We start from the raw sequence: 243793 nt of genomic DNA, 5'->3' as shown, positions 1-243793 counted from the left end.
CTCTAGGAGATGGTGAAGGACAGGAAAGCCTGGCGTGCTGCAGTGCATAGAGTCGCCAAGAGTTGGACATGACTGAGCGACTGAACAACAATCACACAGAGAAATACAATGGATGAGAATAACATCTTGAATTAAAATACCTGATTTGGAAAAAAAAACAAAACTGATTTGACAGTAAGAATTAATCCTCAAATATCGCCAAACTCATCTATGTAAAGTTAAAGGAAAATAGCTGAGAAAAGTTCTTCCCTTTTGAGCAAAGCAGTCAGTATGGTAAAGACAGGTATATTTATTTCATACGACAGCAAATTTCACAGGATATGTTCAGTGTTTATATGCCACTGACTTTAATACTGTACTCCTATAAAGTACATAGTTATAAATACTGTGTGCCACATAAGCAATAAAGTTCTTACCTATAAACAGCAATCTACTATAGAGAACAAAGAACTCACAGAGAGATCCTTAGTGTCTAGTTTCTGCTCTGCTTTTAACAGAACTGGTCCATATTGTAATAATATGTAGAATAATGGCTAGTTATTTGCAGTGTACCTTTAACTGTCTGTCATAACTTTGTGCACTTTTTCAGCAACTTGCCAAGTATCAGCAGAATTTCCTGATAAAGGCTGAGCTGCTGCTTGATATGTGTATTTTAGACAGTAGTTTCTATTCAATAGGAAACACTGCTCACAGAACTGCAGTCGCACTAAAGTTTATAATGAGTTATTTTCCTAACGGAGAGCAAATACCATATACACTAATCACACAGATGTTAAAGCCACAGTTTCAACAAGTTAATTCACATTTTGAAGCACATTGCTTATAGTAATACTGCTGTTTAAAATATACTACTGCTGAAATGATTAGACCCCCCCCCCCTCCAAAAGCACAATATAAAACTCACGAGAGTTATTTCTAACAGCAATTCCTGGCTGTTAATAGAGAGAGAATTACTTTTATAAATATAGTATTCTGATAACATTTGAGCATTTAGAAAAGTGCTTTTTCCTAATAGTTTTGCTTTATGTGGTTAAGTGCGATGCAGCTTGCTGTGCTTTTTTACATCTTATGTATTCTTAGTCGTGAACTCCATTTTCTGATATTCCCCCAATGCACATGTTTAAAGGTTAAATGTGGACAACGTAATTCAGGTGACATTTACAACTCTTTGTATAAAACGCTAATATAATGGGTAAAAGTGATTTCAAACTAACAACAAAACAACTATTGCTCCAGGAATTTTCTGACTGGGATTTCCTCAATGATATCAAAATACTACATTCTCTATAAGTCATGAACGTCTTCATAAAATTAATCAAAAGCAGGATCAGCTGCATACTGGCAGTGCAGGAGACAAAATCCACAGCTAATTTGAGGTGTAGCCTCTAAGAACATAAAGCAGCATCACAGATGGGGCGAGAGAACACGCAGCAGATTCCAGTTCAGCGCCCCCGGAGTCGGGGCTGCCCGGCTCACCAGCTAGAGAAGTGAGGAGGGCCATCCTCGGACACCTCCGTGGACCTTGAACTCCCATTTACTTCTCACTGAATTTGGTGGCACGTGCCTCCCTGCTATCTGTAGCCAGTGTGCTGTTTTGAAAGGACAGGAGGGTCGGTCCACACAATATGCTACTTCCGGCTGCAAGAAGCTCCTCCCCCAGAAAAGCAGGCAGAGGTGTGGGACCAGAGTGACAAGGGGGTGTGTGGTGTGTGTGTCAGAAGGGGTGGGTGTGCAACGGGGGCAAATTCTGGTTCCGTCGTGAGATTACTCTAGATTTGGAAAGAAAGATAATGGAAATGTCCAAATTTCATTTTCAACCATCCATTTGATTATATGGAAAAGAGAACTCTGTTACAACTTTTAGGTAAAAATTTGGTCTGACTTATACCCTAGAATTTAAGTGATGTATTTTACCAGTATGTAAGTGTATACATTTGTGTGTTTGTGTGTGTATACACTTTTTTTTTAAGCAATGTCTTTCTAAATTCTGTTCCAGTATACCTTTGACGGCTCTTTGGTAAATACTTATAGATACCAATTGTTGACAAGTAGGAAAGGGCTGGCAGCAATGTCGTCTAGAAGTTGTCTGGGCTTTGTGAGATGCTCTAAAGGAGACTGATGAAGAATTTCTAAATGAGGACTGTTTTCTAAAATAGCTTTGAGCACTTTTTATGGCTTCTACTCTCTCTTATTTATCCAAACAGAAACACACCAAAATTCCAGTTAATAATGAGAAAAATTTTTCCTTAATTCTGATATACACATATTCCAACTCTGTACACATTAAATAGTGGTATTTCATGACAACATCAGTGCACTTAACAATTACTTATTGCACATCATGAATAACGAATGCCCAAATCTTTTGGCTGTACCCTGCCAAAACTAAAGGGACTCTCTACTGTGTGACGTTATCTTTCTGTCAAGTCTAGCGTGGGTGATGCCTTAGAGGCCAGGGCTGTGAAAGCGTCTGCGGGAGGGGTGGTGCCAGGTGGGAGCAGAGGGACAGGCGGTGGGGGTGGTGGTCTTGCTGGCAACACACAGAGAGACACATTGGTACTCCTACCCCAGTCATCACCAAGCATCACCTTGGAGCCAGGAGACGAGCTCAGCTGCTTACCCAGGAAAACGTCTGGGCGAGTGGACCCTGACTTCCCTGTCACACCAAAGTCCTCTTCTTCCTCGAAGGTTACCCATCCTTTGGGGTTGCTGACTGTTAGTGCAGACAGGCCCTGTGGATCAAAACTGTCCTTAAACCCATCCAGGGAGGATGAAGGCTTGCTACTGTTCTGATCCAGAGGCCTCAGCGAAGAGAATGGACTCGGAGCAACAGGCTCTTCTTTGGAGAACCATGAAGTGGCCTCTGATTCTTGAGACTCAGCTCGAAAGGGGTTTCCAGGAGCGGCGGTCCTGTCGGTGAAAGGATTTGTGCTGCTTGAGCTTGGGATGAATGGGTTTGGGGAACATCGCGTGTTTTCCTGGGATTTACTCCGGGCTGGAATTGGAGGCATTGTCGGCATGCAGCTTACAGAACTCAGAGTGTTGGTGTTACTTGGGGCTGCAGAAGGCAACGGCGTCAACCCCCTTGGGTTTGGGGTGTGAACAGATGGCTGAGCCTTTGATACAGCAAGCAGGTTCAATGACAAGTCTTCAAATGGGTCACTCTTTAATGGCGAGTCCAGTCTGACGGCGGAGACTCCGTTTGTTTTCACCTGGGAAAGAGAGAGCCCACTGAATAATCAGAACAAACAAAAAGCAATAAGGTTACTTTGAATGCCCCCCCTGTTTCCTGTCTCAATTATTCTTTATTCTGAAGGGGTCAAGTATACATACTCAAAAAATAAAAAAAGGAGCTTTGTGTAGTCTGTTACTCTGGTGGTTAAACAAGTACCATGAAATTTTTTTTTTTTTTAAAACTCTCTGCTAAATAAGTTCTTTTATAAATACAACTTATTTCATCCATGCAAGTATTGATACGTAAAATGGAGAACTGCACTGAATTAGCAGATGAGTTTGGTTCATGCCCAGTTCTATCAGATAATCAAATGAACTTAAAAAACTCACATTCAATACAAAGTTTATGCTAAATCGCTATGAATAAACTTCCAACACCCATCTGTGATGATGATGTGGTTTCATTGTTTTTTGAAATATATTTTCATTGAGAGTTAATGTTACTATGGAAATTCAACTTTATGGATAATAATTTTATTAGTATATCTATATTCATAAGCTGAAGACAATGCATCATTTCCTTTTCCACTTGTAGAATAAAATTTTCAAAGCATTCTTTGCCTTTTAACGTCAGCTCTCCTTTGTAGAATAAATTCTGAATGTGAAAATATTTTTTAATTGACCTTCCTCATCTTTAGATAGGTTGTAACTAACTGCAATGATTCTTTAAACTGGATGGCGTGGTGGGGGGAGGAATCCTGTTTCTATTTGGGATAGTAATTCTTCAACCAAAATAAAGCTATGCATGGCAGAGCTAGCTGTGAACAGTTACTGGCAGGAGGAGGGGTCAGACCTACTTCACAGTTATGAAAAGTCTGCCCTGTGTGCCCAGTTCACAAAGAAGCCGGCTGGAGTGGAGCCCGGCTGTGGTACCGGGCACAGGCTACTTTCCTAAGGGAAACATTGAACTGAAGCCTGGCTGTACGAGAAAAGTAGCTAGCTTTATCAGGAACTCCATTTTAATTAAAAAAAAAAAAAAACTCTATATAATTGTTAAAACTAGGTGGGTGACTTGGATATTTATGCCAAATTAAAGGTAAGAAAAGCACAGGAGAGGGAGAATTTTACTTAGCTAGAGACTTGGCAATGTACAAAATGCAGCATGACCCAAATGAATTTAGGTCATTGTTAAAGCAAGTAACTAAACATTCATAAGATATGTTGAGAAAAAGAGCAGCAGTCTCAATAAAACATTGTTTTGCTGTTCTTATTTTAGTCTCTAAGTCATATCTGACTCTGTGACCCCACAAGACGACTACAAACTATAGCCCACCAGGCTCCTCTGTCCATGGGATTTACCAGGTAAGAAAACTGGAGTGGGTTGCCATTCCCTTCTCCAGGGAATATTCCTGACCCAGGATTGAACCTGTGTCTTCTTCTTTAGCAGACAGATTCTTTATCACTGAGCTGCCTGGGAAACTCCAATAAAACATAATTGCATCTTCTTAAACAGTAACTTGGTGCTTAAGAATAGGGAAGGCTAATTCCCCTCCGATCCAGTGATTAGGGCTCTCTGCTTTCACTGCCAGGGCCTGGGTTCAACCCCTGGTCAGGGAACAGAGACCCCACAAGCCACATGCAGTGGCAAAAAAAAAAAAAGAATAAGGAAGGCTGCTCATTTGCAAAAGGAAACAGTGTGGATAACTTCTTACGTGAATCACTCTCTAGGATCTATTTTATTCAACTAATCTATAGTATACTTTAAGTAAACAAGTTTTATTTTTCTTCAAACTTAATATGACAATAAATTTGAACAAAATTAAAAAGCAGACATGTCATAAATTCTAAACTGTATTCTAAGTGTATTATAGTACTTGAGAGACAAATTTACTATAGATGCTGTAAAATTACAATTAGCTACACATTACCAGTAATGACTGGGTTATTTACGATTCATATGACAAAACAGAAGTACTTGAGTGGGTCTGGGCCCCGATTCTCCCATGGTAGACAAAGAGTCCATGACACAGACATTATAGGTAGGAAGTTTATGCTTTGTACAGCTTAGAATAATAGGCTTTTGCCAAATAAATGTTGCACATTTAAATATCTTTATTTTCATATATTAACAAATTTTTCTTTCAAAATAAGTTAAAGGTAATTTAACAGAAACATGATCATTTTGCTCAATGAGATTTGAAATTATGAGAGCCACATCATCATTCATTACATTAGAATGAATTTCTATATATCTAAGCAGTATTTATGATGACTTGACATTAATGATGATGGTATTTTTTACAGAAAAGGGTGTTGGAAAGGCCCTTAAATAATCCTGCTATAATGTTCATTTTCATTTTTGTAAATCATCAATTCTTCTTTAACAAAAAAAAAAATCTCCTAGTGCCTCCAGTTATAATCTACATGCTACTAGTTTTTTGGGTTTTTTTAATTTCCCAAAAGAAATCTAGGAAAAAAATTGAATTTTATACTTACATAATTTTGCCATTGTTAAAACCACGAACCAATTTGGTTTTGCCAAATACACTTTCATATATCTAAAGCTTACCTTCTTAAAGTTATACTTTTTAGTCTTGTTAATTTTTGTAAAAAAAAAAAGCAAAATGGGAAAGCATTAGCAAGAATAACTAAAATGGTTCCTAAGAATTCAAAATACTAAGAAAAAAAGCAGGTTTTATGGTATGATAACAGAATTTATTAATGTGGACAGGTGGTTTTTAAAAATGGGTGAGAATTTAGATGTATGAAGCGAAAGATTCATACATCTACTGTGCTAAGACAGATGAGAAGCACATATAAGATTGAGAAATAATCCGATACCTGTTACCCTGATGGTTGCTCCTGCTTTGAGAAAACGAAACATAGACATCAAGGGAAAGAGTTAGGAGGACAATCTGAGACCAAGCAGCAACCCTAACAATTCAAAACACTTTCAGTTTTATATTATGTACAAAATCCAACAGCAGTGAGACCTGCAGGTCACAGTATAAGATCAAGAGACAATAAAATGTATTGCTGTAATAGGGCTCAGGATTTAATTTTATCTGAGGTTGATTACTAACTAGTTCAAAGTAGTCATTCCAAAAATAATATTCCAAATACATTACTGGAGCACTGAAGTATTTTCAGCAGGCTATGGGTGAAATGTTTGTGTCCCCTCAGATTCGTATGCTGAACCCCAACCTTCTTATGTGATGGTATTTGGAGACGTGGCCTCTGGGAGGTGACTGGGGTTAGATGAGGTCGTGAGAGTGGGCCCTCTTGATGGAACTAGCACCCTTTGTAGGAGACACACCAGAGGGCTTGCTCTTTCTTCCCTTGTGCAAGCACCAAGGAAAGGCCATGTGGGCACAGGAGAAGAGGCCCCAGCAGAACCCAACCATGCTGGCATCCTGATCTCGGGCTTCTAGCCTCCAGAACTTGAGAAGACAAATTTCTACTGCCTGAGTCACCCAGTTCATGGTATTTTGTTACGGCAGCCCAAGAAGGTTAGGACACAGCCTTAAGACAGCCTATGGGTTTATCATGATTAGAGAAATTGTTCAAAATGGCACCACTTTGCAGAAAAGTGAAAACTGGTATTTATTTTAACATGGTCAGGATCCAGGCTTGTTCTATTAATCTATCACTCAAATTTTCTGAAGGGTGATACTAAAGATGAAATCACAATCTTTCTATAACAGCAGTACTTTAAAAAATTACAGTATTCTTAAGAAACAGTTTGAACAAATCTTCCCCAATATTTAAAGCTTACCTTATTTTAAAATACCATAACTCACTTAGACAGATTCGAGAGACACCATTCTATAGTAAATTATTTTATAAATAATATATTTATTATATATTTATATTATATAAAATGTGTTACTACAAAACATGAGACTCCTGAATTTAACCTTTCCTGATGATCCTGATGCATTAGTTTTGTAAGAGTTGGATAAAAACTGGGAATGGGTTTATACTAAGATGCAAGGGGATGGTATTAAATTGATCCAGAAAGCTGAGATTTTTTTTTTTCTTTTTTGGCTGTGCTGCGCAGCATGCTGGATCTTAGTTCCCTGACCAGGGATCGAAGGCATGCCCTCTGCATTGGGAGCACGGGGTCTTAACCACTGGACTGCCAGGGAAGTCCTGAGATTTTCTACTTGGCCTCTTCCCTCACTATCGGCTGTCACTCCAATAGTATAGCTGTGATGCTATTACTTTACTTCCCATTGGATTCCTGACTTCTGGTTTTCAGCTGATAATCAGATGCCTAAGACATTGAAAGTCAGATAAGTGGGGCATTTTTACATTTTCTAAAGGATATATAACATATAATCACTTGAATTAGAAGAATCTTTTCTATATAGAATTATAGAATCAAATAATTTAAATAGTAATAACAAGTAAAGCTGGGTCATGTGTGGGTCTATGTTTTAAATACCTTGTATATTTTTGGCAGAATTAATAAAGACTTGTAAAAACTACTAAGTTCAATTCTAAGACTGTTTCATATTATTACCAAAATATCAAAATGTGAGTTATTTTACTAACTCACCCTCTTCAAGTTATAGCCATTATAGAAGAATTTTTAAGACTTTAGATGTTCATTATTTTTTGAATAGGCATTATTTTTATGGTTCAAAATGAAAAAGGCAAAAAAGGTAAAATGCCTCCCTATCTTTCTGTAAGCTCCCAGGAGGAAACTAAGCTCTTTGTGATCTTGCACAAAGGCAGCCTACACGTGAACAAGACCTCCACTCTCCAGGAAAGTGTGTCTGTGTATGTAATGTGTAGAGGGATTTGATATCAATGACTGAGGCAAAGAAAGGCTTATAACAAACACCTTTCACAGTTTTGATGAGCAGAATGTAAGAGTCAAGAATACAATCTACTAAACCACACAGAAAGCACAGGCTTGCTGTGCTTCGTCAGCAAATCACCATACCCATTCCAATGAAAATCAGAAAGCAAAACAGGGGAAAATGACCTAAGAAAATGATAGATGGCAGTCACGGAATATTCATCCTGTACTCTCTGTGTCACAAGATGACTTTCTACTGAGAACTGCAATCTTCTTTGACAGTGTGTTCTTCTGAAGTTGTTCAGAGTACCACACCTACTTTCAATACTGAGAACATTTTATAGAGTTTTAGGAATTAGGGTTCACCTTTACTGTGAAAATCATGATCACTTTCTGTCCTAAAACTGTAGTAATACAAAGCTTTAAGATGGCTTCTTTGAAAGTTTCTTGCCCTCCAATTACACTAAAAAACAATAATAATAAATACTACACCTTATAAGAAAATGAAAAGAAAAAATCATCATGCACTAAAAGTAGATTGGCAAAGAGAAAATAATGGACACTTATTGTTTGAAGGGCTTCTATAATTACTATATATCTTCAGCATCCTCAACTATATAATACTTTTTGGTGTTCATTAGCTTAAGAGAACATTATTCTCAATTATATATCCGTCTTAGCTTTTTAAAAAATGTGACCAATAGTCTGATAAGTAAGTGCTAATTGCTAACTATTCATATTGTTTCAAGATTCATATTTACTTTATAATCTTTTTTTCACTATGAAGAAGCATAAGAAACTGCTAACTTCTGCCAATTAGTTGGACATATTCACATATCTGTAAAAATAAATGCAAACTATTATTATAAACATGCTTAAGGGACATCACCAGTGTAATATTTCTGTATTTTAGACTATTCCAAAATAAAAGCAGACTTAGACTTCAGTTCTTTGGCCTTGATGGCATTTTCAAGTTAAAACTTTTGGATAAAATTCAATGTGAGGCTAGACAACAGAAATATAAAGATAAACCTTATACTAAAGATAAACTTATACTAAAGATAAACCTTATTTTAATGATTTTACTGAGATGTATATAATAAAAACTAAGTAAAACAGCCTCCAAGTAAAACAATTCAACTCGCATGAATATTCTTGTGTTGAAACAACTTTGTGTATATACACCAGAAGGCTTTCCAATGTGAGATCACTCTGGTATAACAAAAGTCCCTGTGATCCTGTGATTTCCACCCACCAAGGCAATGGTACTATTTTCTATGTGATACTCATGAGAACATTATTTTGATGGCTTTTACTTTGGTTAATAAGCCTGCTGCTGCATGCCTGAAACATCTAAATGGATCCAGTAGTGTCTGAAACTGTTAGAGATCCCCAAGGAAGCCCAGTGCCGACTCCATCACTGAAAAGAGCTAACTGCAGCATCAGGAGAGATAGGATTATTGGAAATTTACTGCCAATGGCCAGGGATTGACCTGACTGCCTTTCTGTCCAGGAGGTAAAGGACAAAACTAATCTAATAGCTGTGAACAAAAAGAAACTAAGTTATTACTGTCCACTCTAATTAAGTATCCAAAGTAAATTACACACAGAAAAACCAAAAAAATCACCTACTCTTTAAACAAAGTAAACAGCGTGGGGGCCGCTTGGAAGTTTTAGGGAAAAGAGCCTTTAGGGAAAGAGCCCTAATCTAGGGTCACTCTCTGAGAACCCGTGATCTAGACAACAGGTTGGACAAACAAACAAAAAACCCAAACCCTCAAACGGCCAAACGTGCTTTTGTTGTGTGATGAGTCTGAGTGGTCAAATGACATTCACTGGTTGAAGTCATATCTAAACATGTTATTACTAGCAAATGACAAAATTTTTTAAAAAATCAAATCTTAGGTGTTTTTTCTAAAGCTAATAATTAAAATAAGTATGTTCAAAGACTACAGCAAGAGCATCAAATATGCCTCAGTAAAAAAAAAAAAAAAGGGAAAAACAAAACAAAATGTAAGCAAAGGCACACACACACACACACACACACACACACCCAGATGATCTTTCTCCCCGCTGGAAGGCCTTACCTGCGGCTGCGCCGGAGGCTCAGAAGGCAAGCTGTGGGACGACCTGCTCCGAGGGGGTGGCTGCGGGGGCGTTTCCAGGCTGGGCTGCAGGGCAGCCTGGGCCAGAGGTGCGGCCACCGGGATGAGAGGCTCCTGCATCTTCTGAACAGGTGGCGCAAGAGAAGGTGGCGCAAGAGAAGGCGGCACAGGAAGGGCGGCCTGAGGCTTCAGGGGCTCGGGAAGAAGAGCTGGCCCTAAAGAAAGTAATTTCCAGATGTTAGGCATTCTCTGGAAAACTGAGTTTATCCTTCCTTTCAGGAAATGGTAGGAAATTCCAGTCCCTGTCTCAGCCCCCAGTAGCCTCCTTTATTATGGCATTCAGAAAGACAGGAAAAAAAAAAAGAGAGAGAGAAAGAATTTGAGCAAGTTGTATAAAGTGAGAGATTGCGAAAGAAAAAAGAAAAGAAGTGGAAGGGAAGGATACAGAATGGCACTGCTGTTTTGACTACGGGTCTACCTTTCAGTACTTCTGAGGTTTTGCTTTGGCTTTCAGGAGTCAGTCTCCCAGCAGACACCCGTGCGTGGCTCTGGGGGGCGCTGATGACTCCAGCACGGGGCGGAATAATCTAAAGATGGGAAACGAAAACCACTGAGACATTTACCTTATCTGCAACGGATAAGATTTGATGAAAATATTTTGTCTGTGCATCTTGTATCATTTCCTCTGCCTCTTTGTCATTCTAATGGCTCTATTTATTGCCATATGATCATAAGTTTCATTTTTTTTTATTAAGGATTAACTTTTATTGGTGCATAGTTACTTTACAAAGTTGTGTTGGTCTCTACTCTTCAGCAAAATGAATCAGGCATACATATATATATATATATATATATATATATATATCTCCTCCCTTTTGGATTTCCCTCCCATTCAGGTCATCACAGTGCGTTAAGTAGAACTCTCTGTGCTATATACAGTAGTTTCTCATTAATTATCTATTTTATACATAGTATCAGTAATATATATATGTGTGTGTGTATACACACACAGACACACATATATGTGTCAACTCGAATCTCCCAATTCCTCCCCTGCCCCTTGGTATCCACACATTTGTTCTCTATGTCTGTGTCTCTATTACTGGTTTGCAAATAAGATCATCTATAGTATTTATCTACATTCCACATATATGGGTTAATACACAATACTGTTTCTCTCTTTCTGACTTACTTCATTCTGTATGATACTCTCTAGGTCCATCCACATCTCTACAAATGACCCAATTTTGTTCCTTAAGCTTCAAAAATCTTCCTTTATATTTTTCACTGTTTACTATGTGCCACGCACTGTGTTAACTAAGCACGGGTATGAATTTACATTTCAATGTCCAAATGGCCCTGGGGGGTAAGGTATTATTTTATCATCTCTAATTTAAATGAAAATGAAGAAATGTATACAACTGTCCCAAAGCCACAGAGTTACAAAATAAAGCCAGGAGCCGAACTCAGGGCCCGTTTTCTTTATCCTGTATCATACTCCTTAGTGGGACGATTTTACAGGTCATGAGGAGGTGGAGCGGGACATACACTGTGGAACTAAGAGGCTTACCAAAAACTACACTGAGGCTGTTTTTCTTTATTAAACACAGAGGTTAAAAACTCTGGAATGGCTAACTCAATGTGCTGAAATACATAGGCTGGAAGATACACTAGGGAAATAACGTCCTTTTCTATCTTCACATGTTTGCTGAAGGCTTTAAGCACTCAGTACATTTTTCTTATTTTTGTATAAATTGGAGGATAATTGCTTTACAATATTTGTTGGCTTCTGCCATACATCAATATGAATCAGCCACATGGAGGTCCCCTCCCTCCTGAATCTCCTACAGGTACACACATGTCCCCTCCCTCTTGTACCCCCTCCCAGGCTTCTAAATTGTCACACAGCACAGAGTTGAGCTCCCCGATTCCCACTTGCTATCTGTTTTACATATGGTAATATACATTTCCATAGTATTCTCTCGGAGAAGGCGATGGCACCCCACTCCAGTACTCTTGCCTGCAAAATCCCATGGATGGAGGAGCCTGGTAGGCTGCAGTCCATGGGGTCGCTAAGAGTCTGAAAAGACTGAGCGACTTCACTTTCACTTTTCACTTTCATGCACTGGAGAAGGAAATGGCAACCCACTCCAGTGTTCTTGCCTGGAGAATCCCAGGGACGGGGGAGCCTGGGAGGCTGCCGTCTGTGGGGTTGCACAGAGTCGGACACGACTGAAGCGACTTAGCAGCAGCAGCAGCATAGTATTCTCTCAGTTAGTCCCACCCTCTCCTGCCCCCGCTGCGTCCACAAGTCTGCTGTCTGTGTCTGCATCTCCACTGCTGCCCTGCAAACAGGTTCAGCAGTACCATCTTTCTAGATTCCATGCATAAGCAAAAGTTATAAATGTAATCACACAAAATCCTGACTTTCCTTCCCTATTCTTACAATATTCAGTAAGCAAAGTACTTTGTGGGAAGTGTGTAGTCAGTGAATAACAACTTCTTTTTTAAAAAAACAGGGGAGTGGATAATGGCTATTTTAGGTAAATTCCACAGACACTTTACTTTGGAGCATAATATTATATATAGAAAAAGTCCTTCAGGTTGGCTACAAGACAAAAAACAAAATATCTCTGTTTTAGAAATCTCATGAGAATTTCTTGGACTCTTGAAGTAGTTTCATTAGCAGAAGTCTCTTCATCTCCAGGTATAGTCACAGTTCCCAGGATTCAGCCAGTGGCCTCCCAATAAGTCCAGGCTCCACCTGACTGACACTGGTTTCTCTTTTTTTTTTTCTTTGAATTACTTGTTCTGTCTCAGAGAAAATGTTCATGTGGGTGAATAATAGAATAATTCTGTGTATAACAAAACACACATAAACACGCAGAAAACCACAGACTTACAACGCAGGGTGAAACCCTGCAATGCCATCTGCTCTCCTGTGGTTAAACCTTTAGAACTAGTTTTAGTTGACAGACTATCATCATTGGGGTTCCTGAAATCTAATTTTAAAATCCTTCTGGACTTCCCTGGTGGTCCAGCAGTTAAGACTTGTGCTTCCACTGCAGGGAGTGCGGGTTCAATCCCTGTTTGGGGAACTAAGATCCCGCATGCCTCAAGGTGTGGCAAAGACAAATAAAAAGGAAATAAAAGTAAAATAAAACCTTTCTGATAGAAGAATGACTTTACTTCATTACTCAGATAATGTCATAAAAAATTGCCCTAGTACATCACTTCCCCATATATTTCAAGATTCTAAGATATTTATTTAGTGACTGTAATCACTTAAGTATACCACTTTTATTCAAATAATGAAGGATGCTTTTACTTCTGAAGAGGATGTTAGAATACCATTTGAGTTGAAGGTGGGGCTGCCTGGTGGCTCAGTGGTAAAGAATCTGCCTCTCAATGCAGGAGAAGCGGGTTTGATCCCTAGGTTGGGGAGATCCCCTGGAGAAGGAAATGGCAACCCACTCCAGTAATCTTACCAGGGAAATTTCATAGACATAGGAGCCTGATGGGGTACAGTCCATGGGGTTGCAAAGAGTCGGACACAACTCAGCAAGTACACACACACACACACACACACCTCAGAGAGTAAAACACACACACACACACACACACATACACACGAAGGTACCTTGAAGAGCATCAAGTCTAATTCCCCCAATTTAGAATTGAGGAAATTGGAGTCTTAATGGGCCCGTGATTTCTTCAGGGTAACACATTTGATTAGTAGCAAGTTGGGACCCAGGACCTAGACCTCCTGGCTCGCAAGCGAGGCGCTGCCTACCGGTCTGGCTGCACTGTGTCCAGCAAGTCCCGGGCCTGGCAGTCCGGCTTGAGGTGGAAGCTGGCTGCGTCCTGGAACAAAGACATCACACCATGTAGCTCAGGTCTTTGTTTTTAAAGAAAGAAACAAGAAACATGCACTTATACCACACTGTCTATTCATGGTCCAGCTTTAAGGTTAAGTAGCTGAATTCGAATGTTTACCTAGATTATCTCTCCGGGTCGTTCCTGGGCTTTTGGGTGCTTTGAAGCAGGAAGGAAAAAAAAATTATCTATAAGTAAATAAGCCATATTATATAATATTAGCTAGCTGTTCTGTTTCATTACCAGCAGAAATGGGGGCACGAGGTGGAAAAAGAAAAACAAAACAAACTATTCTGCTTTAGAAATGCTGGAGGGTATTATCAGCCCTTTAGAAAATACCTCCAAAAGAGAAAAATTTAGACTATTGAGAGTAACATTTATGGGACAAGTTGGCAGTTGGTCTGCTACCTCATTTGGAAGGTAACTTTCCCAACAGAGCTCTTTCCTATGAACCCTGAAAACACATGGTCAGTTTGGGGGAACAGTCACAAGACGTGGCCCCACTACTTCCCAGAGCTTGGTGGGCTCACGGCTCCAGGACCAACAGACCCGCACTTTCCGAGTCACACAAGACACCAAACAGCACTGTTCAGGGCTTCATGCTGTGGACGTCAGTACGGACAGGGGCTCTTACGAGACCTTTCGGATTTCTACAGAAAGACCCTATCATTAAGGTAGAAGGCGGGCACTACTTATTACAATATCTGCCTTATGCAAGACAGTGTTAAAATACTGCTCAAACTCATTCGAAACGTAGGAGAAGACTGAAATGCAATAAACTACTTTTGGGGCCAAAAGGAGTAGGAGACCCTATTAAGGTCAGCATCTCAGATTTCTTCTTTTTGAAAGGAAATTCATGTGTAATTGTTATATGAAACCCATCAGACTTTTAATAACTGTAATCTTAATGAATGGCTTCCAGTTTTAATAGCCTTTTAAGCAAATTTACTCAGCATATTTATGTTATCTGAAGTTGATTAAAAAATACTATATCCTTGGACTGAATTAACAAGGTTTAATTATTAATTTTTAAAACTTCAGAGTTAGTACAGTACATTTCTAAACATTTGACTTATTCTGAAAAAATTTTTGAAGGCATTCCTCTTAAAATAATACTGCACATTAATTTCACATCTTAAGTGTATATGAAATATATATATACAGAACAGCTCAAAACAACATTAAGAATTGCAGAGAAAGTAAATGGACAACCACCAGAAACTACACAACACAGAATGAAAAGAGAAAAAATATGAAGTTACAAGATATACAGAAGGAGGGGGAGGGGGAGTTTACAGTTGGACCAAGAAAAGATTTGGTATGTCTTTAAACACTGGAGGGGCTGACATTTAGGAATAAAACGAGAGATCCATTTCTAGGATGCAAACGTCTTGTTACCTTCCATCTCTCGCCTAGCTACCCCCGGACTGGGAGGGGCTCCAACACCTTTTTAGAGAGAGAACAGAAGCTGTGTATTGTTCAGGGTCCATAGAACAGAGGGAAAGGCAGGCACACAAAACAGTTTCTGAGTTAAATGTCCTTTTGCAAAAAAAGTTCTTTCACTGCTTCAAATTTCTTCAAAGATATCTGTATAAACCAAAGTGCCTCTAGATGCCTGGCCCAAACCTGATCCTTGCCCTTTCTTCAGTTAGAATTGAAAGGAGAAAATAGTTTTCTTTTTATATCTGACATCATGGGAGGATTCCCTGGAGGAAGAAATGGCAACCCCCTCCAGCATTCTTGCCTGGAGAATCCCATGGACAGAGGAGACTGGTGGGCTACGGACCATGGGGTTCCAAAGAGTCGGGATACAACTGAGTGACTTAACACTTTCACTTCTTCACTAGCGGTAGGGAATTTGAAAATAATGAAAGTCTTTGCTTTTTAATCATCTCATTTTTTATATTCAGAATTAAACCACTAATAAAAGCTCCAATATTTGCCAGTCATAAAGGAAAAAAAAGTCTGGAAGTTCCAATTTCATTTTAAATCTCTATGAGTCCTGTGTTAGTCCCTTAGAAGGTAATTTTCAATGCATTATTAAAAAAAAAAAAAAGAACTCTAAAAGTACTATAATTACTTTCAGATTATTGCCTTCAAGCAGTTACTGGTTTATAGGGTTAAAAAATATGCTGCTAAGACTGCCTACAAAAGAATTACGAAGAGAAGCAATTTTTAAAAAACATCAGACTAAGTAAGTCACTGAGTAGCTAATATGTATAGCTTTTCACAAATTTCTTTAAATTTTTCTACAGATTGGTTTCCTAATTAAAGGGGAAGGTAAATAAAATCTTCCATGAAGCTATAAATCAAAGCACAAGTCTGAAATGGGAAAAAAATCAATGTCGTCTTTAAGTTAGTGGAAAAGTTATCCTCCAGTAGTATCTTACAGAAGCTTGGTGCTGAAAGAACTTTGCTACCCTAATTACCCAAAGTCGTTCAAGTCTGCACACGGTGCAGCCACTCTGTGACAGCGTGAGTCGGCTGGCGACGTGCTCAGGCAGCTGGAGCAGGGAGAGACCAGCTGCCTGTGCACGTGAGCCCTAAGGACACTAGAACTGGGTGAGGAACAGCTCTTCTGTGGGACTGAGACATTCTGCCTCAGCCTTTCTTGAGAACTAGATTAAATAAACTTGTCAAATGTACGCCTCTAGTTGAGCTTTGTAAGAGTCTTCATGTAAAACAAGTAAACTACAAAAAGTGACCCATGTGTTAAGAAAAATTTCTTTATCGAAATATATAACAGAGACTTGTTCTTCTATTTTAAAAATAAGGCATGAATGTTATGACAAATTATGATAAAGCCATGCAAAATGAAAGCTATATTTCAGATAATTATGATAACTTTAAACTGCATTCCTAGGACATTTTGCTAATTCACAGGCTACTGGCAAGACGTACTAGAGTTCTAATATAATCCAATATAATCAAATCCTTGGGAAACCACCTATTTTCATTGTGTTTGACTCATTTAATCTTTATAACCGAATTGACTATATTTATTAATAAAAAGTATATCAGGCCTTAAGTAATTCAACTCTGTTTATCAGGGAAATGGAAGGTCTTCTTAATTCTAATAATATTCACTAATAAAATCAAGCTCTAATCTTTTACCAGAAATATAATGAAAGTTTGGAGTTATTTTTAAGTTGGCATATAAATGTCATTCATTTTGGCTTGCATCAAAGCAACCTAAAATGTCACTAAGTTACAGAGCTCAAACTCCAAAAAAATTAATGAACCAAGATCCATATATTATAACAAATATAAATGGTTACCTCCAAACTCTTTTCTAGCAGGTGCAGGACTCCTAGCCCCTTATAGTTCATAAGGGAATATGCAGCAGAAAGGAAATGACATTAAATAAAGAATTGAAATGTCAAAGATTTACTATAGTTTCCAAGATGTCAAATATCATGTAGAGACTACATATTCATATCTTGGTGCTATAAAAAAGTTATTATGTAACGCAAATACCTCTAGCAGAAACAAGACTATACTTATTTTAAAAGAACATTTAAACAAATATATAAAACTGTAAACAGAAAGATGTATGTTCTTCAGTTCTAATCATGCATTAAAAATTTTCATTTTTAGATAATCATGCATTTTACAGAAATCAGTACAACCACATCAAATTAGCAAAAACAAAGCAAATGTTTCCTGCACGCTTGTAAGAGGCCAGCTCTGAAAACATGTTATAGGAATCTAGCTGTTCTGTCACGCCTATGCCGTTTGTTAGAGAAAAGCTAACTAAGGAAGTAGCACCAGTGACAGAAAACTGATAAAATCTAAAAGCGAGTGTTTCAAAAACATGCAAAACATTTTTCAGCAGAGTGGTGAAATCCAGCAGAGATGGAAATACAAGGATTTGTCACCTGAAGGCGGAGGTGGTCGTTGTGGAGGAGCTGGACGTGCAGGAGGAGCAACCGGGCGGGGAGGGGGAGGCCGCTTGGGTTCCAGGGTCTGGGAAGAATCTTTCTGCTGCAGCTGTGTTGCCGGCAGAGTGTCAACAGGAGAACCTACCAGAAAAAAGTACCTTAGGTAAGAGGATCAGGTTCCAAGGGACGAGCACACAGGTACTTTCTATAGGCGTATGATAAATTATTTAGCAAAATAATTTGTACTACAGAGGAATGACATACATTTTTAGTATCAGTAACACAAGCAGCTGTGCTATTACCTTACCCTTTGGTACTACGGGAGCAATCAGGTTACTCTCTGGACTTCTTACCCAGGCCCCGGGTACTGAAAGGGGATTTACTGAGCGGCCCTAACAAGATGGCATGAAGTACTGTGTGACTTAGGTCATTTGCAATTCAATCTGCTGGCCAGGAGAGAGAAGAAAAAGCAAAGAGAGCCTCTTCTCTTTATGCCTTGACTTATCCTGAATTTACTGAAGGAAGCCCATCCTCTGAGGGCTTCCCTCGTGGCTCAGTGCTAAAGAATCTGCCTGCCAATGCAGGAGATGCAAGTTTGATCCCTGAATCGGGAAGATCTCCTGGAGAAGGAAATGGCAACCCACTCCCATATTCTTGCCTGGGAAATCCAATGGACAGAGGAGCCTGGCAGGCTATAATCCATGGGGTCGCAAAAGAGTCAGATACAACTCAGTGACTATTTAAAGACGGTCCTCTAAGAGTAGCATGGGGGAGCTTGAGAAATTGCTGAAATAAAAGGTATTTTTCAAGGGTACTGGTTAGTGTGGAACAGTGACTGAACTGTGTGATGTAACAACTTCCAGAGAAAAACCTGACTTTGGAGGAGTCATGACTATCAAGTTGAATTCAAAATACTTGTTTTGTCTCTTTCTGCTTCCTATTATAATGCAGGTAATGTACAGATAGTTAAGCCCAAAGAGTTACGGGTTCTGACCATAATGCTTAAAAATCGTCAGTGATAAGCCATGGACAAACCTGCCACATGGAAAAAGGATGAAGTAAAGTTCTCATCTAGTGATAGCAACGACCCTCCTCTTCACTTAGGGTGGAACCATCTACAAAGTTTCCTCTTTTGTACGCACAGAAAACATGCTACACTTTAGCCTATGGATGTGAAAGTTAAGCAAAAATAGTTCTCCAAAGGACATCTGAAGGCATCGGAGGTTTAACCATCTAAATCAAACATACCAGCCCGGGAAGTCATACAGAACTTGAAATAAAACACATACTTTGTGAAGCAGGGGGCCCGGGCGTTCTGGACGGAGCTCGACTTGGTCTCACTGGGAGGGAAGGCACAGGCCCCTCCGATATGGTAGGTGACTGGCAGGGACTGGTCCGGGGTGAAGAACCGGGGGACGTGCCAAGGCCAGAACTGGAAGACGGCTGGAGATGCTGAGGAAGGATCTCCTCTACCTCAGCACTATAGTCATCCACATCACCTGAGAAAACGCAAGGTCGGCCACATTACCAGATGTTAACTTTCTCAGAGATTGCTGCCCCCCAAGTCCAGGCTTAAGGGGTTAAATATATAAAATGAACACCTTAACATGATGATACTGCAAACATGTATAAGTTAAGCATGTGGGCATGTATAAAGAGTTTATATGTATACAAGTAGAATTAGTGCAAATGCTCTCGTACCATAGAAAAAGTAATTAAAAATAGTCCCCTGGGCTTCCCGGGTGGTCCAGTGGTGAAGAATCTGTCTGCCAATGCAGATGGACATGGGTTCAATCCCTGGTCTGGGAAGATCCCACATGCCACAAATACTGAAGCCTGTGCACCACAGAGAGAGTAGCCCCTGCTCACCACAGCTAGAGAAAGCCTGTCTGCAGCAACCAAGACCCAGCACAGCCCACAGCCATTAATTAATTAAATTACTTAAAAAAAGACAGTCACAGGGGATATAGTAATATGTATGGCTGATTAATGCCGATATTGGCAGAAACCAGCACAATACTATCAAGCAATTATCTTTCAATTAAAAATAAACACGTTTAATAATAATAATTAAAAAAAAAAAAAGTCTCTTGTCTCAGAGCAACAGGAGGCCCAGTGGCGGCTAACATCTGGGGCTGGGCTGACTCCACAGCTGTCAATGCGCCCTGAGCAGCGCTCTCAGTGCTGGCTGAGTCGGATGCTCACTGCCCTCCCTCCAAACCTGCCTGCTAGGTCTATGGACCTGCCCCTCATGGCACACACAGTCACACACCCTTCCCCCTGGAAGTCTCCTCACTACTTGGTGCCCTGGGCGCCCCTACCTGACACGTAATCCTCTGTGCTTTAATTAAACAGGCAGGAGTTGGTTCTCCCCGAGGTCTCCTCACCTCCGTTTTCCACAGGGTTGGGAAGTGGCGTCAGGGAGCCCCATGCCACCTGATTCCAATTCCAAAACTTTAATCTTCCAACCCTGAACAAAAAGGCCTCTTTATTTCTGGAAGCTGTGCCTTCCAGAATTTATGTAACGCCCTCAACCCACGTTTGCCGCCATAATCTCCCACCTTCACCTTTTTGGTCACTTGAACCCATTCATCGAGGACCAAGGAGAGAGCAAGACAGTAAGCTGGGCCCCGCCATCTTTCTGGGTGACACTGAAGCCACTGTGGATAACACACCAACAACCTGACACTTTTCCCTGCTGATGCGCTCCTCTACTCCACACTCATGCCCCTTGGAACCGCAGTGCCTCTGAAACAATAAACTCAAACACTTCCCTCTGACCGCCTTCCAGGCTCAGTCTTGCCCTTGGCTACTCTTTCCCCTCTTCTGACTTCACCAGGACCCAAGCCTTCGATCCCTCTTCTTTGGGCCCCTACTGGATTTTGCACCTGTCCCTGCAGCTGTCTTCACATCCTCTGGCTCCTTGCCGCAGCTGGTCCCCTCCTGCACTATTCTTCCGTTGCCCCTGCGTCAATTCTGCAGTCTAATGTCTCCATAACCGCAGACGGGCGGCTGGGTGCTGCAGACAGATAACCGTGTGGTCTTAAAGACTGCACGTGTTAACTTGTGGTTTCAGCCTCATCTGGGCTCCCATGGCCTCCTGGCCAACCCACAGTTTCCTGGCTGGCTCCCCATCTGACTGCTTCTCAGGAGCTTTGTCTTGAACCTTCTCAACCTTCCTGAAACCGTGTGCTGCCCGCCTCCTTAAACTTCGCAGAGAAAAGGAAGTTCTAAGGTGGGAACCCCTTTCTTCAACAATCTGCCCCCCAGCTGTAGCCTAACCATATCTATGGGTGGAAAGGGTGGGGTTCTGCCCAGTGCAGGTTGCCCTGCCCCTCCCCAGCAGCATCAGCCCTTTCCATCAGGATTAAGCTCCTCAAGTGTCTCCACTTCAAAACAACACTTCAGGGAGCAACTGCCTTCATCTCTCTTTCTCCCGTCTCAGGCACACTTCTGTCGAGAGTTGTCTACAGACACTTTCTGCACTTCCTCGTCTTCCATCCACACCCCGATTTACCACCATCTGGCTTCTTCACTCCACTGAAATCACTCTCCTGAATGTCACCAACAGCTTCCTCCCCTGGTTCCAAGCCCAAAGGGCAAGCTGTGGCGCTCACTTCTTCTCGCCCTGCGACAGAGGACGCTATAGATCATTTTTCCTTATCATCTTTTCTTCACTTGGTCTTTAAGCACTATATTCTCCTGGCTCTCTGACATTTCTAGTCGTTTCTTCTGCTTTTCCTTTTATGGGCGGCCTTCTTCTGCCTGTCCTTCAAAGTCTGCGTTTCAGTTCCATCCCAGGAAGTCCTCTCCCATCTCTATCAGGTTTCTGGCCAAGCAAATCCAAATGCAGGGCCTTACCTATCATCAAAGCTCCGGGCTCTCTGCTGAGTGCCAGGCCCACATGCCCACAGCTTACTTCTGGACCCAATGCACCCCACAGATGCCACAACTTCAACACATTCAAAACCAAACTCAGGATTCCCTGCTGGTCCAGTGGCTAAGACTCCGTGCTCCCAATGCAGCGGGCCCAGGTTCGATTCCTGGTCAGGGAACCAGATCCCACATGTCACAACTAAGGGTCTGCATGCTAAAGATCCTGCATGCTGCAACTAAGACCCAGTGCAGCCAAATAAACAAACACTTCAAACAAAACAGAAAAGAAATTCACCTTCCATCCACACCCACTCCTCTTCTTGTTCTTTCTTCCCTTCCTCTTGCACAAGCACATCTGCATCATCTACTTAGATCCTTTTGTCCCCTTAGGTCTCTGCACATTCCTTCTTCCTGGTGATGTCTCTCTATCCTCTTTAATCTGATTCTCACTCAGTCTTCAGATTTTCAGTTTCAATTTCTCTGGGTACATTCTCCTAACTGTCCAACTCTAAGTTAGGCCCAAGAACTACAGCAGCACCGTTCACGAGTGTGTTGATGTCACCGTCTGCCTACTTGTAGGTAACACCCACTGAGCTGTGACTTCAGGGACGGCAAGGATGCCATCTGTTGAATTTCCAGCACTTAGCATGTAACTGGCACATAAAAGGTAAGTGCATAAACGTGTGGACCAAGCAAACAAATTAACAGAGAAATATGAAAACAAGCTGATCTTCTAAGGTGTTCAACTCTTAAATGTGTTACCTAGAGGTACAGGATATCACAATATGATATATTGCCCTTTTATAAACTAAGGTATGCATTTTAGTGGAAAATATGTTAAAATAATATAGCAGATACAGCATTAAAAAGCAAATACATTTCTTAATCACATTTAAGGAAATTATTATATTAAGATAACCTGGCCCACTCTTAAACTTGAGATGATTACATCTACATGAGTGGGTTCAGTTTCAAATGTGTTCCCAGCCACTTTAAGAATTTTTAAAATGACTTTGAAATATATCCTCTTTGGTTGTAAATATTTTGAACTCATTTCTGCACAGAACTCCTACTCTTCTACTTTAACTACAATCAGTGGAACCAAACCACACACCAAAAATACCACTTCCTGCTTTTATCACACAAGGACATAAACTAACTATTGTAAAGGTCTTGACCTTTGTATGGCAGAAGGGCACACACATCTGAAGTCTGTGTAACAAGCAAAAAACACACAATACAATGTAAACCAAATCTGATTAATACTTCTCTGAGTGTTACAAGAAGAAACAGAAGGACAGATTTGGAGACTGAGACTTTGCTGATGGGAAGGAAACCTGTCTAGAAGGATAGAAGTCAATGTGCTCCATGAGCAGACCTTCCATATCGAAGTCGGCCGTGACCTCCGCGTCTTCACCTAGGAGGGTGGAGCTGGTTGATGATGGCAAGGGGACGTTGATTTTCTCTAAGCTCATTTCTTCTTCCAAAGTTTTGATCCAGTCTGGACTTTTTAAAGTAATTGTTATTGTCCTACCCAGTAACTGGTTGAGTAAAAGAGATACAAAATTAAAAATTCATTGGCATGAAAATTAAGTATCTTGGAATAAAGTGTCTGTTTAAGTTATAACAATAGTATAGGCTTAACTCAGATTCATTCAACACAATCATTTCACATATATTGTATTGTCACCTAGTTTCAAATGTCCCCAATCCTCCCTTTAAAAACCTGTTAGGGAGCTTCCTGGTGGCCTAGTGGTTAGGACTCCAGGCTTTCACTGTCATTGCTGTTGTTCAGTTGCTAAGTCATATGCATCTCTTTGCGACCCTATAGACTGCAGCATGCCAGGCTCTTCTGTCCTTCACTGTCTCTCGGAGTTTGCTCAAACTCATGACCCTTGAGCTGGTGATGCCATCACTGCCATGGTCCAGGTTTAATCCTCGACCTCAGAACTGAGATTTGGCCACACAGTGTGGCCAAAACAAAACAGCCTACTGCTGCTAATCTCAGGTCTTCTTTTCTAGGATGCACACAAATTTAAGTTTTCTTTGCTGCAGTAAATATCTTTCCCGGGCCAGATCTAAATTCACTGAAAACTCTGCTACATAAATTTATACTTCCTTTAATTTTGATCCACAGATTAATTAATTAAATTAATTAATTAATCCACATGAGACAATCAAAGAAAGGACAGTATAAAATTCTTAAAATACTTTCCTGTTCATTTAGACTTTTCAGCATTTCAAATGTCACAAGCATACTTAAGAGAATCTAAGATCATTTTAAATCAACAAAAATTAACCATTCTGAAAACACAAGGACTGGTATCTGTGAAACTGGCACACTGCTGTTCCTAAAAAGTTGAGGAGCTTTTAGACAAAAGTATAGTCTAAAATAATCAATGTATTATAATCAAGTTACATTGTCCTGTCATATTAAAAATACTTTCCTTAAATGCTACTGACATCAGAATTCTTTCATGGCACAGTCTGAAAGGCTGACAGCTGCCGGCCTGAACAGTACAGTCGTGTTTAATAGGAATTTAGCGTCCATGCTGAGGTTTGAAGTCAGAACTAGGATTCTGGACCATTTATTTTTTTAAGTCAATAGGCTTCATGGACCATTTATTTTTTTAAGTCAACAACCTTTGTTATGCATTCACCAAAGAATACTAACAAGTCTTCTTAAGCCTCAATCACTACAATGGCCACTTAAGATGTACTTCATCAAGAATATTCACTTGGCAGAGATCAGAACTGAATGAAAAGGAAGAAATTTAGATGCTGGAAAAAAAAATGCTCAAGCAGGTTATCCTTTAAGTTTGCTCTGCTTACACTGTACTTTTTCCAGATTCTCCCCTGAAATGGAAGAGTTCCTATCGATCTACTTGTATCTAGAAGATCTGGGCTGAAACAACTGTAATAACAAAGACAGAGGAGAGGTTTGGACACGTCTGACTTTCAAAATGTTCTCCAGAAACATTATTTTTTCAGAATTTTGAAAATCTTTTAAGGGAGCTAAGGGTGGGCACTTTCTAAAAGTGTAACACAGACTTGAGGGTGAGGGACAGAGCTGAAAAAGAAGGGAGGAAAAAAACTAAACAAGGAAAATGACCAGGGGAAAGACAAAAGAAATATTCAAAAAAGGAGTAAGAGCTGACAAGGGATGCCAAATTGAGAGCTGCTCTTAAATATTAATGACATCATGGGAGGAGGAAAAGCTTAAGATATTAAAGGCAGAATTAAATTTAAAAATCAGTAATTTCTATACGGTGAAAACAACAAAGTCACAAGACGAACTGGGAAGAACATGTACAGCACATTATGAAAAGGAATTAACATCAGGGAAGCTTCAAAAGATGAATACCCCGAGGGGAACACAGGCTGAGGTCATAAACAGCTTGCCAGAGAAGTATGAAACGACCAGTTAATTGAAAAACTCTCCATTGAAATCTTAACACAGACGTGACATACTACTTCTAGTTTTTCAGATTGTCAAAGTTAAAAAATAATTAGGATGTTGGATGTTAGGTAATCCGAGGCATCATGCAACTAGATATTCGAAACACGTTTAGATAATTTGCTGCATGTATCTTAAAAATACAGTCCTCAGACACTAAATCACTGAATGGTTTAGATTCAACAAATGCTACTTTACCTCTTTCCCATTCAGGTTCAGAACATTCAAGGCAGAGCTTCCCTCTAAAAACGTAACCCACATTTTATCTTCCACAAATCTTTAAGGAAGAGAAAAACAAACAATAAAAAAACGTAATGAATACCTCAGATATAACCAGCCCAAAGACTCGTCCAATGATTACTGATGAGCAAGGACTTACAGAGGCTAGGAAACAAAAATACAAGCCTGAGAGCGGCAGGGCCAGCGGTGACCAGGAGAGGGCTCTCTTTCCCTAAAAGCATTCAAATTCCTTTAGATACTGGGTTGGCCAAAAAGTTCAGGTTCCCCCCTTGGAAGGTATGGAGAAACCCAAACGATGTTTTTTGTCAACCCAATACAGTGTTACTAAAACTGTCTGTCAGAAGGAATGGGCCTGCGGAACTCCAAATGTGTGTTGTACTTTTTTCCTATTTTTACTCAATAGGATAGAAGCATTCTAGACTTACCCCCCAATTAATATAAGTAGCCTGCCCCATCTACATTTCCAGGAAATCTCTTATTTACATATAATTTACATATGATGACTTCAGTCATTCCCTAACAGTTGGCTTATTCTAGAGCTGAAGGTGATGATCAGTTTAGCCTACAGGTGACAGGGGACAGTATTCCTGTCCTTCTTTACTTTCAGTGTCTCCCCTGTCTGTTCTACCTTGGTGGTCTTAAGGTGGAACAATCAGAATATTCTAGGTTAGGAGGTACCACATGGTTTTATAACGTCAGCATAACATTACCCTTGTTTTGTTACCAGTACTTGTTCTGTTACCAATACTTTTTCCAATAATAACAAGCATTTTGGGGAAAGCTTTTGGTTGCAATTTAATACTGTCAGGGGAGTGGGTAATTTTCCTCGGTTCTGTCTCGACACAACAAAAATTTGAGGTGATGGACGTTAAAGCCCTTGGCACATCACAGATCTCAGACAGTGTTACAGCTCCCACAGTTTTATTTAGAAAATAAAGGAAGATACAACCTCGAGGCATGAGGGCATGCCGACCCGACCCAAAAGACGGGATGAGAAAAGAGAGCGAGCAAGTGTGGGAGACAGAGAGAGACAATGAGCGTGCACGCGTGGGAGAGACCCCCAGCCCTTTGGCTCCTCTTTTTATATGTTTTTTTCTCCCTCTGGGCCTGCCCTACGTAAACGGGGCTAGCCAGGAGTGCTGTTTGTTCTACCTGAGGTCCTCACTCCGGTCCTCAGACCTTCTTCTGTCCTATTTTCAAGAGCTTTTCCCTTGTCTTTTAATCACCATCATTCTGGACTCCTTTTTCCTATTCTTAACTACCTAATAACACCAAGCTCTTTAGAGACTAGAAAAAAGGCAGGAAGGTCCTATCCCTGCGTCAGTCGTTCCTTCCTTATGTACACTATGGGTTCTCTCTCACCCAGAGAGAGTGCTCGCTTTCTCTTTTCTCGTCCTGTCTTTTGCGTTGGCATGCCCTCATGCCTCAAGGATGTATCTTCCTTTATTTTCTAAATAAAACCAAGGGAGCTGTAATACTATCCGAGAGCTGTGATGCGCCAAGGGCTTTAATATCCGTCGCCTCAAATTTTTGTTGTGTCGAAATAGAACCAAGGAAAATTACCCACTCCCCTGACAGTGTTAAATTGCAACCAAAAGCTTTCCCCAAAATGCTTGTTATCATTGGAAAAAGTATTGTAAACTCTGAGCAAGAGTTCACACTTGCTCGCAAGAACACTTAACTGCTCTGTGCTGCCCACTCACACAGTCCACATGATGCTCCCAGTGGTTCGGTGTTTCTGTACTTGGCAACGCTTACTGTCATTGGGAAATTTCACCATGTACTTGCTGGAGTCTTAAATCTCTAGAGGTTTTTTGTTTCATTTTAAACCTGTAGGGTAGATCTTTGTCAAACAATTTGAGGTAAGTCTAAATATAATTTCTTCTCTATTTGCCCATTTACTCTCAGAAAGGAGAGGAGGCTTCTCAGGCAAGCTTCTCACCCTGCAAGAAACCAAGCCATCTTCATTCTGTGGGCTGTTCGGTAAACACCTAAGGAAGCCATTACACACACGCTTATCTTTCTTAGATTCCGAATAGGAACTGAATCTTCGATTCCTCCCCTGTCTGCCAGAGCACCCAGTATAGAGACTTGCCCACTAAACAGCTATGAAACATCCCTCAATAAACACATGAAACAGCACAGAAAGGAATTTAATAGTACCTCTTCCCTATGAAATTCAAACACATGTTATTCAGTTTGTCAAAACTGCTGTACACTGGGAAGAGAACATTTATTTCAACAACGCAAGAGGCATCTGGTTCTGCAAAAGGCAGATGGTTAAGTCAGTGCCGGAAACCAAGGCAGGGAAGGATGACTCCTAACTGTGTGCCGGGCAGCGCCGCTCCTCCATCAGACGGAAATCAAATCACTTAAAATTACTGAGAACATCTAATGTCTTAAATGGAGGGCAGAAAAGTCATTCTGCTTTACTTCTATCACTCCTCAAAAAACTAAAATACTAATATCACATGTTCACTTTTCCACAGGGCTTCCATGTTATAGTGTACAGAAATCTGGAGAGAACATATCTAAATGTGCACGTATTTTTGTCATCAGATGTTCACGTGAAGTTTCACTACTCAACTTTAAATTTTCTAAGCAGAGAGTCCAGTTTCAAAACCCATGGGTTTTTTGAATAATATTTCTATAGCATGATTTTCTTTTAGTTTGAAGATACAAATATTCACGGTGGTTTACTTGCTAAATCATGTCTGACTATTGCAATCCCATGGACTTAGCCCGCCAGGTTCCTCTGTCCATGGGATTTTCCAGGCAAGAATACTGGAGAGGGTTGCCATTTCCTTGTCCAGGGGATCTTCCCAACCCAGGGACTGAAGCCAGGTCTCTGGCGCTGCAAGCAGATTCTTTACTGACTGAGCTACCAGGGAATTTCCACAAATACTCACATACTAGTCAAATACTAAGAAAGGTAACTTTTAATACAGAAGATATTATTTGTGAATCATGAGTTGCTTTTTTTTTTTACGTTACTCACCTTATGAGTATAACTTCACCGAAATTTGTAAACTGCTGTAAAAGCTCATCAATCAAAGCATCGTTGAAAAAATTATTTTCTGGTAAAGAGCTTTTGATTGAGACCAACACCGTACCATCTGGTGGACCCTGAACTGCAATTACTTCTTTATAAATGTTTTGCCTCTCTTCAGCTTCAACTTCAAATATATCAATATCGATCAGGGCAACAACAGGCCTTCAGCATGAAGGAATGGAGACATGTTAGGAACATTACAGAAATGATGTATTTCAAATAAATTTCAAGCATGATTAGAAATACAGAGATTGCTTAAACCTATGGTCAGAAGTCTTCAGCTCAGCCCTTCCGTAGTGCAGCAAAGTGCCAGGAGTCCATGTGTAGAGGATTTTGCTTTCATCTTGAAAACTAGCATTTAGGAGATCTAAATCTTCAGCTGCAGTCAGAATAAAACAGAACACAGGCGAAGTCACCTGAGCATGACAGACCACAGGAGATCCTTCATTTCACTAGCTTCAGTTGCCTGAGGCTGGGACATCAGACACACTTGCTGATGGGCATGAAGTCTAGACTCTGTTAAGTCAGGGTTTTTTGGTGAGGTCATCATATTATGCTTTACTTAGTTAAAACTACAATGAGCCTTTACTTCTGAGACTTCATGACCAGAGTTTTACAAATAACTGAACAGACAAGTAGCAGTTCAAAATATTTGCAAAACCACTTGAGTTATTCCAGTTAGAAATCTTACTTAGTATTCAGTTGTTAATTGCATAAAAATGTTTTTCCTTGCTTTTCTTTATATGACACTATTTCACTGAAAGAAAACAGATTGAAAAATCAAAGTGTTTATTATAAGCAGGTCTGAGAATTTTTTTAAGTTTTATATTTGAATTATATTTATTTTATTCTAGATAACCTATGCTGAGAAAAAAAAAATGTAGTCCTCTTGGCCTTATTTGGCATTTATATCATTCCCCTCTTCCTTGTAAAATTTGCATTGACTTATTTAAATGACGATGTCCACCTGATCTATCAAAAGGCCACTTCCGTCTTCTCCAGAGGACACGGTCTGTCCATGCAGGGGTGCGGCACTTTTCACTAGTGTCGTAGTCATCAGAAAACAAGTCGTATTTATACGTTGGAGCAAAGGTCACTTTTCCTTCTAAAAATCCTCTAAAAATCTAAAATAAACATACATAAAGGAAGTTATTTCAAAAAGGCAAAAACATTCTGTTTTCATTCGGGCAGTCATGCACTAAATGTCTATTATGTGCTAGAGACTCGTGAAATCTATGTGCCTCTGAGGAACACTTCTAACTGAATGGAACAGAGCTTAAGGCAAAATGACCTAGGATGCGGGCTTTATCATCTCACTCACTTGATGTCTGAGTAAACAAAGTACAAAAACTGGAACGATGAACTTCCACCAGACTTTTGAGCAGTATCAAACGTTTAGAACTGTATGGGATTTTGGAAATCACATTGTGTGATGTCTTATTCTCAACAGGAACTGGGGCCTAAGAAGGTTACATGGTATCCATCAGAATTTAAGTCTGATGATCAGAAAGGTACTATATCAAGTGGCCTCAATCACCTCTTCCTAAAAATTTTTTTAAAATAAATTCTTCCAAGGACTTCTCTGGTAGTCCAGTGGTTAAGAGCCTGCGCTTCCAATGCAGGGCAAGGTGCAGGTTCGATCCCTGGTCAGGGAACTAAGATCCCACATATCACACAGCATGGCCATAAATAAGTAACAAAAAATGAAAGTAGATTACCATAGGATCTTATGAGCCAAACAGCAGTAGCCTTGATGAGTAAGATCTTAAATTTGCTACTGCTGAAAGAAAAAAAGAATCTTCTTCTACTTGAAGGTGAATTTTATAGAGACATGATATACTTTTCCTCCTGGAAATTATTATAAGTTTTCCTTTCCTTTTCCTTTTTTTAAAAAGAGAAGGCAAACTATAGATATATATACTTAGTAAAGGCTTCCTGAGTGGTGCTAGTGTGAAGAACCCATCAGCCAATGCAGGAAACATAACAGACCCAGGTTTGACCTCTGGGTCTGGAAAATCCCCAGGAGAAGGGCATGACAATCCACTCGAGCATTCTTGCCTGGAGAATCCCATGGACAGAGGAGCCTGGTGGGCTACAGTCCATAGCGTCACAACAAGAAGGACGTGACTGAAGTAACTTAGCACATACTTATTAAGTATAGACTCCAAGAGATTGTTAAAAAAAAAAAAAAAAAACTTTAGGGAAAGCATGTTTTCATAATCAGACATCCCCTTCTTCCCAATGCAAGTATCTTAGGTATGTCTATACCTGTCCAGCATTTTTCTGATTGATAAGCTGATCTCCTGCGATAAGAGAATCCCAGTTTTGCTGTCTGATAAGCTCTTTCACTTCCTCATTAGGGAGATCGATTCGGTAGTTGAAATCGCCACACCAAAACACATAGTCATGGGAGAAGAGCAGCCTTCCCTGGAAGAAGAGAGACAGAATTCCAAACAATCAATTCACAAAATGTTTTACAACTTTTTCTTTGCCTTACCCCTGCCAGGTTCGATTTATTTAACCCCACAGTAATAACACAAGGAGTTATCTATTTGCTGACATTTCTAGGAGTTATTCCAACTTTTCAAAAACTGATATAGAATATGGGGTGAACTGAAATATGTTCCAAAGCTTCCTTTTCGAAAACAAGTAGCAAGAGTTTACCATTGGAAAACTCAACTTCCGCGCTATTTCTACAAAATCATCATTTCGTTCTTTGACTTGGGATTGTCCCGCAGCGAAGTGGCTGCAGACAAAGCAGAGGCTTGTGGTGTGGAACAGCATTCGTATTGCAACTGCTCCCTTATTTCCAGTTGCGCCTCCCATTCCAGTTTTCACAGTATCAACTGCAACATCCCTTTAAAAGGAAGAATTTGAAATCCAAGATCAGAAATTTCAACAGTTCTGCGTGTGTAAGAAATGAAGAATGTCTATTACATAATTACAACACTATACATCATGGGCATTTTGTAGGGAAGCCTGTGAAATAGTGGAGAGAAACTACTAGCAATTCTTTAATCAAGAACATATTTAAACAAGAGTTACCACATGATACAGGGGTTCCACTCCTGGGGATATATCTGGAGAAAACTATAATTTGAAAAAACACATGCACCCCAATGTTCACTGCAGCACCATTCACAATATCAAGACATGGAAACAACTTAGATGTCTGCTGACAGATGAATGAATAAAGAAGATGTGGTACGTAAATACAATGGAATACTACTTAGCGATACAGACGAACTTATTTACAAGACAGAAACAGACCCACAGACACAGAAAACAAACTTACGGTTACCAAAGGGAAGGCGCGAGTGAGAGGGCATATAGAATGGATAACCAACAAAGACCTACTATATAGCACAGAGAACTATACTTATTTTTTTGCAATAACCTATAAGGGAAAATAATCTTAAAAAGATAGACACACACACACACAAGTGTATAACTGATCACTTTGTTGTATACTTGAAACTAACACTATTTAAATCAACTATCACCCATCATGCATGTTCATGCACAGTCATGTCCGACTCTTTGCGACCCCATGGACTGTAGCCCGCCAGGCTCCTCTGTCCATGGAATTTCCCAAGAAAGAATACTGGAGTGGGTTATCATTTCCTTCTCCAGAGGATCTTCCTGACCCAGGGACTGAACCCCTGTCTCCTGTGTCTCCTGCATTAGCAGGTGGATTCTTTACCACTGAGCCACCTGGGAAGTCCATATAAATCAACTACACTTCAATTAAAAAAAAAAAAAAAGAACACTCAGAAACAAGAACCATGCGTCAGTGTTTCTCTGAAGCCAAAAATACGCCAGGCCTTTTGGTTATCTGGTGTTAGGAGGCAGCCTTCGGAGCGCCATCTGTCTACTCACCTGATGAAGGGAGCGTGCTGTGGTCTGATAAAAACAAACAGACAGACGCCCACCAACTGCTCAGAGGCCAGCAGCACATACTTGTTGTCTCTGGAGATGGTCTTCTGAAGTTCCGCAGCCCAGAGCTTCTGATTTGTTGTGCTACCAGAAAATATTAACAAGGGAATCTTCAAAAAGACGGTGACAGTAATACAGCCTATTTCTGTAGGACAATTATCAATTATACCTTTATGTGCCCAAATTTAATAAAATTAGTGACATCACGAAATCCACACCAACAGTGAAATCTTTATGCGGGCTGGGTGTTTTTGTCTCCTTTAAAAAAGGAAAACAGAAAACTGAGCCAAAAGAACATCACACGTCAAAAGCCTATCCTATGACTCCCTTACAAAGAAAATTTGAGCTTTCTTATTAAATAAGTGCTCACTGTGTAAGTAATCTCAAGCTTGTACGCTTTATTTTCTCCTTATTTATTCATTAGGATAACAGGGAAGAACATGCTTCCAGATGCAATTTTCCCCTTTTTCTTATTTCCATGGATTATAATATCTCTTTAAAAACTTATTATGGAAAATTTTAAACATATTCAAAAAAGATAAGCATAAAATAAACCACCATATACCCATTAACCAGCTTCAACAATTATCCACATTTTGCCAATCTTTCTTCTTCCATAACTCCCCACCCCTTTCTCTAATCTTGGAATATTTTACAACAAATTTGAGGAAAAATTATCCATTTTACCCAAAAATGCTTTACTAAGCATCACTAATGCAACAGGATTTTTATTTTTCTGTAATCAAAAGGTCATTATCACACTTAGATATTAACAGTTCCTCAATATCATATAATACTGAGTTCATATTCACATTTTCCTGTTATCTAAAAAAAAAGTTTCTTATAGTAGGTTTCTTTAAAACAAGGTCCAAATAAGGTCTACACACTGCATGTGCTTGTTGCCTCCTCAAGTCTTTCTCAGTCTTTAACGGTCTCTCAGCTTGCCCCATCCTCTTTTTTAATGCTCTTTATGTTTTAAGAAGCTGGGTTATTTGTCTGCAGGACGTTTAACAGTCCAGATTTGCCTGACGTGTCTTCATGATACTTTGCACTTCTGTCAGCTTTGTTTTAAACTGGTAATTAAAGAAGCATGATTCAATTTTATTGATTTGTTTTGGCAAAAATAACCTCATGGTGGTATAATCAGCCTTGCATCACAGCAGGAAGCATGTAATCTCTGAGATATTATATCTAATAGGCTGTTCAGACTGTGACAATTAACTCATTATAAAGAAGTTCCTCCACTGATCCTTCTATAAGGTTTTAACATCAACTGATGATCATTGCCTAGATCCATTATCAACAGGGGTTCCAAGCTAAGTTGCTTCAACCGTGTCTGACTCTCTGCTACCCAATGGACCATAATCTGCCAGGCTCCTCTGTCCATGGGATTCTCCAGGCATGAATACTGGAGTGGGTTGCCATTTCCTTCTCCACCAACAGAGGTTACAACATGTTGATTTCATAAATTCAGCATTCCATGGGCATTTGTAATGAATTGGAATTCTTCTGTAAAGAACTTTTATCAACTATCCAGTTATTATGAAACATGTTTATACAAAGAAGGTAGGGAAAATGCTTGTCTTTCTCTTTATACATTTTCAGAGTAATAGGTTTGTGCCCAAGATGCGTCCTACTCTTTGTGACTCCATGGACTGCAGCCCTCCAGGCTCCTCTGTCCATGGAAATTCCCAGGCAAAAATACTGGAATGGGTTGCCATTCCCTTCTCCAAAGGATCTTCTCAAACCAGGGATCAAACCTGGGTCTCCTGCATTGCAGGCAGATTCTTTACCGTCTGAGCCAACAGGGAAATCCCAAGAACCTCCAACACCAAGCAAAAATAGCCATTTCACCTAAGAACATCCTGATGAAGCAGTAAACATTACTAATTTTGTCAAAGCTCAATCCTAGAAGCCCATCTTTTTATATTCTGTGTAATGAATGGAAAAATACAAACCAACCACTTTTGCTGCACACTGAACACATACATGATGGCTGTTTCAGAAAAAAGCACTCAAGTCTGAGGTCAGAGCTGAAATGCCACTTTTTTTATAGAATACAATTTTTACTTGGAAGAACTAGTGACAGACACACTATGATTATTCAAATTTAGACTATCCGGCAAACATGTTTTCAACCATGCCTGTGTTTTCAAAGGACATGACCTATGGTGTATATTTCTAATAATAAAATTTACATTTTGAAAGAAAAGGGGGAATTTTGATAAACCTGTATTTGCTACTATGATCTTGACAGCTTCCCAATAGTTGAAGAATTTGCTGAAGAGATTAAATTAATTTGGTGATGAAATTAACCAATATTATGTTTTGATATTATACAATGACATGTATCAAAATCTGAAAGATCTACATAATTCTGAAAGATCTACATAATTAGTTTACTACTACTATGTTCCAAATGCCTAATGAATGACGTGTCAAAATCACGCACGGGTAAAAGACAGACCGATGTTTTGGTATAATTGAGCACAAAAAGTTCATCACTATGGTTTCAGATTCCACACTGTAACTAACCACCAAAAATGACTATTTGCTGAGTATTATCAGAGAAGAAAAAATCTAAAAAGGCTACTAAAATATTTTGGTTTCCAACTACGTATTTATGTGATTTTCTTCATATATTTCAATCAAAACAACACACTACACAGACTAATGCAGAGGTAGATGTGAGAACCCAGCCATCTTAAACCAGACTAAACAGATTTGCAAGCTATCAATTGATGCCATCCTTCTTAGTAAATTTTTGTTTTGGAAAATAGTTACTTTTCAGAAAAAAAATGTGTTACTTATGTTAACATGTAATGAGTTATTATTTTTAAATGAACTGAATGCTTAAAAATTTTTGTCTCTAATTTCTAATGTGATACGTATCAAGAGATAAAACCACATAAATAAAAGTTCTTTAAGATCTTCAACATTTTTAAGAGTGTAGAAAGACCTGAAACCAAAAAGTTTGAGAACTATTATTTGAATTACAGTTTAAAAAGCACCTTCACATATATTATCTCTATCTATGCTTGTAGTAAGTACTTAGTTACCTGTCCCCCATGTTCATCAACTAGAAAGTTTCCCTGTGTGTTACCTGGCTGGCTTACCTTGCATTCACAATGTTTCCAGCATTCAGCTCTACCATTTCCTCAAAACCAATTGCAAATATATCCATTGGTTTACTTCTTTTATCTAAAATTAAGCATCCAAGAAAGCCTTTTAAAAGATGGCCTTAGTTAAACGGCAACTTCCCTACCCCAACAGAACTAAGACGAACATCAGATCTCATACAAGTCCATTTTTGTGTTCCAAGTTTAACCAAAAGCAAATTAAAGGCAAAAAACCATGAGGGGGACAAAATTACTTTCAATTTCTATTTAGGTGACCTAAGTTTGCTTTTCTCGAAGACTATTATTCTTGAAGATAAGTCCTTTCAGAAATCATTTTTGAAAGAACTGTTGTTATGGTTTGAACCATGGACAGCAGAGAAACAAGCCGCTTCTCAAAGGCTAAAAGATGAATCCAAATGGATAAGTAATTACTTAAAATTTTTTTAAATTATTTATTTTTAATTGGAGGATAATTGCTTTACAATGTTGTATTGGTTTCTGCTGTACAACAACATGAATCAACCCTAAGTATACATAAATCCCCTCCTTTTTTAGCCACCAAGAAATTTTTCAGAAAGAGCACAAACAATAAGGTGGGCGAGTAACCAACTCAAATTAGAGCAAACAGCTGAGAGGGAATTTTACACTTTAATTTGGAAATTCCTAGGTGGAAGCAATCCAGGAAAATGGGAAGTCAGGGCTTCAGACCCCTCTCTTCTAGCCATTAGCTCTCCCATGGCTTACCAAAAGAGAACAGAACTGCTTTAGATAAGCAAGCCCAGGGTAGCCTGGGTGGCCCAAGCATTCAGAAACGGGACAAATAGCTAAGAGAAAGAGCTTATATAAATACTATGAACAAATACTGAGGAATAAAAAATGTAAAGTATTCACTGACTGCTATTGTGTGCAAGGCTTACCTGTGAATCTTCTCTTTTACTACAGACACCTTACGAGACAGATTACATCTGCCTGTTATTTACAGACAGGAAACTGAGGCTCTGGAAAATCTAAGCAACTTGCCCAAGTTCACACACAAAGTGCAGTGCGGCACAACTCCAGAATCAAACTGCCAGATGTCCATCCCTAAATCCTGGCTCTGTCACTGCCAGCTGCATGACGTTGGGCGTGTCACTTCTCTTCCTGTGTCTCAGTTTCCTCATCTAAAAACTGAAATACTAAGAGTGGCTATGTATTAGGTCTGTTATAATGATTAAATGAATAGATGTCAAGTACTCATAATAGTAGTGTTAGCTGTTACTTTATTATTGTTATTACTATTAATACTACAGCTACAATTTCAAGTTAGGTTCAATGTAAAATGAAAAGCAGCATTTTAGTAAAAGTTTAGGGAAATTCCCAGGGTTTAAGGTGTGACTGATTAAAGGCAACTAAAAAAGAAAAATCTGTATCTCACAGTATTTCCTATACATATCTCCTTCATAAATAACACTTGGTAAATGTGTACCATTTTAAAAAGGAATTCAAGTTGAAGCAAACAGTCCTCAAATCCATGATTCTAGTTAAAAATCTTAATACAAGCATCCTCAGCTTAAGTACTGGCTATTAAGAGCTTGGTGGTAGAGTACCCAAACTCAGTGATGAGTTTTTACAAGGATGAATCAGTATTGTTCTGTTACAGGGACAATAAATGTCAAAATGAGTTTTGTAAACCTACTCATGACCTACCCTATTTCTTATCTTAGCAAATAAAGGGCTCTATTTGAAAAACAAAATACATTAGGTTTGAAAAATTCTTAATCACAAAATAAATTTGCTATGCATCAGTTTAAAGAATAAAAACAGGAGAAAAAAAATCACATCTTAAAAAAATAAATACACAAACCCACACACAAAAGAGTTATCTACTCATGTATGGATTACATTGTCTGAGAATCAAATAACAAAAAGATTTCTCACTTTACCATAGGTTCCTATGAAGTAGTAGAGAAAGGTCTATGAATACAGAAGACCTAAGATTTGAAGAGATTTGATCTCTAAGAAGAATGCTGGGCTTCAAATGTATATATAGAAGTTTCTTTTATAAAGTACTGCATATTGTGAAGCGCCGCATTTGTTTTCTAGGTTAATACATCAGAGTCAGGGTTAATTAATCCATATTGTAAGAAGCCAACCTTGAAACTCCTGGATGCCAGCTAACTTGGGGGCATCAAGAAGCCAGTCCGTAAGGGTCTGATTCTTAAAAGCTATGCTGCGAAACTGCTTCCCGCCATTCACGTTCCATGTGCCCACACATACTCGAATTTTCTTGGGCTTTGAATACTTGTAGAAATTCTCACACATACTCTTTAGTACTTTAGAAGATGCTGGTAAAAACAAAATACAACAAAATTTTGGGTGCGTGAAAACATTTACAAAAATTGATCTTCATAACTGAGAGATGATGGCTAGAAAGTACAATTACCATCATTGGCACAAACAAGCATCAAATACATGCACAGGCACAAAAGAGATAAGCCTTGAACACAGAGCCCAACACAATGCAAGTAACCAACACACTTTGAAAATATCAACTACGTGAAGTACAACAGCCCAAGTAAAAAAAACTATTACAAAATTAATTCAGCAACATAAAACATGCAAAACAGTTCTGTTTCAGTGAAGTAGTACATCATTTTATGATACACAAAATCAGAGACTGCAAATTTTAAGGAATATAGCAACTGACTTACAGACAACTTTCATTCGGAAGCTAGTAAAAATAAGTTATTTTTCCCCAAAGAAAGATGTTCAAGAACCATGACATATAGGACTCTAACTACTCACAGGTAGCTTGATGAAAAACAGCTCCCTGACACAAACGCAAATCATGGACAATAATGAGATGCTGGAGAATGAAGCCATTACTAAAAGCCTCCCAGATCACAGGCGACACCGTCTTCACCAATGTTCTACAAGACCCCAGACAACCTGCCCTGCCTCTCTACCCTCAGCTGCCATCCCACCCTGTTCGCTCACCGCTCTGGCCCTGGACCCCCTCTGCACTGGCTGCTTCCACTGCTCGCAACACTATTCCCTCACCGCTTGCAGGCATCAACTCTGCCGTGAGGCTTTTCCTGATCAGCTTATTAAAATGTGCATTCTGTCTCTTACTGTCCATATCACCTCCCTGCTTTACTTTTCTCTATGGTGTTTATTTATTACCATGTACAAACTATGCATTTTATTTATTTATCCTGTTAACTGTCACCCCTCACCGAAAATGGAAGTTCCACAAGGGCAGAAATGTTGGTTGATCTCATTTTCATTTTTTGTGCAGGGGAACCAGAATGAATGGAGCTTCCCTGGTAGCTCAGATGGTAAAAGAATCTGCTTGCAATGCAGGAGACCTGGGTTTGATCCCTGGATCAAGAAGATCCCCTGGAAAAGGGAATGGCTACCCACTTCAGTATGCAAATATATATCCAGAAGTAGATATGCTTGATAATATGATAGTTCTGTGGCTCAGACAGTAAAGAATCTGCCTGCGATGTAGGAGACCCGGGTACAATCCCTAGGTCATGAAAATCCCCTGGAGTAGGAAATGGCAACTCACTCTAGTATTCTTGCCTGGAGAATTCCACAGACAGAGGAGCCTGGAGGGCTACAGTCCATGGGGCACAAAGTAGAACATGACTGAGTGACTAACACATACAGAATGAATATCCTTTCATTTTATTTATTTATTGGGATGTGTGAGTGTATGTGCTCAGTCACGTCTGACTCTTTTCAACCATAGCCCACCAGGATCCTCTGCCCATGGAATTTTCCAGGCAGAATACTGGAGCGCATTGCCACTTACTCCTCCAGGGGATCTTCTCACCTAGGGATCGAACCCGTGTCTCTTGTGCCCCCTGCAATGGCAGGTGAATTCTTTACTGCTGCACCACACAGGAAGCCCCGATAGTCGCTATATAATGTTGTGTCCGTTTCTGCTCTACAGCAAAGGGAATCGGCTACATGTATACATACATCCCCTCTTTTTTGGATTTCCTTCCCATTTGAGCCACCACAGATCATTAAGTCAAGTTCCCTGTGCTATATAGAAGTTTTGGTCTATTTTATTTGCTCCAATATCTCCAGACTAGAAGAGCACCTGGTACATACTGCTGCTGCTTGCTGCTAAGTCACTTCAGTCATGTCCGACTCTGTGACCCCATAGACGGCAGCCCACCAGGCCCCACCGTCCCTGGGATTCTCCAGGCAAGAACACTGGAGTGGGTTGCCATTTCCTCCTCCAATGCATGAAAGTGAAAAGTGAAAGGGAAGTCGCTCAGTTGTGTCCGACTCTTAGCAACCCCACGGACTGCAGCCTACCAGGCTCCTCTGTCCATGGGATTTTCCAGGCAAGAGTACTGGAGTGGGGTGCCACTGCCTTCTCCCGGTACATACTGAGCGTTCAGTAAACAATGGTTAAATGAATAAACATGAAATACATTTTGAATCCTCAATCTCTCTTCTCCACCTACTTTTTGGCTTCCACCTAACTTTCTGCCTTCTAAACCACATTTCACTTAGATTAAGTCAAATCCTGGCACTTAAAGTGAATAGAAACTTCCTAGGACTTCAATCCATTAATAATGATAAAGAATATGCCCTTAAAAGGGTGGTTAACTGCCAAGAGGAGACGGAAATCAAAATGATCTTCACCTCTCACCAGGTGATCTTATTTTATTATGATATTAATTATTATTTTTGGAATGGATACCAAGGTACAGCAAGCAAGCTTGTGAAAGAATGAGTGAAAAAGGCTGATAACATTTTTGGATTAGAATGAAAACAGTCTGACTTGTGAATCCTACAAAAGAACTGCAGGTTCAGGTGACAAGCACATCCTCACTGTTCCTAGGGCACATGTATACATCTCTGAGTCTGTTATCTGATTACTTGCACCGAGTCTGGGGGGAATGAAAGCAGATTGTTTTTCTGGCCTGTTGATATGGTTAACTGAATGTTGGCTGAACTTGGATAAAGAATCCTTCTCTATTACTACTGATCAACACTGGTCTTTCTAATCGAAGTCACTGACAGTGTTACTACTATGAAAACAGCTTCTACAATCCTTTCTACATGAAAACACAAGCTCTATAATTATTTAATGGCTTAAAATATGCAGCAAGACATACAATGAATTGTGTGAAGAAAACCATGTACCACATTGAGTAAGCTACTAAAGTCAGTTTATAAATGGGAATAAAAAGTTTTAAAATTCCTAGTTTATTCTTTTTTAAAAAAACTGGTTGGCACCTTAATGTGCAGAAAGAAATGTGTCTCTGTTCAAACAGATGTCCATTCCTAAATATCATATCATTTCAGAAAACGGATTTCATGATGTTAATTCAAAAATAAATACAAGTGCTCTCTTCCTCCATCTTCTCAAAAACTTACCTACAGTGTCTTAAAACACTCAGAAAAATAACTAAGTGAAACAAAAATCTTAAGTGATACCAAATCTTAAGTGAAGGGAAGAAAAGATGTCTTTTCAGCAAAGTTTCTGGCAAGAGTTCCTTTTGCCACAGACTCAAGTTTAAAGACAAGATCATAAACCTTGTCCAGAGAATGAAGGTATGAGATTTTTAAGAACTGGAATGACAAGAAAAATAAGACCTTTAGGTCTTACACACTTGGCTCTTCTAACTTTGCTAGCAATCTTAATGCTTTTTAAAAGATTTCAGATCATATTTTAGTGCAGGTCTTCCAGTTTCAGAAAATATTTCACACACCATATGAGAAAATGAGTCAATGTCTTTTTTAAAATGTTATGTGTGTGACAAGTGCTATTGAGTAGTTGTAAACATCATAGGTAGTATTTCCCATTAATCTGTAAGAGTCACATCTAGGTTTTTTTCAGGACTTCCCTGTTGGCTCAGTGGTAAAGAATCCTCCTGACAACGCAGGATATGCAGGTTCAACCCCCGAGCTGGGAAATCCCCTGGAGGAGGACATGGCAACACACTCCAATATTCTTGCCTGAGAAATTCCATGGACAGAAGAACGTGGTGGGCTATGGTCCATGGGGTCGCAAAGGAGTCAGACATGACTTAGTGACTAAACAACAATAAAGGGTAAAATATAACACTAATAATGTTTGTTCACTGAAATGTAAAAGTAAAATTAAAACTAGATGACCCATATTTAATTGAAATTAAGCACTTGCTACAAGAAGACAAAGAGCTTGGCATAGCTCCTTCTAAATGAAGTAGTCTGTTTTCTCAAACTTAAAATTCTTTTTCTTAGATTAAAACAAAGCATCAATTTATCCTGTCAGAATCAGAGGGAAAAATAAAGTTTCCATTTATTTGTGGCTCTATTTATATACAACATCCGCTTTTTAAAAAAAATTTGAGAAAAAGTTGCATTTATTGACAGGTTGATTTTCTATACTGTACCTGACTGTAACGTCTGTTCAGAAACTACGGATGCATCAAGAAGAAAACAAAGAGTCATTAGTAACACAGTAAGTTACAGTTGAAGTCGAGTGTTATGACAAAACCTTCTCAGACAGCTTCATTTTTTTCTTTTGATTTAGTTTGATGACATTTTTTCTGATGGCTGAAGGATACCAAAGATAAAATAAATGACAATAACTGATGTAAACCCACTGTATCTAAGAAAAATCCTACGGGGACATAGTGATGTGCAGAGTTTCACAATCAGAAGGTTCTAGGCCTGCTTTCCAGGCCGGTCCCATATGTATGTCTGTTGAGTGTGCAAGTGCACATACTTCTGAGAATACGAACCTGAAAACCTAAGAGGCTGGAGGACACTGAAATATTGCAGATACTGCCCTAATGCACACCTTGGAGTATTTTTTGGGACTCACCAGCTGACAGGTACAATCAGTTCAGTTATTAAAAAAACACATACATTCCAACACAATGACCAGCTATGCAAGATGGTATAAATTCCCACAGGCATGGGGTTTATGGCAAAAATATTTGGGTTTGGGCACAACATTCAAACACTTCAGCAATGATGTGCCAAGATAGGAACCTGCTATAAAAACAGTAGCAGAACCCTACACATGTTAAACGGTTAAGGAATGGACAAATACGTCTAACATATGGTACTTTATCTTGAAAAAGACTTGAGGTTTGCTTATAAATGAGCAGGAAGATGCCTGTGCTTGTGAGCAATTGTGAATGCTGGAAGAAGGCTTCTCCGAAACTAGATAGTAAGCTGTGACACCAGATATGGGAGGATCTGGCTCATCACACAGTTGGTGAACAGAGGGAGGGAGAGGTCCATGCACATGTATATGTGTGTTTTGTATATTTCTATCCACCTCAGTTCCGCTGAGTACAGCTTTCTGCATTTCTCTAGCACTACTACCACCAGTGAAATATGCATGAACTACTACGGAATTGGCGTTATACTCACAATTTTTCCTGACATAGCATCCCCGTTGGAATAAATTCTCATTCTTAAAATAAGAGCTATAGCAGAATTGACTGTACTGTTTTTTTAAGGGTACGTTCTTCACATAGTAAAATGTGCAGGAAACTAAAAAACTAATGATCAAGTCTGGGAATTATTCAGGTCCCTCACTTCTCTTTCCTTTAATAGCTTACTTTCAGTGGTTGCTGATTAATGCCTCCATATCAAAGAAGGCACGGGTGGAAAGAGGTGATAAGACGCAAATGAGTCAGTGTCTACTGCTGGAAGAAAGCCTGAAGTTAAAAGCAGTAGCTATGATCAGATTCTGGTGTTCAGAGCTTTAGTAGATTTCAGTCCCCCAGTCTACTCACAGATCCCTGAGGAGCTGACATGTAATTAACTACCTTCAGCACCACGCAGAATTCTGAAAGAATCCATGATAACAAGTGATAACCCATGAGGAGGTTATTTGAGGAACAATTTCTCCTAGTTGAACAGGGAAAACTGAAAGGGTTCTTTTGGGGGATAACAGAAGTAAAAAAAAATGTTCAGAGTGCTGGAAAGCTAAAATAGAAAAAAAAAAAAAATTAAGGGAGTCTAATTTAATAAGTTATACAATGTATACTGAGTTTTCCCATGATCCTGCTTAATATGCTCACTGACATGAGCTCAAATTCTTTTGGTTTTAAAGAAACACAGTGAAAAATCAACAGCTATTCTGAAAGCCTGGCATATATTTTATGTCAAATATTAAAATTGGGGATGACAGTGTCCAATAATAAGCAACATTTTAAAATTATTAATATGATTTAAAGCTTATTCAAACAGCAGCACTTAAAAAGTAAGACCAAGTTATAGAAACGTCTGGGGTTGTGATTAGTAAAATAACCAGAACAGGTATTGTTTTTTTTCAATAAAGCAATGCTTTCTACATAACTAGGTTACTGAATACTGAAAGTACTAGTTGAATATTTTATGAAATCTTGCCTTAAATAAAGTTAGCAATATTTAAATCATTTGCCCCCTCAATCATAATCTATAAAAGAAAACATGCATGGGCTTCAGTTTACAGCTTAATAATTCTGCTAATGCTATAAATATTTTAGGAGAATCAAACTTCCTTTGGAGAATGGAATTTTAGAAAATTACAATGATAGAAATTCTTTCAAAAAACTATTTTAATCAATTCAAACTAGAAAGTATATATGTAAATACGTTTACATTCACCTCTTGGACTTTTAGAAGGAATACAGACAACATAAAGTAAAATATAAAGTACGCCTACCACGCAAACTTCCAGTAGTTAAAAGGGCTCGAGCTTTGTCAGCTAAATCACTATTTAGAGTATTTCCCAGGAGCAAAACATCAATTGCTTCTTGCTTGGAGCTGTCAAAGAAGTTATTCTGAATTGTTCTACTAACTGAACGAGCACCATCTTTTAACTTTCCAGCCTGTTGGGGAAAAAAGCATGGACTTTCATTGTACATTGTTTTCACTCAATAGGTATTCTGAAACTTTAGATAAGTTGTATACGACTTCACTGTAGTAAAAGGACCTCATCATTCCATTCTGAATATCAAACTGTCACATTAAAATGTCACATTAAGGTGTCACTGTTTCCTTTCCTCTTTTGGATAACAGCACTGCAGGGAGACAGAAGGGGCTCAGTGCCACAGCTGCATCCACTGATGACATCCAGAGCAGTAAACCTGTGTAACTGTTTACTGGAGAGGAAACAGACTGAAATGTGCTTACTCAAGGCAAGGAGATCACTTCTCCCATTGTGACTGTCAGGCCTGGGGTGGACGGGGCGGGTGGGGAGAAGCAGAGGAGATAGAGGAGGACACACTGCACGTCCGCACTCTCAGAAAAACTCCAAAGCACACGAACAGCAGAGAATAAAACTGAGATTGCTCCCAAGTAACTGATATTAGTTAGAAACAAAACTGAGCATGAGAGTGAAGGTCTAGCCTGTAACATAGAAACTACAGTTTTCTATTTTAGCTCATTTTGCCTATGTAAATATAAAAATATAAACTGCATGCCAATTCCTACAGTGAGAGAGCTGATTATAACTTCTAGTGAACGTTTACTTCACTCAGGTGTGTTAGTTACCATAAAGATATTTTAATCTTACAGATTTTGATGACTGTTTAAAAAAAAGTTAAAAAAAAACTTTAGTTTGCAATATGTAATTTTTATTCCTCAAAGAAATAACAAGGATTTGAGGCTTAAAAATGTTATTTCCTTCCATAAAACAAATGTAAATAACATTATTTTAAAAAGGGGACTCACCATTCACATTATCAGGCAATTAATCAAAAGGAACCCAGAGAAAGGAAAAGAAAGAGCAGTTCAGATGTTAGATTTCAGGTCAATTCAGACTAGTATATTTAATACATAAAATTTCATATCTAGTTTGTTAGAAAAGATCACTGAAAATATATGTAACCTCTGTACATAGACAGTCAATTGCAGAAACAAAGAGGCAGAACATAAAAGAATATTTTAAGCAATAGTTGTAGAGAATCAGGTTTAAAAGCAAGAATTATGTTGTTTATTTAAAAAAGAATACATGAAAGTTTAACAACATCAGGTTTTTCAAAACAGGGACCATTTAAGAAGTAAATATTTGTAAATGTCAATACAAATTATTTCTGAGTTGAACAAAAGGAACTTTGCAGCTAAGGCCAATACTTCTGAACAGAGGCATGGCGTTTTATGAGACACAGAAGAGGAAGAAGTGGAAAACAGAAGACTTGAGATGATGAAATTCAGCTGCTATACTGAAGAGACTAAGTAAGAAACTATACAAGTAGTAAATGTCTCTGTTTCTATTCCTGGGGTAATTTGAGAAATTGTAGGGTTGTAGTACATTAATAAATTCAGCTGAATCCAGAAGCCATAAAAGGTCAATATTTAAGGATATAATGAAAAATATTTCAAGTATGTACCCAAAGTCCCTCAGTAAGGGACAAACACTAAAGCAGAAGCAGTCTGTAGATAATACCAACAAATTAAAGTAATGATGACATACAGATACATAATTACGTCCACACCTCACACTTGCAAAGGCACATTTTGATAGCCTCCTTGTCAAGGTAAGATAAGAAAAAGAATAAAAACTTCAGCCCTGATAGCACTGGGTTCATAGGTGGTGTTGCATAAAGTACCCACTGATTTATCTGTCCATCCGGCGCTTGTCACCCATCTATCCAACTGTATGTGCTGCGGCAAGCACTGGGGACACAAAGGCAAGTAAGGTAAGACCCTTTCTTGGCAAGAGTAACATTTGGGGAGGCGGGAACTTTTGTTTTAATTATGGTTGTGCTGCGCAGCCTGTGGGATCTTAGTTCCCCAACTAAGGATCGAATCCACGCCCCCTGCACTAGAAGCGTGGAATCTTAACCACTGGGCCACCAAAGACGGCCCTAATTTAAAAAAACACAAACATATTTTGGGTAATTCCATAGCAGTCTGGTGGTTAAGACTCTGCACTTTCACTGCAGGGGCCTGGGTTTGATCCCTGATCCAAGGAACTAAGGTCCACATGCTGCCTTGTGTGACCAAAAAAAATAAATAAAAAAGGCAAAGCAAAGGCTTAAAAAAAAACATATTTCTGATTAAAATAAACAGTATAAAAATTAAAACACATATGCAAGTGAAAAATCATTAAAAAAATCGGAAGTAATACGTATGTAAGCCTAGTAGATTATCACTAAACAACTAAATATGTCATACATATATAATATACCTCTCAAACCTAGGGAAATAACTATCCATTCAGTCATTAGTATCCACTAGAGAAGGAGGTAATAAACAGGACATAAAAACATGATGAAACAGAATTCTAAAATAGATACCTTAAAAAAAACTACTAACTTAAAAGAGTTCATTTAAAGCTTTATTAAAGAAGAAAAAAAGAGGATCTTTTATAATCTAGATCTACCTTAGCCTTTCCTTCAAGGGCTCCAGTTCCTGCATAAATCTTACTGATTGAATCACCATTCACAGACCACATTGATCGAAAAACTTCTTGAAAGCGAGTCACCAACTGAGGCTTTTCAGCTAAACCAAGAGCTTCCAACTGTTTAGTCAGCATCTAAAATAGCAGAAAAGAAACTTTTATAAGTATATAAATACATCCATTAAGATGTGACCTTTTAAGAACTACCAGAATCAAACCAAAAATTTATAGTTACAGGATGTTGTGGGTCTGGATTCTGAAAATTCAAGTTTACTAGGCTTTGTTATTCCCCCCCATGCCAATTTCTAAAGTAACTATCACATCAATGCAACCTACAGTATTCAATCCTTGTAGTAACAAGAACTTTTTCTGGTTAAATGATATTAAGCTTTTTAAAATGTCCCAAACCTTTAGGGAATTCCCTGGCAGTCCAGTGGTTAGGACTCCCTGCTTTCACTGCCGAAGGCCTGAGTTTAATTCCTGGTTGGGGATCTAAGATCCCACAAGCTGTGGGGCCAAAATAAGAAAAAAAAAAAAAAAAAAGTTCCTATAAATCAGACTAGTTTATCTTGTTCACCTAAAAGAATAATTATGCAACAGCACCCACTGGAGCAGAGGAATATACGTACTTTATTTAAAAATGTATAGAAATAACTTTCTTTAATTTTTGCATTTGGTTCTATATGTTTGGGTAATTAAGGTCAGGAGATTATGAAAAAAGCAGAGCTGCTCTTGAATTGATATCAAAATTTTTAAATAAGTCATATTTCTGAATAAAGTCATGACAGCTCTGAATGTACTGAATTCGTATCAGTAAAGTACATAAGGGAGAACTAGGGGGAACACAGTATTCGAAGAATGAGAGGATCTTGGGGCTACCACAGTTCCTTCATCACAGTATATGTGTTTAGAAGTCTTTACTCTGAATGACTCTTAGCCTTAAAGTCTGGCAAAGTCAAAGCAATGTATAATCCTTACCCAGTCTATTTCTCTTATTTGGAATCCAGTCATAGTCTATGCCCCTGTAGTTTTACTTAACTCCTTCCCACTTGTGTTTCCTTTTATCTTATCTATAAGATAAAGATATTATGGAGATTATCCATAATTACACAGGGATCAAAAACTAAAATAATATTAAAAACTCTATACTGGGTCTAATCCTATTGCCTAGACTTACACCAGGGCTGTTCTTTTGCTGGCATGTAGAATAAAGCAAACAAGCCTCCAGGTTCTCCTTTATCATCTCCTCTTTCTTCAAAGAACTGGGCAAAACTGGTTTTCACTACAAGCAGTTTGCTTTTACTTACACTTGCAGTATATTTTGTAACCAGTCAAGCTACTAGGGGAGTAAGTACTCTCACACCTAATATTAATAACAAACAGTGGGTAGTCCACTAAGACAGATTCTGAAAACTAACACTTGTTCTATGTTCAGTGAAGATGTTCAAGTGTTTCACAAGCTTACTCTAACTAAATGTCTTTAGCCACTTAAGAGAACTCAACATAAACCCAAGATATCTCATAAAACTCAATCCACAGTAATCAAATGCCTGCTTTCACTTTTCTTCTGTCATATTTTCTAAATTATAATGATAATCCTCAACAACAGATTTCAAAAAAGGCAAAGCAGTAAAATCTAGTTACATCAAAAATACATTTTTCTAGTAGGAAATTCTATACATGGTACTTTCCTTTTGAGACTGAATGAATCTCAGCTGCAGAGTAACTAATTAACCAATATTCTAGCCAAATTTAAGATCATTTGCTAGAGGAAATAAGAACCTTTTACTTTCTATTCCTGGTTTTACAGTATTGGAGAACTATGCTAAGTTCCTACAGAACTAAATGAAGACCCACCATAGTCTTATGACCCTGACAGCTGCATAAGGGGCAAGATTGGGAAATCTAAGTATTGCTACACAGTCTGTCACATAGTTGAGATTATGCCTAAATTAGACTGAGTTTGATAGGTAAGTACTAAAGACAAAATTTTAAACAAAGAGTGTGTTAGAGAAGTTGGCTCTCATTCAGTTTTATTCTAACAATGACATTTTTCAACTGATCCTGGTTTTTGTAGCAATTTTTAAAAAAATGCTATGTAAACTGTACTGGTTTAGATTGTTAAAAATATAATTCTATAGGGTTGTACATGTGAAAATAGATCCTCCTTAATTCCAAAAGGTCTTAAAAAGACAGTATCAAGGGTTTCCCTGGTGGCTCAGTGCTAGAGAATCCACCTGCCAACGCAGGAAGCACGGGTTCAACCCCTGGTCTGGGAGGAGCCCACATGCTGCGGAGCAACTAAGCTGGTGGGCCACAACTATTGAGCCTGTGCTCTAGAGCCCGGGAGCTGCGACTGCTGATGCCCGAGCACGCTGGAACCCATGTTCCGCAACAAGAGGCCACTGCAATGAGAAGCCCAGCACCGCAACAGCAGAGTGGCCCCTGCTTGCCACAACTAGAAAAAGAGCCCACGCAGCAATGAAAACACAGCACAGCCAAAAATAGATAAATAAAATTATTTTTTAAAAATTACAATACTGAGAATAATATATATATATATATATATTATATATATTTTGCCTATCCAAAAGACAGGCAGGCGAGACAATTACTAAAACAGTATAAACAGCAGGCTTTTTTTTTTTGGAGGCAAAGTTAATGAACAATAAAAGGAAACAGAAGCTATCTAAAGAAAGTATTTAGAACAGATAAAGGAAACATTTAAATGAAAAGGGACACTACTTGAAAAAAAAAAACTAGAAGAGAAGTCAAACTTTATTTGTGAAAATGAAGCTTAACTTCATTTTGTGAAAAATAATTAATGCCAAACATAAATATCACAAAAGCACTGAAAAAGGAATTTGACGTTAAGTTACATACACATATTTTTTTACCTCTAAACCAAGGAATGCCTGCACACTATTTGTTCTGTCAAGACAATCCAAGCAGTTTGTTCGAACTGTACCACTCTGGCACCTGAAACAAATTCAGTGAAACTAAATGGGCAATTTAAAACCAAAATAACAAAAGCTAAAACAAACTGAGAAAAATTAAGCTGATTAAAATGTAGCATCTACTTTCTCCCCACTTCAATTCTCTAGTATAATTCTCAAACACACAAAAAAGATGAAAGAATTTTACAGTGATCATCCATATACCCACCATCCAGATTCTATAAGCGTTAACATTTTGCCGTCCACTCTCTATTACTAGCTCTCCAGTCAACCACATCCACTTATTTTTAATGAGGCCAGTAGTCAGGAGCTAAACACACATTCAGATTTATAACCACGCAGTTCTATAGCAGAACAGACAATAACCCATGTCTTTTATTTGCATTAAATAATCTTTACTGAGGCCAAGAAATATTATGACATTAATTTTACGAGAGAAATGGAACAGCCTCCGAAAGAGCAGCATGAGATTTGGAGCTAGATGAATTCGAGCTCTAACACTTTCTACTTACGTGACGTGGGGAAGATGACAGCTTTCAGCCCCCCACTTCCTCCAGTGTGACCCATCCCTACAGTTGTTATTAATAATTGTAAAGACTAAGTGCACTACCTGACCCACACATAGCACGTGCCCAGTAATGTAAGCTACTATTAGAAAGAAGAACAACAAGCTTAAAATCAAGTATAATAAAGAAATTAAATAACTACAGAAAAGTTCCAATTTAAAAAAAAGGAAAAACAGAGAAGTCAAACCTTTGAACTTCACTTCCATCAAAATGAAAAATTCCATAATCCAGAAACTTCTGGACTTGAGGTTTAAGAACACTATGTAATTTTTCTGCCTTTCCTCCTTTAACCATTTGATGATAGTCAAAATTCACCATCTGGATATCAGCAGCATGTTCAGAAGCTTTCAGATGACTCTGAAAATAAAAATAAAATATTCATTTAATTCTTCTTCGGTTTTTTTTTTTTGGCTGCAAATCACAGATCCGGCAGGCAGGATCCCCTATCTCCCCTATCCTCAATCAGGGATCAAACCCACGCCCCTTGCAGTGAAACTGCAGATTCTTAACCACTCACTGGACTGCCAAGGAAAGTGAAAGTGTTAGTCACTCAGTTGTGTCTGACTCTTTGCGGCCCCATAGATTGTAGCCCGCCAGGCTCCCCTGTCTATGGAATTCTCCAGAAAAGAATACTGAAGTGGGTAGCCATTCCCTTCTCCAGGGGAACTTTCCGATCCAGGGATTGAACCAGGTCTCCTGCACTGCAGGTGAACTCTTTACCGTTTGAGCCACCATGGAAATATTCATTTAAATGTTAACCAAATATGATTGTATCAACACAATGTTATAAATGGAACTTTTATTTTAAATGAAAATCTAAGCAGGTTCTTGAAATCTTACTAATTTCACAAAGCTTTCTTTCATTGCCATTGGCAGTAAAATGAAAAATTACTTGCTAATATCTTACAGCATCCTTTTCCTAAAACCTCCTATACTATTCCAGATAGATTAGTTAGGTCTTACATAATTAATATCAGGGAACTTCACATTTTCATTTGGTTTAGAAAATGAAAAGTTATTTCCAACAACCAGCATTTCATTTTTTACCATAAAAATATAATGACTATATCTATTATAGAATCTCAAAACAAAGTAATTGACTTCTAAGGAAAAGCTCATCAAAATTTGAAGAATTCATTTTTATACCTTCATTCAATATATACAAATGTTTTAAAAGCTTATAATAAAAAGTCACTCTCTAAAGTATAACTTGTTTATTAATGATATTCAAACAAAATAGCCAAATAATTAATCCTGGACTTCATTAACGTGAGAAAATGTTTTCTAGCCATTTTGTTTAAGGTTATAACCTTATATAACACTATAATTTATATCAATTCATTATTGATCCAATAAATATTTATGAAAAGTATGTTTTCTTTAGAAGTCAGACATTTCTTTAGGTTCTTACTTATGTGAAATTCTCAAATTTTCTTTCATTGGTACAAGAAGTCCTGTGTGTATACAAATGCTTTATTCACAATTTCATAGATTTAAAACAGTGACTATGGTTTGTAGGAACTAGCCAAAGCAATGAAGAGATGAAGGGGGAAACTGCCTGGTATCTTTCTGCCAGTGACTGATGAACATTTTTTAGGAGGAGGGTATTCTTCTGCTTCTCCACTACATAAATAAGCAGATTAGAAAACAGGGTCAATGCCTTAAAAGCGTTCTATAATCCCAATTTCAGCAAGATTACCCTAAATTGTTGCCTACCTGCCTTCAAAGAACTAATGGTTCCAACAAGTATTCAATCTTCTTCCAGGAAGAACTTATTCCTGGAAGAATTTGACTATTATTTTTAAAATACTATCCTAGGTGTCCATGGGCCAGAACAGAAGGAAAAAAATGATCACTTACCTGGAAAGCCTTACTTAGCATATGTTCACCTTCCTTAGATCCAAGCAGATTTACTATTATTTGTTTACCATACAAATTCTTAAGTGTCCTAAAATGCCTGTTAAAGGTAGAAAGGCAGTAAGCGTATGTCAAGTGATAAGTCAAAAACTTTTTTCAATAAACAGGAACCCACTTTTAACCAGGACCTACATGGCAGTATTTTAAACTCATAGGATTGGCAAAACTATATACAAATCCATTTCACGTGGAATCAAAACTCTGAATTTGTGAAAAGTCAGTTAATGCAATTTTCTCTCTGACTTATCAACTTATCATCTATTTGCCATCACTTCATGGCAAATAGATGGGAAAACAATGGAAACAGTGACAGACTTTGACTGCAGCCATGAAATTAAAAGATGCTTCCTCCTTGGAAGAAAAGTTATGACCAACCTAGACAGTATATTAAAAAGCAGAGACATTACTTTGCCAACAAAAGTCCGTCTAGTCAAAGCTTTGGTTTTTCCATTAGTCTCTTGAGAGTCCCTTGGACTGCAAGGAGATCCAACCAGTCCATCCTAAAGGAGATCAGTCCTGAATATTCATTGGAAGGACTGATGCTGAAGCTGAAACTCCTTGTACTTTGGCCACCTGATGCAAAGAACTGACTCACTGGAAAAGATCCTGATGTGGGGAATGATTGAAGGTAGGAGCAGAAGGGGACAACAGAAGATGAGATGGTTTGATGGCATTACCGACTCAACGGACATGAGTTTGAATAAGCTCCAGGAGTTAGTGATGAACAGGGAGGCCTGGCGTGCTGCAGTCCATGCAGTCGCAAAGAGTCGGACACGACTGAGCAACTGAACTGCACTGAGCTGATGCTAGGGCTTTCAGAGTCATCTGGCCCCCTCTCCACCCTGAGGCTAATGCTGGGTGGACATGGAAACCAGGAGCCATGCAGCTAGGTTGGCAAGGCAATGAGGGTAGAGGGCACTAGGCTGCACCTCACATGTGAGGACACTGCCTACTCCGTGTGGATTCAGAGCTCCTGAACAGCTCCAGCCTTAAGATAAATAGGCCCCACAGAGGATCCTTTAGTCTCTCCAGCTTCTAATCAGTCCAGAGGCTAGAGAGCAATGTCATCCACAGGAAATATAACGTAAGTCACAGATATAATTTAAAATTTTCCAGAAGGCAACTTAAAAAGGTAAAAACCAAAAGGTCAAATTAATTTACATATATTTTATTTAATCCAATACAACTAAAGTATCATTTCTACATGTTCAGTTCAGTTCAGTCGCTCAGTCGTGTCCGACTCTTTGCGACCTCATGAATCACAGCACGCCAGGCTTCCCTGTCTATCACCAACTCCTGGAGTTCACTCAGACTCACGTCCATTGAGTCAGTGATGCCATCCAGCCATCTCATCCTCTGTCGTCCCCTTCTCCTCCTGCCCTCAATCCCTCCCAGCATCAGAGTCTTTTCCAATGAGTCAACTCTTCGCATGAGGGGGCCAAAGTACTGGAGTTTCAGCTTTAGCATCATTCCTTCCAAAGAAATCCCAGGGCTGATCTCCTTCAGAATGGACTGGTTGGATCTCCTTGCAGTCCAAGGGACTCTCAAGAGTCTTCTCCAACACCACAGTTCAAAAGCATCAATTCTTCAGCACTCAGCCTTCTTCACAGTCCAACTTTCACATCCATACATGACCAGAGAAAAAACCATAGCCTTGACTAGACAGACTTTTGTTAGCAAAGTAATGTCTCTGCTTTTCAATATGCTATCTAGGTTGGTCATAACTTTCCTTCCAAGGAGTAAGCGTCTTTTAATTTCATGGCTGCAGTCACCATCTGCAGTGATTTTGGAGCCCAAAAAAATAAAGTCTGACACTGTTTCCACTGTTTCCCCATCTATTTCCCATGAAGTGATGAGACTGGATGCCATGATCTTTGTTTTCTGAATGTTGAGCTTTAAGCCAACTTTTTCACTCTCCACTTTCACTTTCATCAAGAGGCTTTTTAGTTCATGTAATTGATATATAAAACAAATATTGGCATTTTGCATTTTTTTTGCACTAGGTCTGAAATCCAGGACCTATTATATACCTACAACATATTTCAATCTGGACTAGTCAATTTCAAATGCCCAAGAGCTAGCTTCACGTAGCTAATAGCCACCATATTGGATAACACACCCATCAGAGGTAGTTTTAAGGCCAAGACATCAAGACCTACCCACTTACTGCCATCACTCCTAGAATTCCTAAGAGTGTCACTGTCTTCCACTTAAATCAGAGTCAAGAAGAAATTTTACTTAAGAGCCCAAAAGGTGAAATGAAGCAGTAAATACAACTAATCTCACTGCTTAGCAACATCAAAACTCACAGCAATATATAAAAGTCATCAGTCTTACCTGTCAAAAGCAGGTGCATTGGCTTCAAATCCCCTTGACATACGGACACGATGAGATCCCACCTAAGATAAGAAAAATATGCTTAATCGTACCAAAAGCCAACATGCAGACGAAAGAAATAGCATTGTTTACTCTATGTAATAATTCATTTGCTAAGCACACAGTAGTAAGCTCAGTAATTGTCATTTGTGATATTCTCTTAAAAAAATAAGTTCTAGGGGTTTCTCCTTTTTATCTTTTAAAATACAACCTCATTAAAAAAAAAAAAAACTAGAAGTTAGAGCATTATGCAACACTGGTAAACTGGTAAACTGTAAAAACAGGAATTTTTATTTATGTAAGATATTTTTAAGAGTGCTTTCATATACATTACCTTGTCTTACGTTCTAAATATGTGCCCTTTGTAAGTCAACAGATATTGTCATTCGTGCAACAAAAGAACAAACCCAGTCAAGTGAAGAAACCTGTCCTCTTACAGCAACATCATTCATTCCGAAAAATGATTCCCATGACAGTACAGGCCTCCTGACCAAAACATCTACTCTTTCAGACTGCCGACAAGTGCAATGGCTACATATTTTTTTTCTCTGTTATGCTAAATACCCTATTCACTCCACTCTCACCCAAAGATCCCATAACCATTCCTGGAAAAAGACTTTCCAAGTCAATCTCTCAGGCACACAACTAAAACAACAGCATATTTTGAAATTTGGGTTATAAGAATTAAACAAGATGGAAAATAACTACCTACTGTGTGTTGCTACAGTTTTTCTTTTCTCATATAGGAAAAGTGGGAGAGAGATGAGGCAGAATCAAGAGATACAAAAGATGCCAAGAAGAAATACAACAGTGAGACCAGATTATTTCCCTGAGTTTCACTTGTAAATACCTCCCTGAGACTGTGGGCCCAAGGTTCCCCAGAATTCATCCTGGCTCATCTGTGAATAATGTGACTTTAAAGGTGGCATGGAGGAGAAGTGCCAGATCAGTCATGCAATTGGACAAATAAAACCAGAAAATAAGCTCTAAATGCTCATCCATGTCCCAAACTGAATTAACAGTATTATCATTCATTCAGCATTCCCTCTCCTGCCGAGATGACTGAATGACTGTCCTGAGAAATCAGTGGACTCTCTTTAGAGCTTTTCCTTCTTAGTAAGAAACTGATTAGCCAAATGTCACATCTTTATTTCATTTTACTTTTAGTACACAATAGACTGTATAAAATCTTAAGCTTTGAAAGGTGTGTGCTCCAAGACACGTTTGTGCATTTTAGGCGGCAGAAACGTCAGACAAAGTTCATACTTTTTCTCTGGAGTCATCTCAGGTAGTTGCCCTCTAACTCTCTAAAAGTCCAATACTTTGCATTTTGTTTATTCATTAACATTCATCTTGCACTAGTACTCTTAACTGTCAAGAAGGTGAAAAAAAATACAAGCTTTCTCATATTTGTTTTTTGGTAATGGCTGTAGTTGTTCCCTATTACTTGCTCCCCAACACATATATAAAACTACCTACAATTCACAATTCTTACAGCAATACGTTGGTTAGACAACAGAAAGATGGGAGGAGACCAGTTAGAAATCTGAGAATCTTTCAGGCAAGAAAAAACTATGAAGACCTTAACCAAGATGACAGAAGTGGGAATGAAAAGAAAAGTCCAAGACCTCAGACAGCACTGGGATTAAGCATCACAGGGCTGCCTTGCTTGGCTCAGGGTTGGCCGCTGGAGCAGGCAGTCTGGATGCGCTGCAAAAGCAGCTGAGCAGGATCCACTACCGCCAAGCTCTCTAATCTGAGTGGTGGGGTACCTGGTTGAAATGCAGATTCCTTGGCCCTACTCCAACAAATTCTACTTCAGTTGATGGGAAGTTGAGGCCATGAATCTGCATTTTAAAATCACTCTCAAAGATTCCTTTAAAATAGCTCAAGAACCTGAGAAGAATGTATCATGGAGGAAAAGAGAGAGAACAAGGGACAACTGCCAAGGAAGGACTCACTGTCCGTGACCACTGAAGTGAAACAGCTCACTAAGTGACTAACTTGAAGGAGCCCTGAAAATAAATTCCAGCCCTAAGAACACTCAGGACACCCAACAACCGCTTGAAGTCAAAAATGAACTTAGGGCCTTGGTATTTTTATTTCAAAAAGTCAGTATCTATTATTTTCATTCCTCTATTAACTGCTCTTTTAGAGTGGTGGGGAAAATGATAAAAGATACTCATGAAACTAATCCATCTCTGGTCAAAGAAAGGTTGGCTTTAAAAACTACTAAGCTAAATACCTCAGAACCACTGACCCAACCCTCAACCCAACCCAAGATGACAGGCCAGCTCAGTGATGATTTGGCAGAACTGTTGGACTGTCTTGAGGTCTCAAAAATTACTATCTCTATCAAGAAAGGCACAATTTTCAAATCTACAGTTGTCGGCCCATAATCAAATGACATTATCCAGTCAGATTATCTGTGTGGACAGGCCACAGAACAAAGAAGGACGTCGAAAGGAAGTCCCATCCAAGGAGGATCCCTCCATGTAACTACTCAGGACCCAACATTACTGAATAATCAAACACTGTAATTCTGAACTTAAGAAAATAACACAGAAAGCAGTAAAACAGAGGGCCTATAAATAGACTAGAAGAATCTCTTACACTAGCCTGTCTCTAAACCAAAAGCGTTTACCTCCCATCAAAGCAGGGTTTTAGAAATTTCTTAGAGCAAATATTCCAAACACCCTTCTCTGGTCACAAAAATAGAAATGGGGTAGGGTTGGTATTCTTTCCTAAGGGAGACACAGGAAGAAATATATCTATATAAGTTACGCCAAAATGCCAAAGATGAAACCCACATGACTCAAACTGGTGTTGACAAGAACTCAAGAATTTTAGCAAAGCAGCACCAGTGTTAATCCTTGTTAATTCTTAGCCTGTCTTGAATAAACTCCCTTATTGAAAAGATTCAAGTGGTGTGCAATTTTTCTCCACAATAACCATCCTAGAGTGTAAGAGAGACCCAGCTGTGAACTAAATGAAAGTAAATGAAGGCAAAATTTTCTTTTTCCTGTATATTTTTTTCAATAGTATAGACTGAGGCACAGAATTTACTAGGCAGTATATATCAGAAGCCCAAAATGAATGTAACTTATACTTTAGGGACTAAACATGTTTGAATAAAAATAAAATGCAAAATCACACTAGTATGGGCAATCCAATATTATGAACTAACGTGAAAAAAACATCTTACATTTTAAAGATTAGACATTTACTAAACAAAAGGAAAGTTTGGGGGGGAAAAGATCAGAAAGCAAAACAGAGAACAATGTTCAAGATGACAAGTCCCAAGTCATTACAAACTGCAAAGTAAAATTTCATCAGCAGATATGTTCCTCTTTTTTTTTTGGCCACACTGCATGGCTTGCAGAATCTTAGTTCCCCTACCAGGGATCTAGCCTGGGCCCTCAGTAGTGAAAGTATGGAGTCCTAACCACTGACTGCCATGCCAGGAAATTCCTAGATATATTAATAACAACAAACGTGCTCAGACATTCAGCTGTGTCCAACTCTTTGCAACCTCATGGACTGGGATTCTCCCCACAAGAATACTGGAGTGGGGTGCCATTTCAGCTAACCCTTACCTAGTTCTGGCGGTCAGAACTAGGTAAGGGTTGTAAGAAACTAAGAAGTAGGAACTACTAATATTACCATGTTACAGATAAGAAAATGGACACTAAGGGGTTAAATCACTTGCCTGAGATCACACAGCCTAGCAGTATAAGGATTCAAATTGAGAGGCTTAGTTTCAGAAGCTTTGTTTTAACTACTACATTTTTCTGCCTACAGATGCTAAATTGTTATATACGAAGATAGTAAATACAGAAACACTTTGAAAATCAACACGCCATGAAAACATTGAAATTTTAATATGAAATATGGGAGCTGCACTCCTATGGATATTTGAAAGAACACTGAAGGAAAGAATAACTAAGACAATTCCAGGATTTGTAAACAATTTCTGTATACTATTTATTTATAAATCCAGGTAACATTATTAGACTGAGTAACAAAATTATCCGAGGAACTAATAAGCTAACCTGAAAGTTTAAAAAAATATGAAAAGTTCTGAAGAGAAAAAGAAAGAAAACTAAATGTCAAAACACATACCTGCAATCCTGGCTGCTCCCAGAACAATGGGACAGATCCCCGGATTTGTATGAAGGAAGAAACAGAGTCATCTAAGTACACAACCTACAGAGAAAAATACTGGGTAAAATACTTCCACAAAGTTGTTACCTCTACATCAGAAGACAAATCTACTAACAGTTATATCTCTTGACCAGTCTCTCATAAACAAATTATCCTAACAAAATAGTCAAAATAGGCCATAAATAAGCCGAATTTTTTTCAACTAGTGATAGTTCTACAAACATTAACCGATAGTGAAAATATAAGCATAAGCATTACAACTTTTAAAAAAGAAATTCCTTTTGAATTCATTTTGTTATTTTTCTTTAGCTTTTTCTAATTTTTAAAAACTAATCTGAAGACTTGAACTGGATTGAGGGCAAGGCCTGAATTTATAATTACATAGTTATAGCCAAAAATAATGTAACTTCTCCTTTCAGATGGTACACAACCTACCTTTAAGAGTTGAGTTTGACTTAATTTCATTAAAACCCACTTTTCTTAAGTTGTCTAGCTCTGTAACTGAAGATTTTCAATTCAATACTAAAACATAGGGCACTGATGATGTCATGCTGATTAGTAACAAATTGTTACTTACTCGAAGAGCCATACCTAAATAAGCTTGTTTTTGAGGATCCTTTCTTAAGGCTCACAAGTAGCCAAGAGCAACCATAAAATGGCATTACAGATGTCAAAATGAGTTCTGAATCAAATAAAAATCTGCTTTGCAATTGTTCTTTGTGATTAAGCAAGATAAAACACTATATACCTGTTCTGTTTCTACAAAATTGGCAACGTGACCATCATCATTTGTTCCCCGGACGTTAAACCTGGTCCCAGCTCGTTCACAGCTTAGTCTGGAAATGAGGCAAGCCTTTGCCTGTTTATGAGCAGCATAAATTGTTCTGATTTCTACTCCCCCACACATGAGGCGTAATAACCAGTCGTCACAATTCACACCGTAGTGCTTGAGATGCAAGTGCAAAGACTGATTCCTAACAGAAAAAGAAAGAACTGCATTAGCGTGATGAGCACTCCCCAACACGCTCCAGTATTCTTGCCTGGAAAATTCCATGGACATAGGAGCTTGATGGACTGCAGTCCATTGGGTCACAAAGAGTTGGATGTGACTGAGCGATGAGCACAGGCAGCACACTGCACAACACAACATGCATTCTAAGACAGCGCCCCTGGGACTTCAGAGGCGCCAGAGGGAAATCAACCCACTTACATTCATTGTGCCAGGGACTGGAGGATAGGGCTAGACAGAGAGACCCTTGGACGTGTGATCGGTGGGCCATGCAAAAGCAGCACATATTCTACGTTTTTAGAATTTGGGCCCCATTTGTTATGTCTTTCTTCATAATGTATTTACCACTTGTTCCAAAAGCGTTTCCACACCCAACTCCAGGGAATTCATATATATATGGATTTTCTTAAGGCTTGACTTTTATAAGGCTCCATTTTAATTAAATTTAAATAGTTACATGAGCTAGTAATTACCATATTAATGCCTGTCTAGGGTTTTCCCAGCGCTCCAAATACTTCTATACTCTAGGTAACAGAGAGGGCCTACTTTTCAATCCTTTTTAGGGCAGAGAGTTCTGTTTAAATGAACACACAGAAACCTGATGATCAGAAAACATATTAAAAGTGGAGTTGTCATGGCTAACGTTGGGATGGGGGCTGGGGACCTGCTACACTGGCCATCTTCACATCCCTCTGCTTGCCTCAGGGGCTCTGCTGGAACCACTGCTGCTGCTAAGCCGCTTCAGTCGTGTCCGACTCTGTGCGACCCCATAGACGGAAGCCCACCAGGCTCCCCCATCCCTGGGATTCTCTAGGCAAGAACACTGGAGTGGGTTGCCATTTCCTTCTCCAATGCATCAAAGTGAAAGGTGAAAGTGAAGTCGCTCAGTCGTGTCCGACTCTTCGCGACCCCATGGACTGAAGCCTACCAGGCTCCTCCGTCCATGGGATTTTCCAGGCAAGAGTACTGGAGTGGGTTGCCATTTCCTTCTCCAAAGGAAGGCTGGAGGTTGGAAACACAGGCCTCCAAAACGCCTCACCAAACCACCACCAAGTAAAATATGCTGTTGTGCAGAAAAACTTCCTCTCTGGGACTTGCAGATAATAAAGGCGCCTTACAAAAGGGAAGTTGCTAGAATATTGAAGCTTGGTTCTCTGAGTTTTCAAACTACCAGTTTAAGAGGAAATCTTAAGTGCTTTGCACTATCTTGTTTCTTAAAGAGGTATAAAAACAATGTGACAGCATTTTCTTGAAAGCTTAGAGTTGTTAAGAATCTACATCAATGCTGTTGGAGCAGTCTTTCCAGTCCCCACCACTTCAGGCTACGCTGCAGGGGACAGTAAACAGGTAGTGGCCACTTGTAATCCTGATAAACCAGATATAACCCCAGCCTCTCTTATCCACTGAAGAAAGCAGACTGGAAAGTCAGTGAGTAGTAGGCTTACTCTTGGGATAACGTTAAATCCGATGAATATTACTAATTTAAAAACGTGAGTTCAGTTTCCACACTTTACTTAATATCTACCTTGATCTGAACTGGCAAAGCTCAAACTGGCTGTGACCCAGTTCATCCAGATACCAAAGCTGAGGCCCAGATCATAGCAGAGGTAGGACAGACTGATTGTCCCCCATTTAAATAGCAGTGGGAGCCGTGTATTTGTTCAGATAGAATTTCTCCCTCTGCTGTCAGTTTTCGTTTTTCTTCACAGTCAATGCCTTGCTGTTTTAATTCTATTTAAGTTTACACTTGACTCTCAACTGGCAGCAGCCTCAAATCCCCAATGGATTAAAACTACATGGGCTTTTGGGATAGGTGTTTGCCACTCTCTGGCTACAGAACTTACTTGGCTGTATCTTGGGAAATATTTCTACAAAGCTGCAAGGGTTGGCATAATGAATTCTAAAAGCTTTCCTTTTTCTATGCAAAGTGAAGCTCCAGACTCTAATCCTTAGCAAAGCTTTAAAGACTATAAAGTGAGCAAAACTCACCTTTAGCATTTCAGCCTCCTCTTTGCTCAGCCTGTTTCCAGCTCATAAACCTCCTCAATCTGTTATCTAAATTGGCCCCCACTTCTACCCATAACTGAATGAAAAGATAAAAGAATTATTCCCACGGATTAAACTTTGTGATATTCTTAACTGCTGGCCATTTAGCCAATGCATCTGCATTTGCCTGGACTTGATTACGGCAGAGAAACTTTTCTCTCTCAATCTAAGAAATGTGGGGTTAGAAAGAGCAGAGGGAAGAAAGGTAAGGAGAGCTGCCCTAAGACCAGCTGCAACGCCATCAGCTTCTTCAGAAACATCAGTGTCTCTTCCATCAGAGAAGTGCCGGGTTGACATGAGCAGATGGGACTGCCGACTCATCTCTCCTATGCCCTCCCTTCCCCACCGCCATCCTTTCGCCCTCCGCTAGGCTCCAAGTCTCCAGATACAGCGCTCCAAAGCCCCTTTTCCCTCTGCCTTCTTGGCTCCCCAATGCCACTCTGGGCCAAGACACTTCTATGGGAGCTACAAGCTACCAAGTTATTGCTCTAAATGTAGTTTCCAGTCCTAGCATTGCTGACTTTGAGCCCTCTGATCCCCAGGGCCTTTCTCCAGGACCATTCAGGCAGATAGTGGAAGTGGGAGAGAGAGAAAGTATACAGTGGGGAACCCCCGAGTCTGAATTACTGAGGGAAGCTGTGAGCATAGTCCTGGACTTTGGCCTTATAACGTAAGTAAACAACTGAAATACAATTTGTCCATTGTGTTAAGGAAAAAAGTCAACAGCAATGCTGACTGTGGACAAGAGAACGACTATACTGGAAATCTGGTCTGTTCCAATAAAGCGATACCAATTACAGTCATGTGGGTCCTGCTGCCCCATTAACGCATACTTACCATACAGCACCTTCATGCATAATCCCGAAATATGTGGCAGTTACCTACTTAAGTCCCATTTTATTACAGTACTAAACTTGATTCCAGCATACTACTTCCCTGTAGTCGGCTGCTCTTGAATAAAAAAAAAATCATTTACTTACAACCTTCCAATTAAAACAATAAGGGAATGTAGGCTTAGAAAGGCAAATGTGGCCAGAGATGAGATCTCAAACTAAGAACCATACATATGAATAACACAATTCTATTATGATTAATTCCTTCCTGATTTAAAAATAAATATTTTAAATATATGTCTGCAATGGAAGGTCTGTCTAGATCAGGAAGAGTAAATGGGTTTCACGTCACAGGACTACTTTAATAAAACGATGGCAGATATCTGCTATGCTCCACTGAGGATCCCGCAACAGTAAAGAGTGGTGTGCTCAACTGGCCGTGCCCACCGTTGCCCACTCTAGAAATAACTGTTATGCCTTCCATGTTCCAGCTCACCAGTGGCTGCACTGCACGTGATCACAAGGGAAAACGTAATACAAACTCACCAGAAAAATCTATTGTCAGTTGTGTGTTCTTGCAAGCTACGGTGGGCATTAAGACTCAGATCCAAACTGACTCCGGATGCAGACCATGCAAAATAAAAGTTTCCTGAATTTAAAACTTTTCGCACTTCCGAAATGCGATCCTCATCCGAAGAATCAACTCGCAGTGATATAAATTCAGTGGAAGTAACTCGGAAAACTTCAGATTCTTGAATTTTTCCAACAGACATACATCCAGTGACTAGGACCAGATAATGTAACATAATATCACCTGCAAAAACCAAAGACTTAATGGGATGGGAAGTGCCAATATTCTACAAGCTATTCAAAATTTCTTCCAACTTTCTTCTAGTGTCTCTGTCTTTTAAAATCTGACAGTGTGGTTATTTTAAATTTATCATAGACACATTTAAGTTCACAACAAGATTTTGGCAGAAGTTGGGAGAAAAAATCCTTGTTAAATACATTTAGTATGATGAAGCATTTAAACATTAACAGAATAATCTTACATTTATGAAATTATTCCTCTACTTAAAAGTATGTGAGATTTATCAAATTTTTAAAATGTAGGTGTTATCTTCCCTACCTTTCCTTTATGATTGTAAGAAGTTCAGACAAGACAATGAATTGAGAGTTTTTCATAAACAGTAAGGTTGAAAAAATGGCATTTAAATGTGAACTGCTGCTGCTGTTGCTGCTATGTGAAGAAAAAGTCTTTGGTAACAATTTATAAAGTGATTTGGCTGACAAAAACTTTCATAGCAATTTTTTTCATCTAATTTTGACAAAAATCCTGTGCAGTGAGTATGAAGGTGGAATTCAGCAGTGGTATACTTTGAGCATGTGGGGGCTTGACATAGGCAGAAGTGCCCTGCATCTTGGCTTCTCCACTACTTATTACATCAACCAACTTCATGTGTTAACATATGCAACATGAGATATCCTGCCTTTAGAAAATAAGATTAAGGGACTTCCCTGGCGGTCCAATGGTTAAGACTCTGCTTCCAATGCAGGGATCCAAGTTTGATCCTTGGTCAGGGAACTAAGATCCCACCTGCCATGAGGGGTGGCCAAAAAATAAATAAAAAAAGAAAATGAGATTAAAGCAAATCTCATTGGACTGTGAGGATGATCCAGGGCAATACTAGTTAAGTGCTCCCAGGTGGCACAGTGATAAAGAATCTGCCTGCCAATGCAGGAGATGCAAGAGAATCAGGTTTGACCCCTGAGTCGGGAAGATACCCTGGAGGAGGAAATGGCAAGCCACTCCAGTGTTCTTGCCTGAAATCCTATGGACACTAGAGCCTGGTGGGCTTCAGTCCACATGGTCACAAAGAGTCGGACATGACTGAGTGAGTGAGCACGCACGCACACACAGTGCTTTACGTGTGACAGACTCATAACGAATGGCATATCTCCATTTGACAAGACCAGTGCTCCTCAAAGTACTATCCATGGACTAGTTCAGTTACCAGTTTAGTGAGAACAGGTGCTTGCTCCAGAAGAGAAAACTGCCTCACTAAGTTCTCTATTTGGTTTAGCTGACTTCTTTTTTTTTCTCCACAGTAAGACTTTATCAATGAAGGAAGCCATGTGTTGATTTGCATGACCGCACCAGCTTCTTTTCTCATCCAGACCACTAACAAAACAGTTCATGGAGTGTAACCTGTCCGTGGGCCACACTCTGAGTCACACTGTTGTAGAACTGGTGATCACAAATGTTACTTTGCAGCCCATGATGACACTGAATGGCATACAGGCTCAAGCTGAGATGTTTTGAGTAGAAAACAGGTATCTTTTCCACCACAAACCAGGGGAAACAGTGTGTGGTTCTAAGACATCTTTCCTTAAGTGCACTGAAGCAAGAAAAAAAAAAGGGGGCAATGCCCTTATTTTTCTCTTCTAACAATGTTACTATCTCTTAAAGTGTTCAGACAGGATGCTGTCTCTGGAATTTAGAATCATGAGAGCATGAGCATGTAGCATGGCTTTTCAGGCAACAACCATCTCAAGGTTAAGAGATGATTATACTCACAGATCAAATACAGAGTCTATGAAATAATGTCTATCAAATCTTCAAAGTTACAAAAACAGAAATGAAAAAACAGATTGAATTATATTGAATACTTACCAAGATTTAATCGTAAAACACCTAAAAGTCCATAGGCATCTAGAACTTTGGAGTATGTACCCTTGATTGCCTCTTTTTCTGCTGATGCTACAAAAAAAAAAAAAAAGCTTCAGTATAAGAAAAAGGACCTGAAACACCAGATTCGCTTTAGCTATAAAGCCAGAGTTTCAACCAAAAATCTAAAGTCTGAATCTAAGTCTGATATTCTTAACATAAATGTACTGCATAAAATCTTTTTTTGAACCAGTAACTTTAATAGTTTTTCCCAAAGAAGTAACAAGTTATTCCAGCACCATCAATTCATGAATCCATCCTCGCCTAATGATCCTGAAGTACTTACTATCTTTAATAATATTCCTATCTTTTGGAGGTTGCTTTTGAATTTTCTTCGCTGTCCCCCTGATCTGTTTAGCTAATCTTAATACCAGGAACACACTGCGTCCTGATATCCCTACGGGACAACACCCAACCCCTTAACAAAGACTCTTCCAGACTTTAGCCTCAACCCACCGTTTCTGCTTCAGTCCTCATTGCTCCCCTTCCCTCCACAGCCCATGCACCTTATGCCCCAGTCACATGAGACGCTCACTGTTGCCCAAACACACTTTCTACATCTCTGTGCCTTTGCACAGTGATCTGGCTTTCTGCCTGCAAGGCTTGACCCAACTTTTGCCTCTGGCCAAAACTGAACTCACCTTAGAAAAACAAAGACATAAAGTCACTTTCTTGAAACCTTTATTTATCTAAGCACAAGAATTTCACAGAGCTCCCTCTTCATGTTGCCAAAACATTTAAAATATATTCATCACTTGTCTTTCTCATTAGCCAACCTGTTCCCTGAAGGTGGAACTCTTGTCTTATTCATTCTTTAATCGTTGACACTTAGAACAGAGCTTGACGCATGGAAGACTACTAACGCTTAAATTATGAAAGTTAATGGTAATGCTTGACCACATGAGTCAAGCACAGGGACAGGGAAATTGTCAGTCTGGCCTTCGTCTGGATTTATTTCTTCTGCTATGAAGTTAATGTCATCCACTAATGAATACAACCTACAGAACAATTTCCCTTAGACAGGCTGTGATGGTCATTCTATTGAGAAAAAACAAAAACAAATCCTGAAGCTTTAAAGGAAAACCTTCCGAGTTCTTAGCAAACACACTTATTGAAAACTGGACACAGAACCAAAGAAACATAAACCACAGCTAGTATCTCAATGTACAATAGCAAATATGACCTTCTAAGGCCTACAAATCTGGAAAGACAGGAGCCTCTTTTTCATTCCATCCTTTCCTTTCCAGTTCTTTCCTTCTTCACTGCCCTCCCTAATCCACAGCCTACCCCACAGCTCCCAGTTCACCTCTTAGATGACTGGCTCACTCCTTATTTATCTCTTATCTCTTGTACTTTTCCCTTCTCTCATTTCTCAAAGATTTGCACATAAAATACAGTATATTACAAAGTCTAATAAATATTCTAATAAATTACATTCTGATACAGAATCACAGTATTGAATATGTTTTGACAATATGCATGTGTTCCACCTTACAAACGCTTGTAAGCAGATTCTTACAGTCTTCTCTGTTGATCTCTATTGCCAACAAAACGGCCATAGTCTCAGTCTACTGCTTTGCCTAATATCCCATAGTATTCTGCATTAAAGCTCTTTCCTTTGTCTCGAAGCTCGTCTCCAGGGTTCTCCAGACAGCTCATCTTCCCTGCCTGCCTCACCTCTTTTCAGACCACTGACTTTTAGACTTCTTCCTGATTATCCCACTTCTGCTGTCGAATGAGCTGTGCTCTGCTAGTTGGCAGCAGAGGCTAAGACTGAACGGTGGTCCAGTGGCTAAGACTCCTAAGCTCCCAATGCAGAGGGCCGGCATTCGATTCCTGGTCAGAGAACTAGATCCCACGTGGGGCAACCAGAAGTTCACGTGCCGCAACTAAAGATCTGGAATGCTGCAACTAAGACCCCATGCAGCCAAATAAATAAATAAATATTAAAAAAAGACTGAGTCACTCACTCAGCCACCTGATGATGTCACACTTCTTTAGCATGCTCTTTACTGCGGTGGGCCTTTATTTTTATCAAACCACCTGTATGAAGTTAGGGAGTGAGGACGATTTCACCAAGCCATTAAAGTTATGGCGATGTGAATTTCATTCTTCATTCCTAGAGTTCCTATCATTATTATTTGTTACACTATATATTTATAGAAGTTACTCCTAACATTCAATGACAAGGAACAGAGTTAGAAAATGCTGCTGCTGCTAAGTCACTTCAGTCGTGTCCGACTCTGTATGACCCCATAGACAGCAGCCCACCAGGCTCCCCGCTCCCTGGGATTCTCCAGGCAAGAACACTGGAGTGGGTTGCCATTTCCTTCTCCAATGCATGAAAGTGAAAAGTGAAAGGGAAGTCGCTCAGTCGTGTCCGACTCTTAGTGACCCCATGGACTGCAGCCTACCAGGCTCCTCCGTCCATGGGATTTTCCAGGCAAGAGTACTGGAGTGGGGTGCCATCGCCTTCTCCAAGTTAGAAAATATCACAACACAATTTTTAATTTTAAAGTAATAGAGGAACCCCTTCTCCCACATCTTGCCTTGTAAGTACAAAATGTACAAAAGCAAACCTTAGAGAGGCTTGTTATCTCTCTGATGATAGAAGGCATGGTTTCCAGGGCAAATTCTATTCTAGAGTTTACACGTTATATGCATTTCAAACACTACCACTAGTACAGTAATATAGAAATTACCAGATATATCTATCAGTTTTAGCACCAACCATTTAGGTTCAAATACCAGTAATAGGGTTAAAAAGAAAATATATTTTTAGTGTTAAGTTGTCACTTTCCCTCTGGAGAAGGAAATGGCCACCCACTTCAGTATTTTTGCCTGGAAAGTCGCATGGACACAGGAGCCTGGTAGGCTATAGTTCATGGGGTCGCAAAGAGTCAGACATGCCTAAGCAACTAACATACACCTTCCCTTAGAAAAGACAAAGTCATTTTATAACTTAAATTACCATGCAACAAAATCTTCTCTCTTCTAATAATGCATAATAATTACCTTTTCAATAACTGTGCTCCAAATATATGAATCTACCATGTTTTTCAGGCCCAAAGAAGACCCATCTATTAGACTGTCACCTGATTCAAACAGGTGAACAAATGTCATACTGTTTAGTTATTTGTGCTTTTGTATTATATTCTGAGACTCAGGGAACAGGACACACACACAAACATACACAATTTAAATTAAAGTGTATATTCTTAACTAAAATAATGCTAAAGGAAAGAAAAATGATTCAAAGAATAGATGAGATGTCATTTTCCCTGCCAGGAATTTTTTGGTTTCTTCTCAAAATATTAAATGAAATTTTAAATTATTTTTTAGAGTGACAAATATTTGACAGGAGGGAACAGGCTTAGGGAGGTTACTAATTTACTACCCTGGCTACACTCCAACAGTCAGAGAAGGCAGCTTCTTGAGGGAAGCGGCTTTGTCTAATCCACTGGCCTGTCCCCGGTGGGCTAGCTCAGTGCCTGGCACCCAGGAGGAGTTCAGTAATTTATGTTCAGTGAACTGGTGAAGGCGATTTCAGAACCATATGAACATTTACCTCTAGATCCTTCCAATTTTATAAAAGAAAACCTAGTGTTTCCTTCTTAAATATCTTTACTCTAAAGGACAGTAGATGATTAACTGTTGTTTCATTTATGCTTCAAAGGTGTGGGGTAGAATGGAAGGAGGTCCTTCGCAGGCTGTGAGTCCAGGGAGAGTAAGAAGGTGTCCCTGCTCATGGAGTTGAAGCCACAGGTGGGGAAAGAAAGACTCCATTTGAGGGGAGGGGCAGCGGGCAGGAGGTGATGAAGTCTGAGCGGAGTAAGAAGGGTGGTGTCCACCCAGGAATGGTGGGAATGGCCTGCAAAAGGATGCTGGAGCTTGAAAGAGTAGAGAAGGCACGGTGCGTTGGACGGAGGCTCCAAGCAGGGTGCTAGAGCCCCAGTGGGGCAAGGAAGCCACCCGTGGGGTGGATGAGGCTGTAGTGGCAACAGGAGAGTGGTTGGTTATACACAGGGGGACGACCAAGAACCACGGAGCAGGTTTCTCACTGTCGGAAAAGGGCAGTACAAACACAGAGAGAAAACCAGAAAAGATGCTGTGGTGCTGATCGGAACTGGAGTTACCACTGTGAACTCAGTTTTCTAGAGAGACAGACAAAGACAGAAATGGGTGGGCATAATTATACTTTCAAATACATAGACCCACTTGTGCTCAGTCGTGTCCGACTCTTTGCAACCCATGAACTATAGCCCACCAGGCTCCGTTGTCCACAGGATTTTCTGCTAAGAGTACTGGAGTGGGTTGACATTTCCTCCTCTAGGGGATTTTCCAGGGATCGAATCCTCACTTCCTGTGTCTCCTGCCCTGCAGGCGGATTATTCACCACTGAGCCAGGGGGAGACCCTTGCATATACATACACGCTTATACATTTTCCTTCACTCTATCAATTGACAGGACCTGTGATCAGCAATGCTCAATAACAGACAACACAGCCAGCACTCAGATCTTGCTTTCTAATACATTCTCCACTAAAAGGAACTAGGACTCCACGGAGAAATGGCTGATTCCAGGAGAACAGCAGGGGCAAGACAAGGCTAGAACAAATTTTTGTGCCAGAAAGTAAACAAGTGTTCAAAGAACAATTAAGGCACGTCACAAAAATACAGAAGCCAGCCTTAAAGGGGCTTCTTCTTCTGGCAAAATTTGGGACAATTTTAAGACAAATTTTAAGAGTAAAAGATTATAAATCCCTGAATAAACCCATAAACTTAAAGTTTGAAGAGCAATGGGATCATACACAGTCTCAAAGTACCTCACCTTCAAACACTTATTAATTATAAAGGAAAAAAGAGCTGGCCAGTGACGCCTGGCAGATACCACATCAACACAAGTTATCAGAGTGAACACCAACAGTAAATGGGACAAGTCAACACTGTGTCAGCTGACAGGATACCATGAAAAGCACACTGTTCTGTAATATTCCTGCCAACACCACATGACTCTGAACAGGAAGAACCATCAGACAAATTCTGAGTGAGGGACATTTCTACCAAACAACTGGCCCTCGCCTTCAAAAGCCATAACACTTTATAGTCATAAATGTCAAAGACTGGGAAACTTCTCCACATCTAAGGATACTAAAGAGACATGATAACTAAATATAATATACACAATTCAACTCGATCTTTTTGCTATGAAAGATATTGTTCGGACAGCTAATGAACTAAAATAGAGTCTGAGAATTGGACAGCTGGTACCATGTTCATTTTTTGACGGTTATCTGGTAGTTATGCAGAAGAATGCCTTTCTAGGAAATATTATAATAAAGCATTTAGGGGAAACAGATAAACCCTGTTTACCTCATGTTAGCAACTTAATAGTGTCAAATAGTTCAGAAAAAGAAAATTCTTTTGTGCTGAACTTCAACTTTTCCATACATGTAACATTATTTAATGTGTTTTTTTTTTCATTTTAATGTAGCCAGCAAAAATAGCTGTTAGAAATACATGTGCATATTCCTAAATTAAGAAGTCTGTATCTCTAAATGGCATTAAGATAATTACTTATAATTCAATTTTATTTCCTTCCCATATGTGTATTTTTTTAACTGAGGGGAAAAAAAAGACTCCCGTATTTTATGAAACTCCATGAAATACTGAGAAATATATAATTAGGAGGGACCTGACTAAATTATTGTTCCATTTCTCTGATAATTTAATTTCTAGAAAACAATTTGAGAATCTCTACTATAAAGAGATCACTTAAAATAGGAAAGCCATAACGCTTTAAAATAACGTGTATAACCTTTAGATAAAACGCAGCATTTGTCACGAATTTACTCAGTCCATCCCCATCTTTCTTGTCCCCTTAACACTCTACCCTCGCATCCCAGCTTCAGCCAAAACCAGAATGTGCTTGCCTCCTACAGGCTCCATGTTCTTCACCCCCACCTCCCTTTCCTTATTCACAGCGTTCTTTCCATCCTGAATATTTGTTAGTCATTGATCTATCTGGCTGTGCTGGGTCTTCGTTGCTGTGAAGGCTTTCCTCTAGTTGGGGTGAGTGGGGCCACTCTGCAGTTGCGGTGCGCAGGCTTCTATCGAGGTGACTTCTCTTGCTGTGGAGCACAGGCTCCAGGTGCACTGGCTCAGTAGCTGCGACCCGCAGGCTCCAAAGCACAGGCTCAGCAGACGTGGCGCACAGGCTTAGCTGTTCCTCAGCATGTGCGATCTTCCCAGATCGGGGCTCAAAACCGGTCTCCCACGCTGGCAGGCAGTCTTTACCACTGAGCCACCAGGGAAGCCCATCACCTTTCAATACCTAACCAAAAATGCTGCTTTCTTCCTAAAGTTTTCCCTGAGTACTCTGGCTGGAAGGAAATCTCTTGTCTACTAATAGCAATAGAAACTAGGTTTTACTTACTTATATCTCAACACGATACCCACCTAACCCAAGCCTCTGAACACTGCAGCTGCTGACTAGATTTTCATCTAACAGAAAAAAAAATAATAAATTGAGAGGAACATTTCTTCTGAACTATATGAGGCACTGTGTCCTGGGCTGCAGTCCTTATTTTGAACCAAATAAAACTTAACTCCAAAAAAAAAAAAAGAGGTTTGGGCATAAAAGGGAATGGTTTGTTAGTTTTAAAAAAATATGCAAAGAAGATAAACATTACATCTTACCACTGACAGCATTTGAAAACCCTCATCGTTGAAGTTTAACAATTCCTCACAGTAAAGGAGGCAATTTTCGAATGTGATGTCTGTGGTGAGGGGTGAAGTAGAGATGGGGAAGATGGGCACCATTAGGTGACTGCAAACCAGGATCCACGCTATGGAGCACAGGAAATGGCAGCAGGGGCGGAGAGCTCGGAGGACACAGAGTGAGAGGAGGAGCAGAGCTCAAAGTCCAGGAAGCCTGGCTGTGCGGAAGCTCAGGCCGCTCATTCTCCCCTAAGTGCTGCCTTGCTGATAAAAAGGTTCTCCACTGTGCTTTCCATGAGGGGAACGGACTGATTTTTGTAAGAGGTATTTTTTTCTCCCCTTTCCTCTTCATGTTGTTGCTATTTAACAAATGAAATGCTAGGAAAGTCAAGCCTTCCTTTTTACAAGTGACTGGTTTCTAAACACCAGTAGGTATGAATGAATGGCCAAGAAGCCCATTGTTTTCCAAGTCCTTCTGAGCCAGGATCTTGAGCAGTTCAGCTGAAGTAAGAAGGCCCCACCTCTTCAGCTCACACTTTAAGCACGGAAGTCAAGTCAGAGCCCGGCTTCTGAAGTTACTGCTATTACACTTCAGACGTCAACAGTATGTTAACTCCACTCTTATTTTCCTTATTTTAAAAGGAAAAACTTGGGACTTCCCTGGTGGTCCAGTGGTTAAGATTCTGTGCTTCCAATGCAGCGGGGCATGGGTTCAATCCCAGGTCAGGGAACTAAGATTCCACAAGCCATGTGGCCATAAATAAATAATTTTTTTTTTTAAAGGCAAAACTTTTCTTCTCATGTTTGAAACTATCTTTCATTCATGCTTTAAATCTTAGTCTTCACTCTAAATACAAATGTGCATTTCCAGAGAACACTGAGCTACCTTCAGTGTAAATTTATAATTTTAGTTACATTTTTAAGTATAATCTCATATCATTAGGATTGATTATCTGAAGGCCCTAGGATTCTACTCCTACTGAATATATGAACAGGAATCAGGTCACAGAAAAGAATTTAAAGCAAAATAAAATATGTGCTATAAGCACATACTCTCCAAAAAATATTTAAGGATGAAATATATTGCTAGTATTCTGTCATAAATCTTTTGCATATTTCTCATAGAAAATAGTCCTTCTTATGCTGATGGGGCTTCCCAGGTGACTTAGTGGTTGTGGCCTCGTAGTTGTGGCACATGGACTTAGTTGTCCCACAGCATGTGGGATCTTCCTGGACCGGGGATGTAACTTGTGTCCCCTGCATTGGCAGGCAAATTCTTTATCACTGAGCTACCAGGGGAGCCCCCTGTCAAAGTTATAGTTGGAAGATCATAAGGTTGCCTTCACCTACCATCGGAGAAGTAGTTAATAAGTATTTAAAACTACCAAAGCCATGAGCTAGTGATATCCTACAATTTTAGTCATTATTTTAGCTCTGAGGGTGTTTCACAGTTTTTGAATTGAACAAATTAATGTCTGAAGGTAGGCCTAATCTACATTTCCTATTTAAGCTACAGGAAAATAATGAAAATAGAAGCTATAAACCTATATATAGCTTTATAAACTCTTTGATCTCTTTATAGACTACAGAAAACACTCAGTGTATAAATAGATCAATTGTTCTCTATCAAAATTTAACCTACCAATTGTTCTCTATCACAATATTCAACACCTTTTCTGTTCGACTGGCTTACTTTTATGGTACTATGTCATATGACGTGACTGGCATTACTCAGCATTGCTGGTGTTATACCTCTCTTTTCAAATGAGAATTTATGGCAAATAATGAAACATAGTATCAGGTACACAGAAAAACAAATATTGTATCAGTTCAGTTCAGTTCAGTTCAGTCGCTCAGTCCTGTCTGACTCTTTGTGACCCCATGAATCACAGCACACCAGGCCTCCCTGTCCATCACCAACTCCCGGAGTTCACTCAGACTCACGTCCATCGAGTCAGTGATGCCATCCAGCCATCTCATCCTCTGTCATCCCCCTTCTCCTCCTGCCCCCAATCCCTCCCAGCATCAGGGTCTCTTCCAATGAGAAAACTCTTCACATGAGGTGGCCAAAGTACTGGAGTTTCAGCTTTAGCATCATTCCTTCCAAAGAAATCCCAGGGCTGATCTCCTTCAGAATGGACTGGTTGGCTATCCTTGCAGTCCAAGGGACTCTCAAGAGTCTTCTCCAACACTACATTCCAAAAGCATCAATTCTTCAGCATTCAGCCTTCTTCACAGTCCAACTCTCACATCCATACATGACCACTGGAAAAACCATAGCCTTGCCTAGACGGACCTTTGTTGGCAAAGTAATGTCTCTGCTTTTGAATATGCTATCTAGGTTGGACAAAACTTTCCTTCCAAGGAGTAAGCATCTTTTAATTTCATTGCTGCAGTCACCATCTGTAGTGATTTTGGAGCCCCAAAAAATAAAGTGACACTGTTTCCACTGTTTTCCCATCTATTTGCCATGAAGTGATGGGACTGGGTGCCATGATCTTCGTTTTCTGAATGCTGAGCTTTAAGCCAACTTTTTCACTCTCCTCTTTCACTTTCATCAAGAGACTTTTTAGTTCCTCTTCACTTTCTGCCATAAGGGTGGTGTCATCTGCATATCTGAGGTTATTGATATTTCTCCCGGCAATCTTGATTCCAGCTTGTGTTTCTGCCAGTCCAGCGTTTCTCATGATGTACTCTGCATATAAGTTAAATAAGCAGGGTGACAATATACAGCCTTGACATACTCCTTTTCCTATTTGGAGATATTGTATACTAACACATATATATGGGATCTAGAAAGGTAGTACTGATGAACCTATTTGCAGAGCAGCAATGGAGACACAGACATTGAGAACAGACTGGTGGACATGGCTGTGGGGAGGAAGGAGAGGTTGAGATATATGGAGAGAGTAACATGGAACATATGTTACCATATGCAAAATAGAGAGCCAATGGGAATTTGCTGTATGACTCAGGAACTGAAACTGGGGCTCAGTACCAACCTAGAAGGGTGGCAGGGGGAGGGAGGTGGGAGAGATGCTCAAGTGGGAGGGGACATGGGTAAACCTATGGCTCATTCAGGCTGATGTTTGATAGAAACCAATATAATACTGTAAAGCAATTATCTGTCAATTGAAAATAAACAAATTTTAAAAAAAGATCAGGTACAGAAATTCAGATGAAAACAATCATATACCTATTTATTGACTTTCCTGAGTTATGAATCTAAATAGAGGCTTAATAAACAGGATAACTGTGACATGGTGGTCATACCCGCCTTGCTAATAACCCCACCATCTGAACCCAAAGAAGCAAAATTAGATCTTATGATCTAAGATCATCAGATAATTTAAAATGTCATTTCTTGAACCTGCAAGGACTTCCTTTTTCCTCTTGTGGGGATGGCAGCTACAGGCATTCAGGATGGTGCAACGTCTGACATACCATCGTAGGCTGTCCTACAATACAGCCTCTAACAAAACCAGGCTGTCCCGAACCCCTGGTAATACAGTTGTTTACCTTTATACCAAGGAGATTGGGAAAAAACCAAAATCTGCATGTGGTGTGTGCCCAGGCTGACTTAGAGGTGTTCGTGCTGTGAAACCTAAAGTTCTCATGAGATTGTCTAAAATGAATAAGCATGTCAGCCAAGCCTATGGTGGTTCCATGTGTGCTAAATGTGTCCGTGACAGGATCAAGCACGCTTTCCTTAAAGAGGAGCAGAAGATCGTTGTGAAAGTGTTGAAAGCACAAGCACAGAGTCAGAAAACTAAATAAAAAATGAAGCATTTTTGAGTAATAAAAAAAAAAAATGTCATTTCTTTAAAAACGTCCATGGTATTTCTGAATTAAATTTAAATGTAGATTCCTCTAACTTCTGATGAATTACAATACTTCAAGCTAAATAATTACATTACTCAGTTAAGATCCTGCCATCCAAGGTCAACCTTCTACTGTGGCTCAAGCCTTCCAGGTGGGAACAGACACCTTTCCTTAGCTGATTCAGAAGACCAAGCTGAAAAAAGCCGGTAAGAATATGAAAACAAGATGACAAATCGGCATACCCTGCCTAGAATCACAATTTGCCTGAGGTTGCATGCACCGCACTTTGTGGTTGGCTTATTTGCATGTAGAGAGCCTCAAGTCAGAGGATCCTCGAGGTCTACAGGCCAAGCTACTCATTTCCAGAAGAAAAAGACTAGAGGTTAAGTGATTCATTTAAGATCATGTAAGCAGCTGGCAAGAAAGCCTCTTTCAATTTTATCATACATAAAGAAAAAAATTATTTGAAAAGAAAATGGTTTTCTTTGTACTATTAAATAACTAAACTTTTAGCTGAAAGATAACCCACTGTCCAAATTAGTGTTCTATATAAATTATACACCCCAATCTTAGTAACATTTCAAAATAACCTTTCACTCATTGGTGCAATAAGTCTGTACTGAATGTCTATTCCAGGAATAAAAAAAGTCAGTGCCCTAATACCTTCCATTGGGAAGACAGGCATTATATAATCACACAAGTGCAAAATTATATTAAGCACAATGATGGAGTTCCAATAGACTGCAGCAAGAGAACCTAATTTAAAATTGTTTGTTGGAGGCAGGCCTGCCTGCCTGCCTGCCTGTGGAAGTGACCTTTTAGTTGGTATCTGAAGAGTAAAGGTTAAGAGTGTTCCAGGAACATCCATATACCCTAAAACCAGAAATTTCATTCCTAAGAATATCCAACAGAGAAATTAAAGTATGTGCACCGAAAGACATGTAGAAGGATGTTCATACTAGAATCATCTGTAATAGAAAAAATTGAAAATAAAGCCAATGTCAACAGAACACCAGAACATTCATACAATGGAATACTACATAGCAATGAAAATGAATAAACTACTGCTATACGCTATCACAAGCAAGATCTCCCATATTTAACACTGAATGAAAGAAGCTGGGTGCAAGAGAATACTTACTGAATGATTTCATTTATGTTAAGTTGGAAACCAGACAGAACTAATCTATGATGCAAGCAATCGTGCAGTTATGATCTCTGCATATCATGATGGAGATAATAATTGGAAAGGAGAGCCAGCAATAATGTTCTAGTTCTCAACCTGGTAGTGGCAACATTAATATGTTCACTCTGTAATAAGTCATCAAGTTGAACATTTATGGTTTATGTACTTTTCCACATGTGTGAACAAGTTTATTTTTAAAAATAAAATCTTGAGCAGAAGCAACAGCATATGTGAAGACCCTGAGACCAGAAAGAATTTGAGACATTCATAACTTAAAAAAGGGCCAATGTGGCTGGAACACAGAAACCAAGAGACAGTACAGTGTAAGAGTGAGGAGGGGGGCAGGGCTCCACTTCACTGCAGGCCATTTTAAAGACTCTGCATTTTAAGTTCAGTGGCCAACCACTGAAGGGTATTGAGCAGGCGAATAAGATCTCAATTGTGTATTTAGGACTTTCCTGGTGGTCCAGTGGCTAAGAATCCACCTGCCAATGCAGGGGTCAAAAGTTCCCTGTGCTAGGAAGATTCCAAGTGCCACAGGACAGCTAAACCCATGCACCATGCCCACTGGGCCTGCACGCCTAGAGCCCATGCCCCGCAACAAAATAGGCCCTGCTCGCTATAACTAGAGGAAACCCAGGCGCAGCAACAAAGACACAGCGCAGTCAAAATAAACAAACTTTTAAAACATTAAAAAAGTAAACTGCATATTTAAAAACACTGCAGAGTTGGGTGGGGAGAGTGGAAGCAGGGAGACCAGTTGAGGCAATTACAATGGTCCATGAAAAAGAATGCAGTGGCATTACTGATGCAAAACCAGCTGAAATGGTAAACTGCATGGATTCTCAATGAAATTAGGAGGTTGAGTTGACTGGATTTGGTAATGGAGTGAATGTGTAAAACCAGAGTGAAGGAGGGGTAGAGGGTGATTCTTAAGTTCTGGTTTAAACAGCCAGGGGGATGGAGGGCAACTCCCCGAGTAAAGAAGACTGAAGGAAGAGCAGGTTTGAAGGAACACAGTGGTCAAGGTGGCCATCAACCCTTCCTTACTATGTAGCATCCTGCTGGTAGCGGCTTTATGGGAACTCAGACAACTACACAAAGTTGTCTCCTGTTGCCAATCATCTGTCCAACCCAAGCAGTCCTGCTGGCCCTACACACACAGCACGTGGTTCAGGAATGGACACAAAAATTAAACAAGGGGAAAGTGCATTTTTCATGTTTCAGGTTCTAATCCATTTTCTCAGTCTAAAAAAGTTGGATCTCAACTGTGCCGTCCACAATCAGTAATTATTTTACCCAGCTCTGTGTCAGTCCCACACAGTGTTGTAACATCTACACATCTGGTAACTACATTTCTACCCCATTCTCCAACGTCACTTCCCTAGCGCTGACCAAGACAGACCACTAACGAGCACTAATGTACCAGCAGCTAGGAATTTACTTAATAGTATGATTCATCCTGCCTATGCTTAGAATATGAACCACAGGATATTAAAAGACTTTGTTTATCTACATTTCAGTAAGGTAGTCAACAGACTACAGTAATCCTATGGTCTGTTGCTGTTGTTTAGTTGCTAAGTTGTGTCCACAACCCTTTGGTGACCCCATGGACTGTAGCCCACCAGGCTTCTCTGTCCACAGGATTTTGCAGGCAAGAATACTGGAATGGGTTGCCATTTCCTTCTCAGGGGATCTTCCAGACCTAGGGATCGAACCCACGTCTGCTGCTTGGCAGGCGGATTCTTTACCACTGAGCCACCTGGGAACCCCATCCTATGGTCTTCAGCGCAGTTCAGTGGCTCAGTCGCGTCCGGCTCTGTGCAACCCCATGGCCTGCAGGGCGCCAGGCTGCTCTTGTTACGGTGCATGGGCTGGGCTCTAGAGTGGCTGGCTCTCCAGTCTCGGTGCACAGGCTTACTTGCCCTACTGCATGTGGGATTTTAGTTCCCTGACCAGGAATCAAACCCTCATCCCCTGCATTGGTAGACAAATTCTTAACCACTGGACTACCAGGGAAGTCCCTCTTTTTACTTTTAACTGACTTAAGTTATCTCAGAATCATCTAGGAGTGTAAAGGGCACATACAGTCTTTCAACCTGAAATGTGGGAGTAATTAAATAGTGTCCAGTTGACGAGGGAGAGTTAATGCATCTCTCCAAATGCACTCACAGTAATTCTATTAGTTCAGTGGCTACGAAATGTATGCCAACATGAATGCTCTGCTCATACTGTAGAACATTACAGAGGGATAACAATGGCTTACATTATAGGCAAACAGGCAAAACCTATTTTAGTGGAAAAAGATAAAACACAAATTCTTATTAACAACTATTAAAAATCTCAAGCAACTGTGTCACCATCAAAACATAAGACACAATTTTTTACAGATAAACCTCCTTCTGGCACTCTACTTACAAAGCTAACCCCAACTGCATAAGTCCATTCCACTCTTTCTGCATCTTTCAAGTTTAGAGTTTAAACATAACTAAGTAACAAAATGGGCTTCCCTGGAGGCTCAGGTGGCAAATAATCTGCCTGCAATTCAGGAGACCTGGGTTTGATCCCTGGGTCGGGAAGATTCCCACGTTGAAGGAAATGGCAACCCACTCCAGTATTCTTGCCTGGAAAATTCCAGACAGAGGAGCCTGGAGGGCTACAGTACATGGGGTCACAAAGAATCGGACACAACTAAGCAAATAACACACACACACATATACACAATTAACAAAACTGACTCAGTCTTTATAAACTCAGAATTTCTGAAAATACTGGCACTAGATATAAAGAAAAGCAATACTAATCTAAATCGCTATTCATATAATTAGCTCATTTTGTTTTGGCTTTTGAACATCTAAAAAGTCTTTACATCACCTTTCTTTGTGATGGAGTACAGAATTCTAGATGGACAGGTTTTGGGTTTTGTTTTGGTTTTTTTTTTCATTATTCTTCTGTTTTTTTTCCATTTCAGCTCATTAAAGACCTAGCTCTTTCTCCTCTGGGTTGGACTGTTTCTTTTTTCTTTTTTTGAGTCATGCTGCACAGCATGTGGGATCTTAGCCGCTCATCCAGGGATCTAATCCACATTCCCGGCACTGGAAGTGTGGCGTCTTAACCACTGGACCACCAGGGAAGTCCCAGGTTAAATTGCTTCTAAAGAAATGTCTATCATGATTCGTGTCTTCATTCCTCTACACATATGTCTTTTTTCTTTCTTGGATTATTTTTAGAATTTTTCTGTCACTGGTTTTAAGCAATTTGACCATGTGTAGTTCTTTCTCTTCATGTTTCTTCTGCTTATGGTTCATTTAGCTTCTAGGATCTGTGGATTTATAGTTTTCATCAACTTTGGAAAATTATCAGCCACAATTTCTTCAAATATTTCCCGGCTCCACCCCTCCCTTTTAGGATTCCAACTATATATACATGTGTGTGTGCTCAGTCACTTCATTCATATCCAATTCTTTGCGACCCCATGGACTGTAGCCTGCCATGCTCCTCTGTCCATGTGATTCTCCAGGCAAGAATACTGGAGTGGATTGCCAATCCCTCCTCCAGGGGATGTTCCCAACCCAGGGATCAAACCTGTACCTCTTGTGTCTCCTGCATTGGCAGGCAGGTTCTTAACCAGCTGAGCCATCAGGGAAGCCCATGTGTATATATCCGGCCACTTGAGATTTTCCCACAGCCCTCTGATGTTCTGTTTATCTATTTAAGTCTTTTTCCCCATGTTTCATTTGAGTTGTCTATTATTGCATCTTCAAATTTGTCATTCATTTATTCTGCAGTCTAATCTATTAATCCCTATCAGTGTATTTTTTTCATTTCAGACATTGCTGTTTTCATTTCTAGAAGTCTGATTTGGGTCTTTCACATTTTGTATACCTCTCCTTAACATGCTCATTCTTTCTTGTGTTCCTGAACATACGGAGTATATTTATAATAGCTGTTTTAATGTTCTTATTAATTTGAGCATCTGTTTCTACAGATTGACTTTTCTCGTTATGTGGCATATTTTCTTGCTTCTTTGCATGCATGGTAATTTTTAATTGAATGCCAGACACTGTGAAATTTACAGGGTTGAATGCTGGATATATGTATATACACTTTGTGTTCCTGTGAACAGTGCTAAACTGTGTTCTGTGATACAGTTGAGCTATTTGGAAACTATTTGCAAACAGTTTGATCCCTTTGGGTGTTGCTTTGAAGCCTGTTGGGCAGGACCAGAGCAGCATGTGGTTGAGAGCAACTTGGGCCCACTAATGAACCAATATATACCCCTCTCGGGGTGCTCAAACCAAACAGCTTTCTCAATTCTGGCTGTTTGGACCATGACCTATTCCCAGACCTGGGTGAGCACCAGGAATTTTTCTGCTGGCTCCTTTTGGGTGCTTCTTTCCCAGTCTTGGTAGCTTCCTCTCACACTGGTACCAAACAGAACTCAGCTGAGGGACCACGTGGAACCCACCATGCATCTCAGGAGCTCTGTGCAGATATCCTTATGCTGGTACTCAGTCCTGAGAACTCTAGATGCCCCAGTTTCCCCAAAGTCCCTACTCTGTCTCAATTCGGGGAGACTGCCAGGCTTTGTCTGGGTTCCTCCTGATGCTATTGTAGCCTGGAAACTCTCAAGGCAGCAACCCACAAACAAGAATCACCTCATTTGTTTCCCTTCTCTCAGGGATCAGTGTCTTGTGCTGCCTATGGTTCAAGAGCTGACAACTGTTTCACATTTTTTGTTTGTTTTGTTGTTATTATATAAAGTGGGAGGACAAATCTAGATCCTGTTATACCATTAAGCTATATTTTAAGGACAATTTAGAAAATCTGAGACATAGGATTTCTCTGGTAGTCCAGCGGCTAAAACTGAACTCCCAATGCAGGGGACCCAGGTTCAATCCCTGGTCGGGAAACTAGATTCCACATGCTATAACTAAGAACTGGTGCAGTCAAATAAATAAATAAATAAATATTCTTTTAAAAGGTCACATAATTAGGCTTTACTATTCAGTGAGACAGAAATTTTGCCTTCACCCTTAATTTTCTTATAGCAAACTTAAGTGGCAAAAAATGAAAGCACTTAGGACCTACTATTGTTGTTTAGTTGCTCAGTGGTATCTGACTCTTTGCAAACCCATGTACTATAGCCCTCCAGGCCCCTAAGCCCATGGGATTTCCCATGCAAGAATACTGGAGTGGGCTGCCATTTCCTTCTCCAAGAGATTTTCCTGACCCAGCAATCAAGCATGAGTTTCCAGTACTGGGAGGCGGGTTCTTTACCACTGAGCCACCTGGGAAGCCCAGGAACTACTATGAGCCCTATGTTATAACAACAGGATAACCTAGGCTTCATCAGTATGTGGACCAAGAACTTCCAGATGTGCAAGTTGGATTTAGAAAAGGCAGAGGAACCAGAGTTCAAACTGCCAACATCCACTAGACCATAGGAAAGGTAAGAGAATTCCAGAAAAACATCTACTTCTGCTTTATTGACTGCTAAAGTCTTTGCCTGTGTGGATCACAACAAACTGTGGAAAATTCTTAAAGAGAATGGAAAACCAGACCACCTCATCTGCCTCCTGAGAAATCTGTATAGAGGTCAAGAAGTAACAGTTAGAACTGGATATGGAACAACGGACTGGTTCCAACTTGGAAAAGGAGTATATCAGGGTTGTATATAGTCACCCTGCTTATTTAACTTATATGCAGAATACATCATGTGAAATGCTGCACTGAATGAAGTACAGCTGGAATCCAGATTGCAGGGAGAAATATCAATAATCTCAGATAGGCAGATGATACCACCCTTATGGCAGAAAGCAAAGAGGAACTAAAGGGCTTCTTGATGAAGGTAAAAAGATAGTGAAAAAGCTGGCTTAAAACTCAACATTTACAAAATTAAGATCATGGCATCTGGTCCCATCACTTCATGGCAAATAGATGGGGAAACAATGGAAATAGTGACAGACTTTATTTTCTTGGGTTCCAAAATCACTGCTGATGGTGACTGCAGCCGTGAAATTAAGATGCTTGCTCCCTGGAAGAAAAGCTATGACAAACCTAGACAGCACTTTAAAAAGCAGAGACATTACTTTGCCAACAAAGGTCCATCTAGTCAAAGCTATGGTTTTTCCAGTAGTCATGTATGGATGTGAGAGTTGGACTATAAAGAAAGCTGAGCACCAAAGAACTGATGCTTTAAAAAAAAAAAAAAGAAAGAACTGATGCTTTTGAACTGTGGTATTGGAGAAGACTCTTGAGAGTCCCTTGGACGGCAAGGAGACCAAAGCAGTCGCTAGTAAAGGAAATCAGTCTTGAATGTTCATTGAAAGGACTGATGCTGAAGCTACAGCTCCAATACTTTGGCCATCTGATGAGAAGAAATGAATCATTGGAAAAGTCCCTGACGATGGGAAAGACTGAAGGCAGGAAGAGAAGGGGACAACAGAGGACAAAACAGTTGGATGGCATCACTGACTTGATGAACACGAGTTTGAGCAAACTCCGGGAGTTAGTGAAGGACAGGGAGGCCTGGTGTGCTGCAGTCCATGGGGTCGCAAAGAGTCAGACACGACTGAGCCACTGAACAACCCTGCTGCCCAGGATGGAGGAGGAAGGGTAATTTTCTTTTTTTAAGCATTGATATTTAAAAGTTGCTATTTACTTTCTTTTTTATTAAATATGAACATTCCAAAAATTATTTACAGAAAAAAAGTGAAATTTTGCAACCCTAACATAAAGTCGTATCTAACAAGTCTAAAATTCATTTTTCTGTGCAGCAAAAGTCAACTATAAAAAAGTCACTTCTTTCAGCTTGAAATTTTTTCTTAAAAAAAGATAAAGCACTGTAACTTATCTAAAGGGCAATCATGGTGACTGGTAGCATGTGGCAATTAAAAAAAAAGAAAAAACTACGGATACTGCTTTTTATCACCACCTACCACAGTTGTCATCCAAAATTCTAAAAGCTGACATTTAACTTGGCCTGGCAAAGAAACCTGGTTTTTTAATGACCTAATGCTAAATCAAACCATGTTTTTTCCCTTATATAGTAATAATTTGTAGGCAAAACACAGCAGGTTTAACACTTCCCTCGTTAGAAAATGCTGCCCATTTCACTCAACTTTAAAATTCTATAGGCATTCTTGTCTTTTTGCTATTCATTCCTCAACCCCCCAAACAATAACCACCACCCTAACAGCAGCCCAAATAATAATTACGGTGAAAAAGCAAATGCTAAGACTATGTCATTGGAGTAGTTATTTAATCTCTCCAAGCCTCAGTTTCCACTTTTTCGAAATGGGGATAAAAGTACAACCCACAGAATTTAATGAAATAAAGCAAGTCTAGTGCCACAGTCTAAACTCTATGCTGAGAAGGTCCAGGACACTTCAGCAAACTCCCAGGAGAGATGAAGGATATTTTAAATGGAAGGAAACACGGAAATACTCACTACATGCTAAGAACTGCCCAAACTATTACACTAGGGTGGTTTAGAGTTTTTAACATTTGATTGCAGTACATTCCTTTATGACATCATATCTTTGGGCAGCTGAGTTTTCAGTGGTTTCTCTGACTAAAAAACAAAACAAAACAAAACACTTCCACTCCAAAGTCAATGCGGAACAGGCAATGAGGGTGGTGCTGTTCAGTTCAATCTGGTGCCAAGGTTTGAAAAGCTGTTCAGTGCTTAGCAGGCACCCCAAACTTTGAGTAAATAATTGTGGTTATTTACGAACAAAGTAAATTATTTTCAATTTCTTGGCATCATTTTTTCCAAACAGCTACTAAAGTTGTTGGGATGTAAATGTTTATTATTTGGACCTAACTACTTAATGAACATAACAGTGACTTAAGGGTGCTGTTAAAAACTTAATGAGACCCCAAGATGCCATGAGACAAGAGAGTTTAGGCACCTCTAGCTTAATGTTGGACTAGCAGAGTAACTTTCAGTAAATGGCAATTATGACTCCTTCACAGTATGCAGTTTCACTTCACGTTCTGTGACAGAGATCTGGAGAATACTGTCCTAAAGTTTTATGGCTCATGTTTCCATGATAAGACAAAAGAGAGGGAAAAAAAATGAGGTAGACAAAAAACTTAGACTAACAGCCTGGGGTAAAACTATGTCCAGAGTTAAGGCCTGAAAATAATCTTGCCACTAGGCAGATAAAAGCAATTAATCCTTCCTACCACATCAGCATGTGATACCAAAGAACAGAAGCTCTCCTTTTAAGAGTCAGGAATTTATATCAACAATTTACATCCCCATCTTTTAAACAGGTGATTCATAAATTCTATTTTGAGCATCATCCTCCATTTCCTCTGGGCTGACCTTCTCTTTACTCCATCTTCTATTTAGGATACAATTATAAAGCAAATTATTTCCCTTTACAGAAACATGAGATGGGCTGAAAAACAACAAGATAGCCTGTGCATTTTATGCATCTGTCTGTCTGACTGGCTACTTGTCCTTCCCTCGTGATGGTCTTTTCATGTGTCTAACCGTATAAAGAGGAGAAAAACTGAACTCCACACAAAACTGACAGATGTCTTCTTTTATCTCTTACTACATTACATTAGTTCCAAGAAGAAATATGTAGTGTTATAACTTGTTGACCATCACACTTGCTGCTTATGCTGTTTCAGCACAGTATACTAGTCACAGCTGATACCCTGGGTCACTGCTCCACAGACACCAAATTTTCAGTTCAACTGAATATTTTTCTGAACTGGTAATTTTAAAAAACGACTAACACTAAAAATGAGCATGCTACTAAAAAGCATATTAACTATTATCTAAGAATGTTTCAGAAGGTTGTTAAATACATGCAATGAAAGAAATAACAAAATGTTTTTCTACCTAAATAGAAAAGTAATTTTAAAACAAACTGTTAATCGTACTTATGAAGTTATAAACAACATTCATCACAGATTTTAACTGGCATTTCAGAAAAACCTTAATGATGTGGTTAATAGTTAATGCTAATAGTTAAAACTTCCAACAGAATTTTTCAGTAACAAATCCAAACAACATGTTAATATATGTGTTTTAAATCAGCAATTTGGTCAACCAGCAGTTCTTTAAAAGATACAGAATCAATTTTATACGAAAAGGTACAACACTTTCAACACAGAATACTATAATATAGTTTAGGTAAGTCTTCCCCCATGCCACTTATTTAATAATCATTTATTCTGCAATACAGGTAAGATACTGAACTAAACACTAGGGATACAAACATTACAATGAGATCTGGGCCTTTCCCTCAAGGAGTGCAGCACTGAGACACAGAAACTTCAAGTTTCCCGTTCTGTGATGTTCCCGTAGACTGAAAGTGCTACGGGAACATCGGCACTTGGTTCAGGCTGAGTTCTAAGAAAATTCATTACTGACGCCATGTACGTGTGTGTGCTCAGTTGTGTCCAACTCTTTGCGACCCCATGGACTGTAGCCCACCATGGGATTTTCCAGGCAAGAGTACTGGAGTGGGGTGCCATTCTGACCCCACAGTAGACAACGACAGCGTTAAAATTCTGGAAACATGGTCATTTTTGGATAAAATCTGCAAGCCAGAAAAGTTATGCCATAATCTATCATAAGAAAGCCTACATAAACCATGCTCAGAAACAGTCATCGCAATCTAATTATATCAGAACCTCTGGCTGGAGCCCAGGCATCACTATTTGTAAATTGTAATGTGCATCCAGAGCTGAAAGACACTGGTTCACTGACTGATTAAGTTGTAGTATCAGGACTGATTTAACATTTTTATCAACATGAAGACAGGACTGGACTGATTAGTGGATACCCAAGCCCTAAGAGGATCCAGGAACTGATTTTCACTCGCACCCTATTTTTTAACGTATGCCAGTAATTGGAAAGACGACATTTCATGGTGGGTATCTCATGGCACTTCTGGCCTATGCCAAGAAAAGTAAGTGACTAATCTTTAACGATATGTATGGCCTAAGATGTCTAACTGTTTAAACTTTAGAGCTGGACAACTGGAGCCAATAGAAGTCATAAACTTTGGGTACCAGAAGGCTGAGTCCTGCTAGGATCACTTCCACCACTGTATACAAGCATACAGAGAGCAATGAAGGCAGCACAAAAAAAGCATTCACCTTGTGATAAAGACTAAAGTTCACAAGATTCAGGGAAGGAAGAGACAAGAATAAGAAGGAGGGGGTGGGTGGGGCAGATTCTTCTGGAAGGAAGAAGACTCCTGAAGCTGGAACTGACTGGCTTTGACTGGAAAGATAGAAAAAAGCATTCCATCATTCCAGGAAGAAAGGATGATGAGGGCTGGAAAAAGAACAATACTTTGGGAGGGTGCTAAGGTAACACCAGTCTCCCTTAAAGGAGGTCAACAGTGAATTATGGGGTGGGGCCAAATGATGGAAGGCCTCAATTGACAGGCTGAGGAGTTTGAACTTACTCTTACTGAAAAATGGGGTAACATTTTCGTTAAATATCAAAAATGATTTTAGAAGATTCTTCTGGTAGATTAACATGCAAGATGCACTGAAATTCAAAGGGCTAAGAAAGATGAAGATAAATAGAACAAGTCAGTATTTTCCCAGCACAATTCCCTGGGTACATTTTTTTTTTTGTATTCAAAAAAAAGTGAAGGTTTTAAAAATGAACATTCTACAGCACAGTACACATCTTGGTAGCATTCAGACTAGAATGTCAATTTTACAAGTCAAATGATTTATAAAAAGGTCTGTTAGCTCTTAAATATTAATATTTTAAATATTAAATTTTACAATAGAAAAGCTAATGACATACTCAGAAAATTAAATATCCATTTATGTGAGCTCTATAGAGAGAGGCAACATTCGAAGTTTTCTTCTCCTGAAAACCATTACTTATATATACAGTCTAAAGCTAATGAAAATAAAGAGAGTTAATAAGTAGTAAAGACAATGTTTTTAATATTCTTTTTCTTAATATGAACGCTAACTTAAAAAATGGGCTTCCTGGATGACGCAGTGGTAAAGAATAAGCCTGCCAATGCAGGAGACACAAGACATGCAGGTTTAATTCCTGGGTGGGGAAGATCCCCTGGAGTAGGAAATGGCAACCCACTCTAGTATTTTTGCCTGGAGAATTACAAGGACAGAAGAGCCTGGGGTGCTCTAGTCCAAGGGGTCACAAAAGAGTCATTCACAACTGAGCACACTGCCAGCAATGCCAAAATGGATAGCTGGGGAGTTAACTTTTTTTTTTAAACCATTATTTGGCATAAAAGAGGACTGCTGGAGGTTTGGAATTAAGATTATCCTTAGGCTTCCTGACCTATAGGTAATAAATACTTTGCAGCCAGAAATTCGACTTCCTAGTATTACTAACAATCACCGTTAAAGAAACATTTAGAATTTAGACAAATTAGGAAACCACCAAAACACAAGCAGCTGAAAAGTGTTTCATATGCTAAGACAAACCTTTTCCCCATAGACAGTCTTTGATCTAGATAGAATTCATCAGTATGAGACTTGTAGTACAAAGAAACATACTTTGCAAATTAACACTGTAGCAAGCAACAGTTTGGTTGATTTAAGTATAAATAACAATGTAAACGAACTAAGTCCTGACTGATTGTAACACATGCTACTAATTGTTTCTTAGAAAACATATAACCTCTTCCTGTTCACTAAAACCATGTTACTGTATTTACCAAAAAATACGTATTTCTTATACTTTGTTCTTTGCTTAAGATTTTCCATTATGTCACTATGTCCACAATCAGGGTAAAATTTTATTATTTTTGAGTATTAAGATCAGGTTTAACTGATCATAATATTCTGCATGTTAATATTCTGTATATAAATATTACAGTCTTCAGCCTTTCCCTACCAAATCTGGAGAAACTTTAATGCTCATGGGTTTATAGTTGTAAGTATGCCTTTCAAATGTTATTTTTAACTTTTAAAAATATGACCAATATCCAAATTGATCCTACATAGCAAAAACATAATATAGAACAAGTAGTTATCACAAGAAAGCCTCTAACAATAATCACATTTGAAATAATCCCAAACTGAAGTTACCTGTCAAAATCTTATACTAAAAAATGTAATATTCAAATTAATATTTATATTTTTAATCTCATCCATCTGCCCACAAAATAACCCAAACCTTACTAATCTATTATTTTTCCTGTGCTGCAGTAGTCCTTTTCTTTAAAATAAACTATCAAAATAATTTCTTAACCAATATGAAATCAAGCACCTACCTTACATGAAATTTTAAAGGTTGTTTAAAATTTTCTTAATGAAAATATAAGAGCCTCATCATAATATATTCCAAAAATATTAAACAAATATCAGGTATAAGAAATTCTGTTCATTCTGCAAAAATGTCAAGCAAGCTGTTTTACAAGTTTACATGATATGCTATACATTGCAACTGTATTTTTTTGGAAAGAAAGATTTACTTTTAGAAGCAGCAGCAGAACCCAAGAAAGCAAAAATCTGTACCCAAACTGGCATCTCTCCCCACCCTCATCAAAAACCTGCAGCAGGCAAAGAAAACTTTGAAAAACAATAAGGTCTGGTTAAAAGGAAATAAAAGCATGACCTGTGAGGTGAAATACAATGAGGGGGTTATCAGAATCTTCTTTTGAAAAAAAGAAAAAAAAAAAAAAAAAGGTTGAATCTGAATTATTGCAAGCAAACAGATCCTGATCAGCTGGGTTGAGAGAGAAGACTTACAGAGCACCGCTACAGCCCCAGACTCGAACATGAGACATTCTTCCTTATGCCTGGTTTCCACTATGAGGCTGAAAGGTGGGGGATCCAATTTGTGATAGATCCGAAATCCTTTGCTGAACGCCATTCTCCTTTCTTCGGAGGCAGCCCTGTGAAAATCAAGCAAAGCAAATACAGCTAATGTTTCCTTCTGCAGCAAGGACTGCAAGCCACCCCGAAGTCCTCCCCTGCTAGGTTTTGATGGGGGGGGGGGGGTGGGGGTGGAGCGGAGGGGGTGCGGAGAGAGCTCGGGGACAGAATGGTTTATTCCAAAAGATAAGTCGTCACTTAATTTTTTACCGAAAAGCAAGAGGGAAAGTGGTCTCACAGCAAGGCAAGACAGGGTTCTCATATCACTCCAAGTTCCAAGAACGGTTTGGTTAAGATGAGTTTCCCCTTTCTGTTTACCAAAAAGGAAAAAAAAAATGAGTCTATTTTCGCTCGGGAGTGGTTTATCAGCTTTCTGCTTCGGGATTTCTCACTGCCGTTTGAAAGGGAAAACGATTCGGAAACTTCAAACCGATCCCCTGGGCTGGGGGGCGCGGGGGAGGAGACGAAGGTGGGAAGGAAGGTGAACAGGGCTGATTCAAAGCTCCTTAGGAGTGAGAGAAGGGAAAGGATTATCCGACACCACAGGAGCTCCCGGGGCGGGGAGCGGCGGTGAAGAGAAGCCGCACAAGCCCAAGCCCGGGGCACCGCCGCTGACGGGTCCGGGGGCCGGTAAATATCAATGGCCACCCGGGGTGGGGAGAAGAGTGACGACTCGGGACTGGACCGGGGCTCCTCGGGGGGTCCCGGGCCGTCGACAGCCCGGAAAGCGGCTCCTTCTCAGGCCAGGACGCAAGCGCCTGAGCAGCCCCATCCCTCCATTAAACGCCAGAAGAGACGACCCGGCGCTCAGACGGACTCGCTGCCTTTCCCGCGGGCAGGCGCGCTGACAGCCGCTGTCACCTCAGTCATCCCTCCGCCCGGCGCGGCGCCCCGCATAAACCCGGCGGTCCCCCACCCACCCTGCCTGCCTGCCCTCCCGTACCCGGGCTGCCGGCGGTGGCCGCTCACCGCTGCCGCCCGGGCTGCGGAGGCGGAGACTGCTCCGGGAAGCGCCGGCCCGCGAGCCCCGCAGCGGGTGGGTCTGGCCGCAGCCGCTCCCCGCCCCCCCACAGGCCGGCTGTCTCACCTCTTCCTCCGGCTCCTCCTCCTCCTTCCGCGGCCGCCGCCGCCGCAACCGTCACTTCCGCTCCGGCGCGTCCATCTCTTCCGCATTGCGCCGCGGCCGAGGGGCGGAAGGCCCGCCCCCTTAGCGGGGAAGGGGCGGGGTGTCGTGGGAGGTCCCGCCCCACTCCCTGACTGCCCCCGCGGGTCGCTTAGCGGTGAGCTGCCCGCCGCCTCCGCGCGCAGCGACCTTCGCTTCGGGCGGCGTGTTTCCCCAGGCGGCGGCTGCAGGTCCCACCGCTGAGGATGCCGGGAGAGCGAGGATGCGGCTTCCCCCGCCTGCCCTCGCTTGGTCTCCTCAGAGCTTACCGACCCTCCCCTGGGGTGCCGGGGAGGGACTCTGAGGAAAAACTTCGGGGGCTTGCCCCAATAGGGTGTCAGGACCACCCCCCGCCTCCCGCACCGGCCTAACGGGCTCGGGGTTAGGCCTGGGGACGGCAGCACGCCGGCCAAGCGGGCAGCGCCTGAAGAGCTGTCCATGGTGTCTCACGGCGTCTGGGTAGGTAGCAGGAGAAGAGCTGGTTGCCCGCTTTGGAACAGCTGTTTGCTGCAGTTTTCTTGTGTGTTCTGGAGCTCTCAGGAGCACCGTAAAAGAGTTGTCTGCTGTCTGAAATCACAAGCCAGGATCTCGAGACTTCCACACGGCCGTACTGAGGCCCAGGCAGTAGCTCTGGGTCGTCACCCGATGGCGAATAGCTCTCGCCAACCGTGTAATTTCACAGCTCAGGGCATCTTATCATTTCACCCTATCCTCATTTTTCAACAAAGCATGCTTCCTGGATAACATCAGTTTGCCCTATGGACTTCTCAGTCCATTTCCACTTAATAGACCTAAACTTGGGAATGAAGTCAAAACCCACAGGGTCAAAAGGAATTGGAATAAACTCAAAAGAACTCCGCACCTCGGGAAATCATTTCCTCTTGCTTTCCTCTTTCTTTGCCCCTTCCTCTTCTTGTTTTTATTAACAACAAAAGCAGAATTTAAATTTAGTGTATTGCACAAGATCACTTTCTCCTCCAGGCCCTGTCATGTGACTTAACATTTTTTCATCCATTTTAAAGAAGCTGAAACCATCCAGGTTTCAGGATACCAAAGTAGCTATAAATCATAAGCAAAGAAACCACTTCTTTTATGGAAGGAAATATGCAAAGACACTTGGGTTTAGTTTGAGGACCGGAGGGGATTTCTCTCATTTAGTACCATCTCCTTAGAAAAACTGTTTTTGCTCTTTGTAGTGCTTTCTAACTGGAGAAGGCAATGGCACCCCACTCCAGTACTCTTGCCTGGAAAATCCCATGGACGGAGGAGCCTGGTAGGCTGCAGTCCATGGGGTCACTAAGAGTCGGACACGACTGAGCGACTTCCCTTTCACTTTTCACTGTCATGCATTGGAGAAGGAAATGGCAACCCACTCCAGTGTTCTTGCCTGGAGAATCCCAGGGAAGAGGGAGCCTGGTGGGCTGCTGTCTATGGGGTCATACAGAGTCGGACACGACTGAAGCGACTTAGCAGCAGCAGCAGCAGCAGCAGCAGCAGTGCTTTCTAACAGTAGCCTCAGAACTAAACTCATTAAGACACTCTACTGGTCCATGGTTGCTTTTTTTTCCCTCTCCAGAAGAATCTATTTCTTTTATGGCCACACCCTGTGGCATGCAGGATCTTAGTTCCCTGAGATCAGGGAGTGAACTGAATGTGGCTGTTAAAACCGCAGCCAGTTTTAACCACTGAACCACCGGGGAAGTAACCAGAAGAATCCATTTCGATTGGAGGTTGCACTGGACAGAGAAAAATGAAATAGGAGTGAGTGAGAGTGGACTTTTTTCTTTTTTGCCTTTCTAGGTATATTACTCAGAGAAGGTAATGGCACCCCACTCCAGTACTCTTGCCTGGAAAATCCCTTGGATGGAGGAGCCTGGTAGGCTGCAATCCATGGGGCTGCTAAGAGTCAGACATGACTGAGTGACTTCACTTTCACTTTTCACTTTTATGCACTGGAGAAGGAAATGGCAACCCACTCCAGTGTTCTTGCCTGGAGAATCCCAGGGACGGGGGAGCCTGGTGGGCTGCTGTCTATGGGGTCGCACAGAGTCAGACATGACTGAAGCGACTTAGCAGCAGCAGCAGGTATATTACTTGTATAGCCCCAAAGGAATAGCAGATAGATAGGCACCAGAAAAACTTATGGAAGGTTATGCCTTCAGGAAATGTGTTGATGTAGTTGAGTATGATGCTGGCAAGTTGTTCTTTTTCTTTATGACAGCTGAGACCCAGAAAAGTTAACTTGTTAAAAATTACTCAGTGTGATGATAAAATTTTTTTAAAAAATTAAAAGAACAAACAAAAAAATTACTCACTTTGAAGTAGGGCTGGGACCACCAACCAAACTTGCCCACTCCATATCAGTGCTAGGTTCTTTTCAATGATCTGCCTATTCCTGATTCCTTTGGATTTCAACTAAGGACATTTAGGTCAACATTTCTTGGTTCTGGGTCTGATTTGCTGCTTTTTTCTTTAAATTAGACTGGACTCTTTTTCAAGAGTTGTCAGAAGGCCACAGCTTTACCAAATCCTTTCAAAACAGATCATTGTAGTCATGAAATAAGCACATGCTCAGGGTTTAAAAACATACTTATGTTAGTCGCTCAGTCATGTCTGACTCTGCTACTTCACGGTCTGTCCATAGAATTCTCCAGGCAAGAATACTGGAGTGGGTAGCCATTCTCCAGATCTTCCCAACCCAGGGATGGAACCCAGGTCTGCCTACATTGCAGGCAGATTCTTTAAAAACATAAGTGCCATTTTATCAGTGACTTTTTAAAACCGTCACTCCTTGTTTATCTTGTCTTTTATTTGTACTTCTATATTACAACACTTGAAAGTAGCTGGCCAAATTGTCACCAAATTTGAAGTTTGGAATGGGCTGACTTTAAAATACAGGTTAAATGGCATATACAAACTTCTCAGTGAAGTCCTAAGGGCCTAGGGAGATGGGCTGACAAAATCTTGACCCTTGAAAATGAACAGCGAGGCCTGTGGTTGAATGAAAAATACTACCTCCTAAAGATATCCACATCCCCCAGAACATATGAATATTAATTTATGGGGAAAACAAGTCTCTGTAGATATGTTTGTGTTAAGGATTTTGAAGTTACTTTGGATTATCTGGGTATTCCCTAAGTGCAATCACAAATGTCCTTATAAGACAGCAGAGGGAGACTTTACACACATACATGCACACACTTACACACACAGAGACAGTATGAAGACAGAGGTAGCAACTACAGCAATGTGGCCACTAGCCAAGGGATGTCAGCGGCCACCAGAAGGCAGGGAAGATTCTTCCCTGGAGTCTTAGAAGGGAGCACGGTTCTGCAAATATCTTCATTTCAAGCCTCTGGATGCCAGAACTGTGAGGAAATGAATTTCTGCTGTTTTAAACTACACTGTTTGTGGTAATTTGTTACAGCAGCCACAGACAGCTATATAAGACAATGTAACTTTCCATCAGGAGAGAAACTGAGATCAGTAAAACAACCCAATAGATGTTTAAGACAGCTCCCATAGCTTCGATGAATTGAAGGCAAACACTATGATTTTTAGGGATTTCCCTGGTGGTCCAGTGGTTAAGAATCTGCATTTCCAGTGCAGGGGGCATGGGTTCCATCCCTTGTCAGGGCACTAAGATCCCACATGCCAAAAAAAAAAAAAAAAACCCAACGTGATTTTTAAATGTTGGGTTTTGACCAAATTATTCTCCCATGGACAATTCCCTATATCAGGTTGAAATATACATTTGTTGTTTCTTTAGAAATGATTGATTACCCCAATAACATAAAAAATATACCATATGCTACAAGCTATTAATTTTGACATATCTACCACGTATATTAATAGTAGCCTACTTTTCCTGGATTTCCTTATCAAAAATGCTAGAAAGCATTTGGTAAATTTGCGGAATGTTAACAACCCGATTCTGTTATCTTTAATAGCTTCTTTCAGGTTACAGAGACAGATACAGATCTTCATATCAAGATCTGCAAAGATCCATTAGAAAGGCATGGATGACTCCTTGTAAAAGAGAAAACAACGGTCTTGAAGAGCAACACAATGGTAAGTTACAAATAGCATTAGCTATTTGCTTTGAACAAGTTCATAGTAATCAGTGAAGGATAAGATTTTAAATTGGAAAAACAGAAATTTTGTCAGTTAAAAATATATAAGTTTGAGAGCAGAATCATTGAGAATAAAATCAAAAACATCAAAGACTGAAAAACTGTTCACACATACCAGAGTTAAGGATATTGCAACTGGAGCATACAGGGAACTTGTATGTGACAAACAGGCAACTTGTGACACTTGTTTTCATTCGTAAAAAAGAGACCCACACAAGGGAGCTCAGTGGTTTGTGTTAATGATATACAAGGATTCTTGTGGAAATCAAAGGACCAGAGCCATAACAGGACTTGGCCTTCCCAAGATCAGAGTGGTAGGATGTTCATTGTTCAGTCTGGCTCTTGGTCCCTACACAGCAAGCACTGTGGAATTTCAACATCTAAAGGTACAGGTAAAAGGTAAGCTTTCATGGTCAAACTGCTTTTGTGAAGTAGCTTAAAATGGTTTCTACAGGATTTGTCAAATCTTTTATCCTTTATCATGTATTTTGAATTATCAAGCATGGGGAATAAGGTACATTTTCCTAAATATCTTTTTAAAATTTACTTTATTAAGTTGATCTACAATGTTGTATTAATTTCTGCTGTACAGCAAAGTGATTCAGTTATATGTACATTTTTTACATATTTTTTCCATTATGGTTTATCATATCATATTGAATATATTAATAGTTTCCTGTGCTATATAGTCGGAGAAGGCAATGGCACCCCACTCCAGTAGTCTTGCCTGGAAAATCCCATGGACAGAGGAGCCTGGTAGGCTGCAGTCCACGGGGTCGCTAAGAGTCGGACACGACTGAGCGACTTCACTTTCACTTTTCACTTTCATGCATTGGAGAAGGAAATGGCAACCCACTCTAGTGTTCTTGCCTGGAGAATCCCAGGGATGGGGGAGCCTGGTGGGCTGCCGTCTATGGGGTCGCACGGAGTCGGACACGACTAAAGCGACTTAGCAGCAGCAGTGCTATATAGTAGGACCTTTTCTTTATCCATTCTGTGTGTTAAGTTGCTTCAGTCATGTCCAACTCTTTGCAACCCCATGGACTATATGTAGCTCACCAGGCTGAGCGAGTCCATGGGATGGATTCTCCAGGCATGAGTACTGGAGTGGGTTGCCATGCCCTACTGCAGGGGAGCTTTCCTGACCCAGGAATTGAATCCACATCTCTCTAAGTCTCCTGCATTGGCAGGCAGGGTCTTTACCACTAGTGTCACCTGGGAAGCCAATATATATAGCAGGACCTTGTTCTTTATCCATTATAAAGAATGGATTTTTACAACTGCTAATCCTAAACTCTCAACCCAACCCCACCAAACCATGGGACCACAGGTCTGTTCTCTGTGACTCTGTTTCTGTTTCATAGCTAAGTTCATTTGTGCCATATTTCAGATTCCACGTATAAGTGATATCATTTGGTCAGTATTTGTCTTTCTTTCTGACTTTGTTGTTGTTCAGTCACTAAGTCATGTCTGACTCTATGAACTACAGCACACCAGGCTGTCCTTCACTATCTCCTAGAGTTTGCTCAAACTTAAGTCCACTGAGTCAGTAATGCCATGCAACCATCTCATCCTCTGTTGCCCTCTTCTCCATTTGCCTTCAATTTTTCCCAGCATCAAGGTCTTTTCCAAAGAGTCTGCTCTTCACATCAGGTGGCCAAAGTATTAGAACTTCAGCTTCAGCATCAGTTCTTCCAATGAATATTCAGGGTTGATTTCCTTTAGGATTGACTAGTTTGATCTCCTTGCAGTCCAAGGGACTTTCTGACTTCACTGCTATGAATATTGGGGTGCATATCTTTTTGAATTTCAGTTTTGTCCCTATGTGCCCAGGAATGGGATTGCTGGATCAAATGACAACTCTCTTTTTAGTTTTTTAAGGAAACTCCATACTGTTCTCCACAGTGCTGCACCAATTTGCATTCCCACCAACAGTGTAGAAGGGTTCCCTTTCTTCCACACTTTCTCCAGCATGTTACGTGTAGATTTTTAAAATGATGGCCATTCTGACCAGTGTGAATTGGTACCTCACTGTAGTTTTTATTTGCATTTCTCTAATAGTGACATTAAGCATCTATTCATGTGCCTGTTGGCCATCTGCATGTCTTCTTTGGAGGAATGTCTATTTAGGCCTTTTGCCCATTTTTTGATTGGGTTTTTGTTTACGTATTTTGGAAATTAAGCCCTTGTCAGTCATATCATTTGCAAATATCCCAATTTGTAGGTGTCTTTTTCTTTTATGGTTTCCTTTGCTGTATGAAAGTGAAAGTGAAGTCTCTCAGTTGTGTCCGGCTCTTAGCGACCCCATGGACCACAGCCTACCAGGCTCCTCCATCCATGGGATTTTCCAGGCAAGAGTACTGGAGTGGGGTGCCATTGCCTTCTCCCCCTTTGCTGTATAAAAACTTGTAAATTTGATTAGGTCCCATTTATTTTTGCTTTTATTTCTATTACCTTGGGAGACTGACCTAAGAAACCACTGGTATGAATTGTGGTAGAAGATGTTTTGCCTACATTCCCTTCTAGGAATTTTATGGTGTCATATCTTATATTTAGGTCTCATTTTCCTAAACATCGTTTAAAGTAACAGCCCCTGAACTGGTGAACCACAGTATACATTCTGAGAAACGCTTTGCTAGGCATTTTCCTCGTACTGGATGAGTCTAACCTCTGAGCCTCTGTGAGAGTTAGGGGTGATGGGGTTGGGAGGAAGCCAGTACAATAACTGGGGCTCAGAGGTCCAGAAGCAGGCCAGTGACCAGTCAACATTGTGTATCAATACTGATTCCACGTAACAATTTTTAGCCTGTCTGCCTTTGCTGAGCAATCTGCAGTCTCTTAGAAACTATGAACCCAATGCCCAGAGACAGTTCTTATTTTCATTTACTTGAAACAACAAAGTGTTCTTTGTCATAATCAAGGAATGGCAACACTCCCTTTACTACATGGATATTTTAGTGTTAGAAATGAGAAGAGTCATTGTAACCATAAAAAAACACAATGTAGCAACTGACATTTTCATATTGTATCTTGCAGCTCTAAAACATATGACTATTTTTAGGAGGATGTCATAATTTCAAGGGAAATTCTCATTTAAAACAAAATTAGGCATTTGTCCAAATGCCCTGAACTATATGTGTTTATAGAGGGTAAAACATTTATAATAAATCGTACCCCACAAACCTATCTTTAAAACAACCAGGGAACTCTGTATTTTAGTATATTCTCATGAGGAAGTCACTTAAGATTCCTGAAAATTCTGGGCCAGTTCTGGGTGATGAGGTCATCACTGCAGACAACTCTGGTTCAAGTCAACTGCAGCCTTGTGAGAGATGACACGGATCATACCTGTTTTCCTGAAACTAGGAAGCTGGTATGTTCAACGTGAAAGCATGCTCCTTTACATCTCCAAAGAGTGGCTGTGCTCCTCAAGAACTGTCCTCTACCCCTTACTGAGCTGGTAGAGACACAAAGGCAGGCCAGCTCCTGGAAACACAAAACTCCTCAGGACCATGACTTTGTACTGAGGAATCCGTCAGCCTTGCTCAAACTTCCTGAGGACTCCACTGATGTCTGACACCTTCCTTAATTCCTTCCCACTCACCCTCAGAGGTCACACTTGCTCACAATCTCTTGGCTCTAAAGCTCTCTCAGCCTCCTCCCGCTCCCTTCTCCTTCATTCCCATCATCATTTCCACCCCCCAAATCTCTTGTATATCCAATGCCATCTCAGGGACTGCTCCCCAGAGGACCTGAACTAACACACTGGGGGACTTACCCTCCCCCTCCTTTCTTTGGCCAAGGGTTGCTCCCAGAGGTGGTGGACCCTCTAGCCTGTAGCACAGGCTGAGAAAGGCCTCCGGCAGAGCTGCAGGTGTTTGCACCATGACATCAATAAGGATGTGGCTCACCAGCATCATCTGGTACACAACAGTAGTTATCGGTCTTTATGACTGTGGTTTATAGTATCTCAATAACTTTCCTTTTCGAAAACCCTCCTCATCTATTTTGCAAGTATTTTGGAAGACTGCGCCAAAAGAAAAAACTGAAAAGACAAAAACCTCAAGCTTTATTAAAATGTCACCCTCTTTTAAACATTTGACAATTTCCTTCCTAAGAAAGAATGTCCTTTACCTATTTCAGGAATAAAAAACTTCTGGTTGAGATATGAGAACTACTTGTTTAACGCACAGTTCTATGCTAAATTCACCTTATACCAAACTCATTCCTGAAAGTATAAGAGCCTGATGGATTTTATAGGATGAAGAATCTGAGTTTAACTTCGAGTCCTTAAAAGCAGATATAGGAAAAGTAATCAGTCCAATAGGTTTCGAAAAACAAATTTAAGGCACAAATGATGTGCATGTCATATACATATATACATGTTTATATATTTTAGTACACTGAAGTTGAGAATAAGCCTTCTATTTTAGTTCTATTTAGTAGGCCACTGAGTTGTAACAAAATTTATTGAGAATGAATCTGTAGGGATACGCAGTGTTCCTACAATAAAGATAAAATTGACAAGAGCAATAAAGAGTGCATGACACTGTTCTAAATAGTATTTGACTTGACCAAGGCTACTCATGCTAATGATCTCACTATATTAGTCATTTGAAATGCTCTAACTAAAATTAGTCACCAGCCAAATACAACAATGGTTCTATTTAAAAATTAATTTAATGCTTGGCTAAAGCCTAATTACATATGTAACTATCCAACAGTAGTTCTTAATTTCCAAAAAGTTCCTCTTTTGAAAATCACAGAATCATTTACAACATGGTATAAATATTATAGGGCTTCCCTGGTGGTTCAGTCAGTAAAGAATCTGCCTGCAATGTGGGAGACCTGGGTTTGATCCCTGGGTTGGGAAGATCCCCTGGAGGAGGGCATGGCAATTCACTCCAGTATTTTTGCCTAGAGAAGCCCCAAGGACAGAGGAGCCTGGTAGGCTACAGTCCATGGGGTCTCAAAGAGTCAGACACGACTGACCAACTAAGCACAGTACATAAATATTATAGAAGACCATGGATATTAAACTGCCTGGGTGTGGGGAATCAGCAAAATGTGTTCTTTATTGCATATATAACTCACATATGTGGGATTTTAAATATAATGCTAGACTACTAAAATACAAATGCATGTATTTAAGCTGGTCAGGGAGTAAAATCATGAATGAGACAGGACAGTCAGCCCAAAACCATGCAGTTAGGTTGTGGGTCTATTATTTCCAGAAATGAAATGTCTGTGTTCTCTTCAGAAACCTATGTTGCATATATTATTTAGAGCTCACATTAAACGAACAGTTGACTGTAATGCTAACTCAAGGAAGAAAAGTTCACCATTCACCAATGACTAAGTCCACACTCAACTCTCAATTTTAAGGCAGCACAGCTTCAGTGACAGCAACTGCTAACCAAAAGTGATGAATAGTCACTTGCCAGCCCTTTTGTTGCAACAGTGTAGTAATTTCCCTAAGACAATTTGCTACTGACTAATTTTTCTGCTGTTAAAAGGCTTGCTCTGTAGAAAAACACCACAAATTTCCAGTGTGAAAGTAACTCCATGGTGGTATAAATATACATATGCATAACTATACAATATACACTGCACCCATCCTTTACAGAGAACAATTAACTGAGAGGGTTAATTTAATTGACCATATAAAATACTTCTGTAAACAAAGTATGGCAGGCAGTAAGGAAACCATTCATAGACTTCCTAGAAATTGAATTCCTTTCATTGTGAAGAAACTGCATTTAAGGACACAGTATTGAATATTAATAACATTCTTTGTATTAAAATCAGTCAATATTTTACAGTTTAAGAAACTTTACATATATACAAATTTTTTACACTGGGAATGGTATTAGAGCAAATAGGCTTTTTTTTAGTCTCAAAGATCTATTTTCCTTCGATCAAAGACTTAAATTCTTTCACATTGTGGTCACTTGCAACAGACATAGCATGATCCAGAGCTCGAACACTTGCAAGGAGTTTTACTATCTGTTTTATGTTTTCTCTAAAAAAGAAAAAAGGAAACAGAGATAAGCAAGTTATAGCATGTGAAAAAAATTAACCATATTAAAAAAGAAAAAACTTTCCTGTTTAGATGAGTAGCCAGAAAAAGGACTCATTTAAAAAAAACAAAACACCCCACATCTTGTTCAGATCCATGATTTTCATTTATATCTAGAAAGGAACGAAAGCAATCTATTGCCTAACTACTTCAGAGGCCAGCCACCCATTCCTTCCAAACCCAAGTCCTAGCTCTTCCAGAATATACCAGGAACACAAATTGTATTTGTGAGTATTCATCACCAATCTATCAAGATCCAGCATAACTTCCATTTCTCTAAAATCCAATAATAAAGTATAATCTGGCTTCCTTTATCACCTAGCTACAAGTCATTCTCAGCAATTCTCAAATTTTAGCATACATCAGAATTAGCTAGAGGAGTGCTGAAACACAGACCACCAGGCCCCTCCCTCGGAATTCTGTTCAGCAGGTCTGGGGTGAGGCCTGAGAATCTGTGTCTCTAACAAAGCTCCCAGGTGATGCTGCTGCTGCTGGTCCAGGAAGTACGTTTAACATTAGTTTGAGTCAGTGTGACATTGTCAGTTGTCTCTTCTCTATAGAACTGTAGTAAGCACCTTTCTGGGAAGGATTATAATTTGTAAGATGTTGTGACCCACATGGAGCCTACTTTATGTGCACTGCACACAGCAGGTATTTAAATAGTTGCTAAATTCTTTTCTGTAGAAAAGTGAATACTGTTTGTTTATATTTAAACTCCCCAAAACACTGCAACCAACACCAAAATGATATAAAACTTAACATAGAACACAAACATCCCCAAATTGGGATATAACCTTCAATATACTTGGGGTTTCAGTGGCTATTTTTTCTTGGGTTTATATCTGTAAAATGAACCTCGAAAGACCAAGATGCATGACATTCTAAGAGTCTATAGTCTCCTCAATTTTTCATGGGGGAAGGCAGAGAAAATAATGATTCATTCATTCCCCTTACAGCTGGTGCTTACTAGAAGTAAGTCTTCCCTTAATATTTTCATGAATAAATAACACACTGAAAAAAGATTAAGTAAGAGTTGCAAAAGTGAAAAATACAATGCACATTTTTGGCAGGTTTATCAATATGAAGTCAATGTACAATTTAAAGTAAAATATAAACATGTCTCTACCAAAAGCATTTTAATAATACTAGACCAACAACTAAGACTCTAGATCACTGTTTCATTCAGTAATTATAAATAATTACCTTGCATTTCTTTTTTCCACATCAGAGCACCCAATACTGTTTCTGTAAATTGTATCTGCTAAGTGTACAAGGTATCGACAGAAGTTTTCTAACTGAGAAATAGTTCTTTCTCCTTTAAGATTCACGAACCACTGCTTGGGGAAACAATTAATTACCTATGGAAAAGAAAGATGTAGAACAGTTAAAACAAAAATAAAGTGTCTAAAAGCCAAGTCTAGACAACAGGTATAATGTATTTAACTGGAAGATATGCTATTGAGCTATGTATTAACTAATCACTTAGAAGGGATATTCTTTTAAACCAGATTTTCTACATAAGCTATACAAATATACTTGGATATACTCTAATTTTAAACTTTGACAGACACCCAAAGTAAAAGATAATTTCTCCAAAATTTAAGTACATTGGGGACATAAAATTGATAACTAACTGCCTCACTTTCCAGTCTTCCAAGCCCTACATGAATTGAGCTGACCTTTTGTCAGCAGTTTTTGATGTAATAATATGTATAGCATAAACACCAAATCGCAGCCCCTCCCCCGCAGAACCGTTCAGTCAGCAGGCATCCATGCCGACAGCGGGAGCCACACCAGCCCAGCACAGGGTGGAGAGAGCATCATGCCAGAGGGGCAGCCTAGGGCAGGCACCTAAGCAGGGCCAGCACGGCATGGCAGCAACTCGGCATGGGGAACCGAAACCTGAGCAAGGGGAAGCCTGTTCCCACTTGCGAGAAAGCGGCCAGTGGGCAGACAAGGCGCCCCACCGAAGAACCTGGGGATGCTTGCAGAAACAACGGATTCGAACTGGGCCAAGCAAGTACCAGGTGTGCCTGGAACATCGTGCCAGGAAACAAAGAAATGCTCCCCCAAATTAGAAACAAGGTCACAGAGGTCAACCTGAAGGAGCCCCTACTAATCAAGTCTAGTACAATTCTTGCCAAAGATGCAAAATGTGAATATAGCCATGAGAGAATATCAGAAAAACCCAAACTGAAGGACATTCTACAAAAAACTGGCCTATCATTTTCAGGGGTATCAACGTATGAAGGTCAAGGAAACCTTCAAATGACAACTGAATGGAAAGGATGATCTGGAAATTTCTTTTGCCAATTTCTTTGGATATTATTGAGACAGCTGATAAAACTTGAAAAGAGCCCTAAGAATTAGGTGACAATATATAAATGTAATTTCCTAATGTTGATGTTTATACTGTAATATACAACAAAATCTATGTTTACAGGAAACAAGACACAAAAATATTTGATGGTGAGGGAGTAAGTCAGAGAATTACTCTGACATGGTACAGGTCAAAAAGCTATACTGTACTTGCAGAATTTAATTGTATTATTGTTTAAAAATTAAAAAACTATCAAAATTGTGTATATAACACATGCATATAAAGTAAACTCATGTATAGTAAAACAAAATTAACTAAAATTACTTCTTAAATGAGAAAAGAAACCATTTCTTTAGTAACACTTAGAATAGTATTCATTCAACTGTTATAAAACTATCTCCAAGTTAAAACTTTTATTAGTACCTACAAAAATAAATATTGATATAGATAGATGGATAGAAGGATAAACATAGACATACAACAGCACAAATTTTTACATAAAAAATGCTAAGGGGATTTGGGACCACCTGGGCGGCAAGCTGACTGTCAACATTACAGCAAATTCAATAATCAAAGGGGTTTTCATAAATTCCTCAAATCTCTTCAAACAAAACAATTCATCTTAACGTATATGCTTTAAAAACTACAATATGTGTCATTTAACTCACATTTTGGGCTTTTTTGATGCTGTCATCTCCATATTCTGAATTCTGAAAAGCCATGAGAATGTATCTATTTAATAAACCGTCTATTGATAATTCCTGAAGAGTTTTGTTTGAGAAAATGCCATACCATTGAAGAAAATTCCCTAAGAGCTAGAAAGAAGAGAAAAATTATTTTTCCCAGTTCCAGTGAGATATAATTGACATGTAACATTGCACAAGTTTAACAATTTAAACATATAGTGATAGTTAAAATATATATTGTGAAATGATTACCACAAGTTTAGTTAACATCCCTCTCTTCACAGAGTTACACATCTTTTTTCTATTCTCTTAGCAATTTTCAAATACACAGTACACTATAGTTAATTACAGTCATCATGTTGAACTTTACATCCTGGATGTTTGTATCTTTTGATTACTTTACCCCATCTCCCCATTTAGACAGCATATTAAAAAGCAAAGACATTACTTTGCCAACAAAGGCCCATCTAGTCAAGGCTATGGTTTTTCCAGCAGTCATGTATGGATGTGAGAGTTGGACTAAAAAGAAAGCTGAGCACCAAAGAATTGATGCTTTTGAACTGTGGTGTTGAAGAAGACTCTTGAGAATCCCTTGGACTGCAAGGAGATCCAACCAGTCCATCCTAAAGGAAATCAGTCCTGAATATTCAGTGGAGGAACTGATGCTGAAGCTCCAATACTTTGGCCACCTGATGCAAACAGCTGACTCATTGGAAAAGACCCTGATGCTGGGAAAGATTGACGGCAGAAGAAGGGGACAACAGAGATAAGATGGTTGAATGGCATCACCGACTCAATGGACATGAGTTTGAGTTAAACTCCAGGAGTTGGTGATGGACAGGGAGGCCTGGTGTGCTGCAGTCCATGGGGTCGCAAAGAGTCGGACTCGACTAAATGAAATGAACTGAACCCCACCTGTTGCAACCACAAATCAGATCTCTGTTACTACAAGTTTGTTTTTTTGAGAAGGGAAGAAAAGTACTGAGAGGCAATGTAAAGCGATTAAATTAAGTACATACAAAGTAAATTACTTACACACTAAAACACCTTATGAAATACCATGGACCATGTCTTGCCCAAGCACTAAGAAGCAGTTTTGAAGGGCCTGAATATTTCCTAGAATGACTGAGATGTACTAAACTTTAAATAGCCACACAGAGTTAGTAGTTACTGTAGTGGACAATGCAGGTAAGAACAGTTTCCATCATAACAAGTACTGGCAGAGAAGTGATTATTCTTAGATAAATGTCCGCCCTTGAAAATCATGAAAAACGTCATAGTCCTATGACTATGCCAAAAGATGGAAATTTTCTTTCCGACTACCATATTGCATGCTTCCCTGGTGGCTCATTGGCAAAGAATCCACCTGTAATGCGGGAGACTTGGGTTCAATCCCTGGATTAGGAAAATCCCCTGGAGAAGGAAATGGAAACCCACTCCAGTATTCTTGCCTGGAAAATCCCATGGACAGAGGAGCCTGGCAGGGTACAGTCCATGGGGTCGCAGAATCAGACACCACTGAGAGACTAACCTGTAAGACTTGCATGTTTACCAGACCTCATGAACCAGGACACTGGAAGCTACTTAAGCTCAATACCCAAAAGTCCCCACGCATTCTACCATAAATACTTCTATGTTCTCAGTATCTCTCATCCTAGGAAATACAACATTATCCAACAAATCAAGCAGGCCACAGCCGACATGTCACTCCCAGCCTCTCCCTCAAGCTGTCTCACCCCGCCCCCACCCCTGCTGTCCCTTCTCTCGGTCCCCGCTGCCATGCCCCTAACGGAGGCTGCCGTCATCTCTTTATGGCTCAGGGACAGCTCTTCTCAAGCAGGGTCTGTGACAGAACTCAATCCTACAGAAAATGATCTGCGTAACTCTTTAGTTTTCCCAAGGATGGGACAAACTAATACCATTCCAGATACATACACGATAGAGGCCTGAGGGCACCAGGACCTAAGTGTTTGTTCCCAGAACCGCAGTTGAGAATAACTGCTGAAGAGTCAGACTGGCCTGAAGGAGACTCCCATCTCTACCAGTTAACAAAGGAGTAAGCCTGGGTAGGTGATTCCGCACCCCACTGTCCCATCAGTGGAGTTAAGCTCACAGGACTGTTGTGAGGATTCAAGAGAATATAATCTGAATAAAGAGTGTGGTACAGCGCTTGGAACACAGTAAATATGTGGTAAGTACTAATTCCCATTTTCATTATTACCATCTTTACCTACTTCAAACCATTATCTCCACACAGCAACTGCAATATCTAAAAAATGGCAATATTTTGCAAGTCACCTCCCTACTTAAAAACCCTTCCACGACCCATATAAGGGCAGATGATTTTCAAAAGCAAATGAATTTAATAAAAGATCATCTTTTCAACAAAGTGTGCTGGGGCAAATGAACCTGAACAACCAGGCCTCATGCCATATATAAAGATTAACTCAAAATGGATCACGGACTTAAATGTAGAGCTTAGCCATGAAATATCTAGAAGAAAGGCTAGAGAAAAACTTAGTGGCCTTGTGTTACACAAAGATTTTTCAGATGTGACATGTAAAGCACAATCCATAACAGGATAAAATAGTAACTGGACTTCATCAGAATGAAGAACTTCTGAGAGAATGAAGACAAGCTACAGACTCAGGGGAAAAAGTTTGCAAATCATGTATGTGAAGTATTTGTATCAAGAATACAAAACTCAAAGCTCAATAGTAAGAAAACCCAATTTTTTAAAATGGGCCAAAGATTTGCAAAGATACTTCACTAAAGAACATGAGTGTTAGTTGCTCAGTTGTGTCCAACTCTTTGCAACCCCATGGGTTGTCACCCACCAGGCTCCTCTGTCCTTGGAGTACTCCAGGCAAGAATACTGGAGTGGGTTGCTATGCCCTTCTCCAGAGGATCTTCCTGACCCAGGGATCAAACCTGGATCTCCTGCACTGCAGCCAGTTTCTTTACCATCTGAGCCACATACAGATGGTAAGTAAGCACATGAAAACATGCTCAGCATCATCAGTCATTAGGGAAACACAAACCTTAACAAGACCTGAACATACACTTGGAGAATGGCTTAAAAAATAAAAACCCTGAAAGATACTGAGGTGTGTGAGAAAGAAATAGAACACTAATACTGTTGGTTTAGAAAACAGCTTTCAGATATTTACCTAATAATCTAGATATTTATCAAACAGAAATAAAAACTTATATACCCAGAAAAACCTGTATGCTGACAGGTTTATTCATAATTACTCCAAACTGTAAACTATCTAATGGATAAAAAAATGCACCAAAAAATGGTATATCCAGAAGAATCTGAGAAAGGATATGATTCAGTATAACTGAATCACTCTACTATACAACACTGTCAAGTCAACTATATTTCAATAAAAAATTTTTAAATGCTATATTCACCATTTGAAGACAGGAATGAACATAAAATAACACTAAATCATGAATGCATTATGTTACATGAATGCACCCAGATTCAAAAGGCTAACTAGTATATAATTCCATTCCTAAGACATTCTTACAAAGAAAACTATAAGACAATAAAAAGGTCTTAGGAATTGGGGGATTTGGGTTATAATCTTGATTAGAGGAGTCTCCTATAATGTTTCCACGTAAATTATAGCTTCTGTATCATCTGGATTGCTTATCTCTTCCCTAACTCTAGCCACCCTGGACTTCTCTCAGTTCTAGTATATCTTTCTCTCCCTCACCTCAGGGCCAACTAACAACCTAAATATCACTTCTCAGGATGGATGGGAATCTTCTATGCCCCTTGTCATATGCTCCAATACAACTCTGAATTTCTTTTTTCAAAACTCCTCCTACCTGAGGTTACTTATTTGCTCTAGTCAATTGTGCTAGGTTATAAACACCATGATGGCTCTACTTCTATCTTATTCAGTGCTATATTCCCCCAACTTAGAAGAGTACCTGGTACTCTATTTGCTGAATAAATCAACTGTGGTTTAGTAAGGCATTTTGTTGGGTAGTCTGGACCTTATTGGGACTCAGAATTCATTTTCTCCTCTGGAAACATCAAACCTATGAAGTTACTTAACCAAATATTAAAATACTTTTTGGAAATATACTGTATGAAAGTCAAACAAAATCCAAAGCTTTCAGATAGCTTGTAGACACTTACCTTAACTGAAGACCAAAACTGTCGTTGAAAAAACAAGTAAGGCCCAGAATTTTTATTTTCCAAGACACTAAGGAAAAAAAGAGAAACACATCATGATCAAAAGTTGTGCGTTAAGTTCCATCTTATTTCTAGAAGATTTCTGTTAAGTAAGAGGTGAACAAAGGAAGCAATGAATTTTTCTGATTTTCAATTGTATTCCAGAAGACAGTAATTTTAAAAGGTAATGGCTATGTATTCTGAGATAACGGAGCGCTGTTTGTTTTATTCTGCTTAAGGGAAGCGGTTTCCACAATGAGCTCCTCAATCTGGGCTACACGTTTAGACTACTTAGGTGAAGTTTACATTACAAGCTACGCTTAGTTTTCCCAAAATTTAAGAAGCTTTCTCTGAAAAACAATAGAGAATATTATCATCTTTAACATTTTTAGGAATAACTTACTTTTTGGGATACAAGGGCATGAATACATCATCATCTAAAGTTCTCCTCATTCTCAATAGAAGTGCTTTTAGGTATACCTGAAGAGTTAAAAATAGATCATGCATTATAATAAGGGTTATGGTAAAAGTTTAGGAAATAAAACTAAGCCACATTCCAAAGCACCTAATTGAGTATTCAATTTTGAGTGAACAGCTCAAATTTACTTTCTCACCAAAGGTCTTTCTTCTTAGTTCACGCCTCATCAATTACCAAGTAATAAAGTCATTTAGAAATCTTCCAGCCCCTTAATCTACTATATAAAGGTTTAAAATCAGACCTGTAAGTCTGGTTCTTCTCAAAATGAGGTCAGAAAGTAAAACAATGATAAAGAGTACTTTCCTATGTCTATATTGCTTGTAAGAAAGTTCAGTGGGGGCAGCAGCAATTTAAAGTTTGGAAACTAATTATGCAATAACAACACCTGATTGTTTTACATGCTATTACATGTTTCGGGATTTAAATTATCAATTGGTACACATCCCAGTACTTTTCTGCTTTTCTTTCCCTCCCCCAAAATTAAGTTCTTTAAGGGATGTCTGATTGTGAAAGGGGATGGGGCGGTGAGAAGGATGAAAACAGTATAGATAAGAAGCTATCTAGACTCTTTTAAAATTAAAAACCACTATCTCAGATTTTCTATATAAAGGACCAGATACCTCAAGTGGGAGAATCAGATTTTCTGACTATAACCCACTCGTTTTCTCAACTTGCTCGTTTTCAAAGGGAGAGAAGATACATAAAAATTTTTAAACTTTTCATAAATAATAACTAAATTACCTGTGTATTTTTATTTTCTGCATTCACCACTGAAGGATATCCATTTATTAATTTTAGAGTAATTCCAACCATTCTTGAAGTCTGTGTTGTAGAAAAGGGGTCCCACATATTTTCAGCAATCACTATTAAGGAAAAAAAAAGGTAGAAGGTACTGAGATATAGACGTAAACTGCAGCTGATGTAACTCTGATGTCAAGCAGTTCTCCGTTTAGAAATGCCAATCGTGACTCTTCCTCTAGAGCATGAGCTTCAGTTGTCTTTGTCCAATTAACCACAGAAATGTTGACAATTAGGCAAAGGTGAAGAGGAGACACAGATTCCTATTATTTTCTGCTTCTTGGTGAAAATAAAGATTGGGGATTTTTATATCCCAGGAGATTCTGTCCCAGTGTCAAGAATCTCTAACTGAACCTAAACTTTTTTCATATTTTAAACAGCTCCCTAGGTCAATGATTTCTAAACTTTTGTGAGAAATTGATGAAAGAAATGAAACTGCTCCCTGGAAAAATGCATATTGTTCCCAAAACTATGTATTCAGTTTTGCTTCAGGCAGTCCTTAAGAGTCTAAAATCTCCCTACTGCCCCCAATTCCAGGCCCTCCCCAAGGTGGTCTTCAAAGTCCCAAGGTAAGAGACAGGTACCCTTTAGCCATCTCTGGGTCTGACTGTAACTTCATTATTAATAATGTAATTTCTATGAGAATATATGCTCTGATTAAAAACTCCTAACAATAGATATGAAAAACCCAATGCGTGTGAATGTTCAATTCCGTAATCTATACCTGTTAGTTTAGGAAGAATCACCTTTTCAACAATGGTAGGCAACAGTGCGACATCGACATCGTCCTTTTCTTGCTCTCGCTCTTCACAACCATAAAACAGCAAAGATTCAAACCACAGCATGTTCTCAAAGTCACGACATTTTGCCTAGAAAATATTTAAAAGGTTACCCAAACATTTAAAACAGTGGCTAGTTCTGCTTCTAGCCACAAAGAGAGTAACTGGAACTGGATTCAGCCTTCAGCCATAAACTAAATATGTGACAAAATATAGGAAACATCTATTCTTAGACAATGGACCAGCAGAGGCAGCATAGGGCTATGGGCCCTGAAAGAAGGCAGTCGAAGGACGTGACTCCTGGTCAGGAGAGCAGAGCAGGGTAGGGAACCCCCAAGCAGAGCAGTGCTGCTGAGTCAGGAGCCAGAAAGGCAGCTCAGGGAGGCTGAGACAGCTGGCGGCTGCGGGACAGAGGGAGGAGCTGTGAAGATGGAGAGCTTGCAGGGGCGCACCACTGCGCCGTGAGCCTCTGCTGTGCACTGGGACACACAGCATAGCGCGCAGCGCCACGGGGGCTGGGCAAGCAGGAGCCAGGAGCCCAAGAGTCCCCAGAGCTCATGTTTTTCTCCTGTTGTTTCCAGGGCTTCCACCTCAGCCTTCTTTTTGGTATAGTTTACATGCTCAACCCAGCCCATCTCATTCCTGCCCACGGCTCCACCCGTATGTTGGTAACTTACAAAACTGTTATCTAAAACATGACCACTAGATGTACATAGACAATTCAACAATTACCTAGACAATTACCTCCCTTAGGTAACAGGCAAACAGTTTCTACTGATTGCACCTCTTAAATCTCATCCTCCTGATTTCCATCACTACTGACTTAGTTTAGGGCCCCACTTCACATCTTCTTCACTGAGCTTTCCCATGACGTTCTACAGTTTTCTGGGATCAAAGGACCAAGTTCTTATTCATTCATGTTCCTATTTCCATGTCAACACTTGTAATTTTAGTTGAGAAAGATACTGTATACAAATTGAGAAGCAATAGATGGTGCTCTTAAAAAGGGACAGAACATAAAAGGAAAGATTGGTAAGATTACACCCAGTGATACTCTGTATCACTTATAGCCCTGAGCATGAGGTACCTCCTGGGAAAAATACTTTATTCAAGCTTCATCTCTTCCCCAAGCATCATGGTATCCTGCTTTCCAACAGTGAGAGAAGACACTCACCTCAAGCGGAGTCCAGGTGAGAAGCTGCAGCCTTATGAGGGGGTTGAGCAGCTTTGGCAAACAAAGGCCGATGTAGGCATGCTTATAGGATGTGTAGTATTTTGAACGCCAGGCTTCAAACTGGGATTTAATACAATCGATTGAATAGAAACTTTCAAGGACATCTTCAAAAACTTTGCTAGACTCTTTTGAAATGCGATCTAAAACCAACAAAAACAAAGAAACCCCACAGAGAAATGTTAACTTAGTATGCAGTAGAAAAAACGCAGTTCAATTATTTTCAGCATTTTCTCTGTAGCCTGAGTAAGTAATAAGATAGGCTCATTAACAAAGGAACGGTCCATGGGGTCACAAAAAGTTGGACAAGACTGAGCGACTGAAATGAATTATCAACTGAAACTTAAAGGAAAGGAAACAGAGATAAACTTAGCCTCCAAATGTCTATCACACAAACTACAGTGCAGGCAGGTGCCATTCTGCATAGTTCTAATATGTACCATTATCTGCTACCATAGTCTAAATAACACCCGTTCCCCAAAACTCAGTTCAAATTTCAGTTACCATGGAACAGTAAGTGTGAGTAATTGCATAAAATACAAACTCTGTATCCAGCTCTTCAGCCCACAGATCACCATTTAAATAACAGATGTGCGTGATCATCAATAACCAATCATATCTGTTCTTCCAAAGTTGCTTGGTGACTACAATAACTAACAGATAAGAATCTGCAATGGATGCTAGGATCTTTGAGTGAAGTTATTTGATGCTCTATATGACTCTGAACAGTGGACTCTTTATAATGAAGAGACCTAGTCATGACAATCTACTTCTTAAGATCCACCTAAACACTACTGATAGAAGGCAGCCTAACATTTGCCATCTACTATTATATATTAAGAAAGAGCATCTTGTATGAAGTATTCTCACCAAAAAGGTTTAACCTGAATCTAATTAAGACTCCAGACTTAAATTCCAGTTTACAAGAAATACAGTGACTGGAGGAACAAGTTAATACCACGGGGAAACAAATTTAGAATGTAGGACATTTTATAAGACAAATGGCCTTCAGAAAGCAAATGCCTTGAACAAATAGTAGGAGTGTGTGTATTATAAGGTACTCATGATATTCATTAATTCTAGATTAAAAAGGTGCAATGATCAAGTGCAATGCAGAAGCCTTGTGTGGATCCAGGTTTGGAAAACACAGAGCACCCCACAAAAACAGTCCTGAGAATTTGGGAAGTACTGAATACAGATATGATACTAAGAAGTTTCAGTTAATTTTTCTCAAGGGTGGTAATAGTGTTACAATAAGGTAGAAAAGCATCCTTTTTCAGGGGGGAGACATTAAATATGTTAAAGTTTTTAGAGGCAAGTGCCATGATGTCTGTAAGTTAATTTCAAATGGTTCAGCGAAACACACATATCCGAAACAAACTTGGCCAACTGATGGAAAGAACTGCTGGATTTGGGTGACAGGTAGACAGTGATCACTGTGCTATTCTTTCCAATTTCCTGTATGTTTAGAAATGTTCACTATAAAAAAGCGGGAGAAACAAAATAAGCTTCTCCAACTATGTTCCAAAGTTAATAAATGACAGATAACTGCAGCCAATGGTGGGAAATAAAGACTTTTACTTGGGGTTCCTTCTGGAAACGCCTTCATGTAACAGTGCGAACTATTCCCCGTGGTTGAATGATTCAGGACTCCCCAAATCAGGAACTCCCTTTGGGGCTGAGAAGGGCTCCCTACTGCCAACCTTTACCTTTCTAGACCAGACAGGCTGCATTAGGGTGGCCCTTGGGATCTGAAACATTCTCCTGTCACTTTTAGAATTCTACGATTCTGAAGAGTAATATTATTTATAATGCAAGTAACTAAGTAAACCCCACAACAAAGTGTTACCACTAATTGCGAGAATTCATCACGCTATTCAGTAATAAAAACAGGTAAAAACAGGTGCAAGCAAGCAACAAGTGCCAAGTTCTAAAGCAAAGGCCACAAAACCTCACATTATTTCAGGGTAACAACTACAGCCAAGCAGAAAGCACAATGACAATGAATTTCACTTCCAAATAAAAGTCTAACCTTTTTCCAGATTGAAATTTGTGATATCCGTAGAAGTTTCTTCATCATCACTGGAAAGGCCTTCAAGGTGATCTGCCATCTTACCAGTCTGCTCTCTGGCTTGTCTACGACGAGTCCTAAATAACAAGCAGTGAGTTTCCAAACCAGGTAAAGGAGACTCCTCCCTTCACAATCCGACCAACAGCAAGCATCTGGAGATTACCTCCTGGCCTCCCGTTCTGCAATCCGACGTTTGGCATGTTCTTGATACAGTGCCCGATCTCGTCCAAAGGAGTCAAGATTTGGTGCCATCAGAGCTTTATCTGGAAAACAACAATGGTTAAAATTAAAAGCCTTCCTCCAACAATCTTGAGGAAAGAGTTTGCACAGAATAAGCCATAATGACAGACTGCTTTCTAATCTCAACAGTGGGATTCTGCAATAACTGATAAACCAGATAGTTTGCTAATTTAGAGCAAATCTCAATATTAATCCATGTTTCCACAAAAAGGAGCAGAGAAATAGAGAGTCTGACAACACTACCCCAATGCAAACTGGCTGAATCCCTGTTCTTATGTCTAAGTAACAAAACCAGTTTATGCTATCATGATGACAAAGTAAGTTAAAAACCTAAGTTATTTGTGTAAAGGGAAAAATAATACATTACTTTTTTAGGAATGAACTTAAGCATCATATTGTTGAATGATATGAAATGACAGCAAAGAGTGATTGCTAAGTAGGAAGTATGAAAAAACATCTTTGTTGTAGTAATTTAATGATTTATTCTATTTTGTTCTAATTTTTCTTTGCAGAAATTTATTCTCTATTACTATTTTAAAAAACAAGGGCAGAATCAACAATATAGACTAAAAATCCTATCTGAATAGGACCAAGTTGTGCTTTCTCAACCGCTACTTTCAAAGCACAATTCCCTTATTTCTTTTTTTCCCTTTTTCCATCTCTCTCTCTTTTTAATTTCTAAGACAAATTTTCTAACTTAGCTTTCGACATTCCTATTTATATTTATATATCAGTTACCATTTTTTAGTTTCCAAGGTATGGCTATTCTTCTTAGAATATTTCTTTTTTATAGCGTCTTCTACTTGTGCTACATGTAGGGTCTCTTCTGCCATCTCCCAAGGACAGCAATTATGTTTTAAATTTTCTCCTGCCACCTGCATGTGTGTCCTCAGTCTCTTTGGTCCTACTGCTTGTGTTGGTCTCCGATGATCATTAACTACACAGGAATGAGACTGGAAATTTCGTGGATGCAGGTGGGAGCTGTCTAACAGAGGCGTCTCCATCAGATCACTGGGTAAAAGTCAACCTTTTCTTGGGGCCCCCAGATAATAGTGTCTCATGGTCTTTTCTCTGGACCCACTCTCTTTGTCCAGAGAAGAATCCTGGAGACTCTCTTGCCTAGGGTAGAAGCAGAAATGGGGGAAACATCTCTCTGTGATGCTCTATTTCTACATTCAAGTTCGACACTATGGAGACATCCTGTAATACGCAGGATAGTAATGGGAAGCAAAAACCCCAGAGGGTGTGTGGGGGGTAGGGGGGCGGAATGATGTGAAAAATGAAAGACATCAACTGAAGTTTTTTCCCGATACCAAAGACGTGGCACAGCAACAGGGAAAATAAAACCAAAAAAAGCGCTGGTGTCTACTTCAGTGTATCCTAACTACCCTAGATCCTACTTCTTCTGTGTACACCCGTGGCGGATTCATGCTGATGTATGGCAAAACCAATACAATATTGTAATTAGCCTCTAATTAAAATAAATAAATTAAAAAAAAAGTTGACTCTTTTACTGCTTAATAAACAAGATGCCCCGGCTTTACCTCAACTGGGACTCCACTACATATCACAGATAAATTAGCTAAAAAGTCTCAAACTACAGAAATGATTCCTGCCTCTTTAAGAGGCAGCCATCATTAAAGAAGTACTCTAAAGAAAATTATGTTAACTTAGTATAATACTTAAAATGTTTATATGTAGAGACTTTTTAAAATATATATTGAAAGAGACAGAGCAGACAACTCAACTGATAGCTTCCTTCTTTCTGTAAGAACTACATGCAGTAACTGTGGTAAAGCACTTGCAAATCTAAACAGAAGAATTTCAGGCTGTATTTTTGTTTCTTTAAAAAAAAGATATCAGAAAAAGAAATCGATAATTCAGTATCCCATGCAATCTTCCTCAAATCTTTGGCAATAATGAATACTCCCTTTAGGACAATACTTTTCACTTTCTCATTACCTTTCATTTCTTTCCAACTGTCAATCTATTGATAATTAACACCCATCATTCAACCCTTACTCTGAATCCCATGTAAGTAAATACCTCCAAATTATAAAGAACAGATTATAGCTAGGAAAAGGTATTTGATGAAATGCACAGCTCACACAACCATTTAACTTAAAAGGAAATTACTTCCCATCATAGATATAATGATTACCTGTAATCTGCCCCAGAAATCTGGTTCTGTCTGGATCAAAAGTGATTTGAGAGGCATGCATTAGTTATTTAGGTGCCCCAAATGGCACTAATCCAAATTTAAATGTGTATGGCAAAAACAGAAGGTCAAAGCCATTCACATGGCTTACACTGAGTCTGACTCATCTGAGGGCCATGTCACCGTCTCTTTATGATGCTCCAAAACCCACTCGGCACACAGGAGAATGCTTTCCAGGGATTCAATGTCTCTCTAATTTAGAGGACACACTATATGACAAAGCATTGTTTTCAGAAAGAATGAGAACAGGGCACTTTGCACTTGGAACACCTGGAGTGGCTGTTTAACATGCAGACTACTGGACACGATCCAAGACCTGGCAAGAATTTCTGGAGACAGGACCAAGAAATCTGCATTTTAAATTAATATCATGGGTAATTCTGATGTATACATCCATTTAAGAACTGCTGACACAGGGACCAAAGAGATGACAAAAAAAGCCAGGAGAAATCCAACATAGGAAAATTCCTATTACAGTACTCAAGAATATAGAGGGCAATGAAAAAGTGGAATTAAAATGTTTTTTAATATGTCTGGTTAAAGAGTTTCAGCTAAACTCTTATTAAGAGGTTTCTAATTCATTTTGGTTTTCCATAACCCACATCACAATGAAAGGAATATAAATTTAAAATTTCCAGATTTTTAGACTCTAATTTCAAGAAGTGTTGGCATCAACTGACTTACTAAAAAAAACCCCAAAAATAAAAAACCTAGTTATATAAGGCAAAACAGGAAAAAAAAAAAAAATTTCAATACAAAAAATTTTGCTTTATGCAAGGGGTGAAGCTCAAAACTCCCCTAATCTTGCAATTGTATCATTTGTTATGTAATAAAACCCTCTCTCCCATCCAAAATTTCCCAATCCCTAACTCAAAACCTTATGATCAACAACAGCATTTGTGTTAGCGTTTGTATTGATGTTAAAATGGGGGAAAAAATATCACTTAGGGACAAGTAGATACTGGTTTTAAGATAAAATACTGATGATGTCCTTACTATACTTTGAAGAATGAAAAAATATGCCCAAAGAAGAATAAGACAGAATATTAGTACATGATTTGCACTCCTTTGTGAAGCTATATTTTCTTAAACACAATCCAAGCACATGCCATTAATAATTTTAGATCTACCTGACATAAGAGCAAGGAAATTTGTTTCTTTAAAAAAAAAAAAAATGCCCTGAGATGTCTACGTTTCAATTAGGATGTACTAAGTAAACAAGGTTGTTTAATGAATAATAAAAACCTTCAAGATGGACTGACTTGAATGGCTTGAAAACTCCGAAGATTCATCTTTAATATCATCTTGTCGTCTTTGGACAAGGCGGGAAGCTCGCTGTTTGTACAGCTGATGTATTGCTGATTCAAGTTCATTAATCAGTGGCACCTGTAAAAATACAACACACTCCGTAACACCAAACTCCTCAGATGCTTATTTATTTGAGGGTTCCATATTATTTCCGGATTTCTGAAGGAGTACCCTCTGGACAGAATAATCATGAATTTCCAATGAAATACAAATAGTACTTCAGTTCTACGACGTCTGGGAAGTAACACTTCTTCTTTTATTCCGTATATGGAACTATAATGTCCAGTGCCTAGTTGTTGGAGCAAGAGTTTAGTTAGGAAACTTAAACACTTTAACAATAGTAAAGAGAGTGAGTAAAGAAATGTCAGAAATTTTAGTGCTTTTCTTTTAAAGTACGTGAATCCATTTTTAGTGTTCTAGCAGCATGATCTACCTTGCAATTTTTGTAGCTTAAAATAAACTAATATTGCTGTGTAAGACCAAAAAAACGGCTCTGAGTAGGTAAAGAGTTTGCTAACTGCCCAATTTTGGACATTTCAATTGCTCTATCGTTCACAAGGACCAAGTACTTTACAGTAATGTTATACTACTTTGTGGCTTTATTACACATTTAAAATGTGAACTGCATTCATTTATATTAATAAAGTGAATAAAATTTCTAGCTATCATTAACCTGTCTAAAAATCAATCTATTTGAAACTCAGAAAGTTCTTCTGTTCCCATCAAATATTTAATTTTTTCCATATTTTTAAATAAAATTGCTTGCATAAATTGTTGCTTTACAAAGTCAACAGATTTTTCCAGGTTAACAGCCACAGCTAAACATTCAATTGGTTCATACAGAATACAAAAAGCTTATGGAATGAGACCTAACTTAAAAGGAAAAACCAGAAAACATTCTCTTTTTATAAATACCTTATGCTATATAATCAAATGCTATGAAACTTTCACAAAACACTAACAACCACTAGACATACCTGAGGAAACCAGAAATTCTAGTTTCCTGATGGTTAGTGCGAATAAAAAAACACACTATTTAGAGTTGGGCAACACTGGCACCAAGTGTTATAGCAGCTTCCTGAACTGAACAGACTGCAAATGGAAAATAAAAAGAAGCAGGTGGAATAAAAGCAATTTCATACACTTGAATGATTCCATTGCAAAAGCAACAAATGTTCACAGAAAGGTCAAACTGATGCAGTTATTTCATTCTTTCATATGCTACACCATGGGCAGCAGCATCCCCAGACCTTGATGATATCAGCTGAGCCCACAGACTCTAACTTGAAGATTAAGCATAATCCATTTTCCAAGCAATTATTGCCATATTGTTGTGACTTACACTCACCCACCCCTCATTTTTTTGCAAACCATACAGGACTAAGGACGAATGAACCTATGTGCCTGCATGCACTCCTTTAGTCCTGGAGGCTATTAACACTCTTCTTACTGCCAAGAGCTAGATGCCTGAGGCTGCATCAGGCAGAGCCTTAATTATCCAATTTACAGTTAAAATTCTGATAATGTAATTTTTGTTTAGGTAATTAAAATGCCTTTTAACAAAGCCCTGAGAAAATTCTGAGAATAAAAGTCCTAAAGCACATTTTCACCTCTCTTTCATGTTTCTTAACAATATTGATTTATGATTTATTACAAGAGTGCACCGTGACAATTTCTTTACCCTCTCCAAACTCAAAACTGCTACTGACTACCATTATTTCAAGACCAAATTTAAGGCAAAGAACACAAGAAGGAAGACGACTCCAGGAAAACAAAACAATGGAAAGTTAAAATAATCTGCAAAAATAAAAATCTAAGCTTGAAATCACTTAAACCTTTATAATGAAAGAGAAAAAAACAAAAGAAAGCTTATCTTTTTATGGTCTTACCCTGACACAGTATTTCCAGAATGACAATTTATGACATTATTAACTCAGCAGCAGGCTCCGTAAAATCAAATGGATATGGAAATGTCAAAACGAAATAAAGTTATCTTCAAAAGGGAATTACCTACTTCTCTTTTAATTAAAATGTAGCCACTATATAACAGATATGGTTTAAGATCTGCTTCAAAAACATGTACCTAAGTGACTCTGTAAAAACCTCAGCATAGTCTGAGGTATACTTCCCTAGGAACAGAGTAACCAGGAGAGAGAAAGCATACTACTAAATGTTTTCAAGATAATAAGCAACTGAAAACAATATGAACTAGATATTCTACTAGTCTCTAACTCAAGAGTGGTACAATCTAGTTGATCGTATTACTGTCAATATTTTTTAAGAGCTCAGTTTGCAATCACAGTGTTTAAGTTTACTCAATTAAGTTGCAAAGCAAAGACCAAGATATTTCCAAGAAAAACTCCACAGGGACAAATTTTACTTACAAAGTATGGTTTAAGACAAAGATCCTTTCTCTAGTCACAAAAGCTTACTGGGCCAGCTCCCACCACCATGCCCCCTGGGTTCACAAGGGCTTTGTCAGTAGGACACACCGCCAGCTCTGACATTTCTGTCCACTTTCCCGCTTAACTCAGCTCCTCTGCACACAGTCGAACTTATGTTTCCTTCTCACCCTGGTACTTATCACCCTAAGCCACAGACCTGCCACACGGGCAATTACAGCCCAGAATGTAGCTGCTTCTCCAGAAATCAGATGATCAGGACAAGAACACAAATCATCCAGAGAAGACTTCATGGATCTGACCAGACTGGCTGGAATCACTAAGACTCATTAGGAAGACACAGTTTGGCACCGTTCTTTAGCCAGTCTTTGGCCTTAAGATACTGATCAAGAGATAATAAAAAGTTAAAATACTCATTTAAACATACTATATGCCTACAAATCCTATGCTAATTCATATGGCCAAGGATAAGAGAGAATGTGCCTTCTAATCCTGTATCCCATGAAAGTTTAGAGACAGGATACTCAAAAGTACTATGAGTTTAATTCTTTTTAAAGACAAGGCTGTGAAGTCCACGAATGCCTTTTTTAACCAGTGCATCAAACAATAGATCTGTCTTAAAGAAAAATCAATTAAAAGTTGCTTGAAAGAGAATTGTGTGTGCAGGTAACAAAAAATGCAAACAAATGGTACAACAGAACGCAAATAACTGCCAATTGACTATCATACCAAAAAGAAAAAAACTCGGAAATGAGACCTTAAAACAAATTATGGTCAATGAATGGTTTTTGAAATGGATAAAGCACAGGCTTATTCAGATGAAAACTAGTACTAGCAATGGCAATCAACTTTATCTAGGGTAAAAAATAAAAACTAATAAAATTTTACAACTTTATGCTATACATATTTGGAATTACCTATACAAACAGTTTAAAGATAAGTTTAGATCTGAACCATAAGAAAGAAAATTTCATCAGTGAGTCCCTTATATTCTAATAACCCAGGACAGGCTGGTAATCCATCATTAAGTTATGGCAGGATCTGCCAAAGTCTTTAAATGTGCTTTGATTTATCTTTTTAGTTTTCAACAAAGGCACTAACTAAATTGCCCCCAAGACAGAATGCTGCTAATGAAGTGGAGAAAATGAAGCATGACTTTTCATCACTTCTAAAGCTAAAGTCAGTGGATATTCTCTGAGAAATACAGAAATCTAGACCTCCCTAGGTTTTGCCTTATTCAAAGAGATTAATATTTTTGCATTCTTACCTTTTCACTGAAACACTCAAGCAAGTCTTGGACATACCCTCGCATTTCTTGCAAAAATTTATACCGTTCACCAATACCCCCAGAAGACCCTTCTAATCTCTCAATGGCCCTGGTGGAGTCCGCGCGGCTTTGCAGGTGTTTCTCGTGCTGCTGTCGGTTTGTTTTGTGCAGTTCTTTCATGGAGTCCAACCTTAAGAACAGAAAAGGATAAATATCACACATTTACATCTGGAAGTCTATGCTGTCAGGACACTTGCAATATTTATAATAATGCATTTCGTTCCGCTATTAGAATATAAAAATGCTTGGAGTAGATCTTTTCATCTGTACTCCTGTTTTGCTCAAGAAAATGGCAGTCTACAGACTTCTTATATAAAGTTATTTGGTGGGCTAACCAAAATCTCACTGTTTTGCCTTTCCCCCCATATCCTGACTACACTTTTTTCAGAGTCCAAGAGGAGAAAACTGAGAATTGTCTTCAACCAGATCATGGAGTGGTATTTAAAAAAAAAACTTCAAGGCTTCCACAGAAGGAATCCAAGTAGGTAGCAGAACAAAGTATGAAGTCATCTTCTGGTTAGATTTTGAAGATAGGCCAGTCAATCTTCTTTGCCGATATTCTGTATCTGCTACCCCAGACTACATGTTGCCTGAGGGAATGGAAAGCTAGAAGACAGGTCTTTAAGAAGTTGATCTGCCCTACCTGTCTTTAAGCTGTTTCTTTACCAAATCAATAGTAACGGGAGTCATCTCATTACTGGGAGTTTTGAAAGGGACTGTATTATCTGTTTTTTGAGATTTGGCATCGGATGATCCATAGGCTGAATAACTATACGGAATGCCATAGGATGAACCATAAGGCATTGTCTGGTAGGTGTTCTGGTAGTACATGTTCACTTCTGTGGGCTGACTTGCTTGAACCTAGATGAGAAATGGGATATATATTAAAACCAGTAGCTAAAACTACAAAAAGAACAAAAAACTAACAGAAAATAATAAACCCATTTTTTTTAAACAGTATGTAATTAAAGTAAGTAATTGCAGAGCTTCTCAAAATCAAAAGTAGGGCTGGATGAAATTTCTCTTATGGGATTACTGGATTCATTTCCAATAACTTTCAGGAAAACAATAATGAAGAGATTTTGAGTTAGTAGGGACGTTAAATTGTGTCAAAACACTAACAGAAACTTTGTATGACATTTCCATTGAACTACTTACTTCTATAGAACAAGTTGTTATAACTACTTTGGAAGATATTTTTCATCTACAGTTAAAGATTTTTGCACTACTAAGAAATCCATCTTCTACAAAATAATTTTTAAAGTCAGGAAAAAAACAGTTGTGCAAGAAAGAAACATTTAATCTATACAGTGGACAGCTTTTTTTTTTTGGCAATATGTTTTTTCATTTCAATAAAACAGGCTAGAAATCTTAATTCACTTTTTCAGGTTTGAAGCTTAGCTGTTTAGCTCTCACCTGCGGGATATTGATTCCTTTCCTTATCTGCTCCTGTTCCCATCGGCTGAGCTCTTCATCCTGCTCCCCAGTTACCAGAGCGTCATCATCACTCCCCTCGATACCTATGGCCATAAGCAGGGAGAAAATAAGTCCAAAAAGCAGCAAGGGAACAGATGCTACCCTGATATTTCACAAAATCAAGCAAGAATATTGGCATGAACTCAACTTTACTAAAATTAAAGTGTCTGTTATGATCTGTCTCATATCTGACTCTTTTGCTTTACTTGTCTTAATACACAGTTATTCCTTAAGCAAGAGGCAGTATCAATTTAACAGTTAAAACCTTAAACAGGCTTCCTAACCTCTGTTAGTTTGACATCAATTCAACAAAGAGAAGAATGAAACCTAATGCCTCCTCAGAATGAAGAGACAATTAAATCTATTTATAACATGTTGGGTGCTTAGCACAATACCCGTCACACAGTCCTCAGTAAACATTAGCTATCAAAATCATGCTACACTTCCCCCCAAATTCCAGTAAGACACTTAATATCCAAGCAAGAACAGTTCTCCAACATTGAAAGTGAAGTGAAAGTCGCTCAGTCATCTCCGACACTTTGCAACCCCATGAGCCATGGAATTCTCCAGGGTAGAATACTGGAGTGGGTGGCCTTTCCCTTCTCCAAGGTATCGTCGTCCCAACCCAGGGACTGAACTCAGGTCTCCTGCATTGCAGATGGATCCTTTACCAGCTGAGCCACCAGGGAAGCCCAAGAATACTGGAGTGGGTGGCCTATCCCTTCCCCAGGGGAATCTTCCTGACCCAGGAATCGAACCAGGCTCTCCTGCATTGCAGGCAAGTTCTTTGCCAACTGAGCTATGAGGGAATCTTCAACATTAAACATAGTTTAAATAAAGGTGATACATTTTACTTGATTGTAGTATCAAATAAAATTTAGTAACAACAGGCTTACTACTGCACTAAATAAAGTTACCTATTTCCTCTGCAATTTTCTGTCTCTGTGACTTTTCTTTCACAGAAAAAACTATGCGGCGTTTCTCATCATCATCTTCATCATCGCTGGCATCGTTCTCATCTTCTCTAACAAGGCGGCCTTTCCCAGGCTCACTATCATGAGGAGTGAAATCTCCCAATTCCCGGGCCATCTGACGCTTTTTCCTTGCCGCATGTATAAAAGCTGCATCTGGAATTTCTCCTGGAAACAAACAGTAAGGATTAGAACCCATGCCATATTAGGAAGAAAGGTTCTATTTTCTTGAAACTATGAAAGATAAAAGAATCTCTCCAAGACAGCCGTGCATAAATGATGTTCTAACATCCCTTGCTGGCATCCCCGCCCCTCTCCCCAAACTCTGCCTGCTGTACGACTGATTTATTTTTTTAACTTAGTTTAAACAGAAACTGAAAGAAGCTAAGGAAACAAAATATATACAATGGCAATATATACAGGAAGGCAGGGAGGGGAAAATTCATGAAAACAGTTTTATTTTAATGGTTTTTATTTTTCATTTTTAAGAACTAAACAAAAGTAATCAAGTCATATTGATTACTAAACTGGAGAACAAAAACAAAAAAGGGATCTGCACTCTTACAACCTAAAACACACTGTTCAATTTAGAGTGTATTTCACCTGCAAATAGTTTTCAGGTCACCAGAAAACACATTGAATATATAATCCTGTGTCTAATTTTTCTTCATATTAAAATATAAGCTTTTCCATGTTGCTTTGCATAAACAATTTTTAGTGGTTTACAACATTCAATAGATAAAGCATAATCTACTACATAATCAAATTAACACTTTTACCTACAGTAAAAATTAACGCCTTGCTACTTTTCTAATTTGTTATTTAAGTAGCTATGGGATATCTCATCATGTAAATGCACCGTAACTTAACTTACTAAACTATTCCTCTCTTACTAAACATTTTTTCTAAATGTTTCTCATTGCAGTTAATGCTACAATAAAAACATTATTTCCATCAGATACATTTATAGCTATGGAATTACAGGTCAAAAAGTAAGCACATCTGAAATCTCCTGATTCATAATGTCAAACAGCTTCCCATAAAGACTGTACCAATCAGAATGCTATTAGATCTATGTATGTAATTTTTCACAACTTTACAAACCCAGAGCAAACATTTTGACTTTTTAAAAAAATTATTATCAGTTTCTTGGCTGTGTTGCACGGCTTGTGGAAGTTTTCAGACCAGTGATCAAACCTTGGTCACAGCAGTGAAAGCTCTAAGGCGTTCCCACAGAGTAAGCATTTTTAAATTTTATAATGAGTTAAATGCTTACTCTTCATAATTTAAATCTGGTGACTAAGTATTTATTCAAAAGCTGATTAGCCAGTGAATAGATCTGCAAACTATTTCCATTAAAATGTAAAAAAAAACCCTGAATATAAAGCTAGCAGCAGTTTTGCTTTTGGTAGCAGTTCTTGAAAAAGTTAAAATCTTAATCTGAAATACATTTTTAAAAAAAGGACTTTTGTACTATTTATCCATTTACCTGAACCCCTCATTTGTTTTGATAATAAAACTACCTGTCTGAGAATGAACTTGAGAACTTTCTAGTTCTCCTTCTTTCTGTATTTGCAAAAGGAAACAGCCTGGCTCCAAACAGATGTCGGAAGAAACACCACTTAGCTAACTCCTTCCTTAACGACCATCATTACAGATGGCTCATTCCTGAGGGATCACTTCGGTTGTGAGGAACATCTGCAAGTACATACCTGGACGGAGAACATTTAAAGAAGATAAAGCATTTGAAAAGGCTCCACCAGCCTTTGGCTTTTCTTCTTCCTTCTCACTTTCCATATCCATTTCATCTTCCCCGTGTTCACTGATGATAACTCCATCTTCTAGACTGGTGTCCTTAACATGACCTGCTTTGTCCAAAGGTGGTTCGTCTACATTTTTGGAAAAAATAAATAAATAATACAACATATCTAAAACAAAATCCATAAATTAAGGAGGCACTTCTAATGCAATTATAGGCTCAATTCATTAAAGCATCAACTATTCTAATTGTTTATAAAAATCCTCAAACTTCTGACATGTGACATGATCACAGTAGCCAGCCAGGAGGCAGAAACAATACAGAGGGTAGAGGGACGCATGGCCCTGCCCAATCCCTGCCTTTAGTTAACGTTATTGAAAGTTTACCACTTTACCAAAACTAACTTCTTCCTCTCAACTCTCATAGGTAACTGTTCTCACCTCTTGGGAGCATTATTCACTTTATATGTCAGTATTTCATCAAACTCTAAATCCATCTGTGTTAGTCTCTCAGTCATGTCCAACTCTGTGAGACCCCCATGGACTACAGCCCCCGAGGCTCCTCTATCCATGAGATTCTCCAGGCAAGAATACTGGAGTGGGTTGCCATTTCCTTCTCCAGGGGATCTTCCGGATCCAGGGATCAAACCTGGGTCTCCTGCATTGCAGATTCTTTAACGTCTGAATCACCAGGGAAGCCCATTTGAGGCAGCTTTCTATCAAGAACAAGATAGAAACTTCTCTGTAATGAACACTTTATAGGATATTGTCTTAGGTTATAACCATCATCTGAAGAGTGGAGACCCAAAAGTCACAGTTACATTGTGTAAACCCCTGAGGCTGTTGCCACAACTGAATGTTTGGAACAGTGGATTTGTGACTAAACCTGATTTTTCTGGCAACCTGGAACTGGGACACAGAGACAAGTTAGAAACTAGTTAGCACTAAAAACCACCGCATGCAAACCAGGAAGGCAGCTGTGGAGTCGCTACACCCCATCACATGGACAGAGAAGAGAGCTCTCTCTTCCGCAGGCCATTCCGGAGGCCAGCTTCAGACTACTTTCCTGCCACAGGGTTCCAGGGGGCACCACTGTCACAGAGGTTTATACCAAATGGTTTACTTTACTTATAACTATATAGTCCTATTACACCTTCCACCCCAGGCAAAATGCAGAAAAACAGGCATTTTTCGCCCTCAATCACTGAACCTGGCAATGCACATACGAGGCACCAAGAATATAATGAAAGAGTGAAACAAAAAGTTCATTCTAAATATGAAAGATACACTTCTGTTGTTTCCCTAGCATGTGCCCCTCCCCAAAACTGCTTCGAACGTTCTCAAACCATCTCCTACATCTCCTACTCCTCTAAAGAAGAATCCTGGAGATAAGATCCTACCCCCCCTCACCCCCTGCCCCACAACTTTACTTAGAAGATTTAGGTCACTCTGCTTCAGATCTCTTAAATTTTTTTAATTCACCACTCTACCTCATTGCCACAGATTCCCTCTGAAGTGCATTCTGAGGCTGATTTTAAAACTCACTTTATCAGATGCATAAAGATACCGGGAGTCAAGAACTACCCATTTGCTTTTGCTCTCAATTAACACTAAATCAATGGCTTTTAACAGACAAACAGAATTGCGAAAAGGTTTACTTGATCCAGTATGCCCAGATGATTCCTGCAGACTCAGTGTTGTAGTAAGTTCATAAGTTATTTGCTTGTGACAGAGCAAATACAAAGTCCAGAACATGGTGACAGGTGAATTTTTGTTAGTCCTGTATTATCCTTCCAGACAGCTTTATAAAAAGAGAGGCTGAATAACCTTTTCTGAGGCTCCTCTTGGGCCTCAATGTCTTCGCTACTTTAGGAAACCTGAGGCCACAAATATCCTCCTCTGACTGTGGGCACGTTCTCCATCTCCTCTATTCTGTCTACAAAGCGACACAGGCTTCTCTTTAGCAAAAGAACTTCAACATGATCCCAACTATTTCTCTAGCTATTGCCATCTACTCTCTGCCAAATGTTCCAAAGCAGCCATGTGGACCTGCAACCTCCCACTTCCTCACCAGTTTGCCAGTCTCGACCTTGGCAAACAGTCTTTGATATCTCCCATTCCAAGCTCACCAACTAAAGCAGAGGCTGCAGCCACAGCTAACTGATACAGTATCACTGAGCAATTTAGCAAACCATGTTCCTTCCCCTAAACAGGCAGAGCTTGGCAAGTAAATTAGTCTCTTTTGCCAGATGCCTCCCCCGCTCCCCACAAAACCCAGCCACCACACCAACAGCCCTTCCTTTTCCTGACCTTCCTGATACTATTTCATACAACTGACACTCATCAACACTCATCATCTTGAAACTTCCCTATCTGTTCTCCTTTGGACTTTATGACTCTTTGTATCTCTTGAGTAAACCATCCTCTCTATGTGTACACTTATTACAGGTGAAGTCTTTGGTCCTCAGGAATATTTCCTTTATGCTGCAGCCTCGATTCCATTTATCCCTGGCTTCAATCATCACCTCAATGAACACCAAAACAAAATCTACATCTCCAACTATTCACTGGCTATTTCTACCCAAATTCAAGTTCAAAGGTGAACTCATCAATTTGGAATATCCCGAAGGTAGGTTTTCTAAGTTGATACTACCCTTGTTTTCCAGTTAATGCACCTCTGCCTATCTAAGGAGGGTTGGGGGTAGGAAAAGTTTGGGATTGTGAGCTGATTAATGAAACAGCAACAGCGACCTCTACCTTTGGGGAGGATATTAATTGAGTTATCTGCTAAGTAGGAAATCAGTTAATATGAAAACAAGGTGGCCACATAAACTTTGCACATGCTTCAATTTTTAAACCCAACAGTAAATGGTCTTTTCTCAGTTCTCACTTTTCCTGAGCTTTCTTCTTCAATTTCATCATACACAGTTGGTTCTTAAGAGATCTGGAAAAAATGAAGCAGCTTCCTAGACTCCAAAATAATCAGTTCCCCTAAAAATACTCCTCCTCCCACCTGCATTCCCTATTTCTGTATATCATACATAATTATCCTCTCAGTCACCTGGCACAAAAGCTCAAATCTATTTCTTTTAGATCCAATAGCTGAAGCATACATTACGTCTACCAATTCTTCCTTTGGAATACTTCTTAAATAATCTTTTTCTATTCCTTTCCCCACACCCACAGCAAACATTTTAAATTCACCTACAATTTCCCACTGAGTCAGGAAAAGCCTCAGTCTTGCTCAACTGAGACCTTTTTAAACCCACTCTTACTGGATCAAAGCTGGCCCTTGCATTTAAACTGCTTTAGGCCTCTAATGTTTCCTGTGCCAATCCATGCTGCATGCTAACACCTGGTTAAGATTTCAAAAGGCATTTATCATGTCACCATCCTGGCAGGCCCCTGAAATGGCAACTCTAAACCTCATACTAGATACTAAACACCCTTCACAATCTGTCAACAACGTACCTTTCACCTAAACCTCTGCATCCCCCACACATCATCTATTCAGCCTGTCACATGTACTTGCTCTTTTCCAAAACAGCAAGTCTCTGAATAATAGCCCCACACCTCCCCTATTTTCTTTGCAATTTAAAAGATCAAAAATCCAGCTTCAAATTCCACTTTATCTATGAAGCATTCCTTCACCCATCTCTAAAAAGAAAAGTGCAGTTAAGCTTTAAGTCACTCACTAGACATTTTGCCAAATTCGGGATACAGTTATACACTGAAGTGATGTTGTCTCCAAAATTAGATTGCAAACTTGAGATATAATGACATACGTTCCCACATCAAGCCTATAGTGGAGAACTGGGTAATAATAATTTCTATCTTTAATTCCACAAAATAAAAAGATCTCCCTAAAGCATTTGCGTGAGAATAACTAGACCACAGCATATTATCATGAAACCACTTTCCTAAGGACAAATAAATGCTTAAAAGTTTAACTTAGTCTGTGAGAAGACATAAGAGATGGTTTGTACAATGTAGGCAGGTGCCACACACCCAGGAGTGAGCATTCATGTATCTGATAAGGCTGCTAAATGGGAACATTATCAACATTAGACTTAGGGGGTTCCTAAACATTCTCGAAGAATTAAAATGACTGTGTAAATAAAACCAAAGGAACCCAAAACTTGTCTCTACAAAATATAAGTACAGAATACAAGTACAGGAATTTGCACAGTACTCCTTCAAACAAAAACAAACTGTGTCTCAGGTTTAAGTGGGAAACCTCTCTCTGTTCAACAGCACTTGGAACACTAGTCAGAAAACTGGAAGAATTTAGTCACTGCAGCAGAAACATTCCAGTGGCAATGGTTCTGTCTTTCTAAATAATGCATTCACAATGCAGTCATGTTGGAATTAAATAAAACTGCATCATTACTCAACTTGAGCCCTTGACAATGACAGAATCAAGCGAACAAGTTCACTGTATATACACCAAATCTATTCAATCCCTGTGAGAGTTTCATTTTGTCACTTCAAAAGAATCAAATTAGTACTTACTGTCGGCAGATGAGTTGAGTTCTGTCTTAATCTTAGATTTTTCAAGATCTTCTTTATATTCTTTCTTAAGCAATTTTACTATCTTTTTGCTGTAACTTGATTTCTTCACTTTGAAAACTTCTTCATTTTCTTTAAAAAATAAACAAAATCTGTAGCAACTATTTTCATTCAATATTTTCCATTCTAACTTTTGAATTCTTCTAAATATACTCAAACATTCCAAATCATTACACAAGTTGAAATTACTTAAAATCCGTAATCGGCTTCTAAAAACTGAATCAACTTCATAATCTGGAATAAAATGCCAATCTGAGACTTTTTAAAGGCATAACACATGTAACTGCACAAAGTTCTGTGTTCTACTGTCTTTCTTAAATCATTTATTTCAGGAGAGGAAAAGAGATCTTCAAAAAAGCACCTAATTATCAAATTCTTAAGGTATCTTAAATAAAATATCCAAAATCAAAAGGTGCTAGTTTACAGACCTGTCAAGACTGAGTAACTCTATAACCCATCACACACGGACACAGTTATTTCAAGACCAAGCTGAGAGCTAATCAACTTTTCAAAAATAAATTTCGATGGTGTATCCATCATCTTTGATTTGAAAACTTTAAACGTCAATGCAAACACTTTACCAAGCTGTCCCTACATCAGCGAAAACGAAAATGTGACTGTACTCCTGGCAAACTTCAGAAACTGCCTATTACTGGAAACAAGAAAACATCGCGCATCAAGATGCAAGTCAGATTTCCAAAAGTCTTAAATTCTTTTTTCATAACATAGACTTAACTGGATTATACAAACATACACTCAACAATTGGGGAAGTAAAATGATAGAAGGCTCATCTACGATCAGAAATCTAAATCCACTGTAGCCTGGCCCCTCACACCAGATTGGATAAACCGCCTTGAATTACCATTACACCGTCTCTTTTCACCATCCAAATGTTAATGCGAGTTAAGGTCGCACATTTGTACCCCTATTTGCTTTTACAGGGAAACTGAGGATCGGAAACAGGATCGGCGATCGCCAAGGGCTGGCCCAAAGTGACTCGGAACCAGAGCTTCAACTATAGGCTTCTCTTTCCAGACCTAGCACTCCTCTTGACACACTAAGCCTTTCTGGTCAAGGATGTCTGGCCCCTTCCTACTCAAGGATGTCTGACCAGGGCGAGCATACCAAGAGGCGTGGGCACGGGGACCTACGGAAGGCCCGGAGAACGTGCCCAGGGCAGTCCAGGGAGCCATCTAATAGAGCAGTCTGGTTCTCCCTAAAACACAGCGGCTAGGAACGAGGCAGGACAAGGAGACACTGAATTTCCAGGTGAAAAAAAACTCAGAATGACTGATCTTAGGTCCCCATCCCCTCGGGACAGGAGATGCTCGGGAGGCCGGCGAGGAGGAGGCGGTAGTTAAGAGAAGGCCGGCGGCGGCGCGGGAACACATCCCCCCCACCGCCCCCCTCCACCACCCTGCCTGCGCAGAAGGCCGGAGGCGGGGGAAGACGTGCAGCGGGTCGGGGCGGGAAGAAGCGACTGGGTTCCCGGGGCGGGGGGCGGGGATGCTGAGGCTGGGAGCGTCCTGGGAACGCAGGGACCCGCGGTGGAGGCCTAGCTAGGATAGAGATCCCGGGGTCCGGGGGGCCCCCCGAGGCGCGGCGGTTTACCTTCGTCCTCGTCCTGGAAGCTGAGCAGGCTGGCCCGGGGCACCTCTTTGTTCTCGCGCGGCCTCTTGCGCGGCTTCAGCCCGTTGCCGGGCTCCAAGCCGCCGGGGAGGCAGCCCCCGGCCTCTGTCCCCGAGGTCAGCGCGGCCGGCGGCGGCGGCGGCGGCCCCGGGCCCAGCAGGGACTCGCCCGCGGGGGCCCTGTCGCCTCCGCCGCCGCCGGGGCCCGGGCCGGGGCCAGGCTCCTCGCCGGTGCCAGGCGGCGGCGGCAGCAACGGTGGGGGCTCCTGCTCCTCATCGCGCTCTCGCTCCTCCTCCTCCGAGTCATTCCGCTTGCGCACGTTCACCCGCCGGGCCTTTCGGAACATTGCCCCGCGTCCCGCACGGCGCTCTCACACACACACCAGCCGGCTCCCAACTCAGCCGCCCCGGCAGCGCCGAGCTCGCGACAGCGCACGCGCGATCTCCCCGGGAGTCCAGCCGGGCTCCTCGTTTCCCTTTCCCAGCTACCGCGCACCGCGGGGAGCGCGCAGGCGCTCACGCGCTCAAAGATTGGAGAGAACTCCTCCCCTCTCGCGAGAACGTCAGTTTTGTTTTGTTCCCCACCCCCCCCCCCCCCATCCCGACCCCACCCGCGGCGTCCCCCTGTCGGCCCGGAGGACTATTGGAACGGAACTCTGGGAGTCCGGAGCCGTCCGGCCGGTCACAAAGAGAATCATAGAGACGAGAGGAAAGAGTCAGCCCCGGGTGCTGCAGTGCGTCTCCCTCACTGACGTAGTCACGCGAGGAAACCTCCCGACAAGCGCTGGGAGGAGCAGATAGTGAAGGAGGAGACGGGGGAAAGGCGGAGAAGTAGTGGGGAGGGAAGGAGGAGATCCAAGGTGGAAGTTCGGGAGGAGGTAGGGAGGAGCTGGAAGTGGAATCCCAAGGGTGCGATATTTTTTCTTGAGACTGAATTGAGTGAAGTGAAATGAAGGTCGCTCAGTCGTGTCCGACTCTCTGCGACCCCTTGGACTATACAGTCCATGGAATTCTCTAGGCCAGATTACTGAGCCGTGATGTATTAATATGCCTAACCTTATTAGTACGTCATATTTCTACACCTTCATGATTTAAGAGCACTTTCAAAAAGACGGAGTGTCATATAGGATAAAATGTTATTTGGCCTTTTTTTTTTTTTTTTTTTTTTTTAGCACCTTTCCCTCTATTACAATGAAAGCAAAAGTGTCCTTGATTTTTTCAAAAGAAGGCCAGGTTTGCTAGCCGTTCCTCAACTTGGCTGATTTCAGAAACAAGTGTAGGAAAAAATCGACGTAGCGAGACACATTTCAGACATGTCACAGAGGTAACCCTTTAAACTGGCAAGGGCACATTGACTCTGAAGTTGAGTTCACCTACTTTCTCACTGTGTCACCGAATGTAGGGCCTTCTCCTTCGCCTATGTGCCTATATGTGAATTTTCTTGTTTCAAAATTGAAAAGGTTACAAGAGGTATTCACATCCATTTCTAGGCACTTTCCAGTTCACTGGCAATGTTGAACGTTTTGTGATCCTCCAGAAGACTTCTCAATTAAATGCACCCATTCCCGTCCATTTTAGTTCATTGATTCCTAAAATGTTGGTGTTGACTCTTACCGTCTCCTGCTTGACTAAACCTAATTTACCTTGATTCATGGACCTAACATTATAGCTTCCTCTGCAATATTGTTCTTTACAGTATCAGACTTCACTTTCACCACCAGACACATCCACAACTTAGCTACGTTTCCACTTTGGCCCGGCCTCTTCATTCTTTTTGGAGTTATTTCTCTGCTCTTCCACAGTAGCCTATTGGACACCTACTGACCTGGGGAGCTTATCCTTCAGTGTCATATTTTTTTTTGTTTTTTCATACTGTTCATGGGGTTTTCGAGGCAGGAATACTGAAGTGGTTTGCCATCCCCTTCTCCAGTGGACTGTTTTCTCAGAACTCTCCACCATGAGCTGTCAAGTCTTGGGTGGCCCTCAGGTGGCTGATAGCATCCTTGAGAACAAGACTGTTATCTGTGTGATGATTTTGGTTAGCTTTGTGTGATCCTGGTTTTCTGGAGGGTGTGGGATTATAGTTCTTGCTTCCTGGTGGGAGAGACTGGTTGTGGGAAAATCTGGGTATTGCTCTGGTGGTTAGGGCCATGCTCAGTAAAGCTTTAATCCAATTGTCTGCTGATATTTGGATCTATGCTATGTTAGTTATGCCCTGATGCAACTCAATACTAGAGTCTACAGGCTCTATGGTAGAACTACTGGCAACCTTCAAAAAGGACTTATGCCAATACATGCCTCCCAGGATTGCTGCTGCCGGTGACCCTGTCCCCCAGGCAGGCTACTGCCAACCCATACCGCTGCAGGAGCTCTTCAACGCTGACAGGCGGATCTATCTCAGTCTTTAGTGGGATCACAGGAATTTAATTCACACCATTATATTTATTACTGTGGGCAAAAATCCCTTAGAAGAAATGGAGTAGCCCTCATGGTCAGTAGAAGAGTCTGAAATGTAGTACTTGGATGCAATTTCAGAAACAACAAAATGATCTCAGTTCGTTTCCAAGGCAAACCATTCAGTATCACAGTAATCCAAGTCTGCACCCCAACCATTGAGGCTGAAGAAGCTGAAGTTGATTCTTTCTATGAAGACCTACAAGACCTTCTAGAACTAACACCAAAAAGAGATCCTTTTCATCATAGGGGGTTGGAATGCAAAAGTAGGAAGTCAAGAGATACCTGGAGCAACAGGCAAGTTTGGCCTTGGAGTACAAAATGGAGCAGGGCAAAGGCCAAGAGAACACACTGATCATAGCAAACACGCTTTTCCAACACAAGCGACAACTCTGCACATGGACATCATCAGATGCTCAATAGAAAGTGAAAGTGAAGTCGCTCAGTCCTGTCCGACTCTTCGAGACCCCATGGACTGCAGCCTACCAGGCTCCTCCATCCACGGGATTTTCCAGGCAAGAGTACTGGAGTGGGTTGCCATTTCCTTCTCCAGGGGATCTTCCTGACCCAGGGGTCGAACCCGGGTCCCCTGCATTATAGGCAGACGCTTTTACCGTCTGAGTACCAAAACCAGATTAATTATATTCTTTGTAGCCAAAGATGGAGAAGCTCTATACAATCTGCAAAACCAAGACTGGGAGCTTACTATGGCTCAGATCATGAGCTCCTTATTGCAAATTCAGACTTAAACTGAAGAAAGTAGGGAAAGCCACTAGACCATTCAGTTCAGTTCAGTCACTCAGTCGTGTCCGACTCTTTGTGACCCCATGAATCGCAGCACGCCAGGCCTCCCTGTCCATCACCAACTCCCGGAGTTCACTCAGACTCATGTCCATCGAGTCAGTGATGTCATCCATCCATCTCATCCTCTGTCATCCCCTTCTCCTCCTGCCCCCAATCTCTCCCAGCATCAGAGTCTTTTCCAATGAGTCAACTCTTTGCATGAGGTGGCCAAAGTACTGGAGTTTCAGCTTTAGCATCATTCCTTCCAAAAAAATCCCAGGGCTGATCTCCTTCAGAATGGACTGGTTGGGTCTCCTTGCAGTCCAAGGAACTCTCAAGACCAACACCACAGTTCAAAAGCATCAATTCTTTGGTGCTCAGCTTTCTTCACAGTCCAACTCTCACATCCATACATGACCACTGGAACAACCATAGCCTTGACTAGATGACCTTTGTTGGCAAAGTAATGTCTCTGATTTTCAATATGCTATCTAGGTTGGTCATAACTTTTCTTCCAAGGAGTAAGCGTCTTTTAATTTCATGGCTGCAGTTACCACCTGCAGTGATTTTGGAGCCCAAAAAAATAAAGTCTGACACTGTTTCCACTGTTTCCCCATCTATTTCCCATGAAGTGATGGGACCAGATGCCATGATCTTAGTTTTCTGAATGTTGAGTTTTAAGCCAACTTTTTCACTCTCCTCTTTCACCTTCATCAAGAGGCTTTTTAATTCCTCTTCACTTTCTGCCATAAGGGTGGTGTCATCTACATATCTGAGGTTATTGATATTTCTCCCGGCAATCTTGATTCCAGCTTGTGCTTCTTCCAGCCCAGCGTTTCTCATGATGTACTCTGCATATAAGTTAAATAAGCAGGGTGACAATATACAGCCTTGATGAACTCCTTTTCCTATTTGGAACCAGTCTGTTGTTCCATGTCCAGTTCTAACTGTTGCTTCCTGATCTGCATACAAATTTCTCAAGAGGCAGGTCAGGTGGTCTGGTACTCCCATCTCTTTCAGAATTTTCCACAGTTTATTGTAATCCATACAGTCAAAGGCTTTGGCATAGTCAATAAAGCAGAAATAGATGTTTTTTCTGGAACTCTCTTGCTTTTTTGATGATCCAGCGGATGTTGGCAGTTTGGTCTCCGGTTCCTCTGCCTTTTCTTAAACCAGCTTGAACATCTGGAAGTTCACGGTTCACATATTGCTGAAGCCTGGCTTGGAGAATTTTGAGCATTACTTTACTAGCATGTGCTGCTACTGCTGCTGCTAAGTCACCTCAGTCGTGTCTGACTCTGTGCGACCCCATAGAGGGCAGCCCACTAGGCTCCCCTGTCCCTGGGATTCTCCAGGCAAGAACACTGGAGTGGGTTGCCATTTCCTTCTCCAATGCATGAAAGTGAAAAGTGAAAGTGAAGTCGCTCAGTCATGCCCGACTCTTAGCCACCCCATGGGCTGGAGCCTACCAGGCTCCTCCATCCATGGGATTTTCCAGGCAAGAGTACTAGAATGGGGTGCCATTGCCTTCTCCAACTAGTATGTGAGGTGAGTGCAATTGTGCAGTAGTTTGAGCATTCTTTGGCATTGCCTTTCTTTGGGATTGGAATGAAAAGTGACCTTTTCCAGTCCTGTGGCCACTGCTGAGTTTTCCAAATTTGCTGGCATATTGAGTGCAGCACTTTTGCAGCATCATCTTTCAGGATTTGAAATAGCTCAACTGGAATTCCATCATCTCCACTAGCTTTGTTCGTAGTGATGCTTTCTAAGGCCCACTTGACTTCACATTCCAGGATATCTGGCTCTAGGTGAGATCACACCATCATGATTATCTGGGTCTGACCTAAATCAAATCCCTTATGATTATACAGTAAAGGTAATGAATAGATTCAGAGGATTAAATCTCATAGAACGCCTAAAGAATTATGGATGTAGGTTTGTAACATTATACAGGAGGTGGTGACCAAAACCATCCCAAAGAAAAATGCCAAAAGGCAAGTGGTTGTCTAAAGAAGCCTTACAAATAGCAGGAGAAAAGAAGTGAAAGGCAAAGGAGAAAGGAAAAGTATACCCAACTAAATGCAGAGTTCCAGAGAATAGCAAGGAGAGATAAGATAGCCTTAAGTGAACAATGCAAAGAAATAGAGGAAAATAATAGAATGGGAAAGACTAGAGATCTCTTCAAGAAAACTGGAGATTCCAATGGAACATTTCCTACAAAAATGGGCTCAATAAATGACAGAAACGGCAAGGACCTAACAGAAACAGAAGAGATTAAGAAGAGGTGGAGAGAATACACAGAACTGTACAAAAATGTCTTAATGACCCAGATAAACACGATGGTGTGGTCACACGCCTAGAGCCAGACATCCTGGAGTGTGAAGTCAAGGGGGCCTTAGGAAGCATCACTATGAACAAAGGTAGTGGAGGTTATGGAATTCCAGCTGAGCTATTTCAAATCCTAAAAGATGATGCTGTGAAAGTGCTGCACTCAGTACACCAGGAAATGTGGAAAACTCAGCAGTGGCCACAGGACTGGAAAAGTCAGCTTTTATTCCAATCCCAAAGAAAGGCAATGCCAAAGAATGTTCAGATTACCGTGTGGTTGCACTCATTTCACATTCTAGCAAAGTAATGCTCAAAATCCATCAAGCTGGGCTTCAGCAGTATGTGAACCAAGAACTTGCGGATGTAAAAGCTGAATTTAGACAAGGCAGAGATCAAATTGCCGACATCTGTTGGGTCATAGAAAAAGTAAGAGAGTTCCAAAAAAGAAAAAACATCTACTTCCATTTCATTGACTACGCTAAAACCTTTGACTATGTGTATCACAACAAACTGTGGAAAATTCTTAAAGAGATGGGAATATCAGACGACTTCATCTGTCTCCTGAGAAACCTATATGTAGGACAAAAAGCAACAGTTGGAACCAGACATAGAACAATGAACTGGTTCAAAATTGGGAAAGGAGTACAAAAAGGCTGTAAATTGTCATCCTACTTATTTAACTTATATGCAGAGTACATCATACAAAATTCTGGGCTGGATGACTCACAAGTTGGAATCAAGATTGCCAGGAGATATATCAATAACCTCAGATACGCAGATGACACCACCCTTATGGCAGAAAGCAAAGAGGATCTACAGAGCCTCTTGATGAAGGTGAAAGAGGAGAGTGAAAAAGCTGGCTTAAAACTGAATATTCAAAAAACGAAGACCATGGCATCTAGTCCCACACTTCATGGCAAATAGATGGGGGAAAAGTGAAAACAGTGACAGATTTTATTTTCTTGGGCTCTAAAATCACTGCAGATGTTGATGGCAGCCATGAAGTTAAGACACTTGCTCCTTGGAAGAAAAGCTATGACAAACCTAGACAGCATATTACAAACAGAGACATCACTTTGTCAACAAAGGTCTGGATAGTCAAACCTATGGTTTTTCCAACAGTTGTGTACAGATGTGAGAGTTGGACCATAAAGAAGGTTGAGTGTTGAAGAATTGATGCTTTTGAATTGTAGTGCTGGAGAAGACTCATCTTCTTGAGAGTCCCTTGGTCTGCAAGGAGACCAAACCAGTCACTCCTAAAGGAAACCAACCCTGAATATTCACTGGAAGGACTGATGCTGAAGATGAAGTTCCAGTACTTTGTCCACCTGATTTGAAGAGCCAACTCATTGGAAAAAACCCTGATGCTGGGAAAGATTGAGGACGGGAGAAGGGGGCAGCAGAGGATGAGGTGGTTGGATGGCATTACTGACTCAATGGCCATGAGTTTGAGCAAACTATCGGAGATAGTGAAGGACAGGGAAGCTTGACATGCTTCAGTTCATGGAGTCACAAACAGTCGGACACATCTTAGTGATGGAACAACAAGAGATATTCTTTGAACATAAAAATGAAGATGTGTATTTTATGAATTACCTTTTTTTAATACAATGTGTAACTTACTTTTTTAGTCTAACATACATTGGACATCAGTTCATATCTGTTCATAAAGTGTTGTCCCTTCTACCAACCTGCATAGTGATCCATTGTTCAAATGTACCATAATTTATTAATATTTAAGTAGTTTCGTAAGAATTGGTATTAATGTTTTTTCCAATCTTGCTATGATAATCAATACTGTGATGAAAAGCTTTGAAAAATGGTCATGAGTAGGATGAATTGGTATTGAAATTACTAGATCCACAGGTGTGCATTTGTAATTTTGCCAATTCTAAGCCGCTCTCTATAGCAGCATGCAATTTAAAAAAAAAAAATTTTTTTTTTTATGTAATTGTTGTTCAGTTGCTAAGTCACGTCCAACTCTTTTGCAACCCCATGGGCTATAGCCTGCCAAACTCCTCTGTCCATGGGATTTCAGGCAAGAATACTGGAATGGGTTGCCATTTCCTTCTCCAGGGGACCTTCCTGATCCAAAGATCAAACCCACATCTCCTAATTACAGGCAGATTCTTTACCACTAAGCCACCAGGGAAATACAAATGAAGTCACCTGACATATAATATTATATTGGTTTCACATGTACAACAGAATGATATAATATTTACATATATTGAAAAATGATCACAAGAGTTTAGTTAACTTTCATCACGTGTAGCTACAGAGTTTTTGTCTTGCCATGAGCACTTTTAAGATCCATTCTCTTAGCAACTTTCAAATATGTAATATAGTATTTTTCTGTAATATAGTATTTTTTACCAAATCAAGTTATATTTTATCACTACATTCCCATGACTTATATACGTTTTAACCCCATTCATTCATTTCGCCCACTCCCAACCATGCCAGTTTGTACTCCTACCACAGTGTCTGTTTGCCTACACCATTCTGTCAAAATTTCACTTGAGATTTAAGTTGCAGGCTGAAGCAAAATATTTCAAGCTCAAGATTTCATACACAACTGGCTCTTTTCACTGGTTTTCTTTGATTGCATTTGAAATCTGCCCACCCGTGACTCACTTTTGAAAGCTAGAAAGATGATCTAGGCTGAGAGTGTCCTCTGTAACATTTTATTCCAGTTAGTAGAGAAAGTTAATAACATCTGGCTTCCATTCTACTCGCATTACTCTAAGTTCTTATATTCTGGCTGTTCAGCATTAAGTTCTGATTCCAGCAGAGTGTTTCGTTGGTGAAATTGAACTCCAGTTCTCATCACAAAAGCTTCAAATTGTGCCTGGTCAGCCTGTAGACACCAGTGCCAGTGCCAAAAGACAAACTTGCAGTAACATGATTAGGACAGAGGTAAGAAAGATAAGGTTCAGAGCAGACTGTGTTAATATCTTGGCCTGAAACTTCAAAACGGTCTTCCAGTATGAAAGTGATGATTAAATATGGATAGAGAGGAGAATGTTGGTTGTTTTAAATCAAGCTAACAAATAAAAAGCCACGATGTATTTATAACTTTTATAATCTACCTATTCAGATAATTGAAGGGCAAAGTTAAAGATTCAGAAGTTATCTTGCTGCTAACACAAGTCAAAGGCCCTTCTAGAGATTACAGACCTTGTAGAAATTAAATTCCTGAAACAGAAGAGCTGCTTTCATCGCCTGTCGGCCAGTATATGATCTGAAACTAATTATTTTATAAACTGCTCTGTGCACTGAGTATTAAACTGACTGTTTACAGCATAGCATCACTATTTAATGTTGGAGTGTTTTTAGACAAACACCGCTTTCGTAGAATGCTTGCGTCCATCATTGTTTGAATCAGTTCAGTGCTTTTTTAAGAAAATAAATTTTGTTGTATTTTTTGATCACGTGGACCATTTTGAGAGTCTTTCTTGAATTTTTTGTTTATATTGCTTCTGTTTTACGCTTCATTTTTTAGCTGTGAGCCCTGTGGGATCTTAGCTCCTCGACCAGGGATCGAACCCACACCCCCTCATCAGAAGGCAAAGTCTTAGTTGGACTGCCAGGGAGGTCCCCAGTGATTTTTTTTTTCTTAATTAGAGTGTAATTACAGTACTGTGACAGTTTTTGCCATTCATCAACATGAGTCAACATTAGATATACCTATGTCCCCTCCCTCTTGAAACCCCCCCTTCCCATCCCTCTCCTCTAGGTTGTCACACAGCACCAGCTTTGGGTTCCCTGTGTCACACCTCGAATGCCCACTGGCTATCTTTTTTACATATGGTAATGTATGTTTCCATGCTATTTTCTCATATCATCCAACCCTCTCCTTCCCCCACTGTGTCACAAAATATCGGTGTCTCCTTTGGTACCCTGCCAGTAGGATCGTCAGTACTATCTTTCTAGATTCCATGTATATGCATTAATACATGATATTTGTCTTTCTCTTTCTGACTTACTTCCCTCTGTGTAATAGGCTCTAGGTTCATCCACCTCGTTTGGACTCAAACGTATTCCTTTTTATAGCTGAGTAATATTCCACTGTGCATATGTGTCATACCCAGTGCTTTTTAAAGTTACCTTTCCAAGCAATAATCCCAATTAGTTTTTTTTTCTACTAAATTGTGACTCTGCATGGAATAACTGACCCATGATTTCAGACAAAATAGGCAAACCACTTTTGTTTGTTTTGTTTGCCAACTCAGTATTAGACTCTGTAACCTGAGACGATGATTACCAAATGTAGCTCTGTGAGCCCGTGAAGTTTTCCCTAGTCAGTTGCCAAATGAGAAGCACACGAACAGTCTGCTCATGTATAGTAGCCAGATGTCTCTTATCAGGGGGGAGAAAATGGTGCTTTGTTCTGAGGTCATCTTCCTCCTTCCATACTAAGATACTAAAATCTCTTTCCTTAAATGAAATAATGATGATGGTATATTTTGTTTGTTTTCATACCCTTATTTGACCAACTGAAAAGTAGTGAAAGCTATAAGTCCCCCCAAATTGTTTGTTATATCTAAAAATTTTATGTGGCATGCAAAATCTAATAGTCTAGGAATTCCTGGTCTACAAATTTTTCCTTTCTTCCTAAATAACTCAAGAATTCTATTCTGGGGGGCAAAAAGCTGGAGAAAACATTTAATTATTTCATTAAATTTCTTGTCCTTGATTTAGCGAAGACAGTTTTGCATTAACTTAATGTAAAATGTAAGGTTCCTGGGGGAGGAGATTTTTTTTGTTTGTTTGTTTGTTTTTTTCACTGCTAGCTTCACAGTCCTTCCCAGGTGGCTCAGTGGTGAAGAATCCGCTGGCAATGCAGGAGAGGCAGGTTCCATCTCTGGGTTGGGAAGATCCTCTGGAGAAGGAAATGGCAACCCACTCCAGTGTTATTCATGCCTTTTCATACTGTTCATGGGGTTCTCAAGGCAAGAATACTGAAGTAGTTTGCCATTCCCTTCTCCAATACTTTGGCCACCTGATGCAAGAAGCTGACTTATTGGAAAAGAACCTGGTGCTGGGAAAATTTGAGGGCAAAAAGAGAAGGGAGAACAGAGGATGAGGTGGTTGGATCGCATCATCGACACAATGGACATGAGTTTGAACAAACTCCGGGAGATAGTGAAGGACAGGGAACCCTGGCGTGCTGAGTCCACGGGCTCACAGAGAGTCAGCCACAACTTAGTGACTGAATAATAACAAATCATTTTGTCTGATTTAGTGTTTTATATCTTCCGGTGTTAGTATGTCAACAAGTACAATTCATAATCATAGTACCATGTGATATTTATATTACATTCACAATAAACTCTTTATAAATACATCTAAGGACTATACAACCAATACAGAAGCAAAAATAGCTATGCATCCTTTCTAAGAGAATTCACCTCTATTAGCTCAAAATCGTTCAGACATTGTTGTCTTTCCTTCTTGGGGAAAAAGTCAAAAGCAGATACCTTATCAAAGACAACAGAGTTACATGTATCTCTTTTGGGAGGAAAGATGAAGGAATGTGTCTTTTTTCTGTGCTATTTAATTTTACTCCAGGGCAGCAAAATTGCGCAAGAAATACAGAGTAACAGTATGGTATGATTACAGAGTGAGGCATCAAATCAAGCTTTGAATTTTTCAGATCTTTTAAAATATCCTGTTTGCTTGTTTATTTTTGGTTGCACTAGTCTTCACTGCTGCTTGTGGACTTTCTCTACTGCAGTGAGAGGGGGCTACACTCTAGCTGCGGTTCATGAGCGTCTCATCCTGGTGGCTTCTCGTATTGTGGATCACGGGCTCTAGAGTGTTCTGGCAAGCAGAATCTTCCTAGACCAGGGATCAGACCTGTCTCTCCTGCACTGGCAGGCAGATTCTCAATCACTGGACCACCAGATAAGTCCCCAAGCTCCAAATTTTTGAAAAAATGAAGTGGACTTTTAAAAATAACCTTTGAAAGTATTAGTTGCTTAGTCCTGTCCGATGCTTTGCTTCCCCGTGGACTGTAGCCCACCAGGCTCATCTGTCCATGGGATTCTCCAGGCAAGAATACTGGAGTGGGTAGCCATTCCCTTCTCCAGGGGATCTTCCCAACCCAAGGAATGAACCCAGGTATCCTGCATTGCAGGCGAATTGTTTACCATCTGAGCCACTAGGGAAGTCCCTTATCTAATTATAAAAGTGCTACCTGCATTACTACATTTTAGAAATTTTGAAAATGCAGAACAATACAAAGAAGGAAATAATTGTTATTAATCTTAACACTTAATTTTTGGAGCATTTCTTTCCAGAATTATTTTATGAACATTCACTCTCTCATTCTTCATGTTTTCAACATTCCAGTGCAACTTCTACTTGGAGTTAGTTCTCTAACCTCCTCACTCTAATCTTATCATAAGGACTGCATCTTGGAGTTTGCAACTTGCATCTTCTCCAAGTTACTAGGGAGTTACTTGGCATCTTCCTTGGTAAAACTTCCAACTCACTCCAACTTCTCAATGAAGAAGGAAATGGCAACCCACTCCAGTACTCTTGCCTGGAGAATCCCATGGAGGGAGGAGCCTGGTAGACTACAGTCCATGGGGTCGCAAAGAGTCGGACACGACTGAGCGACTTCTCTTTCACTTTGGTAAAACTTCACTTCCATCTTCTAGTTTGTCTATTCCACCTCCAGTCCAGAACCCATCACCTTTCACTGCCCATTCTCTTCCTCCTGCCTTTGTTTCCTGCCTCATCCAGATTGGATTTCATGGGGACAAGATTATAGTCACTCCCTTCCGACAAGCTCAGCTTCCTTCCCCTCTCCTGCTTTGTTGTTGTTGTTTAGTCCTGTCCAACTCTTTGCCACCGCATGGACTGCAGCAGGCCAGGATTCCTTGTCCTTTATCATCTCCTGGAGTTTGCTCAAACTCATTGAGCTGGTGATTCAGTCCAACCATCTCATCCTCTGATCTCATCCTCTCATCCCTTCTCTTCCTGCCTTCAATCTTTCCCAGCATCAGGGTCTTTTCCAATGAGTTGACTCTTTCCATCGGGTAGCCAAAGTATTGGAGTTTTAGCTTCAGCATCAGTACTCCCAATGAATATTCAGAGTTGATTTCCTTTAGGATTGAATGGTTCGTTGTACTCATTCAGAAAAACCCTAGCCATAGCTGAGCCAGACTGTGACCTTCTCTGTATCTGTCCCTGGTTAGTTAACTTTCCAGATTTCCTCTTAAATTAACTGAAGACATCAAATGGACACTAAATACATTATTTTTTATTATTATTTGTATGTGGGTCTCTGTCTGAATCAGGCAGATGAAGTAGTCAAATAATGCATAAGTTTATATAGGATTTTAATAATATAATCAGTGAGCTCAAATATATAGATTAATAAAATTATGTTCTCTCCAAACAGAGACTATTTAATTACCCATGGCATCTGTGAAACATTTATAAATATCAATCATTAACCTGGGTAAACAAATAACTGAACAAATTCTTCAAAACAGAGATTTTTACAGGGAACGTTCTCCAACCAGAGAAAAAAGTTAAATGATGAGCCAAATCCAGGAAGCTGAATGACCCCTCCAATACAAAAAAAAAAGTCTTAGCTATTTGGGAATTAATGAACAGTCATCTAAATCTCTAAATCAAAGGGGAAATAAGACATACATTATCTAAGATCTCTAGAAATTAATAAAAGTGTCATTTTTATGACACTTATAATGACATATAAAAGTGTCATTTCCCTATATGGTACATACCTAAAGGGGGACTCACAGAATAATGTATAACTTTAGCCCAGAGATAAATCCACGCACCTATGGACACCTTATCTTTGACAAAGGAGGCAAGAATATACAGTGGAGAAAAGACAATCTCTTTAACACGTGGTGCTGGAAAAACTGGTCAACCACTTGTAAAAGAATGAAACTAGAACACTTTCTAACACCATACACAAAAATAAACTAAAAATGGATTAAGATCTAAACGTAAGACCAGAAACTATAAAACTCCTAGAGGAAAACATAGGCAAAACATTCTCCGACATAAATCACAGCAGGATCCTCTATGACCCACCGCCCAGAGTATTGGAAATAAAAGCAAAAATAAACAAATGGGACCTAATTAAACGTAAAAGCTTTTGAACAACAAAGGAAACTATAAGCAAGGTGAAAAGACAGCCTTCAGAATGGGAGAAAATAATAGCAAACGAAGCAACTGACAAAGAATTAATCTCAAAAATATACAAGCAAATCCCGCAGCTCAATTCCAGAAAAATAAACAACCCAATCAAAAAAATGGGCCAAAGAACTAACCAGACATTTCTCCAAAGAAGACATACAGATGGCTAACAAACACATGAAAAGATGCTCAACCTCACTCATTATCAGAGAAATGCAAATCAAAACCACAGTGAGGTACCATTTCACGCCAGTCAGAATGGCTGCTATCCAAAAGTCTACAAGCAATAAATGCTGGAGAGGGTGTGGAGAAAAGGGAACCCTTTTACACTGTTGGTGGGAATGCAAACTAGTACAGCCACTATGGAGAACAGTGTGGAGATTCCTTAAAAAACTGGAAATAGAACTGCCATATGACCCAGCAATCCAACTGCTGGACATATACACCAAGGAAACCAGAATTGAAAGAGACACGTGTACCCCAATGTTCATCACAGCACTGTTTATAATAGCCAGGACATGGAAGCAACCTAGATGTCCATCGGCAGATGAATGGATAAGAAAGCTGTGGTACATATACACAATGGAGTATTACTCAGCCATTAAAAAGAATACATTTGAATCAGTTCTAATGAGGTGGATGAAACTGGAGCCTATTATACAAAGTGAAGTAAGCCAGAAAGAAAAACACCAATACAGTATACTAACACATATATATGGAATTTAGAAAGATGGTAACGATAACCCTATATGTGAGATAGCAAAAGAGACACAGATGTATAGAACAGTCTTTTGGACTCTGTGGGAGAGGGCAAGGATGGGATGATTTGGGAGAATAGCACTGAAACATGTATATTATCATATGTGAAATGGATTGCCAGTCCAGGTTCGATGCATGAGACAGGGCGCTCAGGGCTGGTGCACCGGGATGACCCAGAGGGATGGGTTGGGGAGGGAGGTGGGAGGGGAGTTCAGGATGGGGAACATATGTACACTGATGGCTGATTCATGTCAATGTATGGCAAAACCACTACAATATTGTAAAGTAATTACCCTCCAATTAAAATAAATAAATTCATATTTTAAAAAAGGAAAAAAATAAACTAAGTTTATAATTACACAAGTGAAAAGAGAAATATTCAGCCTCAGAAAAACAAAGAAAAAAAAACAGCAAAACAATTCAAAGAATGTGTATAGTAGAAATAGTCAAAGATAAAATGATTACTAATAAAAAATAAATAGAAAATAAAATAAAACCCCAAACATAGGGATTACCAAGAAAAACTCAAACTTAATTAAGGAACATACATATCCCCCAAAACTTTAACTATAAGTAGACATGACGAAGAGCCAAATTAATTGTGAGAAAATGTTGTATGGTACTCAGTGACAATACATTGGAAATTCTACAGAAAATGTATATTTTGGCAAAATACAAATTTCACAACTGATTTAAGAAGAATATAATGCTTTCAAATTGTGGTAATGGAGAAAACTCCTGAGGGTCCCTTGGACAGCAAGGAGATCAAACCAGTCAATCCCAAAAGAAATCAACCCTGAATATCCACTGGAATATTGGACAGTAAAGCTCTAATATTTTGGCCACCTGATGCGAAGAGCTGACTCATTGGAAAAGACCCTGATGCTGGGAAAGATTGAAAGCAGGAGGAGAAGGGGACGACGAAGGATGAGATGGCTGGATGGCATCACCGACTCAATGGACACAAGTTTGAGCAGGCTCCAGGTGATGGTGAAGGACAGGAAAGCCTGGAGTGCTGCAATCCATGGGGTCACAAAGAGTCAGACACGACGTAGCGACAGAACAACAACAACGGCTCTTAACAAACCAATAAGCAAAGAAGTGGGAAAGTTTTGGAAGAGGTAAATAGATTTTGAGTTAATGACATGGGAATAATCATGTGTTTTTATCGTTTCCTGTTCCCATCACTCCAGAGAAATAATGGCAAAGTTTTAAAACATGTGAACATATGGCAATGAAGAGATCATGAGAGAGCCATCTGTACCTTTGGGATTTCAACAAATTTATCTGTCCCGTATTTTTAATGTTCCCTTGTTAAGTTTACTTTCCCATAGAAAGAAAAGAAAGTGGAGTTGCTCAGTCGTCCAACTCTTTGCGACCCCATGGACTGTAGCCTACCAGGTTCCTCCGTCCACGGGATTTTCCAGGCAAGAATACTGGAGTGGGTTGCCATTTCCTTCTCCAGGAGATCTTCCCGACCCAGGGATTGAACCCGGGTCTCCTGCGTTGCAGGCAGACGCTTTAACCTCTGAGCTACCAGCTTTGCCAAACCATGAGATTATGATACACCTCTTCTCAAATCCTTCCTTCTATCCCCAGCTAATAACTAGCTAATCCTTTACTAACAATAGAGAAGCATTGGAGGGAACCACATCTACACACCCACTTTCATCTGTACTTCTCTTGGCTTCACTCAGGAAACTGAAAAAAGTGACCTTCTTCCTATCAAAGATGAATTTATCATTGTGTTCAGAATTTTTTTTTTTGTATTTGGAACATGAGTTGTTTTTTTTTAATTATGAAAACATAATAACACATTTATAGGAGACTCAGAAAATGCAGAGCAAGGTTACATATAGTTCCACTGTATACTAGTTACGTTTTTCTTGTTCGCTTGTTAAAGCATTGTTTTGGGTTGCATCGGGTCTTTGTTGCTTTGTGCAGTTGTGGTGGGCGGGGGCTGTCTCGCATGCGGTGCTCGGGCTTCTCGTTGCGGTGGCTTCTCCAGTTGGGGAGCAGAGGCTTCAGTAATTGCAGTGCGTTGTTGCAACTGCTTTGTTGTTGCAACAGTTGTTGCAACAGCCCCAACTGTTGCAGGGCTCAGCAGTTGCGACTCCTGGGCTCTAGAGCTCCGGTTCAGTAGCTGTGCACGCAGGCTTAGTTGCTCTGCAGCATGTGGGGTCTTCCAGGATCAGGGATCAAACCTGTGTCCCCTACATTGACAGGCAGATTCTTTACCACTGAGCCACCAGAGGGGACCCAAGAAGTATTTCTTGTAAGAATTACTTAAAACATATGTGAAAGAGCTCTGAAGCTATTAAAAGTCACCAAATGGAAGATATACACATTAAGATACTCATAATTTGTAGTATCAGTAAATTTTATACTTTATAAATAAAAATTATTAAAATTCCATTTGTTACATTTTCAGTAACTAATGACAGTAAATACATTTAATATTAATCTTTTCATCTATATCCTTCTTGCCATTCTTTCTCTCTCTTTTGTTTCCTTATTTATCTTTTTCTACCACTTTAATCTTACCTCTCACATACAATGTCAGTAATAAGGTCATCACATCTTTCTATTAAAATTGGTATCTTGGTCTTAGTTCTGGCCTAATTCAAGCACTGATATTATAGATGCATGCTAATTAGTCTGAATGGCCAAATCTCTCACCAGTTAAGCAAATGGAAACATTTCAGGTTATTTCAGCTATCTGGTGTTAAGGCTAAGAGAAAAATACGTGTTATTTCATGGTAGAACTATTTCTTATCATTACGGTATCATGCATTCAATACGTTCCAACTTTCTGCCTTCTGGGTTTAGGTGTTTGTACCATAATTGCCACAAATTCTTTATATCCCATTTTAGTGTGGAGTTGGGTTTCTGTGAAGGAAGATTTTCTTTGTCCAATGATGAGTCAGTTTAATTTTTAAAAATGGATACTATCTATAGAATAGATAACTGATGAAAACCCACTGTCCAGCACTGCGAACTCTCCTCTGTGCTTGCTGGTGACTTAAACGGGAGGAAATCCAAAAAAGGGAGGATACGTGTATCCGTTTGGTGATTCACTTTGCTGAGAGCAGAAGCTGACACAACTTTGTAAAGCAGCTATTCTCCAGGGAAAATTAATGAAAAATATTGCCTTGGTTCTTTGTATGAACACACATAAAAGCATTTTATGTTAACCCCATCATACAGAGTGTCTTCACTTTCCAGTCTTAAACTTCCAAATGGACTGAGCCCTAAAAATTCTTCTGTTAATTATCTATAAGTAATCTGGATGTATTTACCCATGCGAGTAGTGTTATAAAGGGGTTATTACATTCCCAGGCTAGCCCCTAATGTAGTCAAACACAGTTCCAGTGGTATTAATCTAAGCTCTGATTTCTGGAGCAGGAGGAGGAGGAGGGGAGGAACAGTGGGGAAGCTGTGTAGCTGGGCCAAAGGTAGGAGGTGGCAAGGCAAGAGAGGGAGAGAAGGGCTAGAGGGAGAGAGCATTCCCCGGATTTAGGCCTCTTTCTAAGCAACAAAAATCCCAAATGCACTTGGCTTTTGTGACTTCCCTCTCGGACCCTGATGTTCTTATTCAGCCCTAAGTTTCCACCATATCCGCCAGGCTTCAACCCTCCCCACCGGCACCACCCGCCACTCCCCGTCACTGAACACACTCACAAGACTTCCCTTTCTCAGTGTGAATGTGCTTTACAAGATGTTTGGAAAATACCAGTCTAAGAGGATCTAATCATTTTGAGGGGCTCCTTGTCGCAAAACCACTGAAGTCTGTCATTCTCTATGTAGGGGAATTCCAGCCTATGTAAGAACATGAAGGAGGGGACAAAAAAGGCAATGTTTTGAAGGAAGATGCTTTTCTTTTTTTTAAGGGCTTCCTTGGTGGCTCAGATGGCAGATTGTAAAGAATCTGCCAGGAGACCCAAGTTTGATCCCTGGGTCGAGAAGATCCCCTGGAGAAAGAAATGGCTACATATTCCAGTGTTCTTGCCTAGAGAAGTCCATGGCTAGAGGAGCCTAGTGGGCTACAGTCCACTGGTTGCAGAGAGTGAGACAAGAATGGGCGACTAACACTTTCAGTTCCCTTTCAGTTTTTGAAAGTCTTTATTGAATTTGTTACACATTGCTTCTGTTTTATATTTTAGTTTTTTGGCCACGAGGCATGTGGGATCTTAGTTCCCTGACCAAGGATCAAATCGGCACCCCCTGCATTGAAAGGCAAGTGTCAATCGCTGCATCACCAGCGAAATCTGGAAGACTCCTTTCTTTAGGGTTTATCCCCTCTGCTGAGCTGCACTAAGCAGTCCTTGGGGTGCACTGATCTGACATTTCCCTACCCTCCCTTAGTAGCAAAAACCTAGCCTCTAGCTGGCCCCCAACATATGTTTATAGACTGAATCAAGTAGGTTTTTTTATTATTTTTATTTTGTTTTCCCAGGGCCAGGTGTGGGTGGAGCAGAGGGCTGGCTCTGTGTGAAAGGAGGCTGGAGGAGAAGTGAAGTTGAGGCTAGGAATACCCATGACCTTGTTCACAGATCCCTTGTTGAGATGATCCAGCAGATGCCAAAGTCCCCGGAGGATGGGCACAGCTACGATATTAGTAAATGAAGGTGACCACATAGCTTTTGTTGTTTAGAACTGGGAAGGTTTTAAGGTAGGAAAAGTAGGGGAAGTTGTTGGCCACGCTGGCAGAGTTTGCAACACTGTATGATTTTAAGGCGGACTCCCTGTTGAAGAGTGCCATGTCTAAGAAGGAGAGATACATACAGGTTTGCCAGCCTCGCTGTAACGTGGGCTTCTCTCTGGGTTCACTCTCCCCACCGTCGTGGATGAGCAAACTCTGTTCAGGGGAGGGATGCTTGGCCTCCGTGCTGACCCGAAGCCTCTTCAGACCGCAAATAGCCAGGTACTCAGTGGGGAGAGTGTTGGTACTGCACAGGGAAAGCTTCAGGTCCCGGACCAGCGTGAAGTTCAGCAGGAGCCCCAGCGCAGACGTGTCTGTGAACCAGATGGTCAGACGGTCACTGTAGCTCGTTTGCTCAACGGCAAGAGGCAGCATGGTTTTACAGCTGCACATCAGGTTGGCCAAACTGTAGTCACAGTCGCGGATGTCTGCTGAGCAGCTGCACTTCCGAATGGTGTTTTCCTTGGTGAAAATGAGCGTGCCGTTCCTCTGAGCTCTGGTGAAGCAGTTGAGTGCAAAGACGCCCAGCGCACCGATCAGAAAGAAGCTGTGCCCAGAAGGAGGTGCCATTCTCGTCTCAGCGCGGGCCAGCCAGGTTCCCCTTCATGAGCCGATTCATTGAAACTCACCTGAAAGAAAATAAGCAGTTTTGTTATCACAGCCTCTCCTTAGAAATGAGCAGCTTCTGGGAAAAAAAGGAACCCCCGAAATAACATGTCGTAAACTTTCTCACTTGCAGTTTCAGCAAAGGCAGGCGATGCTAGGAGCCCAAGTCCAGGGCATGCTGTTTTCTAAGAGCCTGGGGTGAGGGTGGGGGGAGGCCAGCAACCAGGCCCCTGAAATCTGAAAAAGTGAGCTAGAAAACTCCCGGTAGTGTCTGTTGGTGGTGAGATGAACACGCCAATAAGCAAGCAAAGAGTAGATGCGGGGGGAGGAGACCCAGTGCATCCTGTCTGTGGATGGAGAATTGGAGTGATTGGAGGGTACTGTCTGTCTTATCCACTTAAGCACGCACATTCCCTCCTCCCCCTCAATATCTGACTTCCTGGAATTCAGGAGACAAGCGGTTTCTTGTTGGAATCAGCTACCCACGTGCTGTCTGTTAACGCAGCATGCATACCGATGATGAAACAGTTAATGGTAAACCTCAATGTCTAACTAGACAAACACGCTCCCCTCCCTCTTATCGCTCTGTTTATACGACTGTTCATATTTTCCTGGTCTCCGAGACCAGGACTGTAGTCCACATTAACTGTGTCACTAGACAAGGAAAAGACCCACTGCACAGCAATTCATCACAGAGATCTTGATTTACCAACTCCTTTCCCCCAAACAAACCTTATCAATTGATTTAAATTTTTTTTATTTTTCAGTTGGTTGCACTGGGTCTTTGCTGCCGCATGGGCTCTCTCTCGTCGTGGCTAGCAGCGGATACTGCTCCTTCCAGCGCTCAGGCTTCTCGTAGCCGTGGCTTCACTTGTTACCAAGCACAGGCTCGAGTTCGCAGGCTCAGTAGCTGTGGCACGTGGGTTTGGTTGCTCGGCGGCATGTGGGATCTTCCCAGATCAGGGATCGAACCCCTGCCCCCTGCATTCGCAGGTGATTCCTATCCACTGTACCCCTAGGGAAGTCCTATGAACTGATTTCTCCAAAATGTGAAACAGTATGTAAACACTGTTAAATGATCAAATTAGGTAGGAACACATGCTGAATTGAAAGAGCAACCCTGATGTCCAACTTGGGTGAAAATGCCCTATGGGTGTCTGGCGTTTAATTGATGTGTGTGTGGTCTTCTTTTATGGTGTGATTGAAATGACACACGTTGTGAAAAAGGACACCAGATTCCAGTTTTTCAAAAATAAGTAAATTTCCCCTGACTTAGCTGATGACCAAAGAGAGAAAACAATTTAATCCAGGGTATCTATCCATATGGCGGTGGGCACGGCAAGATGCTGGGAATGAGACCTCTGAACAGGATCTGGGGACAGCTCCCGCAGGAGGAGTGCTAAGGAGACACTGATGGAAAGTCAGTGCCCAAGGGGTTAAACATGTGTCCAGAGAAGATGGTGACAGTGGGAAAGAAGCTAGGCTGACCCGCACCGCTACAAGAGGGCAGCGCAGGTCAATGCAAAACCCAAGGGGGACAGAGCTAAGAGTGCTGGGGCGGGTACACAGGCAGCACAAGGCCATCAGCAGGAGCTGGAGGGAGTCGTCTCAGCCCAGTAAACCTGAACAGGAGGTGAGACGGCGGTTCACAGCCGTCATGACGTCATCCATCCATTCATCCAACAAATGCTCATGGGGAGCTTCCTAGGTGCAGGCACTTTGCTAGCCCTGGGGATACAGAGCAGAATGAGAAAACGAACAAAGAGCTCGATGGGACTTGATTCTGCTTCCAGTGCCCAAGGTGGGCCAGGCCTGCGCGTGAGGACCGGAGGCTGGGAGAATGAAGGGGGCAAAGGCAGGAGTCAGGTAAGGCCAAGCAGAAGATACAAAAGGAAACAGAACCTGGATCCTGCCCTGAGGGCACCTATGCACAAGAGGAAGATAAAGAAGGCTGAACTGAGGAAGTCAGTCCTTGGAAGGAAAGTTATGACCAACCTAGTCAGTCAGTCAGTGAATCTGCTCAGTCATGTCCAACTCTGCAGTCCTGTGGACTGTAGCCTACCAGGCTCCTCCATCCATGGAATTTTCCAGGCAAGAGTACTGGAGTGGGTTGCCATTTCCTTCTTCACGGGATCTTCCCTACCCAGGGATCGACTGAGCTACCAGGGAAACTAGTAGACAGCATATTAAAAAGCAGAGACATTACTTTGTCAACAAAGGTCCGTCTAGTCAAGGCTATGGTTTTTCCGGGGGTCATGTATGGATGTGAGAGTTGGACTATAAAGAAAGCTTAGTGCAGAAGAATTGATGCTTTTGAACTGTGGTGTTGGAGAAGACTCTTGAGAGTCCCTTGGACTGCAAGGAGATCCAACCAGTCGATCCTAATGGAGATCAGTCCTGGGTGTTCATTGGAAGGACTGATGTTGAAGCTGAAACTCCAATACTTTGGCCACTTGATGCGAAGAACTGACTCATTTGAAAAGACCCTGATGCTGGGAAAGATTGAAGGCAGAAGGAGAGGGGGACGACAGAGGATGAGATGTTTGGATGGCATCACCGACTCAATGGACATGAGTTTGAGTGAACTCCGGGAGTTGGTGATGGACAGGGCGGCCTGGCGTGCTGCGGTTCATGGGGTTGCAAAGAGTCGGACGTGACTGAGCGACTGAGCTGAACTGCACTCCTGAAGACACACACAGATGTAGGATCATAGCAGAGAGGCAAGCTAAGAGTCCATTCAGGAAACTGGGTAAGATGTTTGATAGTGCTTTGTGTTTACTTTGAAGTTGGCACAGAGTTTGAGTTTTACTTTTTAAAAAAGTATAAGTAGTGTTTTTCTCCTTTCTAAAGGTGGATTTTTCAAACAATTTTTTAAAATTATTTTTTACTGGAGTTTAGTTGATTTACAATGTTGGTTTAGTTTCTGCTGTGCAGAAAAGTGATTCGGTTATGCACATACGTATATCCACTCCTTTTTAAGATTCTCTTCCCATATAGGTCATTACAGAGTATTGAGAAGAGTTCCCTGTACTATACAGTAGGTCCTTATTAACAGTATGTTTCATATATAATACTGTATAAATGTCCATCCCAATATCCCAAATTATCCCACCCTCCCTTACCCCTTAGGAATCATAAGTTTGTTTTGTACATCTGTGACTCTATTTCTGCTTTGTAAATGGGTTCATTTATACCATTTTTTTTTAGGTTCCACATATAAGCAATATCATATATTTGTCTTTCTCTAACTGACTTCACTCAGTACACCAGTCTCTGAAAGTGAAAGTCACTCAGTCGTGTCCTACTCTTTTCTACCCCATGGACTATATAGTCCATGGAATTCTCCAGGCCAGAATACTGGAATTGGTAGCCTTTCCCTTCTCCAGGGAATCTTCCCAACCCAGGGATCGAACCGAGGTCTCCTGCATTGCAGGTGGATTCTTTACCGCTTAGCCACCAGGGAAGCCCAAGAGTACTGGAGTGGGTAGCCTATCCCTTCTCCTGCAGATCTTCCTGACCCAGGAATCAAACCAGGGTCTCCTGAATTGCAGGAGGATTCTTTACCAGCTGAGCTACAAGGGAAGCCCCACACCAGTCTCTAGGTCCATCCATGTTGCTGCAAATGGCATTATTTCATTCTTTTTTATGGCTGAGTAATATCTTTAATACACAGATTCAACATATTCTTGTTAACTGTGTCCCTTCTGCCATTTTAACTTAGTGGATATTCAGAGTGTTCGTGTTTGCATCCACCTCACCCATGCATCCACATCGGAGTATGTTCTACTTGTTTTACTGCAAGTTCGTAGACCTGTTTTCTGCCTGTTTACATCGTTTAGTAGTGTCTATATTTCACAGGGTTTTCTTAAAGGATTTATTCATTAGTTCATTTTGTAGCAAAAGAAAGAATTTGAGAAATATGTAGAGCCATAATTCTCCCTGAACCAGAGGCTTAACGGTTTTACATTGTGTTGCAATGTGATGGTAAGTACTCCACTTAGTAAGGAACAGTGCATAACTTATTAATTACAAGACAATTTTAGATGATTATCTGTCCTAGATTCCACTGAAGGTTTCTAGGACTTCATGACCCAGAAACCTCGTCATCCCTGGACTAGGAATGCTGATGCCAGTACCACTGGCCTGCTTTGCTCCCAGACTTGGAGGGAAAGGAAGGGAGGGGCATCTACCCATCAGCTGAAACCTGGCAACAAAGTATTGATATCATTCTCTTAAGTGTTGATACTGATCAGAGGCACAGGTGGAAAAAGACAGGGGTAAGACACTTTGGCCACCTGATGGAAATAACTGACTCATTTGAAAAGTCCCTGATGCTGGGAGGGATTGGCAGCAGGAGGAGAAGGGGACGACATAGGATGAGATGGCTGGATGGCGTTACCGACTCAGTGGACATGGGTTTGGGTGAACTCCGGGAGTTGGTGATGGACAGGGAGGCCTGGTGTGCTGCAGTCCATGGGGTCGCAGAGTCAGACACAACTGAGTGACTGAACTGAACTGAAGACAGGAAAAGAACATGAATTTCCCGGAACGAGTTGGGCTGGAGATCCCCAAAGGGATTTGTGAGCAACTTACCAGCAGTCAAAGACCTGGCCAGACCTCAGCAGGAGCCCCGCCTTCTGGATGTCAGGGAGATTGAAGGCCAGACCAAGGAGGCCAGATGGAGCCTCATGAAGGGGCACAGAGTGGGCCAAGTGTCCCTGCTAACGGGTTTACGTGGTTTCCTCAAAGATGCCATGTGGACATTGTTCTCCTTCACTCTTACCGTGGATTTCTTTCTTCAGGTTTCTTGACTGTGGATTGTGAGCACCCGACTTTCACTATGTATTAATATCTATTCATGTGTGCTCAGTCGCTCAGTCATGTCCGACTCTTTGTAACCCCATGGACTGTAGCCTGCCAGGCTCCTCTGTCCTTGGGATTCTCCAGGCAAGAATACTGGGGTGGGTTGCCTTGCCTTCCTCCAGGGGATCTTCCCCACCCAGGGATCAAACCCTCGCCTCCGGCATTGCAGGCAGACTCTTTTCCACTATTCATCTGGAGGTAAATTCCAGACTGGTGTAAGCAGAATGGGTGCAAGCGTGTCACATTGCCCCACCCTCCGCACCCCCCTTTAATATTTATTTACTTGGCTGTGCCAGGTCTTAGCTGCCGCCTGTGGGATCTAGTTCCCTGGCCAGGGATTGAACCTGGTCCCCCTGCATCAGAAGTGCAGAGTCCCAGCCACTGGACCTGCAGACAGGTCCCTACCCCCTCCGCTTGCTCTGCCTCTTCCCATAGTTGGGGTGGCACTGTGGGAAGGATGGTTTTCTCTGGAGGCTGCTGAACTTGTAGAAGGGAACCATGGATCTGTTGGCAACTGCCAAGTGTCCAGAAGGGGTGAGCTTGTGAGTGAAGCCAACGCAGTGAAAAACAGAGATAAGAAGTAGAAAGATATTCCTAACAATCTTTTTTTTTTTTTTTTCAGCACCCAGATCAAGCCATGCCCGACATTCTTTCTTTAAAAAAAAAAAAAAGATTTATTTTGTTTTTGGTTGCGCTAGGTCTTCATTGCTGCACAGTGGCTTTCTCTGTTTGCAGAGGGCGGGGGCTACTCTCTAGCTGTGGCACACAGGCTTCTCGTTTCAAAGTCTTCTCTCATTGAGGAGCACAGGCTCTAGGTGCGGGGACTCAGTAGCTGCAGCTCAAGGGCTCCAGAGCACTGACGCAGTAGTTGTGGCCATGGGGTAGTGACATTCTTTCTTGATTTTTAAAAAAAGATGTGAGCCACACTTTTTCCCTATTCAAGCCAGTCTGAATTGGGATTTCTATACTAAGCAGCTGAAGGAGTCTTGGTGCACTGACGTTTGATACACTATGCTTTTTTCATTCACTCAGTAAACATTTGTTGCGCACTTGCTTTGTGCCTGGACTGTGCTAGAAGTGGAGGAAAGAAAGCCATTAGGAGCTCTGTCAAGGAGTTACACTCTAGTCAAGGACACACTGAACCAATAGTCACAGTGTCATATGATAATAATCATAACCACAGTTTGTATGGGATATTCAGTCTGCACTAGGACCCCACTCCAGTACTCTTTCCCATGGATGGAGGAGCCTGGTGGGCTGCAGTCCATGGGGTCGCTAAGAGTCAGACATGACTGAGCGACTTCACTTTCACTTTTCACTTTCATGCATTGGGGAAGGAAATGGCAACCCACTACAGTGTTCTTGCCTGGAGAATCCCAGGGACGGGGGAGCCTGGTGGGCTGCCGTCTATGGGGTCACACAGAGTCGGACACGACTGAAGTGACTTAGCAGTAGCAGTAGGACTCCCTGGGAGTGGCTAAGTTCACAGGGGAGGTAATATCTGATTAGAGGAATATTTTTTGAATGGGAAAGATAAAAGGAAAATTATCTATGTAATTAGCAGAGGGTGATCAGAATTTTTACAATCAAAAAGTAGGATAAAGAGATGGACAGTTTATGAAGATGGCAGGAGTAGCAGTCAGTTCAGTTCAGTTCAGTCAGTCAGTCATGTCCAACTCTTTGTGACCCCATGGACTGCAGCACACCAGGCTTCCCTGTCCTTCACCATCTCCCAGAGCTTGCTCAAACCCATGTCCATCTAGTCAGTGATGCCATCCAACCATCTCATCCTCTGTCGTCCCCTTCTCCTCCTGCCTTCAGTCTTTCCCAGCATCAGGGTCTTTCCAATGAGTCAGTTCTTTGCATCAGGTGGCCAGAGTATTGGAGTTTCAGCATCAGTCCTTCTAATGAACACTCAGGACTGATTTCCTTTAGGATGGACTGGTTGGATCTCCTTGCAGTCCAAGGGACTCTCAAGAGTCATCTCCAACACCACAGTTCAAAAGCATCAATTCTTTGGTGTTCAGCTTTCTTTATGGTCCACCCTCACATCCATATATGACCACTGGGGAAAACCATAGTTTTGACTACACGGCAGAAGGAAACCAGAGCAGCAGTAGGCAAGGGCTGTGGGAGGTCCTGTGGGGCTAGAATCCTCTGACTTGCTCTGACACATCGTTTTCTCAGTGTCCCAGCCTTTCCTGTGCTCACTCCATCACTGAGATTTGCCTGCTGTGTCCTGATATGAACCCCTTCCACAACCCTAGGGGCAGGAACATAGGGAGGGGCAGGGGGCATGGGATCTATCTGTGCCCATCTTTCTATGCCATGCTAGAATCTGCCCACAAATGAACAAATGCATAGTGAAACCAGGATAAAGGTTAATTGCTACCTTACATTCCAGTCTAATGCCATTAAAGGCATAAGGAGGATTTACTCGGCTCCACACAGTCATTCAGGGACTCAGGCTTTATTTTTTTTTAATGCTAACTTCTAGGGCCTTCAGGTCCTCCACAGCATTTTCTGCCCACATTTCATGGGCCAGAACTGAGCCACCTGACTGCAAGCAGCTTGGAAATGATGCCCTGCAGTGTGCCAGGAAGGAAGAGGAGAGCATGGGTATTGGTGGGCACTAAAAGTTACTGACCACACCAAGGTTATAAGACACAAAGAATGACTTTATGCAACCACGGCAAAAGCTCAGATGGTGTCAGTCCTCCTAAACCTTTCAGGCAAGAGGCTGAAAACCATGTATGATCATTAACTCTTTGATCATGGAGTCACTGAACATGTCCAGAAACCAGAGCTCCTATTCAGGCTTAGTGCAAATATCATTTTTATATTGCAGTTGGAGAAATCCTGAGTGCAATTAATGTGAACAGCACAAAAGCAAAGACTCCTGAATTGAGCAGATACAGACATCAGTAACTTCAAAACAAATTCCACACAGATTCCTTCCCAATCTAGGATTACACCCAAAATTTAGATAATGTTTATACTTGGCTCCAAAAGGAACGTTTCAAACTGGACTAGTTTTGTTTATAAGAAGATATTACTAGTAAGGAGATAGTGTGTCAGTGGGAGGATAGCATTTGGACCATTTTCCTGAAAACAGATTTGAAATGTCACGAATAACGATGTTTTGAATTCTATAGTCTTAACACAAAAGACAAGAAAGATGACTGTGGGAATATAGAGTAACGTTCTCCAAATCCTTGCAGCAATTAAAACTGAAGACTGATCTCAAATTTTAATTCAGAAGTAAATTTAATTTGAAATTAGGAGTGATTTTTTTTTAAACGGAAAGGCAATTTAAGGAAAAGGCTCAATTTAAGAACTAGAGAAGTAAGAGACCCAGACACTGATGAGATGCTCCAGTAAGAAGCAGATAGTCTGAAATATAAATCTAAACGGCAACACGGGGTAGAAAGGCAGAAGAAATCCAGTGTCTGGATGTCCAAAAAAAACACACTTGGATGCAGGACTTGAGGAGTTAGGCAAGGATGTCTCCCCCAAATGCCATCCCTGGAGGGTGTCCCTGCAAAAATCCTCTAATACTTGGAGGTGGTGAGAATCAGAAAAATTCCAGAAAAGGAGACAATTTGGAATCTTGGGTGTGTCCCATAAAGGGAGACATGTACCCACACTCTGGAGTGTATCAAAAGGGTGCCCACTGCTTGCTGACACAGACAGTGGCAAGACGGCCTCACTTACCACAGTGGCCTAATGGGTCACCCAAGGAACACTGCGTGTACTGTGGGAGCAAATGGCTGGGAAGCTAACTGTAAAGTGAGGTGACTGGTGGGTGCTAATTAAAGACACAGCTCGAGCGTTGTGCAGGAATGTGAAAGACTCCCAAAGAAGGTGCTGTCTGGACTGAGAAGAGAGAGGCTGGGATAAAGAAAGCTGAGATGCTGAAGACAGAAAAGCAATTTCAGCAAAATCTCAGTCTAGAGTACTTGGTGTGTCTTTGGGTCATGAGGCTAGGAAAGAGGCTGGGACTGTGCCAACCAAGCTAAGGGGTCTGGTCTCCAAACTCTTCTGATCTTCACTCCTTTAATAAGAACCCTTCCCAACAGATATAGTTTTTAATTTATAAGGGTTTTAGAAATACCACACTTACATTATTTACATTGTAAACAATATACAAAAAGAATGGACTTTTAAATGTTTGAGATGAATAATGAAAATGGCTTCCCTGGTGGCCCAGCCAGTAAAGAATCTGCCTGCAATGCAGGAGACCTGAGTTTGATCCCTGAGTCAGGAAGATCCCCTGGAGAACATCATTACTACCCACTCCAGGATTCTTGCCTGGAGAATTCCACAGATGGAGAAACCTAGTGGGCTACAGTCCACGGGGTCACAAAGAGTCGGATATGATTGAGTGATTAACACTTTCACTTCACTGGCTTGTGTATATACACACCCTCTTTGGAGGTCCCTGCAAGCAACAAAAGTGAGGAGCTGAGGGTTTGTAATCAGGGGCGACCTGGGTAGATCTGTGTTCATGGAGGTGCCAGGTGGAGACTGAATTATGAGAGCAGAGACCAGACGACAAAGAGTTCTAAGTAAAAAAACACATTTCACCTGCATTTTCTTTGATGGTTTATCTCTCTCCATTTGCTGACTCCTTCTAACTCCAGGCTTTCCAGATAAATTTATTTCAATATCTGGAGTCCTTGAGGGAGTAGAGAGAACCAAGAGGGTGGGATTGAGGAGGTGGGGAGGAGGTCGAGGCTCCTGCCCTGCTGTCCCCTGCTGTACCTTCATCTTAATTCCTCTCCATCCACTCTTTCCAGGTTCAGTTCAGTCGCTCAGTCGTATCCAACTCTTTGCGATCCCATGGACTGCAGTACGCCAGGCCTCCCTATCCACCACCAACTCCCGGAGTTTACTCAAACTCAGGTGCCCGGTGCTAAAAACCGACTCTCAGATAAGGGTCGAAAATCATTTTTGTTGTTGTTTGGCCCCTAAGCTGTGTCCGACTCTTTGCAACCCCATGGACTGCAGCACTCCAGGTAAGCCTTAATATAGATTTAAATAAACACATTCTTGCCCAAGGGGATCGCTCTTTAAGCCTTATACCTACCTTGCTCCTTGTTAGAGGGAGAGCAAGGGATAAATAGAAGCATGGGAGAAGTGTGGGGTGAGACTCTTGTCTAGAACCCAGTGGCCATCTGATCTCAGGCCCACTTCCCACTTGTTCGTGGCTGTGATATCACTCTGCCCATGGAGGCCAGAGGGGAAATATTGGCTACTCTGTGTTATATGGATGAGATTCTCACAGAGGTGCTGGATGAAGGCTTTAGGTGAAGAACCTTGAGAAGGACTCTTTGAAAAAAAAAAAAAGGATTTTCAGCATTTTCCTTTTCTTTGGCTCTGGTCCATAAGGGCACTGCAGGAAGCAGGTTAGAGATAAACACTACGTAACGCTACGTAAGATGATATCGGAAAGAGGAATGACGTGCTTAGTGTTTAATACCTCAACGCTTACGATGTTGAAGGTAATCTGGGTTTCTCCCCAATATTTTCTTACTGGGATAAGTGTTGCCTTTTCTATCTTTCTGCCTTGTCCGTGGGACGAGCCGCTCAGTTTTCACACGCCCTCCCAGGTAATTCTGAAGTCACCACCTTGTGCAGTCTCTGTTGACGAAAATCACTTCCCTTCCACAGAGGTTTACATAGCTCATCATGAGGGCCAGGAAACTGGGCTCACTGTGACTCTGAGGGGACTGGTTTCTCCTTAGAATTATACAGTAGGACCTCAACTATTTGCTGTCATCTGATGGCTTTCCTCATCCAGAGAAAGTACAAGTTTGTCTCCCCAAGTTGGAATTCAGGCAGAATCAACACCAAGCATTCAGGTCTTCGGGAGATGCAATTTAAAGTATTTTCATGATTATTAAACTCACTGGATATTTTGGATCCAAAGAGTCTTTTCTTAATAATTTCTGTTAAAATAGCATGGGGATGAAACCACACAGGGTTTAACCACACAAGGTTAAAATAAGCATAAAGCAAGATGCACGTTGTAATATTAATATATATCTATTAGTGCTATTCACTTTTACAACTACTCATAAGAACTGTAATATTAATACACAGAGTACTTTAGTAGTATTCCTAAACTATGACTTTTGTAATGTCAGAATTATATTAATAGTAATAATAGGAATATATATATTTGGGATATTAGAGCATTCCAAAAGCCACCTCCGCAAACCTCTAAAGTAATGGTTCATTTAACACACTGCTTGCGTTGAAAATCTGAATGGAGAACGGGCTCAGAATAATGACGATGTGTGGGGGTCTGGAGGAGGGGCCGGTGGAGGGAAGGGTCAGCACTCGTCTCCCCTTTTTCCTTGTGCTGCTGTTCAGTGGCCAAGCTGTGTCTGACTCTTTGAGACCCCATGGACTGCAGCACGCCAGGTTCCTCTGTCCTTCACTGTATCCCTGAATTTGCTCAAATTTATGTCCATTGAGTCAGTGATACTATCTAACCATCTCATCTTCTACTACCCTCTTCTCCTTTTGCCTTTAATATTTTCCAGCATCAAGATCGTTTTGAATAAGTCGGCTCTTCGCATCGGGTGGCCAAAGTATTGGAGCTTCAGCTTCAGTATCAGTCCTTCCAATGTATATTCAAGGTTGATTTCCTTTAGGATAGACTGGTTCGATCTTCTTTCAGTCCAAGGGACTTTCAAGTCTTCTCCAGCACTGCAGTTTGAAAGCATTAGTTCTTCAGCACTCAGTCTTCTTAACCCAGACTAGTTGAAGCTGTGGCCTCAGTCCAGAGGAGCTGTAGGCAGATTTTGCCTAGACAGCTCTCAAAAGCTCTGAGATGTGGGGCTTAGAGGTGGGGGACAGAGGCATTCTCCCCACTTCGGCACTGAGGGCAGCCCAGGTCTGGCACAGTGAGGGGTGAGGGGCAGGCAGCATCATTCGGCCCCGCCTGGAGGACACACTGGGACGCTCCTGAACTCTGCTCTCCGGGAAGTGAATTGACAGGAAGTCCCTTGGCAGCAGCACGGGACAGTTAACATCCAGCGGTGCCAGAGGCACATGAAAGGGCCATTTGGGAGAGCAGGTGAGGCAATCCTGGGGACCCCAAGAAATGATTAGAGGAGACTTTATTGTGTAGACATGTGGTATGGAAGGAGGCAAGGACCTGTATCAGGAAGGTGGGGACACAAACCAGTCAATTATAAGCAGTTAGTGTTAATTTAGCCTTATATGTGCCCACTGGTTGGTGAAGCCAGGATCTCTTCAAGCATCACTTGGATTGCTGCTTTCAGATAAATGTGTTTAATGATAGAAATGAACCAATGTTCTCAAAAGCTTCTAGTCTGAGATAATTAAGAGCTAAGTGAAAACAGGCATTTTATGTTTTGAAAGCACTGAGCTTAACTGAATGTTGATATCACCCACAGTTTGCCCATTGGAGGCTGGACGCATTGCTGTTGGTATGTTGTGTAAGTCAGATCTCTGATGTGACAAAGCCCTGGTCTTCTGGTTGACCTTGGTTTCCCAGTCCCTGGTGCCTGACACGTGGAGGCCCTCCATAAACACTTGTATTATTCAAGTGCATCCCTACGTTAGCTAAGTCAGAGTGCATGTATTCCTCCTTTGCTTCCTCTTTTACTTTTGCCTCCTAGAATTGTGGAGTGTAGCATATGATCAAATCAGCAAGCAAAATCCATTTCAGCATGAATTTCAGTGCATGGCCCAGCCATGACAGAGGAAGCATGATGAATTTTTGTGTCTTAGTCAAAGAGTGGGTGTATTTGAGCTCAATAGCCTCTGAATCTCCTTGAAGGCCATCGAATGACATCTGGCATAAGTCCCAACAGGCAAACCCAACCTCTTGCGACTTTACCAGTGAGCATCCTCTAAGTTTGCAGTTGCCTTGGACCATTTCTGTGAATCTGATGGAGACACAGGACAAAATACAGTCACGCAAGATGGGGACCATGAGCCCCAAATCAGGGCCCCAGATTGCTATCTTTCCACCTTACTCCACAGACTAAAGGGAAACATGAGTAGAATCAGCGTTGAGTACATATTGATCGCATAGATATTTGTGGGCATCAGAAACTATTGTCTGAATTGCTTTTGTTGAAGGATTATAAGAACCCTGCTGCAAACTTCCCAACAATCTAACATTTAAGCATCCAGTCTTATAAAACTAACACGGGAAGAGCTTTGCTCAAATTACTGGGTCTGTATTATATGAGCGGGAGGTTGCCAAGGAAAATAAGTCAGAGTAATCCCTTTGCTAGGAGATGAGAAACAAAAAATTCTGGTAGACCTTTAATATTTTAATTACCTGCTTCCAGAACAATAAAAAGGGATTCAGGTCTTCCAGTTAACAGTTGTACATTATTACAGCCCCATAAAGTATCTTAAACTATTTCCTTAAAATGTAAGCCTTAAGCTTTTTCCTTTCATCTGCATTCAATGATTAGATTTCAGAAAAGTTAAGGGTTAAATTTTTCCTTTAGTGGTTTTAGTTACAAATATTGGAACAAAAGGCAATTTGAAATTTGTTGCTTTCTTGGAAGATTTTTAAGAGTTTTTACATGTCTACAACTAAAGGTAATGTGAGATCCTGGAAAAGAAAAAGGACATTGGGTATCTAAAAAATATCTGAATAAAATATGGATATTAGTTAATAATAATAATGCATCAGTATTGGTTCATCAATGGTGACAAATGTATACTATAGCAATGTAAGATGCTAATAAAAGGGGAGACTGTTTGTTGGGTACATGGGAACTCTCTGTGCTAGCATCACAATTTCCCTGTACGTCTAAAACAATTCTAAAATGAGACTTTTATGTGAAAAGAATGCCTTCTGATCTCATTGATGACTCACAGAAGGTTATTTTTGTGACAAGAACAGGGCTCCAGTGGATAAACTTGGCTACACAATTTGGGTCAAATAGAACATCCATAAAGTGGTGACTAGGCATCACTCCAAGGACTCCTATAGAGCTCCTGGCCTTGGAGAAGATCCTGGCTTCCTTACTGACCTGGGAGACCAGGCATTTCAGAGATGCAAATGAGAAGTGGTCCTTTAATGGGAAATAGGTCACAACTGGAAAGAAGAGGCATCGGGGAAAACTGTTAGAACAAGTCCTGACGTGTGTGCGTATGTGTGTGTGTGTGTGACACTACCTCATACTGCTTATGTTGCCCCGTGTCAGAAGTGTTTTCTATTTCTCATCTGCTAAGAAATCATCAGGATTCCCAGGTGGTCCAGTGGTAAAGTATCTGCCTGCCAATGTGGGAGATGCAGGAGATACGGGTTCTGTCCCTGGGTTGGAAAGATCCCCTGGAGAAGGAAATGGCTGCCCACTCCAGGATTCTTGTCTGGGAAATCCCATGGACAGAAGAGCCTGACGGGCTACAGTACACGGGGTGGCAAAAAGTTGGACACAACTGAGTTCAGGTGCGTGCACACACACACACACACACACACACACACACACACGAAACCACCCTCATCTCTTAAACTGTCTTCACATCTTTCACGAATCTTTGGTAGACTAGATTCACGGATGACAGTTCTTGCCTGCCTCCAGCCTCTTCTAGGTCTACCTCAGTTAACCATAAAGGAAAAACCAAGCTTGTATAAGCAAATCTATAGTCACATAGAAAGTCAGTGCTTGTTTATGTCAGATTTTTAAGCCACTCTAATCAGGCTGTCCTTAGGGTGACCCCACTGGAACGATTGTCATCAGGTTCCCAATGACTCCCATCCCCCAATGTGTCAAAAGCCAATGGTTAATTTCCTTGTCTCATTTTGCCTGACCACTCACTATCATTTGATATGGTTGCCCACTCCCTCCTTCCTGAGCAAAGACCCTTCTGTTCTTCCTTTCCATTGCATGCCCCTGTTTTCTAGCCACCTCAGCGGTCACTCCTTCTCAGTATCTGGCTAGCATCTTCTCTCCTTCCATGATGTTGTTGCATACCTCTTGCTCAGCAACTGGCTCTCTTCCCCATGTATATCCACTCCCTTGGATATTGCATGCTGACCCCTGCATTTCAGTATTATCTATATGCTGATCATAATCCAGCTCCCAAATCCTCCCTTGAACTTCACGCTCATGTATCCAGCATCTTACTTGATAGCTCTACCTGAATATATAACAGACACCTCAAATTTAATTCGTCAAATGTACACTACTTGACTCCTAAGAAAGTTCAGACTGCTAGATGAGGAAGAGATGTTATTGCATTAACGTTTTACTACACAAAACTTTGGGCTTCCTGGGTGGTGCAGTGGTAAAGAATCTGCCTGCCAGTGCAGGGGACGCAGGAGATGCAGGTTTGATCCCTGGGTTGGGAAGATCCCCTGGAGAAGGAAATGGCAACCCACCCCAGTATCTTGCTTGGAGAATCCCATGGACAGAGGAGCCTGGTGGGCTACAGTCCATGCGGTCACAAGGAGTTGGACACGACTGAGTGACTGACATGCACACACACAAACCTTTACTGCCCCTCAGCCCTGTATTCCCAGGGTTAAACTAGCTAAATATAGAAAATGGTCATTGATAAGAGGCAATGTACTTTCAAATAAGAAATGTGGGAGTTACATGTGTGTTGAAAAATGACTAAAATTAGGAACTACACGTTTCCTTAGTATTAATAATAATATTTAATGAGTGCTTCTTTTGGTGCCAGGTACTGTTTGAAGTATTATTGCATGTCTTATATCATTTAATCCTTGCAATAATCTTAAAAGTAGATATTATGACCCTAATTTCACTATCAGAAACACAGACATAGCATGGTCACAGTCACAGAGCCGTAAGGAAACAGCTAAGATTTGAACCCAGACAGCCACATACACTCTAGGGAGTCATGATGGAAATGACAGTCGTATTTCCCATCCTAGGGTTGAGTTCCTACTCACATGACATCCTGTACCTTGGATTCCATTACTAGATTCTGTGGCCTTTAACCCCAAGTGTGTATAAAACCTCAAGCTAAGTGAATGGGAAACAAAAGGAGAGAAGAGAGTTCCATTTTGCACAAGCATCAGAACACTTTTTTTTAAGAAGACACTTGTAAATTAGATCTTTAAGGACAACATTGGTTGAATGCTACTTCTTTTGACATGGTCAGGGAACATGGGACAAAGACTTCTGGAGAGTGAGCCAATAGGCAGTCTTAACTAAAATATGCAGCTTTCTAATTGACACAGGTTCTTGTGAGAGTTAATTAATCAATGGTTGCAAACCCTTCAAGCCTTTCCTGTAAATGGCTTGGTATGCTTGTATGTGTGGTAAGTTGCTTCTGTCGTGTCTGACTCTCTGTGATGCTATGGGCCATGGCCCACCAGGGTCCTCTGTCCATGGGATTCTCCAGGCAAGAATACTGGAGTGGGTGGCCGTGTCCTTCTCCAGGAGATCTTCCCTGACCCAGGGATCGAACCCATGTCTCTTACATCTCCTGCATTGACAGGTGGGTTCTTTACCAATAGTGACGCCTGGGAAGCCCAAATGACTTGGTATACACTTAGCTAATCTGATCACTGGTGCTCCAGCTCAGCGCATCTGGCCCCTGATCACACAGCCATGGGAAACTGGGTGATTGTCTCTTCTGACCACGGACACAGAGACATGATCCACTGCGCCTGATTTGTTTTTTCCGTCCACACCACGTGGCTTGTGGGATCTTAGTTCCCCAACCAGGGGTTGAAGCCAGGCCCCTGGCAGTGAGAGTGCCACTGAACCACCAGGAAATTCGGCGGACCCTGAATTTTAAAGGTAGATAGTATACTAGGTTTAAGTAATTAAAATACCGAGGTGAAAAAGAAAATTGAGAGATCCAAACCAGCTGTTGAGAAGTATTCATGTCCATAGATGCTTTGTCGGACCTGTTCTTTTCAGAAAATGCCCAATTTCTGTCAAAAATATGATGTGAAGTCTTTTATCCCTTTCAAACATTTTAAAATAATGCATTACATTGAATTATTTGGTATAAAAATAAAAGTAAAAAAACTTCCCAAAGATCACTCTTTTCATCAAAAAAATTTTCAAGCAAAAGAAGTCTGATATTTCTGGCAGTTTTTAAGAACAAGTTTTTATGAATATTATGCCCAGTTCTTTTGAAACATTTCCTTTCCTCAATACGCACCAAGACACGTATTGCTAAGAAACTCCCCCAAAACATATTTATGAAACAATGGAATATACGTAGAACTGTGTAAGGATTACTGGTTTTGACTAAGACATCCCTATAAGCCTGTTGCTTTTGCTATAGTATTTATCGTGTTTGTTTCACTTTTGAATACAGGGACCAATTTTTTAAAAAAGTTAACCAGTCTAAATGTTGATGCTCATTTAAATTTGATTTCTTCTTGTCTTCCTATGTTTTCTAATGAAGAGTGTGTAAATAAACAGTAAATATAACACCATTATATAAATATAACATCATTAGATAAAAACAAAGAGACGATAAAAACCAATGTTTTGAGAGTTCCCAGTTTTGCTTGTGATCCCAATAAGGAAAAGAGATATAACACATACTTCTTTCACTGAGTTCTTATTTAGTGTTAATGACCAACAGGAAATATAGCTGGATTTTTTTGTTGTTCTTTTTTTTTTTTTTTTTAATTTTTGCCAGATCTTAAAAATAGAAACAAGAAGCCCAGATTCCACGGAGATATCTGTTACATAATATTAACCTAAGTGAGTCTATCTATTTAGGGAATAATGAGAAGACCATTTCATTCTTTGCTTGATGTTCTGAAAACATTTCCTTTGAAAGGAAAGAGAATCTCAGTACAAAGCGATTCACATGCCCGGAAGCTTAAAGGAGAGTTTCACGGTGAAAGTGACTCATAAGTGTGCGTTATACTCATGAAACACAAACACTGCAGAAGAAGGTGGTGCTGATGGTGGCTCTTCAAACATTACAGAACTTTCCTGCCATGCAGCAGAAATCTGAAGCTGTAAAAAACTGTTAAGCTAGATAGGCTTTTCAAAAAAGAACAGAGAAATGACTTACATCTCAGAGCTCCACTAAGAGGTTGTCTCCTGCACTCCCGGGCTGATCCTTCACTCAGGCTTGACAGCTGGTGTGATCTGCCGGCAGGAAGGACGGAATGCCTGTTCTTGCACTTGCTGTTCTTTTCCGTTTCCAGAAGGCCAGTGGCCCTGGTCATTTCCATGGCAACCAGAAGCACGCTGCCAGCCCTCCAGTTTCATGAACCACACAGCAGAAGAGAACCCGTCTTGGTCACTGCTGGCCACTCTTTGGGAGTTCCAAAGTGGAAAGCTTCCAGAAGAGTCAAAGGAGACTGCTGCTCTACGCTGACCTGAAGGGCTGACGGTGATGCGAGGAATTCCACTTTAGCAGGAAATTGAATGGATTAAACATGGAGCGTGGAAGACTCCTCGATGCTTTTACTATCATGCTCATGCTTTGTTCCACTCTTTTTGGCCCAGTGAATTGTTACTTATGGCAAACACCCGAACTAGTATAAAAATTGTCCCAGTGTAGTTGTTCCAAAGAGAAAATGAACTCATTTTAGCTCCAAAGACATAGTCCTGCCGAGAGATTATTACACTGTGTGAAGTAAGTCAGACAGAGAAAGACAAAGATCATATGATATCACTTATCTGTGGAATCTAAAATATGATGCAATTTTAGTATATGTGCTGCCAAAGCTAGCGCTAAAATATGATACAAATGAACTTATTTACAAAACAGAAACAGACTCACACACATAGAAAACAAACTTATGGTTACCAGGGACTTCCCTGGCGGTCCAGTGGTTAGGACTCTGAGCGTCCCATGAACGGGGCTGTGGGTTCGATCCCTGGTGGGGGAGCTAAGATTCCACACTCCGTGCTGCATGCCCCCTCCCCAAAATAGCATCGTAAAAACTTATGGTTACTACAAGGGAAAGGGGAGGGGGAGGAATACATTAGAAGTTTGTAACTAGCAGGTATAAGCTATTGTATGTAAAACAGATGAACAACAAGGTCCTGCTCTGTAACACAGGGAGCTATACTCTATATCTTACAATAACCTATAATGGAAAAGAATATGAGAAAGAATATATACACACATATCTGTGTATATCACTTTGCTACACACCAGAAACTAACACAACATTGTAAATCAACCAAACTTCAGCAGAAAAAAAACAAAACAAAGATACAGTCCTGCTCTCTCTTCAGTTCGGTCGTTCAGTCATGTCCGACTCTTTGCGACCCCATGGACTGTAGCACGCCAGCCTCCCTGTCCATCACCAACTCCTGGAGCTTACTCAAACTCATGTCCATTGAGTCAGTGATGCCATCCAGCCATCTTACCCTTTGTCGTCCCCTTCTTCTCCCACCTTCAATCTTTCCCAGCATCAGGGTCTTTGCTAATGAGTCAGCTCTTTGCATCAGAGGGCCAAAGTATTGGAGCTTCAGCTTCAGCATCAGTCCTTCCAGTGAACATTCAGGACTGATTTCCTTTAGGATGGACTGGTTGGATCTCCTTGCGGTCCGAGGGACTCTCAAGAGTCTTCTCCAACTCCACAGTTCAAAAGCATCCAGCTTTTTGATTCGGCGCTCAGCTTTCACATCTATACATGACTATTCTCACATCTATACATGACTACTGGAAAAACCATAGCTTTGACTACACAGACCTTTGTTGGCAAAGTAACGTCTCTGCTTTTTAATAAGCTGTCTAGGTTGGTCATAACTTTTCTTCCAAGGAGCAAGCTCTGTCTTAAGTTTATTTAAAAAATGTTAAAAACAAATAAACATGTAAAATATTCTGTTACATTAACTGATGAGGGCTCATTATGGGAGGAACCAGATGGATGGTGGTGACGAAGAAAAGTTTTGCTACTTAAAAACATTAGACAACAAGAGCAATTGAATTTATCATCCCCCAGATACAGATTAGCCAATACGCTAAAGAGAGAGCACCTCCCTAGGGAAGTTTATTCATTTCTTTATCATTTATCCAGTGAGCTCTTTCCACACTCCTGCACTGTGCCAGAAGCTTAAAAGAACAATAGAGATGAATGTCTTCATTCTTGTCTTCAAAGAAGTTGCAATACGAAAAGGGTAGTTATATATGTTGATTGTGGGAAATGTTTGAGGAGTGGGCACAAAGAAAATATGTGGGAGAGTTGGAAAAAATAAGACCACATTTTGACGGGAAGACTGGAGAAGTGTCTGTGGAGAAGTGCTTGATGTGGGGCTGAAAGGGTGGCTGGATATGAGTAGAACAATGTTCTGGAAAGGACAGTGTCCCATGGGACAATTCTCGGATTCCGATGGATAATGTTTCCTCCTTTCTCACCTCATACAGTCCGGATACACATGCCATCGAGCTTCTCAGGTGGTCCACAGGATCAAGATACTCAAAGAATTAAGAGAACTGCTGGATGCCATGACGGTTCTGAGGCCAAGTATCGGAAGACCAAAAAGTGGGCTGTGACCCAGTTCCGGGAAATCCCCGCCCCTTCTTTGAAATAGCTGGAACAGTCCTCAATGAAATTAAGTAGCAATGCTATCTTTTGAGGCTACTCTCTCCTGAGATGGCCCACACTCTGTGGCGTGTGTTTCTCTCTAAGTAAATCCACTTCTTACCTGTTAAAAAAACATAACAAAACCAAAGAAGAAAATTGCTGAAGCAAGGTTTGGGGGCCAGAGAGCAACTGGCCTCTACAGCTCTTTGAAAGCCAGGGATTCATAATCAGAACAAAGGAATTAAGAATAACGAGAATCCATTATGGTTGGCGTTTAGTTTCAATAAAGCAGGCATGTGAATTCTACCACATGAGGAGAGTGGAATGTGAACTTTAGTTCAAAATCTCGATTCTGCTACCTTCTGGAACTGTGGTGTTGGAGAAGACTCTTGAGAGTCCCTTGGACTGCAAGGAGATCCAACCAGTCCATTCTGAAGGAGATCAGCCCTGGGTGTTCTTTGGAAGGAATGATGCTAAAGCTGAAACTCCAGTACTTTGGCCACCTCATGCGAAGAGTTGACTCATTGGAAAAGACTCTGATGCTGGGAGGGATTGGGGGCAGGAGGAGAAGGGGACGACAGAGGATGAGATGGCTGGATGGCATCACTGACTCGATGGACGTGAGTCTGAGTGAACTCCGGGAGTTGGTGATGGACAGGGAGGCCTGGCGTGCTGCGATTATTCACGGGATTATTCACGACTGAGCGACTGAACTGAACTGAACTGGAACATTATTACTTTAAATGTTTTTAGTTATTGCAGTACACTGATTTGCAACACTGAGTTAGTTTCAGGTGTATAACAGTGATTTAGTTATTGTTTGCAGATTATATTCCATTATAGGTTATGAAAGATATTGAACATTGTTATTTAAACTTTATGAGCCTCAGCTTCCTTGCCTATAAAGTGAAAGCTAGAGATAGGATTAAATGAGATGATATATGTGGCAAGGATGCCTCGAATGGAATAAGGGAAGGACGACTATCCCTATACCAGCTTTCCCAACTTTCAGAACAATTGTGGCTAATATTGGGTTGGCCAAAAAGTCCATTTGAGTTTTTCTGTAACTGCTTACAATACAATGGCCTGTCACAGTCAGCCTCCGTTCTTACACTTTTCTCTCTTGCTTGCCTCAGCTACAGAGATTAGAAAACCAAAACACTCAACTTGCAGAGTCCTCAACTACCATAGCAGCTGGAACTCCATGCATGAATTTGGTTTTATTGATTATTTTTTCTTGATTCAGAACTGAGTCACATGGAGAGAGGACCACGAGCACTTGTTTGGAATTTGAATTCAGCGGGGAGCAAGAGAAGAGTTCTGAGCATCTCTGGTGCTGGCCTGGGTCTCGGCACAACTGGCCCAGTCTGGGAGCGAGTGCTGGGGGGAGTGTTTTCTGATCGACTTGCTTCCTGGTTGTCGTGGATGCCTTGAACTCGTGACTGGCACTGGCTTCCTGTCGGAGGAGGAGGCCTCTTAATTCAGCCGCTGTCTGGTTACGGAAGAGGCAGCAGCTCCCTCGATGGCCCAGCTCTGTGGTGGCTTCCTGAGTCCGGCTAAAGTCTTTCCAGCCCTCCCCAGTGGTTTAAGACTTTCTGTATAACTTAAGGAACTCCTTGCTGTTTAAACCAGCTGAAGTGTTGTCTGTGATCGACATGATCCCTGGAATGGTACACTAGTTCTGGGCAATACAAAATGAATGGAAGTTTGCTGTTCCTGCCTCTTCTGCTGCTTCTTCCTGCTTGAGCACAGACACAGACTGGGGGGCAGGGTGTGTGTGTGTGTGTGTGTGTGTGTGTAAATCCTATCACTATAGAGGGCAGAGCAGACGCATGAAGGAGCCTCGTGTCCCAAGGACACTGCTGAATCCCTCAGCAGCCCTGTACCTCCCAGTCTTCAAATCAGAGTTAATATCACCCACTCACAGTTATTTTAATGACTAACTAGGATAAACTACATAGAGTATTGGGCCTAAACCATGCACAAAGGAGGCATTCAGTCGTGGTGCTATTATGATCATTACTTGTTGGCACCTTCTCTGTGCAGGACATGGATGCCTTCCGGGACCTCTTGTCAAGTGGGATGAAGGCACAGACGGGGTGGGGTATACTCCTCCCTGGAAACCTGAAGGGCAAAAAAAAAAACCCAACTGCCAATAACATGTGGCTGGATCTCTGTATGTGGCATGTTAAACATTTACACTAGGTTGTATCTCTCTCCATCTCTCTGAAATCCTTCCCTTTGCTCTTTGTGTTAATGGGGTCACATGGTTTAAGTTGGTTTCACGAAGATGAATGTTGGGAAGCATAATGAAACCATTCCCCTGCCTGTTCTGTTCAGCTGTGGAGTCAAGGGTGGTGGACAAGTGTTTGTTTTCTGTGGGCTTGAATTCTATTTTTGGCCTTGACTAATTTTGTCCCTTTCATTCTTTTTCATCACAAGAGCTGTGCAGGCTTCTGCTGGCACATTCAAATAATACCCAGTGTGTTAAGTAAAAGTGGAAATCTCCACAGATCTCTCCAGCACATCCTGAAGAAACAGAGCTCATGTTAAGTCTGCAGTGAAACAAATCTTGCTTTGCTTTCAAACTTCAGCAACTGCCTTGATTGCTCATTAATACGCTGGCTCCTTAAACTCTTATGATGAAATCTCAAACCCACTGTCTCCAACAGGCTTTCTCTGTGCGCTCTCATCTGAAGTCTCTAGGGCCACTGTCTTGCTGCCGTTGTTCAGTCGCCCAGTCGTGTCCGACTTTCTGCGACCCCACGGACTGCAGCACGCCAGGCCTCCCTGTCCCTTACCATCTCTCAGAGTTCGCCCAAGTTCACGTCTATTGACTCTGTGATGCCATCCAACCATCTCATCCTCTGTTGCTCTTTTCTTCTGCCTTCAATCTTCCCCAGCATCAGGTCTTTTCCAACGAGTCGACGGTTCACATCAGGCAGCCAAAGGATTGGAGCTCCAGCTTCAGTATCCACCGTCTTAACCACTTCCAAATCATTATCAGTATCATCTAATCCCGTTTATTCTGTCCCAGGCAACTTCAGGAACCATGTCAGTCTCCTCCTTTCCTTCTCAACTCCGTCTATGGCAACGTCAGCAACCATATTACTCAATTTCCTGCAGGACACAGACCCTTATGTCCTCACCTCGTAGCACTGAGTGTCCTTTAGACTTTGTCATCAGTACAGGGCTCTGTTCCACCTTCAAGATGCTTCCTTTCATTGGTGCTGTCACACAGCTTGTGGGATCATAGTTCCCAGACCAGGAATTGAATCAGGGCCCTCAGCCCTGAGAGTGCAGTCTTAACCTCTGGACCACCAGGGAAGTCCCAAGATGCTTCCCCTTTATTCTTTCCTCCCTTGCTCCCGCTCTGCTCATACCCTCACAGACACCCCTCTACGTGGGGTACCTTGGTTTTACTTTATCATATCAACCCTTCGTTCTCTGATCAGCTGCTTCTGTGCTGCCTTCCCCACCACTCTGATGACTCTCCCACCTAAACTCTGCAGGACGCCCCATACCAGCCCACCCCTGGATTACCAGCAGATCCTGCTTTTAGGGTGACGGCACTCTTGAGAAAATGCAAAGAATTACAAGTCCATAATGCTTGGCATCAGAGGAACCTACTACCCCACCATTCTTTTAGTCTGCTCTTCCCAGTAATTTTGACAGGTCCTCTCTGCTTATATAGAACACTCATTCCTTACACAGCATCCTCATTCCTATAAGAGCACCTGGTGTCTTTTTTCCTTGAGAGGAGCCAGGACCTGGCTTTTCTTATCATTCTGCTCATACCGGCACACATCTTCTTACACCATGAACATCTTGGATCAGGCACCTCCCATGCACCACTTCAGACTTTTCTTCCAGCCTCCACTTGCCTTTTGTTCCAGCCACCACTGTGGTGACCAGTTCTCCCAGGGGTCCAGCCGGTAGCACACGGAGACAATCTGTCAGCCCCTCCTGCCTCCCATCCTAGAACTTATCTCTTTTCACTATGGCTTGGGACCCTGCAGGCACCCCTCAGAATCCTCACAAGTACACCCCAGAGTGCTGGGGTGTTCCGGCCTCCTGGAGTGTTTTTTGATTAGTGGCGGCTGCCAGCTGATGAATAAATGCTTCTTCCCTTCTCACCCTAGGCTGGCCATCCCAAGATGCACATTATACAGATTCTCAAGAGGTCCATGGGGTCAAGCAACCCAATAAGGCACCGTGTGCAGCTTCTCACTGCTTCATGCCTTTACCCCTCCTTCTTCAGATTATAGTCTCCAGTAAAGTACATGGAGACACTATTTTCCTGATGTCTGCTCTCTGGGGAAATCAGTCGGAGACACATCCTTTATTCTTCTTTCCAAATTCTTCTTTCTCTAAGCTCAAATTCTTGTTTCTTTAGGCTAAAAACCAGCCGTCTCATTTCTTGAGAGAACTTTCTTCTATAATGATGTCTCCCCTCTTCCAATAATCAGAATCTTAATAATTTTAAGAAATGCGCCCTGAGAGCTTCAAAAATAACACTGTTGTATCACTCACTTATGATTACCTTCAAAAAATGGAAAGAATATCCAAAACCTTACAGTGATGTTTTTAGACACTTTGGTTTCGCAAAGTACAGTTGACCCTTAAACAACATGGTTTGAACAGCATGGGTCCACTTACACATGGATTTTTTTTTACATTAGTAAATAATATAGCCCTACATGATCCATGGTTGACGGAATCTATGAATGTGGAATTACAGATGTGGAGGAACTGCAGATACCAAGGGTCCCCTTAAATTATATTAAGATTTTCTACTTCAAGGAGCGTTGGTGCCTCTAAACCCCATTGTTCTAGGGTCCACTGGACTAAAGTAATTTGTCATCGTACGTCAGCTTAATAGCAACATTATCCATGAAGCGTGCCTGGAGCTACGAAGAAGGAGAGTTCCTACCACTTGATGACAGTCACACTGTTCAGAGATTAGTAGAGAATAACAAAGCCACGATGTGATACAGATGTCGGACAGCTGGCCAGGCTTGCTCTCCAAATAAGAGACTCAAGCCTGCCCAGAAGTTTCACAGCAGATGTGATTCCAGTGCGTGCCCTGGCGACACTGAAAAATCACTCCCTGCCTTCCCTCATGGGGTCGTTGACAAATGGTAGGAACCACGACTACCAAAACTACAGATGCCAGGATCGACTATACTTTCTATCTCTAAATCCCTACTGTCTGGACTCTGAAATATGAAAGTGCACAATGTCTTCAACTTGAAATGAATAAACCTTCACCCGACTCACTCACTCCTGGTGTCACTCAACCATGACTCCACCGTCAAATACATGTCCTGGACTTTCACTCTCCAGGTCCTGCTGGGACTTTGTTTTCGCATCTAGTGACTCTTTCTAAGCTTCACTCTTACTTACCCTCCCTGCTGCACCTGTCCACTAACCAACCTGTCTTTGGGCCTCCATGATTGTCATGGGTCTGTGATTTTTCTCTGGGGTTTTGTTCATCATTTGAATTATATCTTTCTCTTCTTTCAACTTCTCTTTCTCCTTCCTTTGAGTACAACCCAAAGTCCATCCTTGATCTTCTTTTACATTTCTTCTTCATGAATCCCAGGCCCTTGTTTCAATTATACTAAGGTCATTTGGAGAACAAATCATCAGCATAGACTATTAGAAATAGGAGGGCTGTCATCTTGATAATCCACCCTCACTTGAATGCCTCCAGAAATGAAGGGTTTACCTCCTTACACAGCAGTTTTGTTTTGTTTTTTTTTTTTTTCATTTCTGAGAGCTCTACTATGTAAAATAGTTTAGTATGAATGGCTGAATCTATCTCCTCATAATTTTGAGACATTGACTGTTTTTCTGTCCTCCAAAATAACATTGAAAAAAATTCCCCCTTCTTTTTGATAGCCCTTAGCAATACTCTGTCAGCTTATATTAAGCTCCTTTTAGTCACCAGACCAAAGCAATGGCACCCCACTCCAGTACTCCTGCCTGGAAAATCCCATGGACGGAGGAGCCTGGTGGGCTGCAGTCCATGGGGTCGCTGAGGGTCGGACACGACTGAGCAACTTCACTTTCACTTTTCACTTTCACGCATTGGAGAAGGAAATGGCAACCCACTCCAGTACTCTTGCCTGGAAAATCCCATGGACGGGAGGAGCCTGGTAGGCTGCAGTCCATGGGGTCGCTAAGAGTCAGACATGACTGAAAGACTTCACTTTCACGCTTTGGAGAAGGAAATGGCAACCCACTCCAGTGTTCTTGCCTGGGGAATCCCAGGGACAGGGGAGCCTGGTGGGCTGCTATCTATGGGGTCGCACAGAGACGGACACGACTGAAGAGACTTAGCAGCAGCAGCAGCAGCAGTCACCAGACCCAGAATCTCAGAAACACTTTTGATTCTTCCTTCTCCTTTAATTCATGGAAGAAACAGTTACTGATTACTCAAGTCTTGTTTTGAAGTTTCTGCAGCAGAAATTCCATGTTTCAAGGTAGAAGAATTAAGTATTGTAAAAATGGTAATTTCAGTTAACTTACAGAGCTAATGCAATTGTGATAAAACACCACTGGGCTTTTTTTCAAATACAAGTTTTCTGAAGTTAACTGAGATAATAAAGAATATTTCAAAAATGAAGAATGATAAGGAGAGATTAGTTATATGAACCATTAAAACAAAGTTTACAGTCTTTAAGGTTATGCTCAAAATCCTTCAAGCTAGGCTTCAGCAGTATTTGAACTAAGAACTTCCAGATGTACAAGCTGGGTTTAGAAAAGGCAGAGGAGCCAGAGATCAAATTGCCAACATCTGCTGGGTCATAGAGAAAACAAAGGCTTTCCAGAAAAACATCTACTTCTGCTTCATTGACTACACTAAAGCGTTTGACTGTGTGGATCACAACAAACTGCGGAAAGTTCCTAAAGACATTGGAAGCCCTTCTCTTGAAGAGCAGAGAATGCCACCTTGCCTGTCTCCTGAGAAACGCGTGTGCCGTCTTCTCCTCCTGCCCTCTTTTCCATCTCCCCGGCATCAGGGACTTTTCCAATGAGTCAGCTGTTCGCATCAGATGACCAAAATACTGGAGTTTCAGCTTCAGCATGAGTCCTTTGATTTCTCTTAATATTGATGGTTGGATCTCCTTGCTATCCAAGGGACTCTCAAGAGTCTTCCCAGCACCACAGTTTGAAGACATCAGTTCTTCGGCGATCAGCCTTCTTGAAGGTCCAACTCTCAACCGTACGTGACCGCTGGGAAGACCACAGCCTTGACTAGACAGACCTTTGTCGGCAGAGTAATGTCTCTGCTTTTCAACACACTGCCTAGGTCTGTCATAGCTTTCCTGCCAAGAAGCAAACATCTTCTGATTTCATGGCTGCAGTCTCCACCCGCAGTGATTTCAGAGCCCAACAAGAGGAAATCAGTCACTACTTCCACTCTTCCCCCCTCTATTTTCCATGAAGTAATGGGGGCTGGATGTCACAATCTTAGTTTTTTTTTTAATATTTAATTTTAATCTGGCTCTTTCACTCTCCTCCTTCACACTCATGAAGAAGCCCTTTAGTTCCTCTTCACTTTCTGCCTTTAGAATGGTATCATCCTCCTATCTGAGGTTGTTGATGTTTCCCCGCCTATCTTGATTTCAGCTTATGTCATCCAGCCCGGCATTTCTCATGATGTGCTCAGCATACAAATCAAACAGGGTGCCAGCAGACAGCCCTGTCGTACTCCTTTCTCGATCTTGAATCCATCAGTTGTTCCGTACAGGGTTCTAACTGTTGCTTCTTGATCTGGATACAGGTTTCTCAGGAGACAGGTAAAATGGTCTGATGTTCCAACCTCTTTAAGAGCTTTCCACAGTTTATTATGATCCACACAGTCAAAGGCTTTGGCATAGTCAATAAGACAGAGGTAGATGTTTGTCTAGAATTCCCTAGTTTTCTCTATGATCCTGCAAATGTTAGCAATTTCATCTATGGTTCCTCTGCTTTTTTCTAAACCTAGCTGGGACATCTGGAATTTCTTGGTTCATATAATGCTGAAGCCTAGAAGGAAATGGCAACCCAGTCCAGTGTTCTTGCCTGGAGAATCCCAGGGACAGGGGAGCCTGGTGGGCTGCTGTCTCTGGGGTCGTACAGAGTCGGACACGACTGAAGTGACTTAGCAGCAGAAGCCTTAGTTATATGGAATTTTCCAGGCAAGAATACTGGAGCGGGTAGCCATTTCTTTCTCCAGGGGATCTTGCTGACCCAGGGATTGAACCTGGATCTCTTGTGTCTCCTCCACTGGCAGGCAGATTCTTTATCACTAGTACCACCTGGGAAGCCCCTAGCATGGGTTCCAGTGGAGAGTTCTGGCAAAACACGATCCACTGGGGGAGGGAATGGCAAAGCACCCCAGTGCCCTTGCCGTGAGAACCTCATGAACCGCATAAGAGGATAAACAAGTCAGAATGATTGCTTATTAAATACAAAAATATGATATATAAAAGATGGGAATACATATCAATGAGGATATTAAAGATTACTCAGCAACGTTTCTGGAATCACTGGCAAGGAATCTGGAGGAAAATTTCAAATGTGTTGAATGAAGCTCATACGAGATTAGTGAAAGTGAAATGTAAAATCATAGAAAAATAGGAATAGAAGTAATTGAAGTTTGATTAACTCTCTGGGACACTGAGAAACTTTTCAGATGTGAGGTCATTGATGGTGCAGCCACGTTGGAAAACGGTCTGAAAATTCCCTGAAGGATTAAATACAGAGTTGCCATATGACCCAACAATCTCAGTGTTAGGTATATATCCAAGAAAATGAAAACATACATTCACACAAAATCCTATACACAAAGATTCGTCACAGCATTATGCATAATACCCTAAAACTGAAGACAATCTACATTTTCTTTACACATCAACTAACAAATATTAACTGATAAATAAAATGTGGTATGTTTATACTGGAATATTATTTGGCAATAAAAAAGGAATGAAGTACTGATACATGCTGCAACATGGATAAACCTTAAAAACATTACCTAAGTGAAATAAGCTAGTCTGAAAGAACTATATACACTATAATTCTATTTATATAAAATGTCTAGAGTAAACAAATCTTTGGAGACAGAAGGATTTGTCATTGCCTACGCCTAGGGGGTGGTGGTTTAGTCTCTAAGTCATGCCCAATACTTGTGACCCCATGGACTGTAGCCTGCCAGGTTCCTCTGTCCATGGGATTCTTCAGGCAAGAGTACTGGAGTGGGCTGCCATTTCCTTCTCCAGGGAATCTTCCCAAGCCAGGAATCGAACCCAGGTCTCCTGCATTGCAGGCAAGATTTTTTACTGACTGAGCAGAGGCTTGGGGTTAAGTAGCGAGTGATTGCTAACGGATGTGGGTTTCTTTATGAGGTGATGAAAAGTTTCTAAAGTTGACAATGGTGATGGAATCACAATTCTGTGAATATATTAATACTAAAACCATCAAACTTTGCCCTTTAAATTAGTGTATTTCCACCTGCCAGTGCAGGAGCCATAGGATACATAAGTTTGATCCCTGGGTCGGGAAGATCTGCTGGAGTAGGAAATGGCAACACACTCCAGTATTCTTTCCTGGAAAATTCCATGGACAGAGGAGGCTGGCGGGCTATAGTTCATGAAATCTCAAGGAGTTGGACACAAGGGAACAGAGGGCAGATTGTATAATATATGAACCATATCTCAATAAAACTGCTTGAAAAAGCCATTGAAAAAGTCAGAAAATACTAATATCAACTTACTACCCTCCAAAACATGTAGCCATAGGATACATAAGTTTGATCCCTGGGTCGGGAAGATCTGCTGGAGTAGGAAATGGCAACACACTCCAGTATTCTTTCCTGGAAAATTCCATGGACAGAGGAGGCTGGCGGGCTATAGTTCATGAAATCTCAAGGAGTTGGACACAAGGGAACAGAGGGCAGATTGTATAATATATGAACCATATCTCAATAAAACTGCTTGAAAAAGCCATTGAAAAAGTCAGAAAATACTAATATCAACTTACTACCCTCCAAAACATGTAATCTTATCCTAAGTCCTTTCTTTTTAAAAAAATTCTGTGGGGAGGGAGGAAGGAGGAGGGTTCAGGATGGGGAACACGTGTATGCCTGTGGCGGATTCATTTCTATATATGGCAGAACCAATCAATATTGTAAAGTTTAAAAAAAAAATTCTGTTGATTTATTTTTGGCTGTGCTGTATCTTCACTGCTGAGTGTGCTTTTCTCTGACTGCAGTGAGCAGGGGCCACTTCTCAGTGCAGTGCACGCGCTTCTCATTGCGGTGGCTTCTCTCGTTGCAGAGCACAGGTTCTAGAGTGCGAGGGCTTCAGTAATTGGGGCATGTGAGCTCAATAGTCACGGCTCCCGGGCTCCTGGGTGTTGGCTCAATACTTGCGGTGCACGGGCCTATTAAATAGTTGCTCCGCAGCCTGTGGGGTCTGCCCAGATCAGGGATCAAAGCCGTGTCTCCTGCACTGGCGGGTGAATTCTTTACCGCTGAGTCTCCAGAGAAGCCCCTCAGTCCTTTCTTAAATGAGATAGGGGTATTATATGGTGTTCAAAAGGGCAGAGAGATCAAATGAAGTCAAAACTGAATTTTTTTGATTGGATTTCTTTTTTTTCATTCATTAATTGCAGTGAAAGTCATTAAAATGTTCTGTAGCCAGATTTCACAATAGCTTACCTCAATTCAGTCTTCACATTTCTCCATGAAGTCTCCACCTCATTAAACACCCTCCCCAGAAATCACCCTCTACTAGGAACCCAATGGAGATCTCCCAAGATCAACCTCTTCATTTCTGAGTGAACCCACTAGATGCTAATACTGTGCTATAAGGAAAAATGGTCCCAACTCAAACTAATTAGAAAAGAAATAACACTTCCACAAAGGACATTCTAAGAGGTGCTTTCTGCTTATGGAGAGAAACCAGTGAGTCCTCTAAGAATAAGAAAGGAGAGTATTTTACAGTTAAGCACATGATTTGGAAAGAAGAATTCAGATGTTGCTGTTCTGCTGATCCAGGCTGTTAATACTCTGCCGGTCTTTCTTGTGGGGCCCCCTTCCTTCACTAGGAATCATAAAGCTTTATCCTTGGCACAAAGATGCTACACTCCTAATACTCTTTGTACTCCTGGCAAATCAATTCAATATTCCTTAGCTTTCCAAAGCAGAAATCCTTTGCTTCTCCAATTTGTTTGCTATTGTGGGGCACTGACCTGCTGTGTTAATTTCACCGCTTTACAATACCCATTGCCTAAACCAGGATGCTTTTCTCCCACACAGAACCCTATGAGTAATTGTGTCTACATGGGTCTCTAAGGAGCTGCTGCTGCTGTGTAGTCACTAAGTCGTGTCTGACTCTTTGTGACCCTATGGACTGTAGCCTGCCAAGCTCCTCTGTCCATGAGTTTTCCCAGGTAAGAATACTGGAGTATTACCATTAATACTGGTTACCATTTCCAGTAACCAGTATATATATTACCATTAATATAGTTTACCATTTCCTCCTCCAGGGAATCTTCCCTACGGAGAGATTGAACCTGAGTGTCCTGTGTCCCCTGCATTTGGAGGTGGATTCTGTACCACTGTGCCACCTGGGAAGCCCCCAAGCAACTGCACTGATGTTTATTCAAACTGTAACAGCAAGGGAACATGCTCTTGATATATCTTGACCTTGTCTAGCAGCTACAGTAAGGTTATAGTCTTTCCCATCATACTTGCATAAAATTTTTCTTGAACTACTGAACAAATTTTGAAAAGACTTGGAACTGTCTTTCAATGAATTGTCCACAAGAATTATTTTGTCAACATCCATTCTCTTAAGACCTGCTTATATTGTAATATTTTAAATTCTGGTTATACTCATGATTTGGCTTAGTTTGGAATTTCCCTTTCTTCAATATAACCAGGGAACAGCATTCCATTCATTAACAGTCAGCAGCCTCCGTGCACAATGGTTCCATCTTTGTTGGGACCAATAACAGAGACTCATTCGTTCAAGCCAGAATCACCTCTTACTGGAAGCAGATTCAAAATTGGAATATGATAATGGAAGGACACCCTTTATGGTGTCTTTATGCTGTGAATATAATGATGCTTTAGAGATGCCACAGAAGTGGATGGCTGGGCATTTAGATGGTCATCAGGGTTCAGGATCTAGTCTAATTTTGAGGCACCAGAAATTCCATTTTGGGGGGACTGGTTATGTTACTACAGCCTCAGAAGACTGAAGTATGAACCTGGTGGGCATTTGATTGCCTGGAGTAGGGTACAGCTAATAAGGGGCAGGGTAAAAAAGGAGAAAGGGCTAGACAGCATTAGTCTGTTTATTAATGTACAGGAGCCCAGGGAGTGAAATCTATGTCTATGAGGGAGGGGACTCTTAGGAAACCTAGAAGACCAACTGGCCCAGGTGTTTACTCTGACCAGTGTGATGTAATGGGGAGGTTCAGATGTCTCAGATGAGGGAACTTGCTGGGCCTACTTCCTGAATCCACACTAGGCCTGTGCCTTCAATTATGCTGGGGATTAGCTGGCTGCCTGCTGAAAGGCAAGTGGCTGGAATCCATGAACAGCTAGATGGACTAGAGACTGGGCTCCTTTTTCTTAGAAGAAAAACTATGACAAACCTAGGCAGCGTATTCAAAAGCAGAGACAATACTTTGCTAACAAAGATCCGTCTAGTCAAAGCTATGGTTTTTCCAGAAGTCATGTATGGAAATGAGAGTTGGACTATAAAAAAGCCAAGCACTGAAGAATTGATGCTTTTGAACCGTGGTGTTGATGAAGATTCTTGAGAATCCCTTGGATTGCAAGGAGATCCAACCAGTCCATCCTAAAGGAGATCAGTCCTGAATATTCATTGGAAGGACTGATGCTGAAGCTGAAACTCAAATACTTTGGCCACCTGATGCAAAGAACTGACTTATTTGAAAAGATCCTGATGCCGGGAAAGATTGAAGGCAGGAGGAGAAGGGGATGGCAGAGGATGAGATGGTTGGATGGCATCAGGGACTCAATAGACATGAGTTTGAACGAGCTCCAGAAGATGGTGAAGGGTAGGGAAGGCTGGTGTGCTGCAGTCCATGGCGTCGCAAAGAGTCGGGCACGGCTGAGCGACTGAACAGCAACCCAAGAGAGAGTGCTTGTGCACTCAAAGTGGAGGGCTATACCAGCTTAGCGGTGCCATCTTCACTTACAGCCCACATATTCAGCTAGTCTGGTGCCTCAGTCATTAACTACCCACTTCCTGCTGTTTTTTGAACCGTTGGGACCACGAGCATCACCTCTGTTTCTGCTTCCAACGTTTGTAGCTCAGTCTGTAAACCTTCTCCATACAGCCCCTCAACCTATGGATTTCCGACCAAGTACGCCACCTAGTGGTGACACTGGACTCTGGCGGAATCAGACCTTAAACCCTGCAGTTTATCAGCAACACCTTAACGAACTCTGTTTTACAGGATATACTCACACTCATTTGACCTCATGTCTTCTAGAAGTTTCAAACTATGGGCAAAAAGTTAATGTCTGTTAGAGATGCTATTGGCCTCCCAGGTGGCGCTAGGAGTAAAGAACCCGCATGTCAAAGCAGGAGACATAAGAGATGTGGGTTAGATCCTTGGGTCAGGAAGATCCCTGGGAGGAGTGCATGGCAACCCACTCCAGTATTCTTGCCTGGAGAATCCCACGGACAGAGGAGCCTGGCGGGCTACAGTCCTTGGGGTCGCAAAGAGTCAGACACGACTGAAGTGATTTAGCACACGGTACAGATGTTATTAAGCAATAAGAGATTAATTTTGTTAGAAACCAGACACTGATATGAAACGGGACAGAAAAATGAGTTTCTTGTCTTTTTCTGTCACACCACACGACTTGAGGGATCTTAGCTTCCCAATCAGAGATCAAACCTGTGCCTGCTACAGCGGAAAAGTGGAGTCCTAAGCATGGGATCACCAGGGAAGTCTCCAGCCTCTTGCGTTGATGGGAGGGGAAAGGATGCCAGCTACTCAAGACGATGGATCGAAAGGCCTACTGCAGTATCCAACTCTGTGCTAATTCTCATGTCTCTCCTAACCTGTAGCCCTCAGATGGTGATCTGGGTGTCTATCATAAACCCTTAAAGTGTACTGGGGAGGAAATAGCAAACCCTGGATATTTCAGATCATAGAACTATTATCTATGTGACTTGCCCCAAATAATGTTTTTTTTATAAACTCATTGAAGTCTCTGGATTTAGGTGGCAAATCATTGCTGCTATTTGGTCAGTTAGAAATGCAATTTAGGGTTATGGTTCACAGAATTTTTCTAAAAATCAATTTTTCAGTATTTTAAATACCACTTGCAAAAGCGAGAAATAGTACAAATGTGTTCAACTGGCTGACAAAATTAGGATGACTATAATCTTCTAATAAAAATGCATGGTATAGTAGTAAAATTACTGCTGAAAAAACACATGCTTATCGTGGCAAAACCACAAAGCATTATATCTACATAATGACATTTGTTTGGGCAGGTGAGGCATTATTCTGTACACGGCAGTTTTTCTACATTTTATGAGCGTGTAGTAAAATTACTGGGCTTTTCTGGTGGCTCAATGGTAAAGAATCCACCTGCAATGCAGGAGATGTGGGTTCGAAACTTGGGTTGGGGAAATCCCCTGGAGGAGGCAGTGGCAACCCACTTCAGTGTTCTTGCCTGGGAAATCCCATGGCCAGAAGGGCCTGGTGGGCTACAGTCCATGGGGTTGCAAAGAGTTGGACATGACTGAGCGCACACACATCGCTTACCTTAACAAACTGCATGTTAAAGGGGGTGCTCACATTCACTTGGTCTTTGTGATGCACCTCACATTTTGGAATGTATAAGTAGACAGAGAGAAGTAAAAAATATACCCCCTGGAGCTTATTCTTGGTGGGGGCTGTTTGAGGGTCAGTTGCTGGGGTACACACAGACAAAATGATGACATAAAATGGTCAGTAGAGTAGTTCAACTCATTTATATATGCTTGTGTTGGCTTTTGACAGGAGTGGATCACGAACTCTTAAGTTGTCCTCCTCCATTTTTTTATTGCTTTTTCTTCTTCTTTGCTACCCTTCACTATTGACTATCAAGTAAGTGCGCGCGCACACACACACACATTTTCCCTTAGTTACTAAAATTGCTGAACTTTGTTAGGTCAATCTGAGCACGCATTGTCCCTTGTAACTACGTGTAGCTACTTCTACAACAACAATGAACAGTAAGAACAAAAATGTATATAGCACTTCATAAGTGTCAAGCAGTTTTCAACGCTTGTAAGCATTACTCATGGAATCCTCTCAACATATATATATATATGGTGGAGGCTACTAGTATCCTTATTTTTCAGATGTGGAAACTAAAGAACAGAGAGGAACTTGCCCAGGCTCTCACTGCGAGTGCTCCTAAAGCTGAGACTGGAAGTGAGGGGGCAGGCCCCAGTGGTAGCAGATCACTCAGTCGTGTCTGACTCTTACGACCCCACGGGCTGTAGCCCTCCAGGCTCCTCTGTCCATGGGATTCTCCAGGCAAGAATACTGGAGTGGGTTGCCACGCCCTCCTCCAGGGGATCTTCCCGACCCAGGAAGCAAGCAGATGGGTTCTTTATCGACTGAGCCATCAGGGAGCTCTTCCCTAATCTGAAGTTAGATTTTTTTTGGTCTAGCATATCTTTATCCCTCATTCCTTTATTCATCATCACTGTTCTCGTGTTTATACATTTTGGATTTATCTTTTGTTAATAGAATATAGCTAAAATTTTAACCTAAACTGTGTGTGATGATTTGAACCATTAATATTATTATTGGTATATTTAAATTTGTTGTTATCATTTTTCTCCATTATGGATTTCTTTATTTTTATCCCAATCATATTGTCTATTTTTACTATACGTATTCTAGAGTTTGCTTTGCTGAGGTCTACAGGGCACACCTGATAATGCTCATCATCCCCAACTTGGATGACATAAATTTTAAGCTTTTACTCTGAGTTTTAGATCATCAGTTTTGTGGAGCCCTATACCAAGGGCTTCCCTGGTGGCACTAATTGTGAAGAACCCACTTGTCAATGCAGGTAAATGTAAGAGATGCATGTTTGAGGTGTGGGTTTGATTCCTGGGTTGGGAAGATCCCCTGGACGAGGGCATGGCAACCCACTCCAGTATTCTTACTTGGAGAATCCCATGGACAGGGGAGCCTGGCGGGCCAGTCCATGGGGTCACAAAGAGTTGGACATGACTGAAGTGACTCGCATGCACACATACCAAGGTCACAGGTGTAAAGCCTTGTCCACAGGCCATGGAGCCCTGTCCCAATGTCATCTCTGGAATAGACTGAGTCCCTAGCAACCGTTTCCATGAGCCCCCTGACCTAAACCAGCTAGCTCTCTGACCTCATATTAGGTAAAAATTACCCACCCTATAGCATACTAACCAATCAGCTGATGCCACTCTTCCAGCAGGGATTTTTACTGTCTTGAGGCTATAAAAATTGACCACTAGCCCACAAAGGCATCGGCTCTGCCTTGAGTTGGCTGCCTGTTCTAGCAGTGTCTCCTGCTCTAATAAACTATTCTCTCATTCTGCCTTGTGTCTGGAAATTCTTTTCCAACCTGTGCACAGACCAAAACAAGTTTGTCTCTCTTTTTTTTTTTGGCCCAGCCATGTCACATGTGGGACCTTAGTTCCGTCCCCAGGGATGGAACCCATGCCCCCTGTAGTGCAAGCGTGGAGTCCTAAGCACTGGACTGACCGTGAATTCTGGTTTGTCTCTATTTTGAAAGATCTTAACGGCATCAGGAAGTGTAAAGCACCAGCAATGAAGAGGAAGACAGCACACTGGTCATGAACTGAAGTTGCTTTATTCTCTTCTCATCCCTTTTCCTGTCTAGCTTAGGCTTCTGGTGATTTGCATAGGAAAGAAGTGCCCAATTATGTGTTTTTTTCAATTCACTGAAGTACACGTTTTAGGGTAGAAAGACGATCAAATGTTTTCCTGAAAAAATTTAAATGTGATTCAGCGTAAAAGTGAAATGGTGCTATCAATATTTTATCCCCTGTGAGCTCAAGAAAATGAATGGAACATTGCTTTTTCTGGCGCTAGATGGCAGTCTTTCTCTGCAAACCAAACCGGATAGACAGGCTCTCTGACAAGCTGGCTGACTTCCCCAGGAGGTGCCTAAGCTCTCTTAGCAGCTTTCCTGACTGAAGAAGCCAAATTAGAAGTGGTTCGGTTCAGTTCAGTTCAGTCACTCAGTCGTGTCTGACTCTTTGCAACTCCATGGACTGCAGCACTCCAGGCCTCCATGTCCATCACCAACTCCTGGAGTTCACCCAAACCCATGTCCACTGAGTCCGTGATGCCATCCAACCATCTCATCCTCTGCCGTCCCCTTCTCCTCCTGCCTTCAATCTTTCCCAGCATCAGGGTCTTTTCAAATGAGTCAGCTCTTCGAATCAGGTGGCCAAAGTATTGGAGTTTCAGCTTTAACATCAGTCCTTCCAATGAACACCCATGACTGATCTCCTTTAGGATGGACTGGTTGGATCTCCTTGCAGTCCAAGGGACTCTCAAGAGTCTTCTCCAACACCACAGTTCAAAAGCATCTTCCATTTAATGCGGAAGGAACGATACTGATGGTCCCCTGAGACTTGTGGCTGAGTTAGAATTAGGGGAGGGAAGAGAGTGGGTGAAAGAGAAGATGGGGTATAGTTAGTTATAGCAAACACTTCAGTGAAGGCAGCAGAAAGCAAATGCCTTTCTGAGGAAGTATCTTTGGACCTAACTTTGGATTTGAGAATGAATCTTGCTCGCCTTCTTTCTGATATTCTATATTCACAGGCTTTCTTCCTCTGGTTGTCTTGGAAAGAACCTGAATAATAGACAGTGCAGCTTTAGGTTTTAATAGGACTCAGATAGGAATCAATTCACCTTACAAGATGCTTACTGTATGTCCTTGTGCCTCCTAATTAAAAAAAAAAAAATCCCCAGAACATTTCTCTTAGTACTGCCACTTTCCATCAATAAACATTTATGAAGATAATTCTTATTTTAAAAATTGTGCTGGCACTTTGGTAGATACAAAAAAGTACTCAACAGGCCCTGAGGAAATACTATTACCCGGGTCTCCTGCATTACAGGCAGATTCTTTACTGTTTGAGCCACCAGGGAAACCCAGGGGTACGTTGACTGGGAGGTGAGAATTTTATCATTGAACCACCTATGCTGTATAAGCATACTGAATCATCAAAAATGATTTGATGTGGTGCAACCAGCCACCTCTCTGTAGAGGGCTGTGTTTTCACGTTTTGGGAACTTAAAATGTATTTTCTACTTAAGGTGTCTTATTACATGGCTCTTAGTTGACTCTCGAGAGTCCCTTGGACTGCAAGGAAATCCAGCCAGTCCATCCAAAAGGAAATCAGTCCTGAATATTCATTGGAAGGATTGATGCTGAAGCTGAAACTCCAATACTTTGGCCACCTGATGTGAAGAACTGACTCATTTGAAAAGACCCTGATGCTGGGAAAGATTGAAGGCAAACGGAATAGGGGGCGGCAGAGGATGCGATGTTTGGATGGCATCACGGACTCAATGGACATGAGTTTGAGTAAACTCTGGGAGATGGTGATGGACAGGGAAGCGTGTGTGCTGCAGTCCATGGGGTCGCAAAGAGTCGGACACGACTGAGCAACTGAACTGAACCGAGTTTTCCAAATTAACCCATAATATTACTACATTATATATTTTTTTGTCATTTTCCTTTATTATTAAAGTAATCTATGATTATTTTGGGGCTCCCCTTGTGGCTTAGCTGGTTAAGAATCTGTCTGCCATGCAGGAGACCTGGGATCGATCCCTGGGTTGGGAAGATCCCCTGGAGAAGAGAGTGGCTACCCACTGCAATATTCTGGCCTGAAGAATTCCATAGACTGTATAGTCCATGGGGTCACAAAGAACTGGACATGACTGAGCGACTTTCACTTCACTTTATGATTATTTTTAAAAATATAAAAAATTAAAATATTGTAATCATCTAAATTCCATCCACAGACATGGCCACTGTTAATATTTTGATGTCAATATTTTTCTCTGTTAATTACAAAAAATTGTCATAATTATTAATTATCACGCTCATTTCCCTTCATCAGCTTAAATTCTTCAAACACGTGGACTTTGGGGAGAGACTGCCTGATGTGGTTTCTGGAACTAACGTTGAACTTGGTCTTTTCATCTGCAAAGTGGGAGTAATACGAGTCCTTCCAACACAGAATTATCTGTAAATGAGATAGTGCAGGCAATGTGTCTGGCACGTAAGAGACTCGCAGTAAGGACTCCCTGGTGGTCCAGTGGCTAAGACTCCGAGCTCCCAGTGCAGGGGGCCTGGGTTCAACCTCTGGTCAGGGAGCTAGATCCCACACGCCACAGGAGGACCAAAGTTTCCACGGGCTGCCGCGAAGACATGGAGCAACCAAGTAAATAAATACCAAAAAGGAAATGCCCAGTAAATATTAGCTTTGATGCTGCTATGACCGTTATTACATACAGTTTTCTCCTATTACAAAATCATGATAAAATGTTTAGCAAACTCAAAGGAGTATAAATAAGAACATAAAAATCATGCATAGTCTCACAACACAGAGATGGTCATTGTTAATCTAATTCTTCTTTAATAGTTTTCTTAAAAAAATCCAGATAGGGATCCTGATGTATGGTTTTGTTTGCTGCTGTCTGACTATTTCACCAAAAGAACCCTGATTTTATTGGCTGCAAAATAGTCTATTGTGTGGAAGTTTCAGAAGTATTGTGATTAACTATTTCCCTATGTTTGAGGGCCTTCCAACTGTTTGCTACTATAAACAATGATGTGATGAATATTCTAGATATGAAGCCTTGCTTGCATTTGGCTTATTTATCTAGATTAGTGTCACAGAAGTAGAATTATCGAGTTGATGTATATGAACTGTTTTTTAATTCTTGATGTACACTGGCTAAATTCTTTTTAGAACATTTCAACTGATTTATATTTCCTCCAGCTTCAGTGCCTGTTACTTTAAGTAATCTCATATTTTGAATTTTGGCTAATTTGAAAAGTAGTTTTGTCTTACTTAGCATTACTTTGGTGGATGATGGGGTAAGACTTTTTTTCATATTATCATCCATTCTGTGAAATATGTTTTTCCTTTGTCCATTTTCTTATTGTGGTTTTACTTTTTAAAAGCCAATTTATGTCAGTTTTGTATATAATACTTGCCTGCATGCTAAGTCACTTCAGTCGTGTCTGACTCTTTACAACCCTAGGGACTGTAGCTCTCCAGTCTCCTCTGTCCATGGGATTCTCCAGGCAAGAATACTGGAGTGGGTTGCCATTTCCTCCTCCAGGGGATCTTCCCGACCCAGGGATTGAACTCAGGTCTCTTACATCTCCTGCACTGGCAGGCAGGGTTTTGGTTTTTTTAAACCATAGCACCACCTGGAAAGCCCATGTAATACATAGACTAGCTCACTTCCATATTCATTTTTCCAAATTTGCAGTTTACTTTTTAATCAGGCTTACAGTGAAATTTTCTTGAGAGAAAGAAAATTTCAATTTGTGTGCAATCAGACCTGTTTAATTAGCGTGTATTTCAGGGGGTGGATTTCTTCTTTTGATTTTATGCTGGAAAACATCGTTCCTTACCCACAGATGAAGTTAAATTTTCTTCCACAATTAAAAAGTAATCTGTGGGATGAAGCTTTGAGTCTACGTGACTCTCTTGTTCCCCCAACAAACTCTGGCCCACTGGCTTTTTTAACCCATTGATAATTCTCACCTGAGTCAATTATTTCATTGATGATTGCAGCATACAGTTAATTCTTTAAAAATTAACAATTTTAATCCACCTGGGCTTCCTCAATGGTTCAGCAGTAAAGAATCTTATTGCAATGCAGGAAATATGGGCTTGGTCCCTGGGTCAGGAAAGATCCCCTGGAGGAGCAAATGGCAACCCACTCCAGTATTCTTGCCTTGAAAAAATCCCATGGACAGAGGATCCTGGTGGCTACAGTCCATGTGGTCGCACAGAGTCGGACACTACTGAGTACCTAAACTTGTGCTGACTTTGGTTTGAATACAGTATGAGAGCAAATGTTAAACTGAGCTTATTCCTTCCAAGTGTGGGTATTTACTTCTTATTAGTTTTTTTCACTGAAAAAGTAACATGTGAGATAAAAATGCAAGCAGTGAAAAAGGAAACGCAATGAAAGTAAGGACTCCTCCTACAGTCTTGGTGGGAATGTAAATTATGGAAAACAGTATGAAGGTTCCTTAAAAAGCCTAAAATAAAGTTACCATATGATCCGCCAGTCCCACTCGTGGGCATGTATCCGGAGAAAACCATAATTCAAAAAGATACACAGCCTCCAGTGTTCATGGCAGCACTATTTACAATAGCCAGGACATGGAAGCCAAATGTCCATCAACAGAGGAATGGATAAAGAAGACGAGGTATATATCGTTCCTAGGTCATGTCTGACTCTTTTGCAACCCCATGGACTGTCGCCCACCAGCGTCCTCTGCCCATGGGTTACCAAAGGGGAAGGGCGGGAAGGGATGAATTAGTGGTTTGGGATTAGCAGATACAAGTACAAAATAGATAAACACAAAGGTCCTACTGAACTATATCCAGGGAACTATCCAGTATCTCAATCTATAATGGAAAAGAATAAATACATACATTTAACTGAATCATTTTGCTGTACATCTGAAACGAACACAACATTGTAAGTCAGATATACTCCAACCAGAAAAAAAAAGTTTTCTCCTCTTCTTACCCTGGGCTTTTCAGTTCCTCTCTTCAGAGTCCATCCGTGCTTCCTATTTCTTGTATAACTCTCCAGAGCTATTCTAATACGCAGATTCATCTGTGCCCGTATGCCTCTTTGTGTGGATGTCCACACTGCATAATGGAAACACGCTAGCTGTTGTGTCCATGGATTTTCTTTTCTTTTATAATTGGAGGATAATTGCTTTACAAAGGTCCATCTAGTCAAGGCTATAGTTTTTCCAGTGGTCATGTATGGATGTGAGAGTTGGACCATAAAGAAAGCTGAGTGCCGAAGAACTGATGCTTTTGAACTGTGGTGTTGGAGAAGTCTTTTGACAGTCCCTTGGACTGCAAGGAGATCAAACCAGTCCATTCTAAAGAAAATCATTGCTGAATATTCATTAGAAGGACTGAGGCTGAAGCTGAAGCTCCAATACTTTGGCCACCTGATGAGAAGAGCTGACTCATTAGAAAGGACCCTGATGCTGGGAAAGATTGAGGGCAGAAGGGGATGACAGAGGATCAGATGGTTGGATGGCCTCACTGACTCGATGCACATGAGTTTGAACAAACCCTGGGAGATGGTGAAGGACAGGGAGGCCTGGTGCACTGCTGTCCATGAGGTCACAAAGAGTCAGACACAACTGAGCGACTGAACAACAATAACTGCTTTACTATGTCCTGGATTCTTAGCATTTCTTAAGTCCATTTCTTAAGTACACAAAGGGCTACCTCAGTCTTTCTCTAAATTACTGCAAAAGAGTTATATTTGAAAGACGTATGGTTTATTTGGGGCTTCCTGGTGACTTAGTGATAAATCTGTCTGCCAATGCAAGAGACTTGGCTTTGATCCTTGGGTTGGGAAGATCCTCTCTAGAAGGAAATGGCAACCCTCTCTAGTATTCTTGCCTGGGAAATTCCATGGACAGAGGAGCAGACTACAGTCCATGGGGTTGCAAAGAACTGGAGGCACCTGAACGACTCAACAACAGCAATAGTTTATGTGACCGATTTCTAACTTCAAAATCGACGTTCATGAGCTGGGTTGGGAAGGTGTGAGAATAGACGTGTGGTCACCAGTGGCCCCTGGGGCCTTTCCAACCCCTGTTAGTAGGTAAGCTCATTGATGGCATTGGTTTGCTTCTTCTCTGCTGCATTCCTGGTGTCTATCACTGGGGTATAAATTAATCCATTGTGCTCTCATAATCTTCTATTTTTTAGCTCTAACACTTTGGCCACATGATGCAAAGAGCCGACTCATTGGAAAAGACTCTGATGCTAGGAAACATTGAAGGCAGGAGGAGAAGGGGACGACAGAGCTAAATAGCAATGAGCTAAACTGCTAATGCCAGCAGTTGGATGGTATCACCAACTCAATGCACGTCAGTTTGAGCAAACTCCGGGAGATGGTGAAGGACAGGGAAGCCTGGAATACTGCAGTACATGGGGTTGCAAAGAGTCGGACACAACAGAGCAACTGAACAACAGCAAGATGGAGACTATTACATTTAGAATGGATAAACAACAAAGTCCTCCTGTATAGCACAGGGAGCTACATTCAAAATCCTGTGATAAGCCACAATAGAAAAGAATTTAAGAAGAATGTCTATATGTGTGTAACTGAATCACTTTGCTATATAGCAGAGATGGGCACAACGTTGCAAATTGACTATAGTCCAATAAAAATTTATTTAAAAAGCAGTCTTTGCCCTAGCTGTTATGAGTCTCAGAATTGGAGAGCTCAGAAGGAGCTGAAAAGCATTTAATGCATGCTCTTCCTTTCGCCCACGGGGGCCAGGCCTGTGTGAAGACGGCCTGTGTGCCGTCACCTGCTGTTTCACCTCCTCCTCCGGGGCCGCAGTCCTAAACGTCATGGAGCCACGCCAAGCGGCTTTGTTTAGCTCAGTACAGGGAGGCGCTGACCGCACCAGGCCTGGAGCCGCCCTAGTGCTGTGTCCTCACTGAACTGACAGACAGCCACAAGGCCTGCGACCTTGCTGCCTCAAGGCTGAAAGGTGAAGGCCCCTGCAGCTTTGAGACCTGGGACTTAGCAGGCCTGGTCACCTGGGCCTGTGGCCCATCAGTGTTCTCCTGCTTTTGTGAGAGAACTATAACTTCTAACGCTCTCCATACATCTCAGAGGTAAGGTTTCAGATTTAATATAGGTATTTATTTTTATTTACGTATTTGGCCGTGCCGGGTCTTAGTTGCAGCAGGCAGGATCTTCACTGGAGCATGGGGATCTTCAGTTGTGGCACGCGGGATCTAGTTCCCTGACCAGGGATCGGACCAGAGCCCCCCACATTGGGAGCTCGGAGTCTTAATCTCTGGATCACCAGGGAATGTCTCAGGTGACATTCTCAGGAAGTCACCTGAGAATTTAAATTCTCAGATTTAAATCGAAGAAGCAACCCGACTACCTAAATTGACAGGAGGGTGTCAATGTGGTTATCAGATCTTTAACCAACAGCTGAGACAAGAAGGGGCACAAAGAATGAGAAAAGAGGAGGCTACGTGCATTCAAGATAAATGGGGCACTCACCGACACTTGCGCTTCTGTTCCCAGCTCTGAAGCTGAAGTAGGAAAGGTGGGCAAAGCCAAGTGCCCCTTGGCAGATGGTGCTAGGCTCCAGACCTCGGTGTCCTAATGAGCCTGGCAGAGCTGGGGCCTGGTATGGGGAGACTGCCCTTTCTCGGGCTCTGATTTCCCCCAGGAGAGTTGTGTAGCTCTCTAGTATTTTATTTTTGTCACCAGCCTTATGGTGCTAACGCTGTCAATGTGATTACAGGTAGCAAACAATCACATATAAGCACTCACATCCATTTTTCCTTAGGAACTATAGCTGTCAGCCAAACACTCCCACCGTAAACTGAGCCCAGCCAGTTAAATACAACTGTAAATTTTTTTTTAATGTGTTCATACAAAACCACACATCTTCGCAGAATATTATTATTATTCTCTTTGTAATTTTACGGCTGTTGAAATATGGGAAAATATTTTGAAACTCCAGAAATCAGTTGTTTCAAAAATTTAAAATATTTCCATGCTTATATTCAAAGGATTTGCAAGGGCGCTAAATGAAGGTTACAAAGACCCGCATTTTGCAGCTCTAGAGACCACAGCCCTATCCTATTCATGCAAACTCTCTCCCTCTTACAGTTGAAAATGCAGGAAATCTGTTGCAACATTGTGCCATAACATGTTTTCCCAGGGCAAACTTAATTCCGTCAATTGTTCTTTACCACATTCAACATACACTAATCATCCACAGTTCAAGGTCAGGTTGCATTTTGTAACTTGGTCTATTAATGCAACAAATTTGTGTTTCAGTCGATTTCAAAATCATCTCTGGTTTGAACAGACACATTTTTTTGCACGTGGTTATGGTATAGTCACTTCCTCATGTCGGACCCTTTGTGACACCACGGATGGTGGCCTGCCAGTTTCCTCTGTTTGTGGGACTCTATAGGCAAGACTACTGGGGCGGGTTGCCATTGCCTTCCCTACGGGATCTTCCCGACCCAGGGATTGAACCCGTGTCTCCTGCATTGCAAGCAGATTCTTTACCATTCGAGCTACAGGGAAGATCAGTATATATATGTGTGTATATATATATATATATATTTTTTTTTTTGCATAAGATTCAAGTAATAATAGACATGGAGAAATGGTATAATTTTAAAAAATAATTTTTATTGACGTATAGTTGATTTACCATATTGTGTTAATTTCAGGTGTACAGCAATAGCACAAATTTTTAAAGCCATCAAACTGTAAATAAAATGAAAACACAATGTAAATAGATTTCAAATTAATTTGCTATAATATGATGGTAATTTACTATGACTTTGATTTCCTTTAGCCACTAGAAATTACATTTTATTAGCATCTGTTTCAATATGGGAGGACTATCAGTTTAATTGTAATTTTTTAAAAAAGAAACTTTATGAAAAGATTCTGAGTTTTAAAAATATTAAATGTTTACCTAGAATCATTTGCAATGATCATCACTCAAACATGGCCTGATATTTGTACTGGATGCTAAGGCATGAAATGAAAGTCAATAACAAAGTATATTATATTTAATTCAAATGATTAATACAATCATAATGATGGCTCAGCAGGTAAAGAATCCGCCTACAATGCAGGAGACATGTGTTCGATCCAGTTATTTTCCCACTGACTCTTTCTTAGCCAGAAATAGGTTGGGGGCCATTATCACATGTTGAAAATTGAAAATCCTGCCCCTCAAACTTTATTGAGGTTAGGAAGATCCCCTTGAGGAGGAAATGGCAACCCACTCCAGTATTCTTGTCTGAAAAATCTCATGACAGAAGACCCTGACGAGCTATAGTCCATGGGGTTGAAAAGAGCGGGGTATGGCTGAACCACTGAGCACAGGTGCATACAATGTTGCTATATTTCCTGAAAAAGAAGGAACGCAAATTAATAAGAAACTGTGTAAGAATAACACAAAATCCTTCTTAATAAAGCAAATATTTTATTTTATCTCATTAAAATTTTTTTTATTTTATATTGGGGTAGAGTTGATTGAAAACAGTGTGATAGTTTCAGGTGTAGAGCAAAGTGATTCAGTTTTGCATATACATGTATCTACTCTTTTCTTTTAGGTTGTTGCAGAATAGTGAGCAGAGTTCCCCGTGCTACACAGTAGGTCCTTGCTGGTTATCCATTTTAAATAGAGCAGTGTGTACACTTCATCCCAAACTCCCTACCTATCCCTTCCCCCAACACTCCCCCATCTCCCCCCCCAATAATTATAAATTCCTTCTTTAAGTCTGTGATAAACCATACATTTAAAAAAGCAGAACCCTAAACCTGAAGAATAAATTTTCTCTATTTAAATAAGGTGAGAGAAACATTTTCACTTTTTGAAAATTGTTTACCTGAAAGATAAACTTTCTTTATTTAAATAAAGTGAGAAAAGCATTTTCATTCTTACTTGAAAACTTTACTTGGTTAATGGTTACTTTTCTTCATTAGGATTTCACAAGGTACAAGGCAAAAACCAAAGAGAGACTTGCATTAATAAACCTGTTTATCGACAAACTGATAATTATAGTGCATTGTTTGTGTGTGTCTTAAGGTTTAGGAAAAGAAAGAGATTTGCTACCTTGAGCAAGCAAACAATGTGTTTTTACCAATTACCTCTAATAGCAAAGAATTTTTATGGGTATGGTTCATGTTTATGGCCTGCCCCAAATGACGTGATAAGTCCTGGGGTTTTGGTCTCTTTTTCATTGGTGTGCCTTGAAGATGGGAGCACACATTTCAGAACCAAACCGCTGCTTGGTTGAGCTCTAGGTAAATGCTGTGGGTCTCTGTGGCTCCCAGCCCACTCAGCTTTTCTGCAGAGTCACAGCACCCCTGCCTCAGATGGGTCCAGCAGCTTTCTGACTCTCCGCCACAGCTGCAATGTGGATCCATCATCTCCTGGGGAGACTGGCTGTGTCATGGGACGAGAACAGCCTTTGGAGGCAGACCGGCTTTAGCTCATCCTGCTCTGCCATCAACAGCCTGGGCAATTTTATCTCCCTGAGCCTCAGTGCCATCCTACGAGCCACTGCTCATCTGGAGAGGTTGGAAGAATTGCATGAGATAATGTAAGTAAACAGAAGCTTGCCACACACTCAGGAGACACAATACAAATACCATTTGATGTACACTTCCAGGCTTCAAGTGGGTTTAACTTGGCTCCTGTGACCTTAGGCAATTCACATGACTTCTCTGAACCTCAATGTTTTCATCTGTAAAATGAGTCCATAGGGTTCAGTTGGGCTTTCTGGATGGGGCTAGTGGTAAAGAATCTGCCAACGCAGGAGAGGTAAGAGACCTGGGTTTGAGTCAGGCCTGAGTCAGGATCCCCTGGAAGAGGGCATGGCTACCCACTCCAATATTCTTGCCTGGAGAATCCCATGGATGGAGGAGCCTGGCGGGCTATGGCCCAAAGAGTCACAGAGTCAAACATGACTGAAGCGACTTAGTATGCACACGTGCACTAATACTCACATGTTATAAGGTTAATACATACTTAATACATATTCAAAGAATATACTATAGGATCAATATTCACATATTATAGAGCCATACACAAACATTATTCTAATATAGTAATACTCAAGTGTTATAACACCTTACTCAAATATCATGCCATTATATTCACACACATATTATAATTACAATACTATCATTTGAGCTCTCTTATAGTTACCTCTGTGTTTTGTGGTCTGCCGTTTACTTCCAAGTTCTGACCCTGTGAACACGCGTGTCCTGGATGGAGCGGAAGTTCCGCGTGGACAGCACAGCCGAGCCCCGGGGCCAGGCACCAAGTGCTTTCCATGGACCAGCTCCTCATGTCCAAGTTCTGCTCTCACTGATCCGCGGCAGGGCAATTTTGCCTTCTCTCTCAAGACTTTCCTGAAAGCCCACTCCAGGCTACACGGTCTCCCCATCTCCTGATCCCTGGGATTCACAGAGGCAACACCGTCAGATTCTGTAACACACTACAGAAAAGGGTCAAAGAGTCAGCGTCAGGCGTCGGGATGTGGAGAAGCCATCGTGGAGGGCTGCATTTCAAGAAAACCTTTAGCTTGGGTCCTTGGTTCTTGAGAGTTCACTGACCACAGAATCCTGCAAATATGCCTATACATAAGTGATATTTTAAAGCTCAGGTTGGTTTCTCTACCTGCTGTCGTCTCTCTCTCAAAACCAGGGGAAATTTGGTCATGTATAAATAGATAAGTAGTCACACACACGAGGAATTATCTTTCATAAAGGAAGACATGAAAAATGTTCAGATTTCACCAGTAGTCCAAAATGGAAATGACCACTTGTACAATTAGCCAATGTGTTGTAAAATAAAAATTTGCTGTGTCCATGCTGCTGCTGCTGCTGCTGCTAAGTCGCTTCAGTCATGTCCGACTCTGTGCGACCCCATAGACGACAGCCCACCAGGCTCCCCCGTCCCTGGGATTCTCCAGGCAAGAACACTGGAGTGGGTTGCCATTTCCTTCTCCAATGCATGAAAGCGAAAAGTGAAAGTGAAGTCACTCAGTCGTGTCTGACTCTTAGAGACCCCATGGACTGCGGCCTACCAGGCTCCTCCGTCCTTGGGATTTTCCAGGCAAGAGTCCTGGAGTGGGGTGCCATTGCCTTCTCCGGCTGTGTCCATGAGGCCTTGGCAAAACGCTACTTCCACATGCAGCCAGTTACAATGGAAATTGGTTCAAAGCATTTGAAAATCAGGCAGCCATTCAGATCTAAGATCTAACAACGTGAATAAAACTGTTCATATTTTTTGATCCAGTAATCAGACTTCTTGGAATCCCTCTTAGGCAAGGAATTCAAAAGAAGTTGAACATTATGTGTTTAAAAATGTTTGCTGTAGTCTTTATTGTCAAGATTCAACATTTGGAAACAAGCTAATAATAACTACCACTTGTATGGGCTCTGCAACATAGAAACAACTTTCATACACATCATCTCCTTTGATTTTTCAGTGGCGCTGGGAGATAGAATACTGTTAGCCTCAAGTCATAGATGAAGAAACTCACGTTCAGAGTCATTAAGGTATAGAGATCACACTGCTGGAAAAAGGTAGGCCAGGGCTGGAGCCACCTCGCCTATAGTTTTTTTTTTTTTTTTTCCTAATTTTATTTTATTTTTAAACTTTACATAATTGTATTAGTTTTGCCAAATATCAAAATGAATCCGCCACAGGTATACACGTGTTCCCCATCCTGAACCCTCCTCCCTCCTCCCTCCCCATACCTCACCTATAGTTTTATATCCCTTTGTGTGCATGCATGGCTTCAGTCATATCTGACTCTTTGTGACCCTATAGACTGCAGCCCTCCAAGCTCCTCTGTCCATGGGATTCTCCAGGCAAGAATACTTGAGTGGGTTGCCATGCCTTCCTGATCCAGGAATCAAACCTTGTCTCTTATTTCTCCTGCATAAGCAGGCCGGTTCTTTACCACTAGCATCAACTGGGTATATCCCTTTATATATATATCCATGTGACAGCTTGACTATAAAGAAAGCTGAGCACAGAAGAATTGATGCTTTTGAACTGTGGTGTTGGAGAAGACTCTTGAGAGTTCTGTGTACTAAAAGGAGATCCAACCAGTTAATCCTAAAGGAAATCAGTCATGAATATTCATTGGAAAGAATGATGCTGAAGCTGAAACTCCAACATTTTGGCCACCTGATGTGAAGAACTGACTCATTTGAAAAGACCCTGATGCTGGAAAAGATTGAAGGTGGGAGGAGAAGGGGATGACAGAGGATGAGATGGTTCAATGGCATCATCGACTCAATGGACATGAGTTTGAGCAAGCTCTGGGAGTTGGTGATGGACAGGGAGGCCTGGTGTGCTGCAGTCCATGGGGTCGCAAAGAGTTGGACATGACTGAGCAACTGAACTGAACGGAACTGAATAGAAGGTATCAAGGACCAGCATTTTTAAAATGCCACAGGGACTCTGGGGCAGGGGAAAGACACACGGTGTGAAAGCCACCTCCTGACCATGGCTCCAGTCTCACCTTCTGCCTGTGGTGGTACTTGGTGATTTTCTTGGGCTGATGGATATGAGGAACAACTTTCTCCCCACTTTCGTACCCCTTTCTTGACCAGGAACGCTGTGTCACGTGACGCATCTTAGTCTAGCTAGTTTTCTACCTTTTTTAGACAATACGTTTTGTGCCTGGCAGTGTCATCTGTAGTCTCCTTAGCAAGCTGATTTTTGAAGACATTTGGTACTTAGTTTTCCCTGGTAAGTACGGGCACCCACATAGGATCCATCAGGATGCCATCACACTAACCTAGGATCTCTGGCTAAGCTTAGTATTCTTTCTGTCTGGGTCTCAGTAAGACAGACAGATGTTAAATAAATATTTAATAAATTAAATATTAAAAGTTAAGGGAGAAAGATTTACGAAAATACTGCCTAGACTAAAGGGATATAAACATTAGATTCATTACTTGGGCTTAACTATTTATTTGCTTTTCTTTTTTTAAAGGAAAGTGTATTATGTAGTGCCTTCAAAATAGGAGGCACTCAGTAAGTATATGTTGCTGTTGTTTAGTCACTAAGTCGTGTCTGATTTCTGCGACCCCATGGACTGTAGCCCTCCAGACTCTTCTGTCCACAGGATTTCCCAGGCAAGAATCCTGGAGTGGGTTGCCATTTCCTTCTCCAGGGGATCTTTCTGACCTAGGGATTGAACCCAAGTCTCCTGTATTGGCAAGTGGATTCTCTACCACTGAGCTACCTGGGCAGCCCAAGTACATGTTACAGTTGAATAAATGAGTGACTTAGTGAATCAAAGCATAATTTCTCGTGACAAATTGTCTGGACTTTGTCACTTGCTACCTGTGTGACATTGAACAAGTTCCTTAAGCTCAGTTTCCTCATCCGAAAAACAAAGATGATGACAATGATGGCGGCAGTACCTTCTTTACAGAGCTGCTCTGAGAACTGAAGGCATTGTTGTTCCTGTTCAGTTGCTAAGTCCTGTCACGCTCAAACTCGTGTCCACTGAGTCAGTGATGTCACACAACCATCTCATTCTGTCACTCCCTTCTTCTCCTGCCTTCAATCTTTCCCAGCATCAGGGTATTCATACATGTAAAGCTGTTAGATTAGCATCTGTCACAGACTATATGCTATATAAGTGTGAACTACATTATTATTATTCTTTGCTTTCAGCAAAAAAATTCTAGAGCTGTATTAACAGCATCCCCTTTCCTACAGTGTCAAAGAGAATAGGAACATCAATATATCTTTTTATTGTATATCCTTAAGTCAATTCTAAAAGAAGATCTTAGCATATAAAGGTCAGTTTATTAAAATGCAAAAATTATAAGAATTCAAGGATAGTTTGAAATTATGAAATATGATATCAAATTCACTATATTAATAGATCAAAGGGCAAAACCCCTATAATTATGACCTTGGTGGCCAAAAGAGCTTTATATCAAAATTTAACAGCCATTTTTATTTAAAAATTTTAATTAGGAATAGATGCTTCACATAGTGGGAAAAAAAACATTTTCCCATTGTCAGAGATAAGACAATATTGACCACTATGGAAACTATTATTTAATGTTTTCTGGAAGTACTGCTGCTACTGCTAAGTCACTTCAGTCGAGTCCGACTCTGTGAGACCCCACAGACGGCAGCCTACCAGGCTCCTCTGTCCCTGGGATTCTTCAGGCAAGAACACTGGAGTGGGTTGCCATTTCCTTCTCCAATGCATGAGAGTGAAAAGTGAAAGTGAAGTTGCTCAGTCATGTCCAACTCTTCTCGACCCAATGGACTGCAGCCCACCAGGCTCCTCCATCCATGGGACTTTCCAGGCAAGAGTGTTGCAATAAGAAAAGAGAAGACAAGAGAAACAAACAAAAACCCCTATGCATATGGGGAAGGAATTATTTGCAAACCATATTATTATATATTTCTAAAGTTCATACAAATCAGTTGAAAAGCTGTTAGAAACAAGATAAGTAACTAGGGTGCCTGGTTACAAAGTTAGTTATGCAAAATTGAATAAGTTTCCTACAAGTAAATACAGAGGGATGAAATCGATCACTTCAGAGTCTGATAGGCTGTGCTACTTTTGCCTCAGCAAACCAGGCTTCATTCTGCCTCTGAGCAGTGGGCTGTGACAGGATGAGTTTCTGTTGGGTCAACTGAAGTGATGCCTTGGACAACAAGACAATTCTCACCCAGAGACACCTTTGTGTTGCTTCTGATTACCTGCTGGCAGGAACTAAGTTTGCCTGTTACATGGATGCCATGTGTGTCAAGTCAGAGTCTTTGAAGTTTTCAGATAAAGAGGATTAGTCATAGTTCTAGGGAGATACAAAGACTAAGCCAGAAGCAGAGTTCATATGGCTTCATGCATCTGTTAACACATTTCCTTGATGTAGTACGGGTATTTTATGCAGTGTTTGCCTCGAAATGGTCACAGGTTTAATCAGTTCTTTATTGTGCTAGACTTCTTGTATCCACAAAGAAAGATGATGTCCGTCAGTATCTTAATAGCGCGTCTAACACAGAGTTCGTACAATCCAATCAGGAAGTTATTTCTCAGATCATTACATCTATACATAAACTCCAAACACCACATATAGCTTTTAAGTTTATTTTCTGATCTCCAGCTGTCCAAGCTGGCTTATAGCTTTATTATTTATTATGATTAACTCTATAAAAGGATTTACTTTTTTTCCTCTAAAATGTGTTCTAAGGCTGAGGCTGTTTCAATAACATTTTTGAAGTTATGTGATCTATTCTTACTCAGCACTGTCAAATACACTTTTCAAAGATGTTTTCTCATTTTCAAATGCTAACTAGCTGGGGAACATAAAACTCGGTAACTGGTATAAAGCTTTGTTCGTAAATCTCAAGTGCTAACATTGCGTGTCCACTTCCTCCATAGTATAGCATGCTAGGTTGCTTCAGTCATGTCCAGCTCTTCGTGGTGGACATGTCCCTTTCATCTCCTGCGATGGTAGGTGGATTCTTTACCACTAGTGACACTTGGGAAGCCATAGTATTAGAGGAAACCTGGCTTCTCTGGTGGCTCTGTGGTAAAGAATCTGCCTGCAATGCAGGAAACACAGAGACTTGGGTCTGATCCCCGGGTCAGGAAGATCCTCCAGAGGAGAGCACCGTAGCCCACTCCAGTTTTCTTGCCTGGAGGATCCATGGACAGAAGAGCCTGGTGGGCTATAGTCCATAGCGTCTCAAAGAGTCAGACACGACTATAGTGACTGAGCACACAGGCACATATATAACATACGTGCTGAAAAAACAGAGGTGCTTGCATATGTTTATTAAGCCTCCCTGGTAGCTCAGTCGGTACAGAATCTGCCTGCACTGCAGGAGACCCGGATCCGATCCCTGGGTCTGGAAGATACCCTAAAGGAGGAAATGGCAACCCGCTCCAGTATTCTTGCCTGGAGAATTCCATGGACGGAGAAGCCTGGCGGGCTACAGTCCATGGGTTGCAAGAGTCAGATACAACTTAAAGACCAAACCGTGACGTTTTTAGTTTAGAAAATGTTAATCATTTAGAAAAGACCTAAAGACTTACTTTAAAAATCAGCTTAAAGACTTCTGATTATTTATTATTTTGACTATAGATACTTGGTAAATATGTAAAAGGCAAAAATAATTATAAAATACGACCCCATTCAAATAGCTTTGTGCTCCCTGTGTATATATCATCATGTAAATAAAGGGAAATGAGACTTAACTTTAAAGTTTCATTTCTTTGTTTCATTACAGGAACCACACCAAAAAAGTGATTCTTTAAATAGCAATATCCTTTAGGATAATTAAAATATTTAATTTACAAAAATTAAAAATACACACATATTCTTAAGAGCTCATCCAATAATTTTTTGAGTAAAAAATTTCTGGCAGATATATCTTTGTTTTCCTTATTTCTACCTCCTTGTTTATTGGTTTGTAATCAACTTTGAAATCCATTATAAAATAAAAATATACAGCATAAATATTTAACATTTATACATGTTTAATTTTGAAGTTCTTTCTTTCAAAAAAGATGAAAGATGAAACACCTACCATGGCCAGGTATATGTGTCCTGGGTTATAACAGTGAATAAAATACCTGTCCTTATGGAGCTTCTCTTCTGATTCTGGCAGAGATAAGAAACTGATGACTTAAAATTTTTTTAAATCTATCAGTGCTGGTAGACTCTTGTAAAAGAAAAGAGAAAAGAAAAGAAAGCTCAGGTCAATACATGTAATCTGGCTAAGCTAAATCCTGACCCAGGGATTGAACTATAGCAAATCCTTCTTGGAAACAGGGAAGGTACATATCCTTTAATTTTCCACCATTTGGGCATTCTAGGTGCTTCCCTGGTGGCTCAGATGTTAAAGAATGCGCCTGCAATGCTGGAGACCTGGGTTTGATCCCTGGGTTGGGAAGATTCCCCGGAGAAGGGAAGGACAATCTACTCCAGTATTCTTGCCTGGAGAATCCCATGGACAGAGGGCCTTGGTTACCATCCATGGGGTTGCAAAGAGTTGGACATGACTGAGCAAATAACACTTTCACTTTCATTCTGGGATGAGTCATTTGGTGGGAGCAATGGGCTGTTGGAATTTGCCAACAGTTTCATATAGTCAAGTGCCATCCTGGGAATGTGACATCCTTTGATGTCAAAGGAGCCCACCTTCAGATCTCACCTCTTACTATGACATTAGGACAGTTACTTGATTCCTCTGAACTCAATTTTTCACCAGGTAAGTGGATATATTAAACCTTCCTCAAAGGAATATCATTCAGTGGAGTGTGCTTAGCAGGTGGGAATCATCTTATCCAAGGTCCCCCACTTAGTGGCAGAACCGGGATTAGAACCCACTTCACTGTCTTGTGTCGTGTTCGCATTTTGTAACCACTGGTGATTTTACCCACCTGACAAAACAGCACGTCCAGTCATCCTTTAAGAGGACCTGAGTCCCATGCTGTGCTTCTTAAGGACCCCACTGCATCTCAGCTTCTGCTTGTATAAGATGAGGAAGTTGGATGACATGGTCTTTGGGGGTCTCTCTCCACATGTCCCTCTGTGTCTCCAAGTAGGGTGGCCAACTGTCCTGGTCTCTCTGGGACTAAGACGTTTCCCTGGACATTGGACAGCTGAAACTGGCTGCAGGCAAACAGGAATGAGCTGACTCCAAACTCAGGCTTCCTCTCTCCTTGGTTTCCACCATCACCCTTTCTGCACACTTAGAACATAATCCTACAGAAGAATTTGAGCATAAAGTTAGCAGACCAACCATGCTGCAGCCATGGGGCCTCTCTACCTCTCCACTCATCCTTTCTGCACCCTTAGCAGTTTCCTAGCTGAAAGCTGGTTTGAGATTGATGGTGTTAGTCACTCAGTCATGTCCAGCTCTTTGCGACCCCATAGACTGTAGCCTGCCGGGCTCCTCCGTCCATGAAATTCTCCAGACAAGAGTACTGGAGTGGGTTGTCATTCCCTTCTCCAGGGGATCTACTCGACCCAGGGATTGAACCCCGGTCTCCTGCAATGCAGGCCAGATTCTTTACTGTCTGAGCCACCAGGCAAACACAAAACCTTTCTCATCGTCTTCTGCTATGGTTTTAGTTTTGGTAGCTAGAAGCTCTAAAGTGGTTGACCAGTTATCTCAGCTGACTGAGGTTCAGCCCGAGAGCCTTTCTTTTCTGCCAGGTTGAAGTCTGCTTACCTTGGTGGCAAGAAACCAGTATTTCCAGAACGCCACCACTAGGCCTCATCAGAAATGTTCCCTAGTGAATGTACACCCAAGTTTTGTGTCCTGCTGCTCTCTCTCTTATTTTTATTCTCCTCATTATTATTATCATTACAACTAAAAAGCAGTCACCTCTATGGGAACCACAACAGAAAGGGAGCACTCGGAGCATGATGTTTTGATTTCTTCCCAGAGGCTGCACACCTTTGGGCTTGTCCCTAATGGGGACGCCGGCTCTGCCAGCCCCAGCTGAGATATCACTTAACGGTGCCAGCCTTCAGGGGCAGGATCGGCTCAACATGTTTACAAGATGTGTAGCTATTAGCAACATCTTACAGCTCACGCTAATTAATGGAGAGAGTGGCTGAGGCAGCCTGGCTCTAAAGAGGGCCAAATTGCATCAGTGTTTGGGCTTTAAATTGATACCAAAGAATCACTCATCACAGGTGTGTTTTGAGTAGCTCCTTCCCCAGCAGGTTGGTTGGTTGCTACGCTTCAGCTGCAGTAGATCCCAAAGTGGCCCTAACGCCAGGGTTACAAGTTTATTAAGATCATTTAAATTGGTTAAGCCTATCTACTATTTCAGCTGAGTGAAAAGGGCTCTGCATGTGCACCAAGCCCCACGAATCCCACACCAGGAGCCACCTGGTCACTAGATCCCGCCTCATCCTGGTTGGGGGCATAGATTTGTGTTGTGTTCTCAAGCTCATAATGGAGGGACCACACCCCACTCTAAGACACATATGCCCCTGTTATTCCAGCCAGAGCACAGTGTTTCCATGACATTTATAACGAACTCTCTCCATGCTGAATGTTTTTAATCAGACCTATAGATGAGTTTTATTTCTCACTAAAATCATCCTTTTGCATTATGAGTCGCTCTTTTGCCAGGCAATGACCTCAATGATGGTTCATTCAGCTTCTGTCTATTTAAAGTTTTAAAGATTTCATTTGGTTAAGGAAAAAAGCTCGGAATTTTGAGACCACTAAAATTGCCACTCTCCTGGATTCTATTGTCCTGGTTACCTAGCTATTTATTGCCGCATGGTAGAAAGGTACTGGGTTTTATCATGTCCGTTTCATGAAGGGTAAACTAGCACCCCTACGATCCTCCCAGAGTTTAAAAAAGTTATCAAGATAAAAGTCAGTATCTCCCAACTTCCAGCATGAAAGCCTATGTTATTTGTGAGATATTCCCACCAGGGTGAAGTTACAGCAGCATTTTTGCCTCATTCTACAGCATTCTCATCTCACAGGGAGATTCCAGTAGCTACTGGGAACTTCACTGGGCACCATCTAAGATCCCTTTCAAAATACAGAACATGCCAGTAACAGTGGCAGCCTTGAGCAGAGGGAGAAGGTTGGTCAGAAAGATGGTCAGCTGATAAGATTTCACTTTTTATTTTATCCTGTACAGTGTATTTCCAAAAGTTTTTAAAAAAATCATTTCTTATTTTTCAAAAAAAAAAAAAAAAAAAGTTTTGTTTTTCAGGCTGTGAGTCAAAGATTCCCTACCTGCTTGGCTGTATTTGTCTCTGAATAGACACAAAAGGGGTTACAAACTTAGGGGTGCCCTTAGGGGTGGTGGGCAACTTTATGGTGGAGGTGATGGTGGTTTAGTTGCTAAGTCCTGTCTGACTTTTGTGACCCCTGTGGACTGTAGCCCACTAGGCTCCTCTGTCCATGGGATTTCCCAGGCAAGAGTACTAGAGTGTGTTGCCATTTCCTTCTCCAGAAGATCTTCCCAACCCAGGGATAGAACCAGGGTCTCCTGCATTGCAGGCAGATTCTTTACTGACTGAGCCACCAAGGAAGCCCCATTGTATGGTGAGAGGGACAAAGGGCTACACACAGACTAGAAGGTAGGAGTGACCCATGGTAATCTTTTCTCCCCTCAGTTTTATTGAAATATAATTGACAAACAGCTCTGAACTAATTAAAGGTATACTGAAGAATGACTTGACATATACTCCATGGCTATCTGAATGGAAACGCTGTACCCAAGATGGTTAAGCTCTTTTATTTTGGGGGTGCTTTGAGTGGAGGATGAGAAAAAGGGTTGCAATTTGCAGAGAGGAAGATGGCTTTGACACCATCCCACGCAGGGCTCACAGGGGCTCTATGAGGAGAGGTGGTGGTTTAGTTGCTAAGTCGTGGACCCCATGGAGTGTAGCCCGCCAAGCTCCTCTATCCATGGGATTTCCCAGGCAGGAATACTGGAGTGGGTTGACATTTCTTTCTCCTGAGGGTCTTCCCAACCCAGGGATAGAACCTGAGTCGCTTGCCTTGTAGGCAGTCTCCTGCATAGCAAGCAGATTCTTCATTGCTGAGCCACCAGGGAAGCCCTCTGTGAGGACTGCTTTCTGCTAATTATACTTAGGTGAGTGTTCATCCTCCTTGGAGGAAAGACCAGCTGCATCAGTGCAAAATAACAATCAAAAACACTGCTCCTAATGTTGCTGATGACTTTTCTCTTGAAATTCAAGGGAAAAGCCTCACCTTTCAGTGGCCTATAAACAGCCTCTTATAAAGCCTGAAGGTTCCACTGAACCCAGCAGAGGCTGACAAAGCTGCTCCGAGGCTGGCTCTTCCACACAACACCGTCCCCTCTCTCTCCTGATCATTAAAGAAAATCTTCTGCCTTTCAGCACGTCTTTTAACTGCATGTAATTATTCCTATTTGGATTCTCAAACCTACCCCCCGTCTGCCATGCCTAATAGAGAGGGCCAAAAAATAGATCTCTGAGAGCTCCACGTGCCTCCACGTGGCGGGTCTGAGAACAGACCTCTTCTCTGCCATGACGGCTGCCACCGGGATGGGCAAACAGGAAAAGACAGACAGTTGATTTCCTCCTGCTAACCTGATTCCGTCTCCTCTCCTTCACGTCTCACATTCCGGTCGCGCTTCCGACAACAGCAAGCCCGCAATTAGAAGCAACTACTTTTATGAGACATTGTTTTGCAAAAGCAAATACTCTCAGTGCGTTGATTTAGAAGGTTTCGGGGAGGCGAGGGGTGGGGGGAGCCACGATGGGCCGCTTGCGCGATGCCAGGCTAACTACTTTTGAAAGAGGGCCATATGTTGCCTTTACAACATCCCTTTGGTGTTTAATTTGATGAAACAATGTGCCGTAATCAGCGCTGAGGACAGCAGCGGTGGCGGATGGAGAGGGACTCGCGTGGTGCGGCTCTGATTTCAGTATCACCACGCTAATCCCATCATGCGCTTGAGTTGGCTTGTTTTGGGCTACCTTAAAAAAGTTATTTCTTTAATGGTCAAATTGCCTTGAGGTCTGGAAGACTGAATGTATCATAAAACTCATTAAATAACTAGCCTGGCAACCCCTATCGCTGGGTAGTGTTCTGGCGTTTGGGGGATCCTAGCGGCAAAACTCCAGTCTTCATTTACACACCTCCTTGCCAAAGCCTCAAGCGGCAACTTGAGAGTGTAGAGAGAAGTGTATTGTAAGTGGGCGTCCCTCAAATGTTAACTTGTATTTGAATAATCCCAGCGTCTTACCAAAACAGATTCTGATTCAGCAGGTGGAACGGGGCCTGAGCTTCTGCCTTCCTAGCAAAGTCACGCTGATGCCGCCGGTCCAAGGACCTCACTTAGAAGAGCAGAACACAGGGGGATCTTGAGAATATCCAGTGCCACCCCCACATTATAGATGTAGAAGCCATGGGAAACTCAACCAAGGTACAACATGGCTGTTGCTAAGTCACGTCAGTCGTGTCCGACTCTGTGCGACCCCATAGACGGCAGCCCACCAGGCTCCCAACCCTGGGATTCTCCAGGCAAGAACACTGGAGTGGGTGGCCGTTTCCTTCTCCAGTGCATGAAAGTGAAAAGTGAAAGTGAAGTCTCTCAGTCATGTCCGACTCTTTGTGACCCCACGGACTGCAGCCCACCAGGCTCCTCCATCCATGGGATTTCCCAGGCAAGAGTACTGGAGCAGGGTGCCATTGCCTTCTCCAATGGAAAACAATATGGAGGTTCCTCCAAAGACTGAAAGTAGAACTACCATATGATCCAGCAATCTAACACTAATTTGAAAAGGTTCGTGCACTCCAGTGTTCACAGCAGCACTATTTACAACCGCCAGCACGCGGAAGAAAACCAAGTGCCCGTCCGGAGGTGACTGGATTAAGAGATGGTGTACATACACACAAAGGAGCGTTGCTGCTGCTGCTGCTGAGTCGCTTCAGTCGTGTCTGACTCTGTGCGACCCCATAGACAGCAGCCCACCAGGCTCCCCCGTCCCTGGGATTCTCCAGGCAAGAACACTGGAGTGGGTTGCCATTGCCTTCTCCAATGCATGAAAGTGAAAAGTGAAAGTGAAGTCGCTCAGTCAGAGACAAATACTGTATATCACTCACCTATGGACAGTGAAGAATAATACAAATGAATGTATGTGCAAAACAGAAGCACACTCATATAGAAAACAAGCTTGTGGTCACCAAAGGGTGAGGGAGGGGCAAATTAGGGACATGGGATGAAGAGATACAGTCCATTATGTATACTACAGACAAGCAACAGGGATATACCATATAGCATAGGGAGTTAGTCATTATCTTGTAATAACCTGCAATGGAGTACTGTCTGCAAAAATATGGAATCACTACGCTGTACACCTGAAATTAACACAGTATTGTAAATCAACTATACCTCAATAAAAAGTTAACTCAAACAGTCTATACAAGCAGAAAAAAATAACTAAGGTCATACAGCTTTGGAGTAGCTGAAACAAAATCAAAGCAGTGTCCTCTGACCACGTAGCCTGTTTGCTTTTTATTTTGATTTTCAACCCCTACACTATATTTCTTCTTAAATGGGATTGACTATAGAGGCCCCATGTTTAGCTAAAGAGTGAATTGGTGGCTGCTGCCTGCATCTGCTGTGAGCTGAAGGGCGAAATGATGAAATCATCTTGGGGCTCTAGCTTCCTCTTTCTGTATCCCTTTCTCTAAAAGATAATCTCTGCCAAACTGGAGTGCTGATAATACTTGAATTTTAAGACTCTGTTGAGTCAAGGCAAGATTTAGTCCAAGTGATGAGCAGCTGATAGCCTAACCTGAGCCTTGAAGGGTAGCTGTTTTAGCTTCTGGCCCCTCTTGTTGAATTGGTGCTTGTGATGAAGCTGGTCTGGCAGCCTTCCCAGAAGGGAAATGGCAAAGGAGAAAGCAAAAACCTCTCAGAGGTTTTTCTAGGGGACCCGAGGTTATCTTAAGGGAACCTATGTAAGGTAAAGCAAGTACATTTGTCATAAATCCTGTTGTAATAGGCATTTCTGTTTGCCATTCATTTTCCCCTTGGGCACTGGTTTAGGTACAGTTTCCTCAAATCAGTAAATCTTTTATGTGAAAAATGCATTTTCGATGTCAAGATTTTAAAAGACATTAAGAAAAAAGAGAATAGATATGTTTAAAAAAAAAGAAGTTTCGTTTGACTTTACAAGTAACAAAACAACAATCACCACCTCAGGATTTAACTAGGAAAAAAAGCAGACACTAATTCTAAAAATAGCTCTTACAGATCCACAAACACACCTAGAAGGCAAAAAGTGGCCAGTGTCGATTAGAAAATTCACTGAACTTACCCAAATATCCCGTTTTATACAAATAAAATTATGTACCCAAAAGATCATTGGCTTTTCAGGTGGCACAGTTGGTAAAGAACCCGCCTGCCAATGCAGGAGATGCAAGATGTGGGTTCGATCCAGGGGTTGGGAAGATCGCTTGCAGAAGAAAATGGCAACCCACTTCAGTGTTCTTGCCTGGAAAATCCCATGGACAGAGGAGCCTGGCGGGCTATATAGTCCATGGGGTCGCCAAGGGTGGGACATGACTGAGCACGCATGCACGCACCTAAAATATAAACCAGGTTATAACATTTATGCTGCTGCTGCTGCTAAGTTGCTTCAGTCGTGTCTAACTCTGTGCGACCCCATAGACGGCAGCCCACCTGGTTCCCCTGTCCCTGGGATTCTCCAGGCAAGAATACTGGAGTGGGGTGCCATATAGTATTTCCTTTAAAATGAATGTGGTGGGGGCTTTCCTAATGGTCTGTGTGTGCGTGCTAAGCTACTTCAGTTGTGTCCATCTCTTTGTGTGTCCAGCTCCCTGGTGGTCTAGTGGTTAAGAATTTGCCTGCCTATGCAGGGGACACGGGTTTGATCTCTGGTTCGGGAACTTAGATTCCACATGCTGTGGAGCTACTTAGCTCATGCACGACAAATACCAAAGTCCATGCACCCTAGAGCCTGTGCTCCATAACAAGAGAAGCCACCTCAGTGAGAAGCCTGGGCACCACAACTAGATTAAGCCCGTGTAGCAGTGAAGACCCAGCAGAGCCAAAAATAAAAATAAGTAAAATGAATGTGTTGAAGACAACATTATTAGACTGGGGGTTAGGGGCCCTGATTTTTAACCCCATGTTGGAGAAGACTCTTGAGAGTCCCTTGGACCGCAAGGAGATTCAACCAGTCTATCCTAAAGGAAATCAGTCCTGAATATTCATTGGAAGGACTGATGCTGAAGCTGAAACTACAATACTTTGGCCACCTGATGTGAAGAGCTGACTCATTGGAAAAGACCCTGATGCTGGGAAAGATTGAAGGTGAGAGGAGAAGGGGACAACAGAGGATGAGGTGGTTGGATGGCATCACTGACTCTATGGACATGAGTTTGATCAAGCTCTGGGAGTTGGTGATGGAGAGGGAGGCCTGGCATGCCGCAGTCCATGGGGTTGCAAAGAGCTGGACATGCCTGAGCAACTGAACTGAACTGAATTTGAACCTGAGTTTCCTCATCTGTGTAATAAGGGAGGCATCCATCGAGACCTGACATTTGATGATTTAAGTTTTACCAGGTAGTCTAGCACCCGAAAGCGGTTTACCAATCGGTGAGATTATTAAGCTGAAACTACGACCCTGTGTTTTCCATTGGGCTTTTCGGATGCCTCTGGACACTAGGACTTTTCTGCTTTAGCCAGTTGAGATTACTCTGAAACCTCATCAGAGTAGGGATAGATCCAGACATAGATATTGATTTTACATGTCTAATTTTAATTGCTGGACCAGGTGACCAGGCACTGTGTTAGGTGTAACTTATTCATCACAAGAACAGTCTGAAATACTGTTCTTCCCGTATTGCAGGGGCAGGGTGGCTCTGAGAGGGGTCACTTTGCCACCCTGGGAGACTGTACATGTAGGTCAATGGCACCTCTTTCTGCAGAAACCTGAAGCCCTACCCCCCCCACCCCCAACTAATTATGCAGCTTTCTTTAGCACCAGGTCTCCTTTTTAGAACAGGAAAGCTTTGTATTTTAATACTTACCACTTGCTATTAGAAAAAACTTCTGCCAGCAACTTGTTCTCATCAGCACTAAGGCAGCCCTAAATTCATTTTTCTTCAATCTTTGCATGGAGCTTGGAGCAGCTTTGGCCTTGTTCACCCCCGGGTTCTTTTTAATCCTAGTGGATTGTAAGGAGAAGCTTACCCCAAATAGGTAACTGATTACTGGAGCCCTTGAATTTTCCAATAGCTTTCCATGGTAAAGGAGTCATTCTGCTATAAAATTCATGGCTGCTGCTACTGCTAAGTCGCTTCAGTCGTGTCCGACCCTGTGCGACCCCGTAGACGGCAGCCCACCAGGCTCCCCCATCCCTGGAATTCTCCAGGCAAGAACACTGGAGTGGGTTGCCATTTCCTTCTCCAATGCATGAAAGTGAAAAGTGAAAGTGAAATCACTCAGTCGTGTCCAACTCTTAGCGACTCCATGGACTGCAGCCCACCAGGCCCCTCCATCCATGGGATTTTCCAGGCAAGAGTACTGGAGTGGGGTGCCATTGCCTTCTCTGATAAAATTCACGGAGAAATGCCATTTCTCTAAGCATATTTCTCTAAAAATATTATTTCACTAACTATATGCATTTTCTCAGCCCCAAGTTATTCATAACTCATTGCCTATATCTTCAAAATGCTCTAAAATGTCATGATGAAATGGTAAAAACAAAATCTTAGGTTTGCTGGGAAAAGGAATGCCTGCTGTATATAGGGAAATGTTGGCCGAGTTCTGGGAGGAGTGGGGAGAGAGAGGAAATGCAGAGACCCTCCAGGGCTGGTCTTGTGTAGTGTCCTGTAGAGTTTGTTGTAGAGTTGTTTGAAACTTGTCCCCAGATTTAAAGGACCAATGCTGACTTCAGAGCTCATGTATGCAGTATATTCTATACTTGGACAAAGTCATAAAAAATGATTCAACCACATGAGGGCCGAAGGCTGTCCGCTTACTCTTTAGCAGCCTAATGCTTTTGCTCTATTCACATTTCCAAAGGCCAAATGTCATTGACCTTGCACATTTGTGAGTTAACAGTTACTTACTGTTTGGAACTCAATGCTGCAAAATAACAGTAGGATTTAAGCATGAAGGGTAAAGGTGTTAAGGGATGTTTGAATTTACTCATAACTGCAATGGCACCCCACTCCAGTACTCTTGCCTGGAAAATCCCATGGGTGGAGGAGCCTGGTCCATAGGCTGCAGTCCATGGGGTCATGAAGAGTCGGACACGACTGAGTGATTTCACTTTGACTTTTCACTTTCCTGCATTGGAGAAGGAAATGGCAACCCACTCCAGTGTTCTTGCCTGGAGAATCCCAGGGACAGGGGAGCCTGGTGGGCGGCCGTCTATGGGGTCTCACAGAGTCGGACACGACTGAAGCGACTTAGCAGCAGCAGCTGCTTACAAAGTTGCCAAAAGATCTGAGTTTTTAAAAATTATTTTTAGGTTATGTAGAAATGTGATGATGAACTTACTAAAATATGAAATCCCAGCTCCTATTTTTATAAGGAATTGGCCTTCCTGGGATTGTATCTGGTCAGGAAGGAAAGAGTTATTAAGTCAGAAATGTTAGTTACCTCAACCTTGACTTTGAAAAACTGTTAGTCTGTACCTTTGTTTCTCCTATAAAGTGATAGAAATATGTGGTCCTAATTTTGTCTGCTGTTCTCTTGTGGTTATAATAAATCAAAGAATTATACTTAACCCAATCCAGACTAAAAATGATCACAAACTGATGATAAATCATATGGTAAGAATATTCACCTTATTACCTGTAATGCAGTCTCCCTCAATACATTAGTTTCATGTATTCAAAAAGTTGAAACCTGCACAGAAAAATAAAATGGGTTTTGTCTAATTTACACATAATTGCTGGAGAGGGCAATGGCACCCCACTCCAGTACTCTTGCCTGGAAAATCCCATGGATGGAGGAGCCTGGTAGGCTGCAGTCCATGGGGTCGCTAAGAGTCGGACACGACTGAGCGACTTCCCTTTCACTTTTCACTTTCATGCGTTGGAGAAGGAAATGGCAACCCACTCCAGTGTTCTTGCCTGGAGAATCCCAGGGTTGGGAGCCTGGTGGGCTGCCGTCTATGGGGTTGCAGAGTCGGACACGACTGAAGCGACTTAGCAGCAGCAGCAGCAGCCCTATGAAAAAGGTTCAAAAATCTAAATGACCCATTTTAAATGACCAATGCGATCAAAAGGGAGGTATTGTAACTACTCTTAAACAACAGGTACTAAAATGAATAGAACCGAAAGTTTTTGATCTCCTCCCCTCCATCTTTTAACAACACACGTCTTCAATTAATTCTATTAGATTTTCAGCTGCTTGCTGAGAAGCAGGATGCCTGAGCAGCACAAAATATTTCCTACCAAACAATGATCCAGCTTCATTCGATGCCTTAAGTAAAAAAAGCCAACAATATTCCACGAGACTATTACATACTATTTTATCCTTTTCTTCTGTCTGTCTCTCTCTCTTTTTTAATGTTTCACTTGCAGGAGCAGGGAGGGGAGTGGAGGGGAAAAGGCTAAAACAAACTAATTTTTGGTCATTTTCTTCCTTTTGCAAACAGTTTGAAGACTAACCAATTTGTACTTACAAATCTGGGGCATTAGCAGGTGGGGACCCTAAATCCGCATGCATACAAGTAGTAACTGTTTGTATGCCAAGCTGTTTGTAAGCCTGATTTGACAGGAGAGAGCTATTCATTCTTTTGTCAACTGTCCGTCTAAAAACGGTAACCTGCCCGGGTCCCGGGGTATGGGAGCGCTAAATCTTCCGTCCTACGACTGTATAATGAACAGACTGTTTCATTAGTGGGACAATTCACTCGACAAATCCAGCCCAAACAACTTATTTCACAATTTGTGAGCAGAATTAAATTTAAGGGGACCCGCGAGAGGGGGGCTGGGAGGGGAGGCGCGGAGTAGGTGAGCCGCACACAATGTACCCAGGGGGCTGGATGCTGGGACAAGCGTTGCAGGCAATTTGGCCGGCAGTTGGGGGCTGAGGCTCGCAAAGCCGTGGCATGCAGATCAGCGGATTAGGGGGGGCAAAGCATTAGGTCAAGTGTCTCGAGGGGGGCTGATAAACACCCCAAACCTGACAACAGATTTTCCTTTCTTCCCGCACCACTTGTTAAGTGTCAGAGCAAATCTTTTGAATGGCAGTCGAGTTTACTTAGAGGCCCTTTCTTTAAGAAGACACTCTATCCATTTTCTGAAGCCCATTCCAGGCTGCCTCGGGAATAAATTTGCCCCCATCTCGCACACAAAAAAACGTCTTTTTCCTCCACATCTTGACTATGAGCCTTTGTCTCAAGGTGTGTGAACCAGAACAAAAATCCACATCGAGAGCCCCTAAGGTTTCAGAGCCTCGGGATTTAGCTTTAATACAAATTAAACACTTTGAAGATTATACAATCGCATACTTTTTTTGCTTTTTTTGGTCTCACAAAAAAAACCTCATTTTTAACATTAGCCATGTATAGATTCTGCTAAATGGGAAAATTTTAAGCGGTGAACGGCCAGAGAATAACTGGATCTTAATAATATCCTTAAATACATTGCTATTAATTCAAACCAAGTAAACTGCCAACATGCTCTATTTCTTGTCTTAAGAATCCCCAAGGGGAGAAGCCATGCTTCTTGTATTAAGTCCTATCTCTGTGTTAACTCAAAGTGCATGATAGAAAATCTGTCTCGCAACATCAAATATTTTCTAACTAGGTTTGAGAACTTCGAGATGTTCTAAAACGTTTAAATAGGCGCAAATGTTTGAAGTGCCTTTGTTGTAGCTTGGTTTTACTTTACGGTTTTATCTTTGATTTCTTTTGGCAGTGAAGTTTTAAAAGGATCAAATAGGAAAGTCCTCTGAAAATGAGGATGGTATTTAATTTGGAACTCTTTAGGGTCATAATTTTGGAAATATTTCCCTTTTAGTAAGTGTTTTGGCTATATTTTTATGATAACTTTAAAAACTTTTAGTTAATGGAAAATATATTAATAAAGTATTGACAATTCTTTGAAAAGTGAATACATTTAGTTTCTGTTGCTAGCTCCACCCACTCGAAAAAGAATCTTCAATCAGGCAAACTAGTAACCAAGCCCAGATCCTTATTTACCCACCCAGAAAACTTTGCCCATTAGCCCTATTACACTTTGAGTAGATAACTACTCACATCTTTGGTTAATGAGGATTTCAAAGCTACGTTTAATACTTAGAAGGATATTCCATAATCACTGCTGGATTCCTGTTATAGTAAGAGTATATCCTTTAATCTCTTTTTTCATTTTTTTTTTTAGGAAAGAAAAACTTGGTATTTCTCATAGTGCTGAATGCAACTGCCATTCAGGATAGTTTTGAGCCTACTGTGGACCTTGATGATTTACTATGTTCCCTGGAACAGTTTCTTCCTCTTCCACTTTGAAAGATGGTGGTATTTCTTGAGACAGTTAACTTAGTATTTGCTTTGCCTGCACAGGTCCTAAGCTAACCAAAAAAATCCTGGTCAGCAGGCTGTTCCAGTGGCCCACTGAGTCCTGTGATGGCAGGAATTCTATGAATAATAATGGAGACAGGCAATCGCACTCAGACTCGCAAGAATTCAGTCTAATCACCCAGAAATTCTGCTTCGTCACAGTCCTTTCTCTTGCCATAAACTGCCTAGGCACTCCCTTTGCTTCCACATCATTTAAGCCTTTCTGACCACCCTCCAATCCATCCACAGGACCTTCACTGATCGGTGTCCTGAGGTTTCCCAGGACTTTCCAAGAGGCTCCTGCGGCTGTTCTTTCCACCTCCTTCCAGGACCAGATGATGAAATCCAAATCCACTCTTGTAGAAGGTTCAGACAACACAGGACAAAATAAGAAGCAAAGTAAACATTGCCATAAATTCTCCACCTAGAGCTATCCACTGCCAATTGACTGGAGATCATTTTTCCAGATATCTCGCTATCATTTGTACATGTCATTAAATATAAATGACACCATATCATGCATGTCATTTTATAAACTTCTTCTTTTTGCCCAAAACATGTCATGGAGATTTTTTTTCATATCACCAATTTTATGTCTGCATGTTTCTTTCTAAAGGCAGCATGAGTCCCTCATAGACACTACTTAATTATCTAAGTAGGCCCTTTCGTTGGACATGGACGGCTTGTCCATTTTTTCCATATTGTAGAGAAGGCTGAAATGAGCAGCTGCATGCAAATAATTTTGTGTACCTCTCTGATCAGCTCTTAAAGACTGGAAAGAGGAATTATTGGATCAAAGGATATACATGTTTTTATATAGGTGGTCAAGCTGTCCACTGAGAATTGATTACGTGACACAAATCCTGTGCTTGTGTGCTAAGTCGTTCCAATTGTGTCTGACTCTTTGCAGCCACATGGACTGTAGCTCTCTAGGCTCCTCTGTCCTAGGGATTCTCCAGGCAACAATACTGGAGTGGGTTGCCATGATCACCTTCAGGGGATCTTCCATACCCTGGAATCGAACCCGAGTCTCTTAAGTCTCCTGCATTGGCAGGCGGGGTCTTTACCACGAGCCCCGCCTGGGAAGCCCTGTACAAGTCCTGCCAGCTGACTGAGGACGGGGCACATGGTGGCTGAGAAGCCATATTTACCATCACTGATTCAGTCTCATGAAGCCTGCAGCTCAGAACTGTGGTTTATCCTGTGTTTTCTCTAGATTCTCATCAGAGTAATTTACCATGCAGCTCGATGCCCTTCTCTTTCTTTTTCCTACTTAAATACACATGACATTTTAGGGACCAATTTCCTAATGTTTACAAAAGTCTCTTGAATAATTTAAATGAATAGATGATGTAAGAGAAAAGATTTAGTCCTTGTATAGTTCATGTTCTATGACTTAGGTGACCTGTGGATTGTCTCTCCATCACTTTCTCCAGTTTTGTGATCTTCCTTTGTCATTTTACGTGAGAGGGGGAATCTTAGCACATGTCTCTTCTAGCCATAGCAGAGATTCACTGTATTTTATTTTTAGTAGACATTTATTGAAATTGTAAAACTAACATGATCAAATTCTGTAAAGACTGAAAAACAGAAAAACATAGCATATCATTTCCCCAAATTGTGAAGCTGTCACCTAGAAGATGACAGTCTTTTTACCCTGTTAGTGAATGAGCCGCTTCTTTGTGACTTGAATGTGATATTCTCACTTAAACCAAAGAGGAATGTAGGAACTTTTAGAACGTTGACTTCTCAAAATACAAATGTTTTAGTTTCTCCAAACACAAATGTTTTTCTTTATAAAATAGGATCTGTCGGAGAAGGCAATGGCACCCCACTCCAGTACTCTTGCCTGGAAAATCCCATGGATGGAGGAGCCTAGTAGGCTGCAGTCCATGGGGTCGATAAGAGTCAGACACGACTGAGCGACTTCACCTTCACTTTTCACTTTCATGCATTGGAGAAGGCAATGGCAACCCACTCCAGTGTTCTTGCCTGAAGAATCCCAGGGACGGGGGAGCCTGGTGGGCTGCTGTCTATGGGGTCGCACAGAGTCGGACACGACTGAAGTGACTTAGCATAGCATAGCATAACCCTTGTTCCCCGAGGGACCATCCTAGATGTTAACCCATGGAACCACGAGGGGCGGGGTGCCTGCTGAGGTGCTCCCAGGCTTGGGAGCTTTCTGGGTGCCGAGAATGGTCAGGCACCTGTAGTCAGTTGGCCAGGGCAGGGTATTCTCTATGTCCCCCACATGGCTGCTCTGACCTTTTCCAGTAGCAGAGCACCTGGGGCTGAGGGCTGGGGGCGGTGGACAGGGTACAGCAGGCAGTGTGTGTCTCCCAGAAAAAAAAAAAAAAAAAAGGATCTGTGCTTGTGCTTAGTTACTCAGCCGTGTCCGACTCTTTGGGACCCTTTGGACTGTAGTCCACCAAGCTCCTCTGTCCATGGGATTTTTCAGGCAAGAATACTGGAGTGGATTGCAATTTCCTCCTCCAAGGGATCTTCCCAACCCAGGGATCAAACCTGTGTCTCCTGCATTACAGGTGGATTCTTTACCTGCTGAGCCATCAGGAAAGCCCAAAATAAGATCATCGTTTGGCTTTTAAGAATAACAATTTCTATTGGTGCAGTAAATATGATATTTCATTTAAAAAGAAGAAAACACGGAAAGAAAAAAGGAAGTACTGACCAAGTTTTCATGATCTCACCACTGAGTAAATAAGTGCACCCTGTACAGAATGAACTAACAGCCACCGGCCTTGTATCCTTCCGTGCGTGTGCGCATGCTTAGTCATGCCCGACTCTTTGCAATCCCCTAGACTGTAGCCTGCTTGGCTTCTCTGTCTGTAGGATTTTCCAGGCAAGAATAATGGGTTGCCATTTCCTTCTCCAGGGGATCTTCCCGACCCAGAGATCAACCCCCTGTCTCTTGAGTCTCCTGCATTGGCAAGTGGGTTCTTTCCCACTGTGGCACCTGGGAAGCCCTTCTTGTATCCTGGTATCCTATTAAAATGGATTTCTGAAGGTCTGGATAGTTTTCCGTGATGGTACAGGAGAGATGAACACAGGCCGCATTCCGGTTGTGATATCAAGATCCTCTGGTCTTCATGGTCCAAGGCCTCTCGTTCCTGTGTCTCCTCGTGAGTCCCATCTATTGTCCACTTTGATTCCAGGCATGCCCTGGAATTTTGCTTCTTTGATATCTGTGCCTGGAGTCTTACTTTTGTGTATTTTGACATCCTTCATTTCCAACAGCTGTGGGATAAACACTTGCAGGCAGCGAGTGGTTTCATTCTGCGAGCTGCCAAAAGTTTCATGCTTGCCAAAAGTTTCATGTTTTCTTACCCTATATAGAAAGCCTTTAAAAATGCTTAGTTTTCTTTTCTCTTATTCCTAACAGTCTTCTCCTCTGTTTCAGGAGACATGGCTGGTGAATCTGGATGTCATGTTGGAACATTGTTTTTTCATGGGGTTTAATTCTTTTCTAAAAAAGTTGATTGTACACTACTTTCTTCTGTCTTTGTAATCAGTGGAGTTGACTCATATTTGTAATTCCTACACTCATCAAATTATGTCAACAGAGCATTTGTTCAACATCTTTGATGCTAATCAAGTGGTTTCTTAGAATTGTTAAAATAGCGACCTTTCAATGGAAAAGGGAATCAGGGATTTAAATTTTATTGAATCCTTGGCGTGTGAACTCCATGAAGATGTGCAGTTCTTTGTCTGTTTTGCTCACTGCAACATCCTCAGCAGTGATGGGCACATACTAGGCACTCAGTAAATATTTGTAGAATGAATGAATGAGGGAATCCAATAAGAAAGAGTTACATATGTTGAATAATTCAGTGAAGTGGTGATTCAAATACTTTTTCTCATTCTCTCATTGACTTTTAAGTGAATGAAAGCTCTGTGACTCTGTCAAGTGTCTCTGTCAAGAGATTCAGATTTTCTGAATCTCTGTTTTCTCATCCATAAGGTAAAGACTTAACTGAAAATTCCCTTCCAAGCCAACATCTTTATCATGGCAGGTGATACATATGTATCAGTGATGTTCTAACTTGTGCACCTCTTGCCAAACAGAACCACAGAAAAGATAGTTCCCAATGGAAATGCTCCCAAAATAATTGAGAATGGAGTTACTGAAGAATAAATGTATAATTGCCAGATAACATTCTTGAATGATAATACTCATTTGAATGCATAGATTTCTTCTTTCGTTCCTTTCATCAGTCTCATTGTTACATCAAGCTCTTAACTGAAGGGCACTCTGAATAAATGAATTTGAAAATGACTCAAACAAAGAAAAAAGACATCCCCCCCCCCTTTTTTTGTATTTAAAGTACAATTCTTTTTTTGTGCTTTCAAACCTAAGGAAACAATCTATGGTGTCAGTGGTGTAGAGTTCTGTTGATCAATACCTTACTTATATTAGCTAGGCAGTGCTCTGAAAAAGAAATTTAACTCAATATGCCAGCAAATTTGGAAAACTCAGCAGTGGCCACAGGACTGGAAAAGGTCAGTTTTCATTCCAATCCCAAAGAAAGGCAATGTCAAAGAATGCTCAAACTACCACACAATTGCACTCATCTCACACGCTAGTGAAGTAATGCTCAAAATTCTCCAAGCCAGGCTTCAACAGTACATGAACCGTGAACTTCCAGATGTTCAAGCTGGATTTAGAAAAGGCAGAGGAACCAGAGATCAAATTGTCAACATCTGTTGGATCATCAGAAAAGCAAGAGAGTTCCAGAAAAACATCTACTTCTGCTTTATTGACTATGCCAAAGCCTTTGACTGTGTGGACCACAACAAACTGTGGAAAATTCTTCAAGGGATGGGAATACCAGACCACCCGACCTGCCTCTTGAGAAACCTATATGCAGGTCAGAAAGCAACAGTTAGAACTGAACGTGGAACAACAGACTGGTTCCAAATAGGAAAAGGAGTATGTCAAGGTTGTATATTGTCACCCTGCTTATTTAACTTATATGCAGAGTCATCATGAGAAACCGCTGGGCTGGATGAAGCACAAGCTGGAATCAAGATTGCCGGGAGAAATATCAATAACCTCTGATATGCAGATGACACCACCCTTATGGCAGAAAGTGAAGAGGAACTAAAAAGCCTCTTGATGAAAGTGAAAGAGGAGAGTGAAAAAGTTGGCTTAAAGCTCAACATTCAGAAAACTAAGATCATGGCATCTGTTCCCATCACTTCATGGGAAATAGATGGGGAAACAGTGGAAGAATTTATTTTCTTGGGCTCCAAAATCACTGCAGATGGTGACTGCAGCTATGAAATTAAAAGATGCTTACTCCTTGGAAGAAAAGTTATGACCAACCTAGATAGCATATTCAAAAGCAGAGACATTACTTTGCCAACAAAGGTACGTCTAGTCAAGGCTATGGTTTTTCCAGTGGTCATGTATGGATGTGAGAGTTGGACTATGAAGAAAGCTGAGTGCTGAAGAATTGATGTGGTGGGGGTGTTGGAGAAGACTCTTGAGAGTCCCTTGGACTGCAAGGAGATCCAACCAGTCCATCCTAAAGGAGATCAGTCCAGGGTGTTCATTGGAAGGATTGATGTTGAAACTGAAACTCCAATACTTTGGCTACCTGATGCGAAGAACTGACTCATTTGAAAAGATCCTGATGCTGGGAAAGATTGAAGGCAGGAGGAGAAGGGGATGACAGAGCATGAGATGGTGGGATGGCATCACTGACTCAATAGACCTGAGTTTGAGTAAACTCCCGGAGTTGGTGATGGACAGGGAGGCCTGGTGTGCTGCAGTCCATGGGGTCACAAAGAGTCAGACACAACTGACTGACTGAACTTAACTGAACTGAATATAATCTCATCTCATAGGTAGCTGGATATGTTCTAGAATGAATTTATTTTGTCTATTTTAAAATGAGTTAAAATGCTAGAAATTGTATTGCTTTTCACAAGGTATTCTCTATTTTAATGGTTCTCAATTTTAAATTGGAAAAAAAATGGTGAAAATATCTTATGAGCCCAACATAGATATTTCCCTTTAGGGATAGTTTTTAAAATAATTTTATTTTTTATTTATTTTGGCTGTGCTGGGTTTTCCTTGCCATGCAGGCTTTTCTCTAGCTGCGGTGAGCGGGAGTGCTCTCTGGTTGTGGTGCAAGGATTTCTCATTGCAGTGTCTTCTCTTGCTGCAGAGCGTGGGGTCTAGCGTTCTAGGACTTCAGTAGTTCCAGTTCCCGGGCTCCAGAGCGCAGACTCAGCGCAGGCTCACAGGTCTAGCTGCTCTGCGGTATGTGGGATCTTCCCGGACCAGGGATCAAACTGGTGTCCCCTGCATTGGCAGTCAGATTCTTCACCACTGAGCCATCAGGGAAGCCTATTTAATGTTTTGATGTTTTCTTTTACTTTTTAAAAAGATACTTATTTATTTGGTTGCTCTGGGTCTTAGTTGCAGCATGAGGGATCTTTAGTTGCAGCATAAGAACTCTTAGTTGCAGAATGTGGGGTCTAGTTCTTGGACTAGGGATCCAACCTGAACCCCCTGCATTGGGAGCGTGGAGTCTTAGCCACCGGACCACCAGGGAAATCCCTAATCACTTAAATTTGTTTTATAGAGATTTTTTTTAAAAAAAGAAATATGGAAATAGGAAACTAGACACAGAAATAGAAAGGGAGGGAGGAAGGAAATCAGCTAATAGTTATTAACAAGGCTGAGCCTTCTGAGCGCTGGTGATCAAGGCTTTCCAACTTGAAGTAACTCAGAGGAGTCCCACCATCCCTTCCTTCCTTCCAGTCTTCTCCCCCTTTCACCTCCCTTCTTTCCTTTCAACTTTTTCTTCTCCTCTCAGCTTCCTTCCCTCCTTTCCCTGAATATCTCCCCACCATTTTCTATGATATGCCTGTCATGGGAGACACCTCGGTGACATCACAGATATGATCCCTCATACGTGTAGCTGAACCTCTCCTTAGGTAAGACAGAGACAAAACAGCAAGTCACCCGGACTGATGGGATTATCCATCCTGATAAAGGCTGAGACAGGGGAGGGGATGATTGAGGGGCACACTTAGATTAATGGGTCAGCAAAGAACTCCCTAAGAACGTAAAATGTTTACACTGAGACTTGAAGGATGAGCTGAAGTTATCTAGGAGGAAGGTGTGTGTCGGGGGGAAAGGTGTTGAGCTCAGGCAGAATGAAGAGCAGGTGCAAAGGCCCTGAGATAAAAAGGCTGAGTGTTAGAGGAGCTGAAAAGTGGTCACAGTGGCCAGGATAATGGGGGCAGGACTGGAAATGACCAGGGGGTAGAGATGAGCATTTCAGGTTTTTGGTTCAGTGGCTAAATGTAAGTCCTGTCCAATTTTTTGTGACCCCATGAACCACCATATGTCAGGCTTGCCTGTCCTTCACTAACTCCCTTTGTTCAAATTCATGTCCACTGAGTCAGTGATGCTCTCTAACCATCACATCCTCTGCCACCCCCTATTCTGTTTGCCTTCAATCTTTCCCAGAATCAGGGTCTTTTTTTAATGAGTCAGCTCTTCATTTCAGGTGACCAAAGTATTGGAGTTTCAGCTTCAGCATTAGTCCTTCCAATAAATATCCCAGACTGGTTTCCTTTAGGATTGATCGGTTGGATGTCCTTGCAGTCCAAGGGACTCTCAAGAGTCTTCTCCAACACCACAGTCAAAAGCATCAATTCTTCTGTGCTCAGCTTTCTTTATAGTCCAACTCTCACATCCATACATGACCACTGGAAAAACCAGAGCTTTGACTAGACCGACCTTTGTTGGCAAAGTGATGCTTCTACTTTTTAATAAGCTGTCTAGGTTGGTCATACCTTTTTCTCCCAAGCAGCATAGGAAGAGTCTTGTGGGCTGTGTCAGTCCTTTTGAATGCTCTCTAGATTACCCATCCGGAATCCACTGAAGGGCACTGACAGGAGGTTAATATACTTTGAGTCTTAAGGAGATTTTTAATAGTTTGAAGATTTTCTGGCCATGCTGTAGGGAATGGATTATGGTTATCTGAACTAAGGAGTGCCACAGTGCACCTAGCCAAAGTTTAGCCATACAGGATAACGCAGGAGACAACTGTTGGAATCCCAGCTGCTGGCCTTGGGCAAGGGAATGCGATTTTTGGTGCCTCCGTTGCTTCATTTGTAAAAGGGGCATGGTAACAGTATCAAGCCGAGGGCTGTTGAAAATTAATGATGTGTAACATGGGATTGCAAAACAGTCAGACATACCTTAGTGACAAAATAACAATAACAACATCATTTGGCATATAAGTACTCAATAAATATCTGCTATCCCTGCAGGAGGGCATGGCTGCCTGATCCTGTATTCTTGTCTGGGAAATCTCATGGACCAAGGAGCCTGGTGGGCTACAGTTCATAGAGTCGCACAGAGTCGGATATAACTGAGTGACTGAGCATGCACGCAAGCATCTGCTATCCTGATGACCTATACCTGAACTTCGCTCTGTCAGACACAGGCTGTCAAAAGGTAAAATCAAAAGACATTTTAAATGTTTTCTAGGAAAAGTAGCCCATGGAGAATCCTTTAATAAAACAAGCAAGCAAAACAAACAAAAACTCCCTATATCTTTCTAGTTGGAAAGACCTTTTCGTATATGAGGTTGCTTAGCGTGGGGGACAGTGTTGGTGCCTGAGGAGTCCTCAGGGCAGTGAACCAGCTGCATCTTATTTTAATTCATCCAGCAAATTTCCGAGTACCTCCTATCTGCGGGGTAGTGGTGTTGATTGAGACGGTTTTGACTGCAAGACACAGAAAAGCCCTGCTCGTCTCACTTAAACCACAAAGCACTCTATTTCTTTATACAGTGAGGGATCCAAAGGCAGGGTGGTTCTGGCTCTTTCTCTGTCTTTCTGGATTCCTTTGTCTCTGCCCCTTTCTGGTGCTGGCTTAAGACTCACATCAAGATGGTGGCTTTCATTCCCTGTGTTTCATCTAAACAAACAACATCCCTCCTACTTAGAGGAACAGTCTCTTTTTAAAAGCAAGGAAATCTTTTCCTGAAGCTGCTCAGCAGATTCCCCTCCTGTCTCAGTGATCGCAAAATTGGCCCATGACAACGTGGGAGCCAGTTGTTGATGAGGGGAATGACAGCATCAGGGTTGACACAGACTCCTCATGGCCCAAACACCAGGGGACAGAGTGGAGAAGGGGAGACCCCTGAATGTAATCAGCATGGTGTCGGGAAGGAGGAGGAAAGAAGTGCCTGAGCTTGGGACCCCAGCAGTGCCTACCGCATAGTTGCAGGGCAAACCATCCTCTTCAAAACCTCACACTCGAGGATCTGAGGTATAGTGTGTGTGTGTGTGTGTGTGTGTGTGTGTGTGCACTCAGTTGTGTCTGACTCTTTATGACCCCCATGGACTGTACCCCACCAGGCTCCTCTGTCCATGGGATTTCCCAGTCAAGAATACTGGAGCAGGTTGCCGTTTCCTCCTCCAGGGGATCTTCCTGACCCAGGGATCAAACCTGCATCTCCTGCAGTGACGGGTGGGTTTTTTACCACTGCACCACCTGGGAAACCTGGGAGGTGGAGACACACACAGAATATGAACGTTGATCAGAATGTAATAAGTACTGAAATAGAGTTTGGAGCAAAGGGCATGGGAGCGTGGAAGAGAAATTCTTTTCTGGCTGGTATGAGGGCTGGTGATAGCTGACAAGCCCATTGAAGAATTGAATAACAGAAGAAATATAGCTTTCTTGGCAGAAAAAGAATTTTTTTTATAATGTCCCTAAAACCAAGATTATTTTTTCCAATTTATTAAAAAGACTTTAAAAATTGTGGTAAAATGCACATAACATAAAATGTATCCTCTTAACCATTTTTAAGTGTGTAGTTCAGTATTGCTGAGTCTATTCACATTGTTATGCAACCAACCCCCAGAACTTTTTCATTTTGCAAAACTGAAACTCTGTCCATTAAACAACTTCCCCTTTCCTCCTCCCTTCAGCTCCTGGCGACCACCATTCTTTCTGTTTCTATGAGTTTGACTATTCTAGATACTTCGTAAAAGTGGAATCACACAATATGTGTACTTTGATATCTGGCTTATTTCACTTAGCATAATGTCCTCAAGATTCTTTCATGTTGTAGCCTGTCCCAAAATTTCCTTCTTTTTTAAGACTGAATAACATTCCATTATATTTATATATCACATTGTATTTATCAAGTCACCCGCAGTCAGACACTTGTGTTTCTTCCCTGCCTTGGCTATCATGAATAATGTTATTGGGAACCGGGGTATACAGATATTTCGTCAAGACTCTGCTTTCAGTTTTTTTTTTTTTTTTGATATATCAGAAGTGGAATTATCAAGTTTGGTCCTTAAATCTCTTAATGGAAATGTGTGTCCTTATTGTAAGGAGAATAGTTGAAGATGGATGTATAAGTTATGTTTCAGAGCCTTGCTACCCGCTCTGATACGTGGTCTCATAGGAGCATCAGCGGCACCTGGGAGATGGTCAAGTATCCTGGCCGCAGCCCTACTTCCTGAACCAGATCAAGTCCTAGGGAATCCCCAGGTGCCTCAGATCAAGTCTGAGAAGGCCTGCTCTGTGTGTGTGTGCTAAGTCGCTCTAGTCGTGTCTGACTCTGTGTGGCCCCATGAACTGTAGCCTGTGGGGCTCCTCTGTCCATGGGATTCTCCAGGCAAGAATACTGCAGTGGGTTGCCATTTACTTCTCCAGGGGATCTTCCCTGACCCAGGGACTGAACCCAGATCTCTTTCGTCTAATTGCAGGTGGGTTCTTTACCGTGTGGGCCACCCGGGAAGCCCCTGTTCTGCGTGTACAATGCTTCTTCCCAGGAGTTTATGACTAGGTATATCTTGCTCTCTTAAGTTGTACCTCCATTCAAAAATTTTCTCTTCCCTCCTCTTTGGGCTATCGATATATACAAATCATTTGCTTTCAGAGACTTGATATTTAAACATTGCAGCTGCAGGGATCTTTTTTTTTTTTCTTTCCTTTTTGCATTTACTCTTTCACCTACTTCTAAAAGAGGCAGAAATTAGATCAGCGGGAATTAGAAAGGAAGACCCACAGTAGAGGTGACTGCTAATTAAGTCCCATCTTGAAGATTATTAGTTTAATACAGCAACAAAGCAAACCCACAGAAAGAGAGCATATTTTAGTTTTGGTTGAGAAGGGTAGGACCCAGGAAAACAGGAGTATGTGAAAAGAATTGCTAAGTGACTGATAAATAGGCTTAAGTTATTTAAACTGGCACCGAGCGCAGCTTAAACAGTATGTTTTGCATCATCTAAATTTCTAAATACCTGGAGTATATTTGTAAACATGGCAATCTAACATGTTATTGAACAGCACATTCATATTCAAATGAGCATAAATGAGGATTTAACAGCTGACTGCACAATGTGAATGATAGTAACTAATTGTCAAGTCGGAAAGTTGCACAGATAATAGTACCAATGTGGTCGGCAGCAGCCACCATGATATGACTTACAGTAGCAAACCCGTGAATTTTCAGCCGGTGGCCTGAGTCCCTAGACAAAAAAGGATGCGTCCGGATTAAGGGCAAATAGGCCAAAAGGACGGGCAGAAGGGAAAAGAGGAGGGATGGGGAAGAATCGGAGCTAGGTTTGGGAGGCAGTGTGAAACTGTTCTTTCCTCCCATGCAGGCCTTCACCTCTTTTTTATAACAGTCATCAATGGGGCTCCCTGGCCATTCAGCGCCCTCCCTCTTCTAGGAAGCAATTGTTCAGAGGTGTGGCTCATTTCAGGCATTAATCTCTGATGAATGGAGGCTGTGTTACCCATGCTGTCTCCGCCCAGAGCCTGCAGGCAGCTGGTCAGTGGAAAGTAACAATGACCACAGGAGAAGAAAGGGGCAAATGCATTGCTGCAGATGCTGCGTCCCCAGCATCGACCTTGGTCATTTCCCTCCCAGGGTGGCTCTGCCCCTCGCAGCCGGAGCCTGGCTTTGCGAGTCAGCTGGGGGGCAAGGTGGTGGCTACCTACAGATTCGTCCCCTCCTAACAATGCTTAGATCCATCTGGCTGGGTCTGAAGAGGACCAAGGAGGGCTGGAGACCGAGCCCTCCTTGGAAATGAGGGCTGGAGACCCTCATTTTCACGGAGGGGCTTTTGGAGTAGTGATGATCTGCTGGGTTCTCAGTGCGTCTGGCTGTCTGGTCGGTGATCTAAGCCTAGGTGCTGGGCATTCATTCATCGGAAGTGGCTGTTTCTTCGGGCCAGCCCTCGCCGCCCTCATTCTCTGTTGCCTGGGCTCCAGCTGTGCAAGGGACAGGACTCTTTGACCTGATGCATTCGTGCAACAGTGGGAGGAGGAGAAATGTAACAAATAATCCTACTTTCTGTCCACTCCTAGTGCCTTCAACCCCCACCTCCAACTCCCTGGGGGAAAAAGTATATCGTTATCCCCACCCCCCATCCCATCTTCATCTTTCTCCATTCTCACGCTATCTCCTACTCCATCTTTCTCTTATCTACCTACCTGTCTATCATCAGTCAATCATCTATCTGTGTATCCATGTACTTAGATATCTATCCATTATCAATCATCTATGTATGTATGTGTTTATCAACTGTCTGTTTATCATTTATCTATTTAGCTATCTAAATAACTTGGCCAACAAAGGTCCGTCTAATCAAAGCTATGGTTTTCCCAGTAGTCATGCATGGATGTGAGAGTTGGACTGTGAAGAAAGCTGAGTGCCGAAGAATTGATGCTTTTGAACTGTGGTGTTGGAGAAGACTCTTGAGAGTCCCTTGGACTGCAAGGAGATCCAACCAGTCCATTCTAAAGGAGATCAGTCCTGGGTGTTCATTGAAAGGATTGATGTTGAAACTGAAACTCCAATACTTTGGCTACCTAATGCGAAGAACTGACTCATTGGAAAAGACCCTGATGCTGGGAAAGATTGAAAGCGGGAGGAGCAAGGAACAACAGAAGATGAGATGGTTGGATGGCATCACTGACTCAGTGGTCATGAGTTTGAGCAAGCTCCAGGAGTTGGTGATGGACAGGGAGGCCTGGCATGCTGCAGTCCATGGGGTTGCAAAGAGTTGAACATGATTGAGTGACTGAACTGAACTGATTTAGCTATCATCTATTTTTCTATCTATCTAATATAGAAATGCAGATTCAGTCAAGTATTGCTTATCATGTACCTGATTAAGCCATTCATGATTCCCCATTGACAATGAAAAGCTCAAACTTTTTATGAGAATACTGCGTCTTTCAAAACATGAACCACCTTGGCTTTTCAGCCTCTTCTTTCCCTTTCCCTTTCCCTCCCTCCTTACTCCCTTCCTTCCTCTGGAGTCACAGACATAGGACATTCTGATACTCACTCCCACTCTCTTCCTACCCACCGCCCTTCATCCCATTTCTCCCTGCCTCTGCCCCACCTCCCTCACCTCCAGGGACTGGGCGCAGAGCCACACTGGATCTTTTGTCTTCCCCCCAGCCTCTGGTTCCTTCCTTTCTCTCAGCCTCTGTCTTTGAGGGTTCCTCTCTAGCATGCTTGTCCCTGAACCCATATCCTGGCCATCAGCAGTTCCCTCTTTCAGTTCAGTTCAGTCGCTCAGTCATGTCTGACTCTTTGCGACCCCATGAATTGCAGCACGCCAGGCCTCCCTGTCCATCACCAACTCCCAGAGTTCACTCAAACTCACATCCATCGAGTTGGTGGTGCCATCCAGCCATCTCATCCTCTGTCATCCCCTTCTCCTCCTGCCCCCAATCCCTCCCAGCATTAGAGTCTTTTCCAATGAGTCAACTCTTCGCATAAGGTGGCCAAAGTATTGGAGTTTCAGCTTTAGCATCAGTCCTTCCAAAGAACACCCAGGACTGATGATCTCCTTTAGAATGGACTGGTTGAATCTCCTTGCAGTCCAAGGGACTCTCAAGAGTCTTCTCCAACATCACAGTTCAAAAGCATCAATTCTTTGGTGCTCAGCTTTCTTCAAAGTCCAACTCTCACATTCATACATGACCACTGGAAAAACCATAGCCTTGACTAGACGGACCTTTGTTGGCAAAGTAATGTCTCTGCTTTTGAATATGCTATCTAGGTTGGTCATAACTTTCCTTCCAAGGAGTAAGCGTCTTTTAATTTCATGGCTGCAATCACCATCTGTAGTGATTTTGGAGCCCAAAAAAATAAAGTCGGATACTGTTCCCACTGTTTCCCCATCTATTTCCCATGAAGTGATGGAACCAGATGCCATGATCTCAGTTTTCTGAATGTTGAGCTGAGCTCTCTTTGTCAAGAGCAAACATGGCTGCACCTCTTACCAGACTGAGGCTTCCTTTCTCATTGTATCTTAGTGCCTAGAATGGTTTCCAGCTTAATAATACATGCATGTGAGGGAGACAGGGGGGAAAGCCCTGACTCTCACTTTTACAGCAATACTCAACTGAATCTGTGTTTCTATATTAGATAGATCGATAGAAAAATAGATGCTAGTTAAATAGACAGATGGTAAACAGATGACCGATAGATACATACATACAGAGGTGATCGGTTGATAAAGTTAAGACCTTGGACCCCGGAGCCAGGCTACCCTCTCAGTCCTACTTTGGCTACTCACCAGCCGTGCATCCTTGGGCTCATTTTCTCAATCTCTGAGCCTCATTTGGTTGTCTGACAATGGGCTATGGACATAGGTTACCTGGGAGCAGGTCCACTCCTGACCAGGGTGGAGGAGAGGAGAGGTTTGGGTTGCAGAACCAAGGCATCCTAACCCAGCTTCGCCTGCTTGAACACTCAGTTTAGAAAAGTTCGTTTCCCAAGGTGGGTTACTTTGGGACTTAGAGGGGTCCTTTACCTGATTCTCCTCCAGATGCAAAATAGGGAAGGACATGCTGGGAGAAGAGACTCCAAGGGGATGGTTGTTAGGGCTTGGTGCAGCTGAGGTCCCTTGACGTGGGACATGGGACAAGAGACCTTACTTTAGGGCAGAAAGAAGGCCCGTGCTGAGTCCACCCTTGAACACAGCAGATTGCTGTGTTAACTCAGAGACCAAAGGACTTGGGTGGGGCTGACCCTGGACTGGGAACTGGGGGCGATGAGATTGGCAGTGATGTGAGACAGAGGAGTTTCTTTCCTCTTTTCCCTAAACTCATGGCACACATTTCATAGATAATTTTGGTTCCTAGGTTATAAAAGGACAATTCGTAATCCCAGGATTAAAAATGTTCACTTTAGGATTTTTGCATTGATGCTCAATTGATGAAAACAAGCATCATTGTGAGGAATAGAGGGTCAGCCTCCCTAATATTCACTCAGTTAACAGTGATTATAGCATTTGATTTTGCTCTTTTCTATATCAAATAGAATTGTTTTTCTGTTTGCTTGTAACATTTCTCTCTTTTCTTAGAAAATAAAAAACTTTATTTTCTAGAGCATTCTTACATCCACAGAGATAGAATTGATTTCTATTGCAGCTTTTAAATGATTCCAGTTTCACAGAAAGTGTCTGCAATCTACACACTTGTATTTGTGCTATGGTAAAATTCCATTCAGTTTTACTTTATAAATTTTCACACAGAAGAATAAAAATGGTTTATAAAAATCAGTAATTCATCAAAAGCTTGTTTAGCAACAGTGCAGCTATTGAGGCAGAAATGTGGGGGCCTTCATTTTTACAGAATGAAGACAGATTATTGTTCAGATTAGAATGCTTCAGGAAGTTAACCAAAATTACAAACAAAATATTAGCAAACAGACTACAGCAATGCATACAAAGAAGAATACAACTTGACAAAATGAGGTTTATCCATGGTATGGAAAATCTGCTATCTTTGAAAAATCAATGTCATGAAGAAGAAAACCCTTGTGACCATTTTAATAAATGCAAAGAAAACATTTGATGAAACGCAATACCCATTTTATTCTATTAAAAAAAAACACAGTAACAACAAAAGGTCTCAGCAAAGTAGAAAATCAAGGAAACTTCCTCTCTAATAAGGGTTATCTATCAAACACTTAGAACTAATACCACACTTAATGGTAAGATACTGGGTGCTTTTCCTCTACAGTCAAGGCAAGGATGTCCACTGTCATCACTTCTACAATGCAGTCAAGGGCAGACCAGCGCAGGAAGACAAGAACAAGAAATCAGCGGCGTACGGTGCACTGGGACACCCTGAGGGATGGGTGGGGAGGGTGTTGGGAGGGGGTTCAAGATGCAGGGCACATGTGCACCCATGGCTGATTCATATCAATGTATGGCGAAAACCACTACAGTATTGTAATTAGCCTCCAATTAGAATAAATTAATTAAAAAAGAAATCAATGGCATAAATATCAGAAAGAAAGAAGGAAAATTATCTGTATTCACAGCTGACATTGTGTACATGAAACATCCAAAGGAATCTACAATTAGACTTTTTTAGTAAAGTTGCAGGATAAAAGGTCAATGGATAAAGATTAAATTGTATTTCTCTATACAGGCAACAAATAATGGGGAAAAATTAAAATACACTACCTAAAGTAACCTAAGGATCAAATACCAGGAATAGATTTAAGTTTAACTAAAGTTTAACTAAAGAAGTGAGAGTTGGACTGTGAAGAAGGCTGAGTGCCGAAGAACTGATGCTTTTGAACTGTGGTGTTGGAGAAGACTCTTGAGAGTCCCTTGGACTGCAAGGAGATTCAACCAGTCCATTCTGAAGGAGATCAGCCCTGGGATTTCTTTGGAAGGAATGATGCTAAAGCTGAAACTCCAATACTTTGGCCACCTCATTCGAAGAGTTGACTCATTGGAAAGGACTCTGATGCTGGGAGGGATTGGGGGCAGGAGAAGGGGACGACAGAGGATGAGATGGCTGGATGGCATCACTGACTCGATGGACGTGAGTCTGAGTGAACTCCGGGAGTAGGCCTGGCATGCTGCAATTCACGGGGTCGCAAAGAGTCGGACACGACTGAGCTACTGAACTGAACTGAACTGAAAGATATGCAAACCTCTATGCAGAAACTTATAAATGTTACTGAGACAAATTAGAGAAGTCTTAAATAAATGAGGAAATATATCATGTTCATGAATTGGAAGATTTAGTATGTTAAATGTCAGCTTTCCTCTTATTTATCTATAGAGTCAATGCAAACCCAACCAAAATCCCAGCAGGAATTTTTCTAGAACTGAATAAGCTGATTCTAAAATATTTACAGAGGATCCCAAATGCCAAAACAATTATGAAAAAGAAGAACAAATCTGGAGGAGTTCTGCTAATTTTAAGACTTATTAAAAAGCTATTGTAATCAAGAAAATGTACTATTGCTATAAGGATAAAAAATAGATTAATGGATCAGGATAAAGAGCCCAGAAGTAGACCCACAGTGGTTCCTGGGTGACATATAGACCCATGGTCAATTGATTTTTGACAAAAGTGTCAAAGCAATCCAATGTGGAAAGGCAAACAAATCACATGTCAGTAAATGTTAGAAACAAATGGTGGAAAACTAGATATTGGCAGAGGGAAAAAACAAGACTTGACTCCTGCCTCACACTGCACATATAAATTAATTTGAAGTGGAACATTTTAAAACATACAAAAATATCTGCACTTTGTGGGCAGGCAAAGATTTCTTAGAAAGTCACAGAAGGCACTACCAACAAAAGCAAACATTAGTACACTGGACTTTACCAAAATTAAAAACTTCTCATCAAAAGAAACATCATCAAGAGAGTGAAAAGTCAAGCTACAGGTTGGGATAAAATATTCAAGAAGGATATGTCTAAAACGGACTTCATCTAGAATAAATAAAGAGTTCCTACAAACCAATAATAAAAATCCCAATTAATAAAAAGTGGACAAAAGTCTTGAAACAAGCACTTTTAAAGGGAGATACCTAAGTAGCCAAGAAATACATGAAAATGTGTTCAGCATCATTAGGTAACAGGGAGAATGAATTAAAACCACAATGAGATACTGCAACACACTCATTAGAGTGTCTAAAATTACAAGACTGACAATATATAGTGTTGGCAACTGTATGTCATTGGTGAAAACACCAAACAGTAAAAATTTAGTTCAACAGAAAATCCACTTCTAGATTCACACCCAAGAAAAATGAATACAGTTTTCATAAAAAGATGTGTCCAAGAATGTTCACTATAGCTTTATTCATAATAATTGGGAACATCAACCAGAGAGTGTATAAACAAATTATGGAATACTTTTATAATGAAATATGACTCACCAATCAAAAGGCACAAATTCTTGATGCCTGCTGAATGGATGAATCAAAAATAATAGTTCAGCACAAGAAGTCAAACAGAAATGAATACATACTTTATGACTTTATTAGTATGAAGTTCAAGAGCAGGCAAAACTAGCTTATGGTGATAGAAATTAGAATAGGGTTTGGTGATTGGAAAGAGGCATGAGGGAATTTTCCAGAATGATGGAAATGTTTTCTATCTTGCACTGGGTGATAGTTGTATGGGTTCAGGTTCACATTTGTCAAAATTCAAAGAGCAGTAGACTTAAGATGCAGGTATTTAGCATTATCAAGGAGTGCTGTCAGCATAGAAGAAAGGAAGAGAGGCTGAGAGGGAGAGAATAAGGGAGAGAAGTGTATTTAAGGAGGATTGGCTCTTACATTAACCAAGTAACAGAAAGATGAAACAGTCCTTTCCCCTCGTAGGTTATAAGCATAAAGAACAAACTCTGAAGTCTCTACCCTACGACTTTTTGTTCCTGAATGACTTAAAGTTTCTTTTAAAAAGTTAACTAGGGAATAATGATTCTCATTGGAGTAGAAACTCACCAAACTTGATTCTAAGTTCATGTCAGGCAAGACTTTCCAGCCTTTGGGACAGCCTCCCCACGTGCCAGGTCCCTGGTGGATCTCTAATACGTTGGCAGTTCTGCAAAGAGACATTTGCTACAATCAGCTTCCTTAACTTGAAAGCCCCAGTGGCTGAAGTTAATTGTGTTGGCACCCCCATGGCCTCCCTGCCTTTGATGGGGTTCTTTTTTGTTCCAGCTATGCCACAAGAGACATTTTACCAGGCCTTTCCCAGCAAGAAATAAAATTGCAAACATATTGGAGGTGTCCTTTTGTTTTGTTTATAAGGAAAGACTGCTTATAACTGAACTCTGTGCTAGCCATGAGTATTAAGTTGCAGTTGCTGCTGATGTGGCTGCAAGGGGAAGCAAGTGGGTTGGGTAATCTCTTCAGAGAAACTGACATCAGAACTGGGTAAAAATGTTGGGTGACTCTAGACAATGTGTCAATCAACAGTTCTTATTATTAATCCTGGACACCTGGTATTTCTTTACAAAAGAGACAAAAAAGGAAAAATACAATTTTCAGCAACTCTTTGTATCCACCAAGGTAAAGATAAAATCCACATTAATAAAAAAAAAATCCACATTAATCCACGTAAACAAAAGCTGATACTTCTGAAAAATTCAAGGGTTGGGGAACAGGTACATGCTTATCTTCAGGGCATCAGGCATCTTGTGACTTGAGATGAAGACCACCTGCTGAAGATGGTTGGTCAGAATGACAGATGAGCCTGCCTCCTTGATAACATTATTAGCCTGCCTGCATCTGGTCTGCTCGTTCCAATAAGAAAATTAAAATAAGAAAATTTTACTTTTTAAGGCATAGTCAAGTTTTCTGTCGCTCAATACAAAACCCATTTCTTATTGAAAAAGATTCTTTCACAAATAGATAACCAGGAGGCAGATATGGCATATTTATTTTTTAAAAGGCATCAGAAGTGGAAGACGGTAACCTTATGTGCAGTTCTTCCCCCCTTCATGTACCCATTTCCTTTGCCATGCCACCTGGCTATTCCTCTCACTCCACAGCACCCAGTGTTTCCTTGACTCATTGATACAAGGCTTGACCGTGGACTTTCTCAGGTCTGAAATGCAGGTGGATGTAAATGAGCAGAGGCTTTGAATGTGGTTGTGGGTGGGGCTTGTTCTACTCTGCGAATGTGCCCCTGGAGGCGGCTGTCCTGGAGTGATGAGAGAGAAAAGGAGTTGACCTGACCCAACCTTCAGCTGAGAGCCCATCCCACTGCCCTGGCCTGAAGAAGAGCCATCCAGCAGAGCCCAGCCCAGATCAACCAAATCTCAGAAAACCTGCCCACTGTGAGCACACGATTAGCTGTGTGTAGTAAGCCACTGAGTTCTGGGATGTTCTGTTTTGCAGTAATATTGTGGCTGATGAAGTAATACTACCCCTTCAGTTTTGTAGCCTAATCTTTCAGTTGATGATATACTGTAAACACAAATATGCTTCTACAACTTGAGTTTTAAAAGATGTATAATAGTCCATAGTATAGAATATCTAATTTTTTCATCAATCCCCTGTAATAGGAGAAAGTGAAAGTAAAGTCGCTCAGTCGTGTCCAACTCTTTGCGACCCCATGGACTGTAGCCTACCAGGCTCCTCAGTCCACGGAATTTTCGAGGCAAGTTACTGGAGTGGGTTGCCATTTCTTTCTCCAGGGGATCTTCCTGACCCAGGGATTGAACCCAAGTCTCCCGCATTGCAGGCAGACGCTTTACCGTCTGAGCCACCAGGGAAGTGGGTGTAATTGGAGAGCTGTTTCCAATTATTTATTAGGGTTTTGCTAGGAAATAAAACTGTCCCAAACATTCTTGTATAAGTCGCTATACGTGTTATGTTCCCTAGAATAAACCTTTAAAGAATAAATTCCTAGAAGTGGAATTGCTAAGTTAGAACAGATGCACATGTTAAGGCTTTTCATACATGTTACCACATGGTCCCACTAGAAAGACTAGAACAAGTCATGTTTCTACCAGTAAGAAATGGAAGTTCTCATTTCCCCAATCTTTCCAGGATTAAATATTATCATGCTTATCATTTTTTTTTACCAAATTTTGATAGTTGGATGATAGTGACTCTTTATTTTCTAGTGTTATATGTACCTTTTCTTATTATAAAAGAAATGCAGGTTAAATATGGAAACACAGGTGTGTGAAAATAATCAAATACAAATCACAGAAAAGGCCATTTCCTAATGAAACTCAACGCTAACATTTTGTATAAATCCTCAAATAGTTTATATATGAAATATATACGCTCATGATTTCTTGTTGTTTAGCCGCTACGTCATGTCTGATTCTTTTGCGATCCGTGGACTATAGCCCACCAGGCTCCTCTGTCCACAGGATTTCCCAGGCAAGAATACTGAAGCGAGTTGTCATTTCCTTCTCTGGGGGATCTTACTGACCCAGGGATGGAATCCACATCTCTCCCATTGGCAGGTGAATTCCTTACCACTGAGCTACCAGGGAAGCCCACTCTTGATATTTACGTGTTTTTGCAGGTATAAACAGAGAAACTTGGTTCACCTCTCTGTAATGGAAATAAACTTGATCTTGAGCCACTTATCTAACTTGGGAGAAGAAAACACTTAAATTTGCTACCTATTATGGACTGGATATTTGTGTCTCCCCCAGCCCCCCACCTCCAGTTCATAGGTCAAAGGCTCGACTGCCTGTGTGGCTGTATTTGGAGTAAGGAAGCATTAAGGTTAAGTGAAGTGGTAAGGATGGGGCCTTGGTCTGACTGGACTGATGTCTTCTTCATAAGAAGAGATACCAGAAAGCTGCTCTCTCTCCTCAAATGCACAGGAAAGAGGTCATATGAGTTCATAGCAGGATGGCAGCCCTCTGCAAGCCAAGGGAAGAGGCCTCAGAATGAAACCCACCTCGCCAGACCTTGATCTTGGATTTCCCAGCCTCCAGAACTATGAGAAATAAATTTCTGTTCTTTAAGCCACCTGGTCTCTGGTTATTTGTTATGGCACCTTGAGCTAATATAATACTTAAATCATCATTTGATAATTTCAGGTTTAAATACTTTCTTTTGATTACTCTTTCAGATAAATGGGGGCTTCCCTTGTGGCTCAGCTGGTAAAGAATCTGCCTGCAATGTGGGAGAACTGGGTTTGATCCCTGGGTTGGGAAGATCCCCTGGAGAAGGGAAAGGCTGCCCACTCCAGGATTTCTGGCCTAGAGAATTTCATGGACTGGATAGTCCATGGGGTCACAAAGAGTCGGACACAACTGAGTGGCTTTCACTTTCAGGTAAATAGTTTTCCTGGATTTCTCCCTACTTTCTTTTTCTTCCTCATTTTCCCACAGGAATAACTGATGGTCAGAGATAGCTCCCAGTCTCACAGCATAGGACTGACAGCATCTACTCTTTCTCCATCTTCTGTCTTTCTGGACTTCTCTAAGTCCCAGATCATCTCTTCTGCTTACAGGCATTTCAGCTGGGTCTACCGAGCTGTGGGCTTCCCAGGTGGCTCAATGGAAAAGCACCTGCCTGCCAGTGCAGGAGATATGGGTTTGATCCCTGGGTTGGGAAGATCCCCTGGAGAAGGAAAAGGCACCCCACTCCAGTACCCTTGCCTGGAAACTCCCATGGACTGAGGAGCCTGGCAGGCTACCGTCCACGGGGTCACAGAGAGTCAGACATGACTTACCTACTAAAAGACAACCACAGGGGAATTGTGTCTGTGACAGTCTTGGGCGCCTGCTGGCTGACTCTTGCTGCTGACGTCTGTGATTGCTGGGAAAGTCCCTGCTTCCAAGGTTCCCACAGTCAAAAGTCACCCTGTCATGGTCTCCACTCTTGTGTTGCCCCCGAATAGCCTCTGCACTTCTGCAAGCCCACAGGGATGAATGGGGCTTCTGAACACCTTGCTCATGTGCTACACTCAGGGGTGTGAATGAAGGATTAGCTCAGGTCCTCACTTTTGCTCCTCCTTTCTCAGACCCTGCTAATCACCTGCCTGGGAATCACACTGCCCCAACATTCCCCTTTCTCCCGAGGTACCCAGATTCCCCTGGCTCTGTCTGAGTACTTCTGCCATTGCCCGTCCCTTGGCTGCCCAGACTTGGCAGGATGTGGGTGCCAAGTGCTTCTTGAGGCTCCTCCTCTCATCCCCTCAGAATTCTTTTAAGGTTCTAGAAGGGCCTTTCTTCTTCCTATGGGCTGTGAACTTCCCTTATGTCATAGCCCACACATCATGACCTACTCTGCAGCCTTTCTTCAAAGCTTTAATTCCTGTTACATAAAACACAGTAAGAAACGAGTTGCCAGTCCAGGTTCGATGCGCGATACTGGATGCTTGGGGCTGGTGCACTGGGATGACCCAGAGGGATGGTGTGGGGAGGGAGGAGGGAGGAGGGTTCAGGATGGGGAACACATGTATGCCTGTGGTGGATTCATTTTGATATTTAGCAAAACTAATACAATTATGTAAAGTTTAAAAATAAAATAAAATTAAAAAAAAAAAAACACAGCCTTGGGAATGCTAAGAACCCCATTTGCTTTCTCCTTTGAAAACTTGGCTTTCAAGTGTTTGTTCTTCCCCAGCTGGTCACCAAGGATCTTTAAAAATTTACTTTGAAACATTCAGCAAACTGCTGATGTCTCTTCTGAGCAGTATCCATTCTCTTCGCAAAGCAGTGAATCTTTCAGTTTCAGTAAATGATCACCCAGCAAGTAGGGACAAATCATGTCTTAATATTAAAGAAATGTAATTCCCATGACCTATGAGAAATATAATGGGTTGGCCAAAAAGTTCATTCGGTTTCCCCATACCATCTTAGAAAATGCCTGAACGAAATTTTTGCCCAACCCAATATATGGACAACACTAACCTTTTTTTTTTTTTTTTTAAAGACTGCATCTTCTTCAGGAAGTTCAATATTCCATTGTACATTCAAACAAGCTTGTTTCTCTGTGTTGCTTTTCTCTGACTGTAATT

General features: G+C 41.2%; 3 protein-coding genes and 1 pseudogene across 16 annotated transcripts; 1 reads left to right on the top strand and 3 right to left on the bottom strand.

Moving 5' to 3' along the window:
• Positions 1–269: 269 nt before the first annotated feature.
• SYNJ1 (synaptojanin 1) lies at positions 270–91240 on the bottom strand. Of its 13 annotated transcripts, none has more exons than XM_070785710.1 (33): positions 91122–91240; positions 89909–90054; positions 65407–65493; positions 63279–63546; positions 59593–59818; positions 58803–58886; positions 54642–54703; positions 52248–52344; positions 50575–50744; positions 49762–49843; positions 46847–46999; positions 44183–44348; positions 41910–41933; positions 37656–37847; positions 35521–35605; positions 32348–32488; positions 31133–31325; positions 30737–30895; positions 29436–29592; positions 28730–28847; positions 28415–28630; positions 25375–25453; positions 23098–23260; positions 19133–19342; positions 17841–17984; positions 17241–17279; positions 15361–15408; positions 14083–14121; positions 13880–13950; positions 10565–10673; positions 10069–10301; positions 6016–6039; positions 3085–3212 (listed from the first exon to the last, which is right to left on the bottom strand). In XM_070785710.1, the coding sequence occupies exons 1-32, from the start codon at positions 91205–91207 to the stop codon at positions 6019–6021; spliced, it is 4068 nt and encodes a 1355-aa protein (XP_070641811.1). In that variant the 5' UTR covers positions 91208–91240; the 3' UTR covers positions 3085–3212; positions 6016–6018. The 13 variants fall into 13 exon arrangements, with proteins under 13 accessions (XP_070641761.1, XP_070641766.1, XP_070641770.1 ...); XM_070785713.1 differs by having other exon boundaries at positions 6016–6036; XM_070785717.1 differs by having other exon boundaries at positions 44183–44339.
• Positions 75604–75957, top strand: LOC109553196 (large ribosomal subunit protein eL34-like; annotated as a pseudogene).
• An 8141-nt stretch (positions 91241–99381) lies between the features above and the next one.
• Positions 99382–132379, bottom strand: PAXBP1 (PAX3 and PAX7 binding protein 1). The gene is made up of 18 exons (XM_019964941.2): positions 131845–132379; positions 130176–130304; positions 125618–125794; positions 123852–124073; positions 122875–122978; positions 122102–122319; positions 121399–121588; positions 117684–117807; positions 114127–114226; positions 113925–114040; positions 111836–112035; positions 110607–110751; positions 109826–109947; positions 109010–109086; positions 108571–108637; positions 104397–104543; positions 102612–102766; positions 99382–101351 (listed from the first exon to the last, which is right to left on the bottom strand). Exons 1-18 carry the CDS (start codon positions 132206–132208, stop codon positions 101234–101236), a joined length of 2775 nt encoding a protein of 924 aa, XP_019820500.2. The 5' UTR covers positions 132209–132379; the 3' UTR covers positions 99382–101233.
• Positions 132380–150467: 18088 nt separating this feature from the next.
• On the bottom strand, positions 150468–170083 carry EPCIP (exosomal polycystin 1 interacting protein). 2 transcript variants are annotated; one of them, XM_019983621.2, is made up of 2 exons: positions 169561–170083; positions 150468–151700 (listed from the first exon to the last, which is right to left on the bottom strand). In XM_019983621.2, exon 2 carries the CDS (start codon positions 151639–151641, stop codon positions 150985–150987), a length of 657 nt encoding a protein of 218 aa, XP_019839180.2. In that variant the 5' UTR covers positions 151642–151700; positions 169561–170083; the 3' UTR covers positions 150468–150984. The 2 variants fall into 2 exon arrangements, with proteins under 2 accessions (XP_019839180.2, XP_019839893.2); XM_019984334.2 differs by lacking the exon at positions 169561–170083 and adding an exon at positions 151805–152037.
• Between the last annotated feature and the right edge of the window lie 73710 nt (positions 170084–243793).

The sequence above is a fragment of the Bos indicus genome, chromosome 1 (assembly GCF_029378745.1).
Source record: "Bos indicus isolate NIAB-ARS_2022 breed Sahiwal x Tharparkar chromosome 1, NIAB-ARS_B.indTharparkar_mat_pri_1.0, whole genome shotgun sequence".
Taxonomy (NCBI): Eukaryota; Metazoa; Chordata; class Mammalia; order Artiodactyla; family Bovidae; genus Bos; species Bos indicus.
The sequence above is the reverse complement of the archived record's forward strand: the minus strand, read 5'-3'. Positions and strand labels throughout refer to the sequence as shown.

Coding starts and splice junctions, on each gene's coding strand:
- PAXBP1 (XM_019964941.2), bottom strand. CDS start 132,208: ATGTTCCGAAAGGCCCGGCGGGTGAACGTGCGCAAGCGGAATGACTCG. Junction 122,320..122,874: donor AAGGAATCAATATCCCGCAG/GTGAGAGCTAAA, acceptor TTTCTCATCTAG/GTTCAAGCAAGTCAGCCCAC. Junction 101,352..102,611: donor GTGGAAAAAAGAAATGCAAG/GTAATTATTTAT, acceptor TTTCTTTTTTAG/AGAAAACATAAAACAGATAG.
- SYNJ1 (XM_070785660.1), bottom strand. CDS start 91,207: ATGCGGAAGAGATGGACGCGCCGGAGCGGAAGTGACGGTTGCGGCGGC. Junction 50,745..52,247: donor TGCTAAGTAAGGCTTTCCAG/GTAAGTGATCAT, acceptor TTTTATTTTCAG/AGTCATCTGAAAGCTTCTGA. Junction 37,848..41,909: donor TGAACAGACGTTACAGTCAG/GTACAGTATAGA, acceptor TGTTTTTACCAG/CATCTTCTAAAGTACTAAAG.
- EPCIP (XM_019983621.2), bottom strand. CDS start 151,641: ATGGCACCTCCTTCTGGGCACAGCTTCTTTCTGATCGGTGCGCTGGGC.